General features: G+C 43.0%; 1 protein-coding gene across 14 annotated transcripts; it reads right to left on the bottom strand.

Moving 5' to 3' along the window:
- Positions 1 to 82,067: 82,067 nt before the first annotated feature.
- On the bottom strand, positions 82,068 to 236,137 carry RNF152 (ring finger protein 152). 14 transcript variants are annotated; one of them, XR_004538478.1, is made up of 4 exons: positions 231,342 to 231,571; positions 231,031 to 231,133; positions 84,176 to 84,269; positions 82,068 to 82,474 (listed from the first exon to the last, which is right to left on the bottom strand). XR_004538478.1 is itself a non-coding variant. In XM_033935009.1 (4 exons), the coding sequence occupies exon 4, from the start codon at positions 108,520 to 108,522 to the stop codon at positions 107,911 to 107,913; it is 612 nt and encodes a 203-aa protein (XP_033790900.1). In that variant the 5' UTR covers positions 108,523 to 108,718; positions 231,031 to 231,133; positions 232,350 to 232,477; positions 236,015 to 236,132; the 3' UTR covers positions 106,989 to 107,910. The 14 variants fall into 14 exon arrangements, 11 of the variants coding, with proteins under 11 accessions (XP_033790900.1, XP_033790901.1, XP_033790904.1 ...); XM_033935009.1 differs by lacking the exons at positions 82,068 to 82,474; positions 84,176 to 84,269; positions 231,342 to 231,571 and adding exons at positions 106,989 to 108,718; positions 232,350 to 232,477; positions 236,015 to 236,132; XM_033935010.1 differs by lacking the exons at positions 82,068 to 82,474; positions 84,176 to 84,269; positions 231,342 to 231,571 and adding exons at positions 106,989 to 108,718; positions 232,350 to 232,477; positions 235,578 to 235,626.
- Between the last annotated feature and the right edge of the window lie 702 nt (positions 236,138 to 236,839).

The following is a 236,839-nucleotide window of genomic DNA, read 5'->3' as shown; positions in this document are numbered from 1 at the left end:
CTGTTACTAATCTTGGTATCATCTGCAAAAAAGCAAACCTTTCCTTCTAATCCTTCAGCAATATCGCTCATAAACATATTGAACAGAACTGGCCCCAGTACTGATCCTTGAGGCACTCCACTACTCACCTTTCCTTCCTCTGAGCAAATTCCGTTAACCACCACCCTCTGATATCTGTCCGTCAACCAGTTTATAATCCAGTTCACTACTTTGGGTCCTAACTTCAGCTGGTCAAGTTTGTTCAAGAGCCTCCGTGTCAAAGGCTTTGCTAAAATCAAAGTAAATTATATCTAGTGCACTTCCTTGATCTATTTCTCTGGTCACCCAGTCAAAGAATTCAATCAGATTCATCTGGCCTGATTTACATATAGTAAAGCCATGTTGTCTTGGATCTTGTAACTCATTTGATTCTAGGAGCTTCACTATCTTCTCCTTCAGCAATGCTTCTACTAACCAAAGTGAGACTTTCCAGCCTGTAGTTTCCAGCTTCATCTCTGCGACCAATTTTCTGAAGAGGAACCACATCCACTCTTCTCCAATCTCACGAACCATTCCTGTTTCCAGAGATTTATTGAACAAATCTTTATGTAGAGCCGCCAGAACCACTCTGAGCTCCCTCAATATCTTGGGATGGATCCTGTCCTGTCCCATGGCTTTGTCCACCTTCAATTTTTCAAGTTGCTCATAAACACTTTCTTTTTTTTTTCTATAAACATTTTCTTCAGTGAATAGCCCAGTATCCATTCGATTCTCACTTATAATTTTACCTGCCAATCGTGGTCCTTCTCCAGGATTTTCCTCCTTGAACACAGAGCAGAAGAATTTGTTTAGCATATTTGCTTTTTCCTGATCACTCTCCATATAGTAGTTCATACCATATTTCAATCTTGCAATTCCACTTTTCGTCTTCCTTCTTTCACTAATATACCAGAAAAAAATTTTGTCTCCCTTTTTTATATTTCTGCCAGCACTTTCGACACAAGTATCTCTTGGCTTCTTTCATTTTCATCCAGTATTCCTTTTCTTGCTTCTTTTCATGAGTATTTTTATATTTCACAAACGCCAACTTTTTTGCCTTTATTTTCTCTGCCACTAGTTTGGAGAACCATATGAGTTTTCTTTTTCTCTTGTTTTTATTAATTTTCCTCATAGAGAATGACATAGGGACAAATTTTTCCCCGTCCCCGCGGGAACTTATTTTCCTGTCCCATCCCAGCAAGCTCTGTCCTCATCTGCACAAACCTCAAACACTTTAAAATCATAAGTGTCCGAGGCTTGTGCACTTAAGGCAGAGCTTACAAGAATGGAACAACGACAAAACTCGCAGGGACAGGCCAGGGAAATTGAGTTCCTGTGGGGACGGAGACAAATTTGTCTCCATGTCATTCTCTATTTCCTCGCATAAAGATCGGTAGCCATTTTTATTGCTCCTTTCAATTTGGACCACTGTTTTTCCACTTCCCTTATGTCCTCCCATCTTATTAACTCTTTCTTCAAGTACTACTCCATTTTACTAAAGTCCACACATTTGAAATCCAGGACTTTGTTTTTTGTGTAGCTGCCCTCCGCTTCAGCCTCTACAGCATATGTTCTTCCCTCCATTCTCGACCCCCAACCCCATGCCCCCTTCAGTGGGATCCTGTGACACAACCTCTCTCTCCAGCTCCTGACTCCCTCACCTACCACCTCCTCACAACTGTAATTTTAAATCTTTGAAAAGCCAGCAGTAGCAACAAAGTGATCCTGCTGTGCTTGGCCTGCCCCAGAAGTCTTCATTCTGCAGTGACTTCCTCTTCCTCTTCCACTGCAGAATGAAGGCTTCCAAAGCAGCCAACGGCAGCAGGCTCACCTTATTACCGCCGCCGGCTGCCTAAAGATTTAAAATTACAGCAGCCGGGGAAGAGGTAGGTGGGGAGTCAGGAGAACCATAACTGACTCTTCTGACTTCCAATTCTTGGTAAGGCCATGGCCCCTGTTTCCCTATCCCGTTCTGACACCTATGATGTGATGGAAACTCTTCATTCAGAAACTGGTGGTACCATCTTGAGCAGCAATAATTTCACTTATAGGTTTTCTGTAACTGTTGATCAGTTTCACACATGATCCCTGAAGTATTTTGACCCATTCTTCCATATGGATTTTAGATGGTGTCTTTGAATGAATAGTTTGCTTCAGATTGTACTCCATCATATCAATAGGGTTTAAGACAGGACTTTGGCTTTGCCAATCCAAAACATGAACTACTAAATTTTCAAAGAAGCCAATAGCATAACTCTATAAGTTAGGAACATAAGTCATTTACATATTTGGCGCTTAGAGGGGCCAATATTCAGAGCAATTCAAGCAGTCTAGAAAGGTTCTGGCCCGCCTGTCACCACCCAACCACAGATATTCAGCAGTGCCCCTAAACAAATGGCTGGTAAGGGGCATGCCTGGAGATAGTGCTGGGGAGAGGATCTGGGGTTTATGCAGGTGCCAGTGATATTCATCCAGGGCCCACACTTATCTTATGTTGGCTCCAGCTGGACATTGAGCTAGGGCCTGCAAATGTAGCTTTTTGGGGGGAGGAGGGGGTTATTTTTAATAATCTCACACACACCCCCTCCTGCAAGCTGCTATGAGAGGTTGTGGCAGCCATTTTGAAAAGCAGCCTCAGGGGGACTGTGCTCCTGCACCCAAAGACCACCATTGGACTACCAGATATGCAGGTAGGCAGGGGGGTACTACCTCCACATTGGGGGGGGGGGGGGGCTTTGTCATAGGCATGAGGAGGGGAATTGGGGTGGGAGGGGCACATGAGATTTTTTTAAAAAAAGCTATTTATGCAGGCTCTGGCCCCATAGTCAGCTGGGGCCTGCATAAACTCCAGGCAACCCCAATGTTCAGTGCTGGTGCACAAACATGGCACTTCACTGAATATCAGGGCATAATTTAGCCAATGACGATCAGAGTTTTAAAAAGTGCTGACCAAGGCCAGCTGAAAATCGGGTGGTCAGACTCTAAGATTCAGCTCCAGGACTGACGGAATCAGGAACATACTGGACATATTATCCAGCTGAAGAAGCTAAGGAAGGTTCAGGGCAACAAACTACCTATTATAAAAGATTTTAGGGATCTGCAAGCTAACACTGATGCTTTTGAAAATGCAATCAAGAAGAGGATTTACAAATTTCCTCAAAGTACTGGCTATCACCCCTTTGAATGTGCTAAGGAAATACCTTTTAGAAGTTCTTTAGGCGACTTCTGAAGCAACCAGCAAAATATTGGGCTCAAAAATGTTCTACTTTGCATAGGCTGTTGATAATCTGATTGGATAATGGGGTATCATGGATGGTTGTGATCTCACTACATTTTCCACTTCAATACTCCTTATGTCTCCATTGCCTTTTCTCCTGTCCTCTCTATAGAATAGATCATGATGTAAACTGCTTTCATGTATATGATCAAAATATGGACAAGAAACTCTTTTATGAACAACTATGAGCGCCGGAGCAGTTACCGCCACTTCCGGCGCTAAAATCCGCGCTAAGCGTTCGTAAAAAAGGGGTAATAACTACTCTGTCATTTGAAATCTTTAGATGAAAAACCCGAAAAATATTTCACTGATAGGACCACACTGATAGCAAATGTTACTTTGCAGTCAGATGAAAACTGAATTGTACTCTAAAGCTTTATTTCCAAATCATTGTCCTTTGTTTTGTAATCTATTGGTTCAGGCTTCAATAAGGCTCACATTCAAAATAGAAGACTTCCTTTGATTATCAGTTACTGCCCCAATTATTTGGAACTCACTCCCACTATATTTACGGCTTGAACAAGACTTGAAAAAATTTAAGAATAGTTTAAAATGTTTTCTTTTTAAAGAAGCCTTTAACTAAAAGTTTAAATTTTCCGGTTAATTCCGAATTTCATCTTCCTTTATTAAATTTAGATTATATTCCCCTTCTTTTGAGATTTTCCAGTCCTCAATTTTCTTTTCTTTATACCTTCCTTATGTACTAACCCAACCTGCTTATTTTTTTCTTTTTTCTTTTTTCTTTTTAAATTGTATTTTTTTCTTTCTTCCCCCTTACCTATTGTTTCATGTGGATTGTTTACCCCAGTTTGTTTTGTTTTTTAATTTTTTAATTTTTTTAATTTTTTTTTTTAATTTTAATTTTAAAGTAGTTAATTTTAATTACAATGTATTTGTGATTTTAGAAATCCAATTTTATTTCTCTGTAAAACGCTTTGTATCCTGAAAAGCGTTTAATCAAATAATATAATAAACTTGAAACTTGATTAATAAGGAAGGTTACTTAAAATTGAATCGAAATGCTTTCAAAATATGATTGCAAATTTGTTTATTTATTTATTCAAGTTTCTATACTGTTCTCCCAGGGGAGCTCAGAACGGTTTATATGGATTTGTTCAGGTACTTTAGCATTATTTCCTATATGATTTTTTTTTTAATTGAATCAGCCATGATTTTTCTTGGACCCTTCTCAAAGTTTTCTCTGAGTGATAATACCATTCTACAGTCACTTATAGCAGTGTTCTTCAACCGCCGGTCCACAGAAATTTCCTGCCGGTCCACAGGGCCGGCATGTGCATCAAGCCCAAAACTGTGTTCTTCAATTGCTGGTGCGATCGATGCGTTTTTAATAAGATTACAGTATATTGTGTGTATATATGAAAAATGAATGGAAAAAATAGTGTTACAATTAGGACTATGGGGGCAGGGTCTGGGGTGGAGATTGGGTAGAGATGGGCAGGGTCTGGCCCACGACTTAGCCCAGTGTTCTTCAACCGCCAGTCTGCGGACCGATGCCAGTCCACAAAATAATTCTTTTATTTCTGCCAGTCCATAGGTGTAAAAAGGTTGAAGAACACTGACTTATAGCACCTGTGACACCCATAGGGATAATTCCTGATTGATGTAGCAACATTGCCATTCTAATACTGTTAGATTAAGATATCTGTCTCGTATCCACTGATGCTGAGTTCTTAAGAACATAAGAACAGCCATACTGGGGCAGACCAATTATCCATATAGCCGAGTTTCCTGTTTCCAACAGTGACCAATGCAGGTCCCTAATACCTGGCAGAAACCCAATTAGTAGTAACATTCCATGCTACTGATTCAGGGCAATCGGTCACTTCCCCACGTCTGTTTCAATAGCACGCTACGGACTTTTCCTCCAGGAACTTATCCAAACCGTTCTTAAACCCAGCTACACTAACCACTGTAACCACATCCTCTGTCAACTAGCTCCAAAGCTTAACTGTTCTTTGAGTGAAAAAATATTTCCTCCTATTTGTTTTAAAAGTGTTCCCATGTAATTTCATTGAATGTCCCCTAGTCTTTGTACTTTCTGAAAGGGTGAAAAAATGGATTCACTTTTACCATTCTACACCACTCAGGATTTTGCAGACATCAATCATATCCCCCCTCAGCTATCTTTTTCCAAGCTCATTAGTCTTTCCACATGCGAGAGGAGTTCCATCCCCTTTATCATTTTGGTCACTCTTTTTAAAATCTTTTCTAATTCCACTGTATTGTAACCAGAGCTGTGTGCAATACACAAGGTGCAGCGATACAGATGCGTTATAATATTCCCGGTCATATTTCTTGGGTGCTAACTCCTAAGGTGGACCCTAGCATAAGATAACTATGATTTGGATTATTCCTGAAGTGCATCATTTTGCATTTGCTCACATTAAATTTCATCTGCCATTTGGATGCCCAGTCTTCCAATTTACTTGCACAAGGGATGAGTAAATGTGGGGGCCCTGTTATAGAACTACTCTTTATCTATCCAGGTTGTCTGACTTTTTCATTTTTGGTATCTTTAGCAGTAAGCATTTATTTCTATTCAGTCACAGAATTTTAACTGTGTGTGTTTCATATCCGTTATATCCTTCATGGTGGTTTCGCGGGGCAGAGGGGTGGCAGAGAGTGGCTGCTCTCTTTGACTCCCCCAGGCTTCCAGATGAATTGGTGCAGGGGCTAGGACCACATTACATTAGAGATTTCTATTCCGCCATTACCTTGTGGTTCAAGGGGGATTACAAAAAGAGTTATAGATGGAAGGTTACAAAGTAAGATCACATGTCATTTCCAAGAGTGGGTCAGGTAGTATCAGTGGGTTAGGGAGAAGATGGGAAGAAGGAAGGTACTTGTGGTAGTAAGCCTTTTTCAGGGCTTTCTGGAAGAGTATAGTTTTTATTTCCTTTTTAAACATCTTGTAGTCTGGGGTTGTTATCAGTAGATTGGCAATTTAGTTATCTAATTTTGCTGCTTGAGTGGCTAGTAGGCCGTCGTATAGTTTTTTCCGTTTTACTTCTTTGACTGGGGGGGGATGTGAATGGGGTGTGTGTTTTTCTATGTCACCATGATCCTTTGTTCTCAATTATGAAACAATGGTTTCCATATTTCTTATCTACCCCCTACTCAACCAGCCCAATCATTGCAACCACCAGGAGACATGTGCAAGGATTCTTGCACAGCTCTCACTAGCCCAGCATAATCCTGCATTCAGGACCATACCAAATCAGAGCAGAGATGAGGTGTATACCGTCGGGTTACTACATCCCCCCTTCCTGGGATAGTACAATGGCACTGCCTGCCTTATATAAGTCAAAGCTTGCTAGAAAATAGTGGAATTCTGTAGTGCCATGTGGGCTCGGTTCTTGAACCTCCATTATTTTTCACATCTTGCATGAAGTCTCTCTTTACCTTTTCAGTGGTGTCTAATGTGATGCAATTGGTCAGAGGTTTACCCACACCTTTGCCTCCTGCTTGTTCAAGAAGATAAGCCATAGCTTTGGTCCTAAATCCAACAAAATCGTGAGAGGGAGAAGACCCAAAGATCATCTGGACTAAGAGGAGATACAGGGTGCAGAATAATTCTCCTTTGGAAGACTATGTATGGAAGTGGATTTCAGGAAGGAGATTGTGTGTTTGACTCAGAAGGGGATAGGTTGGCCCCAGAGACTGAGAGGCCTTTTACCCCATACAGAATATTTTTTTTATGAAAGTGGATCACAGCCACAGATAAAGAACACATGCGGATACCTACAGTGTTTATTCAATGCTGCACAACTTCAGGATTAAAAAAACTACCTCAGTACTTTGAGGACAAGACTGTCTCATTTTGGCAAGCTTAAGTTTACCATATTTTCCCCAGCCCTGCCCCGCCCAGTTCATCTCCAGCCCTGCCCCCAGCAAGCTTCCTCTCTTTTGCGATAAGCTCCGGTCGCATCTGGTGGGCCTGGAGCACATGTGGCTGTGCGTGACTTTGTTCATGCATGCTCAGAGGCTCTCCAGATGCGGCCGGAGTTCGTCAGGGCTTTCCAAAACCCAAACAAATGCCGGGTTTTGAAAAGCCTGTCCAGGAGCCTGGACAGTCCTCTAAAAAGAGGACATGTTCGGGTTTTGCCAGATGTCTGATTACCCTAGGCAAGCTTCTTCTGTCTTGTCTTTATCCTTCAATTCTTCTCCCTACTACTAATGTTACCCACTGTTCCTTTACACACACACTGTTCAACTATTGATCTTATTACCTTAACATAATGAGCTTATTACATTAATATCTTTGTCTATCTGTTTTGCATTTAAATTCAATAAAGAGAATTGGAATACGCCAGGCTTGTCTGTGAGTTATCTTTTAGATCAGTGTATCACAAACTGTGTGCCTCCTGAGATTCCAAGTGTGCCGTGGCTCACAGAGGAGGACGAGAAGCACCGGCCAGCTGACTTGCCTCTCGCCGCGTATCTCCCTGGACTCCTGCCTTCCACGTCTTCTCCGTACCCCCGGAACAGCAGCGGCAGCTGTCTGCTTTTAACTTGGCCACAGAGCTGCCGCAAGGATTAATTTAGACACAGTTTTCATCAACAGCCTTTGTTGGTCGGCCCATTACAATGATGCGACTTCCTCTTTTGAAACAGGAAGCAGCATCATTGTAATGGGCCAACCTAGCAGACTTTACATTATCAATATCCTTTTCTAATCTGAGCTACTACAAGCTGGTCTCCTAAGGTAGATATCACTTTTGATTGTGGCAGCAATGTTTAATTGGTACTGCAGAAGACAATATCAGAAACCACCCTACTTCCTCCTTCCTTCCACCTGCCCCAGAGTAAAAGAGTAAGGGGTTATCTTTTGCTAATGCTGCCATTCCACCTCCATACAGCAGGGGCTGCCAGCCCAAGACTGAACGGACTACATGTCCCAGACTGCACTGGGCTTTATAGCTCAGTGCTGAGCTACCTGAACAAGGTAACCCTGCTGAGTCATGGGACGGGATTCAGCAGGGAGGTGTTTATTTGCCTCAGAGAAGAATCATTTAGAGAAGTCCCAGAGTGTGAGGATCCCGAAGGAGAGATCCCTTCCCTGGCCGTGGCTGCGTTCAAGCACTGGGGAGGGCTGGAGTGAGAAAGTTAGTTGAGAACCCATCCAGGAAAACACTAGAGAGGTGAGCTTCTAATCCAAGACCTCTGTAAACTGAACCTGCTGGTTTGAAGGTGACTGTCCTGTGTTTGGGATGTGGCAGCTGAGCTGAAGCCAGTTGAGACTGTTGCTGGAGAAAAGGAGTTTCTTTCTCCTAAATGTTCTTCTGTTTAGACTATTTAACAAGTGAAGTAGGAACCAGACTTATGGTGCTTTAAACCTGAGAGAACTGGGAAAATTGACCCAAAAGCTGAGGTTGCCGGACTGAAGGTGATATGGCTAACTGCTTAAAGTGTACAGGCTGCAGCACTAGACACAAGATATAAAAGTTAAAAGCATATCTTTGCCTTTCCTGAGCCTATGAGGGAATAGGCCCAGGTAGATGTCTCAATAAAACATTTTGTTGCACCTTTTAAAGTGGTTTAAGTGTGCTGATTGGGTGGGTGAATGTGCAGGGTTCCTCCAGATGGCTTCACTAATGAGTTTTTCAAAAATTTCCGAACTCTCTTGGCGCCTCAACTCCTCACGTATTATGATTTTCTTCACTCCACTCCGGATAAACAATTCAATTTTGCTGAGGCCACTATTGTAGTTATTCCTAAACCAGACCGAGATGCTACCTTGGTTAAAAATTTTCGTCCAATCTCTCTCCTTAATCTGGATTATAAAATTATGGCAAAATTACTAGCATTGAGACTCACCACAGTTATCCCATCCCTTATACATAAAGATCAAACAGGTTTCATAAAACAAAGATACATTGGAGATAATTTACGCTTATTTCACCACATCAATGCCCACGCCAAAACACTGTCAGATCCTGTGATTGGTCTGGCCATAGATGCTGAAAAAGCCTTCGACCGTGTGGAATGGCCATTCCTATTCCGAGTACTGAAATGGTACAATTTTGGTCCCTTCTTCACAGATTGGATAGAAACACTGTATAGACAACCCACAGCCCGTATTTTGATTAATAATTCTCTTTCAAACAAATTCCCCCTTCATAGAGGCACTCGTCAGGGCTGTCCCCTATCACCATTATTATTCGACTTAGCGTTGGAACCTCTCTTATCAGCTATCCGACAATGTCCCCTAATTAAAGGTATCCCCACGTCCAATCGGGACATTAAATTAGCAGCCTATGCCGATGATGTTCTTCTATTCCTTAGAGATCCTCTTGTTTCTTTGCCCCATCTTATTGACATTATCTCTCAATACTCTCAAATATCTGGATATTCAGTTAATTGGGAGAAATCAGAGATCTTTCCTCTCAATGACCATATTTCCTCCTTGGATCTAGCTCAATTTCCTTTTTCATGGTCACAGAAAGCTGTGAAATATTTGGGGGTCCTAATTCATAAAGATCCAACACATGCCCAGGACCTTAACATTTCCAAACTCAAATCATTAGTCTCAAACACTACAACTCGTTGGTCACCACTTTATTTGTCATGGTGGGGTAGAATAGCTTCCATTAAAATGACTCTAGCCCCACAAATTAATTATACCCTCTCCATGCTTCCTCTCTTATGTCAGAAAACATTCTTTCGCTGGCTTAATATGAAAATCTCTGAATTTATCTGGAACAAGAAAAAACCCCGGATCGCTCTCGCCAAACTGAAGGCTTCTAAAATTAATGGTGGATTAAATCTACCGGATTTTTATCACTACTATATAGCATCTCTAGCTAAATATGGAGCTCATTGGATAGTTGATTCTAATCCTCAGGATCAACCAACATGGTTCGAAATGGAATGCTTTTTATGTGCACCATTGCACACCTCCTGCTTCCTCACGGTGTCAGTACCTAGACACTTGAGAAAGTATTCTCTGCTGAGTGCAACGCAGCACGCTTTTCATCTTCTGGATGCAACGGCTGAGATTTCTATTAGTGAAAGCCCATTCATGTCTCTTTGGAATAACTCTAAAATTCAAAATAAAGGCAGATCCCTCTCATGGAAGAGGTGGCAGCGGGCGGGAGTCGAGTTTGCTCATCAACTGGGCTCCTCTACTTCATTTATTCCTTTTGACATTTTTTGTTCTGCATATTCACTTCCACCCTCTATATATCCCCAATGGCTTATGCTTACCGGAATACTGTCTAAAATACATATGCGTCATGACTTTATGACTTCTATTCACACTGTTCGTCACTGGTCTACTCTGGCCTTAATAAAGGGTAGAGCGATATCTCTTTTCTATGGTATTCTAAGGGACCATTTTTTCACCTTTTCACCTCAGTTAATGAACCATTGGGACTCGTGTCTACAGACTGCGTTAACTGACATAGATTGGGAACTTTTCTGGTCTTCCACGAATCGTCCTCTTCTATCTTCCAGAGTCTCGCAATCAATGTTCTTCGTTATGTGGAATGCAGTATGGACTCCATTTCGCATGTGGAAAGCGAAGCTAAAACAAGATTCTACTTGCTGGAACTGTTTAACAAAGTCTGGGACTCTTGACCATATGCTCTTTCAATGTTCTATGGTTCACTCCTTCTGGATTCATATTTGGGACACTATAAAATCTATAACTAAATGTTCAGGAGAGATTTCCTTGGACATTGTAATTCTTCGTTCTCAGCATCCTTGTTTTGCACACACAAACTGTCCGCCTAAACTCATTGATGCCATGTTTGTAACAGCCCTTATGCATATTCTTAAAAACTGGAAATCACCCTCACTACTCGACTACACCTTTTGGTGGAATTCTCTGAGCATGTATCACAAATTTGAATCTTATGCATATGAGAAAAATATGATCTCTCGACTCTCCACGAACATGGTGGGGAAAAAATCACCTTGGTCATTTTTAGATTCATATGTTCATTCTACTCCATAGACACTTCTGCCTCTCTTTCTACTTATCTATCTCTTGCTCTCTCTTTGTCCCTCCCTCTATCTCCCTTTCTCTTTTTCACTCTCTTCGCTTTTCTGCTTTTCATATATCTTCTACTAGCAGTTGCACATATCTTGAATTCTTTTTATTAATCCGGTTATATGTTACTGACTATAGACATGGTCTTATTTTATGTCACTGGTTCTCAGTCAGATTTTGTGTGTTTACACTGCTTTCTGTATATTTCTTGAAATATTCAATAAAAATCATTGAACAAAAAAAAAAAAAAAAAGAATGTGCAGGGTTCCTGGAAACCCCAGCCAGGAATCTCTCATAGGCCCATAGGATAAGGTATGTGTGTGCTTTACTCATTTGACTGACTTTGCTCTGGTCACCATTTAAATTAAAAAAAAAAATCAAATTTAAACTGTATGAGATTCCCAAGATTCCCTAGACCAGGGGTGTCAAAGTCCCTCCTCAAGGGCCACGCAATCCAGTCGGGTTTTCAGGATTTCCCCAATGAATATGCACGAGATCTATTTGCATGCACTGCTTTCATGCTATGTTAATAGATCTCGTGCATATTCATTGGGAAAATCCTGAAAACCCAACTGGATTGCGGCCCTCGAGGAGGGACTTTGACACCCCTGCCCTAGACAAAGATCGAATAAAACCTGCCACCACAAACCATATCTTAAATAAACAGGAACTGAGTGAATATATCCTTGCTGCTCAACCACCTTCTTAGATAATAGTTACTATCATAAAACTAGGATTTCATATCTATCATTTTGGCATAATTATATCCTTATGTAACCTCAGTGTCTCTATCCTGAGAGTAGCACACAAGGACTCTCAAGTTTCTGTGAGGTTGCACTGCCACCCTATGGCGAGTTCCATACACTGTTGTCATATACAGCGGAGCATTTCTAAGTGGTTAATGCAAATGTCCTTGATCCATCATATCTCCTGTGCTGCAATTCCCTGGAATTTCTTGTATTTGGTGCTTCAGTTGAATTGGCATTTATTTTCAAATTGTCCATATTTTGAGAACTCATATTATACCCAGGGCTTTTCATTTCAAGGCGTACTTGGTAAAAATGAGTACCAGCACCTTTTCTATTTCCTAGTAAAATTGTCTCATAGTCTGCAGTGGTCATGACCCTGCATTTGACTACTGGAACCCATATTGCTAGAAAAAAACAAAACTAAACCCACTGACTATACCTAAGTGCAGGCCAAAATCAACAAATCTCTACCCAAACAACTCATCCATATAGCTCTGATAGCCTGCAGAGGGTATGTGATAGGCAAATTGAGAGAAAAAAAATCAAAATCCCATTAAGCTATATTTTCTGTGCTTGCAACCCAACTAACACTAACCTCCAGAATATCTGGGGTGAGTACCACCATGATGCAGTTGTGATTTTAATCAGGATTCTGAGGGTAAAGTACATCTTTTGGTAAGGCAAATGAGCATGCGACCCATAGCCTTGTACAACTGTCTCCCAGAGCTGATTTTCAGTCTTAGACTAGAAGTAACACTCGGACAAATTATATCTGTACACTCCTGAAGCAGTAGTAATTCTAGCCAATCATAAAGGGCACAAGGTTTGTCATTTATGTACAGTAAAACCTTGGATTGCGAGTAAATTGGTGTGCGAGTGTTTTGCAAGACGAGCAAAACATTTTATTAAATTTTAACTTGATAAATAAGCAAGGTCTTGCAATATGAGTACATATGCGCGTCACATCATCACAACTGAGCCGATGGTTCTTTTGTATTAAAGTTTTTGGGTTGTGGAACGAATCGTCTTGAGTTTCCATTATTTCTTATGGGGAAATTCGCTTTGATATACGAGTGTTTTGGATTACAAGCATGTTTCCGGAATGAATTATGCTCGCAAAACCAAGGTTTTACTGTACTGGGTTTCAAGGAGAAAGCGTGTGCACACTTCTATTTTGAATGGATATCCATGGATATTTGTGCCCTCTTTATATGTGGACGCTTTTCTCATGGAAGGTAATGCATGTAGGTTGACTATGCAGTCTAACACTGTAGATGGTGGTGCTGAACATCCCTCTAAAACTCCCAGTACTATCCAGCTTGTGCCAGGATAGAGCGAGGGCGTTTCGCTGAACTCCATATGTAATTGCACATAACTGGCCATATTTTCACTGGCTCCGTATACCTAGAAATTCAATGCTGAAGCCCGGATGTGGCCCAGTAGCAGTCGGTAAAACACTGATTGCAGCCGGTGGTAGGCAGTTCTTTTACTCTCCACTACTGGTGCTAAGCCTAGATAAGAACATAAGAACATAAGAGATGCCGCTGCTGGGTCAGATCAGTGATCCATCATGCCCAGCAGTCCGCTCACGCGGCGGCCCATTTGGTCAAAGGCCAGCACTCTAACTGAGACTAGCCCTACCAGCGTACGTCCTTGTTTAGTAGGAACTTGTCTTGAATCCCTGGAGGGTGTTTTCCCCTATGACAGCCTCTGGGAAAGCGTTCCCGTTTTCTACCACTCTCTGGATGAAGAAGAACTTCCTTACGTTTATACGGAATCTATCCCCTTTCAACTTTAGAGAGTGCCCTCTCGTTCTCTCTACCTTGAAGAGGGTGAACAACCTGTCCTTATCTACTAAGTCTATCCCTTTCAGTACCTTGAATGTTTTGATCATGTCCCCTCTCAATCTCCTCTGTTTGAGGGAGAAGAGGCCCAGTTTCTCTAATCTTTCACTATACGGCAGCTCCTCCAACCCCTTAACCATCTTAGTTGCTCTTCTCTGGACCCTCTCAAGTAGTACCATGTCTTTCTTCATGTACGGCGACCAGTGCTGTACGCAGTACTCCGGGTGAGGTCGCACCATGGCCCGGTACAGCGGCATGATAACCTTCTCCGATCTGTTTTTGATCCCCTTCTTTATCATTCCTAGCATTCTGTTCGCCCTTTTCGCTGCCTCCGCACATTGTGTAGACGGCTTCATCGACTTGTCGATCAGAACTCCCAAGTCCCTTTCCTGGGAGGTCTCTCCAAGTACCACTCCAGACGTCCTGTACTCGTGCTTGAGATTTTTGATACCGACATGCATCACTTTACACTTATCCACGTTGAACCTCATCTGCTATGTCTATGCCCATTCCTCAAGCCTGATTATGTAACGTTGTAGATCTTCGCAATTCCCCTGCGTCTTCACTACTCTGAATAACTTTGTGTCGTCTGCAAATTTAATCACCTCGCTCGTCGTACCTATGTCCAGATCGTTTATAAAGATGTTGAAAAGTACAGGTCCAAGCACCGAACCCTGCAGCACCCCACTGGTGATGCTCTTCCAGTCCGAGTATTGCCCATTTACCCCCACTCTCTGTTTCCTATGCTCTAGCTAGTTTTTAATCCTTGATTCTATGGCTCGCAATTTTCCGAAGTAGTCGTTCATGCGTAACCTTGTTGAACGCCTTCTGAAAGTCCAGATATACAATGTCAACTGGGTCGCCCTTGTCTATCTGCTTGTTTACTCCCTCAAAGAAGTGCAGCAAGTTTGTCAAACAAGATCTGCCTTTGCTGAAACCGTGCTGGCTAGACCTCATCAGACCGTGTCTGTCGAGGTGATCAATGATGCGGTCCTTTATCAGCACCTCTACCATCTTTCCCAGTACTGAGGTCAGACTCACCAGAATGTAGTTTCCCGGGACTCACCAGTCTGCTGGGTCATTTCCGGCAAACAGCATTGAATATTTGGTTTCATTTTAGTCCATGGCAACTTAATCAGTCATGCCATTATTCCACACTAATCTGTTAAGTGCTTACCCCCAAATTCTGTACATGGTGCCTTAGGTTGTGCATGAAAATCAGTGCACACAGCTGATTTGAGTGCTCAGTTTAATTGATTAATTGGACACACACACCCTAGACCCCCCTCTAACCTTTGTTTGATGACCGGATGGATGGGTTCTCTCTCTGGCCAGCCGGCAGGCCCACCTTTGACTGAATGGCAGGCCTGCCCCTTCCCGGTGCATTGTGGGATACACCAGGGAGGGGCCTAAGGCCTGATTGATCCAGGTGCCTTAGGCCCTGTCCATAGGTCAACCTAAGATTCTGGTTTGAAAGGAAAGGATTATGACTTTTTTTTTTTTTTGGTCTAACCTTAATCTCTTCTCTCTGGCTATTATCAAGCAGCCCTTCCTTCCAAGTTTATTATTTCTTGATATCCCGCATATCACAGAGTAACTAATCGGCTTGCAATAAAATTAATATCAACGTACAATAAGAGTGCCTTTGAAATTCTGGAGGCAAATCCTATAAATTGGCACTTTCATTGAGGTGAGCCTATGCCAATTCTATGCCACTATCTGCATGCCAGTGTACTAGTGTAAGTCAGCATGACCATTTATATCATGTCAACGGTAGGTGCAATTGAGCGAACGTACTTGTGCCAACTGATGCGCATAACTGACACTCCACTCATAATTATGCTCCCTGCAGTTATGCACCATAGCATATTGGCTTCACATTATAGAACAGCACCAAGTGCATATCCACAGGTAACTACCAATTACTGGTGTCTATGTTCAATTCTGGATTCAATTCTTATTTTTGTCTTTACTTTTCTCTGTACCTCTTGCCCCGCCCTGATGGACTATCCATATATATTCTCACTTTGCTATAATTATTGTAGTTCATCCCCATATCCTTTTGTACCAGTCCAGAGTTTGTATGTTTATATTATTTTGTATTAATGTATTGTACTGTTTTCCTCCCATTTTTAGATTTGTACTATGCTTTGACATATATGACAACGCATGTACATCAAAGTTTAATAAAAACTTGAAACTTGATGATGCATAAAAGGGGTGTGTACCTCTGAAGCAGGACTTTTCGATATTGTCCTTTCACACTTGTGCTTTGACACTGCAGTTTCACCACCACACCAATTAGACACCTCTGGCATTTTGGCACTAGAAAAGATGCGCACATAGCTCTGAATTCATCAGCTGTCAGCGCCCCAAATCGGTTGATCGAGAGGTTGAGCTCCTCCTCAGAAGGAAGTCGGAAAGGGCTGAGCTCCAAGGTAAGCGTGGTCAGGCAATAGAAGCAGCGGAGTGGTGTGGTAGCGGGCTGGCACACAGCACTAACTTCACCAGCTTCTCCTCCTCGCAATTTCCAGGGTAGCTTGTCAAGACCCACAGCCAGCTCAGGAGGTTTAGGGAGTTGGGAAGGGCTAATCTCCAGTTGCCACCGTGCCTGCAGCCAGTTGTGGTCGAGATCGAGCTTGACCAGGCACTAAAGGCAGCAGGGCAGGGCAGTGATGGGCATGCAGGTTCTTCAATGGCCACCCAACTGGTGCCACCAGCGGCATATCCAGGGTTGGGGGCAGTGCCAGGTCCAGGGCACCACCCGCTATGTTGCCATCCTCTGGTAACAGCTGGCACAGAGCTCTGGTACCACCACCTTCTCTCCACAGCTTCAGGGAGTACAGTGCCAGGTCCCGTCAAAGCCATGCCATCTGCAGCTTGCCACTCTCTGGCTTGGTTATGGAAGTGATGGGAGCAGGGCCCCAGTGCCGGGCTACATGATGTAAACTATAAACTCCTATACGTTTGCCAAAAGGTGCTTAAAAAGATACAAAAAAGAAGGCAAAAGATGTCAGTAAGGACTCTATGAGTGTGTCTATCAGCTAATCACTACTAACAGGCCAAACCACACAAATACCAAATGTCAATTGAGGAGTAGGGACGCTCTCAGTGTGAGGTTATTAGCGACGGGAGAACAAACTCCAGCGCTTCCACTACAAAGACGGAGGTGAATCACCCCGCCTGCACACCATCATCAGGCGTCCCTAGTGTGCAAAATCAACTGTGCAGAATTAATAACAATAAATAAGTCACAAACAGTGAACTAGTGAGAGAGTGAATCACACTGAAAACCCACTCATAGAGTCCTCCCCAGCCTAATCCCCAAGATACAAAATGAAACCACAGCCAATTTAGCTTTTAAAGCGAGCCAAATGAGGTCAATGAGAATTGCAGGAGACCAGAATAGTCATTGGATCAACCGGTTTCGGGTGAAACCCTTCATCAGGATCTTAAGGCTACACGATGTGGCAGCAGGATAATCTATTCATCCTGGGTTATTGAACCCAGAAATCTGTACATGGGGTGTGCTCTGAGTGCTAAGGTTGGCTGTGTCCAAACAGCCGTGCCTGCACGGTGAAGCCAAAATGCCTGCACCCAAAAGATTATGCATTCATATATATCTTAGTGCCAATTTCTAGAATTACCTCATTTATGTCCATCTTTATGCATATCATATAAACCGATCAGACCAAGGACAATCTGAAACGGTTATCTGTCAACCCACAGATTCTTAATAACAAATTTTCTGATATCCTAGTTAATTCTTTCCTAGTCTTTCACATGTCCTTGCGGGAATGTCAAGCCAAATAATCCTTGAAAATTTGACTAATTTAATTCAGATGAATTATGTCTCATTTGATTCCCATAATCAGCGAAATAACTTTCATACTGCTCACATCATTGCTCCCAAGATGTACTAATAATACATGCGGGATTAGTGCTGAACTGTCCTCCAGGCACAATGGTTGGGATTAATTGGTCCCAGTTTAATCCTCTCTTGTTCACCCAAAGACTCATCTTTATATTGGTGTAAATATTGCCTATTCTTGGTGCTGATGTTTATAGAGCCCTTTTTCTTGTCTAAAATGCCAGTGGAGTACATTTTGTATTTGTCCCTTGAAACATAAGAAGTCCATCATTTAAAAGGGTAATAAAGAATTGGTTATTCACAAATTCCTCAATCCATGTTTTATTGGAGGGATTGCCTTCATTGGGATTAGGGGATACAGTTTTGACAAGAGGATCACAATTATTAAAAGTCCCCCACAAGCTTCTTCCTCCAAATGCACTTGAAAAGGTTTTTATTATGAGTGTCTGCCTCTACAGCAAGTTAACTTTTCAAATTCTCTTTTTATCTGCTTTATTAGTGTTTTGCATCTATCTTGCCAGAGTGTACGAGAGGGTGCTGAAAAGTTCTCAGCCCAAACAACCAAATTCCTAAATTCTGCGCATTATTTTGCCACTGTAACTGAAAAGAGTGTTATCTTAGTTCGTTAAGTGCCAATGTGCAGAAACAAAATTCTATGGGCTCCTTTTATCAAGCCGCACGAGCGAAGTTAGCGCATGCGACTTTTAATCACGCGCTAACCCCCGCACGGGTCAAAAAACTACCACCTGCTCAAGGCAGGCGTTAGCGGTTAGTGTGGCCAGCGGTTTAGCGTGCGCTATTATGTGCATTAAACCGCTAGCATGGCTTGATAAAAGGAGCCCTATGTTTTGGGAATTGGGATTGAGAATTAGGATTTGATATACCACTTGGACAAGACGTATTAAGCGGTTTTGTTTCAGATCATTGATTGAACCATATCCATGTCATTCTTTTCTTGGTTGGGCTGAGAACTTTTCAGCACTGCCTCGTATGCTTTTTCCTATATTCTTCTGGGTTGATACCACTATGTAACATGATTTTTGTTCCAGGGCAGTAAGTGTAATTTCCTAATTGCTCATGCTGCCTAAAAGTACAGAAAATGTCTGTTATTTCCATAAAAATTTGTTTTTGTAACCAGCAAAGTCAAATTTTACAATTTACCTGTTTAAAAAAAAGTTAAAAATTCCAAATTTTCATCTTTTCATTCTCATAAAAAACAATATATGAATCATAATTAACATATATTTATATTGAAGTTATACAAAGATGACCACAGAAGATTTAGCAGTGAGTAGTTTTTTGAGATTTGTGATTATATTGTAAGTCACTTTCACGAATCAGCCCCCAATTATAGTCTCCCATCATTTTCGCATTATATTGTTGTTGGTAGCAGCATTCGAAGTCCAGTATATCCTGGTGCAAGTACTTACCTTGCTTCTCCAAGTATGTTCCCATGTTTTCCTTGAATGTCTCAAGATGAGCATCAAGGACATGGACTTTGAGAGACATCGTACAGCCCATTTTACTGTAATTCTTCACCTTGTGATTGACCAGAAAGCCCCGAACCCCACTGCAACAAAGCTGTTCCACGTCGCTTTCTCCTTCCTAGTTAGCTTCTTGGGAAATTCCTTGCACTTCAGGACTTTCTTTATCTGTGGTTGGCCAAAGACACCGGCTTTGACCTTTTGCCTCAGACAGATTAGGGAAGATGTCTTGAAGGTGCTGAAGTCTGCTGACTCCTTATCTAAAGCTCTGACAAATTGTTTCATTGGGCCCAATTTGATGTGCAGTGGTGGCAATAGCACCTTCCAGGGGTCCGTCAGTGGTTCCTATTTGATGTTGTTTCTCCCCATGGAGAACTGTGGTTCACTGTGGCCAGTCCCACATTTGGTAGTGTGCCTTTGTGTCCCTGCTGTCACAAAGGCAGAGATAGCAGGGAAACTGGGTAAAACCACCTTGGAGGCCCATTAGAAATGCCACCATTTAAGTCTACAATGACCTCCTATCCATACTCATCATACTTAAGGCACTTAGTAAAGTCTTGATGCTTTTGTAATCCTCTTTGAGGTGCGTTGAATGAGCCAGTGGAACAGATGGATACTTGTTCCCATTATGAAGCAGCATGGCTTTGATGCTCCTGCATGAGCCATCAATGAAAAGACACCACTCTTTTGGGTTACAGGCCATTCCAATGGCCTGAGACTGGTCACATTGTGGCAGAAGCCGATGGGTGAAGAAGGTGGAAAAAGCTCGGTGACGCTTCCTCTGATCTGTGACTTGCACACTTTCATCCAACAAGTTCCACTGCTTGAACCTAGACATCAAAAGCTTGGCATTGAACTTGGTAAGACCAAGATCTCTTATCAAGTCGTTGAGGTCTTTTCGGTTTGGATAGTATAGCTTTCTCTCATCAGCTGCACCACTGATATTGTAAACTGGATCTACAACATCTTCCACACTCTTGACCTATTGCCGCTCTTTCTCTCTGGGGAAGTGGGTATGAGGAACTCGTGGCAATGTGACACCGGGATAATGGATGAAGGAGTGTCCAGATATGTGATTGCAGATGCGCTGATCTACATAAAGAACAGTGATCACTACGGCAATAAACCGGTATATTGCCATAGCGATCAGCATTCTTTATGAAGAACAGCTCATGAGTTTATTTCAAACAGTGTTTAAAACAGTCTGACTTATTTCATATTGAGGAGCATATTGAATAATTCAAGCTATTCATTAGTGTTTATGATCTTTATTTTATTCTTCAATTTTGGTGTGCTCCTGAGGCAGGTGTTTTTCACCCAAACATGGCCCATGTCAGGTCCCAGAATAAATTTCTCTTCATTTCTTGAATCTGGATGGTCCGTGGTATTTCTCTTTGCTTCTTGTATGTGCTGTACTTTGACCATCTCCTACAATGCGTGCCTCCAGTGGTCAACTGGTCAGTTAGGTCATCTTTTTGACACTTATTCATTATTAAAACAGGTCTGTCCCCAAATGTCCAAATTATGCCCTGGCCATATTCTTAAATATTTGATTATGGGGAAAAAAACCATCTATGTCATAAACCCACCCTAGTCTTGCCCTCACCATGCCTCTAACACGCCCCCATGAGACTTAAATGACCAACTGTTTAAAAGCATAGATATCCATCTAGAAAATAGTTTACAAAAATAGCAGGACAGAATGGTTTGGCAAGAAAAATGTCCATCTGCTTCTTTATGCCACTTTTTGGAATTTTTCTCTTTTGAAAATGAGCCCCACAGTCTCCTTTTTCCCCTGTATCCTTGATGTATGTCAGAATGAGGCTTGAGGAGTTTGTAGTCTGCAGCCCAGAACGAGACTTGAAGCTCTGTATTTCAGCTTTATCAGCAGAAGCAGAAGGGTGACTGGAAATTCCCCTGATGTAGTGAATCAGCAAAACAGGTGGACCTCTGTCGGGACATAAGAATTGCCGCTGCTGGGTCAGAGCAGTGGTCCATCGTGCCAGCAGTCCGCTCACGTGGCGGCCCTCTGGTCAAAGACAGAGCCCTAACTGAGACTAGCCCTACCTAAAGACCGAAGCACAGGGAAAGGAAATGAAGATAAGAAAATACCAGGATCTAAATTGCGTATATACTAATGCAAGGAGCCTAAGAAACAAAATGGGGGAATTGGAATCCATGGCCAATGCAGAAGACATAGACATCATTGGAGTCTCTGAAATGTGGTGGAATGAAGAAAACAAATGGGATACAGCACTGCCGGGGTACAAGCTCTATCGCCAGGACAGGTCAGGACAGAAAGGAGATGGAATAGCCCTATACATAAAAGAAAGCATACAATCGACAAAAATGGACAAAGCAGAGACGACCAACAAGCTGGAATCGCTTTGGGTTAAAATACTGGGAAGGAAAGGGCCTGAAATAAAGATGGGTCTATACTATCGTCCACCCGGGCAAACCAGAGATATCAATGAAGAAATGGAAGACGAGATGAAGCGTGAATGCAAAAGCGGTAACATGGTTATTATGGGAGACTTCAACTATCCTGGGATAGACAGGAGTCTTGGAAGCTCAAAATGCGCTAGGGAGACAGAATTCCTGGAGGCTATACAAGATTGCTTCATGGAGCAGCTTGTAAGAGAACCGACGAGAGGAAATGCCACTCTGGATCTAATCCTAAATGGGTTAAAGGGACCTGCAAAGGAAGTGGAAATAGCAGGACCGTTGGGAAACAGCGATCATAATATGATCAAGTTCAAGGTCAAAGTAGGAATACCGAAAGGAAATAGAACCATAGTGACAACTTTCAACTTCAGGAAAGGAAACTACAAAGCAATGAGGAAAATGGTAAGGAAGAAACTTAGGAATACTTCCAGAAAATGGCAAATGGTAGAACATGCCTGGTCTATTTTCAAGGACACTGTGAGCGAGGCGCAAACTCTGTATATCCCCAGATTCAGAAAGGGGTGCAAAAAGAGTCGAACAAAAGACCCGGCGTGGATAACTAAAATAGTTAAGGAAGCGATAGGCAATAAGAAATATTCATTCAGGAAATGGAAAAAGGACAAAACTGAGGACAACTGGAAAGAGCACAGGAAGTATCAAAAAGAATGTCACCGTGTGGTTCGAAAAGCCAAAAGAGAGTATGAAGAGAGGCTAGCCAGGGAAGCTCGAATTTTCAAACCGTTCTTTAGATATGTTAGAGGGAAGCAGCCAGCCAGGGAGGAGGTGGGACCGCTGGACGATGGAGAAAGGAAGGGAGTGGTGAAGGAAGAGAAAGAAATAGTAGAAAGACTTAACATGTTCTTTTCGTCTGTATTTACAAATGAAGATACATCCAACATACCGGAACCTGAGCAAATCTTCAAGGGAGATCAAGCAGAAAAATTAACACCCATGGAAATGAGCCTGGAAGACGTACGCAAGCAGCTAGAAAAACTAAAAACTGACAAATCCCCGGGTCCGGACAGAATCCATCCAAGGGTTCTGAAGGAACTAAAGGAGGAGATAGCGGAACTACTGCAGCAAATTTGCAATCTATCCCTGAAAACAGGTGTGATCACAGAGGACTGGAAGATAGCCAATGTTATGCCCATCTTTAAAAAGGGATCAAGAGGTGACCTGGGAAACTACAGGCTGGTGACTCTGACCTCGGTTCCAGGGAAAATGGTGGAAGCACTTATAAAAGACAACATTGATGAACATTTTGAAAGAAACAAACTTCTGACAACCAGCCAACATGGTTTCAGCAAGGGGAGATCGTGCCTAACTAACTTATTGCACTTCTTCAAAGGAATTAACAAACGGATGGACAGAGATGACCCATAGACATCATATATCTAGACTTCCAAAAAGCCTTTGACAAAGTACCCCACGAACGCCTACTTCGGAAACTGAAGAACCATGGAGTGGAAGGAGATGTACATAGATGGATCAGAAACTGGTTGGCGGGTAGGAAACAGAGGGTGGGAGTGAAGGGCCACTACTCGGACTGGAGGAGTGGTGTCCCGCAGGGCTCGGTGCTTGGGCCGTTGCTATTTAATATATTCATAAATGATCTAGAAACAGAGATGAAGTGTGAGATAATAAAATTTGCGGACGACACCAAACTATTTAGTGGAGCTCGGACTAAAGAGGACTGCGAAGAATTGCAAAGAGACTTGAACAAACTAGGAGAATGGGCGACGAGATGGCAGATGAGGTTCAACATTGAGAAATGTAAAGTATTACATGTGGGAAGCAGAAACCCGAGGTGCAGCTATACGATGGGAGGGATATTATTGAAGGAGAGTACCCAAGAAAGGGACTTGGGGGTAATGGTGGACATGACAATGAAGCCGACGGCACAGTGTGCAGCGGCCGCTAAGAAGGCAAATAGAATGCTAGGCATAATCAAGAAGGGTATTACAACCAGAACGAAAGAAGTTATCCTGCCGTTGTATCGGGCGATGGTGCATCCGCATCTGGAGTACTGCGTCCAATATTGGTCGCCGTACCTTAAGAAAGATATGGCGTTACTCGAGAGGGTTCAGAGAAGAGCGACACGTCTGATAAAAGGGATAAAAAACCTTTCATACGCTGAGAGATTAGAAAAACTGGGACTCTTTTCCCTGGAGAAGAGGAGACTTAGAGGGGATATGATAGAGACTTACAAGATCATGAAGGGCATAGAGAGAGTAGAGAGGGACAGATTCTTCAAACTTTCTTTTTTTTTTTCCATTATATTTTTATTTTCAAATTTTGCAAAAAGTGTACATAATAATAAAATACATTTGATATATGCATAGTATCACTTTTATATATAACACAATGTATGTCTGAATTTGATTTTCCCCTACACCCTCCCCCCACCCTTTTATTGCCTTAATATAATATTTTCAAATTTTATAAAAGTATACAACATATTGGAATACAATTGATAATTATTCAATGACATATTTATATCTACTACAATATATTCTAGATAAATTTCCCTCCCCCCACCCTTCTATTATTTTTTAATCATTTATTACATTTTGTATCATATATTATAATATATTATATATAAATTGTTTTCCTTATCCCCCCTATATGTGTGTCATAAAAAAAAGAAAATCTCTAAAAGAAGAAAAGAAGAAAAAGTATTCTATTATTTAATCATTGCAGTATTTTGTCAATGGCCCCCATATTTTTATAAATTTATTATATGTCCCCTTTTGTACTGCTATTGTTCTTTCCATTTTAAAAACATGGCATATTGTATTCCACCAAAATGTGTAGTTTAGGTTGTTGTAATTTTTCCAATTATTAGTTATATGTTGAATGGCAACCCCTGTCATAATTAATAAAAGTTTATTATTTTCTGGTGAAATTTGACTTTTTTTTCTCATCATTGTTCCAAATAAAATTGTATCATATGATATTGCAATATGATTTTCCATTAATTTATTAATTTGTGGCCAAATTGAATTCCAAAATATTTTAATATAAGGACAATGATATAATAAATGATCTAATGTCCCTGGTTCTAGATTACAGTGCCAGCATCTATTAGACTTAGAACTGTCTAGTTTTTGTAAACGAGTAGGGGTCCAAAAAGCTCTATGTAATAAAAAGAACCATGTTTGTCTCATAGACGCTGACACTGTACATCCCATTCTCCAAGACCAAATTAGTGGCCATTGAGATGCATTAATTTGATGTCCAATCTCAATGCTCCAAATGTCTCTTAGACCATTTTTTGGTTTTTTATTCAAATATCCAGATATTAATTTATACCACAATGCGGCTTGATGTCCTAGGAAGTCTGCTTTAAAGCATAAGAACTTTAAACTATATTGATTGTTTAATGATTTCCATTCAGGGAACCCAACCTGAATGGCCTGCTTCAATTGCAACCATTTAAAACTTTGTGTTTTATTAAGACCAAATCTATGTTGCAATTGTGAAAAATCCAGCAGTTTACCTTCTGAAATAATATCATCTAGAGATCTAATTCCTGCAATAATCCAGTTCTTCCAAAGGATTTGAGCTCCGCCAATTTTGATCTTGGAGTTTATCCATATGGATTGATTAGTTGATTTATATATTGGGATGGGTGTTAATTTATCAATAAATCTCAATGTTTTCCAAGTATCCATTATTATTTTATTTTCTCTGTATCTTTTAGGTATATTAATACTTGGTAAATGAACTAAATTTAGGGGAAACATAAGGCGCCATTCCAAATATAACCAATCTGGTGCATTATCTATAAGTTCTGGGAGGATCCAATACATACCCTGACGTAGAATATAGGCTTGATGGTACCTATAGAAATTTGGAAAATTTACCCCTCCCTCCTTAATTGATTTTTGTAAGGTTACTAAAGCTATTCTAGGTGTTTTACCAAGCCAAAGAAATTTTGTTAAAATTCTATTAAGCTTCTTATAAAAGGACCCCTGAAAATAAATAGGTATCATACTCATTTGGTAGCAAACCACAGGCAACATCATCATTTTAATAGTTTGAACTCTACCCCACCAAGATATATGTAATGGGTTCCATTGTTCACATAACTCCGTTACTTTTTTTAATACATATTTTTCATTTTCTTTTACAGTATCTTCAATTGTTTTTTTAACTTGAATGCCTAGATATTTAAATCCTTCTTCTTTCCATATGAATGGAAAAATATCAAATAATCCTTTTACACAGTAAACATTCAAGGGTATAATTTCAGATTTATTCCAATTAATTTTATAACCTGAAAATTTGCCAAACTTATCAATTAATTCCAATAAAGAAGATAAGGTAGACTCTGGATTTCTCAAATAAAGCAAAATATCATCAGCATAAGCCGAAATTTTATATTCCATATCTGAATATGGAATTCCTTGTATCTCCCTCGTTTGCTGTATTGCTAACAATAAGGGTTCTAATACAACATCAAATAACAAAGGAGATAAAGGACAACCTTGTCTAACTCCCCTCTGCAATTGAAAACCATCAGATATCTTATTATTAATATTTAGTCTTGCAATCGGGAAGCTATACAATGTTTTTACCATTTGTATAAATCCAGAACCTATACCAAACCATTCTAAAGCCTGATACATAAAATTCCATTCTACCCTATCAAATGCTTTCTCAGCATCTAATGAGACTGTAAATGCCGGTTCATCCATTTTTTTTGACAAGTTTAGCATGTGAAATAATAGTCTAGAGTTATTGGAGGAATGTCTTTTAGCAACGAAACCTGTTTGATGCATATCTATAATATGTGGGAGAGCTTTGGCTAATCTCAAAGCCAAAATTTTCGCCAATAGTTTATTATCAACATTTATCAAAGATATAGGCCTGTAGTTTGAAACCAAAGTAGGATCTTTATTTGGCTTAGGCAAAACAATTATTATTGATTCAGCCATAGTACCTTTTATATTACCTTTTATAAGTTGTGTCTGATATAATTTTAGTAAATGTGGGGAGAGGATATTTTGAAATGTTTTATAAAATTCTACTGTGTAACCATCACCACCTGGAGCGGATCCAACTCTAAGAGATCTCAATGCTGTTTCTAATTCTTTTAATGATATAGGTTCTTCTAAACTTCGTTTCATATGATCAGGAATCTTAGGTCCATTTATTAAATCTAAAAATTTTTTCCCATCTTTTTGTTTCTCCAAATAAGGTTCGGAAGAATATAGATCCTTATAAAAATTTAAAAATTGTTTTAATATTATATTTGTTTGATTTGTTATTATACCATTATCATCTTTTATTCCATTAATATTAGTTCTCCTTTTTTTTGCCTTAAGATAATTTGCTAATAATTTTCCCGCCTTATTAGAATTTCCATAATACATCGTTTGTTTGGAAAACAAATCTTTTCTTATCATTTTTGAAGTTAATTCATTATATTTACCTTTTACTTTCAAAAGAGCTTGCAAAACTTCATATTCCCATTTACTTATCAATTTAGCTTCTAATATTTTTATTTCTTTTTCTAATTCTATATATTGTTTTTTAATTTGTTTCCTAATAAAAGCTGAATATGATATGATATTACCCCTCATAGTTGCTTTAAATGCATCCCATACATTCTCTATAGATGTATCTTCCACTAAATTTATTTGAAAAAATTCATTAATTTGTGTTTTAAAATTTTCCAAAAATTTGTCATCCACAAGCAATGCATTATCAAATCTCCAAAGAGGTCTATCATTTTCTAATTGATCTAATTGTAATTCTATCCATACTCCAGCGTGATCCGAAATAATTATAGGATCAATGGAAGCTTTATTCACCTGTTGTACTTTATTTGTTGAAACAAAAATATAATCTATTCTTGAAAATGATTTATGGACCTGTGAACAGAATGAATATTCCTGATCATTAAAATGAAGAATACGCCATATATCTTTCAAATCACATGACTGAACCAAATTATCTAGACCTAAAGATTTAATATTTTTACCTGGTTTTTTATCCAATAATGGATCCATTACAGCATTAAAATCTCCAGCCACCACTAAATTAGAGGCAGCCAGTGGTAATAACATATTTTGTAACTTTTTGAAAAATTCTGATTGATTCGAATTAGGGGCATATATATTAAATAACGTCAGGGTATCTTTTCCCATACCTATATCGATATGTATCCATCTACCATGTGGATCTGAATTTTTAACCTTTATATTGGCCATACATTTTTTGTTTATAAGGATTGCAACCCCTGCTTTTTTGCCCACTGCTGGAGCAAAAAAACATTCTTTTATCCATCCACCTGATAATTTCTGTGATTCCTTCATATTAAGATGGGTCTCTTGCAGACAGTAAATATCTGCATTTTGTTTTTTTAAAAATGTTAATATTTTTTTCCTTTTAATTACGTGATTCAGGCCATTGACATTTATAGAATATATTTTAAAAGACATTATATATTTTAATACTTTTCATTATCTTATTCTTCCTCTCCTCTTTCATATTTAATATCCAAAAAATTTTCTTCATGACACACATATTTAACCCTAATGTATCTCCCTTAATTATTCTAATAAATATTCTCCTTATCCCTCCCTTTCCCACCCAATATATTGGCTGCTTACGGATACACATTGGAACTGTAATCCTAACATTCTCCCCATTCCAGGCAATCAATATTCAATTGTTTAAACAAATTTCCCTTCTATCTATCTATATTAATCTTTTATATATATTTAATCATTTTCCATAACATTTTATTAATGTATCATTTTCCTTTTAACAATATGTTAATTTGTATTTCCTTAGTATTATGATTTCAACATATAATTATTTTAAACATATATGCAGTGTATTATTTAATAATTTTCCTATATTCTGTTCTTTCTTTCATATAATTATTATTGTCTTTTCTTTGTATTGTTTTCCTCCATTTTTTCAAATATTTCGATATGTTATATTTTCTAATTTTTCATAGAGTCTTCAAAACCATCTTAATATATTATGTTAATATATCATAGGTTCTGGTTTAGAGAGAAACTCTTTTAGTTTTTCGGGATCCTCAAAATATAAGGACTTGTCTCCTGATGACACTCTCATTTTCGCCGGATAGTATAGACCATATTTAAATCCTTTTTCTTTGAGTAGAGGTCTCATGTCTAGTAGTTTTTTCCTTTTAGTTGCTGTGTTTTTGGCGAAGTCTGGTAAAAACCATAATCTTGATCCTTTATAATTTAAGTTTTTATCTTTTTTTGCAGCATTTAGTATCTCTAGTGCTTGTTGGTATCTCAACATTTTGAAAATGATTGGTCTTGGTCTGTTTTTATTTTCTAGATTTTTTATTGGGATTCTATGCGCCCTTTCAATTTCAATTGGTTGTTTCAAGTCTAATTGTAGAATTTTTGGAATTAAATTTTCAAGGAAAAGGATAGTATTTTTTCCCTCTAGATTTTCTTGTATTCCAAAGAGTTTGATGTTCTTTCTTCTTCCTCTATTCTCGTAATCCTCCAGTTGATCTTTTAATTTATTTAGTTCCAGGCTGTCGTTTTTACATCTTTTTGATTCACATTCTATATTTTCCATTTTTGATTCTAGTTCAGTTGTTCTTTTGTTGTTAACTTCCATTTGTCTATGTATATTTAAAATTTCCTCTTTCATTTCAGACATATTTGTTATAGTTTCTTTAAGCATTTGTTTGATTTGTTTTAATTCTTCCATGACTTCAGCTTTGCTTAATGTGTCTGATTCTTCGATAGGAAGTGGTATTTTGCTTGGTGTTATTTGTTCTTGTTTCTGTCTTTTTGCAGATGTACCAGCCTCATTTTTGTTTTGTCTGGTAGTTGCCATGTTGTTGTTTCTATCACAATTCTCAGTATTTACTAAGATTTTTGGAATTTTTTAAGTCCTTTCCTTCAGGTTATCAGTTTAATTTATTTGGAGAGGAGTTTCAATTGATAATATTTTCACAAATTTTTCCCTTGACACTATATAATAGGAGAAATCAGCTCCTTATCCTCAGGATTTCTCATCAAAATTTGCAGAGAAGGGCTTTTTTTTTTTTTTAGATTAATAGGCACTTTTCTTCTTACCAGAATCAGTTTTTAATTTAAAGAGTTTTATCTTTTCCTTTTTTCTTTAACAGGCAGTAGTCTTTTATCAATGTAAGTAAGAATTTTTTTTTTTTTTTTTTTTTTTTTTTTTTTTACTAATATATTTTTAATAAACTGCCTTCATTCTTTTCAGTATCTTCAGGCATTTAGTTGATCTCTCAGGGCTGATTTAATTGTTTGTCTTCATAAAAAGGAATCAGCAAAGGGCAAATTAGTCTCCTCCGTTCTCCACACTTAGGGCTCCAAATCAGCACCGGCAGGAGAATTCAAACCGTCACTTAAGTCAGTTAATAGCAGTCTCAGAACAAGATCAGCGTTTCTTCACCTTACTGTTAGTCAACTTTCAACACGAAGGAATTGTTTAGGCACAGCAAGCACAATATTAGGCTGGTATCATTCACCATAAGTTTTTATTGTCACTCCAGCAAACCCTCTCTTCAATCTCCTTTTGTTTCAGTGAAAAGTAAAAAGAAATTCTCCGACTCTTTGCCTTCAGGGTTCAGCGTCTGCCTCAAACCGCCGCTGCTTTGCCCCTCTCTAGCTTCCCTTCTTTTCGGTTTCTTTCAGGCACGGCAGGTCAGATATTCCTCAGACCCGTCTCACCAGCTCTGCCAGTCACTTATTTTCAATATCGCGCCGTTCCAGCGCCAAACAAAAATCGGCAGTCCTTTCTTCTGGCTCTCCTCTCACAAGCCCAATCGCAGCTACGATAGAGGAGAGCCACAATTCACTTTAATAATCTTCTTCTATTTCAATAATCTCTTAAGCAAATGACTTTTATATTTATTTATTTATTTATTTAGCGTCTCACAATTCAATTTGCCGGTATTCCTCTCTCAGCCTTTTCTCAAGCCCTTCAATTTCGTTAAATGTTGGCAACATTCAACTGTTTATTTTTTTTAGTTATGTTAATCCACATCAGGACACAATTCTCCTCTAAAAACTGTTCCACAAGATTTGCCTTTTATTTACTCACTCGTTTCACTATATCAACGCTGCAGTTCAAGTCTCATGAAACCGTTGAAGAAAAAAAAACGGCTCTCTGCCTTTTCAGCTCCTATTACCTCTGACTTCGCTTTAACTTCAGCAAAAAATAATATTTTCATTTATCATATGTTCCGCTTATTTAGTTTTTATTTCTTGATGAAAATTATCTAGAAGGGAATAATTTTTTTTATATTCTGTGCCTAGATGAAGGGGAGCTTAGCGATTACCCGTCCATTCGTGTTCGCGTTAAGCCACGCCCCCTCAATTCTTCAAACTTTCAAAAAATAAAAGAACAAGCGGGTATTCGGAAAAGTTGAAAGGGGACAGATTCAGAACGAATGCTAGGAAGTTCTTCTTTATCAAATGTGTGGTGGACACCTGGAATGCGCTTCCAGAGGATGTAATAGCGCAGAGTATGGTACTGGGGTTCAAGAAAGGATTGGACAATTTCCTGCTGGAAAAGGGGATAGAGGGGTATAGATAGAGGATTACAGTCCAGGTCCTGGACCTGTTGGGCCATCGCGTGTGCGGTCTGCTGGGCACGATGGACCTCTGGTCTGACCCAGCGGAGGCACTGCTTATGTTCTTATGTTCTTATGCGTACGTTCCGGTTCAGCAGGAACCTGTCTAACTTTGTCTTGAATCCCTGGAGGGTGTTTTCCCCTATGACAGACTCTGGAAGAGCGTTCCAGACGATTGGACATTTCTTTATAAAGATAAGTGAATTTAATTCTGGGACAGCACCTTAAAAACATTATATTTGTGCTGCGTTTGCAGCTGGTGCAGATATCCCGTTTGTCCAGTTGTTGCCCGTTTTACAATGCTGTGGTAGAGATTCCTATGTGGCAAATGTAACGCAGCCCATTCAGTTCCTAAGGACTGCATCGCATTTGCCATGCCGGGACTTGCTACCGTGACTTGTAAAAGGGGCCCTCGGTGAATCTGTATTTTTTACATTTCTGTATTTCAGCAACTGTTCAATTTTTCTGAACAAGAGGATCTGTGTATGTTATGATTAAAAACATTCATAAATCACCACTGCTTTAAGCACTTTTAAAACCATATAAATCTAACTCAATGCTGTAGCTAATTATTAAACCAGCATGACAGAAAATCATCGCCCTTTATCTGCTTCATATTTTATTTGATTTGGTTCCATCATGTGTAAAACGATATCTGAGATCTTCTCCTCTTCCTTTGGCTTTTAAGTAAATTCATTTGCACTTGAAGGCTCCACAAATAAGTTTTTACAGAAATAACCTCGAAATAAATGTAAAAACAGCCATTAAAATTAATGCCCATGTATTTAATTAAAAGGAACAAAAAACACACCATGCACAAGATTAATTCCAGCCCTCGACAGTGGGAGATCTAAGATACAAAGACATGTTTCAAAATTACTAAAACAATAACTACATTGCACTCTGTAATTCAACACAACTGGTTTTTTTTTTTAGATGCCAATTAGCAGTTTGGCTTCTAAAGTAATAAGTAATTCAGAAAGCAGAGGACATTAATCCTTCATCCTTTAACATATTGAATATAAATGCTTTTATCTCTGGATATCCAAAAGTCAGATTAATTCCTCTAATACAGTGTCTCTCAAACTTTATTAGCTCTGGCACACTAAATGGAGCAAATGTTTTTTGCGGCACATTATAACTGAAATTATAAAATTTGCAAAACTAACAAAAAAAATTACATTTGAGAGTTATAAGCTAAGGGCTCCTTTTACGAAGCCACTTTAGCGGCTTCAGCGTGCGGGACTTTTAATCATGCGCTAACCCCCGCGCTAGCCAAAAAACTACCGCCTGCTCAAGAGGCGGTAGCGACTAGCACGGCCAGCGGTTTAGCGCGCGCTATTACGTGCATTAAACCGCTAATACAGCTTCGTAAAAGGAGCCCTATGTATGGGTAATTGTAACAATGGTGAAACTAAAGTAGATAGAATAGATTTGCTAATCGATGCAACGGATGTGCAAATTAACTCACACTATGGCATAATAGTCAACAAGCAAACACGCATTTCATCATCTACCATCTTTTTTTTCAATTTAATTTCTGTCAGAGCTGAAAATCTGAGTTTGCAAAGATAAGATCCAAACAGTAACGAAACATTGATTGCTTAGTTGTTCAACTTAGGATAGGTAACTACTGCATAAAAAATACAAATAAAAATGACTTGCTGTTAGTTTTCAAGAACCAATCACGTCAAAGAATGATGCTTGTCTGGGCGGTTGTATCGTTACGCACACAGGCGCTCATAACATGGACAGGCTCTTGCATACGCGATGTACATGCCATCTATTCTAGTGTATACTTATGAAGGGAATTTTTTAGAAATAAAGTAAAATTTTGGAATTTCTCATGGCACATCTGGAGTCTCTTCAGGGCACACCACTGTGCCGCGGCACACAGTTTGAGAGAAGTTTTAAGTTTATTAATATTTTGATATACCAACCATCACATGTATCTGGTCAGTTTACAATAGTAAGAAGATAAAAATAGATTTTTATTTTTTTTTAATAAAAGTAAAATTTAAATGTGGGAGAAAATAAAATTTCTGTAGGAGTAGGGGGAAGGAGGTCAGGACAAAGACTTTATTACAAAGGATACGAAACAGAGGAATAAGAGGGGAAGGGAAGATTTGTAGATTACATGTATAAATAAAACTTTTCTTTAAAAATAGGTCTAAAGACTTCCTGGGGCAACATATTCAGATTTTCCCTGATGTCTCCAGAGAGACTCAAAAAAGAAGGAAAGAATTTTTAATTTTAAAACCTGGAGTGACTCAAATAGGGGGTAGTTTTTTCTTGAGATATCCATGTAAATGTGTAGTTAGATATTTATCATTGAAATATATATTTACAGAGCCATCTCAATTGATTAGTTTTCTCTCAATGAAACGTCTTGAAAAAGGAATAACAACGTAATAACGCCTATGTGAAATTAGCTCCCTGCACTTCAGTTAGACAAGGATTTTTCTTGCTTAATTAATTTGAAGTATATAAGTTCTGCTCTTAATAATGGATTCAATAATATTGAGGACTAGTGTGAGAACAGCTAGATTGGTATTTCCTTGTAGCAATATTAAGTTTGGAATTATAGTTTAATATGTAGTTTGATCTCACTTTTCTGTACAAGATGTATATGCTTGGCAATATTGTAAAATGTTATAAATAAAATAATAATAAAAAAAAACATGTATAAATAAAAATAAAATGAGGGTAGAGGGGGAGGGTAAAAACATGAGGAAAGGATGGGGTGTCGCTTCCTAGAAGCGTTTTTATTTTCCCATGTTTATTTGGGGATTCAGTTGGAGTTTTGATAAGCTTCTTTGAAAAGGAATGTCTTTAGGAGTGTCTTAAACTTATTTAAGGAATTTTCAAATCAAAAGTTTGATGGCATTGCATTCCAAAGGGAGGGCGCAGCAACAGAGAAAATCGTATTTCTAGTATAGTAGATATCCTTAATAGAGGGGACTGCTCTAATACCTCACTAGGCACGTCCATGAGAATTAAAATAAAAAATTCCTGTCCTATATAGGGATCCTCTTGGATTATGGCCAATAAAAGCTTTCTCACAGCCTAAATGATCTTTCAAACATCAGGAAAACCCTTAGTCTTGTTCCCCAGAAATAAAGGCCGCTCTCTATTTCCAGTCATGGCTGGATTCCAACATTAAGTAGCTACAAAGTTGGTTCTAATAAGCTTTTTCTGCAACAGTGCCTCGAATTTTGGTCTTTAAACGTGTGAGCAAAGAACACCGCAGAAAAGCTGAAGTAGCAAAAAAATGCGGTGTTCTTTGCTCACACGTTTAAAGACAATAGACTGTTTTCAGTCCAATTCTTTATATGTGAGTTTGCAAATCATTGGATCCCTGAGAAGGTGTGTTCGCCGAAACATGGACCGTGTAGGGTCCGGGTGGATTTTTATATTTTTTAGCATTGTACTTTTTTAATTGAATTTTCATGGTTTTATATGTCAGTGTTTAATAAATGATCTCCAGAACATCTGTATCCACAGTTTTTGTTTTTGTTTTCATCGATGGACAGGGGGAGCAGCCAAGGGGTGGTGGTGGACAGCTGAAGAAAGAGAGAGACAGAAAGAAAGAAAGACAGACAGAAAGCGGCCAAGGAGAGAGAGAGAAGGAAAGGCACACACATCTATTCTAGCACCCATTAATGTAACATGCTTACAGACTAGTGTTTATTATAAATGTCATCTGTATATTGTACTATATAGTATGCATGCTGAAATGTGAAGAATGATCGATTTGGGTAATGTCAGAGATGTGCTGGGCAGAACTGTAAATCTTCCAGGCTTACGGTATGGCTCAGCAAGATTTCCCTTGACAAAAAGGGGCAGTCAGTCAGACCCTCAATGAGCCAACCTGGAAACAGAAAAGATCTTGGATGGATAGTACAAATAAACCAAACGGAACTTTGCTCTGTAGAGAAATCATGGGCGCTTTAAATTGGCAGCTCTCCATCTACTACAGATTCCACTGAATGTGGACCTTCTGCCTCTCAAACTGATCAAGACTTTGGTCACAAACCTAGCATCTGCATTTTACGCAGTCTCGTCAAGTTTGCAGCCGGTGGTGTTTCATGGACTCCTGCAAGCTATCAAAGGTATGTCAGGGGAAGATAAGATTATCTGTGGCCGCCTGAAAACATTTCTCCAGGATTTCAAGTTTACTGTGTCCCTATAGGCAGCAGTTGCCTGTGTTCTTCTGTATTATGTATTCCTGTTGCCTTTGCAGATGGTTAATGCTATACTCTCTGAGGCTATTGGCCTTCATTCATCATATACCATATTAATGACTTCATATTTTCATTATTAAGAGCTGAAGACTGAGCTTTGGAGATCAAAAGATTGCTCAAGGAGAAAAAGAATGGTGAAGGACAGATGGAAGTAGAAAGAAATGGTTTAAACAAAGGAGCCTCAGTCCTAGCTATTAAAACAAGCCCCTGATTTATTACAAAAGAACGCACAGGGTTTATAGGCCAAAGTGTCCTGTAAGAATTTGCAAGAAGGTGAGAAATAGAGGGTGCACAGGAGAAATTCAGCCCTCTATGCTTCGAATGATTAACAACGTGGAATTATAAGAGAGAGCCATGGCAACAACAGACAATTATTGAAAGTTTCTCCTTATTACCATAGAAACTGAACCAAAACTCCCATGCCAAACATTCAAGCTTAGTCTATAATTTTCCTAGTAATTACCACATAACTATAGTCATTGCCAAACTAAACTATGTACGTATAGCTGAGAGCACTGAAAATGTCTTTTTAAGTGCACCCCCATCTACTGTACACTGCCTTGTATTTTTACAAACCTGAAACGTATCTCCTGGGTCAGTGTATAATAATTCCTTTTTAGTAACTGTCACAGTTAATGAATGAACCAAACATTCATAATATGTTCTAAAGTATCTGTTTGAGAGTAACATAAGCCCCCTCTGTGTGATTTTGACCGCTGTTTGGAAAGCACGGCTTCAAAGAAGCCTTGGATAGGTACTTGGAGGACGAAGGGTACAGATAGGAATAGAGGTAGAGTAATTAGTCAGGGACCACTGTTTCAGGCAATAGGCCTGATGGGCCGCCGCGGGTGCGGACCGCTGAGTAAGATGGACCTATGGTCTGCCTCAGCGGAGGCAACTCCTATGTTCTTATGTTCTTATGTTCTATGACATGCTCCTTATGTGGGTATAGTTCACGTTGGGTGAAGTTAATTTCTTGCGACCTGTCATTTTATGTTGGGTAAGTAGAAAATAAAACTCTGTTGATAGCACACCAACTCAGATCCAATGTGAACAAATGAAGTTTTCTTCATGTATAATTATTGTTCATCAAAGGGCCTACTAGCACCATTATTCAAACTGAATCAGTTTCACAGTTCCACTATTCACATGTATAAGGTTTATTGTTGAAGTTGCCTCTACTTTATTTATTACCAGTATTTAATTTTCTATACTCTTCTCCCTGGGGAGCTCAGAAAGGTTTACATGAATTTATTTAGGTACTCAAGCATTTTTCCCTGTCTGTCCCGGTGGGCTCACAATCTATCTAATGCACCTGGGGCAAGGGGGGGATTAAGTGACTTGCCCAGGGTCACAAGGAGCAGCGTGGGGTTGTAGCTTTAACCACTGCATCATTTTAGAAATAAAAATGTAGTAAAAGTGAGCCAAGTATAGGACAATCAAGCCATTGTGACTTCACAGATAAGGTTGGCTCTTAAGCATTGGTGGAATGAGGCATTATGATGTCACAGTATCAGAAGCTGAAGCTTTTCCCTGTCTGTCCCAGTGGGCTCATAATCTATATAATTTATCAGGGGCAATGGGGGGGATTAAGTGATTTGCTCAAGGTCACAAGAAGCAGTGTGGGTTTGAACCCACAACCTCAGAGTGCAGAGGCGGTAGCTTTAACCACTGTACCACAAACTCCCCTTGTAGCTGTCAGTTCCCTTCAAAGAATGAATATTAAGTACAGCTATTCCCCTAACTTGTTTAGCTGTTTGAAAAGCTGTGATGAGAACTGTAGTGTAGGATAATAGTTCAAGTTTTCAGAGAACAGACCAGAAACACCCAATTCAGTTTGATTTCATTCGCCTATTCACCACTCACTGCACAACTTTCATCAACTCACTTAAACTATAAATCTCATTATCTTAGAAAAATGTACTCTTAAATTATTTGTAGCCTGTCCACCAATGAGGGTAACTCCAGTAGCGGGTACATACATTACTTTTGATGGTTATGACAACAAAATCAAAGTCTTCTTGAAAACCTCTCCCCTTGCACACAGAACACAAATAAAGGGTTCCTGACAATTGGTGTGTAGTCTCTGGGAGCTAGATGCACGAAACAGGATCGGTATGAATGCGCTGGTCCACACCGATCCGATTCTTGGCCACAGGGCCGCCATCAGAAATTTCTGAGCCCCTTACTAAGCAATCCTATTGGGCCCCCCCACGCAACCCTTCCCCCCAACCCCCCCTTATTCCATGGGCCGAATACACACATACTTTTCTCTGTCGCCGCACTCTTTGACCAAAAGATTTGTAAGCCTGCAACCACGTCAAGGTAGACTCTTTCAGCAGCTTCCCTCCCTCTCCCTTACCTTTGTGGCCAAGTCAAAATAATCTACCAACAATAAAATTTTAAAAACACAAAGCACTCTGTACGCAGAGAAAATGTTAATTATCATTTATATTCCGCGGATTTTCAAAGAGTTCAAGACAGATGACTTTATGCAATGTCACCTCAGTAACAACTATACAAAAATAGACAAATATTCCCCCTCCCTTTTTACTAAACCGCGATAGCGGTTTTTAGCGCAGGGACCTGCACTGAATGCCCCACGCTGCTCTTGAAGCTCATAGGCTTCCTGCGCTAAAAAACGCTATTGCGGTTTAGTGAAAGGGGGCCATAGTGCAAAATATAGACAGCATATATAAATTCTCAAAACGGACACATTTTGATCACTAAATTGAAAATAAAATCATTTTCCTACCTTTGGTAATTTCATCAGTCTCTGGTTGCACTTGATTCTTCTGACTGTGCATCCAATATTTCTTCCCTTCTTTCAGCCTCCTGTATGCTTCCTCTCCTCCAGACCTCATTCCCTCCCCAAACTTTTTCTGATTCACCCTGCCCCCTTCTTTCTTTTTCTCTCTCTCCATACCCCCTTTCATTCTGTATGTTTGTCTTTCTCTCTCTCTCCGTGCCCCATTTTTCTTTGTTTTACCCAGCCCCCTTTCTTTCTTTTTTTTCTGGCTCCCTGTCCCCCCCTTTCTTTCTTTCTCCTTGCCCTCCCCTATGCCACCACCATTGGGAAAATGCTGCCACCGCCACTGGGGAATAGGCTGCAACTGCCGCTATCGGGAACAGGCCGGCGCCGAGTTCGCCCTGCTTCTCTTCCCCGCGGGGCCGACCAACTCTCGCCACTCGACGTCAATTCTAACATCGGAGAGGACGTTCTGGGCCAGCCAGACAGCGATTGGCTGGCCCAGAACGTCCTCTCCGACGTCAGGGTGCTGAGGCTGTAGCTTTAACCACTGTGCCACACTCTCCCCTGTTACTGTTAACACGTTGCTTTATCTACCCAAGGTACAATGTTAGTTTTTCCCACTGCTTTATCACATTGACAGCAGGCCCTTTAATTCATCAGCGTCTCAAACATCCAAGCATACTGTTAGCTTTTCCCATGGCTTTATTGCTGGCATGGTTTTCAGCTCACCTGAGAGTTATTTCTACTTCCTGTTCCTGTTTAGTAGCTGCCAGTTCCTCTCCACTTAACTGATAAGAAATTGCTAGCTTACTGTACCAAATAGATTTTGCACTGCAGCACAGCTTTCAAATCTTTACCAATTCTCTCAGGGGTTTTTTTTTCATGTAATCATTCCTTTCTTGTACCTCTCCTGGTGTCGCTACTTTCCTACAAATTCTCATCTTATCTTCAGACATTATTCTCGTTCAAGTCTTCTCAAAATATTTGTTTTCTCTTTTATATAATATCTCCTAGATCCAGTGGCGTACCTAGGGTATGTGGCACCCGGGGCCCATCATTTTTTGACACCCCCCCCCCCCCATGTAAAAAAATTTTTTTTTTTTTTGCAATAACCATGAAATGGAATAAATGGTCAGAATAGAAACAGGCAGTGAAAATTTTCTTTTATTGAACCTCATATATGTAACCATTATTCCCAACATAACATAACATAAATTATGTCTAAATTGTCATGACATTAGAAGTACATATGGAGTAGTTGCAGGTGATGCTTGGTACAGTTCTGATTGTGTTAGTTCGGTTTTATGTGTTTTTTGAATAGAAGGGTTTTTATTTCTTTTTGAAGGTTTTGCAGTCTGTGGTTGATATCAATTGGTTGTAGAGTTGGGGGTCGAGTGTTGCAGCTCGAATGGCTAGGAGGTTGTCGAACAGTTTTTTTCTTTTGACGTTTTTGGTACCCTCCAACCAAAAACGTCAAAAGAAAAAAACTGTTCGACAACCTCCTAGCCATTCGAGCTGCAACACTGCAACACTGATAAGTTCCCAGAAAAAAAATACATTAAAATAAGAAGTACTGAGGATGCCATCTCTCCCCAATCCCAGGTCCTAAAGTCTAAGACAGTAGCGCAAACTAATGCTGCCAGATACAGGAAAAAAAATTTTTGATTCGATTCAGCCCTATTGAATTGGTTTTTCAATTCGATTTTCCTGCCCAGTTGGGTGATTTTTTTCAAAACTCCTGGTGGGTTTTATAGCTTTTTCACCCCCTTTGGCTTCTCCTAACCACACTGGCGCTGTGGTGTAAATAAAATAAAGAAACAAAAAGGACTTTTCCTCTTTCTGTTAAATCCTAGCTCACGTTTGCAGTCCAACACCAGCTCTGGCAGGATACACATTTCAAATCTGACATGTTATAATCACAAAACAGAAAATAAAATTAATTTTTCTACCTTTTGTTGTCTGGTTATATTTCAAAGCTTGTTGGTCCAAGGCTCTGGTTTTCTTCTGATAACTTGCTTGCCAGGGTCTCCTTCTTTCTGCATGCTAACCATCCATCTGCCAACTCTGTCCTCCCTTTCCATTTCCCTTCCCTTCCCAGGAAGTCTGGTATCTTTCCTTTTTTTCATCTCCCTCCACAGATCCACCTTTTCTTAAATACCCTTTCATCCGGCCTCTCTCCCTCCTTCCCCACCATCCCAGAGTCCACCATCTCTCCGTTTCTTTTCCTAATTACCCTCCTATCCAGTATCTCTATCCCTCCTCCACACCATCCCTTGTGTCCAATTTCTCTCCCTTTCTGTTCCTTCCCTCCCTAAATCCCATGGTCCATCATCTCTCTCCCTCTCCTCTATTTTCAGACCCATTATTTCTTCCCCCCCCCAAAGTTTGGCATATGCATGTCTCTTTGAACACCCCCTTCCCTCCGTGTACTTCTAAATCATGGTCCCCCCCCAAAGGCCTGTCCCCCCTTAAAGGTCTGCCTGTCCCACCTTGAAGGCCTGCACCCCCCTTGAAGGCCTGTCCCTTCCCCTTGTAGGCCTGTCCCCCCCTTGAAGGCCTGCCTGCCTGTCCCCCCCTTGAAGGTCTGCACCCCCCGAAGGCCTGCACCCCCCCGAAGGCCTGTCCCCCACTTGAAGGCCTGTCCCCCCTTTAAGGCCTGCCTGCCTGCCTTTCCCCCCCTTGAAGGCCTGTCTCCCCCTTGAAGGCCTGCACCCCCCTTGAAGGCCTGCCCCCCCCCTTGAAGGCCTGTCCCCCCCCCTTGTATGCCTGTCCCCCCCCCCTTGTAGGCCTGCCTGCCTTTCCCCCCTTGAAGGCCTGCACCCCCTTGAAGGTCTGCACCCCCCCCAAAGGCCTACACCCCCCCCGAAGGCCTGCACCCCCCTGAAGGCCTGCCTGCCCCCCTTGAAGGCCTGCACCCCTTGAAGGTCTGCACCCCCCCCCGAAGGCCTGTCCCCCCTTGAAGGCCTGCCTGCCTGCCTGTCACCCCCTCCCCCTTGAAAGCCTGCTTGCCTGCCCGCCCGCCCCACCCTGAAGGCCTGATGCCCCGACCCACCCCGAAGGACCGCTCGCCCCCCTGGCCTCCCCACACCACCTATGAACAGCCGCAGCAGGATCGCGAAGTCAGCGTCAGCGATCCCTGCGCTGCTTCCTGCGCCACGGTCCCGCCCCTCCTCTGACGTCAGAGGAGGGGCGGGATCGCGGCGCAGGAAGCAGCGCAGGGATGCTGACGCTGACTTCGCGATCCTGCTGCGGCTGTTCATAGGTGGTGCGGGGAGGCCAGGGGGGCGAGCGGTCCTTCGGGGGTGGCGGGGGACTGAACGGCAAGGCCGGGAACACCCCCTTAGGGCTGGTACCCGGGGCGGCCCGCCCCCCACGCCCCCCCCTAGGTACGCCACTGCCTAGATCAGTGGTTCTTAACCTGGGTTCGACCGAACCCCAGGAGTTCGGTGAGTCAATCTCGCGGGTTCGGCGGAGGTCAAAACACACCTCCGACTCATATAGCGCTTCGGTCACGTTCAATCATCTATCAGTTATTCAGTGATTTTGATCAAGACTGATCGTGTACTCGGTTTCTTGATCTATCAATCTGTAACTAACGCCTTATATACATCAATCAATTCCTGATCAAAATTTGTGATTTAACTGATAGATGATTGAACGTGACCGAAGCGCTTATGATTCGTGATGATACGCCCTGCTTGTCCATAATTGGCTGCAGGTGATCACGCAACATCGCTTGGCCTACCTGTGCTGCAGGGGATTTGATGCGCACAGTAGTCGAATTGTAACTGTTGTGATGGTACGTCATGTGATACCTATCTTAATATTTTAATCCCTCTGAGAGGCAACAGCAGAAGTCACACTGATTTGCAGTAAATTTCATTATTATGTTATTATTATTCGAAATAAAGGAGAACTTTTTTGTTTTCAAAATTGATATTATTTTTTCCCTCACTGTATACCTATGTTTTGAATTTGTAAAAATCATATTTTATTTTTCCAATAAAGAAGGGTTCGGTGAACACGCATATGAAACTGGTAGGGTTCAGTACCTCCAACAAGGTTAAGAACCACTGTCCTAGATTGTATGCATGGTGCTCGACATTGGGCATTCACGTAACTTGCGTGTGCCATTTAATCAAATAATGAGTCAATGAGCACCAATAATTGCACTCACCAGGTGTGGTCAGGGTTAGAGCTGCTGCCTCGGCACCCTGAGGTTACGAGTTCAGTCCCAACTTGCTCCTTTGACTCTGGTCAAGTCACTTAATTCCTCCATTGCCCCAGGTACCACACTTAAGGCTCCTTTTACAAAGGCGCGCTGGGGCCTTAACGTGTGGAATAGCGCACGCTGAAATGCCACGCGCGCTGGCCGCTACCGCCTCCTTTTGAGCAGGTGGTAGATTTTTGGCTAGTGTGCGCTAATCTGGTGCATGCGGTAAAACCCGTAGCGCACCTCCATAAAAGGAGCCCTTAGATTGTGAGCCTGCTGAGATAGATAGGAAAAATACTTAAGAGTACTTGATTACTACTCAGTGTCATGTAAAGTGCATGAGGCTCTTCATGAACAAGGCAGATAATAATTGCACTCACCAATCAAAAGTATTAGCACTAATTGGCAACATTTTGGATTTGCACACATATCGTGCGTAGTGCTATGCTATAAAAATGTGCTTGTAAAATTATTAGTGTGTAAATGAAAAGGGTGTTTGGCCATGGGAGGAGCATAGATGAGTCAGGGGTGAGTATTATAGAATTGGAGGGGATTCCATGCCTAATTTACACCAGGTTTCATTTGATGTAAATTCTTGCACCCACAGTTGGATGCTGATCCTGGCACTCTGCACTATTCTATAAACGGTGCCCACCTGAGAGAATACAATACAAAGCAACAGGAGATTCTACCTTATTCAGATACTCAAAGAAAACAGAAAAGACGACCAGATGGTACTCAATATCTTTATTCTATGAAGACGCGACACGTAAGTGTTTCGGCCCGAAGGCCTGCCTCAGGAGTCTTATCAATACAGTATATGTTGACTGTTCTAGCTTATAAATTATAATGATTGAGTCATTCACCGAACACGTCAATCAGAATGATCACTAATAAATTTATCCACGATGTGGAGATTAACCCAGATAGAACAGTCAATATGTGGAGGGGCATAATCGAAAGGGACCTCTAAGTATGTTTACGTCCAACTCGAAAGTCGTCCAAAGTAAATAAAACAGCTTAAGACACATTTTAAAAAAATACGTCCAAATTTTTTTCGTTTCGAAAATCGTCTAATTATACGTCCTGCTGATCTGATTGTCCAAGCTGCTAAATCGTCTATCTTTATGCCACATTTTCATCCAACTTTTCGTCCAAGTCCAAAATGCCTAGAACAAGCCCTGTTGGACATGGGAGGGGTCTGCAAAGTGATGGACTGCACACCCAGACATGCCACCTAAATAGTGGGGTACCTTACAGGGCACTGCTTTGAACTTCACAAAAAGGGTGCCATGTCTTCTCCTCACTACACCTCCCTTATGGGTCACGGATAGCCCCCAAACCACCTCCAGAATCCCCTAGACCCACTTATCTACCACCCAAATAGCCTTTATGGCTGCAGGAGCCACTTATATGCCAGTAAAAAAGGGTTTTGGGGGTGTATAGGGGAGTGCACATGTTTAAGTATCAATGCAGTGATTACAGGGGCTTATGGGCATGGGTCCTCCTCTGCATGAGTCCCTAACCCACCCCCAAGACGGATTAAGCCGCCTCTGTGCTGGATGACTAGGCTTTCCTATGCCAGGCGGCCAGGTGTTGTTGGTCTGGAGGCTGAATTTTAAAGGTGTGATTAATATTTTTTTGGGGGTGTGGGGGATTTGGGAATAACTGGGGTAGTGTATGTGGGTCTATTTTATGTGTTTTCAGTGTTTATCTGGTGATTTTAGGTGGGTTTTTGTGACTTAGACCATGTTTTACATGTTCTTCAACCTTTTTACACCTATGGACCGGAGGAAATAAAATAATTATTTCGTGGACCGGCAAACTACTAAGACTGAATTTTTTTTTTTAAAAACCATCGCCGCCCTGTCCCCGCGAGCTCGGTCCCACAAACCATCTGATCCCATCCGCACAAGCCTCAAATAGTTATGATTTTATATTGAACATATTTTATTAAAGTATAAAAAGAAACAATATTCTATACAATTGTCATTTTATAAATACAAATAATACAGGGCAAAGATCAACAAAACCCTTGTCTCCCCTCCCCTTCACATATATCCCCTCTACTATCAAGAAAACTGAATAAGCCAAATTATTACAGAATGCTACACAAATATCATGTAACAGAATATCACAGTCACACATGACAGGAATGTTGTTAGGGGAGTGGAACTAGGCCAACTGCCCCCTGGTCAGAGAGAGCCCTAAGCCAGCTGGAAGTTAAAGAAGCACTGCCTGGGCTTTGCACTCCCCAGTTATGTCTAGCAAGATACATATTTCAAATCTGATATATTTGAATCACAAGAATCGTCTCTGGTTTCTGCTTTCATTGCCTTTTCACTCTCTTCCAGCCAGTGTCTGCCCTAAGAACATAAGAATTGCCACTGCTGGGTCAGACCAGAGGTCCATCATGACCAGCAGTCCGCTCACGCGGCGGCCCTCTGGTCTAAGACCAGCACCCTAACTGAGACTAGCCCTACCAGCGCACGTTCTTGTCCAGCAGGAACTTGTCTAACTTTGTCTTGAATCCTTGGAGGGTGTTTTCCCCTTTAACAGCCTCTGGAAGAGCGTTCCAACTTTCTACCACTCTCTGGGTGAAGAAGAACTTCCTTACGTTCGTACAGAATCTATCCCCTTTCAACTTTAGAGAGTGCCCTCTCGTTCTCCCTACCTTGCAGAGGGTGAACAACCTGTCCTTATCTACTAAGTCTATTCCCTTCAGTACCTTGAATGTTTCTATCATGTCCCCTCTCAATCTCCTCTGCTCAAGGGAGAAGAGGCCCAGTTTCTCTAATCTTTCGCTGTACGGCAACTCCTCCAGCCCCTTAACCATTTTAGTCACTCTTTTCTGGACCCTTTCGAGTAGTACATGTACAGTGACCAGTGCTGGACGCAGTACTCCAGGTGAGGGCGTACCATGGCCCGGTACAGTGGTATGATAACCTTCTCTGTCTCTTCAGTCCAGCATCTGCCCCTTACATTCGCTGTCTGTCTTTCCCTGCCATCTCTCCTCCTGCCCCCCCCCCCCCCCAATTTGGTCTGGCATCCATCATCTTCCTTCTGTTCCCCTCATGGTCTGGCATCTCTGTCCTTCCCTCCCCCATGTGGTTTTTAGCATCTCTCTCTTCTCATTTCCTCCACTCAGATCTGATATCATTCTCTGTTCTCTTCTCTTTTCTTCTCTGGTCTTCCTTCCCTATTTTCTGCCTCCATCTAAATTAAATTCTTTCTTACTATTTAGTCCCGTTTCCCTCTTTTCACTGTGTCTACCCACAGCTTGTCACCCCTTTCGCTCACCCCTCCATTATCTTACTGTTTTCTTCCCCCTTTATTTATCTCCTCCTTCCATCCAGTATGTGTTCTTTCCCCACTTCCATTCAGCATCTGCTCTCTCCTCTCAACTGACATCCATCTGCCTTCTGCTCTCTCTCCCTTCCATCATCTGTCCCCTTTTCTCTCTCATCTCCTCCATTCCATCATCTGCCCCTTCTCTCTCTACCCCCCCCCAACTTCCATCATCTGCCCCCGTTCCCCTCACCTTTGCGGGTCACTTTCTTTCCCTTGAGGGTGGCTCATGTCAGAGGGAAAGCTTTGGCCGAGCAGAACCGCTTGCAAGGAACAGTTGAACTTACTTGATTGATGTCGATGCTGGGGCCCCTTGGCCTTTGAAGGAAAAAAAAAAGGTGGAAAAAAGGGACCTGCAAAGGCGAGAGGAAGGGAAACCTCCAGGACAGCTGCTCTTTGCCATCCTTCAGTGGCCCAAGAGTCCAGACCAACAGCGGCAGCTCTGTGTACTTTTAACTTCGGCACAGAGCTGCCCCTAATCAATAGTTTAGCGCGGTTTCATTAGGCAGCCTCGGGGCCTTTGCTAGGCCGGCCCGCTTCGATGATGTGATGTGGGCCGGCCTAGCAAAGGCCCCGAGGCTGCCTCATGAAACCGTGCTAAACTATTGTTTAGGGGCAGCTCTGTGCCGAAGTTAAAAGTACACAGAGCTGCCGCTGCTGGTCTGGAGGTGCGGAGACAAGGCAGGAGGCAAACGCGGTGGAAGGCAGGAGTCCCGGCACAGCGACTGCAACAGGAAGTTGCAAGTCAGCTGACGCCGGCCTTTCGTTGCAGCGGGGACCAAATCCTTTGCGGACCGGCGGTTGAAGAACTGTGTTCTAAGTCACAACTTCCAAGTTCCGTCGATCATGAGCTGTATAACTTTCAGTTATATATGCTGTACGACTAAGTCTAAGCCGGCTCACATCCTACCCAACTCCCATCCTCGACACTCCTCCCGAAATGCCCCGTTTAGCTTTGGTCGTTCAGCGGCACTATGTAAGCCTAGGTTGTTTAGAAATACGTCCAAAACCCGTTTTTAGTATCGGCACTTGGACGTATTTGGGAAATGTTCGTCCAAGTGCCGACTTAGGCCTTTTGGTTTTTTGGACGTTTTCTCTTTCGATTATGAGCCCCATACTGTATTGATCAAAGCATTAAGACTCCTAACACAGGCCTTCGGGCCAAAACGCATACATGTCAAGTCTTCGTAGAATAAAAATATTGAGTGCCACCTGGCTGCCTTCTCTGTTTTCTTTGAGTGCCCACCTGAGAGAACCATTGACAGAATAGCGCTTAGCAAGCATTTTTTTGGTACTCAGATTTGGGTGCTAGTAGTGAGTCTGGTTCTGTTTGCATAACTAAACTAAACTAAACTAAGCCTTAAGTTTATATACCGCATCATCTCCACGGAAGTGGAGCTCGGCACGGTTTACAAAGCTTAAAAATATAAGAAGAGAGAGGAGAAAGATTTACAAGAGCATATGAATAGAGGGGATGTAAACAGGAGAAGAAATGTTATATGTTAGAAAAAAGCCAGGTTTTCAGTTGTTTGCGGAATAATTGGAGGAAGCCCAGGTTCCGCAGCGGGATAGTGAAATCATTCCAAAGGCCCATGATTTTGGAGAGGAGGGATTTTCCCAGTTTGCCTGCGTAGAGGATACCGTGTAGAGAGGGGAAGGATAGTTTATGTCTGTGGGCGGAGCTGGTGGTAGCAGGCATCGAGGTGATGAAGGATAGAGGGATTAGGGGCGGAAGGATGCCGTGAATGATCTTGAAAGCCAGATAGGAGCATTTGAAATGAATTCTGGAAAGTACTGGGAGCCAGTGAAGATTGGTAAGTAGTGGGGAGACGTGATCAAATTTGCGTTTTGCAAAAATCAGCTTGGCTGCAGTATTTTGGATAAGCTGGAGTCTATGAAGACTTTTTTTTGTTAGGCATAAATAAATGGCATTACAGTAATCGAGTTTGGATAGGATGATAGATTGTACAAGGATGGTGAAATGTTTTTGGTGAAAGTAGGATCTTACTTTCCTCAGCATGTGGAGGCTGAAAAAGCATGATTTTGCCAAGGAATTGAGGTGATCGTTGAGGGAGAGGGAAGAATCGATAATGATGCTGAGGACCTTGCTTGAGAACTCATGGTGCAGAGCAGGGCCTGTGGGTAGTGTGAAGAGGGTGAGCAGGTATTCTAATTTTGGGCTGAGCCAGAGTAATTTTGTTTTTGATTCATTTAATTTCATCTGTACAGAGAGGGACCAGGCGTGAAGTCTCATTATGCATGAAGTGATGTTCTCTTTGAGGTTTGTGATGTTCTGGTCTGTTTCGAGGAGGATAAGGATATTGTCAGCGTATGTGTATATAACAGCAGGCTCTTGAAATTGCTAAACAACCAGATGTTGTCCGTATAATTACGAGCCTGGATATTGGAAGGGCGGATACAACGCTACAAATGATCCGTTTAGCAGCACCATTCATTCACTAACCAATCAATATTCAGCCTACAGCCTGTGTGCTGATTTAGACCTGGTATTCTCTGCCAGCCTAAATCCAGCTACTACCCCTCAGTATTTGGATCTAGAGTTATCTGAGAATTGCCGATATTCAATGGCAGTACCTGAATCGCTACCCTGTTAATGTAGGACAGCAGTGCCCAGATAATTTCTGGATCCACCCCAATTCTGCTCCAGCACTGACCAGATAGTGTTCTGGTGATCTATCCAAATTTTCAGTGCCGCCAAAAATCCAGATTACACCCAAAGAGCAGACGTTAACCAGATAGGATGTTATGAGGTAAGAGGAAATATTGTTTAAACATTATTATAAGTCATCATTCAGTGTTTAATCATAGTTTATAGTTTTATTAAAATTTGAAATAATTGCCTTTTCCTTAGTTTCTAGCTGAATTACTGCAATTTATTATACATAGAAACCCAAAATAAGGTGTTGAAATAATTACAAACACTTCAAAATATCACTAATCAGCTGGTTTGTACATATATGGTTTGTAAATATATATACCCCCTTTTATGAAGCTGTGTTAAGCTTTTATTGCCGGCCGCAGAGGTGTTAGCTCCAATGCTCATAGAATTCCTATGAGCGTTGGAACTATTGCCGTCTCAGCTGGCGATAGAAAAGCTTAATGCGGCTTCGTAAAAGGGGGTTAAATCTGATACAGTAACTTCTCTGCGAAGAGGTTTCCAGTAAGAGCGTGTATAAAATTTAAATTGTGTATACTGGTTTGATCAGGTCTGGTCTCGGCTTACATGACATCCTTGAGCATTCAGATGGTCAAATGTAAGCTGATGTCATGTAAGCTGAGGCCAGACCTGATGAAATTTGAAAAACCAGTATACACAATTTAAATTCTATACGCGCTCGTACTGGAACTATACGCGTTCTTACTGGAAACCTCTCAGCAGAGAAGTTACTCTATCAAATTTAACCCCCTGTATTAGGCTTTTTTATTGCCAGCCGCAGCGACATTAGTTCCAACGCTCATAGGAATTCTACGAGCATTGGAGCTAATACCTCTGCGGCTGGCGATCTATAAACTAAATGTTGCAATCCACTGAGTTGTCATACCTATACTTACCTTTTATTATGTTCAAACAATTTTTATTGATGAAAATAGCAACACAATTTTAAACAGACGAACCATATCAAAGTCGAGTAAGAAACAATGGAATTCATCAACCGCAGAGAGAAACAGTCATCATCATTTTTATACATAATATTCAAAAGTCACCTATCCAACTATTCCCCACCAACAGACCTGTGTCCATAAGCACAACCAAAGCACACCAGGGCCCTGGACTCTTATGAACCCTGGAGTAGTCCATCCATCATCCCTCCCCCCACTCTAACAGGAAAACAGATATATCAGATGCTTAATGTACAAAAGAACCCCCCCCCCCAAAAAAAAAAAAAAAAACCCAGAAAAACAAAAAAAACCTAACAGCTGAGAACACCCCCAACCCTCCTCCCCACCCAAAGAGCGCTGTTCCAATGCTAAATTCAAAAGGGCCTCCATCCCCCAGCACTATCCTCCCACCCACTCCCTGGTACTCTCCACCCAGTCAACTGCGAACAGCCCATATAAAGGCAGCCACTTTAGTATTGCACTATGGCCTTTGGGATGCAAGAACTGCAAATAGGGTTCCCAGATGCTCATGAACAAAAGCTTCCGCTTCCGTGACCCCCTGGAATCCCTTGCCTCCCAGGTAGCCAACTGATGCAACTGGTTCCGCCAGTGCCACAACGTCGGGGGGTCCTGGACCGTCCAATATTGTAGGATACATTTATGGGCCAAAAGGCTCATTTTGCTACAGAGAGTCAGGTTTCCCCAATCAAGCCGGACATGTAACAGACTATACGTCTCCAAAAACTGTGTATGACTGGACAGGACCAAAATGCTTGCCCCAGGGTGTGCTCCTCCTGTCCACATTTGTGACAAATAGGTGTAGGGAGACCTCCACAATAGTAAAATCTGGTAACCCTAGATAGTAGGCAGTGTCCTATTATGGATTAAGAACTGGTTAAAAGACAGAAAACAGAAAGTATGTTTAAATGGTCAATATTACGAAGAAAATTTGGTCTCCTATATCACTATTGTCTGATGCAGGCTGAATGTTCCAAATATTTCTGTAATATGATTTTTATTATGATTAATTTAATTATTTTCATGGTACCTTTATGTTGGGACTTAATTATGGAGGATTCTCCAGATCGTTGCAAAACAACTCTGTATTACTTCATATTTTGACTTTTATTAATATGAAGGTACATTTTTACCCAGCATGTGCCTTCTAAAATGCCTGTGTAATGAATTCACTTCTAGAATATTGTACTATTTCATATGCTTTCTCTTTGTTATTGTTTAAAAATTTCAATAAAAATATTTTAAAATAAAATGAATATTCTCAATGGAGAATCGCAAATAGTGGGGTTACCCAGGGGTCCGTGCTTGGACTGTTATTTTTTAACATATTTATCAGTGATCTGGAGATGGGAATAACTCATGAGATAATTAAATTTGCTGATGACACAAAGTTGCTCAAAGTTGTTTAAACTGCATGATGATTGTGAAAAATTGCAAGAAAACCTTGGCAGACTAGGAGACTGGGCATCAAAATGGCAGATAACATTTAAAGTGAACAAGTGCAAAGTGATGCATGTGGGAAAGAAGAACCCAAACTATAGTTAAGTGATTCAGAGTTCCACTTTAGGAGTCACTGCCCAGGAAAAGGATCTAGGTGTCATCATTGAGGATACATTGAAACCCTCAGCTCAATGTGTGGTGGCAGCTAGAAAACAAATGCAGTGGAACCTTGGTTTGCAAGCATAATTAATTCCACAATCCCCCCCCCCCCCCTCATGAGGCCACCACCGCTGCTCGCTTCAACACCACATCCCAAAAAGACCCCACCCCTGAGGCCACTTGCATGCTTCCACCCCACCCCCACGAACTGGCATCATCCGCCAACCCAAACCCTTACCCTGATCTGGCACCGGCACGTAACACCAACCCACAGGACGTGCCGGCACAGCCTGCCGCTTGCCGCTGTTCTCTGCTGGGCTGGGCCTTGAGCATCTGCGCATGCTCAAAGCCTTCTGGTTCCCGCTATCTCCGAGAATCTCATTAGAATCTCGGAGACAGCGAGAGCCAGAAGGCCTTGAACATGCGCAGGTGCTCAAGGCCCAGCCCAGAAGAGATCAGTGGTAAGCAGCAGGTTCTTCCAGCACCAGCACCGACACATCCTGGTGCTGCGTGCTGGTGCCAGATCGCAGTAAGGGTTTGGGTTTGGGCGGGCAGGCAATGCCGGTTCTCGAGGGGACACGCAAATTGAGTAACGCTCGGTTTGCGAGGCACGATTTGCAAGAGTGTTTTGCTCGTCTTGCAAAACACTCACAAACCACGTTACTCGCAAACCGAGGTTTGACTGTAGAATGGAAAACAAAGATGAAAATGTTATATGCTCTATGGTACGGCTGCATCTCAAATACTGTGTGCATTTCTGATCACAGTATATAAAAAAAGATATAGTGGAATTAGAAAATTACAGAGAAGGGCAACAAAAAATGATTAAAGGGATGGGACGATTTCCCTATGAGGAAAGGCTAAAACGGCTAGGGCTCTTCAGCTCAAGGGTGATAGGATAGAGGTTCATAAAATACTGAATGGAATGGAATGGAATGGGTCAATGTGAATTGCTTGTTTACTCTTTCCAATAATACTAGGACTAGGGGGCAAGTGATAAAGCTACTAAGTAGTAGATTTAAATTAAACCAGAAAAAAATATTTCTTCACACAATGTGTAATTAAACTGTGGCATTCGTTGGCAGAGTAGGTTTTAAAAAAGGTTTGGATGATTTCTTAAAAGAGAATAGGACGTTATTGAGATGGCTAGTCCACTGCTTATTCCTAAAATAAGTAGCATAAAATCTGTTTGATTACTTGATATCTTGCTAGGTACTTGGGACCTGAGTTGGCCACTGTTGGAAACAGGACACTGGACTTGATGGACCTTTGGTCTGTCCCAGTATGGCAATTTTTATGTTAAAGACAGAGATAGCGGTGAAACGTGGGAAAATCACCTCGGAGACCCATTAGGAATGCCACTACTTTGAAGTCTATGATGACCTCCCAACTGTACTCATCATATTCAGGTCGCCTAGTAAGCTCTTGGTGCTGTAGTAATCCTCTTTGAGGTGCACTGAGTGAGCCAGTGGAAGAGATGGGCACTTGTTCCCATTATGAAGCAGCATGGTTTTAATGTTCCTGGATGAGCTGTCAATGATGAAACTCCATTCTTTTGGGTTACAAGTGATTCCAATTGCCTCAAACAGACCGGTCACATTCTGGCAGAAGCAGAGCCCATCTTGGTGGGTGGAGAAGATGGAAAAAGCTGGGTGACAGTTCCTCTGATCTGTGACTTGCACACTTTCATCCAACAATTTCCACTTGTGGTGAGCAAGCCTATGCCTGCTAGTAGGGGCTCAGTGCCTGCAAGGCATTTAGGAGTTCACACAACTCCAGCCTCACATTTAAAAGAACATTGTGGTCAATTTGGTGCTGTTCAGCTCTGGGACACTAGGGGGAGCAGCTTTACTCCCTCACTTTGTTCTGACATCGGGAGAAGGCTTGTGGGCCGGTGGTGTGCAATCGCTGCATGCTGGCCTTTCCCTTCCTGGAGTTGCAGCAGCAACGAGCAGGGAGCAGCAGGGGGATGGGCGGGAACCAATGGAATCAGCAGAGAGCGAAAATGTACCTGACAAGCCCCCAAGAGGCAGCCAATGGGGGGCTGGTACTGGCCTCCCACACCCAGCTTGCAAGAGGCTCTGCAGCGGACATGCACTCAAACCTTTTCTAGGGCTTAGCGTGGGACGGTGTGATTGCGCCTTGTGTAGGTTGCCGCTGGTTACTGTAGTTTTCCGGGGGAGGTGAACATGTTGCCGATTTTCCCGGGGAGGGGGGGGCATCGCCATTTAAAAACAAAAAAATTTGGAGTTGTCCGTTACTTGTTTCTTCAGCAGGCCCCCCTGACAACTTCGGGCCCTAGGCACGTGCCTACTGGGCCTACCCGTTAATCCGGCCCTGGCCAAATCTAAAGAACTGCCACTTTGTGCTTAAAGAACTCACTGCTAGGTTTTACAGATGTTTGGGAGTTTTTTCTGACTGAAGAGTGCAGGTGGGGGAAGGGCACTAATTAAGAGGCTGCCCCAGCAATCAGAAAAAGGAAAGTTTGCTTTTCTTTTGTGTTTTACTGAACCTGCTAAGACTGACATTATTTTAAGCCTGCAGGATTTACAAAGGAACATAAAACCTGAAACAGAACTTATCTTTTTTTATGAATGATGTATTTTGAACTTTTGATTTTTCCACTGTGCTGAGTAGAGAATGACACGGGGAAAAAATCTGTCCCCGTCAATGCCCCGTCCCCCGGCCCACCGGCCCCTTCACCGCCCCGTCACCGCCATTTCCTTCACCGCCCTGTCACCATCACCGCCAACCCCTCCACCACCCCACCACTGTCACTGCCATCCTATTCAATGCCCCATCACCGTCCCCGCAGCATCCATATAAGCCTCAGTACTGCAATATTTAGCTTATTCCTTCCTTATAAATCAAAGTTCTGGCTGCTGAACTAGAGAAAGAGATGTTTAGCTGGCAGAGCTTTGTTTATAAATTTTTATCAACACAACTAATATACTACTTTATCCTAAAGCAAAAAAGAAAAAGAAAATAAATAGAATTTTTTTTTCTTCCTTTGTTGTCTGGTTTCTGCTTTCCTCATCTTCTCATTCAATTCCTTCCATCCACTGTGTGTCTTCTCTCTGCGTTTTCCATTTGCTCTGTTACTGTGCTTCTCCCTTCCCCCCCTTCCCCCCCCCCCCCATTGGTCTGGCACCCATCTTCTTCCCTCCACTCCCCCATCGTTTGGCATCTGTCTTCTTCCCTTCCAGTGTCTTCTCCCCACTCTGTCTTCCACATTTCCCTTCAGGGTCTGTTCCTCTCCACCATCCTTCAATGTCTGTTCTATTCCTTTCCACCACCACCCTTCCCTCCCTCCCTCCTTCACCATCTGTTCCTTTCTACCACCCTTCAGCTCCTCTCGTGCGGCCTATCTATCTATCTGTCTACCTCCCTCCCTCTTACTTTCGTGGCACATTACAATGTAATTTGTGCAAGCTGCTGGAGCCTGCGAGCTCGGTCCCCAAACAATCTCGCTTCTGTGTTCCTATTTTCCCCATTTTTAATATCTTCCCTATGTATCTGGCATTGCCCCCCCCCCTCCCCCGTGTCCATAAACCATCCCCATGGCATGTATGTCCCCTTTATGTCTCTGTCCCTATGCTCCCATGCACATAATTTCCCCTCTGTTTCTGTTACTTTCCTGTGTCCAGATTTCCCCTCTCTTCCTCTTCCACACCAATGTGTCTCTTCTCTTCAACCCCATCTAAATTATTTCCCTCTTTCTTCCCCCCACCCCCACCCCCCTGCTTCCAGCATCTGGCTCACCTGCCTGTCCTCCCCTTTCTTTCCTGCTATGGGTTTCTTTCTCTCTCTCTTCATCCCCTTGGCCCAGAATCTCTTTCCCTTCCACTCCCTCCTTCCTAGTGTAAGCCGGGAAAGTCCAGCAGCTCCCTCCTGCCCGATTGCAGCGTTTCATCAGCTCCCTCCCTCCACCTCACCTTAGATGCTGAGTTTGCCGGCTTTCTTTTTTGTCCAGCCGTATTCATTCAAAAAGCCACACACGCGTGGCTGCTCAGTTGTTCAATCTTCTTCTCTGACACAACCGGAAACAGGAAGTTGCAGCAGAGGAGAAGATTGAACAACTCAAGCAGCTACGCGTGCGTGGTTTTTGGAAAACGTGCAGCTGGGCGAAAAAGAAAGCCGGCAAACTCTGCATATAAGGGAGGGAGATGGTGGAATGCTGCGATTGGGTGGGTGGGAGCTGCTGGACCGCGCGATCCTTGATTGCCTCACGGTGGAGACAAGACCATTCACCGCTATACGGGGCGGTGAATGGCCATGTCCCCGTCCCCGCAGCGACCACTATTTTTTCTATCCCCATTTCGGCGGGTTACCCGCGGCTACTCGCAGCTAGCCGCGGGTAACAACTACCGTGTCATTCTCTAGTGCTGAGCACACACACAGGGGCAGAACACAGAGGCTTGTGCTGGAAGACAAGCTCCAGGCTGAATTAGAGCTGACTGCCATTCTGACATACAAGGATTTACCACCATCTTGACCAGCTGTATAAAGCCATCTTGTCTTACTGTGTTTTGGGAAAGAAACCCTAGGGGCTCATAATAAAATTTTTTTTTTTTTTAAAGTCTAAAAAGTGGCCTAAATGAGTACTTGGACAATCAAAATGCCTGATCGTCCAAGTACCCATAACCAAAGCTGGTTTTAGACGTATCTAAAACCGCTTAGGCCTTTCCCTTGCCTCTAAACGCATAGGGCAAAAAAAGATGTTTTTAGAGGAGGGGAAAGGGCGGGAGGTGGGTGGGAGGTGGGCTGACCTAGACATAGTCGTACAACAGGTATAACCAAAAGTTTAGACAGGTTGCTTAGTTGGCATTTATACGTTTTGACACAGACCAAGTCAAAACAGGTATAAGTGCCAAAAAAGGGGCTGCTGAGCTGATCGCGGCTGCTGTGATCAACTCAGTGGCCCCAGCAACCTGCCTACCCACCACCGCAACGATCGCGGCAGGAGAGATTGGATATCTCTCCTGCCGCGATAGCCGATCACCCCTATACCCGAACTGCCACGAGCCGTGGCAGGAGAGATGCCCAACCCAGCCCATATGCCTAAGGCTCCGCTCGCAGGAGGGGGCCTAAGGCAACTGGGCCAATTCCGGTTGGCCCAGGTGCCTAAAGCCCCTTCTGTAGGTGGGGCATTAGGCGCCTGGCCCAATCAGGCCCTAAGGCCCGCCATTCAGGTGATGCCAGGCCTGCCAGACAGGCTTGGGTCCCATCCATCCGTCCTACTTTTTCCAGGTACAGGGGGGTGTTGGGGGTGGGGGGTGGGGTTGCGGGGTCGGCAGTTGGGGGGGGTTGGGGGGGCGGTCATGGGGGGGTTGTTGTTGGCAGGAGAGCCTGGGATCCCTCCTGCCCATATCTTAGTGGGGGTGGGGGGTCTTCGGGCATGAGAGGTTGGGCTCTCTCCTTCCCGGATCATGTCGGGGGGTCTTTGGGCAGGAGGGGTTGGGCTTCCTCCTGCTCGGATTGTGTTGGGGAGGGTCTTTGAGTAGGAGGGGTTGGGCTTCATCCTGCCTGATCCGATCAGGGTGGGGGGAGCTGCATCGCTGCACGAGGGCCTGGGATCCCTCCTGCCCGATCCAATCGGGGGTGGGGGGTATATCACGGCAGGAGAAATTGGCTATCTCTCCTGCCGCGATAGCGATTGGAAGTGCTGCACTTCCCAGGATCGCTATCAAGGAAGGGAGATGAGCCATCTCTCCTGCCACGATCGTTGCTGGAGAGGAGGGTGGATTCTGTAACCAGTGTTCTTTTTGACAGACACCGGTTACAGAATCCAGCTTTTAGGCGAAGGACTGGCCCCTCCTGGTTCTGGGCGTTTGGGACTTAGGCTTTTTTTGTTTGTATAGACAAAGTGATAGTATGGCCGTTTAAACTGCTGAACGTAGAGGTAGGCCATTCTCAAAAAAAAAAAAAAAAACCCTCATTTTGGATGGTTTTTTTTAGAATGGACAATTTTCCCTGCTTCTACTTTCAACGTTTAGGGCCTTAGGCCAAAAGGGAACTTAAATGTTTTTTTTTATTATGTCCCTCCACATTTTAGGATTTTGCCTTTGTGAATGCTTTGTTTCTTTGATATTCTTTTTTGCATTGTTTGAATGCTATTGGAAAAGCCACATGTCTTTCTGAAGTTTATTTGTCTCACAATAAACTTGATTTTTGTTTCACTTGATAAACTTTTGTCACGCTGGTGTTTTTGCCATTGAGCAAGCTCAGTATTCTGATATCCAGTGCACCCCTAGCGGTCACTAGAAAAACTGCCACTTGCACCCTCAAGGCAGCCTTCGCCTTGGGGTGCTTGTGACACACTGCTTGAGCCTAGATGTTAAAAGCTCAGCATTGGACTTGGTGAGACAGAGATAGCTGATCAAGTCATTGAGGTCTTTTTGGTTTGGATAGTAAGGATTTCTCTCATCAGCTGCACCACTAATATTATAAACTAGATCGCCGATGTCTTCCTCACTTTCTAATTTGTTGCTCTTTTCTGAAGACAACTGATCTCTCTCTGGGGGAGTGGGAATGGGGAGCTCAGGGCAATGTGGCACTGGGGCGATGGATGAAGGGATGTCCGGATATGTGATTACAGATGAATGCTTGCCAGTTTAACATTTGGAAGGGTCTACCATGCAGAAGTAGAAGTTGCTTGAGTGTTTAGTGGGTTACTGCCAAATTCTTGGGTCAGCAAACTTCAAGGCTCTCTTTTTCCTTCTATACCATCCTCTAGAAGAGCAAAATGAAATTGTAGTAGTGAAAACAATACATTTATTTCACCTAGGACTAATGTGTATGAGATTCTCACAACATATTTCATATATAATATACAGTATTTTCAAATAGCATTGAAAATTTAATTTTTATTTTTTTTTAAGTTCATTAAAATTTATTGAGTTTATATAACAAAATACAGAACGAAATAAATTTTTTATCCAGAAATTTTTTTTGTTGTTGTTCAATAATTTTTATTGTAGATTTCAGAAAAATAAAACAGTACAATAAGATGGAAACAGAAAACATGTGAATATCAACATCTTACAGGAAGGCAAAAAAGCATAATGGCATGTTACATTTCAGAATTATCATGTATGGTATGTTACAGGATGATATAAATATGGATAGTCCAATCTCAGTTGTGCATAGCATCATAGTAATTTAACACTTTAGACCACACTTTGTTAAAAGTCTTCATCTTTTCCTCTGCTGCCTTTTTGTATTTAGCATATAGACAAACAGTATTCCACCATTCATTATAATTTAGTGTGGAAAAGTCTTTCCAATGTGACAATATTGTTTTTAAAGTAATCAGCAAGAAACATTTGAGCAACCTTGCAGTATTGTGCTGGTGACAGCTCCAACAAATACAATCAACGAATATGAAAGGTTGTCTGTTATAGGTAATATTTTACCTATGGTGGACCATATTTCTGACCAATATGGTTATAGTCGTTTACAATGGAATAGCAAATGGTCCAGTGTGCCTATACCCTCATTGCATGACCAACACAAATTGGAGACTGACGAGGAAACCTTGGATAATTTGTATGGTGTCCTGTAAGTTCTATGGGAGAAAAACAGCGCCATTTTAGCCAAAAATTTAATCATCCTAGTGAGAAACAAAATTGTCTTTACTTCCAGAGATTTTTTTTTTTTTGGGGGGGGGGCAAAATTTGGCATTCCTTTCTACTATCATTACCTCACAAATGATATCACTGATTAGGAATGTGCACGGTTCTTCAGGATGTGTGCTAATTAGCCTGGATTTGGTTCATTACTGTGTGAATTTTATGCATCCTAAATCAATCCAACATGTTAACTTATGAAATTAAGGTATATTAAGTTGATTTGTACACATTAAAAAGTTCTAGTATACTTTCAAGAATTATTGAAACAAATGTCTGAAACAAGCTGGTAAAAGTCTGAAAATTAGAGAAAAACAAACCTAAAACAACTTGAAAGGTTTTTGCTCTCCGTGCACATCTTTCAGTTCATCTCCGATTCAACCTTCTGTTGACTTCAGTTTCAGACTGCCTGCAGACTGTTCATATCATTTGGATCATTCGTGTCCATTAAAGTCAATGGGGCAAGCAATTTTTATTCATTTTTATTTATATGAATTATGAAATACAATCCAAGCAATACACTTGTACATAAAATAATTTTTTTTAAAAAAGGGAGCAGATATCCAAAGCCATTCCAAGTAATCTTTAAGAGGAAAATTGATGGCAATATTTTTTGCTGTCTAATTTCACATGCGGATAATTATTCCTCATCGATGAAGATGAAAAAAAATAAATCAGCAAAGAATGTTCTGAGATATTGAGGCTCGTAAAATACATATTTAAAGCCTATAAATGTAATAACACACTTGCAAGGAAAATTTTATCAAAACTGTGAACCCAGATGCTTAACCTTAGGTCTCATAAGCAGAAACAACCGGTGCCTTCTTTTCTGCCTCACTCTTGCCACATCAGGGTAGATACATTAGCCAAATTCTATAAACGGCACCTAAGTGTGCTGACAGTGTAGGTGACGCTCTGCACGGTGGTCAATCGACCATTATATGCCACTTATAGAATCATGCCTAGTAGTGCCTATGTGGGCATAGGCATTACTAGATGCTGTAGAGAAATGTTCTTCAACCACCAATCCACAGTGCGGTGTTATCTTCGAGCTGGCTCCCTCTTCCTCACTAATTCAGTGCACAAAGCCATGGACAGCGGTTTTTACGTGTGTCCTGCACCTGAACTAAAAGCCTTCTCTCTGACGTCATGTCAGAGGGAAGGCTTCCAGATGAGGTGCGGGACGTGCAAGGAGCCACTGCCCACAGCTTTGTGCACTCCATCAGTGAGGAAGAGGGAGCCGGCCTGAAGATAACACTGGGGGCGGCATAAAATGGCCATGCGGGAGCAGGTCACAAGGTAAGGCATAGCATAGAGGGAGGGAGACAACAAAGGTAGGGGGGAGGAAATGATTTTATTTTTGAATTTAGTGATTGAATTATGTCAATTTTGAGAATTTACATCTACTGTCAGTGTGCTTTGTGTAGTTTAATTTGGTGGTTAACCATTATGTGTTGTTAATAAGATATATTGTGTGTATCTATGAAAAATAAATGGAAAAAATAGTGTTATAATTAATACTATTATGGGGGCGGGGTCTGGGTAGAGATGGGCGGGGTCTGGCCCACGACTTAGCCCAGTATTCTTCAACTGCCGATCTGCAGACCGATGCCTGGCCACAAAATAATTATTTTATTTCTACCGGTCCATAGGTGTAAAAAGGTTGAAGAATACTGCTGTAGAGGCAGGCGTCAGCACATTAGGCCCAGTTTTACCAGGCCTAATCTACCGGTGCCTAACCTAAATCACACTTACCAGTTGCTAGGGTCCACTTTGGGGGTCAGCGCCCATATTGTAGACAATATGCTGAAACTTTCTGCCCATTGTTCAGTGGCATCTTAAAAAGGAAACAAGATGCCAGGAATTATTAGAAAAGGGATGGTAAACAAGACTAAAACTGTTATAATGCCTCTGTATCGCACAATGGTGCGACCTCACCTTGAGTATTACGTTCAGTTCTGGTTTCCTTATCTCAAAAAAGATATAGTGGCACTAGAAAAGGTTCAAAGAAGAGGGACCAGGATGATAAAGGGGATGGAACTCCTCTCCTATGAGGAAAGACTAAAAACGATTCAAGTGGATTGATTTTTTACTCCATCAAAAATTACAAAGACTGGGGGGACACTTGATCAACTTAAAGAGTAATACTTTTAAAACCAATAGAAGGAAATATTTTTTCACTCAGAGCACAGTTAAGCTCTGGAACATATTGCCAGAGGATGTGGTAAGAGTGGTTAATGTAGCTGGTTTGAAGAAAGGTTTGTACAAGCTCCTGGAGGAAAAGTCTATAGTCTGCTATTGAGACAGACATGGGGGAAGTCTCTGCTTGCCCTGGATCGGTAGCATGGAATGTTGCTACTACTTGGATTTTGCCAGGACCTGGATTGGACATTTTGAAAACGGGATACTGGGCTTGATGGACCATTGGTCTGACCTAGTAAGGCTATTCTTATGCCTAACTCGGATGATTAGCAACACAATGTGATACAAATGAGAAACGAATGGTATGTAAGGAATATTGATATTGAGTGAGACTGCCTTAGATACGTGGTGCTCACGAGTAAGGCCAAGTGTTTTTAACACATACTGATTGGTGATCACAGAAACACATCATCTCAGTATGCGATTAGCACGCGTCTGATTATCCAATCCACAATGAGGGGATGGGTAATCAGCTCACGAGTAAGGCCAGATGTTTTTAACACCTACTGATTGGTAAACATCATCTCAGCATGCGATTAGCACGCGTCTGATTATCCAATCCACAATGAGGGGATGGGTAAAAAGTACAATATAAATGGTGCTTTCCCTGAAAAAAGGTAGGGACTTTTCCACTGCTGACGAGCTGTGTGATGACATATTGAATAAGCCTCCTGATCGTGGTCCCCCGACGGAGTGATGATGCAATAACCGGTAACGTATTGATTCAAACTCTGTACTTAATTAATGATTATGGCTAAAAATACTATATTTATGTAATAAAACTTAATTTGTATACTATTTCGAACTCCTGGTATTCTTCCCAGTGAGGAAAAGTGACTGAAGGGGTTTTTTTTGAAAACCCCTTTTAAATAGTAATACACACTTACATTTTACCATGCTTATTCTCTGCCCCTAACCAAGCCTACTTTTCAGGTAGGCATCGTTAGGCAGCAGAGAGTGCCTCAACTTAAGTGACGTTAGGTGCTGCTCTGCGTTCCACTTGGAACTATTAATTGTTTTGTTTTGTTTTTATTTTAATTTATCAATTAACTTCAATGGCGTGGTCAATTATCACACCATCTAAGCCAGGGGTGTCCAATGTCGGTCCTCGAGGGCCGCAATCCAGTCGGGTTTTCAGGATTTCCCCAATGAATATGCATGAGATCTATTAGCATACAATGAAAGCAGTGCATGCAAATAGACCTCATGTATATTCATTGGGGAAATCCTGAAAATCCGACTGGACTGCGGCCCTCGAGGACCGACATTGGACATCCCTGATCTAAGCTAACTTGAAATAATTTGGGTTGTGCACAGATTTTAGTTAGGTGTCAGTAGCGATAGCAATTAGGGCACCTAATAGTGCCTAATTAGGGCACCATTTATAGAATTTGGCCCATAGCGCCAGAGTCAGTGAATGGTACTCAAATTTAGGTGCTGGGAAAACTTGCATTAAGTGCTGTTCTATAAAGCACAATCCAGGCTGTGCACCCTTTGAAGGATAGCTCTTAGATCAGATTCCCGTGCCCATCTACGGGCATGAGGACTTATACCTGCTGAAAGCTGAAACTGGGCAAGTAACTCCAGTATTCTGTAACTGCACCTATATTTTGGAATGTCCATGACCTGTATCCCCCTTTGGGTGGCACCTGAGACACTTTGGTCATACATAATATAGAACAGCAAATAGGTAAATGCATATGTAAATTCATATTAGTGCCAATTAAATCCAATTAAAACGCCAATAATTTGTTGTTGGAGGAGATCTGTAGGGCGGCTACCTGGTCCTCTTTGCATACCTTCACCAGGTTTTACCAGATTGATGTGACAGCCAAGCAGGATTCTGCTTTTGGTTTCTCCATGTTGGTGGCTGGCTCATCAGCCCCACCCTAGTTTTCGGGACTGCTTTGTTACGTCCCGCTTGTCCAGGAATAAAGTGGGATTATACAAGAATGAAAGAGTAGGTTCTTTCTTGTAAATCCACACTCAATTCCTGGAACCCACCCTGGAACCTGATGATTCGTACTGGTAAGCTGAATTGCTTTCCTTTCTGACCAGCCCTTTGAAGATTACCACCTGAATATATTTTGTACTTTCCTTGGGGTTTCTAGTCCTAGTACCCCTTTCATAGGTGCTGGCTGTGTCTCCCTATTAGCACTGTTTTGTTTGGGTTCTGCTGTTGTTTTTGCCTGTTTGCAATTGTTCATGATCGTTTAATGTTCATTCTGAGCAGAATAGATGAATGTGTCAGGGAGTTTCCCCATCCCCCTCCCTTTTTTTTTTTCTTCCAGATGTTGTTATCTGCTTTTCTACTAAACTGATTCTCTGGGAGGTGGTGCGGAGATAAGAGGGGAGGTGCTGAAGACTCTGAATATTTATATCTCCCTATAAGCCTGTCTGGCAAGGATAGGTTCGCAACCTGTTTGTCCAGGAAACTCCTTTTACTGACCTACAAATGCGCTCACTCAGCTGCTCCTCACTATCTCTCTTCACTTATCTATCCCTTTGTACCCTTCACCTCCGTGAGCTCCGCTCAGCTGTTAAGTCCCTCCTATCTGTGTCCTTCTCTTCAACTGCCAACTCCAGACTCCATCCCTTCTGCCTTGCTGTGCCATATGCTTGGAGCAAGCTGCCTGAATCCCTACGGCGGGCTCTGTCTCTGGCAATGTTCAAGGTCCAGTTAAAAGCCCACCTCTTTGAAAGTGCTTTCAACTCCTAACTACTCACACCTTGGGTTCTACAACATCCCCAACCCTATATGTCATATCTGTCTGTCCAAGTTAGATTGTAAGCTCTTCTGAGCAGGGACCATCTATAAATGTCAAAATGTACAACGCTGCATATGCCTTTCAGCGCTATATAAAGATAAGTAGTAGTAGTAAAGAAGATTAGCAGAGGTAAGAACACAAACAGGCAAAATATCGGAAAATGTTGTTAACACATTTTGTGCTAACCTGTTTCCCCCCCCCCCCTCATAAGAGTTTAACACCATTGGGGTCCCTTAATTATTTACCAGGGAATTTAGATCTTATCAACTTCAGCTTTTTATAGATAAGCTTGGACCTTTAGTTTTGATATTCAGCTTGACTTAGTAATGATTAGAGGATTAATATGATACTGTGAATGTTTATTTTTCTCTATTATTGACTGGCTTGTACTGCAGGCATGATCATCATAATTATCTCTTAGACGTATGATTGAAAGGGTAATACAGTATTTCATCTGTATATTCTCATGATTTCATATATTCCTTTTTGTAATACTCCACTTCTCCTTCATATCAAGTATGAGATATGATCTATGCAATTATTGTTCCTGTTTGATAAGCTGCATGTAATGTGCACTTTTCAATATATGATGCATATCTAAATTTTTTGTAATCCACCTAAAACTCTTGTGTGCATGATTGCTAATATACAGTTAAATGCTCTTGTTCAGCTTAAATGCAATTGAATTAAATTAAATGATTAGCCTGAACACAGCTCAGGGCAACTATCCAGAGAGCTGAAGGCACTTAGTAACATTTCATCCAAGCTATCAGAATTATACTGAGTGGCAGCTGGAAAATATCATTAAGCATAGCGGCAAGATTAGAGCTAAGCAATGATTAATATTTAGCCAATTAAACAGTCAAATTCAGCTTTTTTTAAAATGGATCTGAAAAAATGCTTAGGATGGTAATATAAACCAAGATTTTATGTCTTAGGACAGGATTACTCAATTCCGACCCTCGAAGCAGGCCAGGTTTTCAGGATATCCACAATGAATATGCACGAGAGAGATTTGTTTACCAAGGAGGCATATATGCAAATCTCTCTCGTGCATATTCATTGTGGATATCCTAAACTGAGTTGCCCTGTCATAGAACATTCTGGGTAATCTGAACACTTTCTGGCAAATTCTATGTAGCCCTTTTAAAGTTAGCACCTACATCGGTATGCCTAGCCAATGTAGGCACCTAAGTTAACCCCGCCCCCTTTTTACAAAACTATGCAAGAAGTTTTTAGCACCGGCCAATGCTCATAGGAACGCAGAGCATTCAGTGTGTTGGCCAGCGCTAAAAACCTCTTGTAAAAGGGGAGGGGTTAATTGGTTAAGAGTTAAACTGTGCTGATAATTCGTACTTAAGCACTTAACACCTCATAATTGTGATTAATTATATTTAATTGAAAGTTAGGCACCTAACTCAAAAAACACAATTCTATGAAAAGTAGGCACCTAGTCCACAAGCTTATCTAAAAGTGGGCATGGTAGGGCTGGATCATTGGTGTGTTTTCGAGTTTGGTAAGACATAAGAATAGCCTTACTGGGTCAGACAATGGTCCATCAAGCCCAATAGCCAATTCTCATGGTGGCCAATCCAGGTCACTAGTACCTGGCCAAAACCCAAGGAGTAGCAATATTCCATTCTACCGATCCAGGGCAAGCAGTGGCTTCCCCTATGTCTTTCTAACAGACTATGCTGTCTCCGTTGCGTTTGAGTCATGTGTTGAGTATCAAGATGCCCAGGCTCTATAAGAACAATAGAATTTTAGTTTCCACATGGCAAACATTAAAATTTATAAATAACTTAACACTGATTCCGATTCATCAATCCATGTGCCAGTCCCATAGTTGAACTCCAAGATTCAAATTTGCAGATATAAAGACATCTGGAAGCATTGGATGCAGGCAGGTATACGCACGTTGGATGATGTGATATCAAATGGGAAGATGCTTGAGTTTTCACAACTGCAACAATCTTTCGGTATATCAAAGTCTCAATCATTTAAATGGTTGCAGTTGAAGCAGATTATTCAAAAAGGGGTTCCCTGAATGGCGTAATTTAAAAGATCAGTATAATTTGCAGATCCTGTGCTTCCAGATGGATTTCCTAGGACATCAGGCTGCCCACTGGTATAAATTGATATCTGAATTTTTGAATAAAAAACCAAAAAATAGTCTTAAAGACATTTGGAGTATTGAGACTAAGCAGCAGATTTCTGCATCTCAATGGCCATGAATTTGGAATTGGAGGATGAGATGTACAGCATCAGCATTTATGAGACAGACTTGGTTTTTGTTGTTACATAGATCTGTTTGGACCCCGGTTAGGTTGCAAAGGTTGGACAGTTCTAAATCTAATAGATGCTAGTACTGTCATCATGATATAGTGACACATTTGCTATATTATTGTCCCTTGATACTTAAATTCTGGAAATCCATTTGAGGTCAAATTGTTTCAATATTGGAAGTCCCATTATCGCTATCGTATGATATAATATTGTTTGGAACCATATTATTACCCAAGAAACCAATTAATGCAAATCAAAATAAATTGCTCCTCATTATGACAGGAGTAGCCATGCAGTTGATAATAAAAACTTGGAAAAGTTGGGATAACTTAAATTATAATTTCTGGTGGGAGTCCTTACGTCAGATTTATAAGTTTGAAAACATTCATTCTATGCAGAGGGGACACCAGAGCAAATTCAAGGAAATTTGGGACCCGTTAACAAACTATTGTAAGATATGAATTATTAATATTATATCCCTTTGATTCATGAAAGATGGCTATACACATCCAGGAGGGGATGGGGGAGGGGAGGGTTTAATAGCTGTATATTATGTCTTGGAATGGGGTGCAGTTGTTATATTACTTGATTGTTCATCTGTTTGCACTATGTATTTGATTTAAAAATGAATAAAGAATTTAAAAAAAAACAAAAAAAATAATTAATATTTTTTCCATCTGCTGCAGATATAGGTTCCCATAGGAACAGAATATGGGCTACCTGGATAGTAGGAATGTATAAATCCTGAAGCTCTCCTTAAACTCCTTCCAAATGAGACTCCACGGGGTGAGAAGGTTCCCCACACCTTCTCACTAAAGCAAGCCCAGATTTGCCCCAGCCTCTGTTTCCTTTCTCTTTTAGCAAGTGCCTATGTTGTCTAGCCTGGATGGTATATAGACAGGCTGAATCAATAAATCTCTCAGGTTTTCAGCCAAATGAAATAGGCTGAATGAAAAGGCTTTCCTTTAGCAATGTATGATCTAAGGCAGGAGAGGTTCCAAAGACAATAATCGAATCTGGTATTTGTGCATCGCGCAATACCTATATAGGCTCAAGGCAACTACAATGAGATAAGAAAAAACTTAAGTTACCGTTATAGAGTTACAGTTATTTTATTTGATATACCACCATTTTTAACAAAAAGTCAAAACAAGCGGTGTACAATAACTAAAACAGGGAGGGTAAGAGAGGGATTTAGCGGGAGATTGTGAAGGACTATAATTATGTCATCAGAAAGCAGAGCTCAAATCTTCTATGGGGGTATAGCTACTGCCACCAGCCCACCTCGTCAGAAAATCCAAGTAACACTTTGGCTTCTACTAGGATCTGCTTCCAGAAATTACCAAAAACCTTGACACGAGCCTCTCATAACTAACTGGTGCTAGTGGGTCTACACAATGTAACATTTCCCTTTGAAGTTCCCTGGCTTAGCAGATGCAGAAAGTTTCAACAGGAAAATCATGAGCTCAAGACAGCGGCTTTAATTAGCTAGGGCTGCAGATAGCTGAATTATCTGGGAGCTGCAAGAAAAACCACAGCACAGATAATGTACTTCTTGCAAAGCTGTCAGCTAGGAGAGCTGGCAGCTATCATTAGATAAGAGCTGATAGCTTGTAAACAGTCATAAGAAACATATGCACACAGAAATATAGGGCATATCTTTCCATGCTGTTACATACCTTTCCTATTTGTACTATCCATAATGTTTTGTTAAATGTATTATGGTAGTTGTTTTTATCCACTACCATTTAATTATGGGGCTCATTAAAAAAATATATATATCCAAAATGTGGCACAAATAAGCAGATGGATGGTTTTCTTGTCAAATCTTTCAAATTTGCTATTTTTGAAACCTATTTTCCTGACAGATTTCCATAATGCTTGTCCACAGTGCATCTAAATCTCCTTTTTAGTCATAATCAAACATTTAAGAATGTGTCCAAGACACAATTTAGACATTTGGGGCTAAACTTGCTTTAACAAATAAGTGCCAACAAGGTGCCGAAACTGACCAGATGAGCACTGGAGGAATGAAGGCATAAGCCACACACACACCCCTCACATACACACACACACTCCCTCCCTCAATGGTCATTGACCACCTCAGTCCCCAAAAGATGCAAATGAAATTGTATATATCTGCTTGTATGATAACTTCAGATATTATGGTCAGTCTATTAAAGCAACAGGCAGGTTCCTGTAGTAACCTGGTGGGTGATGCCGTGAACCATAGAGATGGGGACTTAGACCCATACTCCACTCTAAGTACCACATTTATGATGGAATTTGTGAGCCTTCCAAACCACATCCCACTGTAACCACATATAGGTGTTACCTGCAGGCATAAGGGCTATTAGTGTGGTATAGTGGGTTTTGGGTAGATTTTGGAGGGTTCAGCCGCATCCAGCGAGGGAGGGCACCAAAATTAAAATAAGGTCACCAGGGGGTGGGGGTGGTGTTTGGGTATTCACTCCATAGGACGCACCCTTTTATCCACCCACTTTTTTAGGTAGAAAAAGTGCATCTTATGAAGCAAAAAAATACGGTATGTACCTGGGACCTTATATATGAAGTTCACAGGTGTCCCCTGAGGTGCCCCACAACTCTGCTGGGATGTCTGTGTGGCTAGTCTACTAACCCCTCCTACATCCCAAGAGCTTATTCTGTGATTTTTTTTTGTTTGTTTGTTTTGGATGGGGGGGGGGGGGTGTCCCGAAAATGGTTCAAAAAGATAGATGCACGTAGCAAACACATTCATTTTTGCAGTTTTGAAAATAGGTATTTTTGGTACTAGATTTTTGTGCATGTTCCATAAAACATCAAAACTCAGATTTAGACTTCATATCAAAAATGCCCCTCTGTATGTACATGTTTATGTATGTGCAGTATTTTATGGCTGTTTCTACATATAATATATGGCTTTTATGACTATTCATAATTTATTTACAGTGTACACATTTTGTGTGATGTGCATTTGCTTTTTTAAAGGTGACTTTTCTATTTTAACTGTTGACTCCTAAAGCAGGCTTTATAGCCAAAACATGACTTGTGTCAACTCAAAACCTTGTTGATGTAATTAAAAAATGTGCCCACTGGTGGCTCTGTGCTTCCATCAACCTTGCTGATTTTTGCTTCTGGGAGTTCTTAAATCATGCTGATTTAAGAACTCCCACCATGCTGAAGCATTCTAGAATTGTGACAGCAGGCCAAGACCCATCTATGACATTGGACTCCTCCTTCTAAAACATAAATTTGTTATAGGCAGTGCCCAATTTAAGAACGAGTTATGTTTTGAAAGCTGTTCTTAAGTCAGATTTGTATGTAGCTCAGAACGTGTAGATTTTAAGATTCTTGCTGCTTACTTCTGCTCCCAGCTGAAAAAAAGGGCCAACTGTCCCTATCAGTGTTCCCTCAAAGACAGAGCATTCACAACCACACACTGTTCTTAATGTGGCCATGAATCTGCTGCAGGAGAAGTGTAGGAGTCTATGCCACTGGAAATACTGCTCAGTGAAATCAAATGAAGCCGCGACTGTGTTCTTAAGTATGAGTCGTACCTAAGTAGGGCGCCTGTAACTTGGGGACTGCTTGTATAGAGCAACAATATTTATGCAGTGGAGAACAATAATATACAAGAGATGGTCTTTCCTATGCAGCACTTACAATCTGCTTAGAACACAGCAAAGTCCTTTCTCCCAGTTCCAAGTGTGTCCAGTTTCTGTTATCACTAGAGCTATGGAAACTAGCTTCATATGGGTAACTTTTCTATGGAATTTGATAGGTTCCCAGATAATCAGAGTACCTTATGTAGGGCTATCTGCTAGTGGGTGACTCCTAATGTGCTTTATTATTCTGTTTTATTCAGCTATAGTAAGTAGTTTTCTATCTCCAGAGGGCTTATAATCGAAGGGCTCCTTTTACAAAGGTACGCTAGCGTTTTTAGTACGTGCTACCCGAAAAACTACCACCTGCTCAAGAGGAGAAGGTAGCGGCTAGCGCGCGTGGCATTTTAGCACGCGCTATTCCGCGCCTTAAGGCCCTAACACACCTTTGTAAAAGGAGCCCTAAGTTTGTATCTGAGGCAATGAAGGGTTTAAGTGACTAGCCTAAGATCACAAAGAGCCACAAAGTACATTGAACACTGGCTTCTCTCATTCTGAGGACCCTGCTTTAAGCATTAGACTAGTCTTCCACTCTGATGTGGGTTGAAAGTAGGAATTGAATTCAGAGATAAAAGTAACATTTATTTTTTTTATTTAGTCCCAATATTATGGAACAGTTTGCCTGTAGAATTGAGAAAGGAAGAATCTTTTCAAAATTACAAAAGACATTTAAAGGCATAATTTTTTTTTCAACTGGTCTTTTTAAATTGATGAGGTGAATTCGGGACTGCAGTCTGCATTTATACATTTTTATAATTTTTAATTTGTATTCATTAATTAATTGTAATTTTATTTTAGCGCATGCCAGCTACATGCTAAATGCTAACACGTGCATGTTAGTCTATGGATGCAGTAAGTTAGCACATGTGCATATTTAGCGTGTGCTATACGTGCGCTAAAACGCATAACGTATCTTAGTAAAACAAGGGGTATGTATTAGAAATGTTATTCCTTTTCTTCTTTTCTATCTAAATGGAGTTCTTTTCATAATTTTGATTGAATTACATTGTAAACCGCTTTGATCCTTTTTGGCTGTATATGCAATATATAAAAATTTTAATAAACATAACATTGAAACTTTAGAATAGAGGCAGAGAAATGAGTTTCTTTGGGTACATATTTCTGCATTTGTACTAATGGAATCAGAGCTGCTAAGTCCTGGTTTCAAACATATCCCAGAGCTGTGTGGTATTTGTACTTCTGATTCCTAGGCTTGCCACCTGACTCAAAGTGATAAGGAACAGAGTAAAATCAAGTCTGAATTCATAGGCGTCAGAACGGGGGTGGCCACAGGGGCCGTGGCCTCCTCAAAAATTGCTGATGCTTCGGTTCCTCCTCTTCCTTTCTTCCTTCCTCCCCCCTCAGCTCCAGACTTCCCTACACCTGCCTTCCTGTCTCCACCCCGGATCGCTATTATTTTAAATGTTCCAGCAGCCACGGCACAGCATCCACCAGATGAGACTTCTGCCGTCGGCCTGCCACAGAACTCTTCATGCAGCAGCGACTTCCTGTTCCTGCCTAGGTGGGCGGCTGCTGCATGAAGAGTTCCAGGGCAGGCCGAGGTTAGAAGTCTCCCCTGGCAGTTGCCATAACATTTAAAACAATAGCGACCCAGGGGAGGGGCAGGTGGGGGGAAGTCTGGAGCAATAGGGTTGGCGTTAGGAGGGGTGGTACAAACAGGGAAGCTATGCGTGCCAGTAAGTCAGCTTCAACATGGACAATGAAACGCAGCCTGTAGCCTCCCTCCCCGCATTCCTTGTGCTGCGTTCCACCCTCCAATGACGCAACTTCCTTTTTCAGCACAAGGAACGTGGGGAGGGAGGCCGCATGCTGCATTTCAGAATCACTGCAGCAACCAGCATTCCCCTGTAGCAAAAACGTGAGCAGAGGTGACGAGGGAGGACATGCCGGGCCAGGAAGTCACCAGGGCTGGTTGGGGTTTTTTTTTTTTAAAGTAGAATGGGTTGCAAAGACATGCCAGGTGGGGAGTGAACGGGAAGGATTATAGGGCCAGAAAAATGGGGAACTAGTGGCCAATGGTCTGGAGGAATAGAAAAAGAGAGTAGTTGGATGTGGGGTGCTGTGAAGTAAAGGGGAATGAGATATTTGAAGGGAAGACGGAAAGAGAAAGACAGAGATGGTGGACCTGAGGGTGATGTAGACGGAGATGTATAGAATAGGAAGATAGTTGGAAAGAGAGAAATATTATATGGGAGGGCAGGTGGGAAGGCAGGGAAGAACAATGTTGCTCAGGCTGGGAGGGGGTTGGAAGGACAGATTCTGCACTGGCTGGGAAGAGGTTGGGAAGGACAGATGATGGGAAGTGAGGGAAAAAGATGCTGCCAGTGGGGAGGGAAGAGAAAAAGAAAATTGTTGTGCATAGGTGCTTGCAGTGGGAGGGAAAGAGATGGGGAAAGGAAGAAGAGGGAGAATTATTAGACATGATAGTGATAGAGAGGAGGGAAAGAAAAATATTACACTGGGAGGGATGACTCAAAGAAGTGAGAGATGTCAGATTCTGGAGAAGGGTGATGGAAGGAGAGAGAGAGAGAGAGAGTTGTCAAACCACTGGAAGAGGAAAGAGAGATGCCATACCAGATAAAGGAAGGAGAGAAGAAAGAGATACCAGACTGTGGGAAGGAGAGGAGAGAGATGCCAGACCATGGGAGAGGAGAAAGATGCCAGACCACTTGAGGGTGTAAGGGGACTGATGTCAGACTACTGGAGACAGAGGGAGAAGATGGGTGCACAAGGATGTAGGGGGAGGGGAAGGGGGAAGAGAGAGGGAGGAGATGGTGCACAGAAATAGGTGTGGCAGGGAAGAGAGATAGAAGAAGTGCTTCTTATGGAATAGATGGGAATAGGGGAGAAGAAAGAGAGAGAAGATGATACACAGGGATAGATGGGAAGGGAAGACACGGAAAAGTAGATTTTGAGAAGAAAGCCAAAAAATGTAAGAAAGTTGAATGTTAAAAGTTAACACCAAAAATGAATGTAGGGCAGAAAGTGAAGAAGGAGAGAAAAACAGCAAATGGATAAGAAGGCCATGGAAACACAATAACACAGAAAAAAAGAAGTGCAACCAGAGATTGGGAAAACATGATTAGATCACCAGACAATAAAGGTAGGGAATATGATTTTATTTTCAATTTACTGATTGAAATGTGTCAATTTTGAGAATTTATATCTGCTGTCTATATTTTGCACTGTTCAGGAAGAAATTAATTTCTTTCTATTTCTCAGGTGTTATAATGCATGTAGAGTTTGGCATCTTAGTATATTAGTACTTTTAGTTTGTGGTCTTGTGTTTGCATAGGAGTTCTTATCTGTGTTCTGCATTTGTGACCGAGGCCAGGTGTTCTGGTAAGAATGAATGTTGAGAAGCATACAGTGTGATTTGTGTAGTTTAATTTTGTGTTTAACCATTATGTATTGTTAATAAGATTATATTGTGTGTATATATGAAAAAATGAATGGAAAAAAATGGTATTACAATTAATACTATCATTATTATGGGGGTGGGGTAAGGGGCGGAGCTTAGGTAGAGTCTGGGCGGAGATTTTGGGCCCACCCCCCCCAAACAAAAAAGTATTCCACTGCCTATAGAATTATTCCATTCATTATGGCATGGAATCAAGTGAGAACTGTAAGCATAAGTTATAAGTTATACAGTAGGTCAGGGGTGTCCAATGTTGGTCCTCGAGGGCCGCAATCCAGTCGGGTTTTCAGGATTTCCCCAATGAATATGCATGAGATCTATTTGCATGTACTGCTTTCAATGCATATTCATTAGGGAAATCCTGAAAACCCGACTGGATTGCGGCCCTCGAGGACCGACATTGGACACCCCTGCAGTAGGTGGATGTTTGTGAGTGCTACCTGCCCAGCAACCATATTGACCCTCTTCAAGCTCATGAAATAGATCAGAGCAATGAAGAATAGAAGAATCATGGGATGGTCCTGGAAGCCTGGGCACAATATCCAGAATGTCCATGTACATATCACAGACCACCTGTACATTCAGGGAATCAATGCGCATACAGCTGGAGGAGGCCTCCCTAGCACTCGATAAGTGCAATGTATGCAATCAATTCCCCCATTAATTTAGGTAGTCCTGTAATATTCTGAAAGCTTTCTTTCATGACCCTCTATCATTGTCTCTGGTTAACAAAAATTATTTATTTGGTTGCTTATTGCAAATAGCACTTAGTGTAAACAGTAAGAAAATACACCTGTAGCCACTGTTGTTTGAGAGGAACCCAAGGCCAAGAAATGTAACAAACTGAAAAGTTTGATCAGACCAGATACTAAATGAGACTTGTCTGGCAGAAGACAGGTTTTCCTTCAAATCCTCAGCCAAGGCCATAATAGCTACTGAGCTTAGCCAGTACTTGCAAACAACCTCCTCAGGGAAACCCAAGAGGGTGTTTATTGGAAGAAGCATGGCAGCTGAGGTCCATTTTATTTATTTATTTAAAAATTTATATACTGCATACAACTATGCGGTTTCCATATCACATGCATAAAATATTGTTTCTGTACGATTATCACATATAACATAGACATAACTAAACAACATCATTAATCATCCCTGTTATAAACAGGGATAGAGCACAAATTCAATCAATTCAGAAATACAAGCAAGCTTTAAATCATGCATTGCTGTAAAAAAAAAAATTCTAAAAGGCGATTATCAACTAAAATATACCTTATCATAAGGCAATGGCAAATAATTGAGTTTTCAGCATTTTCTTAAAATTCACTTCTCCAAGGTCGATGCTGCCTTTGCACCCACTGCTTTCCTATGCCACATGAGATGGCCTAGGCCTGTCCTTGCTGTGGCTGCTTTTCCTGTGAGACTCAAGGATCCTAGTGCAGCTGCAAGGTATAGATGGTTAACAGTCACTTTTCCTGCCCTACTTTTTCTAGTCATTGGTTGCCAAATGAAGCTACGGTTCCAAGATTCATTGGACAGACCAAAATTACAATTTTACATTTAGGCACCTGTGTGGGTGGGTCCTGGCTAGTGCTGCCCGATTCAGGAAAAACAATTTCGATTTTCTCAATTGGGTGGTTTTTTCAAACCTCCTGGTGGGTTTATTTTATAGCCTCTTCACCCCTTTTGCCTTCTCCTAACCACACTGGCGCTGTAAACAAAAAAGACTTTTCCTCTCTCTGTTAAATCTTAGCTCACGTTAGCGGTCTAACACCAGCTCTGGCAGGATACACGTTTCAAATCTGACATATTGTAATCACAGAAAATAAAATTATTTTTTCTACCATTTTTTGTCTGGTCATTAATTAAATCTTGTTGGTCCCAGGCTCTGGTTGTCTTCTGATAACTTGGCTTGCCAGGGTCTCCTTCTTTTCTTCTTTCTCCATGCTAACCATCAATCTTCTATCTCTGTCCTCCCCTTCCATTTCCCTTCCCTCCCCTGGAGGTTTGGCATTTTTCCTTTTTTTTTGTCTCCATCCACAGATCCACATTTTCTCAACTACCCTTTCATCCAGCGTCTCTCCCTTTCTGTTCCTTTCATCCCTAAATCCCATAGTCCACCATCTCTCTCCCTCTCCTCTTTTTTTAGACCCATTATTTCTTCCCCCCAAAGTCTGGCATATGCATGTCTCTTTGAACCCCCCCTTCCCTCCCACCCCCGGTGTACTTCTACACCAAGGTCTCCTCCCCTGAAGGTCTGTCCCCCCTGAAGGCCTGCACCCCACCCCTGAAGGCCTGCCTATCCCACCTGAAGGCCTGCACCACCTCCCTGAAGGCCTGCACCCCACCCCTGAAGGACTTCACCTCCCTCCCGAAGGACTGTCGTCCCCCCACCCCCCCGGAAGGCCTGTGTGTTCCCCCCGGCCTCCTGCGCCTCCATTTACCTAATTGCAGCAGGGAGCAGCCTGTAGAAAGGATCGCAGGTACTTTAGCAATCCTTGCAGGTTATAGGCCTCAGGAGCTGTCGTCCCTCTGCCGCGGTCCTGCCCCTCCTCTGACATCAGAGGCAGGATCACGGCAGAGAGAAGACAGCTCCTGAGGCTGGAACAAGAGTGCCTACACTATTTGCAATCAGTCCTGCCAGAATGGGGGCATCAGAATCCTGGGACTGGCTGAAAATTTCCCTCTTGCAGTTGGGTCATTTGGCAGTTCTGGAGCAAGAGTGCATATGGCGCTCTTGACAACCTGATCTAGGACAGCTGAGACTCTCAGATAGCCAGCCTGAATCAGGGAAGCTGGGGATCTGACAGAATGAGCAAGGGAAGCTGGGGGATCACTGACAGACTGAGTGAGGGAAGCTGACATTGAGCGAGGGAAGCCAGGGATTGCTGACAAGCTGACCGAAGGAAGCTGACACTGAGTGAGGGAAGCTGGGGATCGCAGACAAGCTGAGCGAGGGAAGTTGGGGATCGCAGACAGGCTAAAGTACAGGCTAAAGTACCCGCCATTCTTTCTGCAAGCTGCTCTCTGCTGCAATCAGGTAAAGGGAGGCGCGGGAGGCCAGAGGTGAAACCGGACACTGCAGCACTTCCCAACTGACCCTCCCCCCTCACCCTCTAAAGCAGGAGCAGCAGTGGCCAGCCAGCAAGAGGCAGTGCTGCCGATCCTGCTTTAGGGGGCGAGGGGAGAGGGTCAGATAATGAATCGGGAGGCTGATTTTTTTTTTTAATCGATTCGAATAGATTCACCCGAAATGAATCGGTGAATCGATTCGAATCGTGAACCGGGCAGCACCAGTCCTGGCTATGGGTGTATTAGCCTCCAAAGAGTATAAAATTCAACTACGTATAGCTTGGAAGGTGAGATTAACTGTTCTATGTTAATTACCGTTTTAGCTGAGCAGAGACCATTAAGATTCTGCCTTGATTAGATGGTAGAGACCTCTAATGGTTTTACCAAAGTATTCTATTATATCTTTTTCATACTCATGCAGTTTCCAGGACAGGGGAGGGCATAGGCGGCACTAAAGAGTGGCAAGTGGCACCCCAATCCAATCCAGTGTCCATGTAGAGGTGCTTTTCATCTACCTCAGGCCCATCCTCCAGTCCACCCTGTTTTTCCAATACTGTCATGCCATGCAATTAAAGCCTGCTCTTTTTGAACCATGAGGCTCTGTACCTACTATATTTTGCTTTTAAAGCCCACCAATCCCCTTCCTAGCCTCCAAAATAGCTTCTTCTCCCTCCTACCCTCTTCCCCCCAGCATGCAGGAATCAAACACCCTAAACTACCTCCCTTGGAACAAAATCTCATCCCTAACCACCAAGGTCTAGGTAGTCCCCCGGGTCTACTTGATATCTCCGATGGTCCTGACACTTGAGGCATCCCTTAGAAAATGATTACCATAACCTCTTGCAGCAGTTTACAGTATTACATGAAGTACCACAAGAGATTAAGGCAGCTATTTGCAAGAGGTAGGAGCAAAGGGGTTTTGCTTCTGCTCCCAGTGACTCCCCATGGACCAACAGAAACATCAATTAGGTCCAGAGGGGCCTACCTAGCCCTTGGGCGGGGGGGAGGGGGGGGTTTGATGATGGGGGGGGGAACCTGCTCAGGAGAGAGGGGGGGGATTTTTTGTTCCCACAGGCTGGGGATAGGAGGTAAGAGAGAGGAAGATATTTTGGAGGCCCACTTAGCAATGTGGGTCCCAGCTCTGAATATCAGAGGGAGAGTTGACAGGGTCTCGAGGAGCACATTGAAGTTCTTGTTGCGCATGGTGGTGAACAACTATAGGTATGGGAGAAGGGAAGTGGACGGGGTGCAGCAGGGGGGTCGGGGAAGATGCAGGGGGCAGAGACAAGGGTGGGGGAGGGGCTCCACCACCCCAGGCACCTCTCACCCTCACTATACCACTGACAGCAGGACATGCATATCTTTCCACAGTACAGCGGGACATACTTCACTGTTTCTTTCTCTGGTATTGCACTGTATGTAGTCTGGCTTCCTAGGTGTTCAGTTTGATGTTTGTCCATAGCAATGATTCTTAACCTTTTTTGAGTCACGGACCCCTTTAAGAATCTGATGAAAGCTTTGGACCCCCTTTCCCAGAAATATTCACATAAACACAACTTTGCATGCAATGAATATAATGTACTTTATTTATTGAAATTTGATTGTCTCATACATATATGACAAAGTATTATTAAACATTAAACAAAAAAACCCCCTCCTTTTTCATGCAAAAAGTAGTGGCCACTCACTATAATTATGAAATACAATACTCTTGTGCAAATCAAAACAGATCTACTACGTTTTCTACTACCATTACTACTACTATTTATTATTTCTATAGCGCTGAAAGGCATACACAGCGCTATACATTTTAACATACAATAGACAGTCCCTGCTAAGAAGAGCTTACAATCTAATTTAGACAGGACATTTCAGGGTTGGGGAGATTATGGTAGAGGAAATGATACAATGGGTTGACAGCAGTGAGTGGGAGTTAAGAGTTGCAAACAGAATTAAAAAGTGGGCTTTTAGCTTGGATTTGAAGATTCTCTCGTTATCTGCGAGAAAAATCAACAGTACGGACTGTATAGTGAATATAGAAACATAGTAGATGACGGCAGATAAAGACCCGAATGGTCGAAACCCATCTACAGACCCCAGATTAAGAACCCCTGGTCTACAGTATATACTGTATTTCTATTTTTAGTTTATAGTTGCTTATTTGTATTCAGCATGGTTAACATAACATCGTGCTTCTTAACCGGGTAACCATAAGTTCTACGCAGTTTACAAAAGATCATAAACTAAAGACAATTTAAGAATGACAGAAAGAAATTATTTAACCAAGTATTTTGAAAAAAGATAAGGTTTCAGTTGAGTTCTGAAATGTTTATAAGAACAGGCTCCAAGCAATAACAATCGAAATTCTCTGTCTTGTGAAGCTGCTTGGAATGCTAAAGTATGGTCCAGAAATTTCTTGCTTTTACAGCCCTGTACTGATGGGAGGGTAAACTGGGCATGAGATTTTCTACTATTTTTATACGATGCTAGAGAGAATCTATTAACTATATAAAAACAGAGTGAAAGCATTTTAACATACAATGGTTAAAAAGGCACTGAATGATTTTGTAGGATTGATCTGTACTTATCCAGCTTATTTAGTTTTTCCAGTAGGTTTAGTGAAATTCTAGTGTGGCCATTTCTTAAGCAGTGTTTTCTGGTGTGATTCCTGGAAGTTAGTGCTATTATGGTATAGCAGAATTGCCATATACAGTAGGTCGAGTATCCCCATACACTTTGATGGACAACACCAGCCAATTTTATAGCTGCCTTTGGACCAACTCCATTTTTAATCTCTTTGAAGATGTGGTCTCCAAAATTGCCTCACCAGAAATTTATACAAAGTCCCTATTACCTTTCTTTTTCTTGCTAGCCATTCCTCTCTATATACCCGAGCATCCTTCTGGCTTTGGCTCTTGTCTTTTCTACCTGTTTGGCCAACTTAATGTAACCCCCTCCTTCTCAGACTGAGGTAAAAAGTATCCCTCTTGAAATAAGATTTGTTTTGTAGTCGTGCACGCCGAGGGTTAAATCGATACCTTTCCCCAGGAGAAGGGGTGAATTACATAAACAAAATAATAATATATAATAATATGGTACAATCTTGAAATAAAAATAGTTATTAAACATATAATAAAATAAATATAAAGAAGCACTAAGGATTCAGAATTGAATATAGAAATAAAATTTAATAAACAAATTCTGTAAATCAAATCTAAGTAAAGAGATTCTAATGTAAAGTTCTTCTTTTTCCTCAGATTTGGGTATTTGAGGCTTTATGTTCTTGCTATGTAGGGGTACCACGTAGGCGTGCTGTTGCTAGCAGAATCTCTTGCTGGAACCAACCTACTACTCTGACTTAAACAAACCAATAAGGGAAAACCCTATCCTAATCTAACAACCCCAAATTGCCTAAATATACTTTCTAATAGATAATTGATGTTCCATATACTTTTTCCCTCCCCAGAATTTCCTATTTCTAAAATCACTCAAATTTCCTATATCTCAAAACACAAATAAAACCCAAAGTCTCAATAAATTTTACAGAAGATATTAAACTTCCAAAACAGTTTATCAAATTTTCTTCACCAATATTCCCTCATGACATTATACAGAAATCTCACAGACTATTTCTAACACCCAATAGTCTCACAGATAAAACAATTCTTCACATCCGCCAGAAAGAAATATTTCAACCTGGGAAATTACCAGAATCTAAGAATCAAACCAACTTCAACCACAACTTACAATTCTTATTCAAAATTCAATAAAATCAAATATAATTACCTTCACAAGAGCCACACAAGCCAAAACACCTCCTCACAGAACCAAGTCACCCTCCCAACTGTCAAATCTGATAGTTTGAATGTTCAAGCAGCTGATGCTGATCTCTGCATGAGGACAGCAGACCTATGCAAGAGATCAGCAACAGAAAACCTCAAAACTGCACCAATACAAACCATATAAACTAAACCTCTCAAAATAAGAAAAAAAAAACCCCTATAATTCTTAAATTCCAGACCCTCTCTGCTTCTTTAAACTCTTCAAAATCTTCTTTAAACCCTGTTTTTTCACTCAGTATCTTTTAAACTTTTAACACTGGTTACATTAAGATCATCAGATACTACTGACTCCAAGTACTGCTGATATTTCAGACACTGAAGTATTTCATCCTCTGTACTATACCGCTCTCCTTTGAATTTTGGTAGCCCAAGTTCATGACCCTGCATTTTTTTAGCACTGAATCATAATTGCCAATTTCAGGACCATTCTTCAAGCTTTGCTAGATCCCTCTTCATGCTGTCCACACTCTCTAGAGAATCTACCTTATTACAGAGTATGATATCATCTACAAACAGACAAACCTTACAAGACAGCCCTTCCACAATATCACTCATAAAGATGAAGGTGAGTTTTGTGCATCCAGGCCTGAGTTTATTTCAGTTGCCGATGTGGAACTATGACAAAGCATCTCAATATAAATCCTTTTTTTAAATTGTACCTGGCCCTTTCTTCCTCCCCCTCTCACTCCATTCCTTTCTAAGCCTGGAGATAACCACTGAATGCACTGTTTACCCACAGGAAAAATAGATTTCCATTCTCAGAACTAGGCACATTTGGGGATAATATTGAGCCCACGGTAGCCAGCATTTTTTTTTTTATGCTGACAGCTGTAGGCAGAATTAGCCCCACATATTTAGTGTATGCACCCTAGAGGTCGTGCGTCTTCTGCTATCTGATTTTTGCCTCTCGTTTGGGGGTCCACAAAAACTTAATGCTTCAGTCTCAAAATATCACAAAGTCTGTATTGCTCAAAGTATTTTTTGATGGAATCTGCAGTTCTATACTACTACTGCACCTTATCAGCATTGCTAGACATACGCAGTGCTGTACATTAAACATAAGAGAGACAATCCCTGCCCAATAGAGCTTACAATCTAAATTACAACTAACAGGTTAGGCAATTTCTTAATAACTCTGAAGGATAGATTTTGAAAAGGTGGTAGCCAGTGGCGTAGCGAGGGTGAGAGGCGTTCAGGGCTGTGGCGTCCCAGCCCCCGCCCTCATGTACACTCCCCCTCCCCCGCTCCTTCCCCAATCTTGCCTGCCATGCGTGCTTCCCTTCCCCCATACCTCTAGTTGAAGTTGTTGCTTGCAGCGGTCAACATCATGCTCCTCGCGACCCCCATCAGCTCTCCCTCTCTCTGTCACTTCCTATGTTCGGCACCCAAAGTGACATCAGCAGGAGAGCCGACAGGGTCGCAAACAGCACGTTGTTGACCATCGTGAACAACAACTTCAACTAGTGGTATGGGGGAAGGAAAGGAGAGGCGCGTGAATGGAGGGACCAGGAAGAGGCGGGGGCGGAGAGGAGGAGGGATGCTGGCACCACTAGCAACATGGCTCCCAGGGAGGACCACTCCCCTTGTCGTCGTCCCCTTACTCTGTCACTGGTGGTAGCAATACAGAACTTAAGTTTCTTCACATCGATGCAGAAGTCAAAAGGAGAAGAAGCAAATACTGTATTATTGGCGACTCTCAGAGACCAAGGGTGTCAGGTCAAAAGCGCGCCAGGACAAAGGCGCGCCCAGACAATTGAGCGCAGTGCGGGGGTGTGCGCCGCCGAAAATTACTGTTTTTAGGGCTCCGACAGGGGGAGTGTGGGGGGGGAACCCCCCACTTTACTTAATAGAGATCGCATCGCGTTGTGGGGGGTTGGGGGGGTTGTAACCCCCCACATTTTACTGAAAACTTCACTTTTTCCCTGTTTTTAGGGAAAAAGTTAAGTTTACAGTAAAATGTTGACCGTTACAACCCCCCAAACTCCCCATAACCCCGGCACGATCTCTATTAAGTAAACTGGGGGGGCTCCCCAACAAAACCCCCCGTCGGATCCCCTAAAAACTGTAATTTTCTTCAGCGCGCGCCTCCGTCTTGCGCTCAGTTGTCGGCGCGCACCTTTGTCTTTCGCGGGGTTGTCTATGAACCGAGACCAAGACATGACATCATTAGCACAAACAGAGAGCACATTAACCTGGTTTAAGGGTATATATTACACAAATGTTTAGCCCAGGAGTTTCCAATTTCAGTCCTTGAGAGCCTCAGTCTAGTCGAGGTTTCGGGATTTCTCCAGTGAATGGTCATTAGATTATTTGCTTACACTGCTTCCATTGTATGCAGATAGATCTTATGCATATTCATTGTGGGAAACCTGAAACCTGACTTGACGAGGGCCAAGGTTAGTCACCCATAGCTCATCTACTGAATCCTCTTTTACAAATGTCATCGCACCCCACTGGGAAAGACCAACCTGGAAGAGAAGATTGACACAGGAAAAGTGAAAATGAAAGTGTGAAACCAACCTAATTGGAAAGATAAAATGCACAGACTACAAAGATAATAAAAAAATATATATATATTTCAATATTTAAGGGTTGGAATGTGTTAGCTTTGGGACATGTGCATCTCTTCTCTTTTTCTAAGTTGCAAAACAGGAAGAAATGCATTTGTTTCTTTTTTTCAAACTTCAATTTAATTGATATACCATCAAACAATCAAAAGAAGTCTAAGCAGTAGAGAGTGACTGTAATTAGGGTTACCAGAAGTCCAGATATCCCCAGACATGAACTCCTTTTGAGGACATTTCTGGGGGTCCATCCGGGTTTTGAAAAGCTTTCCTTTGTGCAGGAGAGCATCTGCGCATACGCAGATACAACATGATGATGTCATGCACACCCATGTCATTGTGTCACATCCGCACATACGAGGATGTGCTGTCCAATGAGAACAGGCTTCAGGTGGTAGGGGCTGGGATTGGAGGTGGAGCTGGGGCAGGCTTGGAGGAGGGATCGGGGCATGACGAGGCAGAACAGGGGCTTGATGGGGCAGGGATGGGTGGGACTGGGCGGGATGGACAGGTCTAGGAGTCTGGATTTTCCAGACGGAAAATCTGGTAACCCTAACGATTACTGCAATAATGGGGAAAATTTTACAAAATTATACAGGAATTCAATGGTAACGGTAAACTGTTCTGCAGTAGTGCCGTGGGAATGGGGACTGTTAGCACAGCATTCACACAGTAATATAGATAAAGGTAGAAAAATCAAATATACAAAAAGTATCAAAATAAACAGTTCTTTCCACAAACTTCTATAAGAGTATAAGCATAAAAATAAGCTTTTTTTTTTTCAAATACCTAATGATAGGGGGAGAAAAAGCTGCAGATCAAAAGTTTTCACAAACCACACTGAAAACGCCTTCTCAATGGCATAAAACCCCCAGCTTAGAAATTCTTTTGAAAATCAAACATCAGTTTGTGCAGAAATAATTCACATTGGTTAGTGCGCCTTAATAAAAGGACCCCTAAATTAACTTTGGAGGACCCAGCTGGACTAAATGCTAAGATAGAATGGCAGCACTACTTTTAGTGCTGTCAACTTTTGGGTCTGTATCTCTTTAAGAAGAGTAAATCCTATCTTTTAGTTAAGCATTAAAGTGTTATAAACAATACGACATTAGGCCAAATCCAGCATGTGGTAATATTAAAACATGAAAAAAGAACTTATACTAAAGAAAAAATAATACAACTAAGGGGCAAAGCTCACACCTTCTACCCCTTGGCGTAGAGTAGACTCAACTAGTCAAGTTATAGAGGGTAAATTAATATTGTGTGTCACAGTCCAAGTGGTCAAGATACAACTTACAGAGGGCAGTCTTCCATTGAGTACATGAGGTGCATGTCCTGTCTATGAAAATTAGGTCAATTTAAGGAGGTGGTCAATTATGGAAATTCTACTGTATTTATAAATGATCTGGGAATTGGAACAAATTAGGCAATTAGATTTGCAGATGGCACAAAATTATTCAAAGTTGTCAAAACACATGCAGACTGTGAAAATTTGAAGAAAGACCATAGGAAACTGGAAGGCTGGGCATGCAAATGGCAGATGAAATTTAATATGGTGAATGCAAAGTGATGCACATCGGGAAGAAAAATCTAAATCATAGTTACCTTATGCTAGAGTCCACCTTATAAGTCCACATCCAAGAAAAAGATCTGGGTGTTATGGTAGACACTATGCTGAAGTCTTCTGTCCAGTGTGCAGCTGTGGCAAAAACAACAACAACAAACAAACAGGATGCAAGGAACTATTAATAAAGGGCTAGTAAATAAAATCAAGAATATTATAAATGTCTCTATTGCTAGGAATACAGAATGGGAATAAGAACATAAGAATGGCCTTACTGGGTCAGATCAATGGTCCATCAAGCCTAGTAGCTTGTTCTCACTGTGGCTAATCCAGGACACTAGTACCTGGCAAAAACCCTGAATAAAAAGTAAGGGAAGGATGTGGGGAAAATAGGAACTGGGGAATGAAGCAGTCAGGTGAGGAGTGAGTGAACTAGGGATGCAAGAGTAGGCTATGGAACAATGGTAAATGGATGAAAGGTGAAAAAAAGGAGACTAAAGACTGATGAATGAAATTTACCTATAGGGATGTAATCTCAGTGTTAAAATCTTTGCCTAAGTGGCTTCCTGAGGCTTACACCATGGAGAGGGAATTTTACGCACAAATAAATTTACTGATTTCAGCATGGAGGAGGCCAAGGAAGCAGTTCAGCCTTTGAAAACTCTTCACATAGTGGAATTTATTTTAGGTAAAGCACTTTGGGCTCATTTTATTAAACAGGGAACATCCTTGAATGGGGAACATCAGAGCAACATCCTTAAAGTCAACTGAGTTTTTGCCTCTGTTTATTCCCGCTTAATACACCACCTTTCAGGCCAGCCAAACAAATGCTGAGGTTTACTTAATGGCGGTAGAGGTTTCTACTGCAGGGTGATGAGATAACTACTCTGATGATCATAGGAATTCTATGAGCGTTGAAGCATTTACCTGGCCGGCCTGCGGTAGAAACCTCTACCGCCATTAAGTAAACCTCAGCATTTGTTTGGCTGGCCTGAAAGGTGGTGTATTAAGCGGGAATAAACAGAGGCAAAAACTCAGTTGACTTCAAGGATGTTTGTCTGAAAAAAATGTCTTTTTTTAAAAGACATTTATAGTCAGTTGTGGTAAGGTATTAAATATGTAACAAACAAAACTTGATAGAACCTCACAGTATAGCGGTATACAAGAAATAAAATTATTATTATTATTATTATTATTATATACGGCTTTGCTATAGTTTCAAGTCTGTCCTATACTTCACTTCTGTATCTCAGCAGTATTTTACTCTTGTACGTTACTTAAAAACGTCACAGCACTTGAATGCCCTAAAGAAGCTTGTTTGTGAAACGAGTCCCGTCGGGCCACAAGATAAGTGCTGGTTTATTAATTTTCATATTTTATATGTATTTACATGCTGAATTAAATTACTATATGGAGATTTTTTGGGGGTTTGGGGGGGTTTTGCTGATGAAAGATATTGAGTCCTTCTAAGAGGTGTTGATTTATTTGCTAAAACAGCAGTTTTCCCTCTGGACCTCTGAGGCTTTATTCCTCCAATTTTTGGTAGATAGAGATCTGGTATGTTGGTTTTGCTTGGCAAGTTTTTCATCTCTTTTTGTTTTATTGAAGTGGTACTTAAAAGTCACCTCCATCCACATCATTATACCATACCTTATCCAGGGCTTAGATTGAGGAGACACACTTCTTTTATTAATTACTAACCCAACCTTCAAAAGTCATTAGCAGAACAAATGAAATTTTAAAAACCGTCACTTCTAATGAAGAAGCAGACCAGAATAGTTTAAAATCATTTCTGAGAAGTTTAATCATAACAAATGTTTTAACAGTCATCATAAAATCAACATTGTCACATATACAAACGACAAGACATTTTAGCATACAAAAATACCATTATGAAAACTGCAATTGAGGGGGACAGGAGGGGCAGAAGGAAATCAGTGGCTTTTTAGGTACCATCCATAACAGAGTGAGCAAGGACAACGCTTCCACAACATTCAAAATTATACACAGCAGCTAAATATCTCTGCACAAAGTCAATATTTGGCAACATTTTGACAGTATTTTTTCTACACAGCCCAGCAGCTCAGACATCTGTAGGACTATTAAGCCCTTAAAAAAAAAAGCTTCTAAAATAAACTACACACATTATTGCAAATGAAATATGTCAAGGTCTTTAGTTAACAGCCATGATTAGCATTTAGTCAAGCCATTTTACTGGAATATTATTAACCATGAGAGTTAGAAAAGGGCAAGAATGCGTTTCAACCCTAGCATAAAAAAATGAGAAGAGGCGTAGCCCTTCAGCTATGGAAAAACCAAAAAGACAATGCCTTAGCCATAAGGAAGAGATTAATTTTCATCTTTTCCTAGTGAATATTAACATGAAATTAAATAAATAAAAAAAGAATGGGAATCAGGGTAAGCAAAAAAAAAAAAAAGGGATGCGTTTGTGATTTATTTTTGCATCTCAATCCCAATTTAATAACCTTTCCAAAACAATTGAAAAGGTAGAACTAATTAGCCATATCCCCTGATGCTGAAGGATCTACTAGCCCATTTAATTACCCAAGACCTGACGAATGCATCATGATCCAAGGAGATGTGATAAGGTGTACATCCCATAATACCAGGAACAGTCAGAGGACATGGCAGTTTAAAAGAGCTATGACTACACCCCCTTGGGAAGATGTAGAGAAACAAGAGGGGAGAGATTTCAAATTACTTGCCTCAGGTACCCATGCAGATTATAAACTCCTCTGAGCGGGGACATATTGTACTTTAGTACTTAGCAACACTATACAACACTGCATATCTCCCATAGTGCTAACATAAGAATAATTTATTATTGAATTAGGGCTCCTTTTATAGTAATATTTATACACTGCTTATAGCCTAAGTGGTTACATTCAGGTACTTAAGTATTTCTCCCTATCTGTCCCAGTGGTCTCACAATCTGACTTACGTACCTAGGACAATGGAGTGTTAAGTGATCTGCCCAGGGTCACAAGGAGCAGTGCTGGGTTTGGGCCTGCAACCTCAGGCTGCTGAGGCTGCAGCCCTAACCTCTAGGCCACTCTTCCACATCTATGCATGTTCTTCAATGGGCCTTTCCTGCACGCTAAGCCTGTTTCAACCACAGCCGTAAGAGAGGCAATTTTCTAGTTCATGAATGAGTGGCCATACGCTAATGTAAGCATTAGCACTTGGCCATTAAAAAAAAAAAAAAAAGATTAACATGGGAGCACTTATGACCTTCATAAATAGTTAACACATTCACACCAATTCTTCACTCCTAACATGCCCCTTCCAAAAAAAAGAAAAAGTAGAGATAAATGCTACTGTACACTTAGGACCAGATTTTATAAATGGTGCCTCACTGCTAGGCACCGTTGAGTGCAACTGTCAAAATTTTCCGCCAGGCGCCATTTATAGAATCACAATTAACAGCACCTAAACAGTCTGGTGGACATTGAAACCTTAAGCGCTTTTATCCCATTTAGGCCAGGGTTTTTTTGGCCTAAATGAGTGCACTTATGTTAGATGCCTACCAGCACCTACATCACACCACACCCAAAATCCACCCCTAACCATGCCTACTTGATGGTAGGCGTCTCAGACTAGATGCCTACCTCAAAGTGATAGGTGCCTACCTGTTAGGCACCTTCTAGATACATTTTTTTTTTTTTTTCTAATGGCACTTTCAATTAATGGCACCAATTAAGTTAGACGCCTGGATTGGCTAAGCATGCCTCAGGCATCTTTTATAAATCAGGGCCTTAATGGGAAAACTAACACAGAATGCTTTAGCGCGTCCTGCGTTAGGCCATTTTTGCCCTCATTAGGTGTGCTTTAGTGCTCAGTAAAAGGGCCCCATATGCATTAGAAAGGTTCTATGGATAAAGCTCAAGTATATGTAGCTGGAGGTTGGTTTTGACATCTCCTGTGCCTCTTTTTTTGTTGTTCTGTTTTACTTCGAGGCCTGGTATCGTCTTTCTTTGTTCGTTGCAGTGAGAAAGGGCCAAAACACCAAAAAAAGTCCTGGGCTGGCTCTGCAAAGAAGGGAAAGAGACAGAGGGATACTGGGGCTAGAAGAACTTTAGACTGTGAATAGGAAAGAAAGCAAGACTATTTACCAGCTGAGACGGTCGTTACCCTCAAGCCCATGCTCAAAAATTCCCTTTCCTGTATGAACCAGGGCATTCTAGATGCCACAGAAAGTGAAGCACATAACATATGTCAAGGACAATTTCAGCTCAGTTAAGTCCAAACAAAAATATGCAAAGCGACAGTTTCTGTTTTAGAACATAGATTTAAACAATTAAACATGTATTTGGAACAATCAGCTCTATATTTATAGGGGCATAGCATCAAAAGAAAAATCTGCCTATTAAGTTGGCTTGCGCATTTTAAATAGGCAATTCTGTGAGCCATTCCACCAAATCTGCATATTTTTTGTTTGTTAACTAGGACAGGATAATTACACGATTGCTGCAAAACACAAAAAGAAAATGGAAGGCGGGAAGGCCATTTTGGAGTTGTTTCCCTTCAGTGATCTCAGCTTTATACACCCATCTCCTAAAACTGCAAAAGCGATAATCAGTATGTATGTATACCACCTTTACAAAACCAAAAATGAAGAAAAAATAAATAAATATAAAGATAAAGACAGTAGCATAGTAAGGGGGAGGGGGTGGACCACCCCAGGTGCCATCTTCACAGAGGGCAAAGGCACCAGCAACTCTCTTCCCCTCCCCCCCCCCCAATGTATCTCTTGAAATATTCACTGGTACAAGCAACACCTTCTACTTGCTGCTTGCACCAGCCTTGGTTCCCTTCTGACATTACTTCCTGGTCGCGGGGCCAAGATGCGACATCAGAAAGGAGTCAAGGCTGGCATGAGCAGCATGTGGAAGGTGTTGCTCACACTAGTGAACATTTCAAAAGGTATGCTGGCATCCAAGCGGTGGGAAAGAGTGTGTGTGTGGGGGGGGGGGCGGGGCGCCCATGCAACAGGGAAGAGTGGAAGGGGGCACATGCTGCGACAATGTTGGGTGCCAAAGTCCCTGGTTCTATAAGCAATACCGAGGTTAGGTGTCACTAGGTGCATAGATCAGGGACGCCTAGCTGAGTTCCACGTGGAATTCAAAATTGTTTAATTAGCATAATTGAAATGGTAATTGATCATGCCAGTTAATTCCCAAAAATTATAAAATGACTTAAGCGTTCCATGCAGAACTCAGCTCGGAACCTACTGACGCCTACCTGTAAAGTAAGTGTGGTTAGAGGCAGGAAGCAGGCATGGCAAGACTTATTCACACATCGATATAAGTAATCAGGCAAATCGGTTCACATATTCACTGTCATATAGAGATCTAAACTTTATCTAATACAATAGGGATCTTCAGAAGACTGTGTGGGCGATAACTCATCACACAGCTACCATCATCAATGATCCCAACATTTTAAAAAAATTTTTCTTGCATTCAAAATATTTCATAAATATGTATAACATGTAACTTAGCTTCAATGCAGCGACACCTCTTCCGACGTGAAATCACGCTTCACCCATTTCAGCAGGGTCGAGGTGTTGCAATTATATCAAACTTAGGCGACAGCTCCAAGATGTTTTGATATAATTGCAGCACCTCGACCCTGATGAAGTGGCATAGTAAGGGTAGGAAGCACCCAGGGCGGTGGTGCCCTCCCCTTCTGCACCGACCCCCGCTCCTTCCCACCTCCCATTCCACACTTGTGCTCTCTCCCTCCCCACCCCCACGTACCTCTAAATCTTCGCCAGTGTGAATGGCTTTGGCAGCAAACTTCTTTTGCCAGCGCTGGATTTCCCTCTGATGTCACTTCCTGGCCTCATGACCCAGAAATAATTCAGAGGGGACCAGACTGGTGCAAGCAACGGGCAGAAGTTGCTCACACTAGCGAAGATATTACAGAGGTATAGGGTGGGGGAGGAGGGATAACGCGAGCATAATGGGGTGCAGCAGAAAGGAGTCAGCGCTCCCACCTACTCGGTGCCCGGGGCAGTCTGCGCCCCCCTTACTATGCCAATGGGTGTTACTGCATAGAAGCTAAGTTGCAATATATGTTATACATATTTATGAAATATTTTGAATGCAAGAAGAAAAAATATTTTTTAAAATTTTGGGATCCATGACGATGGTAACTGTGTGATAAGCTGTCGTCTACGCAGTCTTCTGAAGATCCCTATCATATTAGATAAAGTTTAGATCTCTATATGCTTCACTGATAGTGAATACATGGTATGACTTAGGCATCGGTAGGCATCTTTGTAAGGCACTGGTAAATTAGGCCAGGAAATCCCTCAGGAGTGCCTAAGTCAAGTTAGGCGCCACTAGGCATGATTCTATAAATGATGCCTGGTGGCTGATTGACAGCCACACCGAACATCGCCTAGGGATTGGGTGCCATTTATAGAACCAAGGCCAAAATGTCTAGATTAATAGTGAAAAATATGAACAAAGATTAAAGAAAGGATTTACAACATAAAAAAGTTAAAAAGACAAATATTGACTTCCTTCTTTTATTTTTTTAAATTTACCACCTTACACAGGGCAATGACAAAGTGGTTTGCAATAATTAAAGAGAGGTAAAGGACTCCAAAATTCAATAAGACAGCAATCAAGAGCTAGCATCAAAGTATTCAGAAAATAAGGCCTAAATCAGAGAGCATGAGTAGTTAAAAGCACTGTTCTGAAAAGTGGCACCTGTGTGCCAAAGGCTTTGAAAAATAGATACACTTGCAGCTCATTTTTAAACCACAAGAAACTAAGTTCCATTGCAAGTGGTCCAGAATAGGATTACCAGATTGTCTAGAAGGAAAATCCAGACCCATGGCCATGCCCCCAGTCCCGCCCATTTCCCCCCCATTCTGCCTGTGTCATGCCCTGTTCTGCCCCCCAGCCCTGCCCCCAGATGGCATCCGCGCATGTGCGGACATGATGCAATGACATCACGTGCCCGCTTGTGTGCGCGTAACATCACCGCATTGCATCTGCACATGCGCGGATGCCCCTTCCCGATGCAATTTTGACGGGAAGCTTTTCAAAACCCGGACAAAATGCCGGGTTTTGAAAAGCCATCCTGGGAAATCCGGACATCTGGTAATCCTAGTCCAGAAGAGAGTTCCAGAGAAGGGGAAGCAGCAGACTGCAAGACAGCCTAGAAAGATTTCTATAACTTCTTGATTCATCATATGCTTGGCAATGCTTCTGACACTATGTATTAAGACAACTATAACTAAAGCAATCTCAAATCAATTGCAAGGGAATTGGACTGCATGCTAAGACTATAACTACTCCTTCCAGGTAGAGTTACCAGACATCCGGATTTACCTGGGCATTTCCTCTTTTTAGATGACCGTCCGGGTGTCTAGACGGCTTTTCAAAACACGGCACTTTGTCCAGGTTTTGAAATGCTGTTGAGATCGGGACCAAGTCTGGAGTGCATCTGCACATGGGCAGAGGCGGCAACAAGGTGATGTCACACACATGTGTGCAACATCATCACATCTCCTCTGCACATGCGCAAATGCACTCCAGACTCAGCTCGAAGAGACGAGGTGTGGGGTTGGGGGTGGAATGGAGCATGGCCAGGGCAGAACAAGGTGGAGCCAAGCGTCCTCTTTTTCCAGATGCAAAATCTGGTAACCCTACCCCTGGGGAATCTTATTATAAGTATTTCCTACCATCCCCAACCACATTGTTTTCAATTTTGCTTGTCTGTAGGAAATACTAATTCACAACAATAACAGAATGCGACTTTATTATTATTTCAGGGCTTTCTGCTGATACTACTCGGCATACCACATCAGTGTTCCACTAAGCAAGTTTAGTCATATCTGTCTAATTGGCAGCGGGAATCATTTCAAGCACAGCTGAAGCTTAGGGGCAGCACCCTTTTCTTCCCATAAACATTTAAAGAGATAAACTACAGATGCTGCAAACATGACCTGAATGAAGAGCAGTTTTACTGCATGCACAAGCTCTCTCTCTTTCCTGCAAAAGAACTCAATGGGAAACAAAGGTCTGTGTTAAGAGTTTCAAATTTATTTCATATTCGATATTCCACCCATTTGAAGGCTTCCCGAGTGGTTTACAATACTAGTCACCTATAGCAGTTCTAGAGCACCCCCCTTGCCAGTCAGGTTTTCAGGATATCCGCAACGAATATGCACGAGATGGAGGCAGCACAGGCAAATCAATTGTATGCAAATCTCTCATGCACTCCAGGATCGACTTGGGAAACACTGACCTACAGTAAATAAAAAGTGTATGAAGTAGGGAAAGAAGCGAGGTGTGCAGTTAGTGGAGCAGCCACATTTCCCAGGCCCTCTCCTAGAAAAAATGCCAAGGCATGAAGCTAGCAAGGCCTTAAATCAAAATATAATAAAATGTGAAAAATACACTACTAATAAGTATTAGAGGGACTGCCACAATCATTGAAACAAAAACTCAAATCATAAAAATAATAAGCAAATTGTGGAGAAAACAATCCTCATTACGGTTGCTCCTGGGCCACAAGGTACCCTAAAGGAGCCTGTATCATCACTTTAATGAAAAAATTCCATAATATCAATATGACTCAATCGTACACACTGATATTCATCAGAATCTTCCTTATCATTGTGAGTTTGTTGAAATCAAGGCTCCATGCCAATGAACTTTGAAATGAAAGCTACAATTGTGGGAATAATGTTTTTTAAGAGATGCTCTAGTTGGCGTGAACCCCAAAGAGGATTGACTCCAGCGTCTTATGTGCAGTTCACCACATATTAGCATTTCCACGTATTCCTCATTATAGGACCCTCAGGGACCCCTGAAGAAGACTCTTTGTCAAAACGCGGAATGTGTTGGGTCCTGTGTCCATAGTGGACTAGGTCCTTTAAGGTTTTCATGTGGATTATTTTACTTTTATGTGGATGATTTATTGTACTTATGGAACTTTGACATTTTGCAAATAAAGTCCATTTAAGGAACATCATCATTCCACAGAGTTTCTTTTGGTTTCTAGTTGGCGTGAAACATATATTGACAATTCTGTCAAAATATTAGTGAAAACACTGTCCAGAAAAAAGCGTGTAGAAAAAGCACTTATCTCAAATAACTGGAACAGATCTTCTAGGACACAGCCATTAAATTCAACTCCATTATCTTGTCCCGACAGGGGTCTGCGTGTTTCGCCACCTCACTACGCTACATCAGGGAATGAAAAGTAAAGCTGGTATTGGAAACACGCCTTCAATTTGCTAGCACGGTTCTTCAAAATGGCATAGTGCACAGGCTATAGACCATATGCATCTTGAAAGAAGAAGGTATATCCCTTCTTCCCCCCCCCCCCCCACACATACACATTTTAAAGTTTGAGGGGAATTTTCCAGCCAAAGAAAGGAGGGGGAGGGTACTCCATAAGGAGGGACCGGTAATACTAAATATCCTCATCCTGATGATTCAGAATTAAGAAATACAAAACAATTTGCCTCATAAATATGCCTCATTGTTTGTAGGAAAGACCTGAGTACTCTAATGGTGGCATAGAAGATGAATAATCGTGATAGATACAGACAATTTCTGAAGTAATGAACTTTATGTACCATTATCAGGATTTTAAATGTGATTCTGTGCAATATACAGTAGATAACCAGCGCTCTTCATGAAGAAGAGGAATTACTAGCTTAACTTTTTGCAACCTTCCGTTCAACAGGATATTGCAATAGTCAAAGTAGCTAATAATGAGGGAATGGATAAGAATTCACAGAGCTTTTTGGGTGAAAAAGTTTCACAGATCAGTTTGAGTTCAAAGAAAAATATTTGATATACGCCACTGGAAATTTAAGTTCTGGTCCAATAATACCCCTAAGACCTTTACAGAAAACACAAAAGAAATCTGAAAATGCATAATCAGTATGGGAGTAAAAATAATGGGAGTACCTTTCTGAGAGAGCAGAAAACCCCGTGACTTATTGGGATTTAGTTTCAGTTTATGAAGTCTAAGCCAATCCACAATCCTATTCGGTTTATTGTTTGAGGTGAGAATATCTCACAAGTAACTACCACTCAGAGTACCAAGTATCTGGATATCATCAACATACACATGAGGAATTAGGACAAGGGACTGAATGAGAACTAAAGGGGCCATGGAAATATTACAAAGAATTGGGGCCAGTATGGATCTCTGAGGGATCCCACATGAAAACTGGGATTGTAAACATTCTGCCAGTGTAGGAGTAGCCTAATGGTTAGTGATCCTGGGCAAGTCACATAACCTTCCACTGCCTCAGCTACAATACTTAGATTGTGGGGGACAGAGAAAGTAACTGCAAATAATGTGTACAGTATTGTATACACTTAATGGCACTATAGAAATGATTACTAGTAATAGTAAAATTGTATTTGTTCAGCCAGACAAATACAATAAAAATCAGTTGAGTACATTTTCACCGAGACTGATGACCTGTGGCCTACAAAGGAGTCCATGATCTATGAGATTCCGTATGAGTGAGCTTAATGCACATGTCACAGTAGTAGGAGATGGCAGATTAACGGCTGACAGAGAACTACCAAATGAGACATCACTGGAAGAGTGCTGGAGATTGAGAATAGCTGAAGTTGTGGTACAAAAGGCAATGACCCTAGTGATGTTTGTAGTGTGGTAACCTTCTTTAAGGAGTAGCTGGCCAAAACAGCAGTTCGTGTCGGAGCACAGAGGTGAGCCTTAGATAGCTCTTCCAGAACTAACCAAACCAGAGTCATCCAATTCATTTTAAGAACATTTCTCGAAGCCTTAAATAAAAAAAGTTAATTTGGCCTCCACTTAAATGTCTGAGCAGAACTGGGAAGCAGGAAAGTAGAACTTTATCACTTGTAGGCATGCTTAATCTTCTTATGTGGGTAATTCAGCTTATATTCCTACCCTGAGTTCCTGCAGGGATAGGGGAAAAATTTGTCCCCATGTACAGAGAGGGATCAGCCTTAGTGATGTCAGACTGTACCTTGTGCTATTTAGATGTTTACTAATATTTTTTTCTTTATAGTTTATCTTTTGTATCTCTTATAAATCTATATTTCTCACTGGTAATCTCATCTTTTTCAATAATTTAATTAAATAAATGGCATAAAAATTCTCTTCCTGCACATTATTTCATTTTCATAGTTTTCATAGTTTTTCCTTATTGTTCTCTATTATGTTAGCAATCTGTAATTATATCCAAATAGCTACTTAGCTTAGTTTAGTTCATGTTGCTGATATTCTGCACCCCGGCAACGCCATTTATTTAATTAAATTATTGAAAAAGATGAGATTACCAATGAGGAATATAGATTTAAGAGATACAAAAGATAAAAAATAAAAAAAAAATTAGTAAACATCTAAATAGCACACGGTGGGTGAGCCGGTGAAGAGCGATTCCACGCGGCACTGTATCAGGCTGGTGGTGGTAATCTGAGACTCCCCATGTGTGACTTAGAAATAATTTGTTTTTTGGCATGATATCATTACTTAAGATACAGATTTTGATAGGTTGTTTATATTTTTGAGTGCCTATGTTTTGTGAGACTGTACTTTAGTCATCCTGTTGCTCTATCAGCTAAGTCATATAATAGTCTGGGGGAAAAATTTTTTTTTTACTAATTTTCATTTTTACCTAATAAACCTCTACTTTATGCCAAGTCAGTGACCCAAGTACCTATTTCAGACGTTTGTTCTAATTTACCCCACCCCCTCTTTTTTTTTTTTAAATCAAGCTGTGCTGGAGCAGGCCTACGAGGTAAGTACTCTGACACCCGTAGGAATTCTATGAGCATCAGACCATTTACCACGCTGACTCACACTAAAAACCTCTAGCGCAGTTGTGAAGGTCCTGGAGAAAATTTTATTCTCTTAGGTTCTGAGACTACAGAAGGACCTGGACAGTCGCAAAAGCCCATCATGTTGAGAAAAGATTTAGCAGAATTCAATAAAAGGTAACAAAGCAACCTACAAAGAATTTGACTTTCAGTCACTAATGCTTGCAACCACATTCACACAGTTGTCAGCAGCACAAAATCAAACGTGTTGGAATTAGGGATCATCAGATTGCCACTCGGGCAGCATAACCCAGATTGGCTACAATCCTCATTAATCCCAAATAGCTTCCTAACCCCCTCCTTTACTAACACGTAGCGCAGGTTTTAGGCTGGCGGTGGCGGTAACTGCTCTGACACTCATAGGAATTCTATGTTAGTAAAGGAGGGGGTAAGTGTCTTATTTCTTTAAATTCTTATTATCCATTACAATTCTCTGCTTAGCGTTATCTTATTACTGCTTTTTTAAACTTTTTTTCAGTTTTTAATGTATGAGGTGGAGCTGCAAGATAAGCCCATTGCTTTGTATAGTATACATTAAAAACTGAAAAATAAAGTTTTAAAAAGCAGTAATAAGATAATGCTAAGCAGAATAACTTCTATTCTGTAATCTCTCTTGTAAAACTTTAGATTGCTCTTTATACTGAAAAGTAGTAGAGAAGATCCGACAATATCAAAGGAACTGTGACTCTGGCAAACTTTCCTTGAGATGCCTTGGATGTGAACTCTTGAAATGTAAAAAGGTGTTCTGATCTGTATTCTTTCGAAAACTGTAGTAAAAAAAATAGATTCTTTGATCTCAACACATTCATTCAAAAAGGAAATGCAAATGAGAACTTGATGGTAAGTTCACAGGAATTCAATAAATCAATAAACAAATTTAGATTTTCTACAGAATCTTCCCAAAGAGAAAAAGATATCATCAATCTGAAGTTACAGGGATGAAGTTGCAAGGAAATACTTTTAAAACCAATAGGGGGAAATTTTTTTTCACTCGGAGAATAGTTAAGCTCTGGAATGCATTTGCCAAAGGATGTGGTAAGAGGGATAGCATTGCTGGTTTTAAGAAAGGTTTGGACAAGTTCCTGGAGGAAAAGTCCATAGTCTGTTATTGAGAAAGACATGGGGGAAGCCACTGCTTACCTTGAAACGGTAGCATGGAATATTGCTTGGGTTTTGGCCAGTTGCTAGTGACTTGCATTGGCCTGATCCAGTAAGGCTATTCTTATGTTCCTTTACTAACGCGCAGCATGGGTTTTAGTCGGCAGTGGCAGTAACTGCTCCGACGCTCATAGAATTCCTATGAGCATCAGAGCAGTTACCGCCTCTGCCTGTGCTAAAACCCGCACTACGCGTTAGTAAAGGAGGGGTTTAGGAAGCTATTTGGGATTAATAACAGTTTATATACCGCATGACCGTGAAGTTCTATGCAGTTTACAATGATTTAAAAAAATGCTACAAATTAAGTGGAGTTAACAAAGTTAAAAGCTAGTGATTAACATCTCTAGGGTCAGTTATTGTGGAATAAAATTGTGCAGGTTAGTTGCCTAAATACTTCAGGAATTTTTTAGGCGTTTCCTAAATTCCCTATAAGTAGTAGACGTAAGCAATTGTTCCAGATCTTTCCCCCATAATGATGCCTGATGTGAGAAAAGATGTTGATGATTTCTTTTAAATTTACATCTTCTAACCGGAGGGGAAAGAAAATTCAAGTGTGAGCTTATCTTATGTCTGTTGGCTGAGAAAGAGAAAAGGTCAGTTATATATTTAGGGGCTAAATCGAATAGTACCTTAAAACAAAAACAACCAAACTTAAACTTCACACGTGCCTCCATCGGCAGCCAATGCAGAAGTCGGTAAGAAGGTGTTACATAATCGAACTTCTTCAACCCGAAAAATCAGTTTGACCACTGCATTTTGCACCAGTTGTAGTCGCCGCATGTTCTTCTGGGAAATTGCCAAGTAAGTGATATTATAGTAGCCAAGTTGACTCAGTATGAGGGATTGTACCAGAATTCTGAATGATGATGCATCAAAATATGCTCTAATGGACCGAAGCTTCCAGAGTGTGAAAAATCCCTTTCTGATTATGTAGTCAATCTGGGTTATGCTACCCGAGTGGCAATCTGATGATCCCTAATTCCAGCATGTTTGATTTGTGCAACTGTGTGAATGTGGTTGCAAGCACTGGATGTTCGAATAGCAGCCAAGACTCTCTTTTAGAATTGTTCAGTCACTAATGTCATATTATCATGAAATGCCTCCCTCATTTGCAACTTTGATTTTTATTTTTGATGATGGCATGTGCACCAACATTTAGAATAGAAATATTTTTAGACCTAAACAGAAAAACAGCAAAGAAAAAAAAAAATGAATTATGCAAACTTGACTTTAAGAAAAAAAAAATGGTTTTGTTTGCTTGCTTCTGAGAGTCCCACAAATATCATGTTTATGCATTAATGAGCTAAAAAGAAAACTAGCAAAAGAAAAAAAAGAGTTCAATTGTGCTTTTTTTAACTCTCGTGTCTATTTTTAAAAACAAGGTTCTGTTTTGGAAGGTTGTTTTTTTTTTAACTCACAAAAATATCCTGTTTATGCTTTAGCAAATAACTTCCCTTTGAATTGCCATGTTTTTCTTTTATATTTTTAACCATGTTAAGTATCCCAGATGGTAAAACGCTTTCAGTTCTTCCTGTCAGTGGATGATGAGGGGTGCTAATGGAAGTGGCAGGCTGCAGATGCCATCGTTAACATAAATATGCCTCATTACATTTGCACATAGCGTTCCCCATTCTGGGAAGAACTGCCTGCTTTGCCTTGTTGTTGTCCAGACCACTGCAACAATAAGACACTGGACTGTGTCTCCAAACAGCAGAGAAATTTAGAAAGGAAGTGTGTGCCTTTCCATCTTTTCAACCCCACCACCACCACCACTACACCCACCGAAGTAAAGGATGCAGCCCATTTTGACCAAAAGGAGATGAAGCCTGCTTCTGTATTTCATTTTGGTTGCGATAACAGAAGCAAGGATAAGACAACCAAACTGGAGGTGGAAGAGATGGGGGTACGAATGAGAATCCTCCATGCTAACTAGTTACACGACCCCCAGCACTCCCACTTACTGCTGTCAGATACCTATACCCACTGCATTGTTTCCTCTACCATAATCTCCCCAACCCTGAGATGTCCTGTCTGTCAAAATTAGATTGTAAGCTCTTCTGAGCAGGGACTGTCTACTGTATGTTAGATATACAGCACTGCGTACGCCTTTCAGCACTATAGAAATGATAAATAGTAGTAGTGGGGGAGGGGGGGTGGAGACCAGCAGAAGTGAATTTAAACACTGTCTGACAGCATCATACTTATCAGTTGCTTGAATCTGGACAGTGTTCTACTGCCTGCAGGACCTTACCAGAGACAAGAAGTTTGCACAGCCCAGCTGGCTAACTAAAGGCAACTGATATAGCAGGCTCTGTTTATGGCAAAACTGTCACTATTATTTGTAGCACATACAGTTCCAATCTTCTGATCAAATCTAGTAACATGTCTGTGCCAGTCTTGTTTAGACTAGAAGCAAGCAGCAATGTCATTTCACAGATGGCTGGTCAAAGCAGTGCCAATCTGCTGGCGTACTGGAGTGGGCTCAAAAAATGTTAATCTAACCCTTTATTAAATCCGTGCATTGGGCAAAACTTTTACAACTTTCCAACGAGATGAGTTAAAGAACTTAAAAAAAAAATGTTTTCCTCCCTTCTATATGGGGGTGAGTAATCAACAATGACTATATGGGGGCAAGTAATCAACAATATCTATAGGGCCCAACACAACCTCCACTAGTGACCAGGGTTTCATGGGGGTCTCTCTCTCCTCTGTGATGCCAGCTTCCTGGAAGGAGGTCCCAAGCATCTCTGCCAATCTGAAGCACTGGAACATTACCTGTTTGTTAGGATGTATCACTAAAGTATATCTTGAAACATCAGGCAGATGATGTGGTTGAATTTAAATATTTCCATAGTTGGTGATGGGTTGTTTGAGAAAGGATGGCGAGGCTCTGAACCAGGGGTGTCAAACCTTTTGGCTTCCCTGAGCCGCATTGGCCGAAAAAAAATTTTTCTGGGCAGCACAAACACTAACACTAGCTGATGAGCCAAAAAAAAGGTTGAGCAAGTCCCAAATTTGCAATCACTAATATAAAAGATGTACGTATCTAATAATAAACCTTCATTAAAGGGACACTGTGGAGAGGAACCCAAAAAAGCAGTAATACTTACCCTGACTGAGTGATCCTCCATGTGCACTGCTGACAGTGGGAGCAGCCACAGGCTTCTGCATCCCCATTCTAATGAGCAGGGATGCGCGCTCCTAGTTCTCCCATTCACTTCTATTACAGCTACGGTGAGCCTCTTCAGAGCGGGGATGCTGAATCAGCTGTCAGCAGTGCACGTGGAGGATCATTTAATCAGGATAAATATTACTGCTTTTGTGGGCCTCCCCTGCTGTAGCTAGTAGGGATCCCCAAGCCTCACCAACTAACAGCCACCTCCTCCTCCTCCAACTTCCCAAGTTCTGCAGCTGGCAGCAATATTGCAGAGCTTCTGCCTTCCTTCCTCCCTCCCTGCCCCTCCTTTGGCTTTCATACATGCATGAAAGCAGGGGCAGCTAGAGAATATTGCCATTGGCTGCAAAGCTTGGAGATTTTGAGTTGTCAGACTGGAGGAAGATGTCTTCAGTTGGCAGGGCTTGGAAATCCTCACTAGCTCAAGTATGTATAAATTGCACTCAGGCAGGTAGAAACTTTGGTGCCCATCCACTAATTTTGGGCTTCAGTCCTTCCCCCAAATCAGCTGTATATGACTACGCCACTGAATACAAAAATAATTGTGATGCACATATCCCAAAGCTAACATATTCCAGTTAATAAATTCAAAATAAAACAATTTTTTCTACCTTATTGTCTGGATGTTTTTCCATCATCTTGGTCCCAGTTTCTCTTTCTGCTTTTTCTCTATATTCAACTAATTCTCTTTCCAATGTCTGCTGTCCATTTTGTTCTCCTCTTCTCTTGTTCCATTTCCTTCTTATGCCTGTCTCCAATGTATTGATTTTTCCCTTTCAGCTTCCTTAACTTTTTCTTTTCTGCCTCTGTCCACTCAAATCTTGTCTTCTTTCTCACCCTTCTTCTTTTTAAATGTTCAGCTACCTCTCAATTTTCCATCTTCTCTCAGTCCCTAGCTCTCCCATTTCCCTCCTTTCCCACTCAAATCTTGCCTTCCTTTCTCATTCTTCTTCTTAATTGTTCAGCTACCTCTCAATTCTCCATCTTCTCTCAGTCTCTAGCTCTCCCATTTCCCATCTCACTCCTTTCCCAGCCTCCTATTCCTTTCTATCTACTCCCCATTACCGCATTTCTACCACTATACTCGCTGCTCTCTCACTCATCTTGTCATCTCCCTTTTGACCTCATCCACATGGCTCACCACTTTCAGAATCCCCCTCCCTCTCTCCACTGGTCAGGCTATAACTCCCTGTCCCTTTCTTTCCAACCCTTAGCATCATCTTATCCCAGCTTTCTTCCCTCCTGCCCTTCCATGGTTCAACATTTTGCTCCCTCTTTTCTGTTTTTCTTCTTCCCTCCCCCCTTGATGCTGAACAATAAAATGGAGGAAAAAATGAGAGATGCTTCATCTCTCTGCCTTCCAACCAGAGGCCTAACATTTCTCCCTCCCTCTCATCCCCAGATCCAACTTCTCTCCTTTTCTCTTCCCAACTGCCCCATCCCATCTCTCCCCCTGCCTCCCTCATTCCCCAGGTCCACCATTTCTATCTTTCTCTTCCCAACAGTTCTCCCTTCAAGTATCGCTTTCCCTATTCCTCCACTTCACCCCAGGTCCAACTTCTCTCCCTTCAGACCATTGCCCACCTTCTCTCTCTCTCTGTCCTCTGTTTCTGGTCCCATAAGCTCTGCTCACGCCCAATCTGGCACTTCTTTTAATACCCTCCCCCCCCCAAAAAAAAAAAAAAAAGTCCAGGAGACTTCCTCGGCCCAGCATGTTCTCCCCCTTCTCTCTGCGCCCATGCATTTCTACCTCACTCCTCTCCCACCACCATGCCTAATAATTCTCTCTCTGTCTCCATCCCTACTCTCTCTGCCCAAGTTCTTCTCTTTCTTTATCTCCCCAATTGCACCATCTCTTTCCCTCTCTCAGACATCCAATTCTCCCTATTATCTCCCTCACCTCTGCATCTCTTTTCCTCACTCCCTCCATTCTTCCATCTTATGGCTCATGCTCCCCTCTATCTTTCCCTTCATTTTGTGTCATAAGTTCATGCCCCTCCCTCCCTCCTTTTTTCCATCATTTTTCCCAAGTTTGTGCTCCCTCCCTCTCAAGTCTTCTCAAGTTTCACACCCTTCTCTCTTCTGTGCCCCAGGTGTTTATTATTATTAAGTATTATTATTATTTGATTAATCGCTTACTCAAATATCTTACCTTCAGGCCGGCTCCCTCCTCACTGCTAGTCATTTTTTGCTGAAAGCAGCGGGCAGCGCCTCCCTCTCAAGTCCCAACACACCCTTCTCCTTCCCTCCCTTCTGTGCCACGAGTGTTTACCGTCTTGCCTGTTCCCTCCTCCAACTTGCTGTAGCGTTCGCGCAAAGCTGCAGGCAGCGGCTTCCACGCGCGTCCTGTGGCTGATCTGGAAGCGTTCCCTCTGACGTTGCGACGTCAGAGGGAACATTTCCGGGTCAGCCGCAAGAGGCACATAGGATCCGCTGCCCGCGGCTTTGAGCAAATGCTACAGCAAGATGGAGGAGAGTGCCGGCAAGACGGTAAACACCCAGGGTCGGCAGAGGAAAACAGTGCATTGCCCTCGAGCACGAGCAGGGCAGCACAAAATACTTCACGGGGCTGCATGTGGCACATGGGCTGTGGGTTGGACACCTCTGATGTAGATGGAATATTACTTACATATTGTATTATGTGAATTATGTGTTTTAACATTTGGTTGTGTCACGATACTTGTTTATAGCTTGTGCATGTTTTTATGTGCTTACTTTAGATATAGGCAGATTATAACGTAACTAAACTAAAACCAAACTGAATTCACATGCTTTCCATACTGTACAAGTTTCTTGGATTCAGACTGGCTTCCCTGTGCAGAAATAGTCGAATCCTTCAGTGCTTGGGCTATATGGGGTGGAGGGGGGGGGTCATCCTCAAAGAAGTGCTCTATTCTTCTTGAAAATTTATGTAGCATGGCACCTTGACAAATTAACAGATTTGCAAAGTCATAAGCAAAAGAGTCCACTTCATCAGAGACATGATGACTCTTGTCCTCAAAAGCTTGTCTCAATAAATCTGTTAAGTCTCCATGTCGTTTTTGTTTCAACAAGATAGCATGGCCAGTTAACTAGAAATTTTAAAAGTACAAGTACCCACCGTTAACAGGGAAGATTTGTAAAAGTCATTTAGTAAATGTGCGGCATCACTACAGGAATTCGGGATGGCTTAAAGTACTGATGTGTTTTATTGCGTATGTTATATTGGACCGAAAAAGGGTAAAATAATTGATTTGTTCAATTATTGAAAATTAAAGTTGAATTCTTCTGGTTTCTAATAAAGCTGTAGCCTTTGTCGCACCAGTTATTTGTGTTGTGTGTTATTTGGTTGCAAGTGGATGCCGGTACGTGCTCCACGTATTCCTGAGGTTAGATAGCTAGCACGGAAGAGGGCAGGACATGGGCAGACTATTCCTTGTGGAGATCATTAGCACAAGTTAACATTTAACACAGCAGATGAAGCGAAGCACCCGCTGCCACTTTCAGGATGTGTACCTACTTGCTTCATGACTGTTAACCGTATGCGAAGAAGTGGGTAATGCCCCCCAACAGTCAATGCAGAGATTCCGTAGTTACCAGGAATTAATATTGCCAATTACCACACTGTAACTACAGAGCCTAAGGGCAGCTTAATAAGTAGGCCTCTTAGGGAGTAATTCTACAGAATTTGCACTAACATTTACATTCCAGTTATATGTGTACAGATTATTAACATACTGCATATGTACGCACATATGCGTGTACATGCCAGATTGCGCCTCTGCACAGTTCTGTTAATACAAACACAACTTACAGTGTGAAGACTACAGGTGAGTGTACAATTGGGTAGATTGTGGGCGGAGTGAGGGCGGGGCATACATTTACTCAAGCAATCGTTGCTCTTTCTACAATGCCCACGAAAGATCCTTCAGTTTGGAGTGCAAAGGCTTTAAGCTGGAGTTCAAGAATGTCATCCCATTATTTTGAATTGTGTGACATAGTTTATTCTTCTGAAGAGGAGATGGGGGATGGGAAAGGAACAGCTGGCCGGGTCTGGCCCTTCTGTTCGCATACACTGTGCAGCATATTCATATCAAGCCTTCATATTTCCTACTGAGATGCATGAAACACCAAATATCTCTAAGCACCAAGACACCTGTCATTTGTGAGAGATAAAACCGTATAGCGAAGCAAAATCATGACAGTATTCCTCGCGGGATAATGCTTCAAAAAGTAAAAAAAAAACCAAAAAAAAACAAGAGGATAAAAAAATGACAGTCATAAGAGGAAGACCACTCTGCTGCTCAGCAAATCAACAGAAAGCCTTCTGAAGGCAATGGGAATTAAAATAACCTCACCATGCAGGGTCACATTCCTTAACTAATACCCAGCCTTCACGCATTTCCCTGCAAAATCATCTCTCCTATATAGAAGAATTGTATTACTATCTCAAGTAAAGCTGGCAGACATTCAGTAACAGAACCTTACATTCTAGCCCAGTCAGGATGAAAGCTGTACAAAACCATGTCTCAGCAGTTAAGAGCAGGGTTACCATATGGCTTCAGAAAAAGGAGGATGGATTGGGACATCCGGGTTTTACTTCCATTTTGATGGAAGTAAAACCCGGATGTCTCAATAAATCCTCCTTTTTCTGGATCTATATGGTAACCTTAGTTGCTAGATCTCTCTTGAACACATTTGTTAATAACAATAATAATAATAATTCAGACTTTTGCATATTAGAAGGTGAACCAAAAGGTAGTACTTTTTGCCCTAAAAAGTTGAAAATGAACCACTACTAAATAGTACAGTTATTCTACATACATAAAGCAATTTGAACCACTTGCCTGGCTGCTTACCGGCTACACCACTTGCAGTATTTACTGAAAATACCTGTAACGAAATTGGTTAACCTAGATGGCAAGTCATCAACTTAATCTGCAATCAACATGTGAACACTTAACCAGCGAGATAACGCCCTCATAATGATCTGCTTTCATATAAAGGTTACAGTCCATGTAACTTTGGGAGAGCAAAACAGAAGAAAAAGAAGAACATAAGAATAGCCTTACTGGGACAGACCAATGGTCCCATCTAGTTCCATCCCATCTTCACGGTGGTCAATCCAGGTCAAAGGTACCTGGCAAAAACCCAAATAGTAGCAACATTCCATGTTACCAATCCCAGAGCAAGCAGTGGCTTCCTCCATGTCTGTCTCAATAGCAGACTATGGACTTTTTCTCCAGTAACTTGTTCAAGGAGAATAGTGTGGTGTAGTGGTTAGAGCTACAGCCTCAGCACCCTGAGATTGTGGGTTCAAACCCCACACTGCTCCCTGTGACCCTGGGCAAATCACTTAATCCTCCAGGAACGATAGGGAAAATGCTTGAAGTACCTGTATGTAAACCACTTTGAACATGGTTGTAAAAACTACAAAAGCAGTATTGTGTCCGAATCCCTTTCCCTTTAAAACCAGCTAGATTAACAGGTCTTACCATGTTCTCTGGCAATGCATTCCAGAACTTTACTATTCTCTGAGTGAAAAAAAATTATATATTTTCCCCTATTGTTTTTAAAAGTATTTCCCTGTAACTTCAAAGAATGTCCCCTAGTCTTTGTAATTTTTGATGGAGTAAAATAAATCAATCCACTGGTACCCATTGAAATCAAAATAATAAAAGTGCATCGATTTGTCTCACTATAACATGGAGAGCCAGGCTGAATGAAGAAATATAACACAGCAGGAAATCGTTATTAACAAAACAATGGATTGCATTACATAGTAAAGTATATGGTTGTGCTAAATGATACCTAAGCCATTAATATAATACTGTGAAAACCCATTATCTCACCATATACGTGAATGTATATGCATTTACAAATATCTTCCAAACCATGCCAATTGCTATCGCGGGATGGATACCTTGTAATGGCAAGGCACAATTTTAAAGCTAATACATGAAGGTAGGTGCCATGCTGCTCTGATTCAGGGAATGCAATTGTACGTAGCTCATTACCCTTCAGTCTGATGTGTGCTTAAGATCCAATGAAGAGGCTCAGATGAAATCTGAAATTGCCCTAGCTCTGAACTGCCGGTTCTTGTCACCTTCCTAAGTAGATGACATTACCCAAGCTGGCGATAAGGTAGATTACACTCTTGCGAAACAGTCCTTTGCAAGCACTGCATATACCCCTTGCGCAATCCACGTGTCATCTGATGCAGTATGACTCAAGAGTCACTGTTTTCATGTTCTGCAGGTTTCTAGTTACAAATGGAAACGGGTGGTATTACAGGAAGTGAAACGCTGACGCCTTAGGAAGAAAAAAGATGTGCAGGTTCCTGTTCAAACACCCAAGCTGGTGTTTAGGTGAACCAATTGTAAATGTTTTTGGTGTGCAAGAGGGTCATATTTACTAAATATAATTTGTATTCTTTGAATTAGCTATAAACCAAGATTCTGCTAAGAATTTTTGCTTTTTTCATTTTATGTAATCATCAGCTGCTCAAATTAATAGAGAGAGAGAAAATGGCACATTATCCCCTAATTTAAACTGAGCAATAATGTGGTTTGAAAACCAAAATCACCTCTGCCCCCCCACCCCAACCCCAAAAGAAGCCAGGTTCTGAAGAAACAGATCCTACTGACTTTACTAACTGAAGCTTTCCATGTAACACTACCGCAGCATGTCCCCTCAGCAAGCCCTAGAAAGGAACCAGCTTTCAGAATCAACAAACTAAGAACATTTTGAGCCCCAAGGCCAAACATATGTACTGCAGAATATGAAGATTCTTACTGACTATTTTGTGAAATGGCTAAAGCTGAATTAGTTCTCTCTGCCAATCCACATGCTCCTTCCCCATTTCACCCGATTTTATGACACCAAAGACCAAAAAAAAAAAGTCACCACTTTCCGAGGTGAAATTAAAAGGGAACACAAGACAAAGACATATCACGCATGGACGTGTAACGTATCACTTCCAAAACCTATGTTCTGATGTTCTCTTTTTTTTCTACGTACAATTTCATAGTACAGTACTTTAAAAACAACAATGTCAGCTGGATGGAAATTTACAAATGTTTCTCTTATTTTTAAAAGAATAGGGGACTGTAAAAAGTCTAGAGTGTGTCTGTGTGGTGTGGTGTGGTGTGTGAGTGAGTATGTGTGTGTGTGTGAGAGAGAGAGAGAGAGAATCTACCTGTACATAGTTTTGATTTTACCCTACTGAGTTTACAAATCATGTTTTACCAACCAGTGTAAGAGCACCAATTAACAAGAATCTCTTCATTTGAAAATATGATAACCCTTTAAAATACAGCTCATTTGACACAGGACTAGGTGATACATGCGATCTCCTTCAATTCTCTTACCATTAGAGATACCTATTACAAATGACTTTACAAGGTTACCCTGCTAATAGCGCACACTACACTCCTTTACTTGCTCAGTGCTAACAAGCTGCTGACTCCTGCCAGGTGCTCTAGATTATTATTTTTTTAATATACTGTGCTGCATCTCTTCCTTTCCAACTCAATCATCATCATGTTTGCAGCCTTTAGCTGGCACATAGAAGTATTTCGTCAAGACATCAGCCGCAGGAAATCACAGTGAAGCGCTTGGAAATGCACGACATGTTGTGGAGGACGATGCCCAATAGGAAGACCAAGACGCAGGCCACCAAAATGACCGTGCACACCCCTGACCAGGTGGAGCTTTTGACAACACCCCTCCTGTCGTGCTCCTCGTCTCCTACTTCCTGGGGGATCCCACCATCCAAAGGCTGTTGCTCCACTGGCACGGTCACCACAGTAAAGGATTTTTGCTGGCCGCCCGGTAAGAGGCGGCAACCGATGTCTCCCGGTAACAGTGCTCTCTCCTTTGAGACAGAGAGGGGAAGCATATAGCATCCGCTACTGGGAAGTTTGATGAACACGGGGGTGTTTTCTGAAGTATGAGGAATTGCAACGACACCAACAATGTCTGGGTCATCGGGGAGCTGAGACACGGAAAATCCCGGTGGCAATTTTGTGACACCTCGGCACCACGGACACCTCAGATCCTTATGGCTGGCTCTCATCTGCTGAAGGCAGACAGAGCAGCAGGTATGATTGCAGTCCAACAACTTAGGCCTTCGCCGAGGGCTATAATAATTGAAACAAATTTGACATTCCAGCAGAGAGTCCTGGGAAAGAGTCTCCATTGTAACCTTAATTCATACACACAGAACCACTTCCTTATAGAACCTTGCTGCTGAACCGGGTTGGGGGTCAATGAGAAGTCCACACTTCCAGCTCAGAGTGCCTTTCTTTAATTGCTATTCCTTCTCTCCTTGAGTCCAATGTTGGAGAATGGCTAGGATGTCTGCAAGCAGGCATCTGACTCTGTGCTTTCAGTATCTGTAAAAAGAAAAAAAAAATGAAATAAATGAATTCTAGGAGTCGATGAAAATAAAGGAAAACAAAATATGATCTTTTAATCAAAAATGAACTTCAGACAAATTTAATGCCAAGTCCAGTAAAAACGGAGCTAGCAGCACACAATTTAAAGCAAAGAGTTTTCCAGGCGTAATATTTTTAGACTTTTCACATCAGACTGTCCTTCTCCCCTGGCCCCAGTTTCAGACCACAAAACCGTGAAAGAAGGAATAAAAGTTGAACTGAATCTTCAACTGCTTTAGTACAAATCTAGCCTTCAGGAAAGAAATGAAAGGACCGTAAATCTTGAGCTTCACTGCATCTGCTATTATGCTGCAGTTAGTCATATCCTAGACCCCATACATAAACTGCCTGACCTACTAAAGAAATTTTGATGCAGGCAGAGGCATCAGTCCTGGGCAAAATTCCTTCAGATTCTTAGCGGTAAGCCTCCTCTGTCTTTAAATGGCTGCTTTGAACACTCCCCTATTTGTTTAATGTGGAAATACAGAGGGCTCCTGTTCTCTTTGTCTCTGATGGTATTCCCTTCTTTGGAGCCCTCTAAAACTACAGTGCGTTAGGCACTTGGAGGGAAATTCAATAAATGGCACCCAGAGTCAGGTGCTAGGATGATTTGTGCTAAGCTAATATTCTCAAAAGAGTGCTCAGCATGAAAAAGCCCTTACAGAATACTAGCTTAGCATGCGTTTTAGACCAGATTCTATAAAAGATGTTAAGGTGCCTAGACCAACATGCCTAGCTGATCCAGGCGCTTAAATTAATCTTCTAAATTGGCTTAATTGGCACCGTTAATTGAAAGTGCCTTTACAAAACAATTAAAAAACAATGATAAAAAATGAATTAGCTGGTAGGTGCCTAGCTGAGTAGGTGCCTACTAGTGCTGCCCGATTCACAATTCGAATCGGTTCGTTTTTGTAAAAAAAAAAAAAACGGACTTACCGATTCATCACGATTAAAGTTCATTCTTTTTTCACTGCCGGCCGCCAGACTCGTTCCCATCTAATGTAACTAACGGTTTTGCAAAACCAGAAGTTACATCAGAAGAAACGAAAGGACGTGGGAGCGTCGAGGGGGAGGGAGCAGACCTCGTGCACCGGACCAGTCGGAAGCAAAGGGTATTTTTTGGCTGTCTCCGCATTTCTCCTCTCTTCCCCGCGATTCCACATCCAGTTGAGTAAGTAACTGAACCGGCAGGGAGGGCTGAGAATCGGCAGGGGGTGCTCAGAATCGGCAGGGGGTTGCTGGTGAGTCTTGGGGGCTGGGGATGGAAGCTGAAATCGGCAGGGGGGCTGGGGATGGAAGCTCAGAATCGGCAGGGGGGCTGGTGAGTCTTGGGGGCTGGGGATGGAAGCTGGGAATTTTTGATATGATATTGCCTTGGTTAAATAAAATGTTTAAACTTAAAAAGCTGTGTCATTAACAGTGAATTGAATCGAAAAATCGATTCAACAGGGTGAATCGAATCAAAATATTTTTCTCTGAATCGGGCAGCACTAGTTCCTACCACTTCAAGGTAGGCGTCTACACTGTGGCATGGTCGAGGGAGGATTTGGGGCATGGTTTGACTTAAGCGCCGGTAGTGCCCAACTTAGGCGCACTCATTTAGGCCAAAAAACCCTGGCCTAAATGGAAGTGTGCCTAAGGTTTCAATGCCTAGTGGTGCTTAAGACCGCTTAGGCGTCTCTAGCCATGATTCCATAAATGGTGCCCAGCAGATGTTAGACAATTGCGATCAATGGCACCTAGGAGTTAGGCACCATTTATAGAATCAGGGCCTTTGTGCCTAATCTGGGCGCAAACATTTATGCCTGCTAAAGGCTGGTATAAATGCTCATGCCCAACCGAGAGTAGTTAGACGCAAAAATGGAGGTATTCTATAAAACTATGCTGAAATTCTGGAAATACCCCTGACCCATCCATGCTTCTATGGCTACACCCCCTTTGGAGTTGCACACTAGGAAATTTAGGTGCTCGTATTATAGAATAGGGTACAGGGCAGATCTGTGTGCATTTCTTTATTACTACCAATTGGTTAACAGCAATACTTGATTATTTCTGCCAATTTAGTTCATTAGTCTATGCATGCTAAACTTTGGCAACCTATACAGAATCTGAGGGTTCAATTCACAAATCAGCACACATTAGCTGCTACTACACAGATACACATGGTAGCAGCTTTTGCATTATTTTTGCAATTAGCATGTATGTTAAGGGCATTTTGTATTAGGTGGGGCATAAGCAGAGAATAGTCATGAAGGGCCTGATTCTGTATATAACGCCCGCTCTGAGCAGCCACCTAAGCGGCTTTTGAGAATTACACACGGGCATCCTATAAAGAATCATGTCTGTCCTAAAGGACAAACACCTAACCCACTTAACCACACTGATTCTCTAACCGGCGTCCATGTCACAGACACCGTTTAGAGAATCGTGTTGCCACCGAGTTGTCTGCAGCAAGGGAATCTCCCTGCAGCGTTCAACTGAGCAGCAGCGGCAGGGATCCCCCGAACCCCCCACACAAACACACACGCAAACTGTCCACAGGAGAGATGCCCATTCCTTCCTGCTGCACATCGCAAAAAAATCCTCGGCAGAAGGGATGCCCACTTTCTCCTGCTGGCACCCCCTGAATCCATGACCACCAAAACCCAGTCTCCAGCCCCCTAAAACCCACCCGGAACACCCCCCCGTACCTTTAATAGTAAGGCCGGCCAGAGGGATGTCTACACCCTCTAGCCGGCAGGCCCACCTCTTCAAAATGGTGGGTCGTCCCCTTCCCAGTGCATCCTGGGATGCACTGGGGAGGAGCCTAAGACCTTGATTGGCCCAGGTGCCCAAGGCCCCTCTCCTAAAAGGGGCTTTAGGCACCTGGGTCAACTGGAGTCTTAGGCTTCCTTCCCAGTGCATTCTGGGATACACTGGGAGTGGCCTAAGACTCCAATTGTCCAGATACCTAAAGCCACTCCCATGGGTTCGAGGGCTCCCTGCTGCGGCCAATCAGCTGATCATGGCAGGGAGATTTCCTTGCTGCGATCAGTTTAGTGGCCATGTCTAATTGAAATGTAGGCCAGCATTTCAATGGCCTACATTTCAGACGCCTAGGGCTGCTTAAGCTGGCCTAAGGCCACTTCTGGGCAAAACCATGCTCAGCCCTGGGTAAGCTTAAGTGTCCCTACATGTCTCCCTCAACCGCGACAGACACCTACGGTGTATGTGGCCTGCCTCAGTTTGTTTGTGGTTTTGTTTTGGGTTTTTTTTTAGAAAACATGCATCCCGATTGGCTGGTTAGACAGCAGTAGGACGCCTACCACCGCCTACAATCAGGATGCTGTTTATAGAATATGGCCCGAAGAGCATACTGCAGGTAGCGGGTAGCAATTAAATTTCTAACTTTATTTCTTATTTGATATACCACCCATCAACACAGCCATCTGAGCAGTTCACAGTCTAATCAGATACTCTAAATATTTTCCCTATCTGTCCCTGCAGACTCACAATCTGACTATGGTACCTGGGACAACGGAGGGTTAAGTGACTTGTCCAGGGTCACAAGGAGCAGTACTAGGATCAAACCTGCAACCTCAGAGTGCTGAGGCAGCAGTTCTAACCACTAGGCCACTCCTCCATTCCTGTGCACTTACTGGCAATTTTTTAGATAGGACAGGTCCACGTATTACCTCTTAAACAGAAGTGCTAAGTGCATCCATGCTAACTGCAAACTGGGTACTACCACATGCTAATGGACCTTTTATTGTATGACCTGCAAAAGAAATGATAGACACTCTTCTTAACAGGTGCTGCATTAAATTTGCATTTATCACACGTTAATTTCTTGTGCTAAAGTGTGGTAATTGCAAAATTTAATACACTTTAGTAAAAGGACCCCTTTGCTTCTGGTTTTTAACTAATCAAGGAGAATCTAATAAAAGCTGTTTGTATGTGGTTATATTACTGGCGATAAATACTTGAATACAATTACTGATTCTGGTATTATACAATGATAAGAAAAAGCAACACCAGAAATGGAAGAAGCTTTTTACCTGTCCAGTGTGCCTGCATTGGCATTGCTTCCCCCCTTGCTACAGATGTGTGTTGTTAAAAATAATAAGTATATATAAGTTGACAACCTCTCTTTCTGCCAGCCAATACCTATTTGGAGAAGCAGCTCACAATATTTGTTCTATTGCATCATAATGCAAGCAGTAATGGACCATGCCAACCAGTGGAAGAATAAATATGCTTTCAGGACTCTGGCAAAGAAAAATAAATATCGCCAGAGAAGGAGGCCGAAGCATAACCTGCCTTAGCCATTCAAGGTCAAATATGCCAAAGAGCATTTCCCATTTTGGGTCCGATTTGACAGGTTTCAATGGCATAAGTGCATACAATTTGGCCCTTTGTTAAAATTGTCACAAGCCACCCTCGAATGATTTTCTGAATGGGACAGCCTTAAGTGTTTTAAAGTCTTTTGAATGAGATACTAGATCCCTTACTCACTCTGGTTTCACTTCTAGCAGCACTTTATACAAATGCTATTGTAGACAGAAGTCTGTAAATGTGGAGATTAATCTGGACTGAGTTTATTCATAAGAAATTTCTGTCTCAACACATGAAACCAGGGCCACTATAGCTGCATCTCTAAAAATAAATAAATAAATGTTTTGATAGCTCTCTCTGTTTGTAAACTAGAAGTATTTAATCCAGCTTTACAGAGGTTGGTTTAATGGCGGATGAGAAAAATTATTTGGGAAACTGAGCATAAAGACAGAGACAACTCTACCATTGGACATATCCTTCTGGTTAAAGGCAGTGACATAGTAAGTGGGTGGACCCCGGGCACCATCTAAGTGGGGGGGGGGGCTCTCCACCTCCCCACGAACCTCTTTAAATGTTTGCTGGCGCGAGAAGCATCTTCCACTTGCTGTTCGTGCCAGTGACTGCTCCCTTCTAACATCACTTCCTGGTTCTGGAACAGGATGTGTTGTCAGAAGGAAGTCAACGTGAGCAGTGGATGGAAGATTTTGCTTGTGCCGGCAAACAGGTATGCAGCGGAGCTCTCAAGCAGTGGGTAAGAATGAGGGGGGGGGGAGACACCCAAGCAGCAGGGAGGAGTGGGGGCGCATGGTGTGGCGATTCTGGATGTCAACCTCCCTCGCTACGGCACTGGTTAGAGTAACCTGTAAACCAGGGGTGCCCAACGCGTCGATCGCGATCGACAGGTCGTTCGCTCAGGCGACCCCAGTCGATCGCACAGCAGGTTCCCTTCTTCCCTTCTCTTTTTTTCCCCTCCTGACTGGCCCGCCTCTTAAAGAACGCTGGCCAATCAGAGTGCTGGAAGGGCGGGGTGAAGGTCGGTGGGGGACTGAGCTCAGCGCATCACAAGAAATAGAAGCGCCTGTAATGATTGAGGTAAGAGCGAGGCCTAATGCTGCCCGATATACAATTTTAAAACCCCCAAAATCGGCCTCCCAATCAGTGGCGTACCGAGGTGGGGCGGAACTTTTCATTTTTTGAACCGCTTACAGTTGAAGCACTTATACTCAGTGTGATTTTTGACAAAATCTATCTACTTTCGGTTGGCGGGGTCTCCTGAAGCAGTGGCCGAAACGGGGCCACGTCGGGACCCTGGAAAGTTGCATGTTGTGCATATAAGCTAAGTACAATCTTTAGCATTTCCTGAATGCAATCATCATTATTTTGGACTTTTAAAAATCTTGTGAATTACTCCACCTAAGCATTGAATATATTTTTCAAGCTTTGTACACCCTCAAGAGTTGGACTCGTTTTTACTAAATACTATGCTATGATTTGAAAGAATAACTCTTGTTCCAAGAGAGGGTTACCTCCCTCTCTTTAGAGTTACAAGTCTCTGAGCAGCGTTACAGTGTTTATGAGCCCTTCTCTTGGAGGTTTAATTGACTCGAGTCAGTTTTAGCAGAGTAAGCCTTTGGCAAACTTTGCACATATTTTATGTACACATATTTAGGGGTAGAGAGCCCTGTGAGACGTGCTCAGGGCTAGAGAATGACAGGGGGGGGGGGTCAAATTTTTTCCTGTCCCCACATGAACTCAATTTCACCGTCACGTCCCCACGAGTTTTGTCGCTGTCCCTGTCCCATTCCTGCAAGCTCTGTCCTCATTTGCACACGCCTCACACACTTTAAAATCTTAAGTGTCTGAGGCTTGTGCAGTTAAGGCAGAGCTTACAGGAATGGGACAGGGACAGCGACAAAACTCATGGGGACGTGACGGTGAAATTGAGTTCATGTGGGGACGGGGGAAAAAATTTGTCCCCCTGTCATTCTCTACGCATGACTCAGAAGGATAAAAATGACAACTGTCTAGCTGTTTGCATAAATCAGAAGAATGTTATTTTAATGTTCAGAAGGTAGAATGATAAGTAACGTTTGGTCATTTTTCTGAATTTAAAAACTTCCACACTTAGTCCTGTAATTTCTCATATTCTGGAAGGCAGCTCTACTCACATGATGGGAGGAAGTGATCGGGAAGATGTTTCTGCATCTGGTGGGAGACAGAAGATAAACAAGCCCTCTCCAAAAATGCCACAATACACATACAGTGGTGCCTCGCATAACGAACGCCTCGCACAGCGAACGCTGCGCACAACGAACTTTATGTCTTGCTCCCTACAACGAACTTCGTTTCACACAACGAAGTCGCCCGAGCTGCATCCTTCCGCGCAGGCACTGCGCTTAACTGCCCTCTCTCCGCCTGGCTCCCTCTTGCCCCCCCGACTCCCCGACACGATCGGGGCAAAAAGGAGCCCAAGCCCTCTTGCCCCGCCGATTCCCCAACTCCCCGACAATATCGGGCCAGGAGGGAGCCCAAGTCCTCCTGGCCACGGCGACCCCCTAACCTCACCCTGCACTACATTACGGGCAGGAGGGATCCCAGGCCCTCCTGCCCTCGACGCAAACCCCCCCTCCCCCCAACGCCCGCCCCCCCCCCAAGAACCTCCGACCGCCCCCCCAGCCGACCCGCGCCCCCCCTGGCCGACCCCCACGACCCCCTTCCCCGTACCTTTCTGTAGTTGGCCGGACAGACGGGAGCCAAACCCGCCTGTCCGGCAGGCAGCCAACGACGGAATGAGGCCGGATTGGCCCATCCGTCCCAAAGCTCCGCCTACTGGTGGGGCCTAAGGCGCCTGGGCCAATCAGAATAGGCCCGGGAGCCTTAGGTCCCTCCTGGGGGCAGGGCCTGAGGCACATGGTCGGGTTGGGCCCATGTGCCTCAGGCCCTGCCCCCAGGAGGGACCTAAGGCTCCCGGGCCTATTCTGATTGGCCCAGGCGCCTTAGGCCCCACCAGTAGGCGGAGCTTTGGGACGGATGGGCCAATCCGGCCTCATTCCGTCGTTGGCTGCCTGCCGGACAGGCGGGTTTGGCTCCCGTCTGTCCGGCCAACTACAGAAAGGTACGGGGAAGGGGGTTGGGGGTGTCGTGGGGGTCGGCCAGGGGGGTCGCGGGTCGGCTGGGGGGGCGGTCGGAGGTTCTTGGGGGGGGCGGTCGTTGGGGGGAGGGGGGGTTTGCGTCGAGGGCAGGAGGGCCTGGGATCCCTCCTGCCCGTAATGTAGTGCAGGGTGGGGTTAGGGGGTCGCCGTGGCCAGGAGGACTTGGGCTCCCTCCTGGCCCGATATTGTCGGGGAGTTGGGGAATCGGCGGGGCAAGAGGGCTTGGGCTCCCTTTTGCCCCGATCGTGTCGGGGAGTCGGGGGGGCAAGAGGGCTTGAGCTCCCTTTTGCCCCGATCGTGTCGAGGAGTCGGGGGGGCAAGAGGGCTTGAGCTCCCTCTTGCCCCGATCGTGTCGGGGAGTCGGGGGGGGCAAGAGGGCTTGAGCTCCCTCTTGCCCCGATCGTGTCGGGGGTGCAAGGGACCACACGGAGTCACCCACCGTACCACCCGATTCAGGTAAGCGCAGGTATCGGTGGGTGGCTTATTTGCGGGGGGGTGCCTTATTTTACATTTTTTTCTAAAAAGGGGGGGCTGTCTTATTTGATGGCCCTGCCTTATCATCGGGGAAACACGGTAGAAAAAAAAAAAAAAATGAACAGTTAAGTCCCAGTTTTTGCCGCTGAGACTCTGCCCTCTCTCACTGTAAAATTAGACTCTACTTAGTCTGTCTTTAAATTTAAAAAATGTGTGTTGTTTTAAAAAACAATTATGTTTTTAGATGTATCTAAATAAAAATAGTAACCAAAAATTTATCTTTTTTTATGTCACCTTAGCATATTTTATGCTACAGAACGAATTATTTTTTTTAACATGTATTGTTATGGGAAAACGCGTTTCACATAACGAACTTTTCGCATAACAAACTTGCTCCTGGAACTAATTAAGTTCGTTGTGTGAGGCACCACTGTATATGGAAGAAGCAATCCCAGCAGCTGCAGTTTTACTGTAACACTGTGATTAAAGAATTGCACCTTTCAAATGGCCTTTTCCTCTTATCTCCTCTCCTGATCACAGACATAAAAGCACACACACATATACCAACTTTCCCTCAACACACACACACACACGCATTTATATGCATAGCAGTTGGAAAGAATTCTATGAGCCTTACTCCACCTGTAAAGCCATAAGACATGGTAGTTATCTGTGACACGCATATGTATTTCAGATTTCTCCATGACAAGCCCAACCCTCAGCAATTTTAAAAACTTCTCTCATTTCAGTTTAACCCCCTCTTTTACTAAGGTGCGCTAAGCGATTAGCGTGTGCTAATCGAATTAGCGCACGCTAAATGCTAACGCATCCATAGACTACCATGCCCTTGTTAGCGTTTAGCACACGCTAAATCAATTAGCGTGCGCTAATCGCTTATCGCATCTTAGTAAAAGAGGACCTAAATGTCCTATATTAGGTACCAGTGCCATAGCGAGGGTGAGAAGTGCCTGAGGTGATGCCCCTCACCTGCCCTCCCCCATCTTCAACTTCCCCACCCCGTCCTGCCGCACACACATGCCCCTTCCCTTCCCCCATACCTCTTTAACATTCCCAGCACAAGCAGCAACCCCAGCTCGCTGCTTGTACCAGCATCAACTCTTCCTCTGATGTCACTTCCTAGGTGTGGGTTCAGGAAGTGATGTCAGAGGAAGAACTGACACTGGTGCAAGTAGTAGGTTGGGGTTGCTGCTCACGCCACAACATTAAAGAAGTACGAGGGAAGGGGCGTGTATGCACATGGTATTGGGGAGGGGCAGGGAAGGAGCGGGGGTGGGGTAGGGAGGAGGACTGGTGCCAGCACCCCTACCAATATGGCACCTGGGGCAGATCACCCCCCACCCCCTTCCTATGCCACTGTTAGGTACTTTTCTACAAAATAATTGGTCACTGGGTAGCAGTGAACATTGCATGACTCACTGAGCCAATACAAGTAAATCTCTCACAGAAAACAAATCAATTTGTGATTACAGTACTTCCCTGAAATTCGCGGGGGTTCTGTTCTAGGAACCCCCGTGAATTTCAAAAAAACCTCAAATACGGTTTTTCGCCTGTCAAAAGGCAGGGGAGGGCAGCTGGAGTGCCGATGGGTGAAGAAAATCACCCGCGGTCTGCTCCAACCGCCTCTTCCTGATTGGTGTAGCCCGACTTTACTACAGGAAGAGGCAGTTGGAGCAGACTGCGAATGAGTGAGTCCACCATTTGCGAACCGCAAATTTGCGGGGGAACACTGTATATTCTTTTCTGAGAAAAGATGCAACTCAGATATGAGGCAGTTCAACTCATCATAAGTTAAATATACTTTTCTTGGAAAAATGGAAAAATTATGTTCTTACCTGTTAATTTTCTTTCCCTTAGACGCAGCAGATGAATCCAGAGACCAATGGGATAGCACACATCTACCAGCAGGCAGAGATAGAGAAACTGATTAATAGGTGGTCCTATTGGCTGGCACTCCTCCTGTATCTCCAGTATAGCTCCTTGCCCAAGCATCCGTAACCATCAATAGGCATAGCATGTAAAAAACTTCTTTCCCATAACAAATCTCAAAAGGCAATAATACAGAATACAACCCTCAATAACAACAAACTTCGAAAGTTGCAAAAGAAAAAACCGACAGACAATATCCAGAAAGGGTGGGGCTCTGGATTCATCTGCTGCGTCTAAGGGAAAGAAAATTAACAGGTAAGAACATAATTTTTCCTTCCCTAGCAACAGCAGCAGATGAATCCAGAGACCAATGGGATGTAGCAAAGCAATCCTCAATCTGGGTGGGAAGCAAACGCCGCCTCCGCAACAACTGAAGCACTAAACGCATCTACCGCATGCGCCCCCACATCCAACAAGTAATGCAGAGAGAAAGCACTCTCGGAAGACCAAGTAGCCGCGAGACAAAACTCCTCCAAGGAAAAAACCTCTGGACCAAGTCCAAGAAGTAGCCAGTGCTCCGGTGGAATGGTCATGAAGTTCTTTCGCCAACCGCTTCCCTGCCATCAATGTTTGAGGTGTCTCTTGAAGAATACAAAAAGGTGATCTAAACAACTAAAAGTCAATAGAAACCTTGCTTGCGGAGAACGCTACACACTTTCAAAAAAAATGCAGTGAATAAAAGCACGGCTTCCCCATTTCTCCTCCCAGGAAGAAGGAAGGAAAAGTAAGCGTGTCATAAAAGAAAGGATGACACATCCTTAGAAAGAATTGTGGTACCGTCTGAACTGATACCCCAGATTTTGGAAATCAGAAAAAGGAATCTCCGCTGAACAAGGCCTGCAACTCGGAAAACTGCAGAGCCGAAGCCATGGCCACAAGAAACCCCGTGTTCAACGGCACAAGGAGGAAATGAAGCCTTCGGCAAACTTCGAAGAAGTACCTGAAGATTGTACTCCGGACAGGGCTTTCTAAGAGGTGTACGAATATACCGTACTCCATGTAGGAACGGAACTACATGAAGCTGAGAAGGAAACGAAGAGCAATATACCTAGCCCTTGTAACAAGCTAAGAAAGGCACTTGAAGCTGAAGGGAATTGAACGCTAAGCCCCTGGCAATACACCTGTGCCAAAAAGGAACTCTGGAAGGGTGCAAATGTTGAGAAGTATCCAAGAAAGGAAAAACCTCCAAAAGGAAGCAGAAGCCACAGGTGAAGACGTTTGTAGCGCCTGGATAAGAGAAGAAACAACCTGCTTCGCATAACCCTTACACGTCAGTCATGACTTCTCAAAAGCTAGGTCGTAATACCAAAGTAGTACGAATATCCATGTTGATCGGACCCTAGGTGAGCAAATCCAGAGATACCAGGAAACTCCTTAGTCTGGCTGTCGAAAGACTCATCAGATCCGCATAGCAAGGATGGCGCAGCCAAGCCAGAGATTCTACAAATACTGTGCCCGGAAAGCGAGCTTGAGATGGCAAATCCAAGCCATCATCAGCCAGGGGAAAACACTGAAAAAGAGAAACCAGAGGCGAGAAAGAAGCCACGCTGCTATTCCCTCTAACTCCCACTCCCTGTGCCCGCCGAAGAAGCTAGGAAGCATTGAATTGTGAGACGAGGCCATGAGGTCTAGTTCCAGGAGATCTCACGTCCATAAAAAGAGCTGGAACGCCTGAGCCAAAATTCCCAATATCCAGGATGTAGAAGATTTCACTATTACTAACGTTTACACTTTCTAGAGCGTACACAGCGCTGTACACTCTAACATACAATAAATGGGCCATGCTCAGATTTCGCAGAGAGAAAGTCTATCCAAACTCTTTTCCTGACCCATAAAATGATCTGCCAACAGAAAAGGAAGATGAGGGTCCACCCATTGAAATAGAACAACAACTGTACCTGGCAACTGAGTACATCACCTACTGCCCAAGCTGTAGAGAAATACCCCCATCATAATACCGACTGAAAGGACCCTCAGCGGCATTCCGGAAAAATGGTCTGAAGCTCCAGAAAGGTAGCCTGACCATGCTCAATAGAAGAAGAATGAACAAGTACTGAGTTGCCCCCTAAGACCAGACTCCTGGAACCGATGATGGAAGGCACTGGGCCCCCCAACCCGACAGCCCAGGATGTTTGGTGGCCATGAGCTAGTCCAGCACGGACCGAGGCATGCCTTTGAAAAGAGAAATCTCGCTGAGCCACCAAATCATACAGAGCGAGGCATGAGGAGCCTACCAAATAATTGGAGCCCTGAGATACCGGGAACCACCGGAACAAAAGCGACTGCTGTAGCATTATAATGGGAAATCAAGCTTAAGTTCCCAGTGGAGTCAGCAACATGGATCCTATAACCTGTACAGAATCCCATACTCTTGGTCATGGCGACCGAAGAAGAATGCAAACCTGAGACTGTGACCCATCGCCCTAGTCTCTGGGAAGAAACACATTTCTCTCCTATATGAATAAAAACATCTCCCCGATATAACTATAAACAGTACAGGAGAAAAGAGCACTGTGCAAATTTGAAGATTCACGTCCAAAGAACTGAGGAAAAGGAACCACCCTTTTCGTGTCAGTCAAATGGCCCGACTGGAAGATGTCCAAATCAAGCACTCAGTCAAGAAGAAATTAGGTGAATCACCTGGTAGCACCAAAACGGTACCACTGCCCACATTTTCTAAAATGGTCTTGAAGCCTTGGGTAGGTGAAATGGCATGTGCCAAAACCGAAAGCGCTGCTCAAAGAGAGGCAAGCAAACCTAGTGCCGATTCAGAGTCCATAGTGAAAATGTAAATATTCTCCCAGTTTTTCTGCAGAAATGTGTAACCCTGAGAAACTAATTCAGCAGAATGGGATCCAGCCTGCCCAATGCCCCCGTCTTGGGCACTATGCAGTAAGTGGAACAACATCCCTTAGTTCCGGAAGAACTACAAGAACTGCCCTGAGGAACTGCCTTTCCAGAACTGCCTTTCCAGTAACACTGAAAAGGAAAACACATAACATGGAGACTCCAAGAACAAACTGGAAACCTGAGGAGGATGCAAAGTTGCAAGCATCCTGAAAAATCTTCACAGCCCCCTGACCTGACATTATAGGGTCTTCTCCCTCACAAGAAAGCCTGAAGAGTCATTGGAAGAAGTCAAGATCCCCTCAGAATGAAGTGCAGAAGGTCAGAGAACGGCAGGATGAGAACTGTAGAATCTGCAAGAAGATTCTCCTAGGAAAAATCAAGTTTCACAATGTAAAGAGGAATATACTGGAACCATGAAAACAGTACTTCAATGCAACATGAGCGAAATATGTATGTCCTTTAAAGTGAATATGTACTAGACTCAATCAAGAAGCTGTATCTACTGCCCTGTGGAAAACAACAGCATCCTAACAGGTATCAGACAAAGCTCACATCGCTAATGAGAGCTTCAGGGATGAGGCTAACAGCCACATAGCGTGTGATCCTCTGCGGGTTTGATAGAATAGGTAACTGGCTCCTGGTTAAAAGGAGCTGTACAGCCCTTCCTGTCTGGTCGGGGGGCCCGTCTAGCATGTGCCAGGAGAAAATAGTGACAGGAGAAACCAGCGTGATAAGCATGGAAATCTGAAGTCCAGGCCCCCTCAGAAATAGAGAAAGAGTCCTGGCCGCAGGAAGATGCGAAGTGTCATTATGCCCATAGAGACAGCCCGAACTTGGAAACTGTTTGTACTACCTTTAGGTATATATATCCTGTGCCACTACTAGACACATGCAGCTCAGCACAGAGGCCCAAATAAGGACAGTTACCAACAGACAAAGGCTCAATCTGCAGGGACCCCAAGAAAGACAATGAGATACCTGTGTGAAATAAAGGGCACTATATCTTACTGCTGACCTCATCATGCCGTGAGTTGCCGTATGTCGCCCCAGTCCAGAGACAAACTAAGACTGGGTGACCTAGCACAGGTCAGAGTCTCTCTGGTAAACCCCTTGAGTGTTAACCCCAGAGTCCGATTAAACAAGCAGTTTCCTTCAAGGGAGTACAGCAGGAACACAGACATAGACATATAAACCTGCCCAAGCTTGTCCCAAAGCTGGTGAAACACATACAACTTGTCTGAACCGGAAAGGAGAGAAATCCCGGCATACCCTGACCAAAGTCAGCTGGAAACAAACTACCGGAACGCTGCAGCTCTCCCGCCATCGCCGGAGACCCAAACGCACGCCTGATTCTCGCTGACACATGGCCGCTGCATCAACACTCCTAGAAACATAGTCGGATTCAAGCCCTGCAAAATTTACCCTGCCGCGGCTTGCATAGAAATTAAATCAGACTCGGGGAATAACCAGAAGAACGGCCCACAGCGCCGGAAAAAACATGTCCCATCATGTGCGTTGTTATGAACCGACACCTGCACAATCAACTGCACATGGCCGTGACAAACACCGATGAAAGAGAACCTCAGAATAAACAGGACTACTACTGCTGAACTGAAACCCAACAATGAGAACAAGTGCGAGCATGAAATCGCACCGCTACTTCCGCGCTATAACCAACAAGGAAACCAAGCGTGTGCATGCAAAGAGCGGGAAGTCCCGGCTCCCTCCACGGATTTCTAGTCATAAAACTTAGCCTCAATAAAATATCCATGTCTTAAACGTACGTTGACTGAACCCACATTACTAAGACTCCCAAACAGAACCTGAAGTCCAAGCAACAATAAAAAGTACAGAAATACTCACAAGTTTGTTGTTAGTGCCGGTTGAAGCCAGTTAAAGCTGGTTGATCAGCAGTAACAGAGCAGAATGCAGCAACTGTGGTCTCTTTTTTTTTTTATTTTCTTTATAACAGAGAAGGGAAAGAAGAAAAAAATTGAGACCCAGTCAGACCCTCTAGCAATGGAGGGAGGGTGAGGCAGGGACCTGGGGGGGGGGGGGCCCAGGTGTAACCCCTAAAGCCGGCACCGTTCAGCCGGACACCCCTGTCTCACTGAAGAGAAAATCTCAACAGGAGAAATAGCATTGCCAGCTCAACAGGAAAAACAGAATGGCAGTCTCACTGAATAGAAACCTCAACAGGAGAAAATAAATTTCCAGTCACAGCCAGAATTCAAGAGCTAGTTAAATAGCGACCTTTTCCTGCTGGGAGATAGAGAATACTGGAGATACTGGAGGAGTGCCAGCCAATAGGACCACCTATTAATCAGTTTCTCTATCTTCGCCTGCTGGTAGATGTGTGCTATCCCATTGGTCTCTGGATTCATCTGCTGCTGTTGCTAGGGAAATATATATTTCTTTTAAGGTTTTATGAAAATTCTTCTGGCTTGACTTATATGTAGAGTTTTCATTGAACACCCTGATGAGGAATTTAATTTTCTGCTTGTAGCAGGACTCTACAATGTGCCCCTTCATATTTGGAGGAACATTCTGGGTCCCTGCTCCAAAACTGATCCTGTCCGTTTCATAAATGTATAAAGGTTGGTCCTTCCTGGAAGTCGGATTTCAGGGGGTTCTTTCATCAGTTTTTTAGAGAGAAGGCTCAAAGGCCAGCTTCCAGGGGCCCAAAGTCCTTTTTCCTCCACAAGAGTCCAGTGAGGCACGAGGGGCTGTAAGAAAGAGCCAAAAGGGGACTCAGTCACAGCCTGTAAAATTGCATCCTTAATGGTTGGCTAGATAACCAGCTAGGGACACTGCTCTTCCTAAGTCAACTAGGCTTAATCAAAAACTATAAGAGATAGGAAATGGAAAGACCCGGGAGGTCATGGCTGAATGATCAGTCTGTCCAATATAGGAACAGAAGAGTCCAGGAGTGACCAGGGTCTAGCTGACAGGAGAATGTACTTTATGACAGGGAGTAGAACTCCATAAAAAATTACAAAGACTAGGGCAGTATTTCTCAACTCATTCCTGGAGTACCCCCTTGCCAGTCAGGTTTTCAGGATATCCACAATGAATATACATAAAAGATTTTTTTTTGTTGTTTTAATTCTTTATTTATAAAGTTTTCACATAACATTATCAGAATACATCTTGCTACACAAAATCTGGGAAGAAACACAATTAAACAATAAAGGATGAAACAAAACCTCCCTAGTAAAGAAAAGTATTTTTTTACCCTTTCTTAGACCTCTACTTAGTGGGAGAGTCAACTTTTCAAACTGAAGAAAATAAAGGTAATAACTTTAAGGACTCCTTTTACAAAGGTGCGTTAGGGCCTTAATGCGCGGAAAGCACAGTTACTTACCGTAACAGGTGTTATCCAGGGACAGCAGGCAGATATTCTTGACTGATGGGTGACGGCACCGACGGAGCCCCGGTACGGACAATTTTAGAGTGATTGCACTCTAAGAACTTGGAAAGTTCTGGTAGGCCGCACCGCGCACGCGCGAGTGCCTTCCCGCCCGACAGAGGCGCGCGGTCCCCAGTTAGGATAAGCCAGCTAAGAAGCCAACCCGGGGAGGTGGGAGGGACGCAAGAATATCTGCCTGCTGTCCCTGGATAACACCTGTTACGGTAAGTAACTGTGCTTTATCCCAGGACAAGCAGGCAGCATATTCTTGACTGATGGGTGACCTCCAAGCTAACAAAAAGAGGGATGGAGGGAAGGTTGGCCATTAGGAAAACAAATTTTGCAAAACAGATTGGCCGAAGTGTCCATCCCGTCTGGAAAATGCATCCAGACAATAATGAGATGTAAAAGTATGAACTGAGGACCAAGTAGCAGCCTTGCAGATTTCCTCAATAGGAGTGGAACGGAGGAAAGCTACAGATGCTGCCATCGCTCGGACTCTATAGGCCGTGACAGAACCTTCCAGTGTCAGTCCGGTCTGAGCATAACAGAATGAAATGCACGCTGCCAGCCAATTAGACAACGTACGTTTAGAAATAGGACGTCCCAATTTATTCGGATCAAAGGACAGAAAGAGTTGGGGAATTGATCTGTGGGGTTTCGTACGCTCTAGATAGTAAGCTAGAGCCCTCTTACAATCCAAAGTATGCAGAGCCTGTTCCCCAGAATGAGAATGAGGTTTCGGAAAGAAGACAGGCAGAACAATGGATTGGTTGAGATGGAACTCAGAGACAACCTTAGGGAGAAACTTTGGATGTGTACGCAGAACCACCTTGTCATGATGAAAGACCGTAAAAGGTGGATCTGCAACTAGTGCATGTAGCTCACTGACCCTCCTGGCAGAGGTAAGGGCAAAAAGGAAAAGTACCTTCCAAGTGAGAAACTTGAAAGGAGTGGTAGCCAAAGGTTCAAAAGGAGGCTTCATTAAGGCGGAAAGAACCACATTGAGATCCCAGATAACAGGAGGGGCTTTAAGAGGTGGTTTCACATTGAAAAGACCCCGCATGAACCTGGACACCAGGGGATGAGCTGAGAGAAGTTTTCCATGAACCGGCTCATGAAAGGCAGCAATGGCACTGAGATGGACTCTGATGTAAGAAGACTTAAGGCCAGAGTCAGACAAAGAAAGCAAATAATCCAACAATGTCTCCACTGCCAGGGAAGTGGGATCAAGATGGTGAAGAAGACACCAGGAAGAAAATCTTGTCCACTTCTGATGGTAACATTGCAGAGTGGCTGGTTTCCTGGAGGCATCTAGAATGGAACGAACGGGCTGAGACAAAAGAGTATCATGAGAAGTCAGCCCGAGAGATACCAAGCTATCAGGTGCAGAGACTGGAGGTTGGGATGTAGAAGGGTCTCCTGATGCTGTGTAAGCAGAGAAGGAAACAGTGGAAGAAGAAAAGGTTCCCTGGAACTGAGTTGAAGTAGAAGGGAGAACCAATGTTGCCTGGGCCACCTCGGAGCAATCAGAATCATGGTGGCTCGTTCCCTCTTGAGCTTGAACAAGGTTATCAACATGAGAGGCAGAGGAGGGAAAGCGTACAGGAACAGATTGGACCAGTCGAGGAGAAATGCATCCGCTGCAAGACGGTGAGGAGAGTAGAGTCTGGAGCAGAATAGGGGCAGCTGGTGATTGTGAGGAGCTGCAAAGAGGTCTATCTGAGGAGTGCCCCATTGAGCGAAGATGGACTATAGAGTGAAAGGATCGAGTGTCCACTCGTGAGGCTGGAGAATTCTGCTGAGCTTGTCCGCTAAGGAATTCTTTTCTCCCTGAATGTAGATAGCTTTCAGGAATAGATGGTGATTTATGGCCCAAGTCCAGATCTTCTGGGCTTCCTGGCACAAGAGGCGAGAGCCCATCCCACCCTGCTTGTTGATGTAGTACATCGCAACTTGATTGTCTGTGCACAGCAGGAGAACTTGAGGAAAGAGAAGATGTTGGAAGGCTTTGAGGGCGTAAAACATCGCTCTGAGTTCCAGGAAATTGATGTGATGCTTCTTTTCCTGGGCTGTCCAAAGGCCTTGAGTTTGGAACTCGTTCAAATGAGCTCCCCAGGCATAAGGGGAGGCGTCGGTGGTGATGACTAGTTGATGAGGAGGTAGATGGAGCAGAAGACCTCTGGAGAGATTTGAGGATATCAACTAGAGAATGACACGGTGAAAAAATTGGTCCCCGTCACCGCCCCGTCCCCGTCTCACCATCCCCGTCACCGCCCCGTCCCCGTCTCACCATCCTCTTCACCGCCCCGTCACCGCCACTGCCACCCCATTCACCGCCCCGTCACCGCCACTGCAATCCCATTCACTTTTCTTTATTTACGTATAAAGGAAACATTCTTTAAAACTTTAAAACTTAGTTAAATATTAGTTAATAACTATACAAAAACAAAACACGCAGAGAAAAAATTAATTAATATAAATTCCCTGACTTCCCTGCACTGTCCCCCCTTGAAGGTCTATCCCCATCCTGAAAGCCTGATGCCCCCCCCCGACGTCCGATACATCCCTCCCCCCGAAGGACCGCCGACTCCCCAACAATATCGGGCCAGGAGGGAGCCCAAATCCTCCTGGCCACGGCGACCCCCTAACCCCACCCCGCACTACATTACGGGCAGGAGGGATCCCAGGCCCTCCTGCCCTCGACGCAAACCCCCCTCCCCCCAACGACCGCCCCCCCCAGCCGACCCGCGACCCCCCTGGCGACCCCCACGACCCCCCCACCCCCCTTCCCCGTACCTTTGGTAGTTGGCCGGACAGACGGGAGCCAAAACCGCCTGTCCGGCAGGCAGCCAACGAAGGAATGAGGCCGGATTGGCCCATCCATCCTAAAGCTCCGCCTACTGGTGGGGCCTAAGGCGCGTGGGCCAATCAGAATAGGCCCTGGAGCCTTAGGTCCCACCTGGGGGCGCGGCCTGAGGCACATGGTCGGGTTGGGCCCATGTGCCTCAGGCCGCGCCCCCAGGTGGGACCTAAGGCTCCAGGGCCTATTCTGATTGGCCCACGCGCCTTAGGCCCCACCAGTAGGCGGAGCTTTAGGATGGATGGGCCAATCCGGCCTCATTCCTTCGTTGGCTGCCTGCCGGACAGGCGGGTTTGGCTCCCGTCTGTCCGGCCAACTACCAAAGGTACGGGGAAGGGGGGCGGGGGGGTCGTGGGGGTCGCCAGGGGGATCGCGGGTCGGCTGGGCCAATCCGGCCTCATTCCTTCGTTGGCTGCCTGCCGGACAGGCGGGTTTGGCTCCCGTCTGTCCGGCCAACTACCAAAGGTACGGGGAAGGGGGGTGGGGGGGTCGTGGGGGGCGCCAGGGGGGTCGCGGGGCGGCTGGGGGGGGCGGTCGGAGGTTCTTGGGGGGGGCGGTCGTTGGGGGGGAGGGGGGTTTGCGTCGAGGGCAGGAGGGCCTGGGATCCCTCCTGCCCGTAATGTAGTGCGGGGTGGGGTTAGGGGGTCGCCGTGGCCAGGAGGGTTTGGGCTCCCTTCTGGCCCGATATTGTCGGGAAGTCGGCGGTCCTTCGGGGTGGGGGTGCGAGTGGTCCTGCCGGGGGGGGGGGGTGTATCGGACGTCGGGGAGTCGGCCGGGCAAGAGGGCTTGGGCTCCCTCTTGCTCCGATCGCGGGTGCGGGTGGGAGCGCGTGCGAGCGGTCGTTCGGGGTGGGGGTGCGAGCGGTCCTGCTGGGGGGGTGAATCGGGCGTCGGGCGGTAAATAGCGGTTCCTAGAAGGGGGTACATTGGCCCGCGGGGACAAACCTGTTCACCGTTTCCGCGGTCGGTGAATGGCCTTGTCCCCGTCACCGCAGCGACTGCTAGTTTTCTTCCCCGTTTTCGACGGTGACCCGCGGCTTAAATGCGGTGGCCGCGGGTAAACCGTCACCGTGTCATTCTCTAATATCAACCACCATTGTAGAGACTGACGAAGAGATGATGTCACAGATATGTGTCGTGAGCAAGGATCCGTCGCTTGGGACCACTGGGTAGCAAGGGTCCATTGAGGAGTGCGCAGGTGAAGACGTGCGAGGGGTGTGACATGAACTGTGGATGCCATGTGACCCAAGAGTATCATCATTTGTTTGGCAGAGATAGAACGTTGTGGAAGCACCTGCTGACATAGAGATTGAAGAGTTTGAAGACGGTTGGATGGCAGGAAAGCTCTCATGAGGACTGTGTCCAGTACCGCTCCAATGAATTGAAGTCTCTGAGTGGGGATGAGATGAGATTTGGGTAGATTGATCTCGAACCCCAGAAGCTGTAGAAACAGGATGGTTTGGTTGGTGGCCAAGAGCACTGTTTGAGATGAATTGGCCTTGATTAACCAATCGTCCAGATAAGGAAAGACTTGAAGGTGGTGAGAGCATAGAAAGGCAGCCACCACAATGAGACATTTGGTGAACACCCTTGGAGAGGAGGCAAGACCGAATGGTAGCACCTTGTATTGATAATGACAGCGATTGATCATGAAGCGGAGATACTGTCTGGAGGTCAGATTGACCGGTATGTGAGTGTATGCCTCTTTGAGATCGAGGGAGCATAGCCAGTCGTCTAGATTGAAAAGAGGGTAAAGAGTGGCCAGAGAAAGCATCTTGAATTTTTCCTTGACTAAACATTTGTTGAGATCGCGAAGATCTAGGATTGGTCTGAGATCTCCTGTTTTTTTGGGGACTAGAAAGTAACGGGAGTAGAATCCTTGTCCCTGTTGATCTAGAGGAACTTCCTCTATAGCATTTAGAAGGAGGAGGGATTGAACCTCCTGAAGAAGGAGGGTAGACTGAGGAGTGTTCAAAGCAGACTCTTTTGGCAGGCTTTGAGCTGGAAGGGTCTGAAAGTTGAGAGAGTAGCCGTGGTGGATGATGTTGAGGACCCATTGGTCCGAAGTGATAAATTCCCACCGGCTTAGGAAAAGAGAGAGGCGACCACCTATATGTTGAGGTAGGTGGGTAGAAATTGGAACACTGGCTATGCTTTGGAGAATGCAGTCAAAAGGGCTGTGTCGATTTTTGTTGTGGACGTGGCTTCACAGGTTGCTGCTGCTGTGGCCTGGGAGGCTGACGTTGTTGTTGACGTTGACGCCTGGGTTGCTGGGGAGCTGTTGGCAATGGGCGAGCTGCATAGCGTCGTTGATAAGCCGATTGCTGTCTGAAAGGCCGAGTCTGAGGAGGCTTTTTCTTAGTCTTGAGCAGGGTATCCCAGCGTGTTTCGTGTGCAGAGAGATTTTGAGTGGTTGAGTCCATGGATTCCCCAAAGAGCTCATCCCCCAGGCATGGGGCATTGGCTAACCGATCTTGATGATTAACATCAAGCTCGGATACTCGAAGCCAGGCAAGGCGACGCATGGCTACAGACATCGCAGTTGCTCTGGAGGTAAGTTCGAAAGTGTCATAAATTGACCGAACCATGAACTTACACAGTTGAAACAAAGAAGACGAGCAGTGATGAAAAGCTTGCTGTTTGCGCTGAGGAAGGTATTTTTCAAATGAAGCCATGGTGGTAAGAAGATGCTTAAGATAAAACAAAAAATGAAAAGCATAGTTACCAGATCTGTTAGCCAACATTGCATTTTGGTAGAGCCTCTTACCAAATTTATCCATGGCTTTGCCCTCTCTGCCAGGAGGTACAGAAGCATAGACACTAGCCCCTGTGGACTTTTTAAGAGTAGATTCCACAAGTAGAGATTCATGCGGAAGCTGGGGCTTATCGAAACCAGGAATAGGAATTACCTTATACAATGAATCTAATTTACGGGGAGTTCCTGGAATCATTAAGGGAATTTCTAGGTTTTTGTAGAAAGTTTCCCTTAAGATGTCGTGAAGAGGGAGTTTCAAAAATTCTTTTGGAGGCTGATCAAAGTCAAGGGCATCTAAAAAGGCTTTAGACTTTTTAGATTCAGCCTCCAAAGGAATGGATAGAGAGTCACACATGTCTTTCAAAAAAGAAGTGAAAGATGTGGATTCATGTTGAGAGGATGGGTCAGGTACAGCAGGCTCATCCTCATCTGAGGAACATTCACCCTCAGACAGAAAGGGCTCTTCAGAGTCACCCCACAGATCAGGGTCCCTGATATGGGAACTACGGTCTCGGGACTCTGGGGTGGATGGTTCCAAGTGCCGGGATTTGCGCACCGACTTACCCGACCTCATCGATACGGTACCAGGAGACGTTACCGGTTGCACCGGTGCCGAAGTCTGTACCGACTGATGCTGGGCTCTCGGTTCCGGAGCAAGAACAGGCATCGATATCAATGAGGCCGAGTGGACCGGTACCGAAGCGGATGCTGCAGAGAATAGAGGTTGGTCTACTACCGGTACCGGTGGTTCAGACCGGACCGGCACCGGAAGGTTCGGTGCCAATAGAGCAGGAAGGAGTTGTTGTAACTGCTCCTTTAGCTGCACTTGGAGGATGGCGGCAATGCGCTCATCCAAAGAAGGCACCGGTACCGCCTTTTTCTTTTGCGGTACCTGCGGTGCCGCTCGACGCCCCGAAGATGAAGAGCCCGAGGTCGAGGGACTCACTTCAATCGGGGCGGAGCGCTTCCGCTGGCGTTTCACGGTCGGCAGGACTGGGCTCGCTGCAATAGAGACCGGAGGACGCTCCAGCGGGGAAGGCTTCTTAGCCGGCTTACCTGGGTGCGACGCCGGTGTGGTATTGCGCGGCGTCGAAGAAGTAGGTGCCGACTGTGAAGGTGCCAATGCCAGTGTCGATGGTACGGGATCGGATATATCGGCACCGAAAAGTAATCGCTGTTGTATCTGGCGATTTTTCAAAGTACGTTTTTTCAACGTGGCACAGCGGGTGCAGGTGGAAGCCTGATGCTCAGGACCCAAACACTGTAGGCACCAGTTGTGCGGGTCCGTGAGAGATATAGGCCGAGCACACCGCTGGCACTTTTTAAAACCTGGTTGAGGGGCATGAAAGTAAAAACGGCTTCCGCCAAATCGAAGGCCGAGGCCTCGATGGTGGCAGTAGGCCCCGCCGGGGAAAAACCAAATTGAAGAAAAAATATAAGGTTTTTTTTTTTTTAACAAAAATAAAAGAAAAGAAAAAAGGCAATAGAACCAAAAGGGTTTACGCGAGCGGGAAGGCGAAGAGAAAAAATTTCAACGGCCGTTGAAAAACTCGTCTTCTTAGCTCCACGGAAACTAAGAAACTGGGGACCGCGCGCCTCTGTCGGGCGGGAAGGCACTTGCGCGTGCGCGGTGCGGCCTACCAGAACTTTCCAAGTTCTTAGAGTGCAATCACTCTAAAATTGTCCGTACCGGGGCTCCGTCAGTGCCGTCACCCATCAGTCAAGAATATGCTGCCTGCTTGTCCTGGGATAATAGCGCGCGCTAAAATGCCGCACACGATAGCCGCTACCGCCTCCTCTTGAGCAGGCGGTAGTTTTTCAGCTAGCGCACGCTAATCCAGTGCGTGCGCTAAAAACGCTAGCGCACCTTTGTAAAAGGAGCCCTTAAAGAAAAGGTTTAATATGATGGCAGATGCTAATAATATCAAAAGCCCTTTTCAATCAGATTGAGAAAGGCTTTTGATATTATTAGCATCTGCCATCATATTAAACCTTTCCGGGGAAAAAAAGGTATATTTGATTCCCAAGTATCTTACAAAGCATTTACAGGGGTATGCTAAAAGAATGCGGCACCCGATTTGATTGTATCGAAAGTCTTTCCTTCACTCCTGCGTTGTTTTTGAAACATCGGGATATATCCAAATGTTTTGATCTCCAAATAATTTTTGAGCATGCTTAAAGTATAACTTTAAAATCATGTTAAGATCCTGCTCAAAGACTAGGGATACCACCAAAGTGGGTCTATCGGTATCAGCTGTTATAGTTTGTTCTAATAGAGCAGTTAAGTTACCAAGATCTGTCTGGCATTTCCCGTCTTTTCAGAGGAAATCTTTTTATTTGGCAGGTAATATATCCTATTAATTGGTGGTATATTATTTGAGGAAATATTTAAATTTTCAATAAGATATCTCTTAAAGAAATCAATAGGCGAAGTACCTAAAACAACAGGAAGATTCAAGAAATGAAGGTTTAACCTCCGGTTGAAATTCTCAATCTGTTCCAATTTTCTACGGATGGAAATACTATCCTTAATTGCTGCCAATTTAAACTGTTGTAAACTTTGTATATCCTCCTGAGTTTGTTTGGCTTGGTCTGAAAAATCTTTTTTCATAGTCTACAGATTTAGTCAAAGTTTCTAGCTGAGAAGAAATTTTTGATACCTTTAGAGTAGATTTTATTGAAGAAATTTCCATCCGTTGAAGGATGTCTTTTAATGAAGCCTCCGTGGGGGCAGGTACTCCTCCTGCTCCATCAGCTGAACTTCCCAGCACTACTACTTTAACCGCTGTGCCCCTGCCAGAAGACCCCGTAGAAGTCCTTCTGGGTTCACAGATCTCCTGCTCCAGTGTGCCTGTAGTAGCTAGACACGGAGGCTCAAAGGACACCGGAGGAGATAAAGAAGTTTGCTTTCTCATTGAGGATAAAGGTTCTCCAATACTGCTCCCCAAAGTCGGGTCAGCCTCTCCGGAGTGGCGCACAGCTGCCGGCAAAGCCGTGAAGAAGCAGTCTACAGTCTGCTGAACCGGGGTGGTGGTAAGTGCTGGCAAGGGAACAACTCTAACCACCCCTTTCCTCTTTGTATGTGGCATAATTAAAAGACGCTGCCTCAGTCCGCTTACAAGAATAAGTCCGAAAATCCTCCCAGACTCAGAGATAATCAAAAACAACACTGTGAGGCAGTGGTTCCCGATTTTTTCCTGCGGTTATGAAGGGAAACTGCAGAGACTCTCATACTGCTGCCATCTTGACTCCCTCAGTTTGTATGCATAAAAGAAATTTGAATATAATGGAAGCAGTATATGCAAATCAAGTTTATGCAATTTCATTGTGGATATCTTGAAAACCTGACTGGCAAGGGGGTACTCCAGGACTGAGTTGAGAAACACTGGACTAGGGCACACTCAAAGTTACTGGGAACTACTTTTAAAACCAATAGGAGGAAATATTTTTTCACTCAGAGAATAGTTTAGCTCTGGAATGCATTGCCAGAGGTTGTGGTAGGAGCAGATAGCGTAGTTAGTTTTAAGAAAGGTTTGGACAATTTCTTGGCGGAAAAGTCCAGTTTGTTATTGAGAGGCATGGAGGAAGCCACTGCTTGCCCTGGATTGGTAGCAAGGAATGTTGCTACTCTTTGGGTTTTGGCCAGGTACGAGTGACCTGGTTTGGCCACTGTGAGAACGGGCTACTGGGCTTGATTGACCATTGGTCTGACCCAGTAAGACTATTCTTATGTTCTTACCATCATAGCATGAAATAGTTCATGAACATATTAGAGCCACAAATTTTTCTGTGAAGGGCCTCAACTTTGGAACAGTATACTGCTAACAATCAAACCGATAGAGGATTTAGATAAATTTAAAACTGAATTTAAAATGTCTATTTTTTCTGGTGCGTATAGTTATTTTTTTCTGATGCATATAGCTAGCAGCAGTTTTGTGTGGAGAGAATTCTAGAGAGACAAAAAAAAATGTATGGCTTTTTGTATTGATTATTGATTTATGTAATTTTTTATTAATTTTAATTCACATTGTTTATTTTATTTTTATATTGATTTATGTAAACTTTAATTTTTAGATTGTAAGCCACCCAGAAGGCTCTGAAGCTTGGAGCGGGATAGTAAATTTTAATAAACTTAGATTAACGGAATCCATCTAAAATAGTACACAAAATTTTTATTTTGCGACCTAAATGAATCAATAAACTCCTGTTTCTCTTAGACTGCAAAAAGCACTGAACTGCCTTAAAAAAAATAAACTCTAAATTTAAAAATGATAGACACAGAACCATAAGACCTACTTTATCTGGTATTTTGTTTTAAATTTTAAAAAAAGTCCACAAAAAGAGTGAGGGAAACAAAACCAGGATATTGTAAGGGGCTCATTTTCAAAGCACTTAAAACTCACCGAGTACCAAAGAAACCTATGGTATTTTATGTGCCTAACCCCCTCCTTTACTAACTTGTAGCGCGGGTTTTAGTGCCGACAGTGGCGGTAACTGCTCATAGGAATTCTATAAACGTCGGAAAAGTTACCACCGCTGCCAGTGATAAAACCCGCATTACGCATTAGTAAATGAGGAGGTAAGTGCTTTGAAAATAAGCTCCCATATCAGCAAAAGCTGGGAGAGAATAGGCCGATAACTGATGTGGGCCCTCGGGCATTGCCCTACTGTTCCAATGGTGAGTTTGCACTATTTGGATCTGTCAATAGAGAAGCAGGAGAGAAAAGCAGATCCTCCTCTCTCAAAAATCCACCTCATAAATCTAAAGTCATTTTGGCCCGTATTCTAAAAACAGCACTTTTGGCTGCCTTAAAAACGGCCGCTGATTGCGTTGTCAATCATGTAATTGCGCCGTTTATAGAATCGTGGCTTTGGGAAAGGTAGGCACCGGAAATGTAGGCCAGGGTTTTCAAGGCCTACATTTCACATGAATCGTATCTATAGAAGCACTATACAAAGCTTAATGCTACTTCCAGCGTTAGCCATGCCTACAGTGGCGTTAGGCATCATAAAGAACCTCCGTAGGCACAATGCAGGTGCCGTTATTTTAGGCGCTGGTAGGTGGCTTGAATTTTCTTTTAAAATCGCTTATAAATGGTGTTTTGCACTTAACTTAGGCACTGGTAGGGCATCTACTGGCACCTAAGTTAAGACACCGTTTATAGAATCCAGGCCTTTGGGTCTCTTAGGGGTCTTTTTACTAAGGCACGCTAGTGCGCTTTAGCGTGCACTAAAAGTGCTAATGCATCCATTATATCCCATGGATATAATGGCACGCATTAGTATTTAGAATGCGCTTATTTTTAGTACATGCTAAAACGCACTAGCTCGCCTTAGTAAAAGGACTCCTTAGTGATAAGAAAACAGTGATAAGTATCGTAGTAACCTCCCATGGGGGCAGAGATGGTATATTCCTCTATCCTACGCTATAATGGCCTTCCTACAGGGACATGCTATTTAGTAAGGATTCCTGTGAGGCCTTACAGGAAATACAATAGGAGTTCTGGAAGCTTCTTATGAAAAAAAAGAAAAAGAAAATATTTCTATTAAAGTAGATAAAGATATCTTGTGTAAACTGTAATACTGAGCCACAAACACCGTATTTTAGCACAGTTTTCTCCCTGGATCCAACACACATATTCATGATAAATGTACAGTATATTCTTGTAAATGTAAAAGTTAGACCAAGAAAAAAAAAGAGGAATTTCAACAGTTTAAAAGTTTACAATTCAAAGCAGAATAAAAAATTGTTTAGGTTCAAGGCAACTCTTATTTTATCAAGTGATTATTTTATGATTTCTTTTACTTATGAATAAATATAGGATACAAGGAGAGGGATTATTCGATATAGTTTAGAATCTGATGTTATATTAAGTGTGATTTAAGTATAAATGATTGTATTATATGTTACACTTACTGGGAGATTTAAAAATGAATAAAGATTAATTAATATAACAAGTTATGGGGAGGGGGAAATTATTGTTTTATGTATTAATTGTGTATTTAAAGTGCCTTTTCTTGTAGTGTTTATTTCTAAATGAATTGTATGGCACTGTTAAAGTTTGAAAATTAATAGATTAATAAAATGCTTACAATTCTAAATGGAAAAACAAGACCATAAAAAAAAAATAAATAAATAAAATGGCCTTAGTGTACCCTTATGCAGGTTTTTCCCATGCGCTAAGGTTATTTATTTTTTTTTTTTTACCATGGTCGTAAAATGTCCTATTTTCTCTTTTTTATATTCATGGCCATGTGCTAATGTTACCGATCTACAGTATCTGTGGGATAATATTGATATACGAGTAGCTTCACAATTCTACTAGATTGTGTTAGACAAATGAAACTTATCTTATATTCACATTTATCAATGCTTTATTATCAATGAAATCACTATAAAAAAAAATTTATGATCCCTTTGCCACCATTTATCCTTCACTCATTCACACCACAATATAGCCCCATTATATACATAACGATCAAATTCATTTTATAAGATAATACAATTTCAATATTTGATCCAAATCCTTTTAGCAATCAAAGAATCCAAATCCTTCTAAACAGTATATATTGTTATAAATAGATGATTTTCTTCTTTAAAACAGTTCTCATCAGTTATATTGGGGGTGCATGGCAAGGAAGAATGCAAGGGTGGCACATGGCGTGGCGATGCTGGGCATCACCACCTCGGTAGCCTCCTTCCCTTGCTAAACCACTGAGCACATGAAAACAAAGCATATCTGTAAGCTGGCATATGTGACTGATGTCACTATCCTGCCTTTCCTTCCAAGTATCGTACTATCTAGATCAGTGTCCCGCAAACTTACTCAAACCACGGCACACTGAACGTTGTAGCTGCTGCTTGAGGCATCCAGAAGTGCGCCGACATTGCCATGATGATGTCACACACGTGATGTCATCACGCTCACGTCAATGCATGCGCGAGGGCCCTCTAGATGGGCCTGAGATGCCAGTGGGGGGGGGGGGGTGTCTGCAGGGAAGAGGGCTGGAGACAAGGAGAGGCATTGGCGCTGGCTGATTGCCTACAGGATGTGTACCTCTTGCCATGAGAGGCAAATCCTGTAGGCAGTCAGCCAGCGCCGGCGCCTCTCCTCTTCTCCAGTGTGCCATGGCACACCTGAAATCTCAGGAGACACACAATTTGTGATAGATACACTGATCTAGATCTTCAAATCTGTTTCTATATGCTTTGTGACAAAGATCACCGGCAATTTTAGGGCCACATTCTGGACCTACTCTAAATGCAGTAGATTTATTTGGCAAAAATTTATCCATTTGGCAGTTCAAAGCAAGGAGAACTTCCGTAACATGTACAATGATAAAGGCAAAGTTTATTAAAATAATTGCGCTTAAAAATAACACCTTAAAATTAAACCACGGGACCCAACACGGACCGTGTTTCGGTACACGCCTTCTTCACGTTTTTGATTTTCATTTATCTTTATCCTTTAATTTTGTCGTTTTTGTCGCTTCAAAAATTATTATATGAAGGTTTTATATTTCTTTAGTTTTTTCAAAGATGTACTGCTTTGTTTGTGGTTCAGTTTTCATACTTAGTCCTAATCGTTTTAATATTTTGAGCATTATAGCTATTACTCTTTGCCATGTCTGCCATTATGAGTACTTAATTGATTTTCATTTCCCTTTCTTTTTAGCACAAGATTTAGCATATTTCTGAATTTTCTTATCTACTTTTACTTCTACCGCATACTTTTTGCAGTTCAATTTGACTCTTTTCCAACCTAGGTCGGTTCCACTGATTCATTGCTCTTAGTTTTTCCACCTTCTTTTTCTTCTTTTTAACTTTCACTTATTGATCTTTTACTTATTGGTTATGCTGTATATGGCATGTTTTAGCACAGTGGTCTCAAACTCAAACCCTTGGCAGGGCCACATTTTGGATTTGGAGGAACTTGGAAGGGCCTCAGAAAAAATAGTTAATGTCTTATTAAAGAAATGACAATTTTGAATGAGGTAAATCTTTCCTTTTGGCTAAGTCTTAATAATAATATTATCATTTATAGCTAAAGAGACATGTGATCAAGAAACTGTTTTGTTTTACTTTTGTGATTATGATAAACATACTGAGGGCCTCAAAATAGTCCCTGGCGCTTGTGGCTCCCGGGCCGCAAGTTTGAGACCACTGTTTCAGCATATTGACCTCACTACCACTCCCACCCCCTTCTTATTGCCTGCTCTACCATTCTTTTGCAAATTTCTTACACCCTTTGGTGCTATCTATCCATTATGTATGTATTGCATATTGGCTCCATCAGTTCTCTTTTGATTCGTTTCTTCTGTCCATCTCTTGGACGCATATCTGTACGACATATGGTTTATTACATATTTTTATTTTCATCTCTATTTTTTCATCTTTTTAATCCGAGCATGTCCTTTTTACATATCCTGGGTATCTTCTTATAAATCTTTAAGTCTTCATCTCTTTTTTTATTGTACACCTTTTCGCTTAAGTTAATTAATATATGTCTTTATAGATATAGCTCTATGATATATATTTTTAGCTATTTCTATTTTTATTTTTATCTTTGTCCATTTGGCAGTTCACCATTAAAAATATATATATATATATATATTATGCAGTCAACACTTAGGGCTTCTTTTACAAAGGTGCACTAGCGTTTTTAGCACACGCACCGGATTTAGCTGAAAAACTACCGCCTGCTCAAGAGGAGGTGGTAGCACTAGCGCGCGTGGCATTTTAGCGCACGCTATTCCGTGCATTAAGGCCCTAACGCACCTTTGTAAAAGGAGCCCTTAATGCGTGAACACATATGAGCTCCTCATTTCAGGTCCGATGTACCACCTGTACTTTCACTGAAAATCAAATTCTGAACACAATGACATATTTCAATCCTCATTTTAATAAAAAAACAATACAATGCTTTCATGTACATAAACCGCAAGCTATTTTGCCATACTGTGATAAGCTTGCTGAAACCTAAGCTGCCTTTAGTAGCTTATTGTGGTTTTCAGCTGGTTGCAAATAAATGAATACAAAGTCCCGATTCCAGCAATGAAGAAAACAAAACAACGAATGCAACTGACTGTATAAACTAAGAGTAGAAAGTAATTGATTTATTGAAGAACTGAGCAACAGTATGTCAATGAATGCCACAAGGAGCATTCAGTAACCCTCAGGGTACAGATTAAAAAAACTGTTGCCAAATATGACCTTGACAGAAGCCTCCTGCTGCAAATTGATCTACGAGGGGATGCTGAAAAGTTCTCAGCCCAGCCAAGAAGAGAATGACGTGGATATGGTCCAAATGCCAAAAGAAAGTATTTCGTTTCTGCAGACTGGCACTTAACGAAATAAGATAACACTGTTTTCAGCCACAGTGGCAAAATAACGCTCAGAATTTAGGAAGTTGGCTGAGAACTTTTCAGCACCTCCTCGTAACCTCTCTCTCTTTTCCTAATAATAAGCATTTAATCAACCCATTGAAATTTGTCAGATCTAGTTCCACTATGCTGTAAGCACTGCATCTTTCTCTTTGGGCTCCTTTTACTAAGGTGCGCTAGTGTTTTTAGCGCACGCACAAAATTACCGCACGCTAAACCGTGCAGTACGCTTCTAGATTAACGCCAGCTCAATGCTGGCGTTAAGGTCTAGCATGCGCTATTCCGCGCGTTAAGGCCCTAATGCACCTTAGTAAAAGGAGTCCTTTCCAGGAAAATGTTGAAAGCACTTCTTAAGCACATTGAGTAGATGAATGAAAATGGAATCCCTGTAAATATATAAGACCTGAGTCACTAAACAATAAGAAGGGTAGGTTTAAGAACACTCACATTTTCCTTACCGAAAGCCAATTCTAAAACTAAGTGTTAACATTTAAATCCAGTTTAGAATATTAACATACACATGTATATATCAGCATGCTGCCTACATGGTATTCTGCAAATACCCATTTAATTTACATAGAGAGCCATTTTCTTTTTTTTTCCTTTTTTAATTAATTTATTTAAATATAACAAATTATAATACATACAGTATTCTAAAGAAATACGAGTCCACATCAAGGGAGAAAAAGAGGTCATTTTTAAACATACAGAACCAGTAGGAAAAAGAAAAAAAAGCCAGTAAATTTCTTATTTTAAGTTTTAGTTTGAACACCTGTCTCTATCTATCAGGAATCATTCCAACTGATCTGATTCGAAAAAGGCATATGACATATTTAAATAAGTGACCATGTATTTAGTGGGAAATTTTAAGAAAAAGGTTGCTCCCAATGATAATACTCAAGATTTGTATTGAAGGAATTGTTTCCGCCTATATTGGGTAGCTCTACAAATGTCTGGAAACATTTATAGTAGAGAATGACACAGGGAAAAAATTTGTGTCTCACCCCCCTCACAACGTCCCGTCTCCGCGACCACTGTCCCCGACCACTGACCCACCCCGTCCCTGCGACTACAATCCCCGTAGCATCCATAAAAGTCTCAGTACTGCAATATTGAGCTTATTCCTTCCTTATAAATCAAAGTTCTTGGCTGCTGAACTAGAAAAAGAGATGTTCAGCTGGCAGGGCTTTGTTTATACATTTTTATCAACACAACTAATATACTACTTTATCCTATAGCAAAAAAAAAGAAAAGAAATAGAATTTTTTTTTCTACCTTTGTTGTCTGGTTTCTGCTTTCTTCTTTCTTCATCTTCTCATTCAATTTCTTCAATCCACTGTCTGTCTTCTTTCTGTGTCTTCCATTTGCTCTGTTACTGTGCTTCTCCCTCCACCCCCCCCCCCCTCCCAATTGGCCTGGCACCCATCTTCTTCCCTCCGCTCCCCCCATAGTCTGACATCTGTCTTCTCCCTTTCCAGCGTCTTCTCCCCACTCTCCGTCTTCCCCATTTCCCTTCAGCCTCTTCTCCCCACTCTCCGTCTTCCCCATTTCCATTCAGCCTCTTCTCCCCACTCTCTATTTTCCCCATTTCCCTTCAGCGTCTGTTCCTCTCCATCCCCCTTCTGCGCCTGTTCCTTTCCATCACCACCCTTCCCTCTTGCCACCTCACCACCCTTCGGCACCCCTCGCGCAGTTCAAGCATCTCCCTCCCCCTTACTTGCGGCACTTTTTAAGTTTAGAGTAACTTGTTGAAAGCCGCCGGAGTCGTGTGCATCTGTGGGCGGAAGCTTCTCTGACACAACCGGAAAGGGGTTGGGACTTTTATACCACCTTTTGGTAGTTTTACAACCACACTCAAAGTGGTTTATGTACAAGTACTTCAAGTATTTTCCCTATTTGTCCCGGTGGCTCACAATCTATCTAATGTACTGGGGCAGTGGAGGATTACGTGACTTGCCAAGGGTCACAGGGAACAGCACAGGGTTTGAACCCATAACCTAAGTGTACTGAGGTTGTAGCTTTAACCACGATGCAACACTCTCCTGACAATAATGTTTTTGTATCAACCTCTTGATCCCTACATGTTTTATTTAACTTAGACTTTAAGCCACCTAGAAGGTCCCCTCTGATAAGCAGTATAACAAATGAAACAAAACTTGAAGCTTGAAAAATTGTTTCCAGTGTCTGGTAAATTGCATTTAACTCAGAGGAAATGTATCATGCTGAATTTCTCTTTGCCTCTCAAACCCTGAAGTACAGCATCACACCCTGCAGCACCACAGTCCTTACCAAAACCAGACTAATGGAATTCGATAAGCTAAACCAGTGTTCCTCAACTCTGACCTGCAGTATCCCCTTGCCAGTCAGGTTTTCAGGATATCCACAATGAATATGCATGAACTTGATTTGCATACACTGCCTCCATTATATGCAAATTTTTTTCAAGCATATTCATTGTGGATATCCTGAAAACCTGACTGGCAAGGGGATACTCCAGGACTAAGTTGAGAAACACTGAGCTAAACCATGGTGCAAACAGGTCTCTGAAGAAAATTACAGGAAGCAGTGAATAACTGAGAATCCACAGTGTCAAATTGTCCATTACAAAATACAAATGAAAAACATTTTATGCATATTATTAATAAGTAAATGGCAAGGTTGAATAAAGAATCTTTGTGATAAAAATACAGCACTACCACAACATACTCTTACACACATCTATGGTGGTATAAAATGAAAAATATTTGATCAAGGATTCAGAAGTGACTTCACAGGATTTAAAAAAAAAAAACATACTGGGAATGAGAAAGACTTTGTCACGCATCAATTTCAAATATGATCATGCTTTCAGAATCAGAAAAGACTTTGTCCCAGATCAATGTCACAAGCAAACTAATTCCTTTTAGAAAATAACAAGTCAAGACTTGGTGAAGTCAGAAGATCCCGAGCAAGGTCACCATGAATGTTTGGCATGTCAGCACTGTGTTTAACTTTTCTGGCACCTTCAGCCCAACACCCAAAATCAAGAAGACCATGATACTCCACGTTTCTAATGACGGTACCTTTACATCAGTCATCGAGAAGCCTTTTTCAAATGTTTATTAATGATCTTATTACTCTGCTCTATCAAGTCTATAATCCCCATTAAGGAGCTAATTTTCTAACAGTACGCTTAATTGAAAAGCTAAAAAAGAAAAAAAAAAGTGTCTATTTCATAACAAGTTACAAAATAAAAAAAAGGTCAATATAAAGGAGAAAAAAACTTAGCAAACCAAAAACTCATCTATCTAACATTTTACCTTGATTAATAGGACCATCATCTCAGAAACCCTTCCTTATTTCAGGAGGAATTTTAGAAAAAGGTATAATCATCAGTCCTTATGAGGACAGTGAAGGAATATTCAAATAAGAATTTGAAATGCGTTGCTCCCCCGGTCGTTTGCAGTCGGCGGTTCGTGGTCCCGGTCATTCGCGGTATTTTCCAACTGCGAACCGCCGATAAGGAGAGGATAGCGGGAGAGGCAGGAGAGAGCAGCCGGAGCGTCGGTGAGTGCAGGAAATCACTCGCTGTATGCTTCAACTGCCTCTTCCTGCACTAAGTTAGGCCTTATCCAACCAGGAGTTGCTTTGACACGCGGCTCCTGATTGGTAAGGCCCAACTAAGTGCAGGAAGAGGCAGTCAGAGCATACAGCGAGTGATTTCCTGCACTCACCGGCGCTCCTGCTGCTCTCTCCTGCCTCTCCCGCTGCCCTCTCCAATCTCCCTCTTTTTCAAGATTCACTGGGGTTCCTGGAACAGAACCCCTGTGAATATCGAGGGGTACTGTATATCAATTCAGTCCTCCTTTTAAAACCAACAAATACTGGAAAATCTTTTAAAGTCTCCTAACTTATCCCCTCTTTTACAAACGCATAGCGTGGGTTTTAGCACCGGCAGCAGTGGTAACAGCTCCGACGCTCATAGGAATTTTTCAAAGGTTCACCTCTCCCTCTGCATTTTTATAATATGCTCTATATGTAAACTGTGTATTATTCCATGCTGAAAATGTAATGTAACTTATTTCTTATATACCGCTACATCCGTTAGGTTCTAAGCGGTTTGAAGAAAATATACATTAAGATTATAAATGAGAAGTAAGAAGGTACTTAAAAAATTCCCTTACTGTCCTGAAGGCTCACAATCTAACTAAAGTACCTGGAAATTAATAAAGAAGAGAAAATAAAGATGGTTGAAAAAAGAAAAATTCTATGTGAACTTATAGGATGGAAATTAAACTGACAGTGAAGAACTGTATGAAAAATACATATGGAATGCAGTTAGAGAGGGTAGGTTACAATCTATTTATGGTATTTGTTTAATTGGAAGGTGTTAAGGTGGGTAATTTGGGGGAAGGTTATCTGAAGGTAGGTGAATCTTCTGGAGGTAAAAGAGGAGGGGTTAAGATATTTGGATGAATGTTCTCTAAAATAACCCCCTTAAGTTCCTCTTTCCCTATAGCATTACTATTAGATGACATACAGTAGAAATCGAGATCTGAAGGTGTACACAAAGAAAGAAAGAAAACTGCTGTGAGAGTTGCTTGTTAAACATGAAAAGCTTGTTCACCTTATAGTGCTAGTTTTCTCCATTCTTTTCTGTAACTCTCACAAACACGCCACAAACTGTATACAGATCTAAAGTCTGAAGAGATTAAAATTAATGTGTTGGTTTTTCAGGGCCGCTGTTTTAAGCAATTCTCCTATTGTATACTTTGCTGAACAGAGCGAGCCACTGATCTTTCACAGAATGTCATGGAAACATTAAAACATTGTTGTTTGGTCTTTATCAAGACCTTTCATGAATGGCTTTGAGAAAGTACAAATAATTACAACCTACAAATTGTACAGTTTAATTTCAAACAATCTAAGGTATGTTCTAACAAAGGGAACTGCCGTCTTTCTCAAACTTTTCAAATTGTTTTTGACCCTGCTTCACTAGTTCTCACTAAGTCAAAACTAACAGGAGGAAAAGACAAACAGCGTGAAAAAATTCAAGAAAATAAACAAAAAACACGCTAGTATAATTGCTGCAACTTCTTAAAATTCTCTTAGAACTCCATATTCCTTATTCTTTAATCAGTGGGTAGATTGTGCTCAGAGACAGAGGAAAAAGGGGACAGTAAGTCCCCAAAAAACCTCACCACCCAATCATTGCAAAACTTCCACCTTAACACATTTTTATATGTGCATGACTTGAAAGATTATTTCATCAAAGAAGCACTTATCTTATGTATATAGTTCTCATGGCAAAAAGCAATCGATAAAACTCACCTTACAACCATGATAATTTCATCAAGATAGTGCAGTTATTGTGGGAAATTAGGGATTGTCGGTTTTGATTCAATTCTGCAAAAACACATAGGGAAAGGGTTTGGGATTTAGATTGTGCCTTTGTTTCAGTTGTAACTGAACGAGTATGTATTTTCCTGTCCCTGGAGACCTCACACACCTTAATTCTATAAATATGGTGCTGAAAACTGCGTGGGCAATCTTGAGCATGCAATTTAATTCACAAATGAACTAATTAGCACTAATAATTGGATGCTAATAATCAATTATAAATGCTAATTGGCATTAATTTAAATTTACATGCCCTCTTTAGGTGTTGGTATCCACATGTAAATTTTACATGCAGATCGGAAATGGGGTATAGCCGTGGGAAGGGCATGAGCAGTTCAGGGGTGCTCCTGGAATTTGCGTGCAGTGTTACAGACCTAATTTAGACACAACAGTTTACACCATTTCAGACTGTGTAAATCCTCACATCCAAAACTAGGCAAAAATTCCTGCACCAAATGCTGTACTATAACGGCACTCATCTCTGAGAGCTGTTTATAGAATAGCATTTTTGCTACTTTTTATTGGTGCCCAGATTTGGGTGCTATTAATATAATTAAATCCACAATCTAAGGAACCCATTCAGTGGCGTAGTAAGGGGGGAGGCAAGGGGGATGGTCCGCCCAGGGCGCCATGTTGGTGGGAGCACCGACACCCCTCTTCCTGTCTGCCCCCCTCACCTCTTTCCATTCCCCTCCATGTGCACACCCCCTTCCCTCTAGTTCAGGGGTGTCAAATGTTGGTCCTCGAGGGCTGTAATCCAGTCGGGTTTCAGGATTTCTCCAATTAATATGCATGAAATCTAGTAGCATACAATGAAAGCAGTGCATGCAAATAGATCTCATGCATACTTATTGGGGAAATCCTGAAAACCCGACAGGATTGCGGCCCTCGAGGACTGACATTTGACACCCCTGCTCTAGTTGAAGTTGTTGCTCATGACGATCAACTACCTTGCTCTTCGCAACCGTCAGCTCTCCCGCTAATGTCACTTCCAGGTGCCGCACATGGGTAGCGATGTCAGAGAGAAAGCTGACGTGGTCACAAGAAGCAACAACTTCAACTAGAGGTACGAAAGGAAGGGGGGCACGCGCAGCAGGCGGGATCGAGGTAGATGCGTGGGACGCGTGTGGCAGGTAGGATTGGGGAAGGAATGGGGGTTGGAGACAAGGGCGGAATAGGGGCCCCACCGCCCCTCAACCTACACTACTGGACCCATTTATTAAATGGTATTAAGATCTTAAAATGGTGTTAGCAAATGAAAACAGGCTATTGCTAATAAATATAAATTTTTTAAAAGTGTTTTGCAGAACTTTGGCCCCGATTCTATAAACGGTGCCTAATTAGTAGGCATCATTGGGGGCAGTTAGGCAGCATTTAGAATTGTGCCTAGCGGTGCCTAAACAATCTTAGGCAACGATAGGTGTTGAAACCTTAGATACATTCCCATTTAGGCTAAGATTTTCTTGGCCTAAACGAGTGCGCTTATGTCTATCAGCACTTAAAGTCAAACCAGGCCCCAAATCTGCCCAGAATCCACCCCAACCACGCCTACGTTCTGGTAGGCACCTTGGTATAGAGAGGTCTGCTTTGAAGAGGTACCAGATAATTCATTTTTAAATTGTTTTTTAATGCCGCTTTCAATTAACGACACCGATTTAGCCAATTAAAAAAAATAAAACGCTGGGTTTTACTAAAGGTGCTAAAGGTTTTTAGCACAGGTCGGCGCTCTGATGTTCTGATGCTCATAGGAATTCTATCTCGCCAGCCCGCACTAAAAAACTCTAGCGCTATTCAGTAAAGGGAACCGTAAGTCAGGCACGTAGATCAGCTAGATGCACCATTCTAGGCACCTAACTTCAGTCAGCCTAATCAGGAAGCCGATTTTTTGTAATTTTAAATCGATTTGAATCAATTCACCCGAAGTAATGTAATGTAATGTAATTTATTTCTTATATACCGCTACAAACGTTAGGTTCTAAGCGATTTGAAGAAAATATAATCGGTGAACCGATTCGAATCGTGAATCGGGCAGCACTAGTAGATACACCCACTGCTTAATGCATGGATAACGCATGAGCCTTTACTACCTACAAAATAAATGTCAGTAAGTGCTCCTGTGGTAATAGAAAAAAAATAAAATAAATGAACGCACATTAGTGGAAACAACACATGGCCCTTTCATGCGAAAATCAGCTTTTTTACTACTATGGAAAAAATGGCCTTAGTGTGTAGGAAAGACCCAGGTAAAGGTTGTTAAACTTATTTTTACTGCAGCTTAGTAAAAGGACTTCTTAGGAGGCAGTTCTGTAACTGGGTCACCTCCTCTTTTGCACTCTGATGCCGCATGGTGAAAACCTATTTTGTAACAGTATTTAGGCATCCAGATTAGAATACTAAACTAAACTTTAAGTTTGTATACCGCATCATCTCCATAAAGATAGAGCTCGACACGGTTTACAGGTAATTCAATAAATGAGGGAAGGACATAATAATAAATTAGAGGTTAAGAAGAGGATAGCTAGCTTTACATTTTAAATAGATAGCTTTACGTTTTGGAGAAAAGCCAGGTTTTCAGATGCTTTCGGAATAATTGGAATGAGCCTAGGTTCCGCAGCGGGGCAGGGAGGTTATTCCAAAGCTCAGTGAATTTGAAGAAAAGGGATTTCCCTAATTTCCTTGCATACATGACGCCTTTTAACGAGGGGAAAGATAGTTTGTGTATGTGGGCGGATCTGGTAGTGTCAGGTCTCGAAGAATTCCAGGATAGTGGAATTAGGGAAGGAAGAATGCCATGTAGGATCTTGAAAATTAGGCAGGTACATTTAAAGTGAATCCTAGAAATCACCGGAAGTCAGTGAAGTTTTGACAGAAGCGGGGAAACATGATCAAATTTGCTTTCTGCGAAGATCAACCTAGCCACAGTGTTCTGGATCCGCTGAAGTCTTTGAAGATTTTTCTTGGTTAGACTTAGATAGATGGAATTACAATAGTCCACTCTGGAAAGAATGATTGATATTAGCGTAATCTGGTATTGATGTGGCTAATATTTAAGTACTTAAATATCCTCAAAAAATTGTGAAACACACAAAACAACCTAAAAAAGGCTAAATCATAAGTAGAAAGGGATTCTACTCAGAGCTCAAGGAGAGTGTTTTTGAAAGGGTCTCAAGTGCTCACGGTTAAGAGCTCGATATGTCTTACAAGCTAATAACTTTCAAAAACACTCTCCTTGAGCTCTGAGTAGAATCCCTTTCTACTTAATATTTAAGTACCACAACCTTAGATTTAATATAATCACAACTGCCCCTCCCAAAATAATTTTTTAAAAATTTATAATGTATTAGCTAGTGCGCACAAAGGCCCAGCTTCGGGACTGACCCTCCCCCCTCGCCCCCTAAAGCAGGAGTGGCAATGCTGCTCTTGTTGGCCAGCCGCTGCCACACCTGCTTTAGAGGGCGAGGTCCGCTGTCCGGTACTCCCACCCCCCTGGCGTCCGGTTCCCCTCCCCCGGCGTCCGGTTCCCCCCCCGGTGTCTGGCTTCCCCGCACCCGTTTACCTTTGAAGAGCATCCTGCACAGATCGTGGTGTTAGCGATGTTTGCAAACAGCTTCGAAGCTGTTTCCTCTGCCTCGATCCCACCCCTCCTCTGACATCAGAGGAGGGGTGGGACCGCAAGTATCAGAAGACAACCAGAGCCTGGGACCAACAAGATTTGAACAATGACCAGACAACAAAAGGTAGGAAAAATAATTTTATTTTCTGTTTTATGATTACAATATGTCAGATTTGAAACATGTAGCCTGCCAGAGCTGATGTTAGACCACAAACGTGAGCTAGGATTTAACAGAGAGAGGAAAAGTATTTTTTGTTTGTTGATTTTGTTTACACCACAGCGCTAGTGTGATTAGGAGAAGGCAAAGGGGTTGAAGAGGCTATAAAATAAACTCACCAGGATGTTTGAAAAAAAATACCCAATTGGGAAGGAAAATCGAATCGAATCGAAAAACCAATTCAATAGGCTGAATCGAATTGAAATATTTTTTTTCCCTGAATCGGGCAGCGCTAGTATCTACATTACTGCGTGTTAACTGGTTAGTGCAAGAACATCTTCTTTCCACCTCTGATATGCCCCCTCAAAATAAAATTTTATTTAGTGCCTGGATAGCATGGACACATTCTCAAATTAGTGCATGACACTCTTTTTAAGTCCCTTAAAAATTTCCAAAGGCCTCCATGCAGAAACGTGACCCTTGCGTGTGTAAATGTATAGAATAGTAGCACCAAAGCGCATTAACCCTCAGATTCTATAACACCCAGATTTGTATGGCCAAATTTGTGCGCACATCCATGATACACAATGAAATTGAATAATGAGCTCTCAACTATCAATAACTGTGTGCTAACAACCAATTATTGATGTTAATTAGTATGCATTAAAATCTGCATGGACCAGGTAAAATAAATAATAATACACTTTAATAATAAAAGTTCACATAAAATTTAATCTAAAAACAGATTCAAAAGAAGTCGTGTTTTGACGTACCCACCTAATGTACCCCGCCTTTTAGTAAGCCGCGATAGAGGTTTCTACCATGGCGTGGAGTGCTAAATGCTCAGATGCTCATAGGAATTCTATGAGCGTCGGAGCAGCATCGGAGCATTTAGAGCTTCGGGCCAAGGTAGAAACCTTTACCGTGTCTTAGTAAAAGAAAACGTACGTGGAGAGACATTTTCAATATGACTTCTAAAACTGACTTTGGATGTTTTGAGAAAAGCGTCCAAAAATCAGGTGGAATAAATGTCCATTTTTGAACCCGTAAAACATCTATCTTAGTTTTCTTTTTCGAAAATGGCCCAGCTAGACATCTAACTTTTTTTCTCAAAAATAGCCCAGATGTCTAATTTTTTTTTTTTTTTTTGCCATAGCTGGAATAGAATAAGGAGTCTCAAGATTTCTCAGGAAAGTTTGCTTCAGAACAGGATTCTTGGGAAGTCTCAAAGTGTCCTTTGACGGATGGGGCAACTTCAGCTCAGCCAAATACTCAGCAGCATACTTAGACTCAGATTGTAGATCAATTTGAAGAGCCTTACTCATGTCAAATATGAATTTGGAAAATGATGTGAACTTCGAAGATGAAGAACCCTCAGGAGGAGAAGTAGAGCAAGAGCGAGGTGCTGCAGAATAAGAAGGAGAAGCCTCCCTGGAGTACTGGGAAGGGATATCTGTATCCAATGTAAGAGTCATAGAAGAAGCTCCACTGTGTGATATAGGCGGAGTCAGAGAGTGCTTACGTTTGACAGAACGTGATGGAGAGGTCCGAGGAGTGTGAGGGACTGAATGCCTCGACTCACGCCTTGTAGAAACTGGCGAACGAGGATTCCTCGTAGCATGCCTTGACAGAGGAGTCTGGGGCCTGGATGAGCTTCGTGGTGGAGAAGAATGAGGCGTTAAAGGCTTCCTGGTTTGAGAGCTATGCCCGGGCTTGGAGGGAGTCTCGATGGGCCTCAAAGAATGAGGGAGAGAAGACTCTGTATCCCTCCTCAAAGACAGATGCCTCGATGAAGAGGAATGCTTCGAATGAGACCTGGATTGAGGCTTCTGTACCACCTCTCGAACAGGTTAAGCAGCTGGAGTCCTGGACCTAGAAGGACGAGGCAAGGAGTCACTAGAGGACAAAGGTCGAGACCTGACAGGTTTAGCTCCTCATGCCTCGACAGAATTCTCAGAATGGCTCGCAAGAAGCAGGGTCGAGGTAGGGGCAAACTAAGCAAACATAGAGCTAAGCTGTTTGGTCAAGATTGCTTCCAGCATGTCTTTGAAGACAGGCACGGAGACCAATGACTCTGATCTAGAAGATGCAGCAGTGCGCTGCATAAAGGACAGCCTTGAAGATTGAGTATTCCCTATTTATGGAGGCACACTTCGCAGGAGGTCTCGTAGAGGCCGGCACGACTGCATTCATTGCCTGGAATGCCTGAGACTCAATTGGAGGCTTCTTAGCTAGCGCATCTGCAGAAGGAAGAACAGACTTGCCTGAGGACGAGGCCTTATGAGGCACAGCAGACGAGGCCTTAACTGATGAAGGCGACTTGCTGGAGGTCAAGGGCTTGACCAACGAGGCCGCAGATGAGGTCGAGGCCGAGATCTTTTCAGTAGAGCTGCTGAATCTGGACACAATGTCTCCGGAGAGCTCTTTTTTGAAGGGTAGCACAGCGTGGGCATGATTCAGGACAATGTTCGGGTCCCAAGCACTTGATACACCAACGGTGCGGGTAGGTGAGTGAAATCACCCAGTTGCACCGGCTACACCTTTTAAATCCCATAACGGGCCGTGAAATAGAAAAAAAAAGTACAGCCATAGCCAATCGAGAGCCAGCGGCAGGTCCTAAGGCCAAGCCCCGCCGGACGAAAGTTCCTTTTTTTTTTTATATAAACGCAATGCACAGCGACTTAGAAACAAAAGAAAGAAAAAAAGCCACGGTGTGAGAAGGCACAACTCAAATTCAGGGCAGAGCTTAGAAACAGGTGCTTCTTAGCTCCGCGGAAAAACGAGAACTGAGGTACCTCAGAGGAGACGCGTGACCTACGTTCAGTGGGAAGGCACTCACGCATGCACGGTGCTGCACTCACAAACTTTCTGAAAGTTCTTCAAGCAAGTCTGCTTGCGAGGCTGTCCGCTTTGGGGCTCCGTAAATGACGTCACCCACATGTGGAGAATATGCTGCCTGCTTGTCATAGGATAAAGGGAACATACTTGTTAAAGAATTGCACTTAACACCAATTTTTCCCAGCACAGAATTTTGGGTGCCATTTATAGAATGTCCCCCTAAGCATACACTTACCCATGAAAATGCCAGCAGGGAGCGCGAAAGTGGCATGGAACATAAATAGAAAAGGGTGGGTACATAGGCGGAGCTCCCACTTATGCATGCAAGTTACACATGTCCCTGCTGCACTTAAACAGGTGGCTGGGTGCAACAATACAAAGTTATACCAGTATTCAATAATAGAATCTGGGCATCTATGTACCACTATAGAATGGGCTCCCACTGCATATCATCAGAGCAACTAAACAGAGGTGTCCAGTTGTAGAATTGCCTACATAACATGCAGTAAAGAACTCTTCTGCACCTGCAGGGGGATGTGCTGAGAACTCCCTCCCCTCCAACAATTAGGGATCAGTTCAATAAAGGCACTAAAGCCCTGATTCTATAAAGGATGCCCGGTCTCAGAAGCCGATAGACGTCCTATACAGAATCGCACCTACAATGAACCCGATTCTCTAACCAACATCCATGTTACAGACGCCGGTTAAATAATCAGGTTCACTGTAGGCATTGCCGCTGAGCTTATTGCGGCAAGGGATCTCTCTGCCATGATAAGTTTTGCGACAGCACCTGCCAGTCCCTCCCTCCCCCCCCGAACAAAAGTGGCAGGAGGGTGCCCAATCCTGCCAAAGATGTGAAAGAAACAGTACATACCACCCTCTATGACAACTGCAGATATTATGGGAAATCCTAGTACAGCAGCAAGCATAGAGAAGGGGATCCAGACCCATATCTCATGCTACCCATTACATTTATGGTGGTAAGTGTGAGCCAACTAAAACTCACCCAAAACCTACTTTACTGCCATATAGGCGACACCTGCAGTCATAAGGGTTATTGCAGTGGTAGAAAGGTAGGTATAGTATGTTTGGGGGAGATTTGGAGGACTTAAAGAGGTTATGATGAAATGTGTACCTGGCACTCTTTTCAGAGGATATTTTAGTATCATATTGGCACAAACGTTGGAGGATAGATTTGCAGCTGCTGTTTTTATAATTATATTTTAAGTTTTATCATTTTTTAACAGAATTTTACTCTATAATTTATAATTTTTTTACTTTTCTATTCATAATGGAGTTCCTTTCCTTTTGTTTAGTAATATGTAAATCGCTATGATGATGTATCGATCAGCAGTCTATGAATACTAATAAAACCATAAACATAGTGCCCACTAAGATAACTCACTGCTATGTTGGCATGTCTGAGTGGTCAGTCTATTAAAATGCTGGCTCCTCTCATGTCCAAATAGGCTTATTTTGGACATTTTGCATTTGAATGTTTTGATTTTCAAAAATGGCCAATAAATGTAGATGTCCTAAGGGCCAGAGCATCTAGAAGAGTAATTTAAAAAAAAAAAAAAAAACTTGCGCTTTTGAAAATGGTCATTTTCTCAACCCTACTTTTGAACATCCTTGCCTATCGAAAATGCCCCTCTAAGCTAGTATTCTATAACGGCAAAATTGTGCACCTAGGCCCATTATATGGAATATGGGGGATCAGTACACCGTTTTGTCCTTACCACATTTTAATTTTTGCATTTACAGCATTGTAAGAGTGTAATTTTATCACACTTTAATAAACAGCTCCTATGTTTTGCCAAAGTGCTTCTCCGGGGAGGATTTCTTCAATAGATTAACCAGCTTTGAAGGGGATTCAGCTTGAAATATGCTCAGAAAAAGACTTAAATCGGCTTATTTCCTAAAAATATTTATCCAAAGGAATTATAATGAACATAAAAACTGCATTACGAAAAATATAACAATGTACCAGTTCCAGAAGATATTAACCATAAACAAAAACTAATTATTATATATATTCATAAAGGGCATCATTTGACTTCACCATCTCAATTATAATCATACATCCAAGTCTTTAATTTTATTGTATATACAAACAAACATAACCGCCCATCATCTAAATCTTATCAAAATAACTATATAATAATTTTTTACAAAGGTGGCCCTATCTGTTTCAGAAGATATATTGCTCTGATGAAATAAAGGAAAATGCTTTCATATCCCAATTCTTTTAGATTGAGAACATTGGAAATGTGTTTACAAGTCCCTTTGCTTTAATGAGGTCATCTGATGAATGTTTAATGATATATAACTGAGAAGTGCTGCCACACTTTATTTCATCAGAGTATATATTTTCTGGAGTTAAGATAGTTGGCCATTTTTGCCAATGCCAAACATGAACTGTTTTGAGAGATTTTAAATACATGTTTGCAGTACTATTTTCTGATTATTTCTCAGGTTTTTTGCCCTTGCAATGTACAAAGAACAAAAGAAAACTAATCATGTGATATTATCCTACCAGGATAAAAGCATCAAGCTGACAGATTTTAAGGATATCACAGTAGGCTGGAGGAAATGGGGGGGGGGGGAAAAAGCTACAAAATCAAGAAGAAAAGTTTTAAGTTCAGTTAAATAAAGTTTTGAAACTAAACATAACTATTTGAGAGAAAATAGAGAGCTTTACAAGTGTCATAATGGGTTAGGAATGTGCATTCATTCAAGACATAGATATGATGGCAGGTAAAGGCCTGCAACATCCACCATCAAATCCTCGCCCTGAGAGATCTCACGTGCCTGTCCCATACTTTCTTAAATTCAGAGACAGTCTTTATCTCCACCACCACGCATGAGAAATATCATCAGCATTTCCCAAATAATTCAATGAAAACAAAAAGAAAAAATTAAAATGGGTACATTGGGTTTTAGGTAGGTTTTGGAGGGTTCACCATACAATATAAGGAGGCTATGGTGAGATGTGTACCTGGGACTTTATGTGAAATTCACTGCAGCACCCCCTAGGATGCCTTAGTGCTCTGCTGGGATGTCAGTGTGACCAATCTACTACCGTGTTTCCCCAAAAATAAGACCTACCCTGAAAATAAGCCCTACCAGGATTTTCGGGGTAGGTCTTAATATAAACCCTATCCCCAAAATAAGCCCTAGTCCCAGGATTCGACAGCAGTTTCCCTTCCCTCCCATCCCTCATGCAGCAGGACTCTTGAGCGAGCACCCCCTCCCCCCTGAGCACCCGCACCCAACACGCAGCCAAACCCCCATCCTTCCCTCCCTCCCATCGGAACCCCGCTACGAGCCTTACATACTTCCCTAAGCAGCGACGGGCCAGCAGCACTCTAAACAGGCTGCTTCGGCCTTCCGCCTGTGAATTCACTCTGCCACGTTACTAACACGGCAGAGTGAATTCATGGGGAGACAAGGGAGGGAAAGGAAGCTGGGGAAGGGTCCTGCTGCATGAGGGATGGGAGAGAGGGAGGGAAGCTGGACAAGGGTCCTGCTGCACTAAGGAGGGGAGGAAAGATGCTGCACATGTGGGGGAGAGAAAGGAAAGCGGAAGAATTGGGGTGAAGGAGAGGAAGGGAGAGATGATCATGTACATACCCCGAAAATAAGACCTAGTGCATTTTTTGGGCCTAAAATTAATATTTTTGGGGAAACACAGTATGAACGCTGGCACCTCATTTTTATTTTTGATGCTTTTTTTTTGAAAATGGTTCAAAAAGATAGATGCACTACGCACAAACATTCATTTTCAAAAAACAAGATAGGCAGAGGAACAGCGCCGAGGAAGCCACAAGCAGTGCTAGAGAAGCACTGCTGCGCAGGTGATCTTCCTTGCATTTTTAAAGGTGGCTTTGGAATGGGGTGGAGAGAAGGGAAGAATATCCTTGGGCAGCTGATTTATGCTGGATTTGGTGGGTGGGGAGAGAGGGTCAGGGAAGAGAGGAATTGGGGCCCCTCCTTAATTTCAGCCCTGGGCTGCAGCATGTCTAACACCTGCTGAGGTGACTCTAAAATAGATATGCTGGACTCTAATTTGGAGGACTAAACATAAGAATATCCTTACTGGGTCAGACCAATGGTCCATTAAGCCCAGTAGCCCGTTAAGATGGCCAATCTAGGTCCCTAGTACCTGGCCAAAACCCTAGTAGTAGCAACATCCCATGCCACCAATCTAGGGCAAGCAGTGGCTTCCCCCATTTCTTTCTCAATAACAGACTATTGTGCTTTTCTTCCAGGAAATTGTCCAAACCTTTCTTAAAACCAGCTACGCTATCCGCTCTTACCACAACCTCTGGCAATGTGTTCCAGAGCTTAACTATTCTCTGAGTGAAAAAATATTTCCTCCTATTGGTTTTAAAAGTATTTCCCTATAACTTTGAGTGTCCCCTAGTCTTTGCAGAGCCTCACATGATGGGCAAGTTGCAACCATTGCACTGAATGATGCCTTCAAAGTTAATCTGAAGCTCATGGCAGTTAGGTTTTGAAGGGAGGTACGCTACATGTCATCCAGCTCAGGACTGTCAGTGCAATGAACCAAATAAGAATTTCCCAAGTGTGAAGAGGTATACAGAATAGAAAAAACTATCAAGTAATGGGCAATAAAAGCCTAAAGACAAATCCCAATAGGATTCCATCTCAGCAGGAGAGAAATAAGATGAAATTAAAATAGATACACTATGAAGCAAACAGAGGTGGTAGGGGTGTGCAAAACAAAAACTATTCACTTGGTCTGTTCCTTTTTCCTGATTTTGGGACCTTTTCTCAGTGCAATTCACATTCTTATGCCAATTTGAAAAGAAAACATTGCTGTACACAAATCAACTCTGCATGTTCTAATTCACTGATTTTGTCTAAATATGATAGTGTGGAGTACCTGTCACTGGCCAGCGGAAAGAGCCTGAGCAGTTGAAAGAAAGAGCTAATCTGCATAGAGCTGCAAGTAGTGCTGAGAGCTGTCCACTCATCCTGAGTGGATTGTGGTGCTGAAAAGAACAACTCCCAGCCCAGAGAGCTCAGAAAGCAAGAAGATCCTTTGGGAGCCAGGTGACCCTTGAGGGAAAGAATGCTGGTCTCTGCCCCAACCCTTGATAAGCCTGTAGACCAGCCTGCCCGGTAGACCTCAGGAGTGTCTAGAAGGGTACTCCAAGGTTGATGATCAGCAGAAGGCCTGGTGGTGGTCAGGGAAACTAGAGAAGCACTGGTGACCAGGGGTGTGAGTAACAGGGATGTCCTCACAGAGAGCAGTTGAGGGACAGGAAGTAAGTCCCAGGAAGGAGCCTTCAGAGAGAGAGACTAGCTGGGAGAGAACTGGAGAGTCCTCAGGGTGTGCACCTGGGAGAAGATAACTGAGGGACTGGGAGAGTCCTCAGTGCATGCATCCAGGATAAGACTCTGAGAGGCTTGGAAGGAGACCTAACCAGAGGGCCAGGTACAGCCTGGAGCCCAGGAAGGGCTCAGGTTTGACAACTGGTGATGGGACCAGAGAAGTTCCAGGAAGTGGGAGATCCAAGAGGCCAGGAAGGGTAGGGATAAATGGTGGCCCTACAAGAAGTAACCAGGAGAGTCAAGATCCAAGGCTGAGGGGGTCTGGCAAGCAACCAGTGGAGGAACCGGTGGGACTGGTGGAGAGACCGGTGATGGCACTGGAAGCTGCCAGAGGAGCCCAGAGTAAGCCTCTTGACAGACCTGGGAGAGCACTGTCCAAAAGGTCTGGCGAGTAACCAGCAGAGGGACCCATGGAACCGGGGGCAACTGGCAGAGAGACTAGACTGGTCGCAGCTGCACTGGGAACTGCTGGAAGACCCAGGGAGCCAATGAGGGGTAAAGAGAAGAGCTGGAAGATCTATGGAGTTCGGGGGGACTCGGGGAAAGACCTGGTCAAGAATGAATAAAGTATTTAGAAATATTTTAACCCTATTATGTTGTTGTTGTTTTAACAGAGAACAAAGGTGCCTGGGGGTGGATGGGTGATGTGTGTTACACCGCTCGGCCCGGTCACATGATGATAGTAAACTAAAGAGGTCCTTCTACTAAAGGGTATTACACACTTAATCTGCAGTTAACGTGAAGGAATAGGCTCCAATGTAACCGGATTAAGGGGTTTTGTGGTAGTTTCCTGTTTATACACATTACTGAATTTTTCTGTCAGGGGACATGGTATGAATAGAGAGAAAGCATCGAAGAGTTAGTCAACTAGCACTTTATAGGATCAAATTCTATAAATGGTGCCAAACCAAATGAGCGCCAACTGCTATTCTATAAATAATGCTCTGAGTTGGGTGCCGTTTATAGAATAGCGCTGGGCTCTGCACCTAAGTTTGAGGCGAAAGACCTTACACTAACTGAACCCTGGTATAAATCATCGTACCTAAATTAGGTATATTCTGTAACAGTGCACGTAAATTCTAGGTACATCCATGGCTGGCCCATGCCCCTCCCGTTGTCACATCCCCTTTTCAAATCCACATGTAAGAATTTACATGCACATCTTTATAGAATAGCACCTAGCATTAAGTGCCCGTAAATTCTAATTGGTGCCAATTAGCACTGATAATTGATCTTTAGCACCCAATTATCAGTGCTAATTATCTCATTAAATAAATAAATTGTGCAAGTGATTTTGATCCTTTAGAATTAAGGAGTCTGTGTGCTAACTAGCTAACTCACAGTTAACATGGAACTATTATAACATGGGACTATTTGCCGCTTTCCAATAGAAAGTGCTAAGTGAGCAGGTAGTGTGCATTAATCGGAATGCTAATGCACGATTGGACCCACCGTGAATTACAATTCTGCATTAAACCCAAAATGTAATGCATTTTAGTAGAGGAGCCTCTAATTTTTTAAGGCATGATAACAAACTGAACGCACATTAAGGAATGCAAATACCTAAGAGCTACAAGTAGTTACCGTATCAAAATGTTTTGAGGACAATTCTATAAAATGAAGCTTTATTTTAAGTCACCTAAAAAAAGGAGGAAGATCAACCCTATCTCAAATAGAGCACCAAGAAGAGTAGAGTTGGACAAATGGCCTTTCCCCCCCGAAAAAAAAAAAAAAAAACAAAACCCAACAGAGAACCAGGGATAAACCAAATCAGAGTATTTATTCAAAAACACCAAGAATCAAGACTTGACACAGGGTAGTATTTTGGCATCAACTGCTTGCCTCAAGAGTTATATCTTACAAATCTCTCTGTTGTATGTTGGTGGTACTCCCCAAATCAAGGGGGATCAATTGCTTTTGTCACTGCACTGTATTGTGCTAGAGCATGTCAGGTACCAGACCAACTTTAGTAGCAAATATCTGTCACTTCTAAATGTCGCTGCCATAATGCTTAAATAATGATTGTCAGGTCTTCACTATGCTAACCATAGAGGCTGCCAAACACGATGGAGTCTTGGTTATAACCACACATCATCCCCCAAGGAACGCTGACAGCATTCAACTTACTAGTCAAGTTGTTGTCCTCTCTCCCCTGACCTGCACAGTAGCCTCACTCACAGCCTGTACTGCACAAAAAAAGTGATCTACAACACTGGAGTTGCTGAAGCTTCACCTGGGATGGGTGAAAATAGCACAGGTCAGCTACACACGATTTATTTGGTAGTTCTGAGTCATAAGAGATATGACTGTTAACAGCAGTAAAACAGGAAGAGATAAATCTCATCTCATCATCAATTTCTATAAAAGTAAAATAATCCCCCCTTTTACTAAGCCACGGTAGAGATTTCTACCGTGGCTTGGAACGCTAAATGCTGCGACGCTGCTTCGACAGTCATAAGAATACTATGTCTACCTCTACCGAGGCTGATAATGAGATTAGATTTGTCTGTTCCTGTTTTACTGCTAACAGTCATATCTACTAGAATAAAACCCTAAGCGTGCATGCGCACTCTTACCTGTGTGTTCTGTGATCCGTATGTCCGTGGCCAGCAAGAGTGCACATGAGCGCTTCGACCTCCCTTCACTCACTGTAAGAAGGAAGGAAGGAAGGTAGTTGGTCATCATCGACCCTCCCCCCACTGCACCCAAACCCCCGTTGAGCCTCCCATCCGCCCCTCCCACCACGAAACGACCACAAACCTCCACATGTTTCCATCTCCCCCCGCCACTATCGCCGCTGTGCAGCCGACCCCACTGACCCTCCCACCGCGAGACGATCTACATACCTCCCGGCACCAGCAGCGTCCCCAGCACTTTAAACACGCTGCTTTGTGGCCTTCTACTGCTGATTTCCTCTGCCGCGTCCCTGATGACATCAGAGACAGAGACACAGTAGAGGAAATCGGCAGTAGAAGGCCGCGAAGCAGTGTGTTTAAAGTGCTGGGGATGCTGCTGGTGCCGGGATGTTTGTAGATCATCTCACAGTGGGAGGGGCGGATGGGAGGGTCAATGGTGTCGGCTGCATGGGGCGGTAGTGGCGGGAAGGGGGGTGCTGCTCACCGGTTCTACTGCACAGGGTGGATAGGAGGAAGGGAGGGAAAGAAAAATGCTGGTTTCTACTGTACAGGGAGAATGGGGGGGAGGTAGAAATTGAAAGATGCTGCTCAATGGTTCTACTGCATGGGGGATGGGAGGGAGGCAGGCAGGCAGATAGTTTGGTTTTGGGGGTGGGGTGGGTCAAAGTCTGGAAGGCAGTGAGGGGGGACATAGGAAGTAGGCACTGGGGGCACTAAGAACATAGGAAGGGGTACTTAGGGCACTAAGGACATAGGAGGCACTGAGGGCACTAAGGACACGGGAAGGAGGCACTGGGGGGCACTAAGGACACAGGACGGATGCACTTGGGAGCACTAAGGATATGGGAAGGAGGCACTGGGGATATTATGGACGCAGGATGGAAGCACTGGGGGCACTAAGGATGTAGGAAGAGATACTAAAGACATGGGAAGGAGGCACTGGGGACACTAAGGACATAAAAGGCACTGAGGGCACTAAGAACATAGGAAGGGGCACTAAGGACATAGGAAGGAGTCACTGAGGGCACTAAGGACATAGGATGGGACACTATGGACATAGGAAGGGGGCCACGGAGAGACAGGCCTGCATGGCGCAACAGAGAAATACAGGCAGGGGGCCAGGGAGAGACACAGACAGAAAGAATGACAGACAGACAGCGTCCAAGGAGAAAGAGACAAAGAAAATAAAAAAAGACAGACAGACATCTACTCTAGCACCCGTTAATGTAACGGGCTTAAACACTAGTGATAATAATAATAATAATTTATTTTCTTGTATACCGCCCCACCAGTAGTTCTATGCGGTTCACAACAAGGGAACTGAGACACTTCAGTAAAAAAATACAGTTTCAAAAAAACACATTGCTACTTTAAATACAACATCAGTTAAAAATACAATTAATTGCAATAAAATACACCATTGTAAATATGCTGTTAAGAATCAACATCCTTGTTTATCAAATAGGTAAGTTTTCAGTAATTTCCTAAATATAAAATAAGACTAGGCTTCGGCAATCAAAGTCCTCATCCAGGAATTCATCTTCCCTGTTTGATATTCTAATGTCCTGTCCAAAAAGGTTTTATAGCGACAGGCTTTTGGGGTAGGGAAGATGAACATACCAGAATTTCTGGTGCATTTTTTTGACTTGAACAATTTCAAGTAAACTACCAAATAAGAAGATAAACCAAAGAGAGCCTTATAACAAATGCACCCAAATTTAAAAAACACTTTGGCCTCAAATGGCAGCCAATGTAATCTAGCATAAAAAGGAATGACATGATCATATTTCTTAAGGCCAAAGATCAAACGGACTGCAGCATTGTGAACAAATCAAAGTCTTAGTAAAGTCTTTTTTGGTATGACTCAGAACTACCAAATAAATCATGTATGTAGCTGATCTGTGCTATTCCTAATCATAAGGAACAAACTCTTTATATTTTGTCTTGTCTTATATATAATCCTGTTATCTATTTTTCAGGCTTTTCAGCTAAACTGAACTGACATTCCATCACACTGAAACGTTTTCTACAGAGTACACAGTCCTATTATACTTCAACACTGCAATATTATCCTTCTTCCAAGAAGAAAATAACTTTCTAAGAACATTATTTTGTCTGTAGTGCTAAGGCTGACTGCCAGTAACACTATGTACCTAATCTAACAATGCCTTAAATTCCTGCTGAGCACTGTGCAGGCAATCAGATCATTCTCCAGGTGGCCTGACAGGCCTTCCATTATTCTAGGTTTATATGCAGCACTGTATAAATTAAACAGAGATAGGTTAATGCATAGGTCCAATATCATTCTTAACACAAGTTAGGCATGCAAAATAGGTAAGGAGCTTGATGACAAAGAGCACTTATTGAGTGTCAACCTCTGCAGTATCAGAAACATAGCATCTTCCCTACTGTCTAGAGACAATACATAAAGATCACACAGATGGCAATAAATGTACCACCAACACAGCTCTGACTTATTCACAGGTCATAGGCACTTTACCAAGGTTGGAAAAGAGACAGCTGAGGGGAGATATGATCAAGGTCTACAAAATCCTAAGTGGTGCAGAAAACATACAAGTGGATCATTTTTTACTGCATCAAAATTTACAAAGACTAGGATGCGCTTGATGAAGTTATAGAGCAATTCTTTTAAATCCCATAGAAGGAAATATTTTTTCACTCAGAGAAAAGTTAAGCTCTGGAACGCGATGCCAGAGGATGTGGTGAGAGCGGCTAATGTAGCTGGCTTAAAAAAGATTTGGACAAGTTCCTGGAGGAAAAGTTCATAAACTGCTGTTGATCAGTGGATCACTGGCATGGAATGCTGCTACTATTTGGGTTTTTGTCAGGTACTTATGACCTGGATTGGCCTCCAAGAAGACGGGATACTGGGCTAGATGGACCATTGGTCTGATCCAGTAAGGCTATTCTTATGTTCTTCACATGCGATAGTAACAGAAATCCAGTTTCAGAAACACACAGAGCTTCTATTTGAACCTTAGATCTTCAGATATAAACACGTATTTAGGTTCCTAACCCTTAGATTAATTTCAGGCTAGCAGTACCTCCTTATTGAGGAAATTTAATTATCTAACTCTGAGATCCCAAGTCCCAGTGCTCTCAGTTTTAAGTCCCAGTGCTCTCAGTTTTATTGTTGCAACCTGTAGTTACTCCTGGGAAGGATGAAATTCAGTTGGGCTGAGTTGCATTCTTTTTCCTAGAGGTATGGAAGGGTCCAAAGTAGAAAAGAACAGAGAATCAATTGCAGAAACTGTGTGAGGACAGATAACAGGTTTTATGAAGTTTACAGAACAACTCTTTAACAAAGTGCTTCTCATGGATGAATTGAAGGAAGAAGGAAATAGAAGGCTGGACAATAGTTCACCAAAAGAGGAGGAACAGATATGAAATTGAATGAAAGATACAAAAGGAAGAATTATAGAAGTATTATTAAAAATTAGAACAAAAAAGAATGAAGGGCCCTGAAAGACAGACTTTGTTTCCAATTTAGACGTGGGTGAGTCAGCCCTGGGTGTAATCTCGCTTCTCCTCTCTATAGGACCTATGCAACAGAGTCTATCTTGCAAAATAAGTTCATTTTGCACATGCAAAAAATACTGTGCACTACATGCTTGTCGTGCCACTGGGGCTTGCGTGCATCTGAGAAGCTGAAAGCTTTGCCATCAGTAGTTTCACTATCGGCAGGACTTCCCAAGGTGGACAGGTTTCGGCGGAGATGTCAAACTAACGATATACCACCCATCTGGGCAGCAGCAGATAGGCAGTGTTGGAGGCGGAAGATCGCGTTTGATGTAACAACAGTGAATTTATACTATGCAGAAGAAAGGCCCAGCAAACTACATCTATACTCTGCCACAAAAACTTGATGATGTTCATCAAGCTACTACACTTGAACATGAGTCAATGGCACCTAACGAACACTACAGTAACAGTTTAATTTGTACATTAAGGTAGACTCCCAGCATACTAATGTGTAAAGGCTGTAATTAGAACTTATCTATTTTAAATAAGAGCATTGTATCCTAACGAGAATGTATTTATTTATTTAATTTTTTTTTTTTTTTTTGGGGGGGGATTACCTCATCACCACATCTCCTTACAAGAGGCATAGAGAGATATGGGTGACTAAAATTACGCCAGGTGTACACCTGGCTTGGCCTCCGCGTGTGCAGATCACCGGACTTGATGGACCGAAGGTCTAATCTGGAGATGGCAGTTCTTATCCCCAGGGACACATTGTGCAGCCCAGGGAATTTTATGTTTTTGTTTTTAGCCTAGCAGCCAACATTTTTCTTGCCTATTTGGGGATGCTATCAGGGCACCATGATAGTGTTGATAACATAACATAAGGAGACATTTTACAAAGTATAAGGAACGGCTGAGAATTTGGCAGATAAAATTTAGTGCACAAAAAGCAGTCATGCACTTGGGCTGCAAAATCCCAACGGAGCAGTATAGTATAGGGGATAAGGTATTTTGATCATAAAAGAAGCAGAACTGGGGGGGGGGGGAAGTGAATCGATTCATGATATTAAGGTATCCAAATAGGAAAGGGCCAAAAAGAAGTTTGGGTGCATGAGGAGAAGAACAGTCAGCAGGAAAAAGATGTGATAGTGTCTTTTAAGAGGTCTCTGGTGAGATCCCATTTGGTGTTCTTTCTGCAATACCAGAGACCACACCTTCAAAAAGATATAAACAGGATGGAGTCAGTCCAGAGGGCAGCTTCTAAAATGATTAGTCTTCATCATAAGCATATGGAGATAGACAAGTTCTCAATATGTATACTTTGGAGGGAAGTGGAAGATTGGAGATATGATAGAGGTGGAGCAGTAGCTTATAATGACTTTAAAATTTTTCCCTGACGCAGCCCAACACTGGCGAAACAAGGGCCTTGTTGGAATGGAATGAAAAGCTATTGATGATTGCAGTTGAGCGTTTGCTGCGGCTGTAGCAGGGATCAGAGAGCGGCATGAGAACAATGTTTCCAGACAGCAAACATCGGCGTGTCAAGCAGTGTTCCCTCTAAGCGGGCGGGTGTTGTGAGCAAACTTTTTTCACTGTGAGCTAAAAATATCGGGCGCCAGCAAGTTATGAGCCAAATAAATATGTTGTCAAGGCATCAGGCCAGCTTAAGTTCCAGGCCAGTTATGGAACTGAATTTAAGATTTGTAGGTTCATGGGGACATACTCTAGTCCGTATAGTGTAACAGGAAAATTTACAAAGGGAAACTCTCTAAGGCATAAAGAACACATGGGATTTGCTTATGAAACTGATATGTATTCTCAGCCACATAAACTTCAGCCCTGTCTCTTTTCGGCCAGGTGATATTAACTATTCTATTTCAAGCATGAGTAGGTTTCATTGCAGATGGAAGGGCTATTTTACTAATCATTTAACCTGTCTTAACTGTTTAGATACAAGGATCCAATGCTGGTAGAGCTATCCTCCCTATTTAACCCAATTAGTATCTGGCCCCAAACTGTTGTCAAGTACCAGCCAGACTCCACTGAAGAACACAGTATACATAGGCAGTGGAACGCTTTTTTGTTTGGGAGGCCCAAAAGCTGCACCTTAGACCCCTATCCCAGACCTGTCCAAGCTCCTCCCTTGACCTCACCCCCATAATAATAGCACTAATTGTATACACCATTTCTTCCATTCATTTTTCATAGACATACAATATAATCTTATTAATAATACACAATGGTAATCACAAAATTAAACTACACAAAGTGCACTCTTTTTTTTCTCCCCACCACTGCACAGCATTTCTTCCTCTCTACTCCACCCCCCATGTGCAATGTCTTCCTCTCTCTCTCTCATTCCTTCCCTTGCTGCAAAGGGAGTGGGGAAAGCTTGTCACCCCTTTCCCTCACCCCTCCATTATCTTACTATTTTCTTCCCCCTTTATTTATCTCCTTCCATCCAGTATGTGTTCTTTCCCCACTTCCATTCAGCATCTGCTCTCCCCTCTCAACTGACATCCATCTGCCTTCTGCTCTCTCTCCCTTCTTCTCACTTCCATCATCTGTCCCCTTCTCTCTCTCATCTCCTCCATTCCATCATCTGCTCCTTCTCTCTCCCCCCCTCCAACTTCCATTATCTGCCCCCTTCCCCTTACCTTTGCGGGTCACTTTCTTTCCCCTGAGGTGGCTCGTGTCAGAGGGGAAGCTTTGGCCGAGCAGAACCGCTTGCAAGGAACAGTGGAACTTACTTGATTGATGTCGATGCTGGGGCCCGTTGCCGTTTGAAGAAGAAAAAAAAAAAAGGTGGAAAAAAGGGACCTGCAAAGGCGAGAGGAAGGGAAACCTTCAGGACAGCTGCTCTTTGCCCTCCTTCAGTGGGCCAAGAATCCAGACCAGCAGCGGCAGCTCTGTATATTTTTAACTTCGGCACAGAGCTGCCCCTAATCAATAGTTTAGCGCGGTTTCATGAAGCAGCTTCGGGGCCTTTGCTAGGCCGGCCCACATCGCATCATCGAAGCGGGCCGGCATAGCAAAGGCCCCGAAGCTGCCTCATGAAACCGCGCTAAACTATTGATTAGGAGCAGCTCTGTGCCGAAGTTAAAAATATACAGAGCTGCCGCTGCTGGTCTGGACGTGCGGAGACAAGGCAGGAGGCAAACGCGGTGGAAGGCAGGAGTCCCGGCGAAGGCAGGAGTCCAGGCACCGCGACTGCAACAGGAAGTTGCAAGTCAGCTGACGCCGGCCTTTCGTTGCGGCGGGGACCGAATCCTTCGCGGACCGGCAAGATTTTTTTGCGGACCGGCGGTTGAAGAACTGTGCTCTACACTGTGTGCGCTGTGACGATAAACTTGTGCGCTGCGAGGTAATATTTTGAGCGCCAGCGCACCCCAGCGCAGCTTAGCGGGAACGCTGACAAGATAAGTTAAAGTTTTTATTTCATTTTCCCTGTGCACAATGGTGGGTGTTATGTCCATTTTGAAATTTGCATTTTGAACAGTGGAGTTTTTTTGCCTGCGATAAATATTTGAACGGCTAGAAATCCATTGTGATTGCTGTCTTTCATTTAAAGCAGTTGAGACTTTTTCTCCACTTATTTGTTAAATGTGGCTTTATTAGGGCTACATGGTCGGGTTGGGCCCATGTGCCTCAGGCCGCGCCCCCAGGTGGGACCTAAGGCTCCAGGGCCTATTCTGATTGGCCCACGCGCCTTAGGCCCCACCAGTAGGCGGAGCTTTGGGACGGATGGGCCAATCAGGCCTCATTCCGTCGTTGGCTGCCTGCCGGACAGGCGGGTTTGGCTCCCGTCTGTCCGGCCAACTTCCAAAGGTACGGGGAAGGGGGGTGGGGGTGTCGTGGGGGTCGGCCAGGGGGGTCGCGGGTCGGCTGGGGGGGCGGTCGGAGGTTCTTGGGGGGGGGCGGTCGTTGGAGGGAGGGGGGTTTGCGTCGAGGGCAGGAGGGCCTGGGATCCCTCCTGCCCGTAATGTAGTACGGGGTGGGGGTAGGGGGTCGCCGTGGCCAGGAGGGTTTGGGCTCCCTTCTGGCCCGATATTGTCGGGGAGTCGGCGGTCCTTCGGGGTGGGGGTGCGAGCGGTCCTGCGAGGGGGGGTGGTGAATCGAACGTTGGGGGGGGCATCAGGTTTTCAGGGTGGGGACAGGACTTCAAGGGGGAGAGGAGAGTCGGGGTGGCCAGAGGAGAGTCGGGGCGGGTGAAAGGAGAGTTGGGCAGCATGCGCGGTATACGTGTGTGCGTGGTATATAAAAATTTCTGTACATAAAGTTGTGTTTTTCGCGCGCTATACCCGTGTGCGCGTTTTACACGGGTGCACGTTATCTATGTGAAAATACGATATAAGCTGCTTCAAAGTCTGTAGCAAAGTGCTGAATAAAAAGCCAAAATTTACATGAGCAAAGTATTCAAGATTCTCACACTAATCTAGATAGAATAAGGTCTAGTAAACAAGTGCTGGGCTTATTTCCATGAAGGAGCTTGCTAGCTTCTAGAGGGGTAATTGGCGACTAATCAGACAGGAAATCTAAATCATTCCATCCTTGTTCTTAATTCTAACGCCTGCAGCCCCCCAATACCATATTGGGTTCTTAGAATGGCAATACAAAGGCAACCTCAAAGGCTCTGTTATGAAGGCAAACATGCTGCAGTTTTAAAATCCTATATAATTGTCTGTGCTAAGGCGCATAGGCTAATTTACACCAGACAACTCTGGGCAAGTCGGTTCCTGAATGACCTGAAGTAACTTTTGTGATCTATCCCCTGCTGCACAGAGTTGTTTACAAGTATTCCTGTTTGGCCTGCATAACCGAGATCTTATACTCCCTAGCCAAATGTCTATAGCTAAGTAAATTTTGTATGTTCCAGTCCTTATACCACATGTGTTTACAACAGCAACCTTGTCATTTGAAGATGCTCAATCCACCTTGAAATTAGGGAGTCATTTTATCCAGTCCGGCCTTCGAACTTTCCACATCCAATTTCAGTCTCAGTCTCTGATCTTGTGATCTCACATTACAGCACAGAAGTTTACCAAAAAGTAAAGTCCAAGAGACTGCCAGAGAAGTCAAACTGCCTGCCCCAGTGGTGCAATCACCAGTTTAAAAAAATACCAAAGCCCAACGTATGACCTTTACATAGGCTAGGAAATCAACCAGTTCAAGATCTCCCAAGAAGGCTATAAACTCAATTTCTGGGACTTCCTAAACATTAGAATCCTCTGTGCCCAGCAAACTGGAACAAGCCATCGCATTATCTGAGGTAAACTCAACCAGATCCTTAAGAGAAGGACATCCTGGCTTTAGAAGCCAATAGGCAATTAGAAGTCCCTGGAAATTACCTCTTATTGTCAAATATTTCTCAACAAGAAGGGTTTATTCTCAACCTTGTACATAAGATTACCTCAGGCTCACCCTTTCCTTCCGTAACTCTTAGGAAGAAATATATACCCTACTTGGAAGGTCTGGGTTATACTCATTAATGTTACATCCTTTTAAGGGGTACAAAACAGCCATCTACTGACCAAATATGTCATGTTAGGTAGGTTTGCTGTTTGCCACAACTCAACCCTACTGATTATTATCTGAAGCTGTTAGCTAGGTATTCCCTGGAAAATACCAAATAACTTTGAGGGAAATTTCATGGTGACTCCAGAAAGTATTTCTTCACTGAGAGTGTGGTCGATCATTGGAATGAACTCCCACGGCAGGTGATTGAGGCCAACAGCGTGGCAGATTTCAAAAATAAATGGGATATTCATGTGGGATCTCTAATGAGGTAAGGGCAGGAGGTTGGTGAGCAAACTCATGGGGGAAGGGTCACTGGAGTGGGCAGACTTGATGGGCTTTGGTCCTTTTCTGCCGTCATTTTTCTATGTTTCTATGTAGGTACACAGGTGGTGTTTTCCTCAATGGAGATGAAGGCATGGCTACATAGATGGTATCAAGTGCAATTTGGCTTCCTAGACTATGGAATGACTTTCCAAAGGCTGCTCAGCATACGATATTCACCTACTGAAGAAAGAGGAAAGTCTTTTCTGCAACAGATTTGCTAATTAAGGCTGGCTTTTACAAAGCTGCGGTAGAGGTTTCTACCGCAGGCCGGCGACGTAAATGCTCCGACGCTCACAGAATGCATTTTGAATTGTATTCAATCATTTATAACATTTTGTGAACAACCCAAACAAATCACATTACAATAATCCAAAATACTAATTACTAATGTAGCAGATGAGTGAACCCTTCCGCCCAATGTGTGGCAGCGGCTAAAAAAGCAAACAGGATGCTAGGAATTATTAAAAAAGGGATGGTTAACAAGACTAAGAATGTTATAATGCCCTGTATCGCTCCATGGTGCAACCTCATCTGGAGTATTGTGTTCAATTCTGGTCTCCTTATCTCAAGAAAGATAATTCCATTGACTTATGATGATATGTGGGATGATATTGCATATTAAACCCCCAGTGAACCGGTATAAATGTTGGCTGTTCCTTATTATGACCGGGGTAGCCGTGCAAATGGTTACTCGCAATTGGAAAAACTGTGATTGCCTTAATTTTACTTTTTGGTGGGCAAATCTTGTGCTTATGTTATAAGTATGAAAAGATGAACGTTGATATGCTGGGGCACAATAAGTTATTTAAATTAGTTTGGGGTTCATTGACGTCTTTTGTGGTTTCGTTATAGTTGTCCTTTATCTTTATTTTACGTTGTTTTAGTACCCAGGGAAGGGTGAGAGGAAGGGTTTGTTTTTGTTCCCTAATGAAAGAAATGGATGGGAATTTTTCTGTATTGTTATTAATTGATTATAAGTGCTTATTATTATTATTATTATATGTATTTATATTGTTTTGCACTTGTGTTGGCTTTGAAAAATTAATAAAGATTTAAATTAAAAAAAAAAAAAAAAGGGATGGTTAACAAGACTAAGAATGTTATAATGCCCCTGTATCGCTCCATGGTGCGACCTCATCTGGAGTATTGCGTTCAACTCTGGTCTCCTTAGCTCAAGAAAGATATAGTGGTGCTAGAAAAGGTTCAAAGAAGAGCGACTAATATCATAAAAGGAATGGAACGCCTCTCGTATGAGGAAAGACTAAAATGGTTAGGGCTCTTCAGCTTGGAAAAGAGACGGCTGAGGGGAGATATGATTGAAGTCTACAAAATCCTGAGTGAAGTAGAAGGGGTACAAGTGGATCGTTTTTTTCACTCCGTCAAAAATTATAAAGACTAGGGGACACTCGATGAAATTACAGGGAAATACTTTAAAAACTAATAGGAAGAAATATTTTTCACTCAGAGAATAGTTAAGCTCTGGAACGCGTTGCCAGGGGTTGTGGTACAAGTGAATAGCGTAGCTGGTTTTAAGAAAGGTTTGGACAAGTTCCTGGAGGAAAAGTCTATAGTCTGCTATTGGGAAAGACATGGGGGAAGCCACTGCTTGCCCTGGATCGATAGCATGGAATATTGCTACACCTTGAGTTTTGGCCAGGTGCTAGTGACCTAGATTGGCCACCGTGAGAAGGGGCTACTGGGCTTGATGGACCATTGGTCTGACCCAGTAAGGGTATTGTTATGTTCTTAAGCCATGGGAGATGCCAGCATATGCTAGAAAAAAAAACTCACCATCTCTGGATTAATAATTAACCTGTTTCTTTTTCTCAAGTACTTGAGCACAGTGATGTAGCCAGATAGCTAATTTTCGGCAGGCCTGAACCGAAAGTGGTCATCTCTTTCTTTCCCTCCCTTTCCTCCCCAACCCCCTTAGCCCATACAGCCTCTGTCTTTCCCTCCCTCTCCCCCCCCACCTCCAACAAGTGTGCCATCGAGCCCTGCCTGCCCCATACCTCTGGAGCTGTGAATGAGGCAGGTGGGAGTTGCTCTTCCCTAGAGGTGGAGCACTGGGCTGCATGGAAGCATGGCAAGCTCTTCCACGGCCTATGCTGCACGAACGAGTGCCAGACTGTTATCCTCCACATGCTCGCCATGCCACTGTGACAGAGACTAGGCGGGCCTGAACCAAGATTGAGCAGGCAGGGCCTGCCAAGGCCCGCCCGTAACTACACCTCTGCCTGAACGAAAATGTATAAACTTGATAAAAACATGAATCTGCTTGAGACTATTTCAGCACCAATCATAATCAATAAATATTGTAAGAAGAAATTTGGATCCAAGATGGCGTCTGGCTGGACGTGCTGAGATGCCGCTCTGAGGATTTTTCTTAAAACAATTTTCAAATATTTCGCAAGTGGTTCTTTTACTTACCCGATGCCTAAACGGAGGGGCCGTAGCACCGCTGGTGCCTCGCGGCCCACGGCCACCCCCGCGGCTGGAGACATCGGGGAACTCATCAGGCGGATGAAGGGTATTTTTTCGGCGTCGGAGGGAGGCCCGCAGAGGAGTAGCGGCGTCAGTGAGGCCGTGGAGATTCCTCCGGGATTGGAGACATCGTTGAGCCCTGACGTTAGGGCGCCGCCCCCGCAACCTCAGCTAAGCAGCTCTCCAAGGGGTAAGGTAACCCCGGAGGTCGGGGTCTTGTCTTCCCCTGAGGCAAGTAGTCCATCACAGAGCCTGCTGACAGGAGCTCCTATGGATATGAGCTCCTTTGAAGAAGCTGAGGGGGAATCATCTGAGAGGCGAGTTAACCTTCAGGGACAGCGTAAAGTTATTCAACTGGACGGTGAGCACTATGACATTTCTTTACCTGTATTTTCTTTGGAAAAACCCTCAGAAGTAACTCTGGACTCACTATGGGATCTTATGGCCGGACTAGTGAAGACCATAAGTCCCAAACTTCAGTTAATTGAGGGGAAATTATCTCAACATTCTACTGAACTTAAAGAATTGAAAAAGGATATGACTGCCTCTAATTTCTCGGTTCAAAAGCTTGAACAGGACATTAAATCATCCAAACAATTACAGGAATCTTTAATGAAAGACAATATCAATCTTAGAAGAAAAATGGAGAACTTAGAAAATAACTCTAGATACAATAACTTAAGAATCATTAATTTTCCTAAGCTTCCACTGACACCTCCTAGAGAAATGTTTAAAAGATATTTTCTTGAAGTTTTGGGGGCCTCAGAAGATTCATTACCTCCTTTATCACGAGTCTATTATTTACCTAATAAGACTAAATTACCAAAAAAGCCGTTGGATCAAGGACTATTGGATGTATCAGAGTTATTTGAAAAATCAGATAAAGAGGTTGTAGAACCGAGCACTTTGATTATAACAGTAGCTCTCTCTATTGATAAAGTATGGTTGTTAAAACTGTTCTTTAAAAATAGACAGAAAGAATTTATGGGTTGTAAAGTGCAGGTATTTCCTGATTTATCACGAGAGACGCAAAGGCGTCGTCGTGAATTTCTTTTGTTGAAGCCAGGTGTTATATCTTTGGGTGCTACCTTTTATTTGCGACACCCTTGTAAATGTATAGTCCATCACCGATCAGTTAAATATGTTTTCTTTGAGCCTAATCAGTTGACTTCTTTTTTAGCGCTCTCCCGATTGGAGGTAGAAAAATCATAAGCTCTATGACTATAGGTTAATCCCAGCAATCAGCCTTCCAGCTAACTTTATGAAAGAGTGTACATTAAGTTCAATTCTTTAATTTTGGCTTTATTTTATAAGAATCTTGGATCCAATTTAGAGGACTTGAGCATTTTAGTTAATATATGATTTAATGTTATTGGAATGTTTCTTGCTTTATCTAGAATTGCTAATTTGCTTTCTGTACAAGGTATTCTTGATTATATGATTTGAAAATCAATAAATATATTTAAACATAAATATTGTAAGAAACAGGTGGTAAGGGAAAAGACACAGACCATGAACTGTTGTCATTGACCTTCATTTAAGCAAAAACCTTCTGAGCTAGGGTTCAATATGGACTACAATATATTACACTAGAGGAAATGCCTCATTACAAAAAAACAGGCCTTTAAAACTGCTTTAAGTTTCTAAAATGGTAATAAGAATTTTCTAACCAGAGTTTGAGGACAGACATATCCAAATGCAAAGGTCACCACACTAACACAGATGTTCTGAAAATCTACCTGATTAATTTTCAGTTGCAATGGAATGACTAAGAGATTTTACTTTGTTGAAGGTGTATATGGAATCAGTGGAACTATACAGTAGAGACAGACTTGGGGATAGGACCCGCAGTTAACTGCAGGGTGGGGATGGGGAAAGAGCCCGAGAGGGAGGGGGAAGAGCCCATGAGGAGGAGCGTGTGGTGAGGTGGTTGGAGCTACAGCCTCAGCACCCTGGAGTGTGGGTTCAATCCCCGTGCTGCTCCTTGTGACCCTGGGCAAGTTACTCAGTCCTCCATAGCCCCAGGTACGTTAGATAGATTGCGAGCCCACCTGGACATATAGGGAAAATGCTTGAGTATCCGATTGTAAAACCACTTAGATAACCTTGCTAGGCAGTATATAAACACCTAATAAACTTGAAACTTGAGAATGGGGACAAACTGTGTCCCCTTGTCATTCTCTAGACTAATCTTGAACAGCATTATAAAATGCTAGTATCAACAGGTATTAACACATCTCAGACAACGGGATACTGGGCTAGATGGACCATTGGTCTGATCCCATAAGGCTATTCTTATGTTCTTAACTGAAAATTGAATTAAATGATTAAAAAAATCTGCAGAAGCTGCTTTTGGACCTAAGTGAACTACAGTTAAATTACACCATTTGTTCTTGTCTGCCGATCAGACTCCTACCACCTGCAACGTCCTTCCATCATGTTCCAGCTGCTAAAGCATCTTACTGTTACTGTAACAGACTCATCCATCATTGCTGGCATCAAGGAGCATTTCCAGCATTTAATAGACACTTACTGCTAGATGCACTAACATCAGCAATCATCGCTAAACCTGTTTTCACAGCTTTAGCAACAATCACTTTTACCGACCCGATTCACAAAACAGCTCAGTGTGTTTTTTCCCCTCGATCATCCATTTTCCGATCCTCCCACGCAAATGAGCTAAAACCCCATGCAAAGTAGCCAAGCGATTGATGCACTAACATCTCTTGGTTATGCAAAAAAAAAAAACCAAAAAAAAAAACAACAACCCACAAAACAGGGGTTTTAGCGATCAGAAAAATACAACAGGTCTACACACACAAAATGTCCCATAAAAATAAGAAATCAAAAAAAGTCCCCCACCGCTGATGACAGCCCTCCCCGATGAACGAAGCACCAGAAACTCTCCCCCAACACCAACGAGAGAAAAATTGGCAGGAGGAATGCCCACTCCCTCCTGCCATGCCAACTGCCCCCCCTCCATGAGAGAAAATTGGAAGGAGGGTTGATAGTAGTCTGCCATATGCTCCACTTCCGAAACTCCGCTTTGTGGAACGTGGTGATTTGTTTATTCCACCTGTTAAACAATTGAAGTTTCAGGTGTCGAGGGCAAGTATGTTTTCTTATATAGGCCCTTAAGCATGGAATGAGATCCCTCAATATATACTTGAGCAGAGAAATGTGCATACTTTTTAGAAATTACTGAAAAAGTTTCTATTTTGTAAAATGAAATATGGGAATTAAGTTTTTCAGATAATTGTAAGCGCTGGTCGCTGATATGTTTTGACTATTTGCTTTGTTTGTATTGTCTGTGAAGTTGTTTTAATTATGTATGTAACATTTGGAATCCGCTTTGTACAAAGCGGTATATGTCAATTAACCATAAACCCTATCAAATTTCTCTGCACCAAATAAAAAGTATTCTGTATTAAGATAAAGCCTCCAAATTTGATAATGGTGCAGGCCAGGAAGTAGTGAATTACAATAACCAAATTGTGATGTAACAGGCAAACCAATCAGTAGATATAGAGGTAGGTCTCAACTGACAAGTCTTTATCAATTTTTTTGACTGGGTGACCACTGAGTCAGAGCAGGAGATTTCAGCAAAGACTTTCTATGAAAAAGTCTTGCCCGAAAAAATGTGTGACAAAGCAGGCATCTGAGTTTGGGGCAGGGTCTGGTCCTCAGTTCGTGTCACTGTTGTACAATTTATGGTTGTTAGTAAATATCTGTTTAAGATTAAAAGGCTGTCAGTGAAAAAATGCAATATTTTATTTATTACATTTTTAATCTCCTTATCACCTAAGTGGGGTAAACAACCATAAAAATATACAAATATTCATGATACCCATTAATATCCTATCTCTAACATTGCTGCACCTTTATATCACAGATAAGCTCATTCATCTACTCTCTCTCTCTCTCTCTAATATATGCCATCACTTGCCATCAGTGTCCCTCTGCTGTTTGTAAGAGAACATTCCCTAAAATAAAAGGTTATATGGACACAAATCTAATATCAGAAAATCCAGTAGAAGAGCAATTTAGCCTTCCAAGGCACTCGTTGTAAAGCTCATCAGATTGCTACGAATTCATCAAGATGATTTATACCATAACCCCAGGCCTGAATATAGGCAGGGTATTTTTTGTTCATATAAACCCAGAGTTGTCCCTGGAAGGCAAGATTACCAGATAGAGACTGACCTATTTGGACATGTGATGAGGACGAATTCACTAGAAAAGGAGGTACTACTCGGAATGGTCAGTGGTAAAAGGAAGCAGGAGAGACCAAAGGTCTGTTGGCCAAATGCCATCATGAATGACACGGGAATGAACATTAAGCAATTGAAAGAAGCCGTGGAAAACAAGGAAGTATGGCAAGGACTGGCCTACAGAGTATCCAAGGTTTGGACACGACTGAATGGATAATAGTAATAGTAGTATTTTTTTGTGTCAGTAAGCACCAGTACAGTGTACCTGCCCCTTTTTTCCCCCCAGATCTACCAGTCTCCCACTGAGCCACAGATAGCACCTGCCCCCCACCCCTTCCAACTCAAGTGATGCGGCAGTTCTCTTGTCCAGTATTGCTGTACCCTGCACACTGCAGTCCTCCAATCTAAGTGGAATGCTATAGAGAGCGAGAGAGATGTAGCACTAGGGAGAGTTGGGAGAGATGCCAGACCCCACAGGAAAGAGGGAGGCAAGAGCAAGGTTGAGGAGATGGGGAAGAGAAGCTGGACCAATGAAGATGGGGAGAGGGAGAAAGATGGGAAGCATGGGGGAAAATGCTGGATCTGAAGTGGAGGAGAGAGAGAAACGAAGTATTGATGGGGCAAGGGAGATAAGAGGGAGAGATGCTGACACTAAGGTGGGAAGGAGAAAGTGAGAAAGAAGGGGGAGGAACATGGGAACAGCGGGAAGGATGGGGACACAGAGGGCAGATACTGAATACAGGAGAATAGGGACAAGGACACAGAGGGATGTGATGGAGATAGGGAGACAGAGGGAATGATGATGGACATAGAGAGAGAAAAAAGTCAAATAGATGAGAAACCAGAAAGCAGAAAATAGATGGGACTAGAGTATGTATGCGTGTGAGGGAGAGAAAAAGAAGCAGAAGATGGATGGGACTAGGAGATGTGAGTGGAGGCAAGAGGAATGGAGCAGAAGTTTGATAGGACTTTTGTATGTGTGTGTGTGGGGAGGGGGAAGGGGCAGAAAATGAATGATATTAAGGGGGAGAGGGGGAATAGAGCAGAAGGATGGCAAAAGATCAGAAGATGGATATGACTAAGGTGTGGCTGAGGTGGGAAAAAAGGGAAATAGAGCAGATGATGACTGGGACGGTGACTGAATGGGAAAGTGTTGGGGAGCAGAGCAGGAAATTATGGATAGGAGAGATGGAGTGGGAATTTTGAAGGGCTAGTAATATGAGTGGAGGTATATTGATTGGGTAGGAGAATGATTGAGGGTGTGACATGAGTAGGGCTGTACAATGAATAAAATTTTTAATTGCACAATTAATTGTGATTAAGAAATTTTAATCATGTGATTAATCACATAAAGCACCCCCTCACATTTCCTCCTGTACTATATAGTGCAATATACAGTATACATAGCAGATATAAATTCTCAAAACTGACATTTCAATTCAATTGTCCCATAGAAAGGGCAATATATCAAATCCCATTACCCCCTTATCAAACTTTAAAAAAAAAAAAAATAATCTAATCTTTGTTGTCTGGTGATTTTATCTTTCTAATCATCTCGTTCCACATTTCTGGTTCTGCTTTCCTGTGCTGTCTATTCACTCTTTCTTTTTACTTCCTGCCCTATATCCATTTTTCATGATCAACATTTCTTTCATTTTCCTTCCTCCTTTTCAAATCTGTCTAGTTTCTGTCTTTCCTTTTCTCTTCCCTGCCATTCATGGGCACCATCATCTCCCTCCCTTTCCTTTCCGTTCCCTTTCATGGGCACTCTCTCTTCCCTCCCCTCCTAATCCCCACCATTCTCTGCTCACTATTTCTCTCCTTCCCTCCCCTCTGTTACTATATCTCTATTGTCAGAATCTGGCCCTCTCGAACATCAACCTACTCCCCCCCCCTTTTTATCTCTTTCTCCCAGCAAATCTTCCTGTGCTCCTATCCTTGCCCTCTCTCCCTCCCTCCCCTGGTCAGGCATAGCTCTCTCTCTCTCTCCTTCTTCCCTCCTTCACCTGGTCAGTACTCTCTCTCTCCCTCACTTCCCTGGCCAGCTATCTTTCGCCTTCTCTCTCCTCCCTTACTTCCTTCCTCGGTCAGGTATCTCTCTCTCTCTCTCTCTCACCTCCCTCCCCCCAGTGCTTGGGTCGGGTCTCTCCCCATCCTCTCTCACTACCCCCATGGTCGGGTCTCTCTCCTCCTCCTTCTCTCCCTCAGTTTCATAGCCTGCCGGCAGTGCTAGCAATTAAAGCAGAGCATTGCCAGCAGGCTAGCTGGCTCCAATCTCTCACAATCTCTTCAGTCCCTACTACAATGGAACAGCTGATATAACTTCCTGTTCCGGTGTAGCAGGGACTGCAGAGACCACAAGAGACTGTATCTGATACCCTGTCAGCAGTGCTCTACTTTAATCACTAGCACTGTCAGCAGGCTGTGAAAGGTTGGAGGGAGAGAGGGAGGATGGTAAAATTATGGTCTTACCTGTTAATTTTCTTTCCTTTAGAAGCAGCAGATGAATCCAGACTAGTGGGTATAGCTCACATCGACCAGCAGGTGGAGATAGAGAACTGATTAACAGTTGGCCTTAAAGCCTGGTGTTCCTTCTGTTGCTTCAGTTATGCACTTTTGCCCAAGCATCCCGAAAGGAGAATGAGCCGCAACAAAACTCCATTCCAGTAGAAAATGTGTCTATCTCTTCATAATATTATCCTTTGTTTTTCATTTGTTTTTTTTTTTTTTGTTTTTTTTTCAGCAATGAAATAATACACTTACCAACCATAGCCCCAACTAACCCAATCAACTAAACACCCTTCACACATCCAGTGCCTATGGGGAGGGGCTCTGGATTCATCTGCTGCTTCTAAAGGAAAGAAAATTAACAGGTAAGACCATAATTTTACCTTCCATAGCAAAGCAGCAGATGAATCCAGACTAGTGGGATGTAGCAAAGCAAACTCAAACTGGGTGGGACGCCAATGCTGCCTCTGTCAGCACTGCAGCGCCAAAACTTGCCTCTGCACGGGCCGCTACATCTAACCGATAATGCTTTGAAAAAGTATTTCCCGACGACCAAGTGGCCGCCCGGCAAATCTCCTCCAAAGACATCCCCCCGGACTCCGCCCAAGATGTAGCCAAAGCCCGAGTGGAATGAGCCTGAAGGTGCTCCGGTACCTTCTTCCCTGACAACACATACGCCGAAGCAAACGTGTCCTTGACCCAACACGCAATGGACGCTTTAGACGCTGCCATCCCTTTGTTTTTACCCGCGAACGCGACAAAGAGATGGTCCGACCGACGAAAATCATTCGTCACTCCCAAATAATGGAGAAGCATACGTCTTACATCCAGAAGCCGTAAAAACCAAAACTGTTTCCCCCAATCCTCCTTCCGGAAGGATGGCAGGAACAAACTCTGGTTCACATGAAAGGACGAAATAACCTTCGGCAGGAAGGACGGCACCGTACGCACCGACACCCCAGTTTCCGAAAAATGCAAAAAGGGTTCTCTGCAAGAAAGCGCTTGCAGCTCCGATACTCGCCTTGCTGAAGCTATCGCCACCAAAAAAACTGTTTTCAGGGTGACATCTTTCAACGTGGCCGCTGCCAGGGGCTCAAAAGGTGCTCCCTGCAACTTCCCAAGGACGAGTTTAAGATTCCATGATGGACAAATGCGCTTTACCGGCGGGCGGATATGGTGAACTCCTTTGAGGAAACGGACCACGTCCGGCTGCGACGCGAGAGCCGAGCGATCCACCCGGCCCCTGAAACAGGTAATGGCCGCCACCTGAACCTTTAAAGAGTTATAGGCTAACCCTTTCTCTACGCCCTCCTGCAGGAAAGCCAGAATAGCCGGCAGAGAAGCCTTGAAGGGCTCCAATCCTTGGCGACCGCACCATCCCTCAAAAATCCTCCAGACTCTTGCATAGGAGGCTGATGTCGAAAGTTTCTTGGCTTTAAGCAGGGTGGTGATCACCCGCGCTGAATAGCCCTTCTTTTTTAGCCTTGACCGCTCAATAGCCAGGCCGTAAGACCAAAGCGGGCCGGATCTTCCATCCAAATTGGACCCTGAGTTAGTAAGTCGGGAGTGACCTGGAACGTCAGTCGCTCGCCTACCGCCCGCTGAGCAGATCTGCGTACCACGGCCAACGCGGCCAATCCGGAGCCACCAGGATGACTCGGCCGTGAAAGCGAGAGATGCGCTGTAACACTCGACCTATCATGGGCCAAGGTGGGAACACATACAGCAGGGAATTCGGAGGCCATGGGAGAGCTAACGCGTCCACCCCCTCCGATCCCATTTCCTTGCGTCTGCTGAAGAACCGAGGCAACTTCGTATTGCGGGACGAGGCCATGAGATCCATCTCCGGCAACCCCCACCGACGGACTAACAGGCTGAACGCTGGAGCAGACAACTCCCACTCGCCCGGATCCAGAAGATTCCTGCTGAGAAAGTCCGCTTGCACGTTTTCTTGACCTGCAATGTGTGCCGCCGACAGAAGCGGAACATGTCCTTCTGCCCATTGAAACAAAGTTCTTGCCTCTTCTGCCAACCGCGGACTCCGGGTGCCCCCCTGCCGATTGACATAGGCGACCGCCGTGACACTGTCCGAAAAGATTCTGGTCGGCTTGTCCTGAATCAGCGACTGAAAAGCCTGCAGCGCCAGTCAGACCGCTCTTAATTCCAACAAATTGATGGGCCACTGGGCCTCCTGTAAGGACCACATCCCCTGCACTGATGCCTGCAGGCACTGGGCCCCCCATCCCCGCAGACTGGCATCCGTTGTGACCACCACCCAGTCCGGCGTGGCCAACGGCATGCCCCTCCAAAGATGCAACTCGTGGAGCCACCACTGCATGCTGCGAGCTGCTCGACGACTCCATTGGAGACGCACATTGTAGTTCAGCGAAGCTGGGGACCAGCGAGAGAGCAGAGAGTGCTGTAATGGTCTCATGTGGCTCTGCGCCCAGGGGACCACCTCCAGAGTCACCACCATGGAGCCCAGCACCTGTACATAATCCCAAACTCGAGGTCTGGCCGACCCGAGAAGTAGGCGAATCTGAGCCTGCAATTTCTCCCCCCGGTCTCGGGGTAGAAATACTTTCCCCAGCGCCGTGTCGAACCGCACCCCCAGATGCACCAACGACTGCGATGGGGACAGAAAACTCTTGGGAAAGGTGACAATCCACCCCAACGACTGGAGGAGAGAGATCACTCGCTGAGTAACCGCCACACTCTCCTGCCTGGACGAGGCGCAGATTAACCAGTCGTCTAAGTAAGGGTGTACCCGAATCCCTTCCTTGCGTAGGAAGGCGGCTACCACCACCATGACCTTGGAAAAGGTGCGGGGAGCCGTTGCCAAACCAAAGGGCATTGCCCGAAACTGAGAATGCTGACCTAGAATCGCAAACCGCAGATATCGCTGATGCGGAGGCCAGATCGGAATATGGAGGTACGCCTCCTTGAGATCGAGGGACGTGAGGAACTCTCCTGGTCTTACAGCCGCAAAAACCGAGCGCACCGTCTCCATGCGGAAATGGCGAACACTGAGAAATCTGTTGACTCTTTTGAGATCCAGCACCGGCCTGAAGGACCCCCCCTTCTTTGGCACAATGAAGTAAAGGGAATATATACCGCTGCCTACCTCTTCCGGGGGCACCGGCACCACCGCCCCTAGCTCGAGCAGCCCCTGAAGAGTCATCCTGACCGCGTCTCCCTTGGCCGCCCCATTGCACGGGGACACCAAGAAAGAATCTACGACGGGAGAGGCGAACTCTAACTTGTACCCTTCTTGAACAATGTCCAACACCCACTGATCTGACGTGATCGTGGCCCACTCCGCCCGGAATGGAGTGCGAGAGGCTGGGGTACGAGTTAGCTGCCCTGCAGAGGGTCTCGTCGTACGAAAGGAACCCCTCTGCTGAAACCTCGGTCTCTAAGCAGAGGACGAACCAGATGCCGATCTGAAGAAGGGCTTACTAGACCCGGATCTCCGCACATCCCTGAAGCGCGGTCTAGACGAGGAGGGCCTCACCTGGGGCCTAGCCCTATCCTCCGGTAAACGTTGAGTTTTGGTATCCCCAAAATCTTTCACCAGTTTATCTAAATCTTCTCCAAACAACAAACCCCCTTTAAAAGGGAGCCTCACCAGCCGAAGCTTAGAAGCAGCATCGGCCGCCCAAAGCCTGAGCCATAAGGATCTGCGAGATACCACTGAAAGAGACATCTGTTTCGCAGATGCCCTAATCATATCCTATAAGGAGTCTGCCAAATAAGCCAATCCGGATTCTAAATCTGCCAGCTCCGAAGGGACAAAACCCCCAGACTCCATTAAATTATCTGACATTACTTGCGACCACTGCAAACATGCTCGGGCCGCATAAGAGCTGCAGATTGCGGCCTGCAAGGTAACCGCTGTTACATCAAAGGACATTTTTAAGGAAGCTGTCCAGTTCAGTCGGGTCAACCGGATACAAGAGCCGCATGGCTTTTGCCACCCTTAAACTGGCCTCTGGCGTATCCCATTGCGCCGAGATCAGCTCCTGCATGGCTTCATGCACCGGAAAAGACTTAGGTGGCCTACGTGTGCCTGCCATCAGGGGATTACCTGATACCGCAGTATCTGCCTGAGAAATATTCAGCCCCTGTAAAGCCTTCGAAATTAAGGAAGAAAGTTCTTCTCTATGAAATAACCGCAAAGCGGACGGGTCATCCAGTTCTTGACCCGGGGGATCCACTGCATCCCAATCCAGGACCTCCCCCTCCTCCAACGATTCCGGAAGAGAAAAAGGGGATCTAGGCAGAATGTCCTCTGCCTCCGCGGTCGCGAGCCTACGCTTCTTTGCTACCCGCGACCTCGCCGGCGACCCCACCGTGCCCTCAGCCGGTCTGCCTGTCTCACCAGTCACCACCGCCGACGTCGAGGGCACCGGCCGGGACACATTGACCACCGGCACCGGCGGGGCAGGCTGCACACCCTGTAACAAATATGCCCGGTGCAGCAGCATCACAAAATCCGGCGAAAATGAACCAAACGGAAGGACCGCTGAAGCGCCCTGATCCGTGCCGGGGAGCGGGGCCGCGACTTCCGCTGGCGCTCCCGCCTCCCCCACCGCCGCCGAACTCCCCCCTGCCAAGGAAGAGCCCCGCAGCTCTGACTCACCCTCGCGTGCCGGGGAAATTTCCCTTGCCTCTCTGACCCGGGCAATAGCCAGCTCACAAGCCTGCAAAAAGGCATCTTCAGCTGGTGCAGCCTCACAATCGGCCGAGCAAAGGCCCGACGGCGTTCTGCGCGTTCCACAGCGCGAACACCGCTGACCGGCCTCCGTTGCCATGCTGCGTTTCGGTTTTTTTTTTTTTTTTTTTTTTTTACACACGCGGCGAACGCCGCCGACGGCCGACTCCGCCCCCAACCACCCCTCCACTCGGCAACGCGACACCCAAGCCCCGAGGCAGGGAAAACACTCACCACTTTGCCCCCGCGATCTCAGACGCCAGGACACAGCTGGTAAGTGTACTGCAAGCAAATGCAAAGATTGCAAAGCTCAGCACTAACAGGAAGTCGACTTTTTTTTTTTTTTTTTTTTTTTACTGGAATGAAGAAAGAAGACTCCTGCAGGACCAACAAACCCCTCAATCACCCAGAGGGGAGGGTGGAGCAGGGACCTGGGGGGGCCCAGGTGTAACTCCTGAAGCCGGCACCAATCAGCCAGGCACCCCTGTCCTACTGAAGAGACAGAGTCTCAACAGAGGAAGTCCACCGAACACCAATATCTCCGGCAGTATCCAGAATCCAAGAGCTAGAGGGCTAGCTCAGTCCCTGCTGGGAGATAGAGCAAAACTGAAGCAACAGAAGGAACACCAGGCTTTAAGACCAACTGTTAATCAGTTCTCTATCTCCACCTGCTGGTCGATGTGAGCTATACCCACTAGTCTGGATTCATCTGCTGCTTTGCTATGGAAATAGTCCATCGCAGCGGCATCAGGTGGCGGGCAGCAGTAGCTGAAAGTGCAGTCAAGTGGCAGGTGGCGGCAAGGCCACTCTTTTGGGAGGGCAGTAGTAGCAAGGGTAGCTCTCCAGGGGGGTGGGCAGAGGTGGCAAAACAGCTCTCCAGGTTGGGGACAGCGGCTGCAATGGCAGTGAAGCAGCTCTAAGCCAACATTCCACCAATGTCATCTTCTGCCTGACTTCACGTCTAGTGGAGTGCACCAGAATGTGATTTGATATATCACCTTTCTGTGGGAAAACTGAAATGTCAGTTTTGAGAATCTACATGTGCTATGTATATATTGCACTGTACAGGAGGAAAGGTAAGGGGACGCTTTATGCGAGAGATATAGATAGATCTATCTATCTATATCTATCTACTATAATAAAATGCTAAGCGCGCATGTGCACTCCTACCTGCGTGTTCCGTGATCCGTATGTCCGTGGTAGGCAGGAGTGCGCATGCGCTCTTAGCTGCGGTAGTGGCCGATTGACGGAGGCAGGAAACACGCCGCTACTCCATCGCCAGAGAAACGTTGCTATGGCTGGCCGCATTGGACTGTGAGGAGGTCGTTGGGAAGCGGGCAGGTGTTGACAGTGGCCGTCGCATGCACCGAATTGGCGCTCGGGGGCAAGGAAAATGGGAGACGGGCCTTAATGGCCTTTCGCGAGCATGCCGATGTGGGCGGACAACCGTGCTCATCCGCTGCAGCCAGAACTTATGGTTATTACAGGTTGGTTTTTTTTTTACAGCAGTATTTACTATTACACAAAATATACGCATTTAAGGTGGCCAAATTCTATTTTAGAAACCGACGGCAGGGAACACGCCGGCAACTTCCCCCTTACTCACTGTAAGCCAGTTCGTCCCCCCCCCCCCTGCCTACCATCCAACCCTCCCTCCGCGAGAAACACAAACCTTCCGGCTGCAGCAGCGTCCACAGCACTCTAAACATTCTGCTTCGCGGCCTTCTACTGCCCTGATTTTCTCTGCCACGTCCCTAATGACATCATCAGGGACGCAGCAGAGGAAATCAGGGCAGTAGAAGGCTGCGAAGCAGAATGTTTAGAGTGCTGTGGACGCTGCTGCAGCTGGGAGGTTTGTGTTCATCTCATGATGGGAGGGTCAGTGGGGTCGGCTGCATGGCGGAAGAAATGGCGGGGGGTAGATGGAAACATGCTGCAAATGCCAAATTCTACTGTACGGAAGAATTGGGGGGGTAAAAATGAAAGGTTCTACTGCACAGGGGAATGGAAAGCAGGCAGGTTGGCTTCAGGGGGGTGGGGGGTGGGTGTAATAAAGTCTAAAAGGCACTGAGGGGGGCATTAAAAAGAGGCACTGGGGGCACTAAGGACCTAGGAGACACTGGGGGCACTAAGGACACAGGACAGGCACTGGGGGCACTAAGGACACAGGAAGGAAGCAATGGGGGCACTAAGGACACAGCACAGAGGCACATAGGAAGGGGTACTGAGGGCACTAAGGACATAGGAGGCACTGGGGGTACTAAGGATACGGGAAGGAGGCACTGGGGGCACTAAGGACATGGGAAGGTGGCACTAAGGACATAGGATGGGACACTATGGACATAGGAAGGGGGCCACGGAGAGACAGGCAGGCATAGCGCAACAGAGAAATACAGACAGACAGGGGGCCAGAGAGAGACACAGACAAAAAAAAAGACAGACAGCGTCCAAGGAGAGAGAGACAAAGAAAAAAAACCCAGACAGACAGACATCTACTATCTACTCTAGCACCCCTTAATGTAACGGGCTTAAACACACACACATATCTAATATAATAAAAGCCTAAGCCGCGCATGTGCACTCCCATCGCGTGTTCCATTTTCCGTGCGCGGCTAAGGAGAGAGAAAAAGAAATAAAGACAGACACATACACACATATTCTAGCACCCGTTAATGTAACGGGCTATGACTAGTATATATACATATGTATATGTGTGTGTGTGTGTGTGTATATATGTGTGTGTGTGTGTGTATATATATGTATATATATACACACACACACACATATACATACACATATATACACACTGCACTCACCTCCTTCATGTATCTGACAAAGTGGACTCCTGTCCTCGAAAGTTCATGCCTCAATAAATTGCTTAGCAGATAGTGGGCCTCTGGCCACTGTCATTTATTTTGCACATTACAGCTTTTTAGCATGAGTTTTATTGCACAAGCAAATCTCACTTTCCCTATCTGCAGTGAACTTTGTAGTGTTGCTTTTCTTCCCACAGCAGAGTTGATAAGGCTTCAAACCACATAATAAGCTCTTTTTATAGGTCAATATTGCAAGTAGTGTCCTATACATCACTATGTTCAAAGAATTCAATGCCGTGACGTCACGAATGTGAAGATAATCATAAAAGGAAAAACACACCAGGGAAAAGGATAATCAAATCAAACATTTTAGAAGGAAGGATTGTTGTTGTTTTTTTTCTATCAGTGGGTTTTAAGTCCATTAAATTTAATGAATTTACATGGAAAGTGCTCTTCTTGGGAATCCGATATAGTGGAGGGAGCAGCCCGAGACAAGTTGTCCTGTTAGTCATACTCCACTTGCACATACCTGTTCAGAACACAAAGGCACATTTTTCACTGACAGTCCTCTGTAGCAGTGGACTCTGCCTCAAAGAGAACAATTATGTTTAAAGTAAAGCTAAAAGCCCACTGCGAGGAATGAGAGGGCATAGGATGAAGTTAAGAAGCTCAGGCGTAATCTAAGGAAATATATTTTTTTTTTTTTTACAGAAAGGGCAGTAGATGCGTGGAATAGTCTCCCGGTAGAGGTGGTTGAGACAAAGACTGTGTCCGAGTTCAAGAATGCGTGGGGCAGGCACGTGTCACCTCTTAGGGAGAAGAGGCGATAGTGGATGCTGTGGATGGGCAGACTGGATGGGCCATTTGGCCTTTACCTGCCTTCATGTTTTCTATGTTAAAATCTAGAATTCCTTTTTTTTCTATTTTCCTATGATTTCTGGTCTTCCTTTCGCCTCTCTTTTCTCCTGTGCTTCCTTTACCCCTCCACAGCTTGAATAGAAAGAGGACTTCATGCTCTCCCCAACCTACTAACTTTTTTCCTCTTTTAATAAAATACCACTCGCTGGACAGCTCAGGGGACCATCACTGGTCTGAGTTCTGCAACAGTTTCTCTTCTAAAACGTGCTGGAGAAAAGGAGAGAGAGAGAGGTGATATGATACAGATTTTTAATACTTGAAAAGTATTCAAACAAACCTCTTCCAGAGATGTAGGGGTGATAGATGATATGAATGGAAGTTGCTAGGAGGCAGACGTAAGAGTAATGTCAGGGATTACTTTTTCACAGAGAGGTTGGAGGATGCCTGAAACATCTTTCTAAGAGAGGTGGTAGAGTCAAAAACAGCAAGCGAATTCAAAAATGTATGGAGTAAACATAGGGGGTGCCTAAATAGAAAGAGAATGGAAACACAACAAGGCTGCTTAGGTGTTGTCTTGGGCAGGAGCAGTGGGGGCTGAGGCTGTTGCCAGACTTCTGCGGTCTGTGTCCCACAAATGGCAACAGAGAGGTGAAGTTTTGACAACTCCACTGTGTTAGATCATTTTATTGTCACATACTGTGAGGGGAGAGGGGGCTGTGCAGCTTAGGGGGGGGCGAGGAAAGTATCTTGACTGGTAAGTTGAATACTGTCAGCAATACTTGGAGTCTTGGTTATAAGCACATATTACATTGCATTACATACAATGTAATATGTAATATGTACAATGTAATATGAACTGGTCATTCCCAGCAATTCCATTAATATAAAACATCACTTTATATAAACCGTGATCTATGAACATACAAACCTTTGGAATAAGTATGTTTTGATTCTGCTCCAGAAATTTTTATAATCAATTGAACTCATCAATAATTCCAAAACCTTCATATCCAATTTGGCCGTTCAATAAGCCATTACCATTAGGCCTTCTATAATTTTCAATCTCTTTTTTCTTTTTAGCTAGGGATAAAAGAAGGGTCCCTTGACCCTAGTAGATTTAAAAACCCCTCCCCATTCAATTCAGGTAGCTACAGTAAATAGGATGGAGCCAAACCAGATTTTGTATAACAGACAATAAAATTTGAATACCCTTGCTTAAACTGCGAGCCAATTAAGTTTGCATAAGAAATTGAGATACGAGTTTTTCAGAGAGAAAATTAATCTAATAGCTATATTTTGCACAATTTGCAATCGTTTCATTGCAGTAAAAAAACTAGGGAGCTATAAAACATTAGAATAGTTGCAGATCCCCAAAATCAGGGGCTGACCTAGTAAACAAAACTGAGACACCTCAAAATTTTTGTGGACATGCTGCAAGTTTCTCATAGTTAAAAAGGATTTGTAAAGAGCACCCCTATCTACTAACATTCCCAGAATTAAAAAAAAAAGATACCAGGGGATATACTACATTATTAATTATGATGTGTGGAGCAAGTTTGATTTTTTCAGTATTAAGTTTCAATTTAAGGCCCCTTTTTATCAAGCCACGTTAGGGTTTTTTAATTGCCAGACACTGCGGTAAAAGCTCTGACACTCATAAGAATTCTATGAGCGTTGGAGCTTTTACCGTAGCAGCCAGCAATAGAAAACCTTAACACAGCTTGACAAAAGGGGCCTAAATGAGGTCATCCAATATCAAAGACTCTTCCTAAGGAATCTGTAACCTATTCAATCATCCCCATCATGTTTGTCTGCCTAAATGGTTGGCATGGTGGTGATTTCACAACTAGCACTGAAACATAGATGTCTGGAACCTGCATAGAGTGACAGGTGTAGCTCTGGCCACCTTGTTGGGAAGGCTGGATGAACCATGAAGGTCTTTTCTCTGTGTTACTGTGTATGCTGTACCTTTCATGACACCTTTGGCCAGCAAGGGGGCAAAAATCTTTCCTCTCACGCAGGTCCATAGCACATTACTCTCCACAATGCTTCTAGTCTCTTCTCAAGTCCTCTAAATACTCTTCACATTTCTACCTCTAACCCTCTGTTGTAGTTCCTTCCTATTTCATCTACTGTAAACCGTGCCGAGCTCTACGAACATGGAGATGATGCGGTATACAAACTTAAGGATTAGATTAGATTAGTCTCAGTGTTCCCGCTAAGCTGCGCTGGCGTGCGCTGGCGCACAAAATATTACATCGCAGCGCACAAGTTTCTCGTCACAGCGCACGGCGTACGGCAGATGGCAGGGCGGCGAGAGGAGAATCGGGCGAGTTGGCTCATAACTTGCTGGCGCCCGATATTTTTAGCTCACAGCGAAAAAAAGTTTGCTCACAACACCCGCCCGCTTAGAGGGAGCACTGGTCTCAACTGGCCTTGATGAATGCGAAAGCTGACCTTTCCCACAGCAGCCTAAATCATGGAAGTCCATCATTAAAAAAAAATAAAATAAAATAAAAACCTTACTCCTAAAGTCTATCTCCATTCTGAATATCCTGCAGACCAGTAACTTGAGGCTGCCTACTCCCGTGATTATTCCTTTGTTTCATTTTTCATTCTTTCACAATCTGTTCTCTTCCTTTTTAGTGTTATTTACATTTTTGTGTCCAGCTGTTACCAATTTGTCCTATCCCAGTTTCTTTTCTTTGCAGGAGTTTAAAACCTTAGAAGTTTCTATAGACGGACAATGATCTAAAATGATATTGAATCCTGATTCAGTGGGGGGAAAAAAAAAAAAAACCACGTTTCATACTGCATTCTAGAACAGATTCCCTAAAGCAACACTCAGAATCTACGTATAACCCAAACAATGGTCTAACCCATTAAATATAAGCTCTATCCCCTGTGTAATGTGGAACAAGTAGTAAAATCCTCTATCGTTTACAATTCTGAGCCTAAGATGTTAACCCATAATTCTCTGAACTTTTCAAAAGAATCAGGTTATGATGAAATCCACAAATTAGCTTCCACGCAGGAGGCCACTTCAGGGCTTCCCCTGCCAGTTTTGCAAGCGAAATTCGAAAGAGATATAGGACAGTCAAAATAATGCATACTAGATAAATCTTAAACTGGTCTGAATAAGTTGAAGGAATTTAAGGAAATGAGAGATCAAAAGTCAGAACTTTGGAGTTGGGCAATTAGACAAAAAGTGCAGACCAAACAAATTTTACAGAGAGAAAATAAAGCCCTCCAACAACTTCATGACCTTAACTAAATGGGTTTTGAAAGTGAGGAATGAATCAAGGTTGATACCAAGTGCAAGAACAGAATTACAGAGAGACTATGGAGAACCAGCAATATGGGGAGGTAGGGGAAGAGGAGTAGGCTCTAAGACTAGAAGAGAAAATAGATTCACACTTGGTAATGTAAAAATATGTTGATCCTGGAGCAGATCATGAACCAATTGAAGACAGATATTAAGGAGGATGGTATCGAAAGAAGAAACAGCATCAAGAAAGAAACATATCTGAATGTCTTCAGTGTATATAAAAAGACTGTGCCCTAATAAATTGATAAGCAGAGGAAGAAAGGCATAGAAGTATTAAAAGAATAGGAACTAGCATCAAAAATAAAATAACCAGACAACAAAGGAAGAAAGAAGAACCTTTTAGAGCCTACTATAGGTACACATCTATGGGAGGGAGGCACAAACTTGGGAAACAGAAGGGAGAGAGGGAGGGAGGGAGGGAGGAAGTGCATTGGGACACAGAAGGGAGGGAGGGGTTATGAACTACAATTGCTAGGACTTTTGATTTTAAAAAAAAGTGTCATTGTAATGGTTTCCTCCTGCCTTTAGTCCAATTTTAATATCCTTTATTTTTGACTGGGTTTCAGTCCTGTCCGGTATTAATATGGCTGAATAGCACAGTTACTTACCGTAACAGGTGTTATCCAGGGACAGCAGGCAGATATTCTTGACTGATGGGTGACGGCACCGACGGAGCCCCGGTACGGACAATTTTAGAGTGATTGCACTCTAAGAACTTTGAAAGTTCTAGTAGGCCGCACCGCGCACGCGCGAGTGCCTTCCCGCCCGACAGAGGCGCGTGGTCCCCAGTTAGGATAAGCCAGCTAAGAAGCCAACCCGGGGAGGTGGGAGGGACGCAAGAATATCTGCCTGCTGTCCCTGGATAACACCTGTTACGGTAAGTAACTGTGCTTTATCCCAGGACAAGCAGGCAGCATATTCTTGACTGATGGGTGACCTCCAAGCTAACAAAAAGAGGGATGGAGGGAAGGTTGGCCATTAGGAAAATAAATTTTGTAAAACAGATTGGCCGAAGTGTCCATCCCGTCTGGAGAATGCATCCAGACAATAATGTGATGTAAAAGTGTGAACTGAGGACCAAGTAGCAGCCTTGCAGATTTCTTCAATGGAAGTAGATCGGAGGAAAGCTACAGACGCTGCCATAGCTCTAACTTTGTGGCCCGTGACAGAACCTTCCAGTGTCAGGCCCGACTGAGCATAACAGAAAGAAACGCAAGCAGCAAGCTAATTGGAGAGAGTGCGTTTAGATACAGGATGACCCAACTTGTTAGGATCAAAGGACAAAAATAGTTGAGGAGATGATCTGTGGGGCTTAGTACGTTCAAGATAGTAAGCCAGAGCACGTTTACAGTCTAAGGTATGCAAAGCCTGTTCACCTGGATGAGAATGAGGCTTTGGAAAAAATACAGGCAGGACTATGTACTGGTTAAGATGAAAGTCAGACACAACCTTAGGAAGAAATTTGGGGTGTGTACGGAGAACCACCTTATCATGGTGAAAAACAGTGAAAGGTGGATCGGCCACTAGTGCATGCAGTTCACTGACCCTCCTGGCAGAAGTGAGAGCTATAAGGAAGACCACTTTCCAGGTAAGAAATTTGAAATGCGCTGTGGCCAAAGGTTCAAAAGGAGGCTTCATTAAAGCGGAAAGAACCACATTGAGATCCCAGACCACAGGAGGAGGCTTGAGAGGTGGTTTCACATTGAAAAGGCCCCTCATGAACCGAGAAACCAAAGGATGAGCCGAAAGGGGTTTTCCATGAATTGGCTCATGAAAGGCAGCAATGGCACTAAGGTGAACTCTGATAGAAGTAGATTTAAGACCAGAGTCAGACAAGGAAAGAAGATAGTCCAACACCAGTCCCACTGCTAGAGACATGGGATCATGGTGATGTAAGAGGCACCAGGAAGAAAACCGAGACCACTTCTGTTGATAACATTGGAGCGTGGCCGGTTTCCTGGAAGCATCAATGATAGAGCGGACAGGCTGAGAAAGAAGTGAGTGAGCCGAAGTCAGCCCGAGAGATACCAAGCTGTCAGGTGCAGAGACTGTAGGTTGGGATGCAGTAGGGTCTGCTGATGCTGAGAAAGCAGAGAAGGAAACAGTGGAAGAGGTATGGGTTCCCTGGAACTGAGTTGAAGTAGAAGGGAGAACCAATGTTGCCTGGGCCACCGTGGAGCGATGAGAATCATGGTGGCTTGTTCCCTCTTGAGCTTGAACAGTGTTCGCAGCATGAGCGGTAGAGGGGGAAAAGCATATAGGAAGAGACTGGTCCAATCCAGGAGAAATGCATCGGGCGCCAGACGGTGAGGAGAGTAGAGTCTGGAGCAAAACAGGGGCAGCTGATGGTTGTGGGGAGCTGCAAAAAGGTCCACTTGAGGAGTGCCCCATTGAGCAAAAATGGACTGAAGAGTCGAGGGATCGAGAGTCCATTCGTGAGGTTGGAGAATTCTGCTGAGATTGTCCGCTAAGGAATTCTGTTCCCCTTGAATGTAGACAGCCTTCAGGAATAAGTGACGAGCTGTCGCCCAAGACCAAATCCGTTGTGCTTCCTGACACAACAGGCGAGAGCCCGTTCCTCCCTGTTTGTTGATGTAGTACATTGCAACTTGATTGTCTGTGCAAATGAGTAGTACTTGAGGAAAGAGAAGATGTTGAAACGCCTTGAGGGCATAGAACATCGCTCGGAGTTCCAGGAAATTGATGTGGTGTTTCTTTTCCTGGGCAGTCCAAAATTCCTGAGTTTGGAATTCGTTCAAGTGAGCTCCCCAGGCGTAGGGGGAGGAATCTGTGGTGATGACTAGTTGATGAGGAGGTAGATGGAACAGCAGACCTCTGGATAGATTTGAAGATGTCAACCACCAAAGAAGCGACTGTCGAAGAGACGAGGTCACAGATATGTGTTGTGAACAAGGATCCATCGCTTGGGACCATTGGTTCGCTAAGGTCCATTGAGGAGTACGCAGGTGGGGACGTGCCAAGGGTGTGACATATACTGTCGAAGCCATGTGCCCCAATAGCACCATCATGTGATTCGCAGAAATGGTAATCTGTTGAAACACCTGCTGACAGAGATGGAGGATGGCGTGAAGGCGGTTGGATGGAAGAAACGCCCTCATCAGAACAGTGTCCAGAACGGCTCCAATAAATTGAAGTCGCTGGGTCGGAATGAGGTGAGACTTGGGTAGATTGATTTCGAACCCTAATAGTCGAAGGAAGTGAATGGTCTGATTGGTGGCAAGCAGAACCGCCTGAGGGGAATGAGCTTTGATCAACCAGTCGTCCAGATAAGGGAAGACTTGAAAGTTGTGAGAGCGGAGATAGGCCGCTACCACAATCAGACATTTGGTGAATACCCTGGGAGAGGAGGCCAGGCCGAAGGGTAGCACTTTGTATTGATAATGATGTTGATTGATGAGAAAGCGCAGATATTGCCTGGACGTCAGATGGATAGGAATATGTGTGGAAGCCTCTTTGAGATCGAGGGAGCATAGCCAGTCGCCCTGAGCGAGAAGAGGGTAGAGGGAGGCAAGAGAGAGCATTTTGAACTTCTCCTTGACCAAACATTTGTTGAGGTCTCTGAGATCTAAGATGGGTCTGAGGTCTCCGGTCTTTTTGGGAACTAGAAAGTACCGGGAGTAAAAACCCTGACCTCGCTGATCTTAAGGAACTTCTTCGATGGCATTGAGAAGAAGGAGGGATTGAACCTCTTGAGCGAGAAGGAGGGACTGAGACTTGTTGGAAGCAGACTCTTTTGGCAGGCCTAACGGCGGGGGAGTCTGAAAATTGAGGGAGTAACCATGGGCTATGATCGAGAGCACCCACTGGTCGGTGGTGATTACCTCCCATCGAGAGTGAAAAATGGTTAATCGACCTCCTATGGGCTGTGGAAGAGGACAGGAGGGAGGGAGACTGGCAATGCCCAGGAGAAGGGAGTCAAAAGGGCTGAGTCGGCTTAGTCTGAGTGACAGGCTTTATGGTAGGCGGCTGTTGCTGACGTGCTTGTTGGTGCTGTTGCCGCTGCCTCCGAGGTTGTGGAGGTTGAGGCTGAACTGGCCGAGCAGAAAACCGCCTCTGATATGATGGCTGCTGTCTAAATGGACGAGGAGGAGGAGGCTTCTTTTTATTTTTCAGCAAAGTATCCCACCTCGTCTCATGGGCAGAGAGCTTTTGAGTGGTGGTATCCATAGATTCTCCAAAGAGCTCATCACCCAGGCAGGGAGCATTGGCAAGGCGGTCCTGGTGGTTCACATCAAGGTCGGAGACTCGGAGCCATGCCAATCGTCTCATCGCTACAGACATAGCCGTGGCTCGGGATGTGAGTTCAAAAGTATCATAGATGGACCGGACCATGAACTTCCTGAGTTGTAGGAGACTGGAAGTGCATTGTTGGAATGCAGGAAGCTTACGGTCAGGAAGATACTTTTGAAAAGAAGAGACTTGCTGAATCAAATGTTTCAGGTAAAAAGAGAAGTGAAACGCATAATTACCTGAACGGTTGGCCAGCATTGCATTTTGGTAAAGTCTTTTACCAAATTTATCCATGGCCTTGCCCTCTCTGCCAGGAGGGACAGAGGCATATACACTAGAGCCTGCCGATTTTTTGAGGGTGGACTCCACCAGCAGAGATTCATGGGGCAGCTGGGGTTTGTCAAACCCTGGAATAGGAATCACCTTGTAAAGCGATTCTAGCTTCCTAGGGGCTCCTCGAACGGTGAGAGGAGTTTCTAAATTTTTGTAAAAAGTTTCCCTCAAGATGTCATGGAGGGGTAACTTTAAAAATTCTTTCGGAGGCTGGTCAAAATCCAAAGCATCAAGAAATGCTTTGGATTTTTTAGAGTCAGACTCTAGATGGATGGAAAGGGTGTCCGACATCTCCTTAAGAAATTTGGTGAAGGACGAGTGCTCTGGCTTACCAGCAGGATCCTGCACCGATGTAACATCCTCCTCCGAGGAATAATCTGCCTCGGTACCGAGGGGGTCATCAGAATCATCCCACAAATCAGGGTCCCTGACAGACGGCCCTGAGAAAGTGGGGTAGAAGGTTCGGTATGCTTGGTTTTGTGTACCGATTTACCAGACCTCATGGACACTGTACCGGGTGACTGTACAGCAGTACGGGTGTCAGAGAACGGCACCGGCTCCGAAGTCGAGTAAGCAGTGCGTCGAAGAGACTTCGGTTCCGCCGAGAGAACAGGCATAGAAACAGATTTTTGCGGTGCCGACAACGTCGATGCCGACAAAACAGGCTGTTCGACGATCGGCACCGAATGCTCAGTAGGTACCGACACTGGAAGGCTCGGAGTCAGCAGAGCCGGGAGCAAGTGTTGTAACTGCTCCTTAAGCTGGACCTGAAGGATGGATGCTATTCTCTCATCCAGAGACGGTCCCGCTTTTTTCTTGCTCGGTACCTGCGGTGCAGCTCGACGCTCAGGCGAAGTCGATGCCGATGAAGAGGCAGTGACTTCAATAGGAGCGGAGCGTTTGCGAGGCCGGCGCGCAGTCTGCAGGACTTGGCTCACTGCTTGTTCGACTGGCGGGCTAAGGACAGTAGGGGATGGCTTCTTAGCCGGCTTACCTACAGGGTGCGACACCGAGGATGGATCTTGCGGTGTCGAAGTCACCGGTGCCGATTTGGAGGAAGATGACTGTGTCGATGCCGGGGGAACTTCCATGGCGGCACCGAAAAGAATTTGCTGTTGAATTTGGCAATTCTTTAGAGTTCTCTTTTGGAGAGAACTGCAGCGGGTGCACGTTTCTGCCCTATGGTCCGGACCCAGACACTGAAGGCACCACTTGTGCGGGTTGGAAAGGGAAATAGGACGTGCACACCGCTGACACTTCTTAAAACCCGGTGAAGGGGGCATGAAGGGAAAAACGGCCGTAGCAAAATCGAAGCCCGAGGATTCGATGGTGCCAACAGGCCCTGCCGGGGCTGACCGGAAAAAAGTCGAAAAAAATGGACTTTTTTTTTTTTTTTTTTAATAAAAGAAAGAAACGATAAGGTGAATAAATCACGACAAGAAAATAACGCCCGAGCGGGAAGGCGAGAAAAATTTGAAAAAATTTTCCAACAGCAGTTGGAACACGCGTCTTCTTAGCTCCGCGGAAACTAAGAAACTGGGGACCGCGCGCCTCTGTCGGGCGGGAAGGCACTCGCGCGTGCGCGGTGCGGCCTACTAGAACTTTCAAAGTTCTTAGAGTGCAATCACTCTAAAATTGTCCGTACCGGGGCTCCGTCGGTGCCGTCACCCATCAGTCAAGAATATGCTGCCTGCTTGTCCTGGGATAATTCATCATACTAAGCGTAAAAAGCAAAAGCTAATTTTTTATTGTCATGAAGCAGATTCAGCTAAGACTTATTGGGCTTGTGAGAAGTGGAAATCAATGTGATAGATGGTTCAGCAGTAATCGTTAAAGGTGATCATTCGCATTTGCCTAATGCCACTTGCATAGAAGTTTTAAAAGAAGTTCATAATATTCAACAGGCTGAAAACACTCAAGAATCAACACAAATTATAATTTTCACAAACACAACCTGTTCATTTTCTTCATGGTATGGCTTACAATTTGGCTTGAAGTATAAATTATGTAAATGCATTATTAAATTCCCCCCTCCCCCCAACGGCAGCGCGAAGAGTATGAAGTAAACTGGGGGTTCCCACGCATTGGAGCTCTTTAAAAATAAGTTTTCCTGCGGCGTGCTGGTGTCTTGCGCCGAATTGTCTGCGCTCCAATGTCGGCGCGCAAATGACTATAAACCTCCTAGAATATATGAGCAATTGTTCACATGCTCAGTTTAGAGGGAACATAAGTTCGGTGGCCACTGGGAGTGGGTGTGGGGGCCATATTTTCATCTATCCAGTGGTCATCTGGTCAGTTTGGGTACCTTATTGGCCCTTTTTCATTCTAAAAACAGGTCTAGCCCAAAACATCCAAATTGTGCCCTGAATGTTTTGTAAAATGTTTGATTATCGCTGAAAAACATCCAAATGCTCAGCCCACCCTAATACCGCCCAAAACACACCTCTAGCAAGTTTTCAAATTTCAAGTTTTATTTAAAATTTGATAAATCGCTTAATCAACTTCTAAGCGATGAACATAAATAACATTTTACAACATTCAAAGGGTACAATATGTCAAACCTACAATGGACCTACAGGATTTACTGTGTCAAAGGAGAAAGAGTGTAAGAAATAGAACATTTGATAGGAAAGAAAACAAATAGGGGAAAAACAGAATGGATGAGTAGGAGCCAAAGGAAACTGGACAGTACAGTAATTAGGAATGAAATAAAGAGGTTAGAGTAAGGAAAAAAAGGGAAAAAGAGAAAAGGAAGGTCGCATGTATGGTAAAAGTCTAACAAGCAGAGCTAAAGGTCAAAGGCATCTGAAAAGAAAGCATTTTAGGTTACTTTTAAATCTATCCAGGATGTTCTTCTCTTAAATCAGGGGTCTCAAAGTCCCTCCTTGAGGGCCACAATCCAGTTGGGTTTTCAGGATTTCCGCAATGAATATGCATGAGATCTATGTGCATGCACTGCTTTCAATGCATATTCATTGGGGAAATCCTGAAAACCCAACTGGATTGCGGCCCTCAAGGAGGGACTTTGAGATCCCTGTCTTAAATGGATAGGAAGGGAGTTCCATATTTGTGGTTACGTAACTGAAAAGATATATTGCCGGCATGTGTTAATTATTTTTAGTGAAGGAACTGTCAATAAATGTTGATCATTGGATCTGAGAACTCTTGGAAGCATACGGAATAAGAAATTTATTAATAAATGTGGGGGCATTAGAAAGAAGTGCCTTGAAAGTTAATAGACAAAATTTTATAAGTTATACGATGCACAACAGAAAGCCAGTGAGATTTCTTTAAAAGGGGTGAGACATTGTCAAATTTGTTTGCTTTCATTATGAGTTTGATGGAAGCATTTTGAATAATTTGTAGACGACGTATTTCCTTTTGGGTAATTCCCTTAAATAATGCATTACAGTAATCAATCTTGGAGATTACCATGGAATGTATTAGTATGTTAAGTGATTTAGCTTCTATGAATTTTGAAACTGAACGCATTTGACGTAATTGAAAAAAGGTTGATTTAACTATACTACTGATATGATCGTGATATGAGAGTTTGTGGTCGAAAATGATACCTAAGATCTTAATAATAGTAACCGTTTCAAAAGTATTGCCATTAAATGTAATGGGGAATTCAAGTTTGAGACCATCTTTGCAAGGAAAGAGCATTACTTTCGACTCGGATACTTTGAGAGCAAGCCATGGCCCCTTAAGATTTAGAAGCACTGGAGACAAAAGGCCAAATTATATAAACGGTGTCCCAATTGTAGGCGGCCAACTGTTGCCTAACCAGCCAATCTGGAAGCACGTTTTATTTTTGTTTGTTTGTTTAAAACCTCCCGAGACAGGTCACCTACTTTGTAGGCACCTCCGGGAGCCTAGGGAGACATGTAAGCCCACATAAGCTCGCCTAAGACTAGGGATGGGCGTGCCTTAGCCCGAAGGTAGCCTTAGGTGGGCTTAGGCAGCCATTCGCATCTCCCTAGGCCTGCGCTAGATGCATACAGTGTCCACTGAGCTTATTGCGGCAAGGGATCTCACTGGTGTGGTAAGTTTAGCGGCAACAGCTGCGGCCGCCCGTCCCCCCCCCATACTTCGCCAGAAGGAGGGATGCCCTGTCCCTCCTGCCAGAACCCCCCCCACACACACACACTTTGCCAGAAGGAGGGATGCCCATACCCATCACAGGCATCCCCCCCGCCAGACCAACCCAGCTCACCCCCAGACCCCCCCTCCACCACCAGCTTGTCCCGGAAACCCCTACCTTAAATCACTGGCTGACAGGAGGCATCCTTTCTGCCTCTAATCGGCTGGTCCGCAATCTCGCGAATGGCAGGCCTGCCCCTTTCCCAGTGCATCATGGGATACACCAGAGAGGGGCCTTAGGCCCTAATTGGCCCAGGCACTTAAAACCCCTCTCGTAAGAGGGGCCTTAGGTACCTTGGCCAACTGGAATCTTAGGCCCCATTCACAGTGTATTCTGGCTGCTCAGATGTTCTCATGATGGGCACGATAAAGACTTGAATAAATTTGGAAACTTAGAAGAATGAGAGAAAACAAAAATAACTAAAACAAAGTTGCACACAGCACTGGAGAATGTATACACAAGCATGCACAGAATTCTCTGGATATTCCCAACATGCCCTGCAAATGACTAGAACAAACACAAAACTAATATGGACCTACTCACAGAATCAGATACAAAGATGTAAGATTTTTTTTTCCCCTTTTAGAAATCTGGCTACAATGTGCTGTGTAAGATACACAATACCATATGTCTCTGAGAACACATTCCTGTCCAGACAGCCTTCCAGCTAGCTGTGCTGAAGGGCTGCTGTAAGCCAACAGTGTGATTACAACAGAACATTTGGAATTGCATTCCTGCACAAAGCTAAAAAAATGCTAATGCTTTATAACATACTCACATTTTAAGTACAATTGTGTGAGCCTTTTTGTGTTTCTGATTAGGTTATCTTCTTCTCAGTTTGATTATCTGAGCCACTTGACTTTGATTGGATCTTTGAATAAAACGTAGATCATGACAGGGAGGCGGAGAAGACGAGTGATTTTTACTAAACGATGATAGGGAATGAGAATGCAGACCTAACTCATATATCCTTTCTGCCTCCTAAAGATTATCAGCCTTAATATGTAAAGGAAGCCTGTAGAGCCAATACTATATATGTCACATACAAAGTAAACTATAGCCATGCAGGGTGAGGAAAATTCTATATCCAGTTAATGACACTGTTGAGTAAAATATCTCTTTTGAATCCTTGCCAAATTAGCACAGTGGAAAAGCAGATGTGTTGCTAAATCAATTTTGAATTCTGGTATGCGACACTGAATAAGAGCATGGAGAGAAGTGATCCATGTATGGAAGTCTTTGAATTATTTTTCCTTCTATCTAGTTTCTTCTCTCCTGTTCCCCATATCCCCCTCAGAATCTGTCTCATAATATATTCTCTTCTGTTTTGGACACTCTTATATCACCCCTCCTTTCTTCTGTACCCTCAATTTATCTGTCTGAAAAATAAAAATCCTAAACTTTCTAGCACATTTCTATGAAGTTGCTTCCACAGGCCGTCCAGTGTGAGGGTCATTTTCAATTAACTCTACCCCACTTAAACTGCTTGTTTCAAAATTTTACTTTGTAGGATGATGGGGCAGACTCACCGTAAACTGCAGTCATGTGTTCGTAGAAACATAGAAACATGATGGCAGATAAAGGCCAAATGGCCCATCCAGTCTACCCATCCAAAGTAACCATTATCTCTTCCTGTCTCTAAGACATCCCATGTGCCTATACCATGCTTTCTTGAATCTAGACACAGTCTCTGTCTCCACCACCTCTTCTAGGAGACTGTTCAACGCATCTACCACCCTTTCTGTAAAAACTTATTTCCTTAGATTACTTCTGAGCCTATCACCTCTTAACTTCATCCTATGCCCTCTCAGTCCAGAACTTCCTTTCAAAATGAAAGACTTAACTCATGCGCATTTACGCCACCTAGGTATTTAAACGTTTCTATCATATCTCCCCTTTCCTGCCTTTCCTCCAATGTATACATATTCAGATCTTTAAGTCTGTCCCCATACGCCTTATGATGAAGACCACACACCATTTTTGTAGCCTTCCTTTGGACCAATTCTAACCTTTTTATATCTTTTTGAAGGTGCAGTTTCCAGAATTGTACACAATATTCTAAATGAGGTCAATACCTCCTTTTTCCTATTGGCCATATCTCTTCTTATGCACCCTAGCATCCTTCTAGCTTTCGCCGTCACCTTTTCAACCTATTTGGCCATCTTAAGATCATCACATACAATTACATCCAAGTCCTGCTCCTCTTTCATGCACAGTAGTTCTTCATCCCCTAAACTGTACTGTTCCCTTAGGTTTTTGCAGCACAAATGCATAACGTTGCATTTCTTAGAATTAAATCTTAGTTGCCAAATTTCAAACCATTCTTCAAGCTTGGGGTGTCTTCTCTATTGCAGATTTTGGTATGATCTGCAAAGAGGCAAATCTTATCTGACAGAGCTTCAGAAATATCACTTATAAAAATGTTAAGAACAGGCCCAACAGAACAGAACCACGAGGCACACCACTGTTAACATCCCTTTCCTCAGAGCGATCTCCATTGACTACTACCCTCTCATCTGCCACACAACCAGTTCCTGACCCAGCCCGTCACTTTGGGGCCCATCCTGAGGCACTCAGTTTATTTATTAGACATCTCTGTGGAACACTGTCAAAGGCTTTGCTAAAATCTAAATACACCACATCTTTTTTTTTATAAATCTTTATTCATTTTTAAAACTTATAAGTGTATCATCAATTAAAAACATTTTCACTTAAATACAAAACTTAATATTCTGTATTAATCCATTTTAAAACTTATCTCCCTCCCTCCCTTTCCCAGACAAAATTTTAAGCACATAGAACATATACACTTCCCCCTCCCCATTCGCGGTTTCGGTAATCGCGATTTCACATATTCACGATTTTTTGGGGAGGGAGAAAAAAAGAGGAAAAAAAACATAGTTTAGCTTCCCCCCCTGCGTCCCGGCCTTACCTGGTGGTCTAGCGGGCTTTCGGGGCAGGAGCGATCTTCCTACGCTCCTGCCCCGTGCAGATCGCCATTTGTAAATAGCTGTAGGGAGTTCCCGTTGTAGTCTCGAGAGACTACGGGAACTCACAGCAGCCATTTCCTAATGGCGATCTGCATGGGGCAGGAGCGTAGGAAGATCGCTCCTGCCCCGAAGGCCCGCTAGACCACCAGGTAAGGCCAGGGAGGCAGGGGTGGGTCAGAGCTGGATATTCGCGGTTTTTCGCCATTTGCGGTCCGGCTCTGCCCCTATCCCCCGCGAATCCGGAGGGAGAAGTGTAATAAATTCTTTCCTTACATTCCTTACATTTATACAAAAACCATTAAGCTACCCCTCCTCCCACCCCCATTCTTGGACATGCACTATTAAGGGAAAAACAGTATTCACTCATTACAATAATTTGTTAAAGGCTCCCAAACATCTTGAAATTTTCTTAAATGCCCCTGCTGTGTAGCTATTACTTTTTCCATTTTATATATACGACAAAGAATTCCACCAGAAACTATAATTCAATCTATTCCAATTCTTCCGATTACTCGTAATCTGTTGTATGGCAACTCCTGTCATAAGTAAAAGCTTATTATTTTTTGCAGATATTTTGCTCTTAACCCTCATTGACATGCCAAATAGTACAGTATCATACGACAATGCCACCAGATTTTCTAATAAACAATTTATTTGGCCCCCATATTGATTTCCAAAAAGCCTATATGAATGGACAATAGAATAATAAATGATCTAAAGTCCCTGCTTCGAGATGACAATGCCAACATCTATTAGACTTAGAGCTATCCAACTTTTGTAAACGAACTGGGGTCCAGAAAGCTCTATGTAATAGAAAAAAATCAAGTTTGTCTCATAGATGCAGACACTGTACATCTCATCCTCCAAGTCCAAATTCGTGGCCATTGAGATGCAGTAATTTGATGTTTAATCTCAATGCCCCAAATGTCCCTAAGACCAGTTTTGGTTTCTTATTTATAAATCCAGCTATCAATTTATACCACTGAGCGGCCTGGTGTCCCAAAAGTCCACCTGAAAGCACAAGAATTCTAAACTATATTGATTAAGATCTTTCCATTCGGGGAACCCTACCTGAATGGCCTGCTTCAATTGCAACCACCTAAAACTTTGTGTTTTACTAAGACCAAATTTATGTTGCAACTGTGAAAAATCAAGCAGCTTACCATTAGAAATAATATCATCTAAAATACATATACCTGCTGTCATCCAATACTTCCAGATGACCTTCAATCTGCCAATTTGGATCTTGGAGTTCAGCCATATTGTCTGATTCATTGAAATCGTTGGAATAGGTGTTAAATTACTCACATATCTTAAGGTTTTCCATGTATCTACTAATATTCTGTTTTCTTTATATAACCTAGGCATTTTGATACTAAGAACGTGACATAATCGCAGAGGAAACATGAGTTGCCATTCCAAAGTCAACCATTCTGGGAACTTCTCCATGAGCTCTGGGAGGACCCAATACATACCCTGACGCAAAATATAGGATTGATGATACCTATAAAAATTGGGAAAATTTACCCCTCCCTCTGTAATTTGCTTTTGTAAAGATATTAAAGCAATTCTAGGAATTTTACCCAGCCAAATAAATTTTGTAAGAGTACTATTTAATTTTTTATAAAAGGACCCCTGAAAAAAAAAAAAATTGGCAACATACCCATTTGATAAACATACCACAGGCAAAATCATCATTTTAATAGTTTGGACTCTCTCCCACCAAGACAGATATAATGGGTTCCATTGCTCACACATTTATGTTACCTTCTGTAATAAAAAATTTTCATTTACTTTCATTGTTTCTTCCACTGTGTTTTTTTTATCCAAATACCTAAATATTTTATTCCATCATCTTTCCAATGAAAGGGGGTATGAATCAAATAAACCTTTTGTGCAATGCACATAAAGTGGAAGAACTAATTTACTCCAATTTATCTTAAATACACCATATCTAGCGTACTCCCTCTATCAAATTCTTTTGTCACCCAGTCAAAGAAATTGATCAGATTTGTCCGACAAGACCTACCTTTAAAGAATCCATGTTGCCTCCAGTCCTGTAATCCACCAGATTCCAGAAACATCACCATTCTCTGTTTTAAAAGCATTTCCATTAATTTGCTTACCACAGAAGTCAAACTTACTGGCCTGTAATTCCCTGCTTCTTCCTTACTTCCACTTTTATGTAGGGGGACCATACATCCATCCTTAATTCAGTTCTCCAGTTCCACTCCCGACTGAAGCACTGAAAAAGTCAAATCAATGGAGCCAGCAGAACATTCTGTTGAAGATTTCCTGTTTACAGGTGTGTGACAGTTGGCACCAATGATATGAAAACAGATTGTGAATGAATCAAAATTAAGTGAATAAATTAAAATACAGTACCTGTACATTAAAATTTGGAAACTTAGATGAAGTTTAGTGATAAAGCCTTGAGGCCGTGTAATTAGAGATTAAGCTCACAGATTGGCATTCCTTGTCTAAATTGCTGATTATACATTTTAGCTAATGCTACGGAAATTCAGAAGGTTGATTTTGTGACTTTTAAGACATGAATTTATGGACCATTCTTCATATACATCCTTGGGGATAAGGTTCTCAGACGAACAGGAAATGTGGGTGTTTTACAGAGAGAATCTGTTCCTTGTATATAGCCAGATTCATAAAAATTTGGACCCCTCTTGATGACTATGTAAGGACTCATGTAAATCCTAATTAACTTTATTTTGTATATTAACTATACTATATTTTGCATATTATGTATATTTTGGTATCTACAGCTTATTGTTTTGTTTTATTCTTATACTTTTGTATTTGTAGAATTTCAATAAAAAAAGAACATACAATGCTAACTGGGAGGTCATACAGATGCCAAGATGTAGACGTCAAGACTAGCGGCCTCTTTTACAAAGCTGCACTAGCAGCTGCCACGCGGCAACAGCCCTGAAGCCCTTTAAATCTCTATGGGCTTCGGGGCCGCTAGCGCGGCTTTGTAAAAGAGGCCAAAGGTTTTACTGGCTTTGTACTGATATGATTGATATTTGAAAAGGTCAGAGATCAAAAGTGATTTAGAAAGAAAAAGTGAAACACTGCATCCTGCTGGGTTTAAAAACTTCAAACAAGTCAAACTGACCTCACATTCAGATTAGTGACCAAACCTCAGGATTGTAACCACCACATTTAAAGTCACTCAGAGGTATAAAATTCTTCAAGGAGGGAGCCGCGCCCCCCTAGTGGTGAACCAGAGTTTACTTTCCAGTCATTGCAACTCTGTTGGTGCTGGTTACGCTCCAAGGTTGATTACAAAAAATAAATAAATAAATATCGTTACAGTCTTTCAAACACTCGTATGGAGATTCTTTGTTTCTTTTTATCTTTTCAAACGAAAATCGCTCTGTGAATAATTACAGTGTAGCTTGATAACTTAGCTTGTGACAGGTTCGGGGTCTCTACGTGGCCCCGTTTCGGTTTCTTCTTCAGGAGACCCTATCATCAGTATGCTGAAAATCCTTTTCAATGCTGGTAATGTATTTTAAGTTCGCGATGTGGCAACATCTAAAATACAAAGTGTATACAAAACAGCCGGGTTTGAGAGGAGAGGTTTCACTATCCTCACTGCGGCAAAATTTCTAAATAAGTTGTAAGGCTAATGCAGGAAGAAAGACACAGAAAATTACATACCGTCTAAAGAACGCTGCCGGTACTGGAAATTTCAACTGCCAGAGGAACCACAGCGGCAACTCTCCGGTTTAAATATGTACAGGGGGAGGAGTTTGCTACACGTCAGAATTATAGCTGACGTCATTCCTAGAGGTGGTTCAATGTTTATCTTCCAAAAGATGTTACTGAATAAGTCCATAAAAAACTGATTACTGTTTTACTCCCAACAAATGAGAGGTGAAACTCCAGTTATCACTGTGAAGGCAGTGAAGTATGAGTCGGGATGATGTCACCAAAGAATCGTATTCATAAAAAAGCGATCCATTCCATTTCGCTATTTAGGCCATGGGGTTGCAGCGTATTCAAAGTGAAAATCCACTTCTGTTCTTGTCTCCAAAGTACATGGGCCACATCTCCTCCTCTAGTTAAATTAATAACATTAATTACTGAAAATTTAAGATCTGTGATCGCATGCTGGTATAGCAACCAATGCTGGACGAGAGGAGCCTCTTTCACCTCAGAACGGATTCTACTAATGTGTTCTCCAATCCTGGTTTTAATACAGCGTGTGGTACAACCCACATATAGTAGATGGCACGGGCATTGAATCACGTACACCACTTGTCTAGACTCACAATCTGTGGCAGAAGTTTTAATTTTACTTAGACAACTATTGTGCGTGGACATGTATTGTAAAGTGACACTATATTGGCACATTTTACAGTGTCCGCATGGAACATGTTGCCCTTCCATCCGTTGTGCTGGGTGTTTTACAAACTGGGACTGTACCAGCTGTTGTCTGAGATTGCGTTGTTTGGAGAACGCGAAGCGGGGTGTTCGTTGGAAAGTCTTATGATATTGCATAATTCCCCAATGCTTTTTGATGATCCTTTTAATATCAAATGCTCGAACTGAGTACGGGAGGACACATATTAAAGTGTCCTCCTCTTCTTTTGGAAGTGGGATTCAACAGTAGAGATCTATTGGCATACAGTCCTCTTTTATATGCTTTTTTGATAACTGATGTTGGATACCCCCTTTGTACAAATCGCTTTTTCATGTCATTAGCCCTACAAACATACTCCTGAACTGTAGTGCAAAGTCTTCTAAGTCGTAAAAACTGCCCCACAGGAATGTTGTTTCTTAAATGCTTAGGATGAAAACTGCTGTATTCCAATAAGTTATTTCTATCCGTGGGTTTGCGAAAGATAGTGGTAGAAAAACTCCCTTGGTGTAAGCAAATCTGTATGTCTAGGAATGATAACTGTCTCACGTCAGTGCTCATGGTGAATTGTAAATTGCTGTCACAAGAGTTTAACCACTCCAGAAAAGTTTGAAAATCTATAGGTGTTCCTATCCATACTGCAAAGATATCGTCGATGTACCGTTTCCAGAGTAAAAAATCTTTCCAATATGTAGATGTGTATAAAAAGGTTTTCTCAAATTTAGATACATACAAGCATGCCACTGACGGAGCCATCTTAGCCCCCATAGCAGTACCCTTGATTTGTTTATAATACTGCATATAGAACTGGAAATAGTTCATACTTAGTGCGATATGTGCTAATTGTATTAACAAATCTATTCTATGTTGAGACAAATCCAATGCCAATAATTCTTCTTTAGTAATTTGCACTGTGGCATTCTGTGGAACGTTGGTATACAAAGCTGATATGTGTAACATGAGAAGTTTAGCGTGTGCGGGTACATCATGATATTGTTCTAGAATGTTAATCATGTTAGCTGAGTCACGAACATAAGACGGAGCCAAGGAAACTATCTTTTAAATACATATCAATAATGGTAGATAGAGGTTCTAAAATAGAACCTATTCCAGAAACAATGGGTCTTCCTGGGGGATTTTGGAGAGATTTGTGAATTTTTGGGACGAAATAAATCACAGGGATCCTAGGATGTTTACATGAAAGAAACTGAAATTCTTTATCTGTAATAATCCCTGCTTCGACAGCATATACTAGAAGATTAGAAATGGCATCCCGTATGTGTGGGGTAGGATCTTCTTGTAGAGGAATATAATAATTTTGATCTGATAATTGACGTAAGGCTTCTGCTACATATTGCTCAGAATCCATAAGTACTATTCCTCCCCCTTTGTCTGCTGGGCAGATAACGATACTCTGATCAGACATAAGGGATTGCAAAGCAACATGCTGAGACTTAGTTAGATTATGACGTATTCTAAGTGAATTTTGTTCCAAATACTAAATTCTCAAAAGTTTGAATATGAGAATCCACTGTTCCTGGAGGGCACCATGTGGATTTGATCCTTAACACATTGTCACTAGTAGATGGCAATGTTTCAAGTGGCTCATCCTGATGGAAAAAATGTTTAAGCTTGTATTTCCTAATGAACTTAAACATAGATACCCTAGTGTCAAAAGGGTAATATGAATTCGTTGGCACAAACGACAATCCTTTACTTAGTACAGATAATTCTACCATGGTTAGCATTCTGTGAGACAGATTAAATACATTAGATACTAAGGTGGAGCCCTGTTGTATTTTGTTCTGGTTGGTCTGCGTGGGTTTGGTAATGGTCCCCCTTGAAAATGGACCGACTGAGTTTGTTTGGGGCCAGAAGTAGATGTTTTGTCGTCATCTGAGGAATCAGAGGATGTGTGTGTATATGTGGAACGTTTTTTGTTTTTATTGCTACTGGATTTGTCCATCCATGGATAAACAAAACCTTTCGTGTAGTCAAGTTCATCTCGTCTTAGTTTTTTGATCTTGTTCTTACGTAAATCTTCCCTAAATGCAGCAATTTTGAGATTGAGCTCTGTTAATTTTTGGTTATAATCCTCTACAGTATCTAAAGATTTTAAACTCTCTTTAGCCTGATCTATCTCGTTATTATATGTCTGCAATTCTATTTTTGTTGTTTCTATTACTAATAGCATTAGATCTAGGGAACATTTATTAAGCACCGCATTCCACTTATCCAAAAAAGTTGGATTATCTAAGAAAAGTCTGGGCGCTGTTCTCATCCTCAATCCTCGTGGGATCCTCTTCAAACGGCAATATTCAGCAAGCGTGGCTGCGTGTAAATCTGCACGAGCCACCCGTTTAAATAAAGACTCAATATGGTCCCAATCTGTGGGAATGGTCGTTGTATCCTCTGACGTGAAAAGAGGCCAATAAATCATTGGCCTGTTGGTCATTATAAGAGTGTTCCTCCCATCCCATGGACGCCATAATGCCCCAAAGTAGGTACAAAATCAATTTCCTTATGAAAACTCTTGTGACAGCAATTTACAATTCACCATGAGCACTGACGTGAGACAGTTATCATTCCTAGACATACAGATTTGCTTACACCAAGGGAGTTTTTCTACCACTATCTTTTGCAAATCCACGGATAGAAATAACTTATTGGAATACAGCAGTTTTCATCCTAAGCATTTAAGAAACAACATTCCTGTGGGGCAGTTTTTACGACTTAGAAGACTTTGCACTACAGTTCAGGAGTATGTTTGTAGGGCTAATGACATGAAAAAGCGATTTGTACAAAGGGGGTATCCAACATCAGTTATCAAAAAAGCATATAAAAGAGGACTGTATGCCAATAGATTTCTACTGTTGAATCCCACTTCCAAAAGAAGAGGAGGACACTTTAGTATGTGTCCTCCCGTACTCAGTTCGAGCATTTGATATTAAAAGGATCATCAAAAAGCATTGGGGAATTATGCAATATCATAAGACTTTCCAACGAACACCCCGCTTCGCGTTCTCCAAACAACGCAATCTCAGACAACAGCTGGTACAGTCCCAGTTTGTAAAACACCCAGCACAACGGATGGAAGGGCAACATGTTCCATGCGGACACTGTAAAATGTGCCAATATAGTGTCACTTTACAATACATGTCCACGCACAATAGTTGTCTAAGTAAAATTAAAACTTCTGCCACAGATTGTGAGTCTAGACAAGTGGTGTACGTGATTCAATGCCCGTGCCATCTACTATATGTGGGTTGTACCACACGCTGTATTAAAACCAGGATTGGAGAACACATTAGTAGAATCCGTTCTGAGGTGAAAGAGGCTCCTCTCGTCCAGCATTGGTTGCTATACCAGCATGCGATCACAGATCTTAAATTTTCAGTAATTAATGTTATTAATTTAACTAGAGGAGGAGATGTGGCCCATGTACTTTGGAGACAAGAACAGAAGTGGATTTTCACTTTGAATACGCTGCAAACCCATGGCCTAAATAGCGAAATGGAATGGATCGCTTTTTTATGAATACGATTCTTTGGTGACATCATCCCGACTCATACTTCACTGAATTCACAGTGATAACTGGAGTTTCACCTCTCATTTGTTGGGAGTAAAACAGTAATCAGTTTTTTATGGACTTATTCAGTAACATCTTTTGGAAGATAAACATTGAACCACCTCTAGGAATGACGTCAGCTATAATTCTGACGTGTAGCAAACTCCTCCCCCTGTACATATTTAAACCGGAGAGTTGCCGCTGTGGTTCCTCTGGCAGTTGAAATTTCCAGTACCGGCAGCGTTCTTTAGACGGTATGTAATTTTACTGTGTCTTTCTTCCTGCATTAGCCTTACAACTTATTTAGAAATTTTGCCGCAGTGAGGATAGTGAAACCTCTCCTCTCAAACCCAGCTGTATTTTAGATGTTGCCACATCGCGAACTTAAAATACTTTACCAGCATTGAAAAGGATTTTCAGCATACTGATGATAGGGTCTCCTGAAGAAGAAACCGAAACGGGGCCACGTAGAGACCCCGAACCTGTCACAAGCTAAGTTATCAAGCTACACTGTAATTATTCACAGAGCGATGTTCGTTTGAAAAGATAAAAAGAAACAAAGAATCTCCATACGAGTGTTTGAAAGACTGTAACGATATTTATTTATTTATTTTTTGTAATCAACCTTGGAGCGTAACCAGCACCAACAGAGTTGCAATGACTGGAAAGTAAACTCTGGTTCACCACTTGGGGGGCGCGGCTCCCTCCTTGAAGAGTTTTATACCTCTGAGTGACTTTAAATGTGGTGGTTACAATCCTGAGGTTTGGTCACTAATCTGAATGTGAGGTCAGTTTGACTTGTTTGGACTCTAGCATATTTCTGACTTCCTCTAGTTTCTAACTAGTATTACACCAGTGATATCATAAAGAAATTGGGTTTAAAAACTTAACAGAATGGACTTTTAATGTTAACATTGACGTAAGGCATTTTTGGAAAGGAAGTCATGTGATCAACTGCCATTGTATTCTAAAGCATGATAATTATTACAAATGATATCACATAGGGTATAAATCTGTTTGCCTTGTTTTCTCTCTTCGAAGAGCACTGAAATTCTTAGGGCTTGCTTTTCCCAGACAATGGGAGCTCTGTCAATAAAACCTATTTGTTTATTACATGGCTTTTCCTCGTTGTTATTTGAATTCACAGAACAGAGTCTCTAGCACAATCATGTGGGAGAGAGAATCCATTCTGGCAATTCTTTTAGCCTCGATGTTCAAGTCTTCCAGCCTGGCTTGAACATTTCCTAAGTTCTCTCAGCACCTTCGGATGTATACCATCTGGCCCCATGGATTTTCTTGGGTTTTTCCCTTCTTTTGTTAGAAATTTTATCATGGAACAGTGTTCCAAATCTAGCAGTTTCTTATTTGAGGAATCTCCTGACATCCTGTCTCTTGGAATGTTAGACTCGCACTAAGCCGTAACTATGCATGAGTAACCCCAAGACATGTTTCAACACGCTTGCTATTTTCGTTCATACTCCAGTAGATAAATTATTGAAACCCCCTTTATGTCTCAGGATCTTCTTAACCTACGGTACTTCATTCTACTTTTCACCCTCTACAATCCACAGTTGGCCCTTACAACCAAAGCCTTGCAACCAAAGCCAAAACACTTTTATTTTTATCCTTCCTTGCCTATCTGAATTGGAAAAAGAACCAGCAAAGCAGGAATTGAAATCTGTACTGGAACTGAGACTTCAAACTGGAACCATAATTCAGAGCATGGAACTGGAGCTGAAGCTTAGACCAAACTGGAGGTAGAGTCTGGTACAGATCAGAAGCTTGGAGCAGATACTGGAAATAAAGCTTAAAGCAATAATTAGAAACAAAGCTCCAAAGTGAAACCAGAAATGGAAACTACAATGGGAGCTTGAAGCTTGACAGACTGAAACAGGCTTGGACTTGACCTGTAAATGGAGAAACATCTGGAATCATTTTAGCTAGATAATGGAACTAGAACAGAAACTTGGAGCAAGGAGCAGAACTTTGTTTTGAAAAGAAAGAGTTCACTTCACCAGAGAGCTCGGGCAACATTCTGGTTTCTGTAAACAACTTCCCATTCCCATCACCCCCCTTTTAGCCCGGTTCTGGCCAATATAATTTAACTGAGAAAGTGACCATTTTCTCTTTTCTCCATCTTATGGCACTGCATTCCTTGGTTAGCATTGTCATTAAGATTCTAGCCATAATCCTGGCTGTTATCAGTTTTAACCTTGCTGATGTCTTCCTATCCACCAGAATCTTTATCCACACTTACAAGCTCCTATCTAAACTACTGCAACCTACTTCTCGTGGGTATTTTGCTGAATGAACTCCATTACAATAAGACTGTTGACAAACATAGAAACATAATAGCAGATAAAAGGCCAAATGGCCCATCTAGTCTGCCCATCCACAGTAACCATTATCTCTTTCTCTTTCCGAGAGATCCCACATGCCTATCCCAAGCCCTATTGAATTCAGACACAGTCTGTCTCCACCACCTCTTCTGAGAGACTGTTCCATGCATCTACCCTTTCTGTAAAAAAGTATTTCCTCAGATTACTCTGGAGCCTTAACTTCATCTATGCCCTCTCATTGCAGAGTTTCCTTTCAAATGAAAGAGACTCGACTCATGATAATTTACATTACTTAGATATTTAAATGTCTCTATCATATCTCCCCTCTCCCGCATTTCCTCCAAAGTATACAGATTGAAATCTTTAAGTCTGTCCCCATATGCCTTATGATGAAGACCACGCACCATTTTAATAGCTTTCTTGTACATCGCCTTGAACCAAAAGGCATTATATTATATTATCCAGTAGACTGAGTGACCATAATAAAATCATAGAAAAGCAAAGGAACATTACAGGAGAATTATCTGTATGACAATAGTCCAAACATCAGCCCAGTACAGAGAGAAAGGGTTGAGTAAGCAAAAATCATATGATAAAGAGTACCTGATTGACTGTTACAGGACCAGCAATTGGGAGATTATGTGGCATTGGATTGCTGACTAGTACACGTTAGTACAAGGGACCTTTATTTATGAAAGGACTACAAGCAATATTTACTTGGTTTGATTTATTGTTTTTGATTTAGTGGACCAAAGTTTGCTGTTGCTGAAATTAAGTAAATTGGGCATTTTTCAGAAAGTTCTGACTTGGTTTACAGGTTTTTTTAATCATATAGAACTTAGGCTCAATATTCAGTCTTAAGAGATAAGTGGCTTGCAAGCTGCTCAAAGCCAGTGGCTGATTTAACCCCTGATATCCTTTTTATATCTTTTTGAAGGTATGGCCTTCAGAATTGTACACAATTTTATAAATGATGTCTCACCAAAGTTTTATACAGGGGCATCAATACCTCCTTTTTCCTACTGGACATACCTCTCCCTATGCAACCTAGAATCCTTCTAGTTTTCGCCGTCACCTTTTCAACCTGTTTAGCCACCTTAAGATCCTCACATACAATCACACCCAAGTCCCGCTCTTCTGTTCTGCACATAAGTTCTTCACCCCCTAAACTGTACCGTTCCCTCGGGTTTTTGCAACCCAAATGCATGACCTTGAATTTCTTAGCATTAAATTTTAGCTGCCAAATTTCATACCATTCTTCAAGCTTTGTCAGGTCTTTCTTCATGTTATTCACACCATCCAGCATGTCTACTCTATTGCAGATTTTGGTATCATCTGCAAAGAGGCAAATCTTACTCGACAACCCTTCAGCAATCTCTCTTCTCAAATTAATACATGGCTCTTCAACGACTTCCACATAAATATTTGTGCTTCTTATTGTTCCCTATAAATGGATTCACTTTACAGAGTCTCTTTCTCTTTCCTCACTTATTACCCAGCTTTGCTCATCAGATAAGCTGCTCTTATTTGTACTCTTCATCTTCATGTCTTCTGCTAGCTCTGGCCTGCTTAAATCATGTTGGCCAACCCAGGACCTACATTCAGCAGCACTTAACCAAGTTTTGAGTTTATTATTAATTTGATATACTGCCCTAGAGTAGTGGCCATCAAACAGTTTGCATAAATCAAATGTTGCTATAAGAGGAAACATGAACTCCAAAGGATAGTAGAAGAAGTACACTCAATATGTTATCGTCATATTGCTTTCCAGTTAGTGCTCGGGCGGTCCAGGGATGGAGTCAGGCCAGAGCTGGGAGTTATGCAGGCATCAGAGGTATTTGGTGCCAGTGTCTGCACTGCTAACTGGCTGCATAAAAATCAGCCTAACTATGCCTGGAGAGCCATACCCATACTGCTTCCAAGTAGAGAATGACATGGGGAAAAACTTTGTCCCTGGTTCTCCTCCCCCCTAATCTTTGGTAACTCAACCTCTTACTAAAGGCTAGCAGAGCTAAAGCTGGTGGTCACTTGGCCTTATTCCAAAGACACTGATAAGAACATAAGAATTGCTACTGCTGGGTCAGACCAGTGGTCCACCGTGCCCAGCAGTCCACTCCCGCGGTGGCCCTTAGGTCAAAGACCAGTGCCCTAAATGAAACTAGCCTTACCTGCGCATGTTCTTGTTCAGCAGGAACTTGTCTAACTTTGTCTTGAATGCCCGGAGGGTGTTTTCCCCTATAACAGCCTCCTGAAGAGCGTTCCAGTTTTCCACCACTCTCTGGGTGAAGAAGAACTTCCTTACGTTTGTACGGAATCTATCCCCTTTTAACTTTAAAGAGTGCCCTCTCGTTCTCTCTGCCTTGGAGAGGGTGAACAACCTGTCTTTATCTACTAAGTCTATTCCCTTCAGTATCTTGAATGTATCCATCTTGTCCCTCTCAGTCTCCTCTTTTCAAGGGAGAAGAGGCCCATTTTCTCTAATCTCTCACAGTACGGCAACTCCTCCAGCCCCTTAACCATTTTAGTCGCTCTACTCTGGACCCTTTCGAGGTGTATGGTTGCTAGTAACTTCAGGAATTGTGTTAGTGCTGCTGAATAGCTCTGTAAACCAGTGGCGTAGTAAGGAGGAGGGGGGTCCACAGTGGGCTACATCTTCCTTGGGGTGCTGGCACTCCTCCTCCTCTCTGCCCCACTTCCCACGCCTTCCCCAGCTGCATGTGCGCCCCTTCCCTTCCCCCAAATCTTTTTAACTTCAGCGCAAGCAGCCACCAACTTACTGCCCGCGTCAGCTCCAGTGCTTTCTCCGACAACACTTCTGGGACCTGCGCCTAGGAAATGACGTCAGAGAGAGTGGCGAAGCTGACATGGCCAGGGAAGAGGATGGGGGAGGGGCACCAGCGTCCTAGGCCCCACTCACCCTCGCTATGCCATTGCTGTTGGCCCAAAGGAAGATACTGGGCTGGTAATCTAAGCATTAAAATACCTCTATATGTTTCCAGAATAGTGCAAATATTATTCTGTTCAATGTTGTTTTTCTGTACAAAATTTTGGTTTTTTTAGCACATAATTCCCTGGAGTGCACACAGTGTTCTTTTTAAGCTGCACTAAACATTCAGTATCTGAAATTCTCAGAGTAGCAATAAACCACAAGCAAATAAGTAGGGAAAGCATACAGAGTATGGCTCATGTAATTCAAAATGCTCACAAAGTAAGGTAATAGAAAATTTTTGCTCACGTCAACTTGGTCCTGATGTTTGGTTTTCTATGCGCAATGCAGAACCCAGCCCAGCATGCCTTACAAGTTGTACTTTTATTGATGTTGTTTCAATCAAAATAGAAATTAGAAACTCCCCACTATAGGCTTAAAATGTTTATTTACAATGCCTTAGGCCCATAAATTATATAAAATCATCTTTCTGCTTTGAGCGATGAGATGCGGGGAAGAAAATCAAGACTGCGTGGATGGTGCAGGAACAGGGATCACAAATGTGCTTTACTGTAGGGATGCAGAGGGGATGGGGATGAAAATGTGGGGACGGCGAGGGGGGCAGGGATGAATCTTTGTCCCGAGTCAATCTCCGTCTAATAGCCCTCATGTCCCTATATTTAAAAAGAAAGAGCAGAACACTTTTGCAATGGATGCACTAGATTTGGCTGAATTTCAAGAGGAATCTGATGTTGATCCTGCTGTTGCATCCATGAAAGTATGCTCAAAAAATTTTTCAAGACAAATTATTTTGAACTACAAGATGAGATCTTCCCCACCATGACAAAATCTGCATAGCAAAAGCTGAGATATTTCTTGTTATTAAAACCTGGGGATCTGCAGATAAGATCTCCTATAAAAGCACTGTTAAGTATCAGTCTGTTAGATCTGTGGTTTGGGTCCTTCTCAGTCAACATTTTTGTTTTTTAAGCAATAAATGAGTTGTCAACAACTGACTCTGGATCTATTTCCATTGGATAAATCACTAATAATGTTACCCTCTAGTTGTTTGCTCTGTTAGAGACAGCTATCTTCTTTTCACCTTGGTTTAATGGGACTGGATCTCCCAGTTGTGAGCTTGGGATACTACAGGACCAGTGGTCTTCGCTAATTTTTAAGTGAGGGCCATTCTGGGTCCATAAGGGGTGAAGGAGAGCCAAAAAAAGATGTTTCTACTTTGGGACATGACACCAATAACTTTTCCCAACATTCATTCCTACCAGAACACCTGGCTTTCATCACATTTGCAGAACACAGATAATAAATAACTTTATTTTTGTATACCGCAATAAAGCGGTTCACAATAAAGAGACAACTGACAACCAGTTAAGTACAATGTGACAAAAGAGAATCATAAAGTAACCAGGAAGAGAGGTACAACAGCAAACTAAAAAGTAACAAATTTGTCAAAAAGATAAGTCTTTACTACTTTCCTAAAAGACTGATAGGAAAAAAAAACCTTTTGAGATTGTTTCACTTGGCCAAATATTCATTTCACCAGCTTGAAATGAAAATGTCCTATCTAAGAATCTCTTGTAATGAATGACAAGATTTCAAAGTGTGAAATGCAAATAAATGAGAACCACCAGTACATTTGGTAGTATGAGCCAGCTCAAAGTGAGAAAGGAGATAAATTGGGGCCAAGCCAGATAAGGTTTTGAAACAAATACAGGACAACAAACTAAAAGCCCTAATATACACAAACGAAACCCTAAGATGCCAGACTCTGCAGTAAAACACCAGAGAAATAGAAACAAATGCATTTCTTTCTAAATAGTGCAAAATATAGACAGCAGATGTACTGTAAATTCTCAGAACTGACATATTTCAGTCACTATACTGAAAATAAAATAAATTTTTCCTACCTCTGTTCTCTGTCTGATGATTTCATTTTTCTAATCATCTTTTTTCTCAGTCTCTGGCTGCACTTCCTTCTGCCTCTGCTCTTAATTGTGTTTCCAGGGTCTTATCCATTTGCTGTTTTTCTCTCCTTCACTTTCTGCCCTACAGCCATCTTTGATCCAAACAGACCGGGGATTTTAAATTACAGTCCACTTGAGGGGGCAATACTTTCAAAATAGAAGAAAACACAAGAAACCCCCTCTCATCAATACTGGGCAAGTTTCTCAAATAGTATCTTCATATAACATTTAAAGGCTTTTAAATATTTAAATGTGCTCATAAGCTCTTCAGCAAGGCGCCACAGCAGCGGTACAATGTTGCTTGAATTTTAATCATAACACATTGGATGGAGCAAGGATACTTGCTTCTACTGGAGTGGCAAATGTTATGGCTCTACAAAAGTTGTTTAACAGTAGACCCCCTTATCTGAAAAGGTCAGTTCACGTTTCCAACACAGTCTGTGTTTTGCTACGCTACATCAGGAAGCCGGAAGGATGAGCTTTTTATATTGATTTTATTTGCAGTGTGCAGTGCCTAAGAAGACATTCAATACATTCTAGTGTGGAAGCGCTATATAGACGATGTATTTCTAATATGGACAGGATCCAGGGAGTTGTTTCAAATCTTGATGTGGTTGAATGGTTGCAACACCCATTTACAATTTACAGCACATACCAGTTTTGTTCACGTTCCATTTTTGGATGTTTTGATCACTCTGGAAAGGGGGCAATTTACCACTACCATATTCAGGAAGACTACTGATCGCAATAATCTATTGCAATATACCAGCTTTCATCCTCCACACCTAAAGGACAACTTACCGATTGGCCAATTTTTGAGGCTGTGGCCGATGCACGGTCTGTGCCCACGCAATTACTATACAACGTTCACCCACAGAGATGTCACGTATTCCCTTCAAGAGTCTACTGACTGCCTCACTGCAGCAGCTGTTTATGTTGTTATATGTCCCTGCAAGAAGATATACGTGGGGTGTACCACTAGAATTATAAGAGCACGCATACACGAATATCTCAGCAGAATATGCAAAGGAGTAACAGAAGCCCCTCTGGTGCAGCACTGGAGGGATCTAGGGCACCAGCCATCAGACTTGCAGTTTTTTTTATCATTGACACAGTTACTCTGCCCCAAGGAGGGGATCTAGCTAGAACACTATGGAGGAACGAACAGCGGTGGATTTACCACTTACAATCCATATACCCTGCAGTTTTAAACAAAGAGGTTGAGTGGTGTGCATTTTTGTAATCTTTTATCCTGCTCTGATGATTTTTCCTGTCTGGAAGATTTTTTATAATGTTCTGTACAATGTTCCTGCTTCCTAACGTTGGTTCTTCCTCTCTCTGCTTTTGAGCTTTGTACACTTGTGCTGTCATATAGTTGAATTCTCTCCTGAACTGCATATCATTCTGACCAATCACAAAACGAACAGCGGTGGATTTACCACTTACAATCCATATACCCTGCAGTTTTAAACAAAGAGGTTGAGTGGTGTGCATTTTTGTAATCTTTTATCCTGCTCTGATGATTTTTCCTGTCTGGAAGATTTTTTATAATGTTCTGTACAATGTTCCTGCTTCCTAACGTTGGTTCTTCCTCTCTCTGCTTTTGAGCTTTGTACACTTGTGCTGTCATATAGTTGAATTCTCTCCTGAACTGCATATCATTCTGACCAATCACAATCTTTTCTTGCGCGGCATACCATCCTGACCAATCATAGTAAGAGTCTACTCTCCTGAGCAGTATACAATTCTGACCAATCGTAGTAAGAGAGGCGGGTCCTCATGCTCCCTGTGGTTACTGACATCAGCTGGGCTTCTTCTTTTTTTGCAGCCTCTGTTTGGTGCCGTTCCCCAGGGCATCTTTTTTCAATATCAAGTGTGTAGACCAAAGGACTCAGGTAACCTGTCTTGCAGCCAGACTAAAACAATGTTCTAAATACATGGTTGTTATATAATTAATTTTGTTTCTTAACTATGAGCACAATTTTCATAGCACGTTTTAGTTCTTAGGCACTGCACACTGCAAATAAAATCAATATAAAAAAGCTCATCCTTCCGGCTTCCTGATGTAGCGTAGCGAAACACAGACTGTGTTGGAGCCGTGAACTGACCTTTTCAGATAAGTGGTCTACTGTTAAACAACTTTTGTAGAGCCATAACATTTGCCACTCCAGTAGAAGCGAGAATCCTTGCTCCATCCAATGTGTTATGATTAAAATTCAAGCACCTTTCCAGTAACATTGTACCGCTGCTGTGGCGCCTTGCTGAAGAGCTTATGAGCACATTTAAATATTTAAAAGCCTTTAAATGTTATATGAAGATACTATTTGAGAAACTTGCCCAGTATTGATGAGAGGGGGTTTTTCTTGTGTTTTGTTCTACAGCCATCTTTGGCATTAACTTAATATTCAACTTTCTTCAATTTTACTTCTTATCAAATCTATCTACTTTTCCATGGGCTAGATTCACTAAGCAAACCAATCGTGTACCAATCGGTTTGCGAGCCCTTAGCGACCAGATTTCCCTCCTGAAGTATTCACTAACCTGTGTAGCGATCTGCTTCTGGTGCACGCATGCAAATGAGGGGAACTGCATGCAAAGTAGGCAGGGATGCGATTCACTAAACTTTTTTCGATCCTACTGGCCTCGCAAAAGTGACTGCTCAGGACCAGTTGCTGAAGCCCTTTGCGACTGCCCTGCCTTCTGCCGCCCTGCTTTCTAACCTGTCAGCCCCAGCTCTTGCAGCCCCAAACGAGACTACCTGCCTGCCCCAAACCCGAATCCCCTGCCTGCCTGCCCCGATCTCTCCTGCTCTCTGCTGCCCTTCCCTGCAGTGCAAGCCTGTGGTTTTAAACGGGGCTGCACACCACAGTGCAGCACCAGCTTTAAACTTGTGGACTCGCACTGAAGGGAAAGGAGGGAAGAGGCTGCCGCCGCCACCATATAGAATCAGGAGAGTCGGGCCTCGAAAATGCCTGCCCCGACTGCCTGTGCAATCCTTTGGTTTTGAAAGTTTAAAGTTAAAAAAAAAAAAAAGTCGCGGCTAGGACATATCTGTGCATGCGCATGGATCGCCTCCGATCGCCCCCATCTGCATATTTTAGGTTAGTGAATTTGTCGGACCTGCTTGAATCGGAAATGGATTATTCCGATTTGGGCAGGTTAATGAATCTAGCCTCATGTGTTCCCTTCCCATCTAAGTCTTCCCATCTAGCCATGTGCACCATCTCTTCCCCCTCTCTCTGCCCTTCCCCTTCCACAATTAAGATCTCATTTATTAAAATCAGCAAATCATGGTCATGATCACTGCTACACCACTCCTCCCAGTACAATGCATAATTGAACATCATTCATATATACATCCAAAGCCATTTACCTAGGTCAATTGCTGAAGGCTCTGCCTCCGACAGAAACATAAACTGAAAGAATCTACTATCTTGCTTTGACGACTACTGCTCCCTGCTGCCCTCGGTGATTGTCCGATTTGTCTAATAGTTAAGCCAGCCTTGATCTTGCCTGCTCTTTCCGATGGCCCTGCAATAACTCTGCTCCCTTCATCAGGCCGGTATGGAAAGCAGTAAAGATGTTGAAACTCAAATATACAAGTAAATCACAAGCAGCAGCTCAATGGTGGTGCACCAGTTTTTGATCTCAAAGCTGTAAAAATTGTGTAAAGTAAAAGGATGGAGGGGGTACACAATATGATTGGAAAGGGGTAAGAAAGTTGAGACACAAGCTGCAGAGTTTAGGGAGAAAGGGGGGGATTGGGACCACCTTTCTGTAGTTTTTACAACCACACACACGCAAAGCAGTTTTACATACAGTTTAGAGCTTTAGGACTATATCTGTAAAAGCCAACACATAGACATGTATGAGAGAGGAGACCTGTGTAGCTATTAGGCCCTTAGGAATAGGTTTCAAAATGTTTGAGCACTTTCCTTTTAAATGTATTACCTTCTTAGGTAGTTTGAAAGTTTCATTTTACTATCAAAAAACATAAAATCATTAGTCCAGCAGTATGAGTTAGAAAAAAATATTCCAGCCATAGAAATTTCATTTTGCTGTTCTCTGTAGCATGCAGTTTTAGAAATCAAACATATTCTATTACATATGCAGGTTTCCTTATGAACCTGATAAATTGTGCACATTGTTGAGGGGCCAGAAATCTGCAGATTAAAATTCCAGAAACAGATGGGTTTCTTTCTTTTCATTCTGGGGTAGAAAAAGACTTTTTTTTGTGCGTCTATAATTTCAAGGGCATTCACCCCTGTGTTACAGAGCTGGCGATCTAACACCCTCTGTAGGAGATTGCAATTAGTAACAACAGGTTCCCTGAAAAGCTGGGAGATGCAAAAGAGACAGAAAGTAAACTAACATCTCTGATACACAAAATCCCATCCCAAATTATGGGCAGAATACATTTTTAGAGAAGGTGGCCATACTAGTAAGACCAACAGCCTGCTGCAGACAGTAACCAGTTCTAGTCATATGTACGTATCGAGTAAATTAATTCCTTCCTGTAGAAGTACGCACTCTAGTGTTTGACTATAATATACATACCTTCAGTTCCTACTGTTGGGGTACTCATTGCTAGGAAATGCCCTCTCTGAATGTCAGTACAATGCAAATATTCCCTTTCATCAAGAAAGCATGATCTACTAGTTTAAGCATTGAACAAGCCAGTATCATGAATACTCTCTACCACTGATTATGCTCAAGCATAAGTCACTTGTGGAAGCATGAGCTAGGCAACAAGTACCGGGTAAGTAAAATCCAAGTAAGATGATTTTCCCAATTACAGTCACTACCATCTTCCAAAGAGGAAGAAAATGTTGAGGCAGGATAGCCCTGCAGCTTCAAACAGGGCACAGACCCTAGATAAGAGGCACTGAGGCAACTTTCTGCTCAACCAAAAGAAAAAGCATGATACAACAGTTTGCTCAGAAGCAGGAGAGAAGGGTGAAGACAATGAATTTCCATGCGGGTATATAATATGCCCTAGAGCAGTATTTTTACACCTGTGGACCGGCAGAAATAAAATAATTATTTTGTGGGCCAGCAAATTACTAGGACTAAAATTTAAAAACCCCGTTTCCGCCCCATCTCCAAGAGCTCGGTCACCTCAGTAACTATAGAAAGACAAATATAGTGCAAAATATAGACAGCAGATATAAATTCTCAAAACTGACACATTTTGATCACTAAATTGAAAATAAAATTATTTTCCTATCTTTGCTGTCTGGTGATTTCATGAATCTCTGGTTGTGTTTCCTTCTGTCTGTGTATCCTTTCTTTCATTTCTTTCTTTCTGCACTGAGGCCCAAGAATTGTCCCTTTCTATTCCCTCCCTCTTTCCTTCCTATGTCCTTAGTGCCCCCGGTGCCTCCTTCCCATGTCCTTAGTGCCCCTTCCTGTCTTTAGTGCCCCCAGTTCCTCCTTCATATCTCTTTAGTGCCCCCAGTGCCTCCTTCATATGTCCCTCTCACTGCCTTCCACACTTTGTCCCACCCCCACCCCCAAAGCCAGCCTGCCTGCCTATCTACCTCTCTCCCTGGCCAAAGCCAGCCTGCTTGCCTGCCTACCTCCTTCCCTCTCTGCCCCGCAAAAAAAAAAAACCTCCCTCCTTCCTTCCTGCCCTGCCATTGCTGCTAAAGCCGACAGGAAGTCTTCTTTCCGACGTCAATTCTAACGTCGGAGGATGTCCTGGGCCAGCCAGGCAGTGATTAGAGGAGGGGAAGGAATGCCATTTTGAAGATGTGGGCTGGTTGGCCAGAGGTAATAGGCATCCCTCCGGCAGGCTGTGGACTGAAATGTATGGGGGTGTCGGGGGGTGGGCATCCCTCCTGCTGGGGGGTGGGTGTTGGGGGTGGGAATCACCAGCAGCGGGAGGGAGTGGGCATCCCTCCTGCCGGGGGGGTTGTCGGATGTGGGAACCTGTTGGGGGTGTTAGGGGTTGTCAGAAGGATGGGTCAAAATTTTCTGGCAGGACTGAACTGTTAAGCCTTACTTTCCAGTCAATGCCAATCAGCGCTCAGGCACTGACCAGAAAGTAAGGCTACGACAGCTTGGACCTGCCAGAAAATTTTGCCCACAAATGTAGGACAGTGAGTCTAGGGAATCATGCAGCGATAATAAAGAATCACCCAGAGTGCTCATTTAAATATTAATGACCTCATTGTAATATATTTGCATGGCAGAGTTGGAGTCTGCTAGGTAGCTCGGAAAAGCCCATGGTGAGCCCTTTTGGGAATACTTCCACGATAAACCAGCTGGAACTGGTTTAGCGACTATCATTAAAGGCAGGGTAGGTTTTGAGAATCTTCCCCTCAGTTTTTATTTTAACGCATATAAACTCTGAAAGGCACAGAGGGAGGCTTTGCAACAGGAGTTTACTGTGGAGCTTTGCGTTTCCCTGCTTTGTTCTCTCAGTTTATCTTAAGAAGTTTGTCTTTGAAGAGAGGAAAAAACAAGGTCTGAAAACTACTCTAGAATTAAAGTCCTGACTACAGAATGATGCTAAGTATTTCCTTTCTTTCTGTTTTTTCTTCTTTTCCAGGTTTAATTATTTTGAATATTGACCTCTATATTCATATAATTATTGTAAATGTCTTACAATGGCTTTCACACAGTGAAGAATAATAGCTCCCAGCTCAATCTTGGAGACACATCTCACCAGAAAGAAAGGAAGGAGAGGCACCATCTTCAGACAAAAGAAAGTCAACAAGAAGGAAACCCAACTCTAAACAAATAATGATCATCTAAATACAGTAAATGTCAACTCAACCAAGAGTTAAACAACAAATAAAAAGAAATTTAACAATTTTATAATTTTAACAGTTTTATCATTGTTTTATATACTGTATTTTACAGCAATTAAAAACAAATTGGACAAAACAGTGTGGTTGCAGTGTTAGGGCTAGATTCACTAACCTGCCTGAATCGAAACAATCTGTTTACGATTCAGGCAGGACAAACGAATTCACTAACCTAAAATATGCAGATGGGGCGATCGGAGGAACGCTTATCTGCCTGCACGGATCGCGAATGCGCAGACTCGTCCTAGCCGCTACTTTTTTTTTTTTTTACATTAAACTTTCAAAACCAAGGGCTTGCACAGGCAGTCGGGGCATACATGTTCGGGGCTCGACTCTCCTGCTTCTATGCGGCAGCAGCAGTCTCTTCCCTCCAGTGCGAGCCCGTGGGTTTAAAGCTGGCGCTGCACTGCGGCATGCAGCCCTGCTTTAAAACCACGGGCTTACACTGCGGGGAAGGGCGGCAGAGAGCAGGAGAGATCAGGGCAGGCAGGCAGGCTCGTTCGAACGGGGCTGCAGGAGATGAGGCTGACAGGTTAGAAAGCAGGGTGGCAGAAGGCAGGGCAGTCGCAAAGGACTTCAGCAACTGGTCCTGAACAGTCACTTTTTGCAAGGCCAGTGGGATCGAAAAAAAGTTTAGTGAATCGCGTCCCTGCCTACTTTGCATGCAGTTCCCCTCATTTGCATGCGCGCACCGGAAGCAGATTGCTACACAAGTTAGTGAATACTGCAGGAGGGAAATCTGGTCGCTAAGGGCTCGCAAACCGATTGGTACACGATCGGTTTGCTTAGTGAATCTAGCCCTTAGTCCACTTTAAAAGGCAATGAATAGAAAAAGATGATAGTTTAACAAAAGAAAAAGGTAAGCTAATATATTTTTTATTAGATTTTGACAGCTAGAACCTTCTTCCTCAGTCAGGAATATGAGCTACAAAATGACTTCAGATTTAGTGTTTTTTGGAAGGCCAACTCAAGGGATCATGGCATTCTGAACCAACTTGAGTGGTGCCTCCTCACTTTCCCTTCTCCCCAAAGATCTGGCATCTTCTCCTCCCTCATTCCAGATTTTCTTCTTTCTTCACCGCCCCCCGTCCAGTCTTTCTCTCTCCAGCTGCCTCCTTCCCTGCAGATCCAGCATCACATTCCTCACCTCTCTCCCTCTCTTCTCTCCTGAGGTCCTGTAAACACTACCTTGTTTGGTTGTAGCAGTAGCATGAACATCAGGCTGCTTTCAGCCATCCTCTGGGTCTTACCTCTGCCATGTCTCACTCCTCTGATGCAATTTCCTGTGGGCAGGACAAGGCAAAGGAAAGACTCAGAGGGTGGCCAAAAGTAGACCAATTCATGCTGCCACCACTAAGCGAGGTCATCTTTACAGAACCACAGGGGAGGGAGGAACAGAGAAAGAAAAGGGAGTAATGCTGGACTGGAGGAGTGGAGAGACTAAGGAAAAGCAATGGGCCAAGGGAGACAGAGGGGGAAAGGTGCCGAATTGTGGGGAAGGAAGAGAAAGCCTAACCTATGGACCAAGTGAAACACTGGCAGTGACATCAGCAGCTAGGAATTTCAGCATCTTTCATCACTGGCGCCCTGGCCCAGCAACTCGCCTGGGTTAAGTGGTTAAGCTTGGCATGGGCAGCACGGGTGAAGCTGGAAATCTCTTTTTTAGAGGCAGATTGAAACAGCTTTTACCAGTTTCAAAACTGTCTGAATGCTTTTGGCCTAAACCAAAAATTGCAAACAAAAAACTCAATCACCTGGTTTTGGCCAAAACCAAAGACGAAACCATAAACGCAAGTTTGGGGTTGCTGGGGATTGGCAAAGCTTTCAGGCTGCATCTTTCTGCTAAACCGACAACCCCTGATATTCAGCATGATTTAGCCAGCTGGGAATGGCTCCTGGCTGTTAAGTCCCATTTGGCCAGCTATTTGCTGATTTTTAATAGGAGATAGGCATCTATCTCCCGCTGAATATAAAGCTTCCCAGCCAGCCCAGTTACAAGACTGTCATGGGGTACAGCTGGTCATCACCGATTTCCATCAGATCTCTGGCTAAAGCACACGGCCAGACAGACCTGCCTAAAAGGTCAATCTATCTTTGGCCATTAGACTTAGCAAGCCAGCCGATGAAGATCAGCTTGGCTGGCTAAGTACCAGACACTGACCTTTGCCCCACATACTCAATGTCTGCAACCCCAGCATTGAACATTCGGAAATGCTGCTGACCACAGGAGGCAGCCAGGCAGCCTCCTGCAGTTCAATATCAGACCCACAGTATCCAAACCATAATGTACTGTAACAATTTAAATAATGAAAGACGCATTTTACCTCCAAGCAAAATAGCCCCCACACACTTAGCCCACAGCTAGTGAAAACTGAAACTAAAAGCAACTGTGCTTTTACAATAGTTGACTTTGTGCCCCACTTAGAGTATCAGCTGATGTCAAAACTCACTAGAGAGGCTAATTCCTAAGGAGCTTATCATCCCAAATATATAGATTTCTTCTAAAAATTTGTATCAAAAGCATTTATTTGGAGCACTCTATTTACCATATAAACAACTATGCAACATCATAACTGCATTACTTGCAATTGCAGTACCCACCCAGGACTACCCTACTGAAAACCCACCTTTTTGATATTCCCTTCAATCCTTAACCCTACTCCTCTGCCCTCCAACCCAGCCAGCTGATTAACCATTCCCCTTAACTGTATCCATGACATCCTGTTTCTCTGTCTTGGCTGTTTAGATTGTAAGCTCTTTCGAGCAGGGACTGTTTTCTTCTTCTTTGTGCCTCTGTACAGTACTGTGTGCATCTGGTAGCACTATAGAAATCATTCATAGTAGCAGTAGTAGTAGTGTGAAGTTTCAGTCTTTGGGAAACAGAGCTGAGATTGTGATGTCATAATACCTCATTCCACCAATGGCTAAGAGCCAACCTCATAAGCTTGATTGTACTGTACTCAAGTTCAAGTTCAAGTTCAGGTTTATTTTGATAAATCGCCTATATAAAACTTTCTAGGCGATGTACAATAAAATACAAGTTATAAAAACATATTATCATATTAGTAATATAAGACATCCAAAACATCAACATAAACAATTGTTAATTAAATTAAATAAAATGAAGAGTCCTGTCCTCCATCCCAGCCAGCAGATTAACCATTCCCCTTAACGGTATCCATGACATCCTGTTTGTCTGTCTTGGCTGTTTAGATTGTAAGCTCTATTGAGCATGGACTGTTTTCTTCTTCTTTGTGACTCTTGTGTAGCGATGCATGCATCTGGTAGCACTATAGAAATAATTAGTAGTAGTAGTAGTACATTCCCTGGTGGTCTAGTGGTGTAGTCTGGGCAGAAGCAATGCACTTGACATGGCAGCCATTTTGAAAGTAGAGCCGGAATAGGCAGTAGTAACTGGGCATTGCTTCTGCCCCAACTAGAGCTGTTTGATTCACAATTTGAATCAATTCACCTATTCGGTTCAGCTGGATCGATTCAAATCAATTTGGTTTTTTTTATTTGTTTGTTTTTAAACAGGGCTTACTGATTCAAACCTGCTCTTGGGCTTTCCCTCTGCTGGCCAAATCAAGCCGAAATTTTTTGTTCTCTGAATCGTGCAGTACTAGCTCCAACTACAACCCTCAACCTCCATGCATTGTAAACTAGGCAGAGAGAAGCCTACAGAAGAGTGTGGGGGGGGAGGGGGAGAGACACTCAGAGGGGTAGGGGAAGGACAAAGCACAAATTTTCAGCTTCTACTGAAAACACAGTCATTTTCATCCAAAACCAAAAAACATTTTGTTAAATTCTAGGATTAGAGATAATGAATTGTGAATTACCATCCCTACACAGTTCGTAAATTGGATGACTATGGGTTTCTTTTACTACTTATCATTTCTATAGCGTTGAAAGGCGTACGCAGCGCTGTAAGGTGCATTAACAGATTTAGCACATGCTAAATACTAAAAAGCCCATTTTATTCCTATGGGTGTCTTAGCATTTAATGCATGCTATATCCGTTAGTGTGCCTTAGTCAAAGGAGCACAATATTAGTTAATAACATCTTATAAGAAGGTAACTTCCCTACTTCTTTGGGGGAAGATCTTGACATTAATACCAAAAGCAGAAAGTGCCAATTTTTCAGCCATTTTAAAATTTCCATCCAACAGCTAGTATCCCTTGGATGGCAAAACTTATAGAACCGATTGTTGCCATCCAGGTTACTTTATATTTGGAATCCAGCTAAAACTCAAGTCCTTTTACCTACAAGTTTTAAAACATTTCAGTTTCCTAGATCACTTGTATTTGATAATAATCGAGATCCTTTTATTAGATGAGACGAAATACCTCTTAGAAACATAGAAACATGATGGTAGATAAAGGCCAAATAGCCCATCCGCCCCCATCTGCAGCATTCACTATCTCCTATAAGGGATTCCACATTTTCTTGAATTCAGACACAATCTTTGTCTCCACCACCTCTACCAGGAGACTATGCCACATATCTACCACCCTTTCTATAACAAAGTTATTTCCTTAGATTACTCCTGAGTCTTTCACCTCTTAATTTCATCCTATGCCCTTTAATTCATTTGAAAAAAAAGACTCACCTCGCATACATTAATGCCTCTGAGATATTTAAACATCCCTATCATATCCCCTCTCTCCCACCTTTCTTCCAGAGCATACATATTGAGGTAGCTAAGTCTGTACCCGTATACTTTGTGACAAAGACCACTAACCAATTTTGCAGTAGCCTTCCAAACTGACTCCATCCTATTTATATCTTTTTGAAGGTGTGGTCTACAGATTTGCACACAGTATTCTAAATGAGGCCTCATCAGAGACTTATACAACAGCACTTTCACCTCTTTTTACCTACTGACCATTCCTCTTCCTACGCACTCTAGCATCCTCCTAGCTTTGACCATCACCTTTTCTACTCATTTTACCACCTAAAGATCATCGCACACAGTTACCCCCCCTCCCAAGTCCCGCTCTTATTTCAAACACAGAAATACTTCACCCCCTGTACTATACCAGTCTCTTGGATTTTTGAATTGTCAATAAAGCCGTACCTTAAATCATAAGAACATAAGAATAGCCTTACTGGGTCAGATCAATGGTCCATCTAGCCCAGTATCCCATCTTCGCAGAGGCCAATCCAAGTCACAAGTACTTGGCAAAAACCCAAATAGTAGCAGCATTCCATGCTACTATCCCATGAAATCTTGTTATTCAGAGCCGGTGAGGTAAAAGCTCCGACGCTCAGAAGAATTCTATGAGCATTGGAGAATTTACCTCACTGGCCCACAGTGCCTATTGCCCTTTAGTAAAACCCAGCATATTTGTGCATATAACCATTATTAGTTATAATAAAGATTACTGCAGTTTTGTGAGTAGCCCTCTTAATGAAATCTTTAGAGGGTTGGGTTGGTTAGCGGGTGGGTTTGACTGGCCTTCCACTACTTTCTTTTTTGGTTTTCTTGTTAGCAAAGAATAATGGTCTCCAGCATATGCTAATATATCTCATGCATGTTCCATTACAGATACAGTATCTTGAAAATCAGACCAATCACATGTGTGCTCAAGCTAAACCACTTGCCTGGAAACCAGAAAAAAAAAAGTTACCAGAATATCGACCCAAGATAAGACTGATTACATCTAGTTTAAGTGGTATCCTGTAGTGTTCCATTGGGATCTCGTCTGAATAAAAGGTTCAACAGTTATCCACGCAATAGATCTCAGTTGCATCATGAGTATTGATCTGGCTCTTCCGAAGCCTTTCAGTTTAAGGCTAATACTTGTTTCTCATTTTAGCATTTGTAGTAGAAAATATATAGCCCTACAATATGTTCCAAAGGGATCTCATCTGAACTCCCCAAATCTGACCTTACACCATAGGTGTTAGTTGGATTCCTTACTTCATCTCACAAATAAACAGAAGGGAAAATCCCTGCGATTGACTGCAAATCAATTTCTTTTATTCCTTATTGCACTTGACATTCAGGGATATATTGCTCATATATCTGTTTGCTCTTGTAGATAACAGCAATAGAAAACCTGATGCCTCTGTCTGCTCTTTCCCCAACACCACCACACCTCAGAAAACAAATTCCATGTATTTCCAATCAGCCAACTACTGTACAAAAAGTGATGGTTTGGGGGTCAAACAATATTCCTATGTAAAAGAAAGATGACATCTGAAAAATCAACTTTACTTTATCCATTATCTTTGCCCATTAGAGGCACTTCCAAGGCCCATGTCTATGCATAAAAATATATCATGATGTGTGCTGTGTATCTGAAGGTTACCTACATTCTTCCTGCCCCCATGGCACTGACCTAAAAATCTGAATAAAACAGTAAGCAGAAAATAATTCTTCCTGAAAAATAAAAAGAACAAAGAGAGATCATGGGTTCCATTTCTGGGCAAGGAACAAAAAACACAAACAAACAAAAACCTCTTGTAATGGTGAAAGCCTAAGCCCATGAATTACAAGCTTTCACTCTGGAATTAAGGGGATCTTAAAGCCCCCTTCCTCTATTCCTTTCCAGCACACATTTCTTGTCTAGAGCAATTTACCGCAAGCTAATCAGTTATCCGGCTTTAAACAAATCTGCAGTTTAAGAAGACGTACAGCGTTGCTTCAAGACAGAATCTCTTTACAGGATTAAGATGCCTTGGAATGATGAAATAGAACATTTTAGGAAGTAGGGATTCTGTGATGTCTTTCCAACACATCTTAGAGGCAAAATGTAGATTCCAGTTCCTCAGAACAAAGCCAAAATCCACTGTCTTAGAAGCACACAGCCTTTTGAGCTATTGTTATCTGGGGGACAGAAAAAAAAAATAAAACAAACAACAAGGCTGGAGGGGGGAAAACCCATACAGCTTTGCCATCTTACATTGCTGCATGAATTCTGTTAGTAATTGTTGATCTATATGTCATTTCAATTCTTGTTAAAAATGGGCTGGAGTGCCCACTGGCTCCTACTTGGCATCAGACCTGACAGAAACACAGACGTAATGTGCAGACAACGGAAGCCTCTGTGCTCCACAAAAGACATGAGATTGCACCGACCCCTCCTTTTACTTTGGGGTTTGTTGTGGTGCTTTTTTTTTTTCTCTCTCTCTCTCCATTGTATGTTTTTCTCGGTTACCTGAGTGGATGGTGACGTGCCATTTCTCCGCTCCAGCGCGGCGATCTCCTCAGCAGAAACGGTCAGGCAGCGGGGCTTTGACAGCGAGCTTTTTTGTTCTTGCCTGCAGTGAATTACATGCAGCAAGGGTTACACAAGGAAGCTCCAAATCAAAACAGCCTCTTCTCCAGCTACGCCTAACGCCCCCCCCCCCCCTGCTAAAGCTACAATTTTCTCCCTCATGCTAGTCCACAGCCCTCACCCCTCCCGACACAAAATACACGAGCACAAACAGGAGAGCACACACGGTAGCAATTTGTCAGCTTAACCACCTGGCTTTTCAGGGGGGAGGGGGGCTCCTCGCCTAGGTTTGCTGGTTCACACCTCCTGGGTTTTCTCCCGCCAAGATATCCGTACGATAAAGCCCTCCGGCTGGAGGCGCGAGCTCCCGCTCTGGGGGGAAGGGGAGCGCGTGGGTCAAACCGTCGTCCCCTCCGGCGCGAGGGAAAAATAACGCCAGGAGCCCGTCTCGAGCGGCTTTCGCTAACTTCTTGCTCGCAGCCTAAAGTGAGGTGGGGGGGGGGGGGGGGAGGGGGAGAGAGAGAGAGACAGGGCAAGGCGGCCGTTTACATTGGACCAAAACCCGTTTGCGGGCACTCCTACTTCCCTAGTGCTGTCAACGCCAGCAACGCGGAGGAGAAAAAGCAAACTGAATACCAGGGGGGGGGGCGTCTCTCTTTCAGTTTTCGGTTTAAAAAAAAACCCAACAACAAAACAAAGTAATATACCACTTCCCCTTTTTTCCGGGGACAGATATTTAAGTCCGCTACTGCCGTTGCTTAGTTCTTTTACCAAATGCAAAATAGAAACCACTCATAAAAGCTGCAAGCTGCGCTTACCCATATTATTACTTCTTTTCTGGCTGAAGAATAAAAAAGCTTTGGGAAGCAATAATTACGTCGAGAAGAAAGCTCGCCAGCCTTCGCTTCCAAAGCGGTCGTCAGCCCCAATCAAAGAGCAAATTGCGCTCTTTCCTCGTTCGCCCGCTCTCTCACAACAGTAGGGGAAAGAAGGGTGGGTATTTGCGAATTTACTGACAGGGGGGGCATTAAAACAAAACGCTTTTACTAGCCTTTCAGTAAAGTCTTTCAGGGACAATGTCTGCAAATAGGTTAGTTTTGCTCATATTCTAACAGTGATGAACCTCACTGCTAAGCCAGGGTAATTGGAGTATGATCTGAGTCTCAAATTCATTGCCAAGGCCGGCTGCAGTACTTGCATTGAGCCAAAAAGAGCTTCTTTTTGGAGTTCATAAGATGTAACATGTATAGGCGACTTACCTTGCTCCTTCCTTCTCTTGTGTTTCTGTTCTAGGTTACAACTAAGTGCAGAGAGGGGTACTGGCCAACAACAGAGCAACCACCCCATGCTACAGGCCCTGACCCAACTCCTCCAAGGCTCTGAAAGACTGAAGAAATACCTCATAATTAAACTTAAGCTCTGCAATGCAAAAACCAGTGCTTCTTTTTCTATCCTATATAAATACTGGGATAGAAGCATGATGGCAGATAAAGGCCAAATGGCCCATCTAGTCTGCCCATCTGCACTAACCATTATCTCTTCCTCTCTTTAAGAGATCCCACGCTCCTATCCAGCACTTTCTTGAATTCAGATACAGTCGCTGTCTCCCCCACCTCTTCTGGGAGACTGTTCCATGCCATGCTTTTACCACCCTTTCTGTAAAAAAGTATTTTCTTAGATTATTCCTGAGCCTTTTAGCATCATCCTATGCCCTGTCATTCCAGAGCTTCCTTTCAAATGAAAGAGACTTGACATGCGCATTTACCCTACATAGTTATTTAAACTTCTCTATCATATCTCCCCTTTCCCACCTTTCCTCTAAAGCAGGGGTAGGGAACTAGAGAGTTGCGCGGGATAGAAATCCCACCTGTCCCGTCAAAGTCCCACCCGTCCCCGTGAGGAATCCCACCCATCCCCGCCCGTCCCCACGAGGAATTCCCTCCGTCCCCACGAGGAATTCCCTCCGTCCCCGCCCATCCCTATAAACTTCAGAAATAGTTATTTCATTTAATTATGCTACTGAATTAAAGGCTCTGGTAGAAACCCATTTACAAATAAGCAAAGAGACTTTATTAATTTGGAAATATTAATTGGGAAGAATACATACTTTGTAAATGGGTTTCTATCAGTGCCTCTAATGTTTATAAATTTTTATCACTTTTATATGGAGAGATAAATTACTTAATAAACTGTGATAATATAATCAAACAAATGCATACTATAGTCACAGTTGCACTCACTAAAGAAATTTTTTTGTGAAAATCTCAGACCCTTTCCAGATTTCGGCCCCATGTTTGTATGGGGAGCTAGTAACAGAGTCCTTCCCTGAGGAAGACCTTTCTCGAAACTCGAGTCGGGGGGACATGGACATAATATGGAGGAGTAACAGCAGTTATTTTTAGTACACTACAAGCACGAGATAATTTATTCACTGCTGAGGATCATTACTGGGATCAAACCATCCGATTTACAGATAAGTTTCTTCAATCTGTATCTATATAGTAATATTCAGTTGGATGGTAAGGGGACAGTGAAAAACGATGATGGTCCCCCAATGAACCCCAGTTTGATGATATCACCAGTCACGGGTTTAGGGTCTGAGATTTTCACAAAAAAATTTCTTTAGTGAGTGCAACTGTGACTATAGTATGCATAAATTTTTATCAACACAACTGATATACTACTTTATCCTGAAGCAAAAAAAAGAAATAGAATTTTTTTCCTACCTTTGTTGCCTGGTTTCTGCTTTCCTCATGTTCTCATTCAATTCCTTCCATCCACTATCTCTCTTCTCTCTGCATCTTCCATCTGCTCTGTTACTGTGCCTCTCCTTTTCTCCCCCTTCCAAATTGGTCTGGCACCCATCTTCTTCCCTCCGCTCCCCCCATAGTTTGGCATCTCTGTCTTCTTCCCTGCCAGCGTCTTCGCCCCACTCTCTCTTCCCCATTTCCCTTCAGCGTTTTCTCCCCACTCTCTCTTCCCCATTTCTCTTCAGCATCTTCTCCCCACTCTCTCTTCCCCATTTCCTTTCAGCGTCCTCACCCATCTTCCCCATGTCCTGTCAGCGTCTTTCTCCTCCCTCTGTCTTCCCCATGTGCTTTCAGTATCCTCCCCCCTCTGTCTCCCCACCCGTCTTCCCCATGTCCTTTCAGCGTCCTTCTCCCCCCGTCTTTCCCATGTCCTTTCAGCATCCTTCTCCCCCCTCTGTCTTCCCCATGTCCTTTCAGCGTCCTTCTCCACCCCTTTGTCTTCCCCATGTGCTTTCAGCGTCCTTCTCCCCCCTCAGTTTTACCCATTTCCCTTAAGCGTCTTTTCCTCTCCACTCCACCTTTCCTCCCTTTCTCCCTCCCTGCCCCTAACCTTCATGGCGCTTCCCCGCCCGACCGACAACAGAACAGGCCCGATCCGACAAACCTCCCTGCCCTGAATCCAACTGCTGTAAGAAGATAATTTAGATTCGTGGCTACAGGGCAGGGAGTTTTGTCGGACCGGGCCTGTTGTCGGTCGGTCAGGGGAAAGCGCCACTAAGGTAAGGGGATCTGGCCGGCTCTGCACCCCCCAAGGTTGCCCTGGGGCGGACCGCCCCCTCATGCCCCCCCCTTGGTACGCCACTTCCTTGAATTTATCCTACCTGCCCTGCCACAGCACACAGCTGACCGGAAGTCTTCCCAATGTCAGCACCGACATCGGAGGGAGGGAGGGCTTTGCTTAAGCCCTCCCTCCGACGTTGGCACTGACATCGGGGAAGACTTCTGGGTCGGCTGTGTGCTGCGGCAGGGCAGGTAGGGAAAAGAAGATGAGCCTCACGGCTCGAGTACATCCAACCCCGCAGGAACCCCGCGATCCTAGGGGGCATCCCCATGGGATCCCTGCGATCCTAGGGGGCATCCCCACGGGATCCCCGTGACCCAAAGGGGGAACCTGCGGGATCCCCGTCGTCCCCATTCAGCTCTCTATAGGGAACTCTGGTCCTCGAGAGCCGTATTCCAGTCAGGTTTTCAGGATTTCCCCAATAAATATGCATTGAAAGCAGTGCATGCAAATAGATCTCATGCATATTCATTGGGGAAATCCTGAAACCTGACTGGAATACGGCTCTCGAGGACTGGAGTTCCCTACCCCTGTTCTAAGGTCTGCGTCCTGTCTATGACATGACGGATCAGGAGCAAGAATACGTATTTTATATCACATTCATATCATCTGAGTGCAGGTCTTGCTTATTGTGGGGGGAGGGACATCTTATAGAGCAGGGGTAGGGAAATCCGGTCCTCGAGAGCTGTATTGCAGTCGGGTTTCAGGATTTCCCCAATGAATATGCATTGAAAGCAGTGCATGCACATAGATCTCGTGCATATTCATTGGGGAAATCCTGAAAACCCGACTGGAATATGGCTCTCGAGGACTGGAGTTCCCTACCCCTGCTCTAAAGTATTCATATTAAGATCTTTAAGTCTGTCCCCATACGCCTTATGATGAAGACCACATACCATTTTAGTAGCCTTCCTCTGGACCGACTTCATCCTTTTTATATCTTTTTGAAGGTGCGGCCTCAAGAGTTGTACACAATATTCTAAATGAGGGAAGTTGGAAGGACAGACTGTTATTAGATCTTATAAAGTTGTTCCTTTTTTCTTTTCTGTCCATTTACATAAAAAATTGAGTTTCATCTTCCTTACCATAAGCCAGATTTTTTTTTTTTTTTTTTTTAGTGGGGGAGTGTTAAGGTCTCATTTCCTGGCCTTTATGTTTTACACAGACTTGTTTCATTAAAGCACACTGCATTGATATCATCTGGAAAGGTCAGGCACAGGGCCACATTTCTATATTTTATAACAATTCCTCCCCTTCTAAGCAAATGGATCCCCCACTGCATTAAGCAGTTTCAAAATAATTCTGCCCAGGCTGTTTCCCAACCCCCTCTCACCTTTGTCCTAGTGCAGGGTTTCTAAGAGTTCTTGTGCAGTCTTGAATGTGCTTGCGAGGTGCAGGGACTGGAGCATATTTCCTTGCTCCTTTTCTGCTCTCCTGGATGCGGTCTCTGCTGTGGGTTGCTGATTGCCTCCACCTGAGATCAGTTGAGTTCAATTTATCCTGCTGAGGCTTCAGGCTTACTCTGGCTACCTGGAGAGTCTGTAGCTTTTGAGTCCCTCCCTTTTCTTTAAGCCTTGCTGTGTCTTTCTGCCTGATAAGGGCTTTTGCTTGAATGTTAGCTTTTTGGAAGGAATTATAAGGAAGTGGAGAGACCCTGCTGCCTTCCTCTACACTCAGTGGCCCCCTGCCTGCCTTTCTTGTCACAATATATATACTGTATATAGTTATAGAGAGAGAGACTGATTTATCATCACTGCTTTGATATGCTGGCTTCTTCTTCAATCTGTTTTTGTCTTTTTATTTTTGGAAAGATAGATAGATAGATACTAGTGTAAAGCCTCCTTCAGCCCCAGCCCCCTTTTCTCACCAGCAGTATTTCCCTCCCCACTCCACTTCCCTGTGCAGAAGCGCACCTCTTCCATACTCCCCCTACCCCTCTTCCCTGCTCCAGCAGCATCTGTTCTCTACTCCCCCGGTCCATCAGCACCTCTTTCCTGCTCCCCTGGTCCCTCTTCCCTGCTCCTCTGGTCTAGCAGCTTCTCTTCCCTGCTCCCCTGGTCCCTCTTCCCTGCTCCCTCGGTCTAGCAGCTTCTCTTCCCTGTTCCCCCCCCCCTCACTGCCTTTCCTGCTCCCCTGGTCCCTCTTCCCTGCTCCCCCG

This window comes from Geotrypetes seraphini, chromosome 2 (assembly GCF_902459505.1).
Source record: "Geotrypetes seraphini chromosome 2, aGeoSer1.1, whole genome shotgun sequence".
In the NCBI taxonomy this organism is placed as follows: Eukaryota; Metazoa; Chordata; class Amphibia; order Gymnophiona; family Dermophiidae; genus Geotrypetes; species Geotrypetes seraphini.
The sequence above is the reverse complement of the archived record's forward strand: the minus strand, read 5'-3'. Positions and strand labels throughout refer to the sequence as shown.

What these genes read in the sequence shown, in the direction of transcription:
- RNF152 (XM_033935011.1), bottom strand. Translation starts at nt 108,522, where the DNA reads ATGGAGACTCTTTCCCAGGACTCTCTGCTGGAATGTCAAATTTGTTTC.